This window comes from Podarcis filfolensis, assembly GCF_964270895.1.
Source record: "Podarcis filfolensis genome assembly, chromosome: 5".
Classification (NCBI taxonomy): domain Eukaryota; kingdom Metazoa; phylum Chordata; class Lepidosauria; order Squamata; family Lacertidae; genus Podarcis; species Podarcis filfolensis.
The window spans coordinates 91,345,275-91,622,513 of record NC_139608.1 but is presented as its reverse complement, the minus strand read 5'-3'; the positions used below and the strand labels follow the sequence as shown (position 1 = coordinate 91,622,513).

The 277,239-nt window shown below is 44.4% G+C and overlaps 5 protein-coding genes and 2 long non-coding RNA genes across 16 annotated transcripts; 4 read left to right on the top strand and 3 right to left on the bottom strand.

The window, feature by feature from the left end:
- Nucleotides 1–22,368: 22,368 nt before the first annotated feature.
- Nucleotides 22,369–89,422, top strand: FGFR3 (fibroblast growth factor receptor 3). 3 transcript variants are annotated; one of them, XM_083615587.1, is made up of 18 exons: nt 22,369–22,487; nt 22,809–23,073; nt 51,869–52,132; nt 55,407–55,469; nt 60,200–60,369; nt 61,966–62,089; nt 64,167–64,357; nt 69,709–69,853; nt 72,613–72,800; nt 74,683–74,831; nt 74,948–75,069; nt 77,721–77,831; nt 78,838–79,028; nt 81,256–81,378; nt 83,414–83,484; nt 83,892–84,029; nt 85,021–85,126; nt 86,609–89,422. In XM_083615587.1, exons 2-18 carry the CDS (start codon nt 22,884–22,886, stop codon nt 86,768–86,770), a joined length of 2,508 nt encoding a protein of 835 aa, XP_083471713.1. In that variant the 5' UTR covers nt 22,369–22,487; nt 22,809–22,883; the 3' UTR covers nt 86,771–89,422. The 3 variants fall into 3 exon arrangements, with proteins under 3 accessions (XP_083471713.1, XP_083471712.1, XP_083471711.1); XM_083615586.1 differs by lacking the exon at nt 69,709–69,853 and adding an exon at nt 68,569–68,719 and having other exon boundaries at nt 74,686–74,831; XM_083615585.1 differs by lacking the exon at nt 69,709–69,853 and adding an exon at nt 68,569–68,719.
- A 22,906-nt stretch (nt 89,423–112,328) lies between these two features.
- On the bottom strand, nt 112,329–144,906 carry LETM1 (leucine zipper and EF-hand containing transmembrane protein 1). Of its 5 annotated transcripts, none has more exons than XM_083615612.1 (14): nt 144,687–144,906; nt 141,060–141,117; nt 138,714–139,170; nt 135,082–135,225; nt 134,821–134,958; nt 132,590–132,793; nt 132,138–132,257; nt 130,575–130,706; nt 128,698–128,877; nt 127,379–127,531; nt 123,194–123,328; nt 121,856–122,046; nt 119,695–119,833; nt 112,329–119,139 (listed from the first exon to the last, which is right to left on the bottom strand). In XM_083615612.1, the coding sequence occupies exons 1-14, from the start codon at nt 144,763–144,765 to the stop codon at nt 118,990–118,992; spliced, it is 2,280 nt and encodes a 759-aa protein (XP_083471738.1). In that variant the 5' UTR covers nt 144,766–144,906; the 3' UTR covers nt 112,329–118,989. The 5 variants fall into 5 exon arrangements, with proteins under 5 accessions (XP_083471738.1, XP_083471737.1, XP_083471736.1 ...); XM_083615611.1 differs by having other exon boundaries at nt 119,695–119,851; nt 127,379–127,528; nt 144,687–144,893; XM_083615610.1 differs by having other exon boundaries at nt 119,695–119,851; nt 144,687–144,892.
- Nucleotides 126,377–127,240, top strand: LOC310763626. The gene is made up of 2 exons (XR_014548733.1): nt 126,377–126,435; nt 126,647–127,240. It is a non-coding gene; the product is annotated as an uncharacterized lncRNA (long non-coding RNA).
- A 5,550-nt stretch (nt 144,907–150,456) lies between the features above and the next one.
- NSD2 (nuclear receptor binding SET domain protein 2) lies at nt 150,457–226,027 on the top strand. 4 transcript variants are annotated; one of them, XM_083615514.1, is made up of 24 exons: nt 150,599–150,834; nt 166,768–166,845; nt 167,604–168,227; nt 171,218–171,383; nt 172,744–172,910; nt 173,868–174,350; nt 179,270–179,414; nt 180,364–180,441; nt 181,679–181,797; nt 185,370–185,451; nt 186,916–187,031; nt 202,246–202,377; nt 202,934–203,057; nt 204,719–204,919; nt 208,026–208,205; nt 211,965–212,121; nt 212,331–212,536; nt 214,267–214,370; nt 215,911–216,180; nt 216,947–217,063; nt 218,736–218,877; nt 219,514–219,620; nt 223,461–223,665; nt 225,001–226,027. In XM_083615514.1, exons 3-24 carry the CDS (start codon nt 167,634–167,636, stop codon nt 225,261–225,263), a joined length of 4,158 nt encoding a protein of 1,385 aa, XP_083471640.1. In that variant the 5' UTR covers nt 150,599–150,834; nt 166,768–166,845; nt 167,604–167,633; the 3' UTR covers nt 225,264–226,027. The 4 variants fall into 4 exon arrangements, 3 of the variants coding, with proteins under 3 accessions (XP_083471639.1, XP_083471640.1, XP_083471641.1); XM_083615515.1 differs by lacking the exon at nt 150,599–150,834 and adding an exon at nt 150,944–151,162; XM_083615513.1 differs by lacking the exon at nt 166,768–166,845 and having other exon boundaries at nt 150,457–150,834.
- LOC310763624 lies at nt 183,633–184,131 on the bottom strand. The gene is made up of 2 exons (XR_014548731.1): nt 183,875–184,131; nt 183,633–183,722 (listed from the first exon to the last, which is right to left on the bottom strand). It is a non-coding gene; the product is annotated as an uncharacterized lncRNA (long non-coding RNA).
- A 3,325-nt stretch (nt 226,028–229,352) lies between the features above and the next one.
- Nucleotides 229,353–255,782, bottom strand: NELFA (negative elongation factor complex member A). Its single transcript, XM_083615767.1, has 11 exons — nt 255,440–255,782; nt 249,432–249,603; nt 246,404–246,565; nt 245,626–245,715; nt 241,545–241,675; nt 241,101–241,170; nt 239,368–239,456; nt 239,104–239,218; nt 235,033–235,262; nt 233,443–233,542; nt 229,353–233,045 (listed from the first exon to the last, which is right to left on the bottom strand). The coding sequence occupies exons 1-11, from the start codon at nt 255,689–255,691 to the stop codon at nt 232,861–232,863; spliced, it is 1,596 nt and encodes a 531-aa protein (XP_083471893.1). The 5' UTR covers nt 255,692–255,782; the 3' UTR covers nt 229,353–232,860.
- Nucleotides 255,783–261,917: 6,135 nt separating this feature from the next.
- NICOL1 (NELL2 interacting cell ontogeny regulator 1) lies at nt 261,918–276,327 on the top strand. Its single transcript, XM_083616073.1, has 4 exons — nt 261,918–262,020; nt 264,205–264,351; nt 270,244–270,332; nt 274,637–276,327. Exons 1-4 carry the CDS (start codon nt 261,957–261,959, stop codon nt 274,706–274,708), a joined length of 372 nt encoding a protein of 123 aa, XP_083472199.1. The 5' UTR covers nt 261,918–261,956; the 3' UTR covers nt 274,709–276,327.
- Nucleotides 276,328–277,239: the final 912 nt, after the last annotated feature.

The window sequence follows — 277,239 nt, the reverse complement described above, 5'->3', positions numbered from 1 at the left end:
TCACCCCATCACGGAGATTCGAACCGCCAACTTCCGATCGGCAAACCCAAGAGGTCTGTGGTCTAAACCACTGAGCCAGCCATGTCCCCTGGGAAGGGACCACGAGGATAATCTACTCCAACCCCCTGCAAGGCAAGAATCTTTCATCCAAAGTGGGGCTCACAATCCTGAGATGGAAGAAACTCATGCTCTTACCAACTGAGCTATCCCAAATAAATCAATCAAAACCCAACGATTTAAAATTAAGTAGGGGAGGACCCTTTCATGTTGATGTCTCATTGAAAAACAGACAGACAGGCAATTCCAGAGTCAACACCTAGTGTGGAAAACACCCCTTGATTTTCAGCAGTGGTTGTGGAGGAGCAGAGAAACAGCTGTGATAGCCTGAGGGTTAAACCACAGAGCCTAGGACTTGCTGATCAGAAAGTCGGCAATTTGAATCCCCACGACGGGGTCAGCTCCCGTTGCTTGGTCCCTGCTCCTGCCAACCTAGCAGTTCGAAAGCACGTCAAAGTGCAAGTAGATAAATAGGTACCGCTCTGGCGGGAAGGTAAACGGCATTTCTATGCGCTGCTCTGGTTCGCCAGAAGCGGCTTAGTCATGCTGGCCCCATGACCCGGAAGCTGTACGCCGGCTCCCTCAGACAGTAAAGTGAGATGAGTGCCATAACCCCAGAGTCGGCCACGACTGGACCTAATGGTCAGGGGTCCCTTTACCTTTTTACGTGATCTGTTGGGAACCACTTTGAGCCAAATCTTGTGAGGAAGAAGGATCCTAAGAAACTTACAGTGGATGTTCCTAAGGAAAAACGTGCCTGGTTTGCTCTGCCACTGACTGTTAAAAATGCTTCAAGCAGCCCGTGCGGCTCCAGTCCAGCCCAGGCCCACAATCTCACAGCACTATTTTATTGCTTGCATCACACCATCCATTGCTGGACTATGCCCTTGATTTATGATATGCCTTTTGCCTGCCTAGATGGAGAGATGACTGGCTTGCAGCCGACGTTGAGTCAAATCCATTATGGAAGGTTCCCCAAGCCTACAATGAGGAAAAACTTCTTTGATTGCTGGCCGGTTCCTAGGAACTGGCCTGCCGTGTCCCCTGTCCTTCAAATAAAAAGTGCATTGTCAAAGATTAAATGGCATCAGGAGGAAGCATTTAGCCCAATGAAAATAGTGAGGTTCTTAATTGATAGCTCAGAAGGACATCCCCACCCCCCATGGAATGGTTTTAATAATTACATCTGCCCATTCTGGACTCTTCACCCAGGCAGAGATAATAGCACTTGTCCCTGAGAGGCCAGGCCCCAGCTGAGAAGGCGGTACACCCAGTAAAGGAGTTGTAATTTGTATTTTGTCAACAAAAGCTGTTTAATCCCCCAGAAAGACATCCTTCACGGAGCAATCCTTTGTCCTCAAGCTAGCAGTGGGGGAAAGAGAAATTGGGGGGAGGGGGATTACTCGCACAAAATTTATGGTTGAAAGAAAGGGTCATTTATAGCCAACACAAGATGCCTTTCGCATCTCATTTTCTCATCAGGTTTGCCTTTTGTAGTTAAATGAATGGTAACGATCTGAGGAGAGGTTGGCCGTGGCTGTTAAATCATCTGATGCCATCGAACTCCAGCCCCAAACTGATATTCACATCTGAATAACATTTCGCTGCCATGAAATTTAGAGGCACAGGGAGAGTGTCTCTAAATAATTAGGATGTTCTGGGAGTACTTTGATTCTGCCCCTATAATCCTTGACAGAATGCAGAAGAAATAATGCAGAGGAAAAAATATTGTTGGAACAATTCTACTTTCTGTTTATTTGGAATTTGAAGATGATGATGATGATTAGGTATCTTGGAGGTATTTGAACCGCACTTTCACAGTTGAAGCAATCTGCTCCAGAAGTCAGATAAAACTGGATAAAATTCAAAAACTTAAACTTTTAAAACAGCAAATTATGTGTGAATACACACACATACACACACACAGTGGTACCTTGGGTTACAGACGCTTCAGGTTACAGACTCTGCTAACCCAGAAATAGTACCTCGGGTTAAGAACTTTGCTTCAGGATGAGAACAGAAATCGTGCTCTGGCAGCAGCGGGAGGCCCCATTACCTAAAGTGGTACCTCAGGTTAAGAACAGTTTCAGGTTAAGAATGGACCTCCAGAACGAATTAAGTTCTTAATCCAAGGTACCACTATATTACATATTTTGAAACCAGCTAAATTCATATTTCTTATCGCAGGGTTTGCCAACAGAGCCTAGCTAAATTCATGTTTATAACTGGACACACACACACACACACACCCCTCAGCTGGTAATATTAACTGTTTCATCTGTATGCCAAAAGGGGGGGGGGAGAAGAGACACCTGGAGAGCCAAACATGTACCAAGTGATAATCCATTCTTTAAATACATACAGTACTTTTAAAATCAGTTTGCATCCAAACCATCTTTTGGCCAATATGCTCATGGGTCTTTTGACCTTTTTTATATAATGTATATAAACCATGTGTCCATGTGGATTAAACTCTTGAGTACAGAAAGTCAGATTATCTGGCTACAGATATATAGGTAGAGGTAAAAGGTAAAAGACCAGTAAAGTCCAGTCAAAGGTGACTATGGGGTTGCGGTGCTCATCTCTCTTTCAGGCCAAGGGAGCCGGCGTTTGTTCACAGACAGCTTTCCGGGTCATGTGGCCAGCATGACTAAACCACTTCTGGCGCAACCATGACAGAAACCAGAGCACACGAAAACACCATTTACCTTCCCACCGTAGTGGCACCTATTTATCTACTTGCACTAGTGTGCTTTCGAACTGCTAGGTTGGCAGGAGCTGGGACAGATCAATAGGAGCTCACCCCATCGCAGGGATTCGAACCGCCGACCTTCAGATCGGCAAGCCCAAGAAGCTCAGTGGTTCAGACCACAGATACCGTATTTTTTGCTCTATAAGACTCACTTTTTCCCTCCTAAAAAGTAAGGGGAAATGTGTGTGCATCTTATGGAGCGAATGCAGGCTGCGCAGCTATCCCAGAAGCCAGAACAGCAAGAGGGATCGCTGCTTTCGCTGCGCAACGATCCCTCTTGCTGTTCTGGCTTCTGGGATTCAGAATATTTTTTTTCTTGTTTTCCTCCTCCAAAAACTAAGTGCGTCTTATAGTCTGGTGCGTCTTATAGAGCGAAAAATATGGTATATAGCAAGGATGTTCTAGAAGGCATTCTAAGTGAAAATATACAGCTTCATGGAACCAGTCTAGGCGCTTCCTGCAAGCCAACTCTGTTCTCCTACAACTGTGCATCTCTAGGTCCATGGCCACAGGGAGCAAAGACTCATGCTAAGCTTTTCGTATATGATCATCTTTCCACACCACAACTGTTTGGAAGAATTTAGCGATGTGAATTAGAGGCACAGAGCTTGCAATATTTGACAGGGGGTGGCACTTAAAGGCTCCCCCATTGTTTAACTAGTAGCTGTTCTGTTCCTCAGTATTAAACATACAGAGCATCTACTGCAATGTTCTTGACTATAAACATAGTTGGACGTATACCTGAAAAACCAGAAGACCAAGATAAAAACATTATCTCAAGGGAAGTACTGTAAGGTAACACCGCCTATGATGACTCAGTAAAAATGGCGCTGAACGTGTATAATTTGAATCTCCTTTCACTTTCCTCAGCTTTCCTCCACACATTTCCTGTTGTTGGATTAAAGTTCTAAATACATGCAGCTGTGAGATTAAGCTAAATCAGCCTCAGATTCTTCAGTACGTATAACCATTTTAATTTGAAAGAGAGAGAGAACGCCCATTTCCCCTGCTTAATTCTTGAACACGCCAGAGGGTTTAATAGACTCATGAAAAGTTTCACTGGACTAAAAGCAATACTCCAAGATCAAATGAAGGTTGACCATATAACATCACAGAAATGTTTCGCTTTTACCACAACACGCCTATTCTAGAATCCCTGTCAAAGACCTATTTTTCGTCTGTGTTACATCACTGAAGTGACATCCAGGATTGCATGAGAATATCTCCTAATCAACCAATACAAGAGAAACAAACTCGTTTGTTATATTTACATCCTGACCTATTATATGGGCTCCAGGTGGTAAATTCAAATTCATTTTGAGACCTTAACTTTGGCTAACATCATGCTTGGAACAGCTGTAAGTCACCATTCCCCAGTGCAGGCCCATGCTGTGACGTTTGCAGGACTCTCCCTGCTGTCTCTGTCTGTTGTTGTTTAGTCGTTTAGTCGTGTCCGACTCTTCGTGACCCCATGGACCAGAGCACGCCAGACACTCCTGTCTTCCACTGCCTCCCGCAGTTTGGTCAAACTCATGCTGGTAGGTTTGAGAACACTGTCCAACCATCTTGTCCTCTGTCGTCCCCTTCTCCTTGTGCCCTCCATTTTTCCCAACATCAGGGTCTTTTCCAGGGAGTCTTCTCTTCTCATGAGGTGGCCAAAGTATTGGAGCCTCAGCTTCAGGATCTGCCCTTCCAGTGAGCACTCAGGGCTGATTTCCTTCAGAATGGATAGGTTTGATCTTATTGCAGTCCATGGGACTCTCAAGAGTTTCCTCCAGCACCATAATTCAGAAGCATCAATTCTTCGGCGATCAGCCTTCTTTATGGTCCAGCTCTCACTTCCATACATCACTACTGGGAAAACCATAGCTTTAACTATATGGACCTTTGTTGGCAAGGTGATGTCTCTGCTTTCTATCCTCACCCAAGTAAAGGATTTTGGAGGAAAGTGAAGCTGAGGGGAGGAAGGAAGATGGAGCCAGAGAGCCTATTGACACAGGAATGGAGCAAAGGAAATGAAGAGAAAGGGGTCAAGAGACAAGGTGGTGGAGAATGAGAGTAGAAGAGCTCAAGAGGGAGAAGCTGGGAGGAATAGCAGGAGAGGACCTGCTCCTCAGCAGTAGTGCAAAGGTGGAAGAGAAGAGGCAGAAAAACTCTCCTGCTAGCTTGCTCTGGTTGTTTTCTCTCTCAGAAAACTTGAGTCTTTCTACAGAGCTGACCTGCTCTGAGTGTCTACTCTGATTCTCCCCACAAAGCTCAGGTGGTTCAGCTAAGGCTCTGCCCTTAAACCTCAGGCAAGAGCAGAAGAAAGAAAGAAAAAGCAGTAAAAAGGCGGGGATCCCCAAATGTAATAGCAGGCCGAGACACAATTAATTTTGTTAACTCAGAGGTTTTCAACCTTTTTGAGTCCACGGCTCCCTTGACCAACTACCTTCTTTCGCTGGCACCCCTGTGGGGCTCAGGAGCCCAGTTATGTCACCCCTTGTCTGCAGAGCTGGCAGCCCCTCACCCCTTTTCAAATACCCTCCCTTGGGAAGTGTTTCCTCAGCCTCCTCTCCTCTCCCTTCCCCTCTCCTTGGGGGTCCTCTGGGCAGCTGCCACCGCCATCCCTGGTCTCTCACACTGCCCCACAGGGGCCGGGGAAGAGGATGCCCCCAGCCTTAGTGGCCCAAATGTGAGGCCACCATCTTACTCTCCTTGGGAGGCAGCAGCGGGCACCACTGGCCTGCATGGCAGCGCTGGGCACTCAGCTCCCAGACAGGCCTTGCACACAACAAGCACAAGGAAGGCCACCTTGGTGCCCACCTGCCTGGTCTCCCATCTGTCTGCCCATTCCCAACAGCAAGGGCTGGCAGACCAGCTGGCTGGGCTCCCTCGCCCGCTTGCTTGCTCCAAGGCCGCCTCAGCTCCTGGCAACCAGCACCCCTGGCCAGTCCCAGAGGCACCATTCACCTAGGGAGCTTGTAGCCAGGGCTGCTGCAACAAACAGTCATGCAACAAACAAGTCATGGAAGCAGAGATGCAAGAGGGCATCAGAGGAGGGAGAGGGACAGAGGCCAGTGTTGCCCGCGGCACCCTGGCCGCTATTCAAGGCACCCCTGGGTGCCATGGCACACTGGTCGAAAACCACTGAGTTAGCTAACAAGGGGTGGGTTGATGACATGGTTTTTCCATTCCACCCATCTGTCTCCAAAGGATATAATGCTGCGTGTTTTTAACACTTGGTTAAGGTGAACTTGAGGGACGCGGGTGGCGCTGTGGGTTAAACCACAGAGCCTAGGACTTGCTGATCAGAAGGTCGGCGGTTCAAATCCCCGCGACAGGGTGAGCTCCCATTGCTCGGTCACTGCTCCTGCCAACCTAGCAGTTCGAAAGCGTGTTCAAAGTGCAGGTAGATAAATAGGGACCGCTCTGGCGGAAAGGTAAACGGCATTTCCGTGCGCTCCTCTGGTACACCAGAAGTGGCTTAGTCATGCTGGCCACATGACCCGGAAGCTGTACGCCGGCTCCCTCGGCCAATAAAGCGAGATGAACGCTGCAACCCCAGAGTCGGTCATGACTGGACCTAATGGTCAGGGGTCCCTTTACCTTTTTTTAAGGTGAACTTATATTTCTGAATTCCAGTCTAGACATTGGCATCTCTTTTCCTTTGATATGCTATCATAAATAGAAAGTATAATATAGTTTTACTACAGCTGGGATACGGTGTGTATGATATTTTTCAAGAGCAGGATGTTCTGGATCCCATGTCAGGGAGATGTCTTCTTCTTCTTCTTTGGCTATCACTTGTAGTCAAGTAAGATTGTCTTCCATAAACACGGTTTTAACAATGAGTTCGTAAGTGACTGTGGAGGCCAATTCTGGATCCACACGTCCTTCCACAGTGGGGACATTGGTTTCCGGGCAGGAGTTGATCACGGTGTGGATTTGCCGAGCGTGCCTTCCTCTTAGCATGTTTCTCCCTTGAGTCCTGAGTGTCTTCAAAGCCCATGACACCTTTGGTAAAGGCTGTTCTCCAATTGGAGCGCTAGCAGGCCAGTGTTTCCCAATTGTTGCTGTTTATACTACATTTCTGGGATGCATGCTTTGCTTCACCCCATTGCTCCCTGGCTGGGGTTAGGATTACTCTGCCCATCTGGATCCAACCCAATATCAATAACTTTAAAGGGTCATTTTGATAATTATTTTGTTTTTCATCGAAAAGATTTTTCTTTCCCACCCACTCCCTCTTTACAAGGCAGAAGGAGCAGACACGGTGTCTTAAAAACACAACAAAAGGAAAAACCCTCTTTTTATAGACTGTGGTGCAAAAATAGTTAACAAGGAATGTTCAAATGGATTCTGGCATCAAAGGCTGGGTTTGGTTTATCAGCTGAAGTCTACCGTAGGATCTAAAGTCTGTGATATATCAATGCTATGCAAACACTGAGCACTTTAGAGCTAGGGTAGAGCAGCACGTTTTCTAAAACAACTTAAAGTTCTTTTGTACAAATCCCCTTTGATGACATCTATGCATTTTGAAAATGCACCAAGACCACTTTAAATAGACAACCATGTGAATTTCTTTTCTCCAACTTTCCCTCTTTCAAAACAGACCTGTGTTTGTTCATAGTAAAATGGGCATTTGGAAGGTTTCGTTTCGTTTTTAATCCTAGAAGAAATAATTTGCTTTGGGGAGTGCATCAACCTCCAGCGAAGACAATGAAGACGTCAGCCTGCCCTTCAGAAAAGGCTTGGTGCGTCTTGTCATGCTAGGACATGAACCACAAAATATCTCTATTACGCCCCATGGAAACCCCAGAGGACACAGGGGTCGCCTTCCCATTAGGCATCAGAACCCGCCTTCGGTCCCTGGTGAGGTACAATAAGTTGATTATAAAATGCTTTTTTGTTTTGCTAAGTAGCGCACAGCACAATGGCGCATGTCCATCTGGGCCTCTCGGCTGGGACCTTTGTGACAGATCTGCCGGCTCGTTCTGCAAAGCTGCTGCGCTGGAGGGACGGGCGAGGGCAGGCGGGTGCTGGAGCAGCCTACGATAGGATCATCTCTCTCCCGCCATTGTACTGTGGGTTATAAAGCTGTCACTGACTGCTGCCATGTTCCCCATCTTTCATAATAATAATAATAATAATAATAATAATAATAATAATAATAATAATTTATACCACGCCCATCTGGCTGGGTTTCCCCAGCCACTCTGGGCGGCTCCCAATCGAGTGTTAAAAACAATACAGCATTAAATATTCAAAACTTCCCTAAACAGGGCTGCCTTCAGATGTCTTTTAAAGATAAGTTAGCTGCTTATTTCCTTCACATCTGATGAGAGGGAGTTCTACAGGGCGGGCACCACTACCAAAAAGGCCCTCTGTCTGGTTCCCTGTAACCTCATTTCTGGCCCCCTCTACTGAGGAGCAGCTGGTACCTGGTGCTCATGATGACACAAAACATTTCTGAGCTGGGGCGGAATACTGATTCACAGGTGCCAGGGCTATTAAACAGGCCATCGCGGGTATGAACACAAGATTATATTTCGAAGGGCTTGCCCACACTTGTCCCATGCCTGGAAAGCGCAGGTCTGAGAGGTTTCCCACCTGAATCAGAACAAGCATCTATCAATCCACAGAAAAACCCATTGGCATTTGTTCCGATTCAGTGGTAAACAATGGGTTTTCTTGGCGGGTCAAGCAGTAGACTGGACAAGCCCTAAGTTGATGCCTTTTTCCCTACACAAGATGGGCTCCCAGTGCTAATATAGCCAGCCTGATGGAATATTCCTCATATACAAACCTCTGGGATGAGTGGTCTTTATGAAGTGCCCACCCAACCCCATTTTCAAACTTTTGATTATTTGTAATTATTGTTGTTGTTGTTGTTGTAATTATTATTATTATTTATACCCCACCCTTCCCGGTTTAAAAACCGGGCTCAGGGCGGCTAACAGCAAATATAAAACATTGATTAAAATGCAACTTAAAAACAGCATAAAACAGCATAGAATACAACATAAAATGCAGCATCAATATCAATAAAATTCAAAAATTCAGGGGTCATTTTTTTGGGGGAAACTCAAGTCAGTAGACATCGAATGATCACCAGGGCTAACTGGCCAAGTTGGTCCCACTAGGGCCAGCAAGGAGACCAGGGAAGAATTTAAATGTGGGGTCCCAGAAGGGGTTTCTTCATAGGAGAGGAAAAGGAAAAGGGAATAGAGGATCAGGCTAATTCAGATTGAAGGCCAGGCGGAATAGCTCTGGGTATGAACATACTTTCATTGTACACACTTTCCGGTTGTTTGGAATGGAGCATACAATATTCTGGCTCTCAAAATCAAATCACAATTTTTTTTTCTGGTACAAAAGCCTATTTAAAAGAAAGGTAGAACTCCCATCTTTTTAGCCGCTGGCGCTAATAAGAAGATAATACTTTCAGCGCTTTGTAAGCTAGCATACACAATTAATTACCCACTTACTTAAAAATATTGGGGCACCTGTGTGTGTGTGTTATGTACTGAGTTGAATAGGATCCAAACTGCAGCAGTCTGATTGGTCCTAGAACAATAGGATCCAAAAGGCAGCAGTCTGATTGGTCCTAGAACAATAGGATTCAGAATGCAGCAGTCTGATTGGTCCTAGAACAATGCAGCAGTATGATTGGTTGGCAGGAACCACCCAATCATGCTCCAGATAGAAGTGAATCCACAACCTGATTGGCTTACAGTAGAATTCCGGAATTAGCCAATCATGTGCAGCCCATTGTGTAAATAATGTATATAAAGCAGATACCTTGAGGGGACTTTCATTCATTCCTCCTCACCACTATGAGCTGAATAAAGAGCATGAAATCACTTTGCGACTCTGAGTATATTTCAGTGTGTTTAGTTATTTTCCTATGAATAAGTGCTAGCTCCTTCATGCAGAGAGTCACACTGGGCAGCAGCCGGCCGCCTTTCCTCGGATGGAAACAAACCGGTTGGCTTCAATAGGTTATTGTGGAGTAAATGCAAATATCTGCACTCATTGGAGCAAACAGGAGGCGGGGGATTAGGAGTGAGGAGTCGTTTGAGTGGTTGAGACCATCTGTCGCAATCCTGAGAAAAGAGAACTCCCATTTGCCGCGCATGCTAATGAGGACCGTGATTGGCTCTGCTGTCACCTCTGTAAAGTGGGATCACCCCAGCACAATTGAATTCAGGCCCCTGGATGCTCATCAAAGCACATGTTGTAGCCTCTGCTGTTTGAGTTGTAATTTCAGATGCTCCAAAATGAGTCTTGACCATACCTTCCCACCCACCCCAACCCCCAGCCTTAATTAAGATGTGATTTGAGCTGTTTGCCGAAGAGCCTTGCTCTTTAATACACTCGAAATTACTCATTTGCATCAAGGAGCTGCATTTATTTCTGTTCCCTCGGTGTTTATGCAGGGGGTGCCGGGTTTGAAAATATCCTTTTGGTCTGTTTTGGCTCTCACAATCTCTTCATTCAGAGAGAATTCTCGCCCTTAGAAGAACACGTTTTGTTAAAATAAAATTATCTCATGGAAAGCTTGTTTCTTCTTCTGTTGTTTCAGCTATGTTCTTGAAGGTTGCAATCTTCCCTCCCCAGTTCAAGCTGTGGGTTATACAGAGGGTCCCTGCCTTAAGGTACCACTTGTTTTGTTATGTATTTTCTGGCCAGAACTGCAGGCTGAAACATCTCCATACCTCTCTATACCAAATGATGAAACAAGCAGAGGGGTGCTGCCCTCCTGTTAGGCTCCCGGAGAAATTTAGCTGGTCATTATTGAAAGCAGAGCGCTGGACCACATGCAAACAAAGAGATCCATCCCAACCCAAAAACTGAGTGCAAGTCAAAGGAACAAGTGTGCATCTGAGCTCAAACATGAAACCACTCCCTTTTTCATAGACGTGTTTATTTCAAATTTTGTTCCATAAGAAAACATGGAATAATAACAAAGAGCTGTGATGTGCAGGTGTTGTGCTTATCTGTGACACCAGATGGCGCTGTGGAGGTCTGCCTTTCGCCAACATGATTTCCCACTTTGAGGTTTACAACGCGTTTTCCTGAAACGCTTTTTTGATGCTTTTGAAGTCTGGTGCTTTAGGAGACTCTTGAGAGTCCCATGGACTGCAAGAAGATCAAACATATCCATTCTGAAGGAAATCAGCCCTGAGTGCTCACTGGAAGGACAGATCCTGAAGCTGAGGCTCCAAGACTTTGGCCACCTCAGGAGAAGAGAAGACTCTCTGGAAAAGACCCTGATGTTGGGAAAGATGGAGGGCACAAGAAGAAGGGGACGACAGAGGACGAGATGGTTGGATAGTGTTCTCGAAGCTACCAGCATGAGTTTGACCAAACTGCGGGAGGCAGTGGAAGACAGGAGTGCCTGGCGTGCTCTGGTCCATGGGGTCACAAAGAGTCGGACATGACTAAATGACTAAACAACAAGAAGATCCAGCCCACGTCTTCACAGTTTACTAGGGTTATCTTTTGTCCACTGAGCAAATCCATACCAATGACCAGACAAGTTGCCTGTAGTGTTTTCTTGTCTCGTTGCTTCAATTTGCATCGTCAGTTTTTCTAGTAAAGCAACATGCCCAACCATAAATGCCCATTCTTGTATTGATCCTCCCTCATTTGATTTCCAGTTATGTCCTATCGTTTGCTTGGTCGCCGCCAAGAGAAGTGGCAGAATGCCTTAGGAAGCGAGATCTGCGTTTTGCCCGTAGCTAAAAGTGCCAGCAAGGGTCTTATCTAAATATGGTGACCTATCATTTTGCTACATACAGTGGTACCTCTGGTTAAGAACTTAATTCGTTCTGGAGGTCCGTTCTTAACCTGAAACCGTTCTTAATCTGAGGTACCACTTTAGCTAATGGGGCCTCCCACTGCCGCCGCACAATTTCTGTTCTCATCCTGAGGTAAAGTTCTTAACCTGAAGCACTATTTCTGGGTTAGCGGAGTGTGTAACCTGAAGCGTATGTAACCTGAAGCATATGTAAGCCGAGGTACCACTGTACTAGAAACAATGCACGAGAGCAGCTGCCAGTAAAACCTGTGGCAGCAGCTCTAGAGGGTCACTTAACTCCAGTTGTGCTCTGAGTTGTGGGTCTCCTGTAGGCAAATGAGCCAATAAACTCACAACGGCATGGCTTGTATGCCAAAGGAAAACTTGTTTACTGGCTTCGATGGGAGTAATGCCGGGGCGAGTTGTTTACAACTTTACTCTTCCCTAATAGCCTCATAATGCAACTCACTGTTGAAAGTTTGCTTGAAAGCTTGCTTGCATAAACATGCTCCAGTGAGTTATTATTTGCTTTTTCAACTTTTGTTCCCAATATAACGTATTATTAAACGCCCCCTTTCATTCGAAAATGTTGTCTGGAACACATGCATGTCTCCAAAAGGATAAGTACGATTCCCCACCACCCTCCTTCATTTGTTCAAGCCTTCAACTTTTGACCTGTGCTTTGAAAGAGTAGTTATGACTAGGTGAATTGTGTCCACTGAAAAAGGAGAAAAGAGATCACCTGTTAAGAGATCTGCTCTCTGTATGTAAAAGGTTTGTTGCATTTAACACCACCACCCAATTCCACACCAGCTGACGGCAGATTCACGTAGGTAGCCGTGTTGGTCTGACGCAGTCAAAATAATTTTTTAAAAAAATTGTCCAGCAGCACTCCCGTTGCTCGGTCCCTGCTCCTGCCAACCTAGCATTTCGAAAGCACGTCAAACTGCAAGTAGATCAATAGGTACCACTCCAGCAGTTTCCGTGCGCTGCTCTGGTTCCCCAGAGGTGGCTTAGCCTTGCTGGCCACATGACCCGGAAGCTGTACGCCGGCTCCCTCGGCCAATAAAGCGAGATGAGCGCCGCAACCCCAGAGTCGGTCACGACTGGACCTAATGGTCAGGGGTCCCTTTACCTTTTAAGAAACAAGGCGCAGAGGTAGGAACAAAGGGGGGGGTGCTACGACTGCATGAAAAGCGATATAGTCATGTGTCCCCAAATGGAACCCTGAAACTTTTGGCCGCTAATCTATTCCGTGCAATGTGAATTTGTAGGGTTTCATCCAGCTCCCTCAACAAGTGAGGTTCCCATCATGGTGCTGTGTTACATCTGAGGTGAGGGGGGAAACGGCAAGGTTTCTGCTGATGGAACTCCCAAGGCAACTCCAGAGCCTCTAGCAGGAAGCAGCGCAGTGCTCAAATTATGGGGGAAATGTAGGAGAGCCCTTAATGAAATCTACAAGTCCTCTTCCGTCTCCTTGTGGTGTCTGGTGTCACTGAGGCCATGTTGGTTTCTTACATGCTACAGTTTCATGTGACAGCCTAACTGGGAAACTAGGGATTAAGGTTTCCCTCCAATCCGGGATATAATTTATCCTGGGGCTAAAGGAAAGAGGCCATAGACTATGTTTTATAGGGCTGAGATAATAACATCTGAACCAGACCAAATGTTTAAAGTACAGTTGTCTCATTGCCTCTTTCTCCTCCACGCCCGCACACACACTGCAATGTTGTTAAAAGATAAGGGAAGGATGATGCAGTAAAATGTAAACTTAATACTGTGTACATTTCACTCTGGCACACTGTAAGAATAATTAGGACGTAAGTTAACCCCTTGGATACTTGGTAAGCACCAAAAATACTTTGAAGAATTGATGGAATGTTGGCTGGCATGGCACAGAAACCTTCAGTCACAGTCAAACCGTTTGCAATTACCTCAGGGAAACTTCAGAGCTGCACCTTTGAAAAGTTCTACAGAGACTGTTTTAATCCACAATCACTTTGGACTGGTATGCTTTATCTTCTGAAAACACCTACAAGGCCCAATTCACCTCTGCCTAGCACTAAAAAAAAATATTTGTCTTGCATCAGTGTAGGATGTTACCTCTGTAAATAAAGAATTCAGACTCGGTTTGTATTTAACCTTCCCCCCCCCCCTCCAATATCCTATAAATAATTAGAGAAGGTCTCAAAGCATTTATTACTAAAATGCTTCTTTCATTTGACAAAGGAACCTTTGAGTTTCCATGCTCCTATTCAGAGGCACTATTTAGATTTCCTTAACTGAGACCTATTCACCCACCCACCCCAGTTCCAACCTAGAACTTGTTATTTCTGGATTCATTAAAGATAGTTATCATCAGATAATTTGAGAACAAAGAGTTTTTTGTGGTTATGGAACTAGGTAGGAATTTAAGTGAGTCACGCAGTTTTACAGCATGTGCCAATTAACTTTATATTATCTCTCTTTAGATAATGATTTATCCTCTTGGGATGTACTTTTTAACCCACAAATGGCTTCAAGAACAACATCTATACATGGCAGCCATAATCTGCACACAAGCTTAAGTAGATTTCAGACAGGATGAACTACCAGAATGTTCCCTGAAGAAACCTGGGGGGGATAGTAAATTTGTGAGGGGAGTAAAAATAGAAAATGATTAATAAACTTGCAAAAAGCTCACATATTTTTAAGAGTTGAGCAGTGTATGCTGAATGGACGCTGGCAAAACACATGCCTTTGCAATCAGCTACCTCCTGGCTGCACGCTAGTTCCTGGACAGAAGGATGATTTATTTATTTTATTATTATTATTATTATTATTATTATTATTATTATTATTACTACATTTTGTATTTATTTAATATTTTTAATACTATTTTATTAATTTTTACAATAACAAAATCAATCAATCAATCACATAACAGCTCCCATACATGGCATTTCCAAAAATCCCTTGACTTCCCTCCACTCCCCTTCTTGGTTCTTTTGTTTTACATTTGTTCATTCACGTCCGTAATAACTTCAGTTCACAATAATTTCCAATTTTGTACATTATTCATCGTATTGCAAGCGTCTTCCTATTTTTATTCAATATTTTCTTGTGTAACAAGCAAGCAAGCAAGCAAACAAATGAAAGTACATATAGCATCTCCACTTTCCGCTCACAGAGTCTTTTCCACAATTTGTTTACAGTGTTTATGAGTCCCTCTTGCCATTTGCATTATGAGGATGGGGGGGAAGGAAAGAGGGGCCGGGTATTGATCTTTCTACTGCGTAGTGTTTGTGCAGGGTTTTTGTCTCAGCATCACATGTGGGTAGGTCATTTTTTCATTTTTGTTGGCATTGCAAAAGCTTGGAGGGTCTAGAGCTTGCTTGGTTGTAGTGTGGTTTGTTTGTGTGTGTGTGTGTGTGTGTGTGTGTGTGTGTGTGTGGAGCGGAGCTTGCTGAGTCAGATTAGTCATATTAATTTGTATGCTGTGTGTCGATGGAGCGATACGTCATTTTCTTCTTGTGCTGTGTATGTGATAAAGGAGAACCACACCTGCGTAAAGACGTCCTCCTTTGCTAGTTTAAGTTTGTTTGTTAACTTTTCTAATGGGGCTGTTTCCCATATAGTCTGGTACCAAGTGCTCTATATTCACTCCTGACCAGTCTTCCCAAAGTCTCCTTTGAAAGGAGAATGTTAGCCGCTTTGAGACTCCTTCGGGTAGTGATAAAGCAGGATAAGAGCCAGTGTGGTGTAGTGGTTAAGAGCGGTGGACTCGTAATCTGGTGAACCGGGTTCGATTCCCCGTTCCTCCACATGCAGCTGCTGGGTGACCTTGGGCCAGTCACACTTCTTGAAGTCTCTCAGCCCCACTCACCTCACAGAGTGTTTGTTGTGGGGGAGGAAGGGAAAGGAGAATGTTAGCCGCTTTGAGACTCCTTAAAGGGAGTGAAAGGCGGGATATCAAATCCAAATCCAAATCCAAACTCTTCTTTTTCCTTACGATGTTTCTGGCTGCTGAGAGCAGGGGCGAAGGAACGCATCGTAACCCCCGGGGCAGGCGTCGCTGCGTAGGGCGCATGTGCGGCATCGCTACGTACAACGCATGACCCGGAAAAACTGTCTGCGGACAAACGCCGGCTCCCTCAGCCAGTAAAGCGAGATGAGCACCACAACCCCAGAGTCGTTCACAACTGGACTTAACTGTCAGGGTTCCTTTACCTTTTTTAAAAAAAATCCTGATCTTACCTAGTGATTTTTGCTTGCTTGGTTCTGGGAAACCAAGCAGAAAGTATTTTTCTGCTGCTTCAAATTTTTCCAAGTCTGGGGAAGGGGGAGAGACAACTTGCATACTTGCCACAAGGAAGGTGGCAGTGATGATTTGGGGAAAGAATTGAGTACAGGTAACACCATCAGAGAAGGGACGCGGGTGGCACTGTGGGTTAAACCACAGGCCTAGGACTTGCCAATCAGAAGGTTGACGGTTCGAATCCCGGCTACGGGGTGAGCTCCCGTTGCTCGGTCCCAGCTCCTGCCAACCTAGCAGTTCAAAAGCACATCAAGTGCAAGTAGATAAATAGGTACCACTCCGGCGGGAAGGTAAACGGCGTTTCCGTGCGCTGCTCTGGTTTGCCAGAAGTGGCTTAGTCATGCTGGCCACATGACCCGGAAGCTGTACGCCGGCTCCCTCGGCCAATAAAGCGAGATGAGCGCCGCAACCCCAGAGTCGGTCACGACTGGACCTAATGGTCAGGGGTCCCTTTACCTTTACCTTTTTAACACCATCAGAAAGGTGTGAGGTAGCAGCTGGGCTGCAGTGGGGCGGGGCTGCCAAAAGGAATGCATTGCCCATGAGGTGTTGACACTGTAACCTAGGAATTTGGAACAATTTCCCAATCTCAGTGAGGCCCATTCTTCTAGTTGTCATCCTTCATTGATTTAGTCTGGACAATGGAACCTTAAATAATGGAATTTACTTTTGAGTGAAGACGCACAGAATTACACTGTCCTTGAATTGTGAGTCACTCATCATTGGGGCAGAATCAGTGCCAGATTTACGTATAAGCTAAACAACCTATAGCTTAGGGCCCCACTCCCTTGGGTCCCCCCCAAAAAAAATTAAAAGAAAAAACTGGATGTACATTTCCAAAATATAAGATAAAAAACAAATAAAATAAAACCTACATACAGCAACAGTGTTTTGTGTTGTGTACTTTGTGGGCTAATAGCCGTAAATAAATAAATTGAATTGAATTGTGTTGTGTAGGCTCCTATGATGTAACTAATGGGCTCTGCCTGCTAGCCTGCTCCTTAAAATATCACTGATTTGCTCATTTCTATATATAGGGTACCATACAGCATATATTCAACAAAAAAGGGACAATTTTTTGTTGACAATGGACAGCTGGACATATAAAGGGCCCCATTACCTTCAGTAGCTTAGGGCTTCATCAAACCTAAATCCAGCCCTGGGCAGAATATAATTTTGTAGTGAATAATAATTGTATTTGCTTTTTAAATGATGCATAAGTCTAATATAGCATAAAGGTAAGCATGACCACAATGACAGATTCTCCATCTCAGCTTCTTTGTAACATTTCAGATCACATACAGTGGTACCTCAGGCTAAGTACTTAATTCGTTCCGGAGGTCCGTTCTTAACCTGAAACTGTTCTTAACCTGAAGCACCACTTTAGCTAATGGGGCCTCCCGCTGCTGCCGCGCCGCCAGAGCCCGATTCCTGTTCTTATCCTGAAGCAAAGTTCTTAACCTGAAGCACTATTTCTGAGTTAGCGGAGCGTGTAACCTGAAGCGTATGTAACCTGAAGCGTATGTAACCCAAGGTACCACTGTATAATGAAGTTGAAAGAAAGCATTTGCTGAAAAAGTTGTCATCATTCAGTAGCAAAGTTTCTACAAAGAGGTATAACCCACTGATTTCATGCAGCATGTTCAGCAATTCACAGCATTACAGACAGACTCGAGTCTCTGCACAAAAACACTGTTAACTTGTGCAATTCTGCATTCAAGGTGCCGCTCTGAATCATTCACTTTTTGAGGCTTTTTGCCCCTGTGGGATAATCTGAGTCATCTACGACTCATTTTTTTTTTCCTAATTAATTTCATTCCCAAATAAAATAAAGGTTGCCCCAGTTATATAATCATTCCTGAGAGAAATTGGCTTTTGCATAGCTAACTTGTCACTGAAGTGGGATTCTCTGACAACACACCCCTGTTTCCAAAGAGCAGACATTTATTTTTAGCAGACCTCCTGCTGAAGCCTGAAAAGTGTGGTTCTGATGTTTTCCTTATTCTAAATTTAAAAAGTGTTGTGGATTGTGGTGCGTGTGTCAGTCTGTATCATGCCTGAATCCATTCTAATTCTGGGGGTCCAGCAAGGGTTAAAAATCTAACCGCGGATTCCATTGCTGAATTAGCCAGGCAAGGTCCTAGTCAGGCCCGTCTAACCCGTAGAGGCTAGTGGCGCAGGGTGCCCGGGCGCCATGTTCTGGAGGGCGCCAGGCGAGAGTCCAGGGAACACCGAACAAGTGCGCTGAGTGAGCAAGGGTGCGTGCGCCACTCCCGCCGAGCATTGGCTCAGTTTTTTCCCTTTTAGTCTGCAGGCGCCAAATTCTGCTTGCTCGGCGCAGGCCCTCTTGCTGCCTGCCGTGGCCACCGCAGCACAAACTGCCCAGCTGAGCCGGGAGGCGCCACATCCAGCCTCCACTTCTTTTCCGACGGAGGAGCCATTCTCCAACCGCTGCCCGCCTCCTCCAGCCCTAAAAAAAGGCCAACAACTCTGGGAAAGGGGGGGCGCTGGAAGGATCTTTGCACCACAGCGCCAGATATGCTTACGACCTGGCCACAGTGATCCATGTGACGGACACCTCCAGGCTTGACTACTGTAATTTGCTCTACGCGGGGCTGCCCTTGAAGCTGTCCCAGAAACTCCAGTGGGTGCAGAATGCTGCAGCGAGGCTCCTGACGGGGTCTCTGCCATGGGAGCATATTCACCCAGTGCTTTTCCAGCTGCACTGGCTCCTGGTGAAGTACAGGGTCAGATTTAAGGTGCTGTTTTTGACCTTTAAAGCCCTTCACGGCCTAGAACCCTCGTACCTACGGGACCACCTCTCCCGGTATGCCCCACGGAGAGCCTCTAGGTCCATAACTAGCAACACCCTAGAGGTCCCAGGCCCTAAGGAAGTTAGATTGGCTTCAACCAGAGCCAGGGCCTTTTCAACACTGGCTCCAGCCTGGTGGGACGCTCTGCCTCATGAGACCAGGGCCCTGCAGGATCTGATTTCTTTCCGCAGGGCCTGTAAGACAGAGTTGTTCCGCCTGGCCTTTGGCTTGGAGCCAGTTTGATTGCCTCCCCTCTTTCTTTTTTCTTTTCCTTTCTCCTCCTGCGATGAGGCTACATTTTAATATTTTAATGTTTCAATATTTCAATGCTGTATTTTAATGTTGTATTCATTCAACTTGTTTTTATTATTGCTTGTTAGCCGCCCTGAGCCCAGCCTTGGCTGGGGAGGGCAGGGTATAAATAAAAATTATTATTATTATTATTAAGACGGCCCTGGTCCTAGTTACCACGTAAGTCTAACAAAGGAAGTGGCTCTGTGCAAGTGGGCGAATGGGTGGGTCCAGCCGCCAGAGGCAGTTGCCTCACCTTGCTTCATGGTTGGGCCAGCTCTGAGGGAGACAAAGTTCTTAGAGACAGGCCACACCACACCAAACAGCTCAGTGTTTGCCCCTGATGGGTGCAGCCCACGTGGGGCAGAGACCAGGCAGGGAGTTGGGGAGCAGCCACAGAGCAGGAGGGTCCACCGCTCGAGTGGCGCCCCTGAGAGAAAGCGGTCTCGGTGGGAACAAATACAAATACCCCTCCCTCCCCTGGCTGGTAGCAAGAAGCGCAATAGCCAGGGTTGTGAGAGAGCAAGCTGGGCTGGAAGCAGGCTGCAGGCAGACAGGGAGAGCCATGCTGGATTTCTGCTGGGATCCAAGGCTGCGACTATAGGAGAAGCAAGACCCTCTTGGGGTATGAATGCTGCGAGACCTTCCATCATAGGGTCAGGCTGTATATATGTGTAAATAACCCATATATCTTAAAGATACAGTGGTACCTCGGGTTACATACGCTTCAGGATATAGACTCCGCTAACCCAGAAATAGTACCTCAGGTTAAGAACTTGGCTTCAGGATGAGAATAGAAATGGTGTGGCGGCAGCAGGAGGCCCCATTAGCTAAAGTGGTGATTCAGGTTAAGAACAGTTTCAGGTTAAGAACGGACCTCCGGAACGAATTAAGTACTTAACCCGAGGTACCACTGTACTGCAGTCTCTGTTGTCCCCAGGAAACCACACCCAGAACATCTGGAATCACACCCACTTGGGAGGGCACACAACAATATCAGACATGTAGACATTTGGGCATGTTGCCCATTGACAGCTAGTTTAGGATCTGGAACATCAGAAATCCGTTTGGAGAAGTTTTTGATAGGGAGAGAGGAAGACAGGGCTGGCCCAAGACATTTTGGAACCTGAGGCGAACCCATTGGAACCAACTCCTGGGGCTGACGTCCCTTTGCTCCCCCTCCCTAAAATATTTTAGGGGGTCAAAAAAGTTGGTGGGCATTGCCATGTTGCGTCATGTGACTGATGGTGCAGGGTGGGACTTACCAGCTCAATATTTTATTCAAGTTGGCACCCCTGGGCGAACCGCAAGATGGTTCCCCACCAGGGAAGAAGGCGTGAGGGAAGATCTACATCAGGAACAAGCTGAGGGGCATGAAGATCGACTTCGGGGTCCACTACCCTTGCAGTTCCAGCCGCCAGAGGCAGTTGCCTCACCTTGCTTCATGGTTGGGCCAGCTCTGAGGGAGACAAAGTTCTTAGAGACCGGCCACACCGCACCAAACAGCTCAGTGGGTGCCCCTGATGGGTGCAGCCCACGTGGGGCAGAGACCAGGCAGGGAGTTGGGGAGCAGCCACAGAGCAGGAGGGTCCACCGCTCGACTGGCGCCCCTGAGAGAAAACGGTCTCGGTGGGAACAAATACAAATACCTTTACAGTGGTACCTCGGGTTAAGTACTTAATTTGTTCTGGAGGTCCGTTCTTAACCTGAAACTGTTCTTAACCTGAAGCACCACTTTAGCTAATGGGGCCTCCTGCTGCTGCTGCGCCACCGGAGCCCAATTTCTGTTCTTATCCTGAAGCAAAGTACTTAACCTGAAGCACTATTTCTGGGTTAGCGGAGTCTGCAACCTGAAGTGTATGTAACCTGAAGCGTATGTAACCTGAGGTACCACTCAGGGGCAGGGGTGAGGCTGTCAAGGATCACAAGGTACCCTGTCTATTACCTATATGTCAAACAGATTGATGACGACGTCAACTTTGGCTCCCTAAAAAAAGCTCAACAACCTTGGTCAATCCAATGGGTAGATCACTGCCAGTTTGTTTTATAGTGCGAGTAGATCGCAGTCTCTTGGAAGTTGGAGGGATGATTCATTAAGAACCCTTTCAGGTAAGATGGAGGTTAAAAAGGAAGCCACTGGGCAGGGCTGTCTTAAGCATATGTAGCACCAGGGTGCAAAGATCCGCCCGGCGCCCCCCCCCAGGTTGCCCAGTCCCAGGCATGCTGGCTGGCCGCCTCAGCATCTCGCTGGCTCGGTCGCCCCCGAACTTGCAGCCACAGCAGAAGAGGCCGCCGCGGGCCTCTGACCGATGGACGGGCTCTTCCCCGGACTCAACTCTCAGGCCCCAGACTCTCAGCCTGGTGCCCCTGAGAGCCCGGAGCCTGAGTGCCCCACACCCCTACCGCCTATGGGTAAGACGGCCCTGCCACTGGGGCAGTAAAGTCCTTGTCCCTATCTGCTAGGAGGAACCTCATTTGGCTTTCTCTCAGAGCCGTGGGTCACAGGTCCAATATCTTCCTCAACATCGGTTTGCGGAGTCTGCTGTGCAAAGGGCAGTCCAAAAGAATATGGTCCAGTGAATCTGGTAAGCCCTGATTGCAGGCACACAGGCGGACTTGATAAGGAATTTGCTAATATCTACCTGTGGTCACTGAGGGACGCGGGTGGCACTGTGGTCTAAACCACAGAGCCTAGGACTTGCTGATCAGAAGGTTGGCGGTTCGAATCCCCGCGACGGGGTGAGCTCCCGTTGCTCGGTCCCTGCTCCTGCCAACCTAGCAGTTCGAAAGCACATCAAAGTGCAAGTAGATAAATAGGTACCGCTCTGGCGGGAAGGTAAACGGCGTTTCCGTGCGCTGCTCTGTCATGCTGGCCACACGACCCAGAAAAACTGTCTGCAGACAAACGTCGGCTCCCTCCGCCAGTAAAGCAAGATGAGCGCCCAACCCCAGACTCGGTCACGACTGGACCTAATGGTCAGGGGTCCCTTTACCTTTACCTGTGGTCACTGCGGAAGGGAAAGCGTTTAGTCTCGGTGGGAAAGCTCGGGGGCAGCTGCCCTGGTTCGTCGCCCAGCAGCGCCAAAAACCCGCACACGCCACGCCGTCTCTTGAGGCAGACGGGCGCCCACACCCCCGGCCACCAAAGAGGGGAAAGCCCGAGGGGGGGCTTCCCGCCGGCTGCCTTTCCCGCCCTGTTCTTCAGGTAGGCTGCCGCACGCTCCTCCTCGCTGTCCAGCCGAAGGGCCGCCCCTCGAGGGCTTCGTGCGCCCTGGGCGCAAAGACGCGCCGCCCCTTCTCTGCCGCTGGGGGCCGCCGGCCAGCCCAGCCCAGCCGCCCAGCCCAGCCCTCTCAGTGAGGCGGGGCAGGCAGGCAGGCAGGCAGGCGGACTGGCTTTCTGGCAAGGCTGGCGAGCGAGCGAGGGAGCGAGCGGAGCGGAGCAGAGCCGCCCGCGCCTCTGCCCAGAAGCGCTCCAGCGGCGCCAAGGAGCAGGTAAGCGGCCGCTCCTCCGCGCCATCCCCGGCGGGTACTGCCGGCTTAATCGGAGGGCGGCGCCCCTCTCGGGACCCTAGAAGCGGCGTCGGGTTGCGGGAAGGGAAGCCCCAGGGGAGGCGGAGCGGCTGCTCCGGGCTGCTGTCGGGGCAAACCCGGCCGGGAAGGGGGAAATGGTGCGCAAAAATGGTTCTTCCGAGGCGCGCTGGACGCGCCTTCCGAGGTGGCGGGCGGTGCTGGGGCAGGGCTGGCGGGGAAGAGGAGCTGCCCTCTCCGCTGAGGAGCCTCCGCGAGTGTCCCTCTCCTCCCGACTCCTTGCAGGGCACGGGGCCGCCACTTCGGGGACCCAGAGCAGGAGACCCCCGGCCAGCCCACGGAGCAGCATGCATCTGGAGGATGGCTGAGGCGGGCCGAGGAAGCGCTGCCACCACGACCCACGGCGGGCTGCCCCGAAGCGAGAGGAGAGGAATGATTGCTGCGTGGGGAGCCTGGTCTTGCTTTTTCCTGGTCGCCACTGTGCACAGCCTCCCTGCAGCCAGGATTCCTATCCCAGACCCCGAAGAAACGCCGACAAGAGCACCATTAGGTAAGGAAGCATGAGGGCTTTCCCCAGTTATACTTTATTGCATTTTTAAGCATTTCACGGATGCATTCCCAAACGTAAGAATGTTTTTCTTCTCTTTTATCCACTTCCCATCCCGTTTTCTGTAGCTTCTTATTTCTGCACCCCTATCTCCCCTCTCTTATAACATAACCATAATTACAATGATCTCTCACTCCCTCTGTTGCTCATAGTTCAAATCCTGCTCACGATTCCATCAAGCTATAATATTTCTTTAAATAGTCCCCCAAAAGGCTTCCATTCTTCCACAAAACAATCATCATTAGGTTCTCTCCTCAGATTCCATCATTTTACTGATTCCATCATTTTACTTATCCATTCCTCTTCAGTGGGAATTTCTCCTTCCTCCCATTTTTGCGCATAAGGAATCCCGACTTCTGTCATTACATACATAAACAACTTAATTGTCTTTTTTGGAACCACAGGACGGCTTCTTCTGCAAGGCGTGAATATAGTTGACAAGGTTGGGGCGTTTTGGTTGGCTTTTTGTATTCCATGGTATATAGGCTAAAAAGGTTATAAGCCTTTTTAAAATGGGAACACGCCTTGGATGTCTACCTGTCTGAAAGGGTCCCAGTGTTTGATCCCAGAAGACTTGGCTTCAGCTTGGCAACTTTTCCTTTCCAATGCCATCCCCCCCTGTGCACAGTTTTACATAGGACTTTGTAGTTTGTTGCAAAAGAGAAGCACAGCTATGCCTCTTAAGTTTGCTCTCTTGAGAAGTACGCAAGGATAGAATTGTTTCTGTTGCCTCCAGAACAGTCTGCACATTTGCGATACTTTCCCTCCATACTTGCAAACTGCTGCTGGATCCACCAGAAGTATTCCAAGACCAAACTGTTACAGGTCAAGGGCAAAGTCTCCAATAAATGGAAGCACCTCAAATGGTTATTGTAGCATTAACCAAATGCTAGGGTGTATGCACTTAGATGCCGGTGGCTTCACAGAAAAGCGTAACTTGATTTCCACGCTGGAAATAGTGGCTGTTCGGCCCACACAAAATATCTTTGTACTTTTGACATTTGAAAATCTGGACTTGAAAGAAACAAGTCCTTCTTTCAAATCCTTTTTTCTAGTCTCACATGCAATGAAGTGTTCTGTGCATTGTAGTGTTATATCTCCCAGCCAAATGCTGTGTTTAAGGGAATGGAGAAACAGGGTTGTTTGGGGGTCTTTGGGAAACTAGAAATTGAAATAAGAGAGACATGAACATTTGTGCTGAATCTTTTAAATATCCAAATGACTCAATTTTAAATATCTAACTGACTCCGTTTATTTTAAGCGGGAAACTCATTGTACAATATCGCTTAAACTAAACATTTGGAGAGAGAGTTAATCGTTTCCCCCTTTGTTAGCAGACAGTAAAAGTCAGGGTATACATCTGTATACACCATGCACAAAAAGTTCTATCTGTGTCAGGTTTCCATTGTTTGGGAAAGAGATGAAACATGCTTGGCAAACAAATGAGGGTGGAATAAATGTGCTTCATGGCAGCTATTCACACCGGGACATTCTTTCCCTTCTGTTTTCCTGGTATAGCTATAGATCACCCAGGGCAGTGCTATTTTTCAAAGAAGAGAGGCGCCGGAACTCACCATGAACACCTCCCTCTTTCTCTTAGAATGCCAATGGTGCCCACCTGAGAGGTGCCGAAATTGAGTTCCGGCTGGAGGGGGGGGTAGCCCTGACCCAGGGTCATGGTTTTATTTTCAAAAAAGTTTGACTAAAATGCTGGGGTCTCCATGTAGATTGCCTGGCTCATTTCCCCACAACTAAATTGGTTGAATAATGGAGCGACGTCTCTTCAATTTGATCCAAGTGGATACGTTTTGTACTGTATATGGAACAAGCTGCATGGCTTGTAGAACAGTCCAGAAACTCACTAGGTATACAGTCAGTTTGTTGATCCAGTGTTTGCTCCTTCTTTCCTAGTGGACTGCCCTTGTTCTGAGCTTTTAAACCAATTCCTTTGGAGTATGTAGCCACATTTTGTAAGGTTCAGAATGGGACCTCTGAATAAACAAGTTTAGGACTGAGTTCCTTCACTGAACAGTATTTTGCTGTACTGCTATTATGACTGCTGATAATGTAGCTACACTACCATTCTGAAGGAATATGTACTTGAATGGTGTACATATTTTTAGAATATTGAGATGGAAGGGCCCGGCAGAGATGTCTTAGAATGATGAAATCCCTAGATTGGGTCTACAAAAATGCTTTCTGGCAATAGTATTTTCACTTCTTTCCGTTTTCAAAGAGATAGAACTGCCCAGCTGTATAGACTCCGATGGCAGTCTTAGTCTTTAGGCAGTCTTGAGGGCCTTTTCATACATTACGTTGTATGTGTGTGTGTGTGATATTCATTCTAAAAGGATGCACTTAAAAATAGAAATGCAACGAACATGTATTGTACAAATATAGCAGGGTCGGCTTGGGCTTGTTGTCAGATATACGCTACCAAGAATGGCCTTACCTGAGTGCGGCTGCATTTTATTTCCAAGAACTGTATCTCGGACTAGGGATCTAAGAGTGCAGTTTGCTGAGCGCAGAAGTTGGTATAATCCCAATGGAATAAACAGCAGCAAATGGTTTCAGATTGTTAAATAAAATGCACGTTGGTCCCAATGGTTCTCAATGCTTAGCAGCACAAGCAAAGTTGCACTATATATTGCATTATATATTGCACTATATATTGCATTATATGTGTATATATATATAGAGAGAGAGAGAGCGATGCTTGATTGATCATTCCCTGTTTTTGAATGAACTATCAATATAAAATGGTCCATAAGAAAAGGTTCTGTTGAATCACTTGTATATAGAAGACAGAGATTCACAGCCAAGCAAAACACAGGTGTTTACTTTTGAATCTGCAAATTGCACAGTCACAAGCAAACACTTTCTCCTGGTCAAATGGGCCGTGGGGGTACTGATTCATTACTGAGGCTTGTTGTTCAGCCGCTTTTGCCTTTAACACAGCTCAAGACCTTATTTTCCATAAAGGGGCTTGGAAGCATTTTTCCCCAGTGATCTAATTCTCCACACGGGGCTGTGAAAGTTGTAACAGCTACTGCCTTGTGCTTCTGCTCAGCTACATAAAACACACACTGAAAGGAGGCATTCTGGAGGTATGTGTATGTTTGCTAATATGAATACTAGCTATTAATGGAGGTGGTGCAAATTCTGACATCTCTACAGGGAAGTGTTCTGCTGTTAGCAGGAAGAAGGCAGATGGTGGGGCTGCTGCTGAATAGAAAAATACTGGGGGCCTCATTTGGGCTGCATTTCTCTCGTCTCCTTTTTCTCAGGACTGCTGCAAGAACAATGTCATTTTTTTTATGAATGAAAGTGGAGAGGCAAGGCAGAATTGACCGTGTATGTCATTCACTCGCAATGGCAGAGATGATTAGGGAGGTCAGTGAACTTGTTTGCAGCCTTGAACATGTGGTCACTCTATTCAGCCGCCACAGAATAGGCGTTGGAATAATAATAAAAAAAAGCGCTCCTGCAATTTGCATTCTTATTCAGATAAAGATATTACTGGGTACGATCAGTGAATGTCAAGTAGTGCTTGCTGTGTTGTTAGACAGCAGATAGATAAAAATAGCAGCGGTACATTTTAAGGAGTCTGTGAGGTGCTCTGTCCCAATTGTACTGTGGTTTCCACAACACCCATTTTAATTCTTTTCCACAGAAAAAAAAAATCCCATTGCCCCATTACGAATGAAACTCCTCCTCCCCTTATGTTACTCATTAAGTGTTCTGATCTAATGATATTCTTGAGACAGAATGTTTATTAGCTGCCAGATAAAAGTATCTGTAATATTCAAAGAGCAACAAATACTTATTATTTTATTGTTATTAAACATTCAGACCACCCTTCATCTGAGAATCAGAGGGTGGTTCACGGTATAAAATACATAACAGAGTAACAAGCAGAACAACCATCCCATACTTTTTGGGAGGAAACTATTTGAAACATACAGTTATTTTATTGAAATAGCTATACACTGGTTTTCAGCCCATGGGTTCTCTGAGCAGCTTACAGTAGTTTGAAAAAGCAACCCACTGACAATTACAACTTCTTTATTTAAAAAACCAGAAGAGCACCCCAGAAAAGCTTCTTTTTAAAACAAAACAAAACAAAACACCAGGGTCATACCAGCATTAAAAGTGCAAACTTAAAAGCAAAATAACCCCTCTGTTAGGAATAAACTGGAGCAGATTTTGACATTAAAACAAGTGATGGAGATGATGATAATAATAATAATAATAATAATAATAATAATAATAATAATAATAATTTATTATTTATACCCCGCCCATCTGGCTGGGTTTCTCCAGCCATTCTGGGCGGCTTCCAACAAAACACTAAAATACAATAACCTATTAAACATTAAAAGCTTCCCTAAACAGGGCTGCCTTCAGATGTCTTCTAAAAGTTTGGTGGTTATTTTTCTCTTTGACATCTGGTGGGAGGGCGTTCCACAGGGCAGGCGCCACTACCGAGAAGGCCCTCTGCCTGGTTCCCTGTAGCTTTGGTTCTCTCAGTGAGGGAACTGCCAGAAGGCCCTCAGCGCTGGACCTCAGTGTCCAGGCAGAACGATGGGGGTGGAGACGCTCCTTCAGGTATACTGGACCGAGGCCGTTTAGCAGAGTGCAGGTATCTTGTGTTTGGTCTTGATACATGCGAAGTGAAGAAGTGTAATTTGTAGGTAGGAAGGTCTAGGAACCCCTTGGGTCACCTTTGAGCACGTCAGAATTCCTGCTCAGTGCAGAGACGTTGCTCATTTTCCTTATAGGAATGGCTGAATTGGTCAAGGAGAAGTTGATGCCTCTTCGTCAACACGTTGGGACGGCACAGTATTCCCAACATAGTCACTGAGCTAGTTTGGACAATAAGCCAGGAGATCAGAAGCATTCATTTTCACTTTAGATCCAACACAGCTCGCTGTTTTGTCTGAACCCAACACACTGTGATTATTATGAGCAGTAGCTTGCTTAAAACAAGCTGGCGTGAAACCATGGATTGTGAAATTGTCCTGTTTCAACAAACCGTAGTTACAATGAACCACAGTTATGGGTTCAGACAGAACGCTAATGGAAACTGAAGCTTGTGGCTACACCAGGAGGGAGAAGCTCCAAAGCCCGAGGTTAGCTGAAGCTTGTTCCCATTGTGGTAAACCATGGTTTATTGTGATGCCTGAACTCGCCCACGGATTCATCCGAGAAAGAAAGACTCCTATACCTTTTCTGCTGGGAAAGAAAAGTGCAGCAGCTAAAGCAACTAAGATGTTTCTTTCTTGGGAGAATTGCCTTTTTTCTTTCGCTCTGTTCCTGTAGGAAATATACTTTGATTAAGTTGTACAGCTGGAAACAGAAGCATATCAGGCTGCCAAGTGCAGATGCAGTCATCCAAAAAAGGGCTGCTGGGTATCTTTTATTCCTTTCAAATGGATATTGTGCAAGTGGGATGGGCATGCCAACCTGTGATGCGTGGCCGTCATGCAGCAAAGCTTGAGCTGGGGCTGAATCCTGAGCTCCTGTTTGGTCTTACTGTGTTCAGTGGCCAAGTTTACATTGTCTGTTGCTGTTTTTATGTGGATTTTCTGTAAAGAAAGAGGTTAAAACATGGATTTCTGTAGCGGAGTTCGGTTTTCGCAGGTTCTAATAAGAAGGACTTTCTTTAAGTTGCTATAAATCACAAGCAAAATCACATCGTTGACATCGTAATTGGAACCTGACACTTTTGTAACAAGCTGCTGTATGGCGTGAACAAGATTTGTAATCTTGCCGCGTTTAATTATTATTATTATTTTTGGAGCCGTTTTTGTTTTCTTAAAAAAACAACAACAATCATATCTAATTATATTTTTATCTGCTGACAGTCAGTATCAGGCTTCCTCAAACTCAGCCCTCCAGATGTTTTTGGCCTACAACTCCCATGATCCCTAGCTAGCAGCACCAGTGGTCAGGGATGATGGGAATTGTAGTCTCAAAACATCTGTGGGACCGAGTTTGAGGAAGACTGGTCTATATTGTATTCTGCTTGTAGCAGCGTAGTTTCTTGACACTGATTGGCTGAGCTGCTGTGATGGCATGGAAGATTCCTGCTTGAGGAACATGGTTTTACCAACAAAGGTTTCACAGCCTGGCTTCTGTTAGAAAGGATAGGTCTTAGCCTTTGGGGGTTTGGCATCCCTTATATGGTGTGGTGTAAAGGCATACAGGGGGTGCAGGTGGCGCTGTGGTCTAAACCACTGAGCCTAGGGCTTGCCGATCAGAAGGTCGGCAGTTCGAATCCCCGCGACGGGGTGAGCTCCTGTTGCTCGGTCCCTGCTCCCACCTAACAGTTTGAAAGCACATCAAAGTGCAAGTAGATAAATAGGTACCGCTCTGGCAGGAAGGTAAACGACGTTTCCGTGCGCTGCTCTGGTTTTGCCAGAAGCGGCTTAGTCATGCTGGTCACATGACCCAGAAAAACTGTCTGCGGACAAATGTCGACTCCCTCGGCCAGTAAAGCGAGATGAGTGTTGCAACCCCAGAGTCGTTTGCGACTGGACTTAACTGTCAAAGACATACAAGGCAACAGCCTTGCTGAGCCTAAGCAGGTCTTGGCCTTGATTGGTTTTCCACCTGGGAAGCACATGCCTTGGGAAATGTAGCTTAATGAAATAGGTCCCTTCCAACTCTACAATTCTGAGTCTATGGTTCTATTAAATGATACATGCATGTAGACAGAAGATCTAGCCAGGGCAGGTGAGGGACTGGAAAGGTGGGGAGAAAGAGGACGCAGCAGGTATCAGAGAGCCCAGAGGCTAGGTGGAAAGGGTCACAGCAAGTAGCAGAGTTAGATCAAGTGCAGATAGAAGCATCATAAGCTTGAGACTGAGACGACTTGGGGACTGAGGGCCAGGGCACATAAAGGCTGTGCAGGGTTGCCAAGTCTAGACCCTGAGAGGGTTGCACAGAAGGCTGACTCTGGCATTATTGTCTGGCATTGGCTCCCAGTATGTTTCCGAGCACAATTCAAAGTGTTGGTGTTGACCTTTAAAGCCCTAAACGGCCTCGGCCCAGTATACCTGAGGGAGGGTCTCCACCCCCATCATTCTGCCCGGACGCTGAGGTCCAGCGCCGAGGGCCTTCTGGTGGTTCCCTCATTGCGAGAAGCAAAGCTACAGGGAACCAGGCAGAGGGCCTTCTCGGTAGTGGCACCCACCCTGTGGAACGCCCTCCCATCAGATGTCAAAGAGATAAACAACTACCTGACATTCAGAAGATATCTTAAGGCAGCCCTGTTCAGTTTTTAATGTGTGACATTTTAGTGTATTTTTGGTCTCTGTGGAAGCCTCCCAGAGTGGCTGGGGAAACCCAGCCAGATGGGCGGGGTACAAATAATAAATTATTATTATTATTATTATTATTATTATTATTATTATTTCATCAGCACATCTGTGGTTAAGAGGTAGTGAGATTATGCTAGGCACTGGATTTCACATACACATTTGAACAAACCAGCTCTTTGCTTGTAAGCTTCCTGTATTATCAGATTGAAACTTAACTCGGTGTTGATAAAATTGTGTTGTTTTTTTAAGCTAGAGGATGGGCAGAGCCTTAATTATTACTTTAATTTTTAGCTTCTTCTGTGTGAATGTATTGGCCTCAACCTTATTTTGGTGGACTCCCCCCCCCCCCCCGGTTGCCTCCACCATCAAAACAAGGGGAAACTTGTAAGATACTTTGCAGTGAAGCCATTATGACTAAAAGTGATTCTAACTTTTAGAATTGGTGCCTGAGTTTGCTTATTTTCCTCTTTCTTCCTCATCCCCTTTTTTTCCTTCCTGTGTTGTGTCTTTTAGATTCTAACCCACCCACAGGCAGATACCATCTTGTTTTTATTGATCTTGGGAAAACTACTCTTGGAACCTTTTGCGTGTTCAGACCCAGAGACCTCCCCCCTAAATAAATACACACTTAACTCAAATTTTAGTTTTGGTTTTTGGCAAAATTTAGGCCACAACTTTATTGATTACAGAAAAAGTGAGTGGTTGCATAGGCTCTGATTCAACTAGCTCTCTACACACTTGCAGGTAGCGCTGACCCAGAGCTCCATCATAGGTCAGACAAAGATGGAGGGGGCCACTAGGTGGCGCATCGGAAGATGGCTGACAATAACATCTCTCCGACCCACACGAGGTAATTTGGAGGCTATGATGGGGGTAATTAGCCTCCTTAACCCCCCCAGGATTGTGGGGGGGACGGCCCTTGCCTGCTGTGCCCTATACCACCCCCGAATTTGTGGGGGTGGGGGCACTAGGCACAAAGCCCTCCTGTGGGATTCCGGCACTCCTGGACGCCGTCCCTGATTCGCGCCGCTAGTTGCAAGCATCTTCAAAAGAAACAATTTGGACGAGATAAATTGCACATGCTTCAAGGAAAAAGGGGAGTAAAGACTGCTGACAGAAGAGATCTCTGATAACAAGACAAGAATAAAATATGAGAAGATACGTCAAGATACGGTATGACTGAGGGGGGAAGGGGGAAAAAAACCTGCCTTCCTTTTTCTTATGTGATTTAACAAGAATCCCCTCCCCTAATGAGTCAGAAACTAAGGACTTAAGCTGTGGATTTAAGGCTGTGTGGAGATAAACTTTCGAACCAAAGCAATGTTTCAAGATGAAGCTGGAAAGCTAAGAGTTTTGGAATGACGCAGTTAAAAATGCCGTCGCCATTTTGGGAGGCATTGTTGGAGCTCTTGGGTCTGGGAGGAGAAAGAGAGAAATAGAGTTGTTTACATATCGTGGATCAACTTCTCGGTGGGACTTAAGAGCGACAAATGCCAAATTTATGATGGAAAGAGCGATGTTATCTACGAAGGAGATATATGGAAACCATCTGGACTTAGTGGAGGAACGGGAAATCCACACAGGATTATTATTTTGCTTATCGGCTTAAGGAGACTAACAGAAGAGATCGTAAAGGAAAAATAGAAATTATATGAACAAGATATGATGTGGAAACACCAAGATAAGACTGGATAGAATTATGAATTTTGTTTGGACTGATTGGGACTGATTTGGACATTAACGCAGTAATAAGAAGATGATCTGAATCCCCCTTTGGATCTTGAAGTATGGGTTCCCCCAACAAAATTTAAAAATTTGGCTTTGTAATTTGGAATTTATGTGATGTGATTTAATTTGATGTGATTGGCCAGTTAATAAAAATTATTTAAAAAAAAAAACATAGGTCAGACAAAGATGAACACCTGAGGTAGGGGAAAAGCCCGGGAACAGACTCTGTTCATTCCCCCAGATGCTCCCCTGGACTCAGGCACGGGCACACACCCCTCTCAGGGGTTGACCAAACCATCGAGTCCCTGGATTCCTTTAACGGAATACCCTTCACATAGGGATGACGAGAGTGTTCTCCCATCCCTATCACCTGAACCAGAGCCTATCCGCAACCTTACAAGTTCTGACGATCTGCTACACGGCAGGCGAAACCCAAATGGCAACAGCCAATCAGCCAAGTGGGGAAAATTCCTGCCGTGCCCCTGTCCCAAGGACAGACGACACACGACGGCATAGCAAGGTCAGTCGCAAAATATCCTAAATATAGGGAGAGGTGGGCGGGTGTTCCGTTTGCACGAGCTGAAAGAGAATCTCTGGGTCACATGCAAGGGGTTAAATAGGTCCCTCGAACCGTTTAGACTGCACCCCATTAGAGTACACCCAGCAGCAAGGGACCTACCAATCAGGCGTTGTGGCTATCCAGTTGACCCACCCACAACCAGGAAGTCAGTCTCCAGGTCTCACCGCAACACATTCCCTCTTTTAAGGAGGACACGATTTCCGTGAAAAACAACAACCATGCTTTAAATAAATATAAATAAATAAATTTAGTCTTGCAGCGGTGAAGGTGCTACATTTTTCAGCCTGCCTGTGTTGGCAAAGCCATCCTAAACAAGAGGTGTTTTCTGAATGTTGTGAACAAGGCAGGAGGTTGTTGGTTGCTATTGTAAGCTACCGAAGGCCACTCTCGTTTTAGATGATATTTCAGATATCTGTTTCCTTCTTCTCTTTGCCACATGCAAAGCGGGGAGCAGGATTGCATGTGCTTCCTTGTTCAGCAAAGGTGATCAGGAGAATTCCTGCATGGCTGGGATTCCTGATTGTTTGGAGAAATCCTAAGTGTATTTCTGGTTGAATGCATGGCTGCCGCCTGCCCTCTGCACATTGTCTCTGTGTGGTAAGAATGAATAAAAAAGGGGCCATCTCGTTTTGCTTCTGCTCTCTTGCCTTCAGTTCACAGAAGACAGGCCTATGGAAAGGAATTAGACACAATAATTAAATGGACCCTCTGTGTGTCAATTCATAGCTGTCAACTTACAGATTTGAAAATAAGGAACCAGCAGCCTCGAAAATAAGGGATCAGCAACCAAAATAACTAGTTTTATACATGGAAAAATACAGTCGGTTTGTGTGTGTGTTGTCATTTACTGCAGATTTTGTTAAGCTACCTGTTCTGAGAAGTTTTATCTGATTTACAAGATAGAAATTCCTTAATAACAAATAAAATACTGGTTGTATTCAATAATAATAATAATAATCAAAAACGAGGTAGCCAACCAAATGAAAAACAGGGTGAAAGCTCTGAGGGAGAGAGAGAGAGAAAGAGCGAAACTGGTCCCAGAGCCAGCCCCATACCCCAAAACTGGACTGTGGCTTTTGACTCTCTTTTTTTCCTGCCCACCATGGCGTTGGAGAAAATATGTCCCCCCCCCCATCACCCTTCAGAAAAAAGTTCAGATCACAGCTAGAAATGTCTACTGCACTGACCACAGGCAAACCTACCTCCTCAGAGATATGAGCTTTGATTTGTCTGGGAAGTACAAATGTTCAAACAGAAAAGAACGAGTTTTATTTTATGGAAAAACTAACCATCTTTGTTCTAGACAAGGCTACTTAGTGTTTGCTATTATTACATTTTTGCTGTTTTTCAAATCTAAATGCAGCGGGTGGAAATATGTGGAACAGTCATGCATAGTTCTATTTCCTGACTTTCATTTTTAAAAACCACTAAGGATCTAGTCCTCATCGCTGAGAGGCTATATCTGAAACAATGGGGCAATAGTATCTGAGGAACCAGAGGGGTACTTGGAAAAGTTTTCCTGTGGGTGGGCTGGGTGATGTTTCCTTTCTTACAAAGTCTTTGCCCCCTTCCCATGAGTAACGACAGCAGCATAAATTATGCAAATCAAGACGAATACGCATTTTTTGGGCGAAGAGTTCTGCATGGCCACGTAACTTTTATCAGTATAAACGTGGACCTCGTTGTGGCCAAGCCTTGAATACAGCATTAAAAACTCTGCCGTTCCAATATAGCTAGAGGCTAAAGAACGTGGGTGGCGCTGTGGGACGTGGGTGGCGCTGTGGGCTAAACCACAGAGCCTAGGACTTGTCGATCAGAAGGTCAGCGGTTCGAATCCCCGCGACGGGGTGAGCTCCCGTTGCTCGGTCCCTGCTCCTGCCAACCTAGCAGTTCGAAAGCACGTCAAAGTGCAAGTAGATAAATAGGTACCGCTCCGGCGGGAAGGTAAACGACGTTTCCGTGCGCTGCTCTGGTTCGCCACATGACCCGGAAGCTGTACGCCGGCTCCCTCGGCCAGTAAAGCGAGATGAGCGCCGCAACCCCAGAGTCGGCCACGATTGGACCTAATGGTCAGGGGTCCTTTACCTTTACCTTTAAAGAATACCAGCGTCGTCTGCTTGTGAGAGTTCTCCTTGAGGAAGAGTAATAGGCCAAGACCTTTGGCATGTTGCGTCACTTTTAACAGCTGTACCGCCATTGTACCCGTCTGTGACTGTATACACCTAGTGCTTTTAAAAATATAATGTTGTTTGAGTTGTGCTTTATTTCCCCCCTTTGTGTATGACACACCCTCCTGTTTGTGATGCTATGGAGACTGTCGGGTGGGTGAGACAAGGGAACCTTTATACAGCGAATTTGATATTCATTACCCTCATAACCTTTGTCTTTAGTTAGCAGGAAGGCTTTGCGATATCAAAAGCAAACAAGGAGCCTGAGATACGAGAAGAGCAAAGCCTTAGGTAAACTTGGTAGTTAAATGTGAAAAGTAATCCGATTAAACTTACCCTGTCGTTCTTCTTTGGGGGCGGGTAGGGAACACACCATGTCTTGCTGTGTTGTGTAATGTGCCCCCTCCAGAATCAAGAGTAAAAGCCTGTTTAGTTCTGCCTTCTTGTCTTGAAACTGTGCTGATGGTTGGAAGAACATCATTTGCATCAATATGAAAATGAGGGCGTGCATATTTTAAAGGTACAGTGGTACCTCAGGTTAAGTACTTAATTCGTTCCGGAGGTCCGTACTTAACCTGAAACTGTTCTTAGCACCACTTTAGCTAATGGGGCCTCCTGCTGCCACTGCGCCACCAGAGCCCGATTTCTGTTCTCATCCTGAAGCAAAGTTCTTAACCTGAAGCTCTATTTCTGGGTTAGCGGAGTCTGTAACCTGAAGCGGATGCAACCTGAAGTATATGTAACCTGAGGTACCACTGTAAAGGTAAAGGGACCCCTGACCACTAGGTCCATTCGTGACCGACTCTGGGGTTGCAGCGCTCATCTCACTTTATTGACCGAGGGAGCCGGTGTACAGCTTCCGGGTCATGTGGCCAGCATGACTAAGCCGCTACTGGCAAACCAGAGCAGCGCACGGAAACACCGTTTACCTTACCGCCACAGTGGTACCAATTTATCTACTTGTACTAGTGTGCTTTTGAACTGCTAGGTTGGCAGGAGCAGGGACCGAGCAACAGGAGCTCACCCCGTCGCTGGGATCCAAACCGCCAACCTTCTGATCGGCAAGTCCTAGGCTCTGTGGTTTAACCCACAGCGCCACCAGTGTCCCTTGTTCATATTTTACTGGAATATATATTCCTGGGAAGTCTGATGCCATTCTCATCCAATTCCAAATGAAGCCGCTAGTGGTCCTCTTCTGGGTTTGGGGTGGGGAAGGGAGGAATGTTTCCACACTGTTTGAGCTGGCATCTCAGGAACAGTGGATCTGCTGGGTAAGTGCTCAGGAGCCGGCTGATCTGGAGCTGCAGATTGGCTAGCTGAGGAGGGCTCTCATATTAAGATTGCTCATGAGTAGGTCCACAGGTAGGAATATCATCATCATCATCATCATCATCAACCTTTATTACGGTCCAGAGACCCAACAAATCGTTACAAAGCAATACACAATTCATACAGCCTACCTCCAGGTTAAACAAGCATTTTGTTCAGAATATAGGGATCATTGGTTCTAGCAAGCACAGATAAAAACTTGGCCACTGCTAATGTTCTAGCATTTGTCCGGTCTTCCAATAGGAACCTGACATAGTGAGCCTCTGATTTTCCTGGGAAAGGTACCAGCAAGGGTAGTATCAGTTCAGCCCTGGCTTGCTCATATTTTGCACAGTGCAACAGAATATGTTTTATGGAATCAATGTCTTGCGCACACGAGCAAAGTCTGTCCTGGTAGGGAACTCCTCTCAACCTGCCATCCAACACTGCAGAAGGAAAGACGTTTAGTCTGGCTTTGGTGAAAAGCCTTCGATAATTTGGCACTGTCAGGTTTTTAATGTAAGATGTTAACTTAAAGACATGCCCATATTGTACTCCTACTGCCAGCGGACTACAGACTGCGTGTGATCGAGATCGCAAGTCACTGTCTGTGATGCCGTTTGGTGGCCTGCAAAAAAGCGGGTGCTTGAGAACTTTACCCCTGTTCTTCTTGTCACACTTCTGGCTTCCTCTGCAAAGTTCTTCTCAGTTTCTCTAGTCTTTCTCTCCCTGCCCCCTCTGTTCCACGTTCACAGTACAGTCATACCTTGGAAGTTGAACAGAATCCGTTCCGGAAGTCCGTTCGGCTTCCAAAACATTCGGAAACCAAAGCATGGTCTCTGATTGGCTGCAGGAAGGTCCTGCAGCCAATCGGAAGCCGTGGAAGCCCCCCAAAATAGTTCACAAACCGGTACGGTCACTTCCGGGCTTGCGGCGTTTGGGAGCCAAAACGTTCGAGAACTAAGCTGTTAGAAAACCAAGGTATGACTGTACTTTAGAAATCTTTCTTAAAAATCACCAGTGCTTTGCTGAGGTATATAAACTACTTGGGAAAGGTTCTAGCCCAGCAATGGGCAGCCTCTAGCCAGCAGGTCCCATTAGGCCTGGCACGATTCCTGATTTGACCCACAAGGCTTTCTCCCCCAAACACCACCCTTTTCACTTCCTGCATTCCAAGTGTGGGGCGGGTGAAGACATGGCTATAGAACAACGATCAGGAACTACGTTGCTGTTACTCAACCTCCTTACATACCGTATTTTTCGCCCTATAGGACGCACTTTTTCCCCTCCAAAAATGAAGGGGAAATGTGTGTGCGTCCTATGGGGCGAATGCAGGCTTTTGCTGAAGCCTGGAGAGCAAGAGGGGAGAGCCCCAGCGCCAGCCCCACAAGGTCGGGGGACAGAGGGAGGCGGAACGCCGCCATCCCGCTGTCTCCCGAAGTGGTTTGGAGGCTGACAGCGGGGAGACCCCGCCGCCAGCCCCGCAAGCTCTGGGGACAGTGGGGAGGCGCAGCGCGTCTTCCCGCTGTCCCCGGACCTGGTCTGAAGGCGGGCTGCGGGGAGAAGAGCGCTTCTCCCCGCTGCCGGCACCACAAGCGCCTGGGGGGGGAAATAAATTTTTTTTCCTTTATTTCCCCCCAAAAAAACTTGATGCGTCCTATGGGCCGGTGCGTCCTATGGGGCGAAAAATACGGTAGATCTTAGAGACCTCAGAACCAGGTCTCACGAGTAGATCTGAAAACCAGTAGCTCAAACTTGTGATTTGAAACTGAGCCAGCCAGTCTGCAACCAACTGAAGTTTTGTAATACAGTACATGATTATTATTATTATTACTATTATTTATTTATTTATTTATTTATTTATTTATTTATTTATTTGTACCCCGCCCATCTGGCTGGGTTTCCCCAGCCGCTCTGGGCTGCTTCCACAAAGACCAAAAATACACTAAGATGTCACACATTAAAAACTTCCCTGAACAGGGCAGCATGAGTGGGAGCAGTGAATATTCCCCTCTTTGCAAACATATCTCTGGAGAGCAGCAGCAGAACATTCCAGGAGGATATGTGATAATCTTCTAGGTAAAGAAAGATCCCCATTGCATGAACTCCCACATTATTGGATCTTCAATAAGATGCTTTCCTATAGAGAGAGAGGACTGGCTCCCCCCCCCCCCCGCCGCCTTTAAAAGATGAACTGGTGGTTGTCTCCAGTGGGTGACAAGGTTGGGCATTTAGCTGGGCCCCAAGGTCTTCATGAAGAACACCACCAATCTTGCTCCACACAACACCTGAGAACATCAGAGGCAGTGCGTGATAAAGGTTTAAATTTCATTCCCCATCCCCTCTGGGTGAAGGGAGACCAGAGAACTCACAGGATTTGGATACTGAATTAAGTTGTGACAGAGCTCATGGGAGTTGTGGTCTGAAACATCTGGACAGCATCTGGTTGGAGATGTTTGCTGGTTGGAGAGGACTGTTTATTATTATAATTATTTTACTATCAGGCTGCCTGTCGCTATGCTTTTTACTATGTTTTTATTGTCGATGTTTTGGAATGTGTTTCTAATGTACATCGCCCTGAGTTCTTTTGATAAAGGGCAGTATATAAATTGAAAAAACAACAACAGCATGACTTTAGGGCTTTTTACTAGAAATGGGCAGCTGTATAAATGATGCACACCAGCACACTTCCTTAGCCATATCACTGCACAGGTAAACAGTCTGCAAAACTGTTATGTACTGAAGTTCTCACCCTGGGCCAGCAGGGGGATACTGTAGATAGTTATGCAAATGAAGGATCGAAAGTGACGTTCAGTGATTGGATAGTTTTAGAAAGTTGCTACAGTAACGTTGTACTGGAGCTCTATATAAGCAGGCTGACTGAGCCCTTCAGTTCTGTTCTGTTCTGGCCTCTAAATAAACAAGAGCTGTTTGAAGAATCGCTGTGTCGTCTGATATGTTCACCCACAACTTAACAAAAACAGAGAAACAAAACTAGTAAAAAGATAGCCAACTAAAAATAATAATCCCATTTTGACACTGATGAAAAGCTTCCAGTCTCGTTATATTGAAAGCAACTGTATTCTGCCTCCAGCTTCAGTGAATGCCTGAAATAAATGTTCTAAAAAGTTGGGGGGGTGGGGGCTGCTGCAGCATAAGATCAGCGAATTTATAGAAAGTACAAATAGTGATCTGATCCTATACTTCTTTCCTGGAGATTCAGGTAATAGGTGGTAGTGTGGGACTGTTTTAGCTTGCAGAAAGCGCTGGGGGAGAGAATTACCAAGCAGAGAAAATAGGGTTGTTGTTTTTCCATAGAAGGAGAGGTCTGTCCCCTCCTCCTCATCCAGATATTTGGGTTTATATTCATGCAATCCAGGTGGTCTCAGTTAAACTTCCAGGGCAAGACATTCTAAGCTTGGTGGTTAGTTATTTTCTGAAGTAAGGAAGGGGGCAACAGGGGGCAACTGACAAATGTTAGTATAAGTCCCCGACAGAGTGCCTGGAGTTCCGCTTTGAGCCATGTTCTCTGAACCGTTTAGACCACTGGAGGAAACCTGGAGAAATGAGTACAATGCCCCTGGGTGCCTTTCCTAAGATCAACAAGTTCCTAGGAAGCGTGCCACGGGCTGGCTCTCCATAAACAGATTTCTGTTCGATCTCATTTTGAATACCAAGTAGTGTTGAAAATGTGAAGCCTCTCAAACATACCATTTGCCTCCTTTTCAAAGCTTTACTCACCGACGGCTCCTAGTCCTGCTGTGTTCAGAACGCAATTTCCAGTTGGCATCAGAAACCATGGGTTTCTTTTGAGGCGGCAACAGCCTCAAGTACTGTAACTGGTTACCCTTTGGAAAAATCCACAGCCCCAAGTGTGTTAAACAACTAAGACAAACTTTGTCCTTTCATTTTAAATTTTCGTAGTAGATTTCCTCACAAAATATTGGGGGGAGGAGAAGTTTGGTCATTTGCTCTTATCTTACTCTTAACTTAAGTGTAGATGACACATGATAGAGTTGCTGTACTGCAGCTGCAAGCAATGTCCAGGTGGAGACTGGCAAAATGTCTGGGGAAATCGCCGGCAGTGTTGTTTTTGCCGATTTCCCTCAGAAATAGCTTTAAAATGTCAAATTTCTTTACAATTTTGTACCAAAAAAAAGCTCAAAAACTTTGGGCCAAAATAAAAAAAGCTCAACAGCTTTGCCCCCCGAAAAAACAAAAAACCAACTCCACAAATTTTCTGTCCAGATTTTCACCTTTTTGAAATATGACAGCCCTACACCAACCATCTATTTTTCAGCTTTTGGACTACTAGAGCAAAGGAAATTGTTGTGATTGAGCCTATTTTTCCTTCTGGGGAGAAAGGGATTCTACAGTGTGTTGTCCACTGTCTTATTAGCCATTTCTTCACGTTAGGCATTTTGTTCTGCCAATGTTGCACAGGATTAGTATTTAGTACCGCAGCTTGCAGACGGAACAGTACAATGGTGATAGTGTTGCCATTCCACTTCAGCAGGTCTAAGCTGAGTCTCTTCGTTGGCAATCTCCATTCTTGAAGGAAAGAAGACAGTACTGCCATAACTTGGAGTTTGAAAATACTGTCTCAATTTGCATAGTAATAAAAGGTTGTGACAATCTGATGAATGTAGTTAGCACTCTGTGCTGCAGCTAACATACAAAGCAGAAGTCTTGGTACACGCTGTACTTTCAGACAAGAAACTTCTGCGGGAAGCAAGCAGAGCTATTGGGATGGAGGTAAAAGTTGTTGTGAGTCCTCCCCGCCCCCCCGCCTTTCGTCTTTGCCTCAAGCAAAGTTTGTTTTTAAGCAGACTGTCCAACTGTGCGTTTTATTTCTGAGCCTCATATGTCTTGAAAAAACACTGATTTAAATGTTTTCAATTTTTCTGGCAAATGATTACTAGCGTGGCATTGTTGCCGTTGGCAGATTTGCACTTTAATCTTGCAAAGTGCAAGGGAGTTGAGAGGGAAACAAAAAGTTGGGAAAACCCTGTAGCTAGTTTGTGTACTTGAATCTCAAGAGAATTAGAATGGAGCTTTGCTGTTCTCCCACAGACCCTGTAATAGTTAGTGCGCTCCTAGATCACAGCCTCGTGCATCTTGGTGTGCTGGGTGGGTGGGGTTTGTTGTTGTTGTTTAGTCGTGTTCAACTCTTCGTGACCCCATGGACCAGAGCACGCCAGGCACTCCTGTCTTCCACTGCCTCCCGCAGTTTGGTCAAACTCATGCTGGTAGCTTCGAGAACACTGTCCAACCATCTCATCCTCTGCCGTCCCCTTGTGCCCTCCATCTTTCCCAACATCAGGGGCTTTTCCAGGGAGTCTTCTCTTCTCATGAGGTGGCCAAAGTAATGGAGCCTCAGCTTCATGATCTGTCCTTCCAGTGGGCACTCAGGGCTGATTTCCCGATGGGGTTTAGTTGCATTGAAAGGGAAAGCAGTGAGGAAAAGGGAAAGGAGGACTGGAGAATCGTCTCCCTTCCAGTACACTGAACAGATAGCACAATTAAAATGAAGCGTTTGAGTGGCAGGGAGGAGGCTGTAGAGTTGTCTTTGCTAAATGGTCCTGAGCCAGCCCGGTAGAAATAGTCATTTTGCACAGAGATGCCAAACTAATGCCCAAGTGGGAAAATCTCAATAAAAATGCTTTTGGTATTAGTCCCTTCTGGTGATACAGCAGAGTGTGGGTTGAGATAAAGGGGGGTCAGCATATGGTGGCTTCAGCAAAGTTGTTCATTGGTTGCATTTGCGGAGGGAGCAGCCAAGGCAGTATCTTAGCATTTTTAGAAAAAGCAATGTTGCTAAAGTTAAATATGTACCTGTCTTTATGGAGAGCACTGGCAAAAACAGGGACCATAGTGTTGGACTCTTCCATTGAACAATTTATTTTTTTTAGGTTTTAGCTTGTTTTGCTGTTAAACCTTAAATCTTGTTACAGAGATGTTATTTCACAAGTGAACTATATTTCTTTTTTTTAATAATAAATATTTATTAGAGTTTTCAATTTTATACAAACAAAAAAGTAAAAGAAAAAAAATATTAAAAACAAATCAATTTCAATATCAATTTTCAATAACATGTTTCTTTGACTTCCTCATGCCTCCCCTTCTTGTTTTCTAGTTCAAATTGATTATCCAGCAAATCCTAATCTCTTAACATTCCATTTAACTAACACCTTATTTTCCAATCAACTTCTTAAATTTTGTAACTTAAACAATATTTATACCAATTCTTTTTACCATAACAGCTAGAGACCACATAAATTCAATCCAGCATTTTTCAAAGTTCATTAATTTTGCAATGTTTCTGTAAATAGTCCTTAAATTTCTTCCAATCTTCTTCTGCCGACTCTTCTCCCTGGTCGCGGATTCTGCCGGTCATTTCTGCCAGTCCCATACAGTCAATCAACTTCATCTGCCATTCTTCCAGAGTGGGTAGATCTTGCATCTTCCAGTGCTTTGCTATAAGTATTCTTGCTGCCGTTGTAGCATACATAAAAAAAGTTCTATCCTTCTTTGGCACCAAATGGCCGACTATGCCCAAGAGAAAAGCCTCTGGTTTCTTCAAGAAGGTATATTTAAATACCTTTTTCATTTCATTATAAATCATCTCCCAGAAAGCCTTAATCTTTGGGCACGTCCACCAAAGGTGAAAGAATGTACCTTCAACCTCCTTACATTTCCAACATTTATTATCAGGCAAATGATATATTTTTGCGAGCTTGACTGGTGTCATGTACCACCTATATCATTTTCATAATATTCTCTCTTAGGGCATTACATGCCGTAAATTTCATACCGGTGGTCCACAACTGTTCCCAGTCAGCAAACATAATGTTATGTCCAACATCTTGTGCCCATTTAATCATAGCTGACTTAACTGTTTCATCCTGTGTATTCCATTTCAGCAGCAAGTTATACATTTTTGACTTGATCTTAGTTTTGGGTTCTAGCACTTCTGTTTCTAATTTAGATTTTTCCACCTGGAAGCCAATTTTCTAGTCCAAATTATAAGCCTCCATTATCTGAAAATAATGAAGCCAGTCCTGCACTTTATTTTTTAGTTTCTCAAAGCTCTGCAATTTCAGTCTGTCTCCTTCTTGTTCCAAAATTTCCCAATATTTCGGCCATTTGGCCTCCATATTGAGCTTTTTCTGGGCTTTCGCTTCCATTGGTGACAACCACCTTGGGGTCTTATTTTCCAATAAATCCTTATATCTGATCCAGGCATTACACAAAGATCTCCTAACAATGTGATTTTTAAATGCTTTATGTGCTTTAACCTTGTCATACCACAAATGTGCATGCCATCCAAAAACGTTGTTAAAACCTTCTAGGTCCAAAATGTCTGTGTTTTCAAGAAGCACCCAATCTTTCAACCAGCAGAATGCTGCTGATTCATAGTAAAGTTTAAAGTCTGGCAGGGCAAATCCACCCCTTTCTTTTACATCAGTTAAAATCTTATATTTTATCCTGGGCTTCTTGCCCTGCCAGACAAATTTAGAAATGTCTTTCTGCCACTTCTTAAAACAATCCATCTTGTCCAACAAGTGAACTATATTTCAGTGGCATGGGAAATGGTCAAACCTTATTGAATAATATGATTTGTTAAGTATTGTCTGCCAAACCAAAAGGACAGGGTTTTTGAGGATGAGAGGAAGTGATGTGTGAAAAAAAGTCGTGATTAAAGGTGTGTTGGATTAGGGGTAGCAGGCTATTACCCTGAATTAGTAATGATTGGTAGTTAACAAGAGTTGGATTCTGCCATCTCTTGGCTATGGGGCCGGCCCACCCATGAGGCGATGGGAGGTGACTGCCTCAGGTGGCAGAATCCACGGAAGCAGCAGATACTGATGCAGATCTTTATTCAGGCCCACCCAAGAGGCAAGATGAGGCAGCCGATGAGGATCCACAGAAGGAGCAAATCCTGATTCGGATCTTTCTTTCCCACTTCTTCCTGATGTAGATCTTCACTCACCCTTCCTTCCCTGGCAGAAGAAGGTGGCATCATTTTGGGGTTTGCCTCAGGGGCCAAGATGTTTTGAGCCGGCCCTGCTTAGCCACACACATTGGCTTAGTTACACTCTGGGTTATTCTGGTTTCACAGTGAATTCAGTGAGGAAGGCTGCAGCACTCAGTAACCGAACAGGGTTAAAAACAGACAAGGTGAACATTATATTAACATATTATAATATTTGCTGATGAATTTCAGCCATCATGGGAAACTGCTCAGTATTGAACAGTAATAAACTGGTTGAAAACAGAATTCTAGTATTATTATTATTATTATTATTATTATTATTATTATTATTATTATATTTTTAAAAATCCCAGTCCTAAAATCTACTACATTGCAAGTTTTTCTGAGATTAGGCAGCAGAAAGGCAACTGTGATCCAGACATGAACTGAAGTCAACTTGATGCTATCTGTTTACTGGAAACAAAACAAAAATTGTCATATTCGGATGGATTTCTTCTGCACCAGTCTCTCTTTTAGCATGTGAATAGACTTTACGTTGATAATTCAAGGGTTATGTTCCGGGTCTTTGTGTTCCAATAACTTCTAGCACACTCTTATAACGCACGCTCGTCTTCACCGAAAGATTAGAACGTGGAACTCTGATTGCTTTGTTAAGAATAAAGTTTTCTCTCTTTGTTTATACGAAAATAACCAGTGCCTCGCTTGACATTGGAAAGCAAATGTTTTCACTCAGAATTACAAAAGTTGGCCAACAGCACAACTATCCTCTAGATCAGGCATCCCCAAACTCGGCCCTCCAGATGTTTTGGGACTGCAACTCCCATCACCCCTGACCACTGGTCCTGTTGGCTAGGGATGATGGGAGTTGTAGTCCCAAAACATCTGGAGGGCCGAGTTTGGTGCCTGCTCTAGATGTACTACCGTATTTTTCACTCCATAAGGTGCACCTAGTTTTTAGAGGGGGAAATCAATATATATATATATTATTTCTCCACCCCCACCCCAAAGAGCTTCTCGGGGCTGCCGCGGGAAGGCTGGGTTCCCCCCCCTGCCCCAAAGAGCAAAGAAGCCAAGACAGCGAGCGGGATGGATCCTGCTCACAGTCTTGGCTTCCTCTTTAGCCTTGCGCAACCTCTCCAGCCGGCCTCTCCCAGCCGGATGTGTGCTTTTATTTAAAATGCATCTCTGGGTTATTTGTGGGGCATAGGAATTCGTTCATTATTTTTTTTTTTTTCAAAATATAGTCCGGCTCCCCACAAGGTCTGAGGGACAGTGAACTTGCCCCCTGCTGAAAAAGTTTGCTGACCCCTGCCCTAAATTATGGCTTAGTTAATGTTATGCACAATAGCAGCTGACGCAGAGGCGGCGGTGGTTATCTGACCTCCCGCCACTGGTGTTTCTGCAACTTACTGGGTGATGTGACTGGGATTTTGGTACAGTGCAAACACACCAGCAGGGTGAGCTGGATTTGTGCCGCTGGTATATTTGCACTACACTGACTTCCCCATCACATTCCCCCTCCCCACCTTTGTAAGGTGCAGCAGTTACCTGTGAGCCAGTGTGGTGTAGTGGTTAAGAGCGATAGATTCGTAATCTGGGGAACCGGGTTCGCGTCTCCGCTCCTCCACATGCAGCTGCTGGGTGACCTTGGGCTAGTCAGTCACACTTCTCTGAAGTCTCTCAGCCCCACTCACCTCACAGAGTGTTTGTTGTGGGGGAGGAAGGGAAAGGAGAATGTTAGCCGCTTTGAGACTCCTTTGGGTAGTGATAAAGCGGGATATCAAAATCCAAACTCTTCTCTCTTCTTCTTCCAATGAGAGAGGGTCAGGTAAGAGCCTCTACCTCTCCATGCTGCAAGGATGAATCACAGAAAGCTTTGGGCTCATGCATTGCCCTTTCCTCATTCGGCATGGCTGCAGGGAGGAGTTCAAAAACATTCTCGTCCATATTTAGACCAGCTGCAGCTTGTCATGTCATCTAGACCTGATTAGTCTTAACTATGGTTTGGGGAAACCAGCCAACATCAAACCATAATGTATGGAATTGGGTTGCTTTCACTAACCATAGTTAAAATTAGCCACAGTTTAGGGTTCAGATGTCATACTAATCTCTAGTTAATTTAAAACAGGTGGAGCTTCTGATCTCCGCCTTGCAACTATGCCAGCGAAGGAAAGGGAGAAAGTGTACTTTCCCTTGAAATGAAATGACTGCATGCAAAACAGGCCTGTAATTCTCTTTAACAGAATGCACCTTTGCTAATCTCATGGACACAAGTTAGCATGAAGCTCTGCACCTTTCTAAGGAAGGGAGAAATTGGTCCTGGATTTTAAGATTTTTGGCATTAAAAAAGAAGTTTTAGTGGTTGGGAGAAATCAGCCAATAAATGCATTGGAACTGATGGTTTTAACTAGCTGTGTTGGAAAGTGAATTTCGCTCTGAAAGTAGGACGGTTGTAGCTGGAATGACAATTAATGCCGTGTGGGCAAAATCCCGGCTGGAAGCCGGTATCTGAATAGAACAAGAACTCTGGCTCTTTCTACCGGTTCTTCCCTCCTCTTTCGTGATTTGGCCCTATATTGGCTGTTGAGTGTGGTGGCTTCCATTTTTAATTAGCCAGCTGGGCAAAATTTAGTTCATTGTGTCCCTTCAGTTAATTATCGTGAAGCTGTTCTCTCTTCCCCCTCCCCCCCCCATTATAGAGCAGCCTGGGATTTGGCAATCCAGGGTCCAGCATTTTGCTTTTGAGGTATTATTGGGTGCCAGCTGTCTGCCTTAACTGAAGATTTGATCTAAGAGAAATTTAATCTAAAAAGGGGCAGGGAAGTCCGGAGGAACAGAGAACGTATACCTTGTTTCTAGGAAATTGTGAATGCTTGTTATAACATGATCCTATGAATGTTTAATCTGATTTGGGTCCCGCGTTGTTCAATAGGATTTTTTGGAAGTAGCTGTGTATTGGATTGGAGCCCTACCCTTCAAATAAATTATCTTTTATGGAAATTACCTTGTTCAGGAAACACATGGATTACAGAATGGGAAACTTGATTGAAATCAGTCAATCCCAACTAGAGCTCACTTAGTGCAGACACAGACAGCGAATTGTCCTCTACCCTGACCATGTCTACTCATGGGAAGGAGGGGTAGAAGAGGACAACTGTAGCTATTCTGACTGAGACCATGGTTTCATCTAGCCTAAGATGGTCTCCTCTGGCTGGTAACAGTTCTCCAGGTCTCTGGCCTTTCCCAGCCCTGCAACCTGAGAGCATTTCAGCTGGAGATGGCACAGAGTGCATATGCTCTACCACTGAGACATGTTCTCTAATTTAATGGAACAAATGAAAAACCAAAGCTAGTTCCCAAGTCAGTGAACATCACCTCTTCCATGAAAGCTTCATTCTGGCATTGTGATTCTGTCTTGTAGAAAGCATGTCCAAGGCGGTGCCTGTTTCTTGCAATCTACAGTGGTACCTCTGGTTAAGTACTTAATTCGTTCCGGAGGTCCGTACTTAACCTGAAACTGTTCTTAACCTGAAGCACCACTTTCGCTAATGGGGTCTCCTGCTGCCGCTGCGCCGCCGCTGCACGATTTCTGTTCTCATCCAAAAGCAAAGTTCTTAACCTGAAGCACTATTTCTGGGTTAGCGGAGGCTGTAACCTGAAGAGTATGTAACCTGAAGCGTATGTAACCCGAGGTACCACTGTATAAGTTTCCTCAAAGGTTTCCTCGAGCTATTCCAGAACACCAACCCTATATTGGAAGCTTTCCTGGCCACCAGAAAAGAAAAGGGAGTGAGGGATTTTTGCCCGCAACCAAATGCTTGTCGCAGCAGCGGTAGACTGAGACAGAAAGTGGGTCAGGCCCGGATTGTGTGACTACCAGAGCCAGCAGTTATAATTTACACAATTGTTGTGTGTGTGTTGAATGGGAGTTGAACTTTCCAGGAAACTTTCTTTTCTCTAGCTACTTCCTTCCCTAAATTCCCAACAGGAGTTGGAGCAGGTCTCATCAGAAGCAAGTTTTGAATAAAGTTGTTGTTGTTGTTTAGTTGTGTCCTACTCTTCGTGACCCCATGGACCAGAGCACGCCAGGCACTCCTGTCTTCCACTGCCTTCCGCAGCTTGGTCAAACTCATGTTCGTAGCTTCGAGAGCACTGTCCAACCATCTCGTCCTCTGTTGTCCCCTTCTCCTTGTGCCCTCAATCTTTCCCAACATCAGGGTCTTTTCCAGGGAGTCTTCTCTTCCCATGAAGAAAGTAGAGTTGCCATATTCCCAAAAGTGAACATCTGGACAAAGTTGTTGAGCATTTCTTTCTTTCTTTCTTTCTTTCTTTCTTTCTTTCTTTCTTTCTTTCTTGTCAAAGTTATTGAGCTACAACAATTGTAAAAGAATTTTTAAATTAAAAAAAAATACCCCACTTGCCATACAAGCGGTTTTCACTGATTCAGAGAAAATCTGTCTGGATGCCATTTGAAAGCTTGTTTCCCAGCTGTGTCCAAAATAATTCGGACGTATGGCAGCCCTGAAGAAAGCTCATTTCACAGCCACGCAGCAAGGGAACAGTCTTTCATTGCCTTTGGTTCAGCAACTGTCGTGTGTATAAACAAAGTGATACTGGGTCTCAAGCTTGCTTGGGAACTAGACAACCTATCACAAAGTGCTCTTCAGTTCTACAGTTTCCTAAAAATGAGAGGAAAGGCAGTCTCTGTGTGCCTAGAGGCATCAACATATTTAATTGATGTATTCCACAAATCAGCTCTGGAATGGAAAAGATTATTGGCAGAGAAGGCAAGAAATATATGCAGGAAAACGAGAGGGTGCAAGATGCAGATGAAATAGGAAATCTACTTGTCGGAAGGAAGCACATAGAAGAAACACTGGTGCCTGTGAAAGGGTGGAGAAGCAGGAGATAAAGGGGAAGTGGCTGGTGCTGGCAGGAGCCAGAGGGCAGATGAGTTAGTAGATGAAGGCATGGGAAGGAGAGGAGAGATGGGTGACCCAGGACCAGAGGAGAGGAAGCTTGTGGCTCATGAAAAGCAAGGGCGAACAAACAAGAGAGAGACTCTCTTACAGGTCTAAACCACTGAACCTCTTGGGCTTGCTGATCAGAAGGTCGGTGGTTCGAATCCCTGCAAAGGTGTAAGCTCCTGTTGCTCTGTCCCTGCTCCTACCTACCTAGCAGTTTGTTTTTTTTAATAAATTTTTATTGATTTTCCAACATATATTAAAACACAATACAACTAACAACTAACAACACATAAACAAACAAACATATAAACACGTATAATTTCTTAACCTCTTTTTCTTAGACCTTGTTTCAACGACTTCCCCACACCTCCCTTTTCTGCATCCCTGTTTTAAACTTTTCCAGCAACCCCTAATTTCAATTACTTATAATTCAATTTATTTAATCTTTTTCCTCTTACCCAATTATTTATCACTGCAATTCTGTTTTACATTACCCATGACATTTTAGCACTCATTAATTTTACAACAGTTCTTAAGATAAACTTTAAATTTCTTCCAATCTTCTTCCACCGTCTCTTTCCCTTGGTCACGGATTCTGCCAGTCATCTCTGCCAGTCCCATATAGTCTATCACCTTCGTCTGCCACTCTTCCAGCGTGGGTAGTTCTTGTGTCTTCCAATACTTTGCTAAAAGAACTCTTGCTGCTGTTGTAGCATACATAAAGAACGTCCTATCTTTCCTTGCCACCAATTGGCCCACCATGCCCAGGAGAAAGGCCTCTGGTTTCTTGTGAAAGGTACACTTAAGTACCTTCTTAATTTCATTATAGATCATTTCCCAGAAGACCTTGATCCTTGGGCACGTCCACCAAAGGTGGTAGAACGTACCTTCAGTTTCATTACATTTCCAGCATTTATTATTGGGCGTATGATAAATTTTTGCAAGCTTGACTGGGGTCATGTACCACCTATAAATCATTTTCATAATGTTCTCTCTTAAGGCATTACATGCCGTAAACTTTATACCGGTAGTCCATAACTGTTCCCAGTCAGCAAACATAATGTCATGACCAATGTCTTGTGCCCATTTAATCATAGCTGATTTAACCGTCTCATCCTGTGTATTCCATTTCAACAGCAAGTTATACATTCTTGACAAATTCTTAGTATTGGGTTCCAACAATTCTGTTTCTAGTTTTGATCTCTCCACCTGGAAACCAATTTTCCTGTCCTGTTTAAAAACTTCATTTATCTGGTAATAATGAAGCCAGTCTCTTACTTTTAACTTCAGTTTCTCATAGCTCTGCAATTTCACTTTCCCCTCCTCTTGTTCTATAATTTCCCAGTATTTTGGCCATTTAGATTCCATATTAAGTTTTTTCACTTCCTTAGCTTCCATTGGTGACAACCACCTAGAGGTTTTGTTTTCCAACAAGTCTTTATACCGAATCCAAACATTATATAGTGCTTTCCTAACAATATGGTTTTTGAAACCTTGATGAATTTTAACCTTGTCATACCATATATATGCATGCCAGCCAAACCTGTTATTGAACCCTTCCAGATCCAAAATGTCTGTGTTTTCAAGAAGCAGCCAGTTTTTCAGCCAGCAAAAAGCCGCTGATTCATAATACAATTTTAAGTCCGGCAGGGCAAAACCCCCTCTTTCTTTTGCATCAGTTAATATCTTAAATTTTATTCTGGGCTTTTTGCCCTGCCAGACAAATCTAGATATATCTTTCTGCCACCTCTTGAAACAATCCATTTTATCCACAATCTGCAATGTTTGAAACAAAAACAGCATTCTCGGCAAAAGATTCATCTTAATAACAGCAATTCGGCCTAACAAGGAAAGTCTCAAATTTGACCATATTTCTAAATCTTTCTTAACTTCTGTCCAACATTTCTCATAATTGTCTTTAAATAAGTTCACATTCTTAGATGTCAAATTAATCCCCAGGTATTTCACTTTCTTTGCTACCATTAAACCAGTTTCACTATGAAACTTCTCTCTTTCAGCAACTGTTAGATTTTTGTCCAGTACTTTCGTTTTCTGTTTGTTCAACTTAAAAACCTGCTACTTGACCAAATACTTGTATTAGCTCTAAAACTCTTTTCGTACTAGTGTCTGGCTCTTGTAAAGTTAATACTAAATCATCTGCAAACGCTCTCAGTTTGTATTGTTTAGCTCCGACCTGAATCCCTTTAACCAGCTGGTCCCCTCTGATCATGTTTAATAAAACCTCCAAGACAGATATAAAAAGTAATGGGGATATTGGGCACCCCTGTCGTGTCCCTTTTTCAATAGCAAATTCCCTACCTAGCAGTTTGAAAGCACACCAGTGCAAGGAGATAAATAGGTACCACTGTGGAGGAAAGGTAAATGGCGTTTCCATGCTCTCTGGTTTCCATCACGGTGTTCCGTTGCTCCAGAAGCGATTTAGTCCTGCTGGCCACATGACCCAGAAAGAGGTCTGTGGACAAACGCCGGCTCCCTTGGCCTGAAAGCGAGATGAGCGCCACAAACCCATAGTTGCCTTTGACTGGACTTAACTGTCCAGGGGTCCTTTGCCTTTACCTTTTTACCTAGAATATGGTTATGATCATGTTTAGATATTCTGAGTAAACAAGACTTGTATGCATCTTTTCCACTTTCTTTCCTTGCAGATTATTTAAGGACCGATACAACATTCCTTGAAGAACTGGTAGTTGGCAGTGGCGAGAACATCGAACTCCTGTGTAACTCTCCAGTCTCTTCTATGTCTGTCTTCTGGTATAAAGATGGCATTGGGATTTCACCTACTAACCGAACTCATCTTGTCCAGAAGTTGTTAAGGATTATCAATGTATCTTACGATGACTCTGGCCTGTATAGCTGTAAGCCAAGGCACTCCACTGAAATGCTCAGGAACTTCACAGTACGAGTGACAGGTGAGTTCAGTGAAGTCCCTCCCCCTGTTTTCTCTCTGCTTTTCTGCCGATAACCTGGATCCATGCTTACATCCCCAAATGAAAAGTGCATTTTAAAGAGTTTTGCATCTGGTTCTAATCTGATCTGAAAATCAAATTGCTTTGACCAATGTTGTTTCCTTTTTTATATATATAATTTTTATTGATTTTAACATATAAATTATAAAATGTACCACAAAACTTATCACTTATACACTCTTTTTAGACTTCCATCAGCACCTCTGATGATCCACCGTTTTAACCACTTCTTATGCATTTCTTAACTTTATATTGCCTTTACATCTCTTAACAAATCATCCTTCCTCTTTTCCATTTTTGCAATACTTCCAATAATACTCCTCACAAAACTTCTTGCAAACCTACAAACGTCGTCTGATCTTCACAAATACTTTTCAAATATTCCCTAAATTTACTCCAGTCTTCCGTGAATTTCTGGTCCCGCCGGTTTCGAATCCTTCCTGTTAGTTTATCTAGTTCTGCATAGTCCATTAACTTCATCCTCCATTCTTCAATCGTCGGTGATTCTTCTTCCTTCCATTTTTGACCAATGTTGTTTCCATCGCATTATCCAACAAAGTTTGTGATACTGTTCAGTCTGCCTAGGTTGCAGCTTCCTGACTTGAAAAGTGTTAGGTTAACAAAGAAGCTAAAGACTGCTAACTCAGGTTCTGGAATGCTCTCTGTGGAATAACAGGAGGACCCCAGGTGTTTGGACATGGATGTGAATGATTTTTCCACTCTTGTAGTTTGTCTACCTTTGGTCTCACCTGTGGCCTCTAGAAGCTGTGCATGCAACAGCAGCCACTTCTTGGGAATGGCTTTGAATGGCCAGCTAAACTGGGCAAGGGTAGCCCATGGGTCTCAAACCCTTGGATTTCCCCTGCATGTGAAGACAGGTTCTGGCGGATTGAGCAGACGAGGCCAGTTTCTACACCTGCTGTAGAGGGGCAGATGGGGCTCGTCAACCAAAGGTAGCCCATCTAGGAGAAGGAAAGCTCTGGTCCAAACCTCCACTGCCTTGTGGGGTATCTTCGGGAGGAGGAGAAGGCTAAGGAGTGAACCCTACACCAGTAAGGAGTGGTGTCCCTAAGACTGTTGGATGGTGCCAACTAAACTGCGGGAGGCAGTGGAAGACAGAAGTGCCTGGCGTGCTCTGGTCCATGGGGTCACGAAGAGTCAGACACGACTAAACGACTAAACAACAACAGTGGAAGCATATTCTCTTGGTACAGGGGCAGTTTTACATTATGCAATGTAAATGAAAGAGTACTGAAAAAAACAATATATTGCTGCATGTTATATTATCTTTATTGCCACACCCTCAGCTGGAATGTTACATTCAGGTTGTGGTTTCCAAAGAAATTTTGAATTTCAAGAACTTCCAAAGAGCAGAAGAGAACATTCACAGCAACGTGGAAGAGCAAAAAGGACCTAGAGATATTTTCATGTTACGACAACAGATTGTAAATATAGAGTCCGCGTAGCTGCACGGGGGCAATAAACATGATCTTGCTTGTTTTTTTTTCATTAGCAGTGCTTGGCTCTTGGCAATGGGGAATTCTAGTACGAACATGATTTTGCCAAGCTGATTTCCTCAGCAAAACCACTTTTATATTGGTCATCGACAAGCCGCCAACTTAAAACCAGCTTGTGAGCCTTTCAAAACTGTGAAAACAGAAATGATTAGAATGTGCCAACTGAACTTATTGAGGAGCGATGATTGTTAAAAAAAACAAAAACCCAACAACCTCAAATTGGTTTACAAAATATAGATGGTAAAATCAAGAAAAATTCACAACCCCACTTTAAGGCGTACAAAAGTTAAAAGTTAAAATACTAAAACAGATTAAAATTACCTCAACTTTCTAAGCATCTGGGTAGGCTTGTCTATGCAAGTATGTCTTGAACAGGTGCTGAAAAGATTACAGTGAAGGCACCTGCGTGATATCAGTAGGCAGGGGGTTCCAAAGTTGTAGGTGCTTCCACACTAAACGACAGAGTTCTTATGAAAGGGTACCTGTGCATTGCCCCTGTTTATTTTGGATGAGAGTTGACATGAAATAGATTTTTTTATAAATATCAAAGACGATACGTTTTCATTCTTTTTATTTGAGTTTTTAAAAGCAGACTACAAAAACCTCAGGCAATAGGTTCCCTTGTAGTTATGTTACGTGTAGCAGCCACCCAAGCGATCTGCATAAAACGCCATCCTTTCAGTTTTTCCATTTTTTTCCTCATGTGGGTGCTTGTCATTTCACCAGATTTCTTCCGGGACAATTTCTTTCGGCACATCTTTGCTCAAACTGTTTATATATAAAGGTTTTCTGACCATCCTTATTTTGTAGAAAAGTGCAAACAAACGGGGACATTGTTGTTTTTTATGATGGAATTGAGATTTTGGTTGGTTTTCATTAGCGCCTTTTAACAGAAGTGGCTAAGTAGAGTGGAACAACCACCCCAAGTTCCCAGCAATTGCGTCACTATTTCTTACTGGGAGGGGGGGGTGAAGAGGTCTGTTTTAGCTGATGGCAGACTAAATGTGAGCAGCAGTTGATTTGACTCCTAAAAAAGCAATTGCAGTCTTAGGCTGCATAAACAGAAGCTGTGTCCAGATAGCAAGAAATAATAATTCCACTGTCCTTTACTGGTCTTGCTGTATTTTGAGTACAGTGGTACCTCGGTTTATTAACTTAATCCGTTCTGGAAGTCCGTTCTTAAACCAAAGCTGTTCTTAAACCAAGGAGCGCTTTCCATTATGAGGTTCTCCCACTGCCAGTGCCCTTCCACCATTCAGATTCCATTCTTAGACTGAGGTAAAGTTCACAAACCGGGACACCTACCTCCGGTTTTGCGGAGTTCGTAAACCGAATAGTTCATAAACAGGGCTGTTCTTAAACCGAGGTACCACTGTACAGCCTCTAGTTCAGAATGCCCTACTTTAAGAAGGACATTGATAGAACTGAACCACCTGTGGTTTTTAATCCCCTTTGTTCTGAAGATCATTATTTATATTCTAGGCTTAGCCGGACTATATCCCTGTGTTTGTGGATGAGTGGATTTTTGCGTTAGTAAGTTCAGAAGTAAAAACTGAGTTCAGAAGATCACAGCTTTATTGGGATAACGTTGGGGTGTGCCAATTAATACGTTTTGATAATGGAAAATCATTGCAGGAATGAATTGAAAATTTAGCCTCCGCAAAATGTAATTTCCACCCCTCCCTTGCGTCTCTTTCAAGATTCTCCATCGTCAGGTGATGATGAAGAAGAAGATGAAGATGAAGATGACTCTGAAGACGGAGGTAAATATCTGGGGTTTGGGACACATGCAAAGTAATTCTAAAGAATGCTTATGTTATCTAAACTATGGGAATCAATGGGGCTAGGAACTGTTGGAATCATTGGTGCAGATGGGGGGGGGGGAGATTGGCATGTAGGCTCCAGTGATTTCAACCTTTGTTTTACAATATCTAGCACTGAATCACAACTTTTCAGTGTTTCAGTGTTTTTACTGTTATCTTTTTGAGTGGTTATGCTACTGCACCAAAGACCTCAATTTCCTCAATTGTTTTCTAAGGACAGCAATCCATTCTTCACTAGAGAAAATTTTTAAAAAGAATTTCAGAATTAATCAGGAAGCCCTTTCTTAAAAGAATGGGTGTGTAAACTCTTCTTCTGTTTCTGTGGCTCCCCCATTGCTGTCCTTAAATAGCAACTGAATTGGGGGGGGGATTTCCATGCAGCATATTGTGTTCGCTTCTATCGCTGCCTTAATTTGTAGTCAATATGCGATATTTGTAACAGGAAGAGTGCAGCCTACTTAAAGAAAATCATGGAAAATACCTGGGAAGGACAGTGGTATTTCAAAACCACTGCATTCAAAGGTAGCAGAACCCTTTAAAATTGAAATCACTAATGATTTTTAAAAGTCTTTTTGTTTTTTCCTATGTATGGACTAGGGCTATTTGGTACAATGGGATGAAGTGCTTTGCAAGTGTCACACATAGCTATGCACTGAATTGGTGCACTGATTATTAACGTGACTTTGCTGACCTCTTTGCTGACTGCTGGGACGTGGGTGGTGCTGTGGGTTAAACCACAGAGCCTAGGACTTGCTGATCAGAAGGTCGGTGCTTCGAATCCCCGCGATGGAGTGAGCTCCCGTTGCTCGGTCCCTGCTCCTGCCAACCTAGCAGTTCGAAAGCACACCAGTGCAAGTAGATAAATGGGTACCGCTCCGGCGGGAAGGTAAACGGCGTTTCCATGCACTGCTCTGGTTCGCCAGAAAAAGAGGGATAAGTATTCTTACTTTAAAGGACCATTATTAGGTAACAGGATTTCAGATTTAGCATCTGATCCAGCAAACAAGATTCTCAAACAAAAGACGCACCCTATTTCCTCTCCTACATGATTAACTCCTTTGTGGGTGGCACTGTGGGTTAAAGAGCCTAGGACTTGCCGATCAGAAGGTCGGCGGTTCGAATCCCCACGACGGGGTGAGCTCCCGTTCCTCAGTCCCTGCTCCTGCCAACCTAGCAGTTTGAAAGCACATCAAAGTGCAAGTAGATAAATAAGTAGCACTCCAGCGGGAAGGTAGACGGCGTTTCCGTGCCGCTGCTCTGGTTTGCCAGAAGCGGCTTAGTCATGCTGGCCACATGACCCAGAAGCTGTATGCCGGCTCCCTCGGCCAATAAAGCGAGATGAGCGCCACAACCCCAGAGTCGGTCACGACTGGACCTAATGATCAGGGGTCCCTTTACCTTTACCTATGCTGACAGCTGCCAATCAGTCCATGTGTACTGGCCTCCCGTACACCTTCTTGCAAACAGACGAGGTGCTTCTTTTGAAGTGCTTCCTGTGACGGCATTCTGATCACTGAAGGCCCTCTTCTTGGGAAGAATTTTTTTTAGCGCTTGTTGTCTCTTTTTTCTGAGATCTATCTGTTGCGTGTCGAGACCCCGAAGCCACCCCCTCGTTGATGAATAAGACACAAGGACACGGATATTAGGTTAATGGTTATTGGGCAAATTTAGGCCACAATTTTATTGGTTACAGAATGTGAGCAGTATTGGCTTAGGCATTGGAGTTGACCTGACTATAGCTGACTCCTGCCCGTCACGCAGGGAGTCCAGTAAGGGTCAACCACCGGTAGGGGGAGCCCCGTCGATGCAAACCAACTCAAACTCCCCCTGGGTTCCCGATGGGGTCGTGGCATGGCCCTAGCCCCGCCCCGAGCTTCGGACAAGATCCACACCCCCGGATTCCTTTAACGGAATACCCTTCAGCTTGGAGGGGCAGGTGATGGCCACACCTCCCCTGTCCCATCATAAGGTCAACCAATGCCTAATCGCCAAACCTTACAAAGTTGTGACAATTGCTACGAGGTAGGCGAAAACCAAATGGCCCATGGCAGGTTGCCAAGTGGAAAAATTCCTACCAGAACTAATCCAGAATGCGGCAGCTAGACTGGTGACTGGGGTCGGCCGCCGAGACCACATAACACTGGTCTTGAAAGACCTACATTGGCTCCCAGTACTGTGTCCCAGTACTGTGTCCAGTTCTTGGTGCCACAATTTAAGAAGGATATTGGCAAACTGGAACATGTGCAGAGGAGGGTGACTGAGCTGATCAAAGGTCTCAAGCAAGCTTCATGAGGAACAGTTGAGGGAGTTGGGTATGTTTAGCCTGGAAAAGAGAAGGCCGCCAAGCGGCCGCCAAGACCATATTACACCGGTCCTTAAAGACCTGCATTGGCTCCCAGTACGTTTCCGGGCACAATACAAAGTGTTGGTGCTGACCTTTAAAGCCCTAAATGGCCTCGGCCCAGTATACCTGAAGGAGCATCTCCACCCCCATCGTTCTGCTCGGACGCTGAGGTCCAGCTCCGAGGGCCTTCTGGCGGTTTCCTCATTGCAAGAAGCAAAGCTACAGGGAACCAGGCAGAGGGCCTTCTCGGTAGTGGTGCCCCCCTGTGGAACGCCCTCCCATCAGATCTCAAAGAGATAAACAACTACCTGACATTCAGAAGACATCTTAAGGCAGCCCTGTTCAGGGAAGTTTTTAATGTATGACATATTAGTGTATTTTTTGTCTTGTGGAAGCCGCCCAGAGTGGCTGGGGAAACCCAGCCAGATGGGCGGGGTACAAATAATAAATTATTATTATTATTATTATTATTATTATTATTATTACTACTACTACTACCAGGCCCCTCAACGGCGACCAACCAAGGTCCATAGCAAGGCCAATGTTGAAACCTGAAAATAGGGAGGGCAGGTGGGAGATTGAGGAGGTGAGCCAAGAGGAAGCTCTCCAGCTCATGTTCCATTTAAATGGGGCCTGGCCACGCCCCCCAGCCAGCGGATTGGCTGGCTGGAAAGGACGTGGCCGGGAACTCCCCCGGAGGGGCGTGATTGGCCACGTGGTCCACCGCACCTCCTCCCCACTGGGAGAGGAGTGGATTTGCCCACCTTTCTTGACTTGCTGACCTTTGTTGGTGCTGACCTTTAAAGCCCTACATGGCCTCGGTCCAGTATATCTGAAGGAGCGTCTCCACCCCCATCGTTCTACCCAGACACTGAGGTCCAGCGCTGAGGGCCTACTGGCGGTTCCCTCACTGTGAGAAGCCAAGTTACAGGGAACCAGGCAGAGGGCCTTCTCGGTAGTGGCGCCCTCCCTGTGGAACGCCCTCCCACCAGATGTCAAAGAGAACGACAACTACCAGACTTTTAGAAGACATCTGAAGGCAGCCCTGTTTAGGGAAGCTTTTAATGTTTGATGTATTACAGTATTTTAATATATATTTTTGGAAGCCGTCCAGAGTGGCTGGGGAAACCACCAGACGGGCAGGGTATAAATAATAAATTATTATTATTATTATTATTATTATTATTATTATTATTATTATTATTACTGAGCTCAGCATTTTACTGAGGAGAGAGCTTTCTCATTCATATAGCCTGAGGACCTTAATCCGATGCTAACTTGGCATGGCGTTTGTTTTTCATTTCACTGAGGTCACTTTGGAGCCGTTTCAGTTCTTTCAAGAATTGGGTCTCATCAGCAAGCTTCTCCAAGGCTCAAATAACAACTGCCTTGCTCTTTCCCAACCTATGAAAAAGCCTCTCCTCCTCCAGGAGGGGAGGGGTTGTGAGCGGGAGACGATTCCCGTGTCATGCAGGGGGCGTTCGCCCCCTGCTTCAACTCAACTCCAGGGCTGGCGCGCCACGCCCCTCCCCGGTTGGTCACCCAATAGGGAAGCTCGGCGGGGGCGTGGCTTGCCGCTCAAATGCGGCCGCGCCAGCCATCCCCGCCATTGCACACACATTTTCTTCGAGTCACCCACCCTCCACTCCCTTTAGATTAGCTGTTCCTGAGACTTTGCTATGGACCTCTGGTTGGTCGCCCTGTTTAACCAGGGGGCCTGGTAGGAGTTTTTTCCAATTGGCTAAATTGGCCAAGCCTCTTGGTTTTTTTCACCTACCTCGTAGCAACCGCCACAACTTTCGTGGTATTTGGCGGTTAGGCATTGGAATGTGTTGTTGGTGTTTCGGGGGGGCAAGGTGTGGCCATCGCCTACCCCAATAATTTTGGGTATTCCGCTAAAGGAATCTGGCGGTCGTGGATCCTGTCCGATGCCTGTGTGGCGGGGGGCCATGGCACGACCCTCGGTGACATCAGGGGGGGAGCTTATAGTTGTATTAGCATCAACAGGCTCCACCTTCTGGTGAATAAACCCCCTTTGGGCTCACCCCACTATTAGTGGGTGGAGTCTAAAGTTCCGTGGTCCAATGCCTTCTCACATGCTGTAATCAATAAAGTTGTGGCCTTTTCCTTACCCATTAACCTTACATACTGTGTCCTCGTGTCTTTATTCCCCAAGCGGGGATCGGGTCCTCGAATCACAACAATGATTTTGCTGAAACTAAATCTAGCTGTAGCAGTTTGGCTGCTGTTCCACATAATAGATCGCATCACAGGCTCGCCAACGGACATGGTGTGTTTCTTCAGTTGCTCTGCTTTGTGTCTACAGTTGCTCCTTACTGGACCCGTCTCGAGATAATGGATCGGAAGCTTCTGGCTGTTCCTGCTGCAAACACTGTTCGCTTTCGCTGCCCGGCTGCTGGGAATCCCTCTCCTTCTATACACTGGCTGAAAAATGGCAAAGAATTCAAGGGAGAGCACCGTATTGGGGGCATCAAAGTAAGACGTCAGCGGTCTAAATATCGATTTCGTCCATTCCTTAACGTCCAGCTCTGAAAACCTCCTGGAATTGTTGCACCTGAAGTTTTGCTCACTGAACAATTTTGAAAGGGCAATTGGATATGGGATCCACCACTTTCACATCATAGATAATTTCCTTTCCAGTCTGTGCTTCTTTATAGCCAAACCGGTTTGCAGATTCTCTCCTTGGGTATAATTTTTAGAATACAAAATGTGACGTGGATACTGTCATAAATTGAATATATTGGTGAGACAGTTGAAGCACATGCACAACGTTGTAGGTATTCCCCCCACACACACCTCAATGTATTTGGATGAATTATTAGATTCAGGTTGTTCTTGAATCATTCAGCCAGAACACTGAGGTCCAGCTCTGAGGGCCTTCTGGCGGTTCCCTCACTGCAAGAAGTGAGGTTACAGGGAACCAGGCAGAGGGCCTTCTCGGTAGCAGCGCCCTCCCTGTGGATCGCCCTCCCATCAGATGTCGAGGAAATAAACAACTATCTGACTTTTAGAAGACATCTGAAGGCAGCCCTGTTTAGGGGAGTTTTTAATGTTTGATGTTTTATTGTGCTTTTAATATTCTGTTGGAGCTGCTCAAAGTGGCTGGGGAAACCCAGCCAGATGGGCAGGGTATAAATAAATAAATAATTATTATTATTATTATTATTATTATTATTATTATTATTATTATTATGTTCCCCAACCCCTAGTTGCAGCCCATTTACAAATTTCGTGAGAATTTTCCTATGTTGCTGAATCTAGTGTATGTACAAAAAATACCAGGAAGCATGTCTGCCACTTCGACAAAGCAAAGTAATACTTTTAGCTTTAAACCATTTGCCGTGATTAACATCCTGCGGAATTAAATGAATGCTCATTCCTCAAAAGTTTGCTTGGTTCATGTGAATAATCTGCAATCCCATTTATTGGGCCCTATAAAAGGAGAGTGGGGGGTTTTTTTTGGGGGGGGTTTCAAGAGTTGTTTTGGTTGTGATCAAATACTTCTTCCTGACCATTCTGATGCAGGAAATTACTGAAGTTTTGTTTGAGATTAATTCTCACATTAACTGGCTGCAGACTACATACCATATTTTTTGCTCTATAAGACGCACCAGACCACAAGACGCACCTAGTTTTTGGAGGAGGAAAACAAGAAAAAAAATATTCAGAATCTCAGAAGCCAGAACAGCAAGAGGGATCGCTGCGCAGTGAAAGCAGCAATCCCTCTTGCTGTTCTGGCTTCTGGGATAGCTGCGCAGCCTGCATTCACTCCATAAGACGCACACACATTTCCCCTTACTTTTTAGGAGGGAAAAAGTGAGTCTTATAGAGCAAAAAATACGGTATTTAACAACATAGGAATAGGTTTCCGTCAGGATATTAAACTTTTGATAGAAAGTCTTTAAAATGGGATCAGAGCTGAGATTGACTTGGCTTCCTTGTTGCTTTAGTACTTTTAACAACCAGGTTCCAGATCTGATTTCCTTTTGCCGTATTTCACTTCACTCTCTTCTGAGATGGATCCTGCAAAGGAGGCTGATTTGTGGTTATTCTTCATTTCCCCCTCTGCAGTTGCGACATCAGCAGTGGAGCCTTGTCATGGAAAGTGTGGTTCCATCAGATCGAGGCAACTACACCTGTGTGGTGCGGAATAAATATGGCATCATCTGGCACACCTACCAGCTTGATGTTCTTGGTAAGTGTTCTTTCTGCCTGTTTGCACCAGGTGGACAGTGTTACTCAAGTGGCTTGGAGCTGAGGGTGGACGTGATTTAGTTCCTTCCTGCTGGGCTTTCCACTTACTGGCCTAGTAGTCACGAGTCTGCACAACTGCAGTCTCTGGAATTCAAGGGCAGCCTCACATACAGTGAATTGTTGTTTAGTCGTTTAGTCGTGTCCAACTCTTCGTGACCCCATGGACCAGAGCACGCCAGGCACTCCTGTCCTCCACTGCCTCCCACAGTTTGGTCAAACTCATGCTGGTAGCTTTGAGAACACTGTCCAACCATCTTGTCCTCTGTCGTCCCCTTCTCCTTGTGCCCTCCATCTTTCCCAACATCAGGGTCTTTTCCAGGGAGTCTTCTCTTCTCATGAGGTGGCCAAAGTACTGGAGCCTCAGCTTCAGGATCTGTCCTTCCAGTGAGCACTCAGGGCTGATTTCCTTCAGAATGGAGAGGTTTGATCTTCTTGCAGTTCATGGGACTCTCAAGAGTCTCCTCCAGCACCAGAATTCAAAAGCATCAATTCTTTGGCGATCAGCCTTCTTTATGGTCCAGCTCTCACTTCCATACATCCCTACTGGGAAAACCATAGCTTTGACTATACGGACTTTTGTCGGCAAGGTGATGTCTCTGCTTTTTAAGATGCTGTCTAGGTTTGTCATTGCTTTTCTCCCAAGAAGCAGGCGTCTTTTAATTTCGTGGCTGCTTTCACCATCTGCAGTGATCATGGAACCCATGAAAGTAAAATCTCTCACTGCCTCCATTTCTTCCCCTTCTTTGCCCAGGAGGTGAGGGGCCCAGTGGCCATGATCTTAGTTTTTTTGATGTTGAGCTTCAGGCCATATTTTGTGCTCTCCTCTTTCACCCTCATTAAGAGGTTCTTTAATTCCTTAAGAGGTTCTTTAATTCCATACAGTGCATTACAGTCGTCCAAAGGGACTGGCGCTTGCATATGGCTTATGCAACGTACTCTGACTGCAGAATTTGGATTCCCTTGGGGCTGAATGGGTATTTGTTCATGCTGCCTCCGCAGAGCCCTATCTTTTGTTATTTCTCTCTTTCTGGCTGTTAGGTTATAACTATATGTGGCCAAGAGAACTGGGTCTGGAGTCAACATGCAGCAAATGTTAGGGCCCGGGGTGCTCAGAGGAACCTTTGGTGGTTAAGCCACCACCCCCTTCTTAACTTTTTTCTTTTAGCCCAGAATTCATCAGAGAAGTGTAAAACGAAGTGACTCCAGTCCCTTCTCTCAGTGCTTCTCTGTCAAATGTTGGGTTCAGTGCCATCACCTGTCTCTGGCTCCCAAGGATGCTGGCCCTGGAGATAATTATTTTGCCTTGAGAAAAGCCTCCACTGCCCCGTATTATTTTAATTTACCTCCCTTGTGTGGTTCCGCTGAGCATATACCTGTCTTTCTTATGGTCTGAGCTTAGACCAAGACTGTACGCTGCCATGCTGATGTAAAAAGGTAAAGGACCCCTGACAGTTAAGTCCAGTCGCAAACGACTCTGGGGTTGCGGCGCTCATCTCGCTTTACTGGCCGAGGGAGCCGGCATACAGCTTCCGGGTCATGTGGCCAGCATGACTAAGCCGCTTCTGGCAAACCAGAGCAGCGCACGGAAACGCCGTTTACCTTCCCGCTGGAGCGGTACCTATTTATCTACTTGCACTTTGACGTGCTTTCGAACTGCTAGGTTGGCAGGAGCAGGGACCGAGCAACGGGAGCTCACCCCGTCGCGGGGATTCGAACCGCCGACCTTCTGATCGGCAAGCCCTAGGCTCTGTGATTTAACCCACAGCTCCACCATGGATGCTTAATCTGAGATTCTGCACTTTATAGAATAACAAGTCAAAGTACCAACATCATCTTGCCATAAATCGGTTGCCCTGCAGTTGTTTACAGCGAATCCTTCCTCCGACTGAATTCACACAGCAGCATTCAAAGGCTTTCCAGAAAAGAACTGTTTTCCAAAAGAGCAATCTCTATAAATCAGGTTCCCGATGAACTACCGGAAAAGAGCCAGCTCATTCCTCCTGTCTTTTCTTCTGCAGAAAGATCACCCCACCGTCCTATTCTCCAGGCAGGCTTGCCTGCTAACCAGACTGTGGTGATTGGGAGTGATGTTAAATTCCTGTGCAAAGTGTACAGCGATGCCCAGCCTCACATCCAGTGGCTGAAACACGTGGAGGTCAATGGAAGCAAATATGGACCAGATGGGACTCCGTATGTCACAGTCCTAAAGGTTGGTACACAACTACACATCCCCTCTATGGCCATTGCATGCTAGAGTTTGACCTCTTGAGGCAGTGAATACTTCTGGAACCTCTAGATTTGGGCATTGTTGACGCGAAAGGCACATATCTTAAAAGCAGACAGAAAGCCATGTATCACTCTCATTTCCACCCAAATTTGCAGGTACATTTGGGGGGAAATCTTCTGCAAAATCCAAAATATGGTAGGGCTACTACCAGACTTGTGACAAGCTTGTATAGCATAATGGTTAAGAGACTGCAACTGCAATCCTAATCCCATTTGAGAGCCAGTGTGGTGCAGTGGCGTAGCGTGGGTTGTCAGCACCCGGGGCAAGGCAAGTAATTTGCGCCCCCTAACCCGTGGATTTGCGCCCCCTAACCCGTGGATTTGCGCACCCTAACCCCCAGATGTTGCGCCCGGTGCGGCCGGGCCCCGCTGCACCCCCCACGCTACGCCACTGGTGTGGTGTAGTGGTTAAGAGCAGTAGTCTCGTAATCTGGGGAACCGGGTTCGCGTCTCCGCTCCTCCACATGCAGCTGCTGGGTGACCTTGGGCCAGTCACACTTCTTTGAAGTCTCTCAGCCCCACTCACCTCACAGAGTGTTTGTTGTGGGGGAGGAAGGGAAAGGAGATTGTTAGCCGCTTTGAGACTCCTTAAAGGGAGTGAAAGGCGGGGTATCAAATCCAAACTCTTCTTCTTCTTCATTTACCTAGAAGTCGGCTGCAATGAATTTAATAGAACTTTCTGAGAAGATATGGTTAGGATTGCATCAGTCAGGAAATCTCTGGTTGAGCCTCGCTCCTGCCATGATCTCGTTAGGTGGTCTTAGGCAAGCCACCCCTTCTTAGCCTCAAATCCCAGCATTCACTGTCATGCAACAGAGAAGTTTATACTAACTTGCCTTACAGGGTCATTGTAAGTATTGCAGCTGGATAACACACGTTGAAAGCTTGAATCATAGAACCATAGAATTGTATGTTTGGGAGGGACACCAGCAGCCATCTAGTCCAAACCCCTACAATGGTAGGAATCACTTGAAAACACCGTAGAAATGAAAAAGGATAAGTATTCTTACTTTAAAGGACCATTATTAGGTAACAGGATTTCAGATTTAGCATCTGATCCAGCAAACAAGATTCTCAAACAAGAGACGCACCCTATTTCCTCTCCTACATGATTAACTCCTTTGTGGCTGGCGCTGTGGGTTAAAGAGCCTAGGGCTTGCCGACCAGAAGGTCGGCGGTTCGAATCCCCACGAATCCCATTGCTCGGTCCCAGCTCCTGCCCACCTAGCAGTTCGAAAGCACATCAAAGTGCAAGTAGATAAATAGGTACCGCTCCATTGGGAAGGTAAACGGTGTTTCCGTGCGCTGCTCTGGTTCGCCAGAAGCAGCTTAGTCATGCTGGCCACATGACCCGGAAGCTGTACGCCAGCTCCCTCGGCCAATAAAGCGAGATGAGCGCCACAACCCCAGAGTCGGCCACGACTGGACCTAATGGTCAGGGGTCCCTTTACCTTTACCTTATGTTTGTATGGAGAGTGATGGAATGTGAAAGCACCACTCTATTTCAACATAAAAGATAGGGAGAAATAACAGAATTCATAATCGGCTGTTAAAATTGTATATACTTTGGTCCAGTTGAAGTTTGCAAGCTGTTCTTCAGAAACAGCCCCTCGCAGTGCACATCATGGTAATCCAATCTAGCTGTGACTAGGGCATGGATGATGGAAGCCAGGTCTGTAGGACAGAGTGCAGCTGCCGTACCAGCCAAAACAACGTGAAGTGGAACCCCCCAAGTTGGAAATTTACTTTTTAAGGAGGAGTGCAAATCCATCCAAAACCTGATTCCAGATTGGAATCCCCAGCTTTGATGTCTATGGCAGATCCATTCCTTGATCCAGTCCAGGATTCCAGAATGATGTGGACTGAGCATAGACTTGTGGACCTACAGAGAGGAACACCAGTCCCTATGTAACTGGGAGCTAGGAAAGGGCTCTAAACTAAACTTCTTCATCTAACAAGCATCACTGATGGGGCACTTTTGGTGGCTCCCCACAACCGTTGGCCATTACTAGCCTTCAGTGAGTCAGGGCCTGCCCTGCTAGCAGAGGCTCGGGTGGAATCATTACTGCCATCTTTCAAATAATCTTCCGAAAACTGTGCTGTTTACGCAGGCCTTTACAACACGATTCCCCCTCCTTCCTTAACCAACCAGTATTTACTGATGTTTTTATTGAGGCAGACTTAACCATGATCTTATATATGGCCTTGATATAGTTCTATGAAAGTGCAAACTATTACCGTATTTTTCGCTCTATAAGACGCACTTTTTCCCTCCTAAAAACTAAGGGGAAATGTGTGTGTGTGTCCTATGGAGCGAATGCAGGGTGTGCAGCTATCCCAGAAGCCAGAACAGCGAGAGGGATCGCTGCGCAGCGCTCCCTCTCACTGTTCTAGCTTCTGGCTTAGCCACGCTCTGTCCTTTCCACCTCCCGCAAAAGCCAGCAAGAGCCGCAGTTCCTTTAAAGAGCCGCGCGGAGCGTGTGTGACAGGCTGCCCTTCTCTCTCCTCGTGGGAAAAGCCTGCAAGCGCCGCACACACGCTCCATGCGGCTCGTGAAAGGGAGCGCTGAGCAGAGCCTGGGATGCATACAGGCTCTGCTCAGCGCTCCCTTTAAAGAATATTTTTTTCTTGCATTCCCCCTCTAAAAACTAGGTGCGTCTTATGGTCAGGTGCGTCTTATGGAGCGAAAAAAACGGTAATACTTCCAGCAGATAAATGATAAAAGGCGAGATAATATGGATCCTTAAAACATCCCATAGGGAAGGATCCACGGGGTGGGGCAGCAGTCTTCCAACTGATCCTGAGATCCCTCTTTAAAAATGACGGGGAAACTGTGCTCCCAAAAATATCCATGAGGACCGGATGCAGTTTTTATAGCTGGCCATAGCTCCATCTGCTTGTGTTTGTGAGCCTGCAATTGGCTTTCTCAGCTCTTCGTGTCCAGCTCTAGCAAAACTACATTTCTGACATACCTTCGAGGCATCCAAGCAAGTACTGTTCTCTTGGAAGATCATGAAGATCTCATGATCTTTACGCAAGCCGAACATCAGGACCTTGGCAGATCACTCAGCGGTCAGGGTGCAAGTGAAGCAGGCAAATCGAACTGTTCCCCAGGCCCACAGTGAATCCCAGGCACTTCCTGAGTTTTCACCCCTGCCTAAACCACCATCACGGCCACGGTCTTCTAGCACAGCCTTAACCAACCTGGCAACCTCTCTAAATATTTTGGACTACAACTCCCATAAGCCCCACCCATCACAGAGCTGAATTAAGTCCGTTGGGAGTCCATCTTGAGGGCCTCCAGGTTCGTGAAGTCTGACCAAGATGGATTCCTTTTCATTCTTCGCTTTAGTCTGTGTGACACAACCCGTGTCTTGGCTAGATTTGGCCAGCTAAGGATATTTGCAAATAACGAGCAAATCAGCATGAAGATGATCCTTCAGGGAGGGGTAGCCAACATTCAGTAATGGGAGCTGGAGACTCATCAGTACAGTGGTACCTCAGGTTACATACGCTTCAGGTTACAGACTCCACTAACCCAGAAATAGTGCTTCAGGTTAAGAACTTTGCTTCAGGATGAGAACAGAAATCGTGCTCTGACGGTGCGGCAGCAGCAGGAGGCCCCATTAGCTAAAGTGGTGCTTCAGGTTAAGAACAGTTTCAGGTTAAGAACAGACCTCCGGAACGAATTAAGTACTTAACCCGAGGTACCACTGTATTGGCTATCCCTGTTTTAACCACTATAACCCCGGTCCCCCAGGTGAACGTGAAAGGAAATCTCCGTTAGTAGCTGCAACACTTACTGGGTTGTCAGGTGCAAGTAAACTTTGAGAACTGCAGCAAATTGAAGGGAGCTCATTTTTAAAAACGAGAACCTTCAGCCAAAGAAAATTTTCAAATGAACAGCTTCACAGACTGCTTAAAAAATGAAAGAAAGAAACTCCGGTTTTTGGGGGGGATGACACAGGACGCGGAATTCGGCTCCCTAGCAAAATCAGAGAGTCCCTTTTGGTCAAGTAATGTGTACATTTTTTAAAAAGAGCCTAGAAGCAGAAATTCAGTCCTGTCTGTCTAATGTGTGATGCAGAGATATTGTTTGGTTTACTGAAGTTGAGGTTTCTGTCTATTCTGCAGTCTCTGATCAGTGCAAACGCTGAAGCCGATGCTTACCTAAATTTGTCTAAAGTGACAGAACAAGATGAAGGCGAATATCTATGTAGAGCCAACAATTTCGTAGGCAGAGCCGAAAAATCATTTTGGCTCCACATTGACAAATCAAAACCAGGTAAACCCTCGACTCTGTCCCAAAGGCTTAGCAACTGCAAGAATGAGCTGTAACGCTTGAAGATGCTAGTCGTTTTAAAAATTAATATTTTGTATTCTTTCCTGTGTATGTCATGTTGTTACTACTTATATATTAAGATAATAAAATGCTTTTTTAAAAACAAATCAGTTGCAAAGGAAAAATTCCCACATTGATGACTGTCTTTATCTTTATCGCTTCGAGTTGCATGTTAACGACCTGAACTCTCATAACCTTATTATAATTTATAGATAGGCTTTACCGATTTCATTGTTCGTTGAACTCTAAAAATCTCCTGCACATCAAATTCAGGTATCAGGGAGGAAGAGAAAACTTCCCTGCAGTTAAAACAATGTACAGGCCAGTAACTGAAAGATCTCTGACGGAAACTGAGAAAGAGGCAGACAATTCCTTCTCCAGCTTACATCAGGAATCTTTCAGTAATTTGGCATGTAAGTGTGATGAAAATCACCAGAAGTGGGGAACGAGTTACAAGTCGCTAGTTTCAAATTTGATGTTTGGGTGGGTTGGGGGAAAATCCTGATCAATTTTACATTTTTAAAAGTTAAGCTCTCTTTCTCCCATGCTTAACTCATTACTCACATGAACTGCATTTTATCCTTGCTCCTTGCCCTTACTTACTCTCTTTCCCTGTCTCCCTGCCCAGCCATACTAACCAAAAGACAGTCATATATATGTGGAGGAAATTTTTTCATTCTTACGCTTTTGCTTGCATGCATTATTAGTGGGACAGAGTAAGAGCCTGGTGAAGGGAACTCCTTGCTTTTTAAACAACTGGTTGTGGTAGGGCATGAGGACAAGCTACTGGCCTCTCAAATATTGTAATCTGCTTTTGAAATTTGCCTGAGCATCCGTGTTGCCTTCTCTGGGATTTTGGCTTTGGAATCCTGTGGGTTTCCCTCTCCCCCCTTCCTTCTTTATCTTGTGTATTTTTTTTTCTCCCTCCGTAGACAGCAGGTGTTAACAAAACAGATAAGGAGCTAGAAATTCTGTACTTACGCAATGTTACTTTTGAGGACGCTGGGGCATATACTTGTCTTGCTGGGAATTCTATTGGGTTCACACACCATACTGCTTGGCTGACGGTATTACCAGGTACTTCGGCTCTGTCACTTTTTCCCTTTCCTTTCTTAAGGGCCTCGGCGCCCACTTCCGAAATGCCAAATTCTTGAGTGGTAGATGAGTGTTACTCTCATAGTCAGCTTGCGTTGAAGCACACTTCACCTTTTCTGCAATATGTAATTTGTTAACCAAGCTGGCAGTCAATGCTTCGATTTCTCACTCCAGAATGAAGTTGCATCTAAGTGGGCAGGTGCAATGCTCATGGCTCAGTCTCAAAATGGCCGCCATCTATTGAGATGTGATGCACAATTTTACCTCCATAGTACCACCAGTTTGTTTCAGACTATGTGCCGCTCAAGCATTTGACATTTCTGTATCTTGACTTTATGAATCGGGTGGCTTTTAATATCGTTGAATCTAATTAAAAGTGCTTCTTTGGCTAGATTGGGTCCGTATTTAGTTTTGGAGAACACCAAAGCCTCCTATGTCATAAATCCTACACAGTACGGCCTATAGCATTGACAGCTAATTTCCCATAATGTTCTTGGTGGAGGCTAACTGTTGCTGAACAAAATCTCTCATGCTTCCACTCCACAATCACCAGTCTTTCTAATACCTATAGGCTTCTGTTGGGTGGGAATGTTGAAGCTCTGTTACGAATGAAGGCCACATCATGACAACAATTGAGAACATGTGCTCTGTAAATTCATTTTCATTAAATACCTTTATCTGTGCTAGCTCCATAGAGTTTATTGGGTACCATTTTCCCCGCCTGGAGCAGTATATGATTTCTCCAGTAGAGATTCGGCAGGCACAAACAGATCTTTTGAAGACCTTTCCATGTAGATAGGCCTGTGTAACTCTACATTATTATTTTTAATCAACCAGTCATTTCAATTTTTTTTTTTTACTATTTTCATGGTGTTTTAAGTTATATTGATGTACACCGCCGTATTGTATTGTACGAACTGGCGTTGTATGAATACTTTTATTAGTAAATAATGCTTTGTGTCTCTTACCTTGAAAAGCATTTTCTACAAAAACCTATCAGAAACTTTTTATAGACAATTTTATTAAATTCTGGTGGTGATGATTACCTCAGAATAGGGCTCAGTATTCTACCCATTTTATTACTGAGTAATGAAACAGGATCCATGACAGCATTCCCCCAACCTGGTTTCCTCCAGATGTTTGGGACTACATTTCCCATCAGCCCCTGGCAGCACAGCCACTCATTAACTCAGTCCCATATGTGGCAGAACAGTAGAGTGCTTTTCAATGTCCCAGGACACAATCCTTTATTTTTGCTTAAACAGACTTGGATAGTCCAATGATCTGGAGCATATGGGAGTTTTAAGTGTATCAGTAATATAAGTTTTGTTTGTGTGTTAAAAGAGAGGGAGTTGTGGAGAAGGTAGATGCATTTCAATGTGCACTCTGCATATAACAGGCTGAGTTACATATCTTACGGGCCACGTACAAAAACCAGGTATTCCATGGGGTATACTTTCATTAACAAACGGTGTCAAACAAAGAGCAAGACAAAATGAAAATTGTATTACACAATCAGCCTATGCTTGGTGTTTAAGTCCTAGAAACTCTATAGATTTCCAAGCAAGACTGAAGAAACCGGAGTTTGTTTGAAAAAACAGCCAACCAGCCAACTTTAAGCCCTTCTGTTTTACTTATGTATTGTTGCAACTGAACCATATACTAATGCACGACTTACAGTGCCTTTAGGAAACCCAAACTATCCAAGATTCTTCAGGCATACAATATGGATAACTAAAAATACATATTTTAGGGAAATAATGCATGTAAAACACATTTTCCCCCATGATTATTTTTTTTAATCTAGGGGGGGACAGAACAAATTGCTGCAAAACTGACACAGAAATTAAATTGGTTGATCTGTTCACCCCTCTTAACAACATGACAAACCTTTGTGGCACTTAGATTCAGAACATTACTTTAACCACATAAACATATTTGATTTTGCCACACTTACCTAGTTCCGCTCAATTGTTTTGTGGCAACTGATTGGAATAATAATAATAATGATAATGATGATAATAATAATAATAATAATAATAATTATTATTATTATTATTATTATTATTATTATTATTATTATTTATATCCCACCCTCCCCAGCTGAAGCCGGGCTCAGAGCGGCTAACAACAGTAAAATGATAAAACATTCTAAAATCATTTCATTATAAAATTAATTCCAATCAAATTAATGGCAACCATTGGGCTAGAAGTTCTGTGAGGATTGCCAAAGGAGGGAGTCAGGCTGTGCCCTGGCCAAAGGCCTAGTGGAACATCTCTGTCTTGCAGGCCCTGCGGAAAGATGTCAAGTCCCGCAGAGCCCTAGTCTCTTGTGACAGAGCGTTCCACCAGATCGGAGCCACAGCCGAAAAAGCCCTGGCTCTGGTTGAGGCCAGCCTAACTTCTCTGTGGGCTGGGATCTCCAAGATGTTTTTATTTGAAGACTGTAAGGTCCTCCGTGGGGCATACCAGGAGAGGCGGTCCCGTAGGTACGAGGGTCCTAGGCCATATAGGGCTTTGAAGGACAACTCTTTATCTTTGGGATGTCACAGGCATTCTGTAGAATATTAGGTGTTTGCACGTGGCCTCTAAGATACCAACTGTACCACACAAGGCGTTGTGCTGGAGAACATACACTTTGCTGGGTGTTTGGGGTGTGTGGTCCAGATTTGCTAGGTATTGTCTGAATTGAATTGCCTGTCTCCCATTCAGATTCCTAACTTATCTCTATTACTCTGCAGCGGAAAAGCGAGTTGCCGTGGACGATTCCAGTTCCCTTTATGCAGGCATCCTCAGCTATGGGACTGGCTTTGTTCTTTTCATCTTGGTGGCCGTGGTGGTGGTTATCTATAGAATTAAAAGGCCCTCCAAAAAACCGATTAGCACCACTACTGTTCAGAAAGTCTCCAAGTTCCCACTCAAGAGACAGGTAACAGAAAGTAGATACAAGGTTCCTATTCCTTCCTTATATCTTTCCTTCCCCTTTGCAATCTTCTGTCTAGATCAGAAATTGCCCTGGTGATTTATGTCTCTGGAAGCTCTAAGTGAGGTCTTTGAACGCTGTTAGCAGGAAATGGTTTTCTCCACCTATTTTATCTTTGTTTTCATGATTTAAAAACAAAACAAGTGTGTAAAATATGGCCTGAAAATCTGATGATGATTTAAAATGTTCTGGTTTATAGATCCTGGTTTTCTTTATCTGGTTCTGCTAAGCTCTGACATTTATATAGTGTGTTAAACAGACCTGCTGGCTGAGAAAAAGGCGTAGACCTTTCATGTTGGCATAGTTCTGTGCTAGCAAGAGAAGACACAACATGATTCTGCCCCAGTGATGTAATTTGAATACAGTATTAGGCCTCTTTCTGGTGGGTCCTGTTGTGCATATGAAGTCTTGACCTCCACATTGTGTAGTAGCAGAACTGGAGGCACAGGGAAGTCAAGTACCAGTGGTGCAGGGCTCACCTGGTGTGGGAGATGGCAGAACTTGAAGGGGGCAATTTTCCATTTGCTAGACATTTGTTTCTCCTTTGTTCGAGCTTCAATCATTGCTACATTAGCTGAGTCAAAAGTGGTGACTTCTCTAACAATGAAGTCTTGGGAAAGTGTGGAGTCTCACTCTTGGGCTTTGTGTTTTTCCTATACACTGGAAATGTTTTCTCAGGTGGGGAGATCTTTGATGGAAAGCAATAGAATCTCCATTGGCAGAGGTAGATGGCTTGAGGAGCAGATATAATAATAATAATAATATATTTGTATAATAATAATATATTTGTATAGTATAATAATAATAATTTATTTGTACCCCGCCCATCTGGCTGGGTTTCCCCAGCCACTCTGGGCGGCTTCCATAGAAACCAAAAATACACTAAAATATCACACATTAAAAACTTCCCTGAACAGGGCTGCCTTAAGATGTCTTCTGAATGTCAGGTAGTTGTTTATCGCCTTGACATCTGGTGGGAGGGTGTTCCACAGAGCGGGCGCCACTACCGAGAAGGCCCTCTGCCTGGTTCCCTGTAGCTTTGCTTCTCACAATGAGGGAACCGCCAGAAGGCCCTCGGCGCTGGACCTCAGCATCCAGGCAGAACGATGGGAGTGGAGACGCTCCTTCAGGTATACTGGGTCGAGGCCATTTAGGGCTTTAAAGGTCAACACCAGCACTTTGAATTGTGCTCGGAAACTTACTGGGAGCCAATGTAGGTCTTTCAAGACCGGTGTTATGTGGTCTCGGCGGCCGCCCCCAGTCACCAGTCTAGCTGCCGCATTCTGGATTAGTTGTAGTTTCTGAGTCACCTTCAAAGGTAGCCCCACGTAGAGCGCATTGCAGTAGTCCAAGCGGGAGATAACTAGAGCATGCACCACTCTGGTGAGACAGTTCGCGGGCAGGTGGGGTCTCAGCCTGCGTACCAGGTGGAGTTGGTAGACAGCTGCCCTGGATACAGAATTGACCTGTGCCTCCATGGACAGCTGTGAGTCCAAAATGACTCCCAGGCTGCGCACCTGGTCCTTCAGGGGCACAGTTACCCTATTCAGGACCAGGGAGTCCTCCACACCAGCCCGCCCCCTGTCCCCCAAAAACAGTACTTCTGTCTTGTCAGGATTCAACTTCAATCCATTAGCCGCCATCCATCCTCCAAAGTATGAGCTTGACATTTGCATATTAAGAGAGGAAGAACCGTGTGTCCATATTGCAGATTATTGAATGAAGCAAAGACTCTTCAGCTAATGCCCTTTTGCTATTCTCTTTCTATGACCTTATATGCTTGCTAATAGAAGCTGTTGGCAATAACACCTCATTTGCTGTATTCAAGCAGGTATCTTTGGAGTCCAACTCCTCCATGAATTCTAATACTCCTCTAGTCAGGATCACCCGCCTTTCCTCCAGTGATGGACCAATGCTGGCAAACGTCTCAGAGCTTGAGCTGCCTGCTGACCCAAAGTGGGAACTGGCAAGATCTCGGTGAGTAAAATGTACTTTTGAGCTGGTTGACTCTTACTTAGGTCTTTAATATACCACCTTTCATAACAGCATCCCGAGTTACATGCTGACGTCTTTGCTTGTGTGTTTTGCTTCAGCCTGACTCTAGGAAAGCCATTGGGCGAAGGCTGCTTTGGTCAAGTAGTAATGGCAGAAGCAATGGGGATCGATAAAGAGAAACCAAACAAGCCTATCACTGTCGCTGTCAAGATGCTGAAAGGTACTGAGAACAGAGAACGGCAAGAACTAGACTCCCACGTGCCTCTGCTCTCCATATTTTTCCTGATTTTCAGCCCTCCCCTGGGTTCCTCTGCATTGGTTTCTCCCAGGTTTCCCGCCCATAGCTGTCAACCGTCCCTTATTTGGTGGGAAACACCCTTATCCCAGCACTGAGTCCTGCTGCTGTCCCTTATTGATGATGTCCCTTAAATTTCCCGGGTTTCAAAGGAAGCAGCTCCTCTCCCTCCCTCCCTGCCAGCCAGGGAGGAGGGAAGCTCCAACTGTGTTGCTTGGCTGCGTTGCTCACCCAATGAGGAGAACGACTGGGGGGTGGAGCTTGCATGCCTTGTGCCTGGCCGCGTTGCCTGGGGACTCGCCTTTGCTCAGCGCTTCCCAGCGGAGAGGTGACGGTGGTTTTCCTTGCTGCATCCCCTTTGCCGGGAACCACCGCTTGAGGCTTCGTTTGGCTGCTGGCTGGACTTTCTGCCTTTGGCTAAGAGGGGCTTAGAAGTTGAACGTACCTGTGCTTGGAAAATCCCTTATTTTGGCTGCTGATCCCTTATTTTCGAGGCTGCTGGTCCCTTATTTTCAAATCTGTAAGTTGACAGCTATGTTTCCCGCCTTCTGTGTCATCTCTCAGCCTTCCAGGGCCCTGCTTAGCTTGTCCACCCCCTTCCCAAGCTACACCCTCTAGTTCTTCTGCGACGCTTCCTCTAGTTTCACCTCACAAGTGGTCTTAAAAGAAAAGAAGCCCCAATGGCTGCTTCTTGCCCCATTTGTCTATGTCTGTATTTATTTTCAAGCTGCTGAAAGGAAGGAAAGAAGAGAGGAAATAGTAAGCAGTCTATGCATAGCTGTCAACTTACAGATTTGAAAATAAGGGACCAGCAGCTTCGAAAATAAGGGATCAGCGGCCAAAATAAGGGATTTTGGCTTAGCTTATACAGAAATCCGCTACTTGTGGAGCCATGCTGCTTTTGCTGTGACGGACGTGTGTTTTGCAGGGGGTTGGACTAGATGATCCTAAGGGTCTACAACTCCGACCAAAGAAGAGTGGCAGACAAAACTGATGAATGACGTCCAGATGGCAAAGCTGACAGGCAGAATTAGAAACCAGGACCTCTTTAATAAAGAATGGAGAAAGTTTATAATTTATTTGGAAAGCTGTTGTAAGAGTTACATACATTGGTAGGATTGACAGAAAACTTGTAGTAGAAATTTGAACTATGGATGGACAAATGATTGATAAAAATAGAGTTATGAAAGGGATGCAGAGGGGGAAATCCCTACATTAAGATGCTGCACTGGTTGGAGGGGATGCTAAGCAGCACGACGTGGTGGAAGTCTCGCAAGAGAGGGGCTGCCTGCCCGCCCGCCGCCACCCGTCTCCTCATGACGCGCCCCTGAGGGGGAAAAGGGAGAGACGGAGACATGGCAGCTCGTGCGCACGCTCTCTCGCGCGGCAGACGACCCCGACCCGCTGCTTCCCTCCCAAGCCAGGCGAGCATGAAACCCGGGAAATTTAAGGGACATCATCAATAAAGGACAGCAGCAGGACACGGTGCTGGGATAAGGGAGTTTCCCGCCAAATAAGGGACGGTTGACAGCTATGAGTGTATGGGGTGCAGGAATAATTTAATTCAGATTAGTGGCTCTCCTCACCCTTCAACCAGAAGTCTTATATTAACAATATTAATATTATTTCTGTTGTGACAGTTTTGAAACGTTGTCAATGTTTAAGCAGAAGAGCAGCTCTACATGGCTGTGTTCATACAGCTCCTAATCCTTCTTAAGCACGTCACTGAAAAGTGAGGTTCCCTCACCACTTTTCTCCAGAACTCCCATCTTTGTAAATGAAGCGATATACGTTTTATATAAAATCATATACATTTGGCATAATAATAATAATTTTATTTAACTATTGGAAGGCCTTACCAGGCACCTGAGCCCACTGTATGGTGTAATCCAGAGTTCCCCAAACTTGGGACTCCATCTGTTTTTGAACTACAATCCCCATCATCCCTAGCTGGCAGGAGCAGGTCTGGAAGCATCCTTTATTGCACCAAGTTGGTGTACCTGGCTTGGATGAGAGGCACCTCATGGGGACAAAGGTTACTGATCATATCATAGGCCAGTTCCGGTGCAAAGCAGCAAACGAAGAACTTGGGGTGTTCTTGAAGTACCGTATTTTTCGCTCTATAGGATGCACCAGATGATAAGACACACCTAGTTTGGGGGGGAGGAAAACAAGAAAAAAAATATTTTGAATCCCAGAAGCCAGAACAGCAAGAGGGATCTGGCTTCTGGGATACCGTGTGGCTGTTCTGGCTTCTGGGATAACCGCGCCAAGCCTCTTCAGGGCAGCGGGATGAAGGCTTCCCCTGCCCAAAGAGGCAGAAGCCAGGGCAGGCACGTGGCTGAAGGGGCGCTGCGCAGTTCTCCCTCTCTGCGCAGCGCCATTCACTCCATAAGATGCACTCACATTTCCCCTTACTTTATAGGAGGAAAAAGGTGCGTCCTATGGAGCGAAAAATACGGTATATGCGCCAAAGTATGAGTAGACATGGGCTGTATGGCAATGAGTGAATTCCATCCATGGCACATAATAAAACACTGTTTTTCCTGATTGCTTCTTTTCCCTTTCCTGTATAGATGATGCCACGGACAAAGATCTTTCTGACTTAGTCTCAGAAATGGAAATGATGAAGATGATTGGGAAGCACAAGAACATCATTAATCTCTTGGGGGCCTGCACACAGGATGGTATGTTCCCAGAGCTCATGGTTGTGGCGGTTGATGAAGGTGGTCATGTTATACATACTGTTGCCTGGTCTGTTTTCAGTGTTTACAATTTGCATGCATCTATAGCTCTCCCATGGGACGCGGGTGGCGCTGTGGGTTAAACCATAGAGGCAGGACTTGCCGATCAGAAGGTCGGCGGTTCAAATCCCCACGACGGGGTGAGCTCCCGTTGCTCGGTCCCTGCTCCTGCCAACCTAGCAGTTCGAAAGCACGCCAAAGTGCAAGTAGATAAATAGGTACCGCTCTGGCGGGAAGGTAAACGGCATTTCCGTGCGCTGCTCTGCTTCGCCAGAAGCGGCTTAGTCATGCTGGCCACATGACCCGGAAGCTGTACGCCGGCTCCCTCGGCCAATAAAGCGAGATGAGCGCTGCAACCCCAGAGTCGGCCACGACTGGACCTAATGGTCAGGGGTCCCTTTACCTTTACCTTTACCTTATAGCTCTCCCTCATGCCTCTTTGCTGCAATCTCTGTGAGAAGCCGAAAGTCTTTCGTTCTGGAAGAGGCGTGCCAGATTACCACAGTCTAAATGGGCTTCTGTTTAGTGGCTTAAATGAGTTTCATGGATGCTTTGAGTCCTCTGCTATAGACCAGGAGCAGGGGGCTTTTTCTGGCTGGCAGGCCAGCTTGTTACCTCCCCATCCCTTGGTGCACTAAATTTGGCAGGTGAGCAGGACCTATAAAACTATACAGAGCTGCTGGCATATTTGAAAGGCCCCCAGAGCTTCCGACCACCTCGACACTGTCATCCTCTACTTTGGCACTGTTGTTGCTGGGTTTTGTGTGTGTTTGTTTCCTCTGATGCTGGTGGAGCACTCTTCTTCTGAAGAAGTGCCTGCCTTCTAGACTCAGAGGGGAAGCAACAAGCCTGGAAACATACAGAAATATCTTCTTGCCACTCATCAGAACGGTAGCTTGTCAGTAGGAAAAAGTTCATTTTGGATAGAAATATATTGTTTTTACTCCAGGTCCTCTCTATGTGCTGGTGGAATATGCATCAAAGGGGAACTTGCGAGAATACCTTAGAGCCCGCCGGCCACCTGGCATGGATTACTCTTTCGATACCTGCAAGCTGCCTGAGGAACAGTTAACATTTAAAGACTTAGTCTCCTGCGCCTACCAGGTGGCACGAGGGATGGAGTACCTGGCATCTCAGAAAGTAAGTAGCATGCAGCTTTATAAGAAACTAGGGGTTGTCCCCCGGTTTGCCAACTCCACCCAGCCCTCCATCTCCCTAGACCTTGCTGGAGGAAAAAATCCCAAGACAAATTCCTTAGACCAGGTGCAAGGAATAATAATAATAATAATAATAATAATAATAATAATAATAATAATTTATTATTTATTCCCCCAGCTACTCTGGACGGCTTCCAACAAAATATTAAAATACAATAGTCCGTCAAACGTTAAAAGCCTCCCTAAACAGGGCTGCCTTCAGATGTCTTCTAAAAGACTGGTATTTGTTTTTCTCTTTGACATCTGGTGGGAGGGTGTTCCACAGGGCGGGTGCCCCACTACTGAGAAGGCCCTCTGCCTGGTTCCCTGTATCTTGGCTTCTCGCAGCAAGGGAACTGCCAGAAGGCCCTCGGCACTGGACCTCAGTGTCCGGGCAGAATGATGGGGGTGGAGACGCTCCTTCAGGTATACTGGACCAAAGTCGTTTAGGGCTTTAAAGGTCACCACCAACACTTTGAATTGTGCTTGGAAATGTACTGGGAGCCAATGTACATCTTTCAAGACCAGTGTTATGTGGTCTCGGTGACTGCTCCCAGTCACCAGCCTAGCTGCCGCATTCTGGATTAGTTGTAGTTTCCCGGTCACCTTCAAAGGTAGCCCCACATAGAGCACATTGCAGTAGTCCAAGCGAGAGATAACTAGAGCATGCACCACTCTGGCGAGACAGTCCGTGGGCAGGTGGGGTCTCAGCCTGCATACCAGATGGAGCTGATAAACAGCTGCCCTGAACACAGAATTGACCTGCACCTCCATGGACAGCTGCAAGGGGCACAGTTACCCCATTCAGGACCACGGCGTCCTCCACTCCTGCCCGCCTCCTGTCCCCCCAAAACAGTACTTCTGTCTTGTCAGGATTCAACCTCAATCTGTTAGCCGCCATCCATCCTCCAACCACCTCCAGACACTCACACAGGACCTTCACCGCCTTCACTTTTTCTGATTTGAAAGAGAGGTAGAGCTGGGTATCATCCGCATACTGATGGACACCCAGCCCAAACCCCCTGATGATCTCTCCCAGCGGCTGCATGTAGATGTTGAAAAGCATGGGGGAGAGGGCAGAACCCTGAGGCACCCGCAAGTGAGAGCCATGGGGTCTGAACACTCATACCCCCCACCACCACTTTCTGAACACGGCCCAGGAACCCTTTTGACTCTCTCCTCATAGGTCAACATTAACAGATGGGTGGGTGGGGCAATCCCATAGCTGTCAACCGTCCCTTATTTGGCAGGAAAGTCCCTTATCCCAGCGCCGTTTCCCGCTGCTGTCCCTTTTTGATGATGTCCCTTAAATTTCCCGGGTTTCAAAGGAAACAGCTCCTCTCCCTCCCTCCCTGCCGGCCAGGGAGGAGGGAGGCTCCAACTGTGTTGCTTGGCTGCATTGCTCACCCAATAAGGAGTCTAAGAATGACTGGGGGGTGGAGCTTGCATGCCTTGTGCCGATCAAATCGGCCGCGTTGCCTGGAGTCTCGCCTTTGCTCAGCGCTTCCCAGCAGAGTGGTGACGGTGGTTTTCCTTGCTGCATCCCCTTTGCCGGGTTGCTGCGCTGTGGGAACCACCGCTTGAGGCTTCGTTTGGCTGCTGGCTGGGCTTTCTGCCTTTGGCTCGGAGGGGCTCAGAAGTTGAACCTACCTGTGCTTGGAAACTCCCGTATTTTAGCTGCTGATCCCTTATTTTCGAGGTTGCTGGTCCCTTATTTTCAAATCTGTAAGTTGACAGCTAAGGACAATCCACATGTCAGTAATGTGGTGTTATTGTGACCTCACAAGATTGGTGGGTTGCCCTGCCCACCTATCTAAATCCCAGCATCAGAGGTTGAAAGGGGGAGTGCAGGAAGACTTTGCAAAGCCCACCCCTTGCTGATACTTGCAACCTTTTGCGATTCCCCTCAACTCCTCCTTCACCCTCTCAAGGTTGAAGGTGCAAAAGAAAAGAGCAAGGAAGATCAGCAGCCTCAGCTACCAACCTCCTGTCAACAAACAGGTTGCTACAAAGCAGTTCATTCTGCACAAAGGATTAAATGGCACCCCGCTGCCTTGAACTTAGAATTTAGATGATGCAGCGGCTCATAAACAATACATGGTCGTTATTTCATTTTGTAAACATCTTAATCAATTCACGTTTCTTGGGTCCCCCCCCCCATTCTTTTTCAGTGTATCCATAGGGACTTGGCAGCTAGAAATGTTTTGGTCACAGAAGACAATGTGATGAAGATAGCTGACTTTGGCCTTGCTAGAGATGTCCACAACATTGATTATTACAAGAAGACAACCAATGTGAGTGAAAAGCTCTCAGACATGAAGCTATTCTGGCTACTTAAAGAGCTGGACATCTTGTGGGCATTAAATAGCTTTGCCTTGCATTCTCTTTTAGCGATTCAAGTTAAAGTGAGGCCCTGGGTTTTACTTGAATGTTCACTGTTTTCTGTTTTGTAAGTCAGTAACTCAGTTGGCTTCTGAGAGAGAGATTAATACAACTTATTACACACATTCTGCACACCTTTCAGTTTCAAGTCCACATACAAAACCCAATCTAATTTTGTTCAGTGTTTTGAACAGGATAGGCTAGAAATAACACATTTATTCTTAAACTAACATTAAACTAACATTAAAAACTATCCCAACTTTCAGAAAAACATTTCTAACAAAAGCTGAGAATTAATATATATATATACTACAAACAGAAAAGGGATCTAACAAAGGAATTATTCAAAAGTCAAACTTCTTCAGCCATGTGATTTATTCATTTTAACTGAGAAATATTCGCAGTCTCGGCTGCATCTGGCAATAGGTATAGCTGTACTGGGCAAATACTCAGTGCTTTTTTTCTGGGCGTACTCAAGGTTGCGCTCACAGTTGTGAAGAATATTCCTACACTATGAATGGTCCGTGTCACCATTAAGAAAAAGAGGTAGGAATAGGTCAATATATATGTGGACTGTCCCTGGACCAAGTGACTTTCCTTCAAGTTCTCCAAGTTCTTAACCTAGCTCAAGGTAGTCATCTGAAATAGCCGGACATTTAACTGAGAATCTATCACAGCCAGCCCATCATTTGAAAAATAAGACTTTAGAGTCGTCTTACCACCAAAATGGCAACTAGGCATTCTGTTTTGGAGACTGTAACCTTGGTTTAAGGAGCCATTTGTGCCTAGCTTATACCGTATTTTTCGCCCTATAGGGCGCACCGGCCCATAGGGCGCACCTAGTTTTTTTGGGGGGAAATAAAAGGGAAAAAATTATTTTCCCCCCAGGCGCAGGGCTGGGGTGGGGGAAGCCCGAGCTTCCCCCGACCCCAGCCCCCAGAACAGGCTGCTCTCCGCAAGCCATGGGAGGGCTCCTGCGGCTTGCGCAGAGCTACCCGAAGCCCGGGCGTGACTGCTCAGCACGCCCAGGCTTCGGGATAGAGGCAGCTCTGCGCAAGCCGTGGGAGCCCGGCAGGAACTCCTGCGGGCTCCCAAGGCTTGCGGATAGCTTCCTGAAGCTTGGAGAGCGAGAGGGGTCGGTGCGCACCGACCCCTCTCGCTCTCCAGGCTTCAGAGAAAGCCTGCATTCGCCCCATAGGACACACACACATTTCCCCTTCATTTTTGGAGGGGGAAAAGTGCGTCCTATAGAGTGAAAATACGGTATATGTGCGTTCCTAACTTCACTGTACTCAAATATAGTCGTATCTTGGAAGCTGAACGCCTTGGCTCCTGAACAAATCGGTTCCCGAACAATCGAAACCCGGAAGAGTGTTCCAGTTTTTGAATGATTTTCGGAAGCTGAATGTCCGGTGCAGCTTCCGATTGGCTGCAGGACGTTCCTGCAGCCAATCGGAAGCCGCATTTTGGTTTTCGAAGGGTTCCGGGAGTCGAACGGACTCCCGGAACGCATTCTGTTTGAAAACCAAGGTACCACTGCACCATCTCATACTGCGTTGTGTTTGTGGCTGCGAAGCCTTTGCCTCCACACTGCCTGTGTCAGGGAGGAGGGAAAGAGTGTGGTCGGAGGGTTAGGAGAGAAGGGCGGCAGAGACAGCATAGTGGCTAAAGCCTTCTCCCATGACCCCTTGAGGTGAGGTGAGGGATGTCGTATGACTTCAGGGCACTAAACACCTTGCACTGAAGGATGCAATTAGTATGAAGAGAAAGTAATTGTGGGCTGTGGGGGTCAAATAGCTTGATCAGTTCACCCATGTTCATTATTTGTTTGGCCTGGTCACTAAGGAAAATGTTTCAGACTGGATTATAGTTGAATGTTCAGTTGGTGCCAGAATGGCTGGGTGAAATTGCTGATGGATCTTTCCTTTTCATCTCCCTAAATTACAGGGTCGACTGCCTGTGAAATGGATGGCTCCAGAAGCATTGTTTGACCGTGTGTATACGCACCAGAGTGATGTGTAAGCATTGCCCCTGATTTTAAACAGCGAAAGCAAAAACAAGCGAAACACATAAGTCATGGGAACAATTGTAATGCCAAGCTGAGACGGGATTTTGTCAATATGTGCATGAATAATTTTGAATTCACCGATGTAGTGGAAAACTTAACAAAGAGTAATAGACAGGCTGTCAGCTACCTGATTAAATGCTCATCTTAATTTCAGACTAGGTGTCTGGGATTTCTATTGAGCTGCATCAACAGAGATCTGCAAGTGCCTAGTAAAAAAAAAAAATGGCTCAGGCAATTAGTCATTCTATTGATGACTTGTTAGCTGTGCATGGCTGCCCAGAAACAAAAAAGAAGCCCCCCCGCGCTTCAGCTCCTTTCCCAAAAGTCTCATTGAATTCTAAAACCTTTGGTTCCCAGATGGTCCTTCGGAGTGCTGCTATGGGAGATCTTCACTTTGGGTGGGTCCCCCTATCCAGGAATTCCAGTTGAGGAACTCTTCAAACTCCTGAAGGAAGGCCATCGCATGGATAAGCCAGCAAACTGCACCCACGATTTGTAAGTTGTCAGTCTGGAAACAACTTCCATTTTTGTAAGACATGTTTCTGAGTCTGAGGAGAAGGGGTTGTCTTTAATTCAACTGCTTCAGTCCCACATTCTCTCTCTTTGTGTATGTATCTCTTGGTGCCACCTCTACCTCAATCCCTGCTATGAAGGGTCTTCTTCCTGCTTTCATGTGCACACACACACACATTAAAGGTTTCTTGATGTTTTGATAGCCACGTAAGGCTACTGCCGTGCCATGATTGAGAGTTGGGCTAGACTCAAAAGTAGGGTGAAGTCAACCAACCAGCCATAGAAACTGCAGCTGATACCTTCAATAAAATACTATAAGGCAGACTTACTTGCAACTGCAGTTTCTATAGTTGGCTGGTTGTCTTGACTCCATTTTGAGTCCAGCCCAACTCTCAGTCATGGCATAGTGAGCCACACAAACCTATTTTCCACCAGGCTTAGTTGGATTTTGAATGCACATGGAATGATTGTGAGCCGTGAGAACAAACCAAAGCACACAATAGAAATGAAAAAAGTGGGGAGGGAGGAGGAAAGAAAACATTGGTGCAGCTACTCCTTCTCCAATCAGTGGAAGGGGCCAGGCTGGTCTCCTTCCTGACAGGACGATCTTCCCAGGGGAATGGCTCTCTCAGGGGCTCTTGGACTCTGGCCACGGTGTTCCTCCCTTCAGCTTCACAGTGATGAGTAGCAATGAGTGATTGAAACTCTTTTATTTCCTTTCATTTTAAGCCGACCGCTCTTTGGTGAATCATTAGAAAGTCTGGCCGTGTGTGTGCACATGCATGCATAAAAACAAGGAACCGTTCCAGTCGTTTTGTCCGTTTTATATCTCTCGCTGCTGTTTCGTAGGATAGCGTTTGGCTCAAGCTTCGGTTTCACGGCCTTCCATTTCTTTTTGAGTGTAAGATTTTGGAATCCCGGCGAATGCCCATGTCCTTCCTAAACATTTGCCCTATATTCTCCCTTTCCCCAGGTACATGATTATGAGGGAATGTTGGCATGCTGTACCTTCCCAGCGGCCAACCTTTAAGCAGCTAGTTGAAGACCTGGACAGAGTCCTGATCGTGACCTCAACTGATGTGAGTATTGCCTTACTTTCTGGCACGCTGGGGCTAATTTGCACCTGCCTCTCAAAGTTTAGATGCTTTATTCAAACATACATGAGTCTTAAAGAAATAAAACCTGGATGTACATTTCCAAAATATAAGATAAAAAACAAATAAAATAAAACCTACATACAGCAACAGTGTTTTGGGTAGTGTAGGCTCCTATGATGTAAGTCATGGGTTCCGCCTGCTAGCCTGCTCCCTAAAATATCGCTGGTTTGCTCATTTCTATATATTGAGTGCCTATTGGCGCTGTGGGTTAAACCACTGAGCCTAGGACTTGCCGATCAGAAGGTCGGCAGTTCGAATCCCCGCAACGGGGTGAGCTCCCTTTGCTCGGTCCCTGCTCCTGCCAACCTAGCAGTTCGAAAGCACGTCAAAGTGCAAATAGATAAATAGGTACCGCTCCGGCGGGAAGGTAAACGGCGTTTCCGTGTGCTGCTCTGGTTCGCCAGAAGCGGCTTAGTCATGCTGGCCACATGACCTAGAAGCTGTACGCCGGCTCCCTCGGCCAATAAAGCGAGATGAGCGCCGCAACCCCAGAGTCGGTCATGACTGGACTTAACGGTCAGGGGTCCCTTTAGCTTTACTAGGTCCATAAATTACTATATAGCATATATTCAACACAAAAAACAGCGACAATTTGTTGTTGACAAAGGACAGCTGGACCTATAAAGGGCCCCATTACCTTCAGTAGCTTAGGGCCTCATCAAACCTAAATCCGGCCCTGCCTGCAGCAAACTCTGCTCCCTTCTGCTTTGCCCCTGCCCCATCTCGGTAAACTGCAATGGCGTGTGGCATTGTGGGAAACGAGGTCAGCAATGCAACCACTTGGAATCATAGCAGCCCTCACCACAGATCTTCATGGGCAGAGACCAGGGTATTTTGCAACCAAGATGTGGAACTCCCAGTTGTTGTTGTTTTAGTTTTTTTTTACACACATACATTTCATACAATCCTTAAAAATGTTCAAACATACCTACACTCAATCCCACAGATAATTCCTTTTCCCATCACCATCCACCACCCCTCACCCTACCTTTGTGTTAGACTTCCAATCTACTCAATTGCAATTTCTTTCCACTTCTATTACTTTCTTCCACACACCTTTAACCTAATTTCATGCTTCTATTTCTGTTACACATTGTTATCCGTCTTATTTAGTATTTCAGTATTTAAAACGGAACTTGTTTATTCTAATAGGAGTTCTGATTTTTCAATATGGTTTTGCAAGTATCCTTTAAACACCTTCCAGTCCCTGTCTATCTTCTCTTTTGAGATCCTTCCAATTTCTCCCATTGTTTTGGGTATATTGTAATGCTCCAATAATTCGGCAAGCCACGCTGTTTTTGTCGGTGTAATACCACCAGTTCTAACCTAAGGCATGAGGTATCGCTACGAAAGAGTCACCGATTCCTCCCTCTCTTATTATCCGTGCCATTGTTCTTCTTGCAGGAGTACATTGACCTGTCGGTGCCTTTTGAGCAATATTCACCTGCGGACCAGGATACCCAGAGTGCCTGCTCTTCAGGAGACGACTCTGTATTTGCACACGACCTTCTCTCCGATGAGCCCTGTCTTCCCAAACAGCAAGGAAATGGCATCATCAGGACATGATGGCAGACACCCGCAAGGAAGAGACTCGTGAATGTACGTTTTGGGGGAAGTCCGGGAGAAAAACCTGAGGGAGGATTTCATTGCTCTGCTCCATGGCGCAGAAGATTTGTCTTGCCACGAAACCGTACAAATTCCCCCCGTTTTGTTATTTGAAAAACGGAACCAGTGGCAGTACTGTTTGGTCTGAAGGAACGAATTTTGTACAGGTTAGCAGCATCCAGGCAGACAATGCCTTACCTAGAGGGTGCCGAACCCGCAGCCTCCAATCAGATTTCCACTGTGATTTTTCTGTGCCTGCAGTACCAGGGTGGGAAGTGGGATTTTTTTTCCATCTTTTAAAGAGAAAAGCATGTAAAGAATGTAGGAATTCCTTTTCAGAATGCAATCATCACATTAATCTTTTCGGTGGAGCTCAAAAGCCCCATTGCCTGCAGGGATTCATACATTTATGTAAATATCTTTGGGAATATATAGATATATATTCACCATCCGCTTTGGAGGAATTTGAAAGCCATTCTGAAGAGTTCGCCGCTCTTAAAAAGTATTAGTCCACTTAAAAAGTTGCCTTGGATTGGCCACAGTGAAGAATTAGCTGCATCTTGCACTAACGTCAGGAACAGATTAAAATAATATATGCAGACAGGAAATAACTTGACTGGAGGTGTTGCAAGGTGTAATTTAAAAAAAACGGGGGGGGTGTCACTTTTTGTGTATGAGTGCATTGTGGTTAACTTGTTCTATATTTTCCCAGCGGGTTGCTTATATATTGTAAGCAGCACTGGACCCAAATCTTGCTACGTGCTCTATTTATTTTTCTGACTTTCCAGTGTGTTTAGAAATTCTACAATGGGGCGTCAAATTTCTCGCAACGAATTCCCACAACCTTTCCCCCCAAAGGTTCCTTTCCTCTACCAGCAGATACTTGGAGAACGTAATTACGGGTACCTGTAAACAAGCTCCTTTTAACGTATCACAAAAAGTTCCTATTCGCTCGCGTTGTTTTTATGTTTGTGTGTGGAAACCATTAATGCAGCCGCTAGCCAGACGGAAAAAGAACTTCTCCAAGTCTCAAACCTTTCTATCTAGAACATACTGATTTAAGAGGGTGGTTGCTGTTTTTATCTCGCCTGCTTTCTTGTGTTTTTAAAAAATTATATTTTAACATCATGTATATTTGTAAAATTATTTATAGATATTAACATATTCTGTTCCTTGGTTTAAATTGTTTAGTGTTAATGTATACATTAATTTTTTCACAAAATCTGAGGTTTTAACTTATTGAAAGTATGGGAAGATAAATTAATCAATATTTTTCTTCTGAGTTTGTGGGGAATATTAAAAGAATGTATAGTTGTACAGTCGTATAACAAATCACTGTTAATACTAGATTTTTCTTTTCCAAAAAAACAAACAAGTTTTCCCTGGGTTGCAGTAAATATATATGCATTCTGTAATACATTAGTGTTAAATCCAAACAGATGGCAGCAGAGATTATTTTTACTTCTGTGTAAGAACCAAGAAATCTTTCATCGCTTTTACCACTGTGCATTGAGGGAGGGGGTGGGAGTGAGTGCATTTTTTATATTTTTTGAATGAAGGTGCTCTTTGTGGTGGACTTGATGACAGGTATGCAGCCAAGCTGAAAGTTGACTGCAAATGATGTGTGTGTTTGAGGGTTTTCCCCCCCTCTTACCAGTCCCATTTATATTTTCCTGCTGGAGAAATGGGGATAAAACAATATTTAAATTATAAGTAGGGAAAGTTTGATTGTAGTCTTTGAGCCTAACATATCGTTTGGAGGGGGGGGAATGGCAATAGTGCCCAGTTTTGTACATTGAAAAACTATGTGTGCTAGACGATTCTGTCAAAGCACTTTCGATAACCAGGAGACATACAAAATGGAATAAGACCAATAGAATTCTAAATGCTAGGACCTTTTAACTCTTCCCACCACAGAGAAAGATGTCTATAGTGATCCTGAGATGTTTCTCTCTTCCATCTCCAGATCGTAAATTTCACTGAAGTAACAAGATAGTCCCCATTCCAGTTTGCTACTCATTCTATAATAAGGATTTTATCAAAATAGTTAATTTATAGTGAAGTTTCAAAGAGGTTTTTTTAAAAATAAATAAATATATATATATATATATAGATTTATATAGATAACTACTTTTTGCAATAAAGAATTATTGTATTTTCCTACAGTGTATGCTAGTTTTGTACATTCCAAGAATCTGAAAAGTTGCTGTTCAATCCAGAACAATGTACAAATGTGTGCCTGAGTTCATTTAGATATTATAAATATATAAGCGTTATATATAAATATATATAATTTATTGAGTTTTTACAAAGGATGTATTGTTGTAAACTTGCCGAGTTTTTTAACATTCAGCTCTTATGCAATTTTATAGCCAGGATTTTAAAAGCTTAAACTTTTCTTTAAATCTTTTTTATGATTGCTATTATTCCTGCTGATTTCACAAGCTATACGTTTACATGATTTGATATTTTGAGGAAAAGCTTCTTTATCTTCTAGTTTCTGTATTATTATGTTTGCTTGGCAGCTGCGGCTGTTAAAAAATGTGAAACAAACCAACACCGCTTTGCCTTTGTTTGCCTGGCCTCAAAATAAAAAAGGAAAGTTGAATGTAATTTCGCCTCTCATTTCATTTCTCAGTCTCTAAAGAGTCTTTTCAAGAGCAAACCTTCACTTTCGCATAGTATTTCATGTATCCAGTGGCGTAGGAAGGTCAGGTGGTACCCGGTGGGGAAAATTTCTTGTCACCCCCTACATTGAAATTGTTAAAAGGAAAAATGAGATACTTACAATTGCAAGTGTTATTTTCTGGTTTACTGTATTTACTTAACATAGTGAGCATAAGCACTTAAAATCTTTTTTTCACGATGGGAATTTCTTATGAATGAATTTTTTTACTTAATTTCGCCATTTTGCAGACTACTGTTGATGTGGGCTACAGGCAGCTGAGGTGCTATGTCAGTACAACTGCAAAAAACAAGCACCAGTGTGGATATGCCCCCACTCTTAAAAGAGCTGACCTAGAATACAAGAGGAGCCAGTGGCGGGGGAAGGGGGGGTGCGGGCCGCCCCGAGTGTCATCATTGAGGGGGGGTAACAAAATGACAAAAATATTAGGGTTGTGTTTTGTTTTTTTTAATGGGCTCACAAAACTTTGGAGTTCAGTCAACAAACGTTACAAAACGTGGCTGGCACTGGGCCATAGCTGTCAACTTACAGATTTGAAAATAAGGGACCAGCAGCCTCGAAAATAAGGGATCAATAGCCAAAATAAGGGATTTTGGCTTGGCTTATACAGAAATCCGCCACTGATGGAGCCATGCTGCTTTGGCTGCCACTGACTGTGTTTTGCAGGGGGTTGGACTAGATGATCCTAAGGGTCTACAACTCCGACCAAAGAAGAGTGGCTGACGAAACTGATGAACGACGTCCAGATGGCAAAGCTTACAGGCAGAATTAAAAACCAGGAAGAGGACCTCTTTAATAAAGAATGGGGAAAGTTTATAATTTATTTGAAAAGCTATTGTAAAGAGTTACATACATTGGTAGGGTTGACAGAAAACTTGTAGTAAAAATTTGAAATATGGATGGACAAATGATTTATAAAAATAGAGTTATGAAAGGGATGCAGAGGGAGAAATCCCTACATTAAGATGCTGCACTGGTTGGAGGGGATGCTAAGCAGCACGTCGGGGCTGCCGTCGTCCTGGAGCAAGGACTTCCATCGGCCCTTCCCCAATCGAGAGAGAGGGGGAGAGAGAGAGAGACTCTCACCCATGCCGCCCGCGAGCCCGGCATGAGGCGGTTGTGGCACCACCACGGCCCTGAAGCGCCGCCCTTCTGCGTCCCTCCCCATCCCCTCCTCTTCCTCCTCCCTCAGGCCGCCTCCTCAGCTGCCGCTGCCGCCTCTGGCTTCCCCTGGCAGCGTGGCAGAAATCTCGCAAGAGAGGGGCTGCCTGCCCGCCTGCCGCCACCCATCTCCTCACAATGCGTCCCTGAGGGGGGAAAGGGAGAGACGGAGATGCGGCAGCTCGTGCATGCTCTCTCTTGAGGCGGAGGACCCCGAGCCGCTGCTTCCCTCCCGAGCCGGGCGAGCATGAAACCCGGGAAATTTAAGGGACATCATCAATAAGGGACAGCAGCGGGACACGGTGCTGGGATAAGGGAGTTTCCCGCCAAATAAGGGACGATTGACAGCTATGCACTGGGCGCCACACTGCAGGGGCCGACACTTACCGCGGGGCCTGCAGCGTACCCGAGCCACGTGTCTCTCCTGGGAGTGACGTGGTGGCTTGGGGGCCTGCATGCTCCGCGCTGCCTGAAATGGCAACGTGGGACTTGCGCCTGCCCTCCGCCTGTCCCTCCGCCGCCCTACAGCTGAGGGGAGGCGGCGGAGAGGCTCCACGCAGTGTGCCCCACCCCCATGGGCGGCTTGCCCCTACCCCAGCGGCAGGGCACACATTCCGCACCCGGCACCCGAGCGGCTAACTACGCCACTGAGAAGAGCCCTGCTGAATCCCATCTAGAACAGAATCCTGTTCTCACGGTGGCCAGCTAGATGCCTATAGGAAACCCTCAAGCATATACCTTCCAATACATGGGTAGGCAAACTAAGGCCCGGGGGTTGGATCCGGCCCAATCGCCTTCTAAATCCAGCCCGCGGACGGTCCAGGAATCAGTGTGTTTTTACATGAGTAGAATGTGCCCTTTTATTTAAAATGCATCTCTGGGTTATTTGTGGGGCATAGGAATTCATTCATATATATTTTTTCAAAATATAGTCTGGCCCCCCACAAGGTCTGAGGGATAATGGACCGGCCCCCTGCTGAAAGTTTGGTGACCCCTGTTCCAATACATCTTTACCCGCCAGCAAGATCTTGCACCTTTGCTGGTGCTATGTACAAACTTCTGAAAGGCACAATATTATTTCATCTTGCCCTATCCCCACCCCAGTTGTGCGGCAACTGAAATGTCTATGGGTGCTTCCAGCTGGGGGTGCTTCCTTCCAGCTTCCCCACACGCCCCCCCTTGCACCCGCTACACCACCCAGAGGCTCTCAGCGGCTTGGCCTCCCCGCCCCCTGCGTGTCACTGGCGCTCTTTGCAGCCCCCTTTATGGGCTCTCCCTTCGCTCCAGCCGAGGCCAGAGCAGGAATACGAGGAGAGGCAGGCATGCAGTGCACCACAGCCCCGCCTCCTTTCGCGCCCCCCGCTTCCTCTTCTTTTCCCTCCTCCTCCTGCAATAGCAGCAGCGCCGCCGCCGCCAGCGTCTCCTTCAGTCGCTCTGAGGCAGCTGCCCAGGCAGGAGTGGCACGGTGCAGCGTCCCTTACCTTGGAAATTTTTTATATATTTACTTTAAATACACATATTTTTGCCATTTTGTCACCCCCTCAGTGATGACACCCAGGGCAGCCCGCACCCCCTTCCTACGCCTCTGCCTTCAGGTGTCTTCTAAAAGTCAGATAGTTGTTTATTTCCTTGACATCTGATTGGAGGGTGTTCCACAGGGTGGGCGCCACCACCAAGAAGGCCCTCTGCCTGGTTCCCAGTAAGCTCACTTCTTGCAATGAGGGAACCACCAGAAGGCCCTCGGAGCTGGACCTCAGTGTCCGGGCAGAACGATGGGGGTGGAGACGCTCCTTCAGGTATACTGGGCTGTTCAAGGGGCAGTGCTGGATTAAGCCCTGTGGAGGCCCCTTGGCGGTCAAAATCTGGGTGGGGGGTAGGCCTTGTGCATATGCTGGAATAAAATTGAACTAACAAAGCTTGGTTGTCATTTTCTTTCAAGATCAAATCAATATTATTTTGATCCATTGTGGGACCCCAAAGAGTGTGGGGCCCATAGGCCGGTGCCTACTCTGCCTATTTGGTAATCCGGCCCGGCCCCTTTGGCTGCAGGAGAGAGAAGAAACGGAAATTGAGGGACGCCCCTGATGCGCTGCAGCTGTTCCCCACAATGAAATGGAAGGCTCAACATTTGTCGGGCACTTTTGGATGCTCAGCAGCCCTGTGTGGTTACAACAACCCTGTAAAGTAGACCAGTGCTATGCGCTCCCCAGATTGCGACTGAATCCCTCACAGATTGGCATCTGTGCTTAAAAGCCTCCAAGGAAGGAGAGTCCACCACAGTCCCAGAGAGTCTTACCATCAGAAAGTTCTTCCTAAAGTTTAGTCCGAATCTCCTCTCCTGCCCTCCCCTCTGGAGCAGCAGAAAACAAGCTTGCTCCCTCTTGCAGTCCTCAGATATTGGATATCAGATATGGCTCTCCTCTCTCCTCTCAGTCTCCTCTTCTCCAGGCTAAAGATACCCAGCTGCCTCAACCGTTCCTCATCAGGCTTGGTTTCCAACTGCCTCAACCATTCCTCATCAGGCTTGGTTTCCAAACCCTTCATCATCCTGGTTGCCCTCCTCTGCTTACCTTCCAGCTGCTCAATATCCTTCTTCAACTAGCCTGCACTGACTGGCAACAACTCTCTGGGGTTTTGGATGGGGGGGACATTTGCAGCCCCCCCCCCCGGAGATGCCACCCAGGACAGAAGACCTACATGCAAAGCAAATGGTCCAATCCTGTGCTATGGAGACCTCTGGCCTGCCTTGAAGGATGTGGGGATGGTCTCCCTTTGGAAATGGGGCTGCAGGAAAAAGGGTGTGAAATGCCGACATGAATCTGTTGAGAGAAGATGCAGCTCAGCTGCAGGCGGAACAGCAGGTGCCTCCCAGTTCTGACAGTGGAGCATCACCTCTCAGGAGGGGCCAGGGCCAGGTGGGGGTTGCCACGTTGACAAGGACCTGCCCTCCTTTGTGACATCACTTGCTTCTCCCTTAAAAGCCACTGACTTGCAGGAGGCCCTTGTGGGTTAGTAGTGAGTTGAGTAGAAGAGAGAGGTGGTGGTTGGAGATGATAAGGAGAGGTATTCATTTGATCGTTATTTTGATTGTTATTTGATTTATTACTTTTATTTGATTCATTTGATTGAATTTATTTTTATTTTATTATTTTACTTTTTTATTTTACTTTTTGGTTCTTTATATTCATATTTTTTATTTTACATTTTTATTTGGTGCACATTTGTGCACATTTTGTATATATTTTGTGCATAGAGGAGTAGTTAGGGCTAAGTGTAGGGTTAGGGCAGGGGTTAGGCTTAGGCTTAGGGCAGGGTTGGGGTCAGAGTTAGGCTTGGGTGGGTAGATAGATAGCTAGTTTAGAGAGGAGGGTGGGAATTTTCCGTGAACAAAATGTGGAGACTGTAAGTAGCATTCCTCTGCTTTCTCTTGGTCTCCTGGGGGTCAGGGTGTGAGTCCTGGGGTTCCCTGCACAGCCTTGGCTCTCTGGAAATCAACCTGGCCAGTCTTCTCCAGAGAGCTCAGCTCCTCCACACTCTTTCCCTGCCTTCCCCTCTTCTCTCCCCTCTCATCATTTACTAGGACACTCCTAGCCTATTTTCCTCCCAGGAGCTCAAAGTGGCCTTCATGGTTCCCCGGCCACCAACTGTTGTCTTCACAGCAGCCCTGCAAAGTAGGCTAGGCTGGCCCAAGGTCCACCAGGGAGCTTCATGGCTGAGTGGGGATTCGAACCCTGCTCTCATAGGTCCTGCTAGTCCAGCCCTCCAACCGCTACACCTCTGCCTGGCTCCATTTTGCATCTCTCCAGCTGCCCCACGACCTCGGCCTTCTCCCCCTTCCTGGGGGTCTCTCTGGCTCCAAGGAAGACCCCACCCCCTTCCTCATGTTCTGCTCCTCTTCTGGGACACCTTGAGGCTTGGAGGACCCTCCTAGGGGTCTCCTCCCTCTCCAGGAAGGGTAGGGCTGTCCTAAGAAGACGAGGCAGAGAAGCCCTTTAGCAGCTGGCCATGCTTCTCTTTCCTTTGGGCTGGAGCTCTTGAACCCAGAGCACTTGGGGGCTCCTTTCTCTCTCTGCCAGCCCTTCGTGCTCTGGGCTGCCTCTTTCCAGCTCTGGTGAGGCCCTTTCAGGTCACTGAACCGCAGAGAGATGGAAGGAATTGGGCCAGACGCCCCTCCTCACACACAAACACCCCCCAGGAATTGGGGCTGCCGGCTTCTGAGTCGCTCTCTCTGCTCGTCTCTTCTAGGTTCAGGTGCTTAAGACGCCTGATGGGCTGCAGCAACAGGGTGGCCTCCCTGCAAGGCCCGGAGCAGCCCGTGGCGTCAGGTGAGCAAGTGGCTGTGGCGCTTGCACAGAGCCCCCGGTCGTTCCACGAACTATTGACCATGCGCCACCACGGCTTATCTCTTCCACGGCCACCAACCAGGTTTCCCCAGTAATATATTCAGACTCAGTCAGGTTGCAACGTACTAACAAAGATTCCAGTTTATTGTGAACGCAAACAAGTTTTAAATACTTTGAAACACTGCAATCCGATTCACTCTCTCTGTCTCTAACTCACTCTGACTCCCACCCACAAGAAACCAACCCAACTAACTGCCCAAAGCCCTGTGTTGAGCCTTAAGCACAGTTAGGCTCCGCCCCTGGGCTTTCTTATTGGTCAGCCTATTAACCCTTTCTCTCTCTCCCCCAGTACGACATCTCCATCACGAGTGGGCAAATGCCACAGTGGCCCTCCTTTTTGGGACAGGGGAGGGCAGGAATGGGCTGGGGGGGCAGCTAGTCAAAAGATGCACAGAGCCAGACGGCTTAATCCGACCCAAGGTCCATCTGGGCCAGCGTCTGGAAACCCAACCCCCCCCCAGCGAAGACCCCGTTTTGTGGGGTCCGATGGAGGAAGCAGGGGGCTGGGCTGTGGGGCAAGGCGGGGGGCAGTTATCAGCAGCAGGGGCACCTTCCCTGGCCATGTTCTGGGGGCAGGAGGCCAGAATTGGCCGCCAAGACCTGGGGTGTCCTCCCCTGTAGTAGGACTTTGAAAACTCTTGGAATAGCCTTGCCAGGGGCTCAGGGACGAACTCACCTGTCCCCATGTCCTTCTCTTTGCAGATTTGCTAGGGTTCCTCATCCTTTCCCTAGCGGTGAGTACTGGATAAAACAAGAGCAGGGAGTGGATCCCTCAGACCTGCCCCCCGCTGCCTGGGCTCTTTGCCCCCCACTCTCAGATGCAGAGGAGTCCCCCCCCCCATGAGGAACTCACAGTCTGACTTTTGCATTTCAGCTGCTGGAGGAAGATCATCTGTACCTCCTGGAGGTCATCCAGAACTACCAGGCAGCTCGGCTCAGGGGGCTCCGAACCCTGAAATGCTCCAAGCAGGAGCATAATGGCCAAAGCCATTATGGTGAGTGATGGGTGAGTGAGGGACCCCCACGGGGAGGGAGAGGCAGAGAGGGGCTTTGGGCATTTGCCGAAGAGGAGGACCCTTCTGACTTAGGGGTTGCCAATCCCCTTGAAAGACAAGTCTGGCATTTGGGGTCAGAGCCGTCCTCCGGAGACCCCCGGAAGGAGCTGACTTTCCTCCTCTGCGCATCTTCCAGCGCATCTTTGACCACTTGGAGCGCTTCAGGGATCACACACACACACACCCCGAGCCTGGCCTTGGCGGCCCTCCTCCAGCTGAGGTGAGTGGGGTTGTTGGGGTGGGCGGGGTTGCGGGGTGGGCGGGGTTGGGGGCAGAACTCCAGGGGGAGCTCCGGGTGGGCAAGAGCAGGCAGGAGGGAGAAGGGGGCAAGGGAGGAGGCAGCATCTAACCCCTTCCCTTTCTCTCTCCAGCTTCATGAGACCCCATTTCAGCTGCGATATGGTCAGCGCTATCCTGCATAGGACACTGGGGGCTGTTTTTGGGGGTGCAGAAAAGGAGGAGGACAAAGAGCTGTGCCCTCTGCTTTGACATCCATTTGCACATCACTTTCTTCTTCTTACACCCTTGCAAGATTTAACCCAGCACTCAACTTCTCTTCTCTATTTTCCTGGAGGAACTGAAGAGGCACTTCCAGAGCCTGCTGGGGGGGTCTCCTCCTGGAAGCCCCCAATGCTGGCCCCCTCCTCCAGCTGCTCACTGTAAGGGTCCTGATGGCATCAGGAGTGGGTTTAGGGTTACCCCCCATCCCTTACCCAACAGACTGTCCCATTTCTGAGGCACGGAGTCCGCTGTCCCGTTTGGCCCCCAATTTGGCCCAAGACCAAAACTGGCAACCTTCATGGTTCGGAAGTGCCAGGGACTCCATGATGGAGGCAGTGGAGGGCCGCTTTGGCCCAGACTGGCCCCTGACTCTGAGACACTCTTTCCTCCTGCAGGACCTCCGATATTATGCCCTTTGGGGAAGTGAGGCGGACAGGAATCTTTTCATCTTCACATGGGAAAGATTGTAAAAGCACAAGATGATGGATTACGCTAGTGGTCCATCTGGTCCAGCATCTTTTATCACAATGGTCAACCAGATGTTGTGGACAAACCACAGGCTACAGAGCTGATATCCCAGCCCAACAAGAGTGGCTCCTTTTCCTCTCAGGGATGTTGGAAGTTACTGAATTGCGTGGTTTTATTCATAAAACATGGTCTTCCTCATTTTCCGGCTTTGTGAAAATCTGTCCCTTGCAATCTTTGCAGAAACTTCAGCTGCTCCATAAATACTCTAATTAGAGATATTTTAACATCTACATTCTACTTGGTTGTTTTACCATCATTCTGTGAGCTTACTACATTGTCAAAAGCAGAGGACATCGACTTGCAGAGTATTTGTATATGCTAATTTAGAAACGGCATAATTTAAACAGAAATACAGTCCATCTTCCCCATAGTGCAATGTGCTGCTTTAATGTGGATGGGCAACTTCAGGCCTACTGATGCTTTTCCTTCCTAGAGTTCTTTATCTTTCAACTTGGACCACCCAACCCTTCAGTTGGTCCTTTGACAGCTTTCAAATCTGTGAACAAGCTCTCTTCTTCCTCCTCAGCCTAAAATAACTGCATTCTGGGTCAAATGCATGTGTTCGTTTTAAAGATATTACTGATTGGCAATTGTTGGCAATTCTCTTTTCTGAACTTCAGAACATTGGCTTAAGAGGGGCCTTAGTTTACACTTAATTCATATATATACGGTATATAGTTCTACAGTGGCGTAGCGTGGGTTGTCAGCACCCGGGGCAAGGCAAGTAATTTGCGCCCCCTAACCCCTAACCTGCAGCTGCTGCCAGCTTCTTCTTGCTGCTGCCTGGGCTGGTCTGGTGTGGTTCTCTCCCGCGCTCAGCGCTGCGCTGGGCGGCCGCTGCACTGTCCCTCCCCCAGATAGTCCCTCGCTCTCTCTCCGCACCGCACGCCTGGCACCCACCCCCTCCACAGTGGGCGGCGGCCCGGCGGCTCGGATCGGATTCGCACAGCCAGCACTGCAGTGAGAGAGAGTGAGCGAGCCAGGTAGGGGCAGAGAGCTGCGAGTGCGAGCGCGCGCCCCCCCAGATGTTGCGCCCGGTGCGCCCGGCCCCCCCTGCACCCCCCACGCTACGCCACTGTAGTTCTATGCTTGTGCCAATTAATCTAATCAAATGTTCGAGCTGACATTTATTTTGTATTCAGGAAAGTCCATAAGGACATGTTGGAATAGGTTGCACAGTGCTGCAATATACAGATACTGTAGTAGACTGAAACTGATAGACCATTTAAAAACATTTAAACTGAAAAAGAAAAGAAAATCTGCACCTGAATTATAAAAAGCTCAAAACCCTTTATTGGCTGCCATCTTTTGCTTTTGTTTTGGCTGGGGTGGAAAGACACTGTTGCCCATTTGTATCTATGCTAAAATCCTGGAGTTCTCCATTGACAGCTGTCGCTTCCATCCTGAAAACAGCATTCACAGCGAAACTGGAAGTTCCCTTTCCATGCAACAATATGATACATTTTCCCATCTCTCTGCATGCATCCTAAACTTACATTCTTGCATCAGTGAACCTTTCGACATCGGATCCTGCTGGCTTCATAATGTGGCAACGCCAGAACTCCGTATTGATGCTTTCAGCAAATAATCTGTTTAGTATGCAGATTGAAGGTTGCTGGAGGCAAACTGCAATTGCAGCAAGGTAACACTTCTGGGAAAATTCCTGACAAGCCTGTAAGCTGCCTTGGTACAGCGGACGGTTCCTGCAGAAATCACAGGAGACAGTGGCGTAGCGTGGGTTGTCAGCACCCGGGGCAAGGCAAGTAATTTGCGCCCCCTAACCCGTGGATTTGCGCCCCCTAACCCGTGGATTTGCGCCCCCTAACCCATGGATTTGCCCTAACCCCAGATGTTGCGCCCGGTGCGGCCGGCCCCCCCTGCACCCCCCACGCTACGCCACTGACAGGAGAGGAGGCTTGTGACATGTGCTGGTCGGACCCAAAAGGAGCTGTCAGGATTTGATTGCAAACGGAGTGACTGCTTTGTATACAAAAGATGAAGAAGTAAAGGAATCAATGATAAAATGGGCGATTGATATTGGGCATAACATCGAATTGGAAGTGTGGAAAAGATTATGGAAGGAGGGTTTGAGATTTACAGGATGTATGGCTCTAAAGGAAAAATTGTTTAAAATGATGTATAGATGGCACTTGATGCCAGTAAAGTTAGCTAAAATGTATAGAAAAAGAGAAAGAAAATGTTGGAAATGTAAAAAAGCAGATGGGGATTATTTTCATTTGTGGTGGACCTGTGACAAGGTTAAAAAAAATTGGGAATCAATTTATAATGAACTTAAAAAAAAATTAGGTATAAGGTAAAGTAAAGGGACCCCTGACCATTAGGTCCAGTCTTGGCCGACTCTGGGGTTGCAGCGCTCATCTCGCTTTATTGGCCGAGGGAGCCGGTGTACAGCTTCCGGGGTCATGTGGCCAGCATGACTAAGCCGCTTCTGGCGAACCAGAGCAGCGCACGGAAACGCCGCTTACCTTCCCGCCGGAGCGGTACCTATTTATCTACTTGCACTTTGACATGCTTTCAAACTGCTAGGTTGGCAGGAGCAGGTACTGAGCAACAGGAGCTCACCCCGTTGCGGGGATTCAAACTGCAAACCCTCTGATCAGCAAGTCCTAGGCTCTGTGGGTTAACCTACAGCGCCACCCGCGTCCCTTTATTATATTTATTTATTTATTATATTTAGGTATACTTTCCCCAAAAGACCAGAAGCGTGTCTATTAGGTTTAATAGGAATGGAAATCGAAATGGGAGACCAAAATCTGTTCATGTATGCTATGGCCGCCGCAAGAACCCTACTGGCCCAAAGATGGAAAACACAAGACATACCAACCATCCAGGAGTGGCAGGTGAAGTTGACAGAATACGCAGAACTTGCCAAATTGTCAGGAAGGATCCGGGACCAGGAAGACCAAAGCTATCAAAATAACTGGAGTAAATTTATTGAATATTTAAAGGAGAATTGTAAAGAGGTTAAGACACTAGCAGGATTGACATAAAACCTTCAATGTATAATAGTACTATTGTGAGAATGATGTCCGCGATAGAAAGGGATTAAACATACCAATTGCAGGGTGGGGGGGGAGTTGCGACTGGGCAGAGTCAAAGGAAATGTATGGCATTAATATGGTTTGCTGGAAAAGAATATGTAAGGAAAACAATAAAAATTTACTTGGAAAAAAATAAAGGCAAAGAGAGTGACTACTAAAGCTGAAAACCCACAAACCACTCCACTGTCACTGACTCTGTAGCCTTCCTTAGGACTTCTGCACTAGAAGAGGAATCAGGCCTTGCCAGTGGCGTAGCGTGGGTTGTCAGCACCCGGGGCAAGGCAAGTAATTTGCGCCCCCCTAACCTGTGGATTTGCGCCCCCTAACCCATGGATTTGCGCCCCCTAACCCATGGATTTGCCCTAACCCCAGATGTTGCGCCCGGTGCGGCCGGCACCCCCTGCACCCCCCACGCTACGCCACTGGGCCTTGCTACAGCCCCCTGCCAGCTTTGAGAGACCCTGAACAAGATGCCCTCTGGGCCATTCCCTCCACAGCGCAATTTCGTCTCCTCACCCCACCCGCACTCACCTTTCTGGTAAGAAGGGACTCTTGCCCACTTCTTAAACTCTTCTGCTTTGCTCATCTTCTTTCAAAACCTCTCGTACAGATGCCCGTGCATTGCCCCCGGCAGCACACCTGAAAAGTTAGAGCGAGCCTCACACAAAGCTCATTTTGCAATGGTGCTTAACACCTATCTCCCCAACTTTGGAAGATTAGTACAATATGGGATACTGCCTGCATGGCTAAGTTAACAAAAATGGTGTGCGTGCAGAAATTGTGGAGATATTGAGTGTTGTTTTTTTCTTTTTAACGGGGCACAGGATAATATACATTATTAGGAGCTTTGGAGGGTATAATAATAATAATAATAATAATAATAATAATAATAATAATAATAATAATAATTTATTTATACCCCGCCCATCTGGCTGGGTTTCCCCAGCCACTCTGGGCGGCTTCCAACAAAATATTAAAAATACAATAAAACATCAGACATTGAAAACTTCCCTAAACAGGGCTGCCTTCAGATGTCTTCTAAAAGTCAGGTAGTTCTTTATTTCCTTGACATCTGGTGGGAGGGCGTTCCACAGGGCGGGTGCCACTACCGAGAAGGCCCTCTGCCTGGTTCCCTGTAACTTGGCTTCTCGCAGTGAGGGAACCGCCAGAAGGCCCTTGGCGCTGGACCTCAGTGTCCAGGCTGAACAACGGGGGTGAAGACACTCCTTCAGGTATACTGGGCCGAGGCCATTTAGGGCTTTAAAGAGAATGAAGGCACAGGAACAAGGATGTCTTGCCACCCTGGGCAAAACCCACTTTCTCCTCCACAGCCCTTCTGGCAGCTGTGAGGGGCCACAGCTCCCTCCCCAGTTGTCCAGAGGCTGCCACCATGTGGATACTGCCTTACTTTGATTCATGGGCAAGCTGGCCCTGCAGAAAAAAACTCAGCTGACCTATGTTGGAAGCCACTTGTTGCTACAAAATGCAAACTGGGCCTGTGTTGATCAAACATGCAGCCTTCTGAAAACATTGTCCAAACTATGCCCAAGTTTGCAGTGAGAAATGAGAAATTTATTACGGCCATAGGCCCATACAGGTAAAAACAACACCTAAATAACAGCTTGTGCCGCAGGGAAATAAAAAACAATCGCTAAAACACCACTATAACAATAAAATACTATAAAATGGAAAGGCACACTACGCCTTAATTTGCTTGTAGTGCTCCTTGGCGTCGCTTTTGGGAAAGGACAGCAACTAGGAACCTAGCCACCTTCAGGGTCGTGTGGGTATCCTTGTCCTGCAAGATTTGGGCAAGGTGGAATTTTGGTGGGGTACCCTCTAGTTTCTGTATGATTGATCCCAACAAATTTGCCCGTGGCACATTGAACAAGGGGCAAGTGAACATAATGTGCTGGAGCGACTCCGGCGTCACCTTATCACATTCGCACACGGCGGGGGCTTGGCCCTTTGAGAACCTATGTCTCAGGACATTGGAGGGAAAAACGTTAAACCTCGCTTTGGTGAAGGCCAGTCTATGGGCAACAGTCGAAAGGGAGGAAAGGTATGATGGAACGCAGTAAGTTAAAGTGATACCAATGTTCTGGGGCGAACAAACACCTCCCCCCAGCGTATAATTTCGCTGTAAATCGATGTCATCCAGTCTTTGGCGGATCAGTCTTTGAGCAGTGATTTGGTCAAGTTTTAGGGAATCTGAGGGAGAGATTCCATAACTCAGGAGTTTGGCATGAATTCTACTAGTCCAAAGGCTAGAGAATTCATCTCGCCATAAGCATTGGACAAGGTAATGGTTTGGTAATCTATGCCACAATGATAACCAGTAATTGAAGACTTGCTTCCACAGGCAAGTTTCTAAGGATGCGACCTTCAATTCTAGTCGCATGGCTGCGTTGCTTACGCACAGGGGGAGCATTAGGAGCCGACGTAGGAATTGGCTTTGCAGAGTCTCAAGGGAAGTTTGCAGTGTCAGACTCTGCAGTGGCAGAAAATATTTGGGTAGCTCCAGCCTAGTCTTTGGGAGATATTAATGAGTGTGACAAATACCTTTTCTAGGGTAAAGTCCTTTGAAATAGCTTTAGGCTATTTGACCATCTTGTAAGTTTGACAGTGTGGGAAGACAGCTCACGTGGAAATAGAAATAACAAGTGGATTCAGCTCAGACCAACAGAATATGCGGTGAGCTCAGCAGTATTCCCCCCCCCCCCCGGCCTTTCAAGAACAAAGAGGGAAAGACCGCTCTGCTCATCAGCTTGTAGTTGGTTTAGGGTGGAATTCCAAGGGATTAGCAGGAAAGAACTCTTCTGGACTCCTATAAGCATGGCTCGCGGAGCATTAAACATTTTAGACGAAAGTATTTTGGCTTCCAATAGCACATTAGCCCAAACAGAGGTCTGCTAAACATAATTTCACACCTCAGTAAACACCAGTGTTTAAAGCAATTTTCAAAATTGTGCTTTAGCCAAAGGGTTTAGGCTGCTAATACCAAACCAAAATGCTTGTCTTGGTTTCAGACACCCTGGAATATACGTGAGAACATGTTGAATCCAAGAGTACCACCGTCAGAGAAGCAAGGACAATGGGAAGTGGGTGCTTCCAGCGAGATCTTGTGAGATCTTCCAAGAGTTCCATGAGATCTCATGAAATCTCACCAGAAGCCACCACCGTGTGACCCTAGTAAGAAAGGCCTAGTTAGGCATGGGGACACAGCACCTTCTCATTTCGTCCCCACCCATAAGCTGTGCACACGCTCCTGTCCAGAACACACGTGTAACTCATTTCAACAGAGGAACCACCCACAAACAGTATCTCAGTCTTATCTAGATCGTCCTTCAATTTGATGGCTATCATTACTGAGATGTGCCACGAATTTGCTGGGATAAGCAACTTGTGGGCAGCGCAAGACAGAGCTGGACTGGCCCTGCTAAACATCTTCCAAGACAACAATGCCCATTTACACCACAAAGAACTCATAACCCACCTACTTTCAGCAGCCAGAAACACCATAACCAGACACTGGAGAGACCTGTCAGGAGTAAGCATGGACCAATGGTACCAAATAGTATGGGAAACAGCCCTACTAGAAAAATTAACCAATAAACTGAAACTGACATGGGGACAAACAGAAGAAGACGCCTTTACCCCAGTATGGTTCCCCTTTATCACATACACAGCCCAACAAGACAATGACAATAATCCACCAACAGCATACAAATCAGTATGGCTAACCTGATCCAAAACACCCACCCACCCCACTCACACACGAAAACAAAGATCACCACAGCCAATCACAAACAAGCAACCATACCCTAGGTCAACCCCAACCTCTCTCACCACCAAAGAAACACAAATGAACAGCACAAACAACGCTGACACCAAACCCTACATACATTAAGCAAAATAGAAACATCGCCACCCGACTCCACCCCCCATCTTCCCCCCCTCCACCCCTTCCCCCCCCCAATGTCTCAACAAATGAAACTGATTTGTAAAAATGTTACATGGAAAAAATACGAGAGACATTACACATACTTCTGTAAAACAAGAAAATATTTAATAAAAAATTGAAATTGAAGACGGAGCTGGACTCATTTAGACCACCCTGCCAAAAGAACCTCTGGAACTTGGAGATGGCCTGAAAGGGGCTTGCAAATACCCAAATAATGAGAATGGCTTTTTGCCAAACATACCCTTGAAAACCCACAAGTTGTTCACTGCTAACGCATCCAGGCCATCCATTTTATATAGGGAATACTTTGAAAGGTATGCTAAACACTCCATTGCAGTCGATGATATTTTAACTTGCATCAGGATTCTCTATGATAAATGCTGCCTTAAAAGGACCCTCCTGCTGTGGAAAACCTTTGTTTTGTTTTGTTTTAATTAGGACATGTATGAACATAACACATGCAGGGTGTGTGCATGTCAGCAACTTTCTGAAATTCTGATGAAAAGCAACGCCAACATTAAAATGTTAAAGGCCTGTTGTTTCTTGCCACCCATGCACTGCAGAAATATCAGAGCCCGCACCCAGTTATTTTGAGGGATCAAATATTCGGGGAGGCAGAACCAGAACACATTAAAAAAAGATCCCGCCCTTTGAACCTTTGCCTAATGACAGGATCAAACCACCCGAGGGTTCAGAATAGTTAAAAATAGGGCCTGCCGCACATGTACACATAAGACCTGAAGAGTTAGATGGCAACAAGCAGAAACCTGCGTTCCTCCCAGCTTGATAGCTGGTTCTTAAAAAACCATCAGCAAACATTTACTTCAGGTTTACATTCTGTTGTTTGACCTGGGGCACATTCACCCAAAAGCAGGGTGAGTAATGCTTAACAAACTTTTTCTCTCTTTTAGCCACCACACAACACAAACGCGTATGTAGAAACTTCACATGGTCGCATACTCTGAGGTGTGATAGGAATTTTATGGTCTTAGATCTATGGTAATGTTCATAAGTGTACCAACCAAGCACATACATAGATCAGCACAGGAAGTCCGACCTGGAACCATTTTGATTCCTAAACTGAGCAAATGTTTTCTCTGCAAGGTCAAACTGGAAAAGCCTCCCCATTGTCTTTTCCTTCACAAATCCTGTCTTAAGGGTATGTCTGTGTTTGAATAGGGTGTGAGCCTGTGACCTGGCCCAGGAACTAAGTATTTATCACTACAAAAGACTGGCCAGGCTCCCCAGGCAATCCAATCAAGTAACCTGCCGGACAGGAGATAAACAACAACAGGAGAAAAACAATATTCAAATTTCTGTTTTAGACCGCCTTTTCTGTGATGTAGGTGTGATGTATCTGAGGGGTGGTCTTAGGTTACACCCCTTCTGTGATGTATGTATGATGTTTCTGGGGGTGGTCTTGATCTACAGGGTGGCAATTTCAAAAGTCCATATAAGGCCTTGCACACCATTTGTCTGGGTTTCTCCTCTCTCCTGCAGGTGAGGGGAGCACCCTGTTGCAACAGATCAATAAAGGCCAATCCTACAGGCTGCTGTTTTGCTCCAAGTTATCCTGGTTGGTGTCTTTGTTTTTGTCCAAGGGAGCCCTCAGATTTTTCCGTTAACAGAGGTTTAACAGGTCCTGTCCTGTTTTCATTTCAGCATTCACTTGCGCCTCGTGTTTAAAGCGAGGTGGAGAAGCACTTTTTTCAGTTGTTTAGCTTGGGAAAGAAGCAATTGCAGGTATAAGAAAAAGAGGGTCTGTGCTGTTTGCAGAACATCTCACTGAAGATCCCCATTCAAACATTTATCCCGCAAGTAGCCGGGCCTCTTTCCTATGGGAGAACTTCGTTTATCTAGTTCTTGACAGAATAACTGTTTCAGATAAATATTAGATCCACAATTAATTTGGCAAAGAAGTTTCAAAACAATTTGCAAAATAAAACACGGTATCAGATATAAATACTAGTAGACTGGGTACTCAAACCAAGCAAGGTCCTTAACCTTGTATACTTCTTCTTCTTCTTCTTCTTCTTCTTCTTCTTCTTCTTCTTTTGACATAAATTGTCAAAATAGGTTGTAGTTCACTCTGAGTTGCCTTTGGCAAGAAAAAGTGACTGATGAAAGCAATAAATAATGATGATGATGATGACAAAACTGTTCAGAGAGCTGGAGCAAACTGATGGGATGGGAAATAATTAAAAATATAATAATTAATATAATATAATATAATATAATATAATATAATATAATAGCATAGCATAGCATATACTGGCTGACCTGATCAACATCTCATACCCTTTTAAAATGTGGCTCTTTTGGGGGAGAGTATTATTGGGTATTGTTTTTATTTTTATTATATATACTGTGATCTTTTTATGTTTACTGCCCTCCAGGTATAGGGCAGTATATAAATCCAATCAATCAATCAATCAATCAATCAATAATGATAATGATAATATTGTTTGCGAAGTGAGCAAAAAGCTCATTACATAATTAAAAGGAATATGGCAAAGCAATTACCACCTTGAAGATTTATGTTCTGACCGTAATATGACAAAGATGTTCAGGAATGACAAAATGCCATTGCGCTTTTTCAATAGTCTGCCCTCATGGGGTGTCTTCAGAAAGCTACTTTTTCTTGGCCCATGAATGAGCTATCGCGGAATCAGCAGTGACAGACCAAGATGCTTAAAAACATTATTCGGAGCATCAGAAACACAGTGGGGCAGCCCAGCTTCTGTTGAATATTCAGTTCTGTCAATTCAAGTGCTTTTTGAGGGACCTGTTTATACCTGAAGGTGGGATAAGGCAGATTCATCGAGCTGTAGAGATTTTTAAAAGAGAAATCAGGCAACAGAAGAAATACCTTCCAGGTTTTTACCCCCAGCATACTTACATGTAAAGGTAAAGGGACCCCTGACCATTAGGTCCAGTCGCGGCCGACTCTGGGGTTGCGGCGCTCATCTCACTTTATTGGCCGAGGGAGCCAGCGTACAGCTTCTGGGTCATGTGGCCAGCATGACGAAGCCACTTCTGGCGAACCAGAGCAGCGCACAGAAACGCCGTTGACCTTCCCGCCAGAGCGGTACCTATTTATCTACTTGCACTTTATCTACTTGCACAAACTGCTAGGTTGGCAGGAGCAGGGACCGAGCAACGGGAGCTGACCCCGTCGCGAGGATTCGAACCGCCGACCTTCTGATCAGCAAGTCCTAGGCTCTGTGGCTTAACCCACAGCGCCACCCGCGTCCTGTTGGCATTATTAAAAGCCATCTAGAACCTCAAGTACATTAAAATTTAAACCAATCTTCCACTGTGGATTGAATTCAAATAGAAATACAGGTGGAGCTGGTGATAAAAAAGCCTGCTGTAATATCCACAGCACACTACGTCTCCAAGGATTCACCATTCAATTGCCCCCCCCCCCGGTTTTCTGCCCCCTTTCCCCCCTCCAAATATCAGTTGGCAGTTCATGCCCACTGGGCTTGTTCAAATTTCATCAGGCTGTTCTGGAGTTTATTCCCCATTGGGTCCCATCCCCCAAAAAATATTTTTGTACTTCTGTACACCTCACAGCTCTCAAGTCTCCCTCTTTTGAATGGACTATTTCGGCCATATCAATATCTATATCAGGAGTCAGCAGACTTTTTCAGCAGGGGGCCGGTCCACTGTCCCTCAGACCTTGTGGGGGGCCAGACTATAGTTTGAAAAAACAAAAGAAAAAACAAATTCTTATGCCCCACAAATAACCCAGAGATGCATTTTAAATAAAGGACACATTCTACTCATGTAAGAATCATAGTTGTCAACCATCCCTTATTTGGTGGGAAAGTCCCTTATCCCAGCACCGTTTCCCGCTGCTGTCCTGGATTGATGATGTCCCTTAAATTCCCCGGGTTTCAAAGGAAGCAGCTCCTCTCCCTCCCTCCCTGCCGGCCAGGGAGGAGGGAGGCTCCAACTGTGTTGCTTGGCTGCGTTGCTCACCCAATAAGGAGTCTAAGAACGACTGGGGGGTGGAGCTTGCATGCCTTGTGCCGATCAAATCGGCCACGTTGCCTGGGGACTCGCCTTTGCTCAGCGCTTCCCAGCAGAGAGGTGACGGTGGTTTTCCTTGCTGCATCCCCTTTGCCGGGTTGCTGTGCTGTGGGAACCACTGCTTGAGGCTTCGTTTGGCTGCTGGCTGGGCTTTCTGCCTTTGGCTCAGAGGGGCTCAGAAGTTGAACCTACCTGTGCTTGGAAAATCCCTTATTTTGGCTGCTGATCCCTTATTTTCGAGGCTACTGGTCCCTTATTTTCAAATCTGTAAGTTGACAGCTAAGAACACGCTGATTCCCAGACCGTCCGCGGGCTGGATTTAGAAGGCGGTTGGACCGGATCCGGCCCCCGGGCCTTAGTTTCCCTACCCATGATCAATATCAAGAAAAGAGATGTTGCTATTTGTACATACAGGTGGGGCTCCACAATAAGACCTATCTCTAGTATGCATGTCTTACCTGAGCCCGAGAGGGTTGGAAAAGCCTAAGTTTATATTAAAGACAGGAGCACCTGCTGTAATTTGGATATTATTTCATATGTGATTGTCTTTCCTTTCTTTTTTAATGTTGGAACCTTTAAAAGTGCAAACAGTCTGGATGGATGAGCGACTGGATTATAATGATGCAATTGCAACCAAGCCCAGCCTGCAAGGGAGCCCACACTCGGGTCTTTCATTTATGGCTTGTTTGTTTTTAAAATATTCTAGCCCTCCTGGAAGGAAAGTTATAAAACAAAATGGGTAGGCAATTTCTGTGAGATGAATCAGACATGCTCATTTTAATCTATAAATAGCTTTGATTGAAGCAGCAAGCATCACCGAGTGGAAGGCTGCATCACTAAATTTGACAAGCATATTAAGTAGAATCGCCTTTTTAAAAAAAGAAAAACAGCAGAGAACATTGGCTGTACGGTCTGTGGATCTTAAAACAATATAAAAATAAAGCTGCAACCTGGATACCTGAAAATCTTGTAGCAAAATCCAGCAACGCACAATTCACTCAAGCAGTGGGGGCAGGGGGCAATTGGTAGTTGCTTTGGGGCTGCCGAAGTTGATTGATTATTAGATTGGGTAACTGAAGTGTTTATTTTGCATTCTGGATTGCAACCTACTCTGAGTTCATCTGACACAAAACCAGCCTACATTCTAATTAAGAAATGCGGTTATGTTTGGTATGCATTTTTACGAAAGGGGAGGGGGAAGATAATTTAAACAGAACATTCAAGATTAACTCTGGTGTTTTCAGGCTCTTGCTGCTGGTACAACTCATTGTGGCTTTTATAGAGACGTTGTAGCTCTGACACTCAAATGAGATTTACATCTACCACACAGTGAAATAAAAGTGGATGTGCCCAGGAATTGAAATGGTTAGTTGCTGAGACTCCATCTTGACTGTTCCTGGAAAATCCAGAGACCAGTACAGCACTGCGGTCCAGCACCGAGGGCCTTTGGCGGTTCCCTCACTGCAAGAAGCTAAGTTACAGGGAATCAGGCAGAGGGCCTTCTCGGTAGTGGCACCCGCCCTGTGGAACGCCCTCCTACCAGATGTCAAAGAGAACAACAACTACCAGACTTTTAGAAGACACCTGAAGGCAGCCTTCAGCCGTTTAATGTTTGATGTATTGCAGTGTTTTAGTATTTTTTGGAAGCCGCCCAGAGTGGCTGGGGAAGCCCAGCCAGATGGGCGGGGTATAAATAAATTATTATTATTATTATTATTATTATTATTATTATTATTATTATTTAACCAACAGAGGCCCAGTCCTTCAGGAGTCCCAAGGTGGCAAGAGGTTTATTTCCATTTTTAAAATTTAAAATAGTTTTAACCCACCCTTCATCTCGAGCCACCCCAGAACAGGATGACACAATAAAGAAAGCGAGTTTCATCAAGGGTGTCTTGCCGGTCTCCCACAATTTCTTAACAGCTGTTTCTGACAAAGTTGGTTCCTGTGAAAAAAATGGCGTCAAAGAACAAGGACGCCGCTGCTCTGAAGGTTGCCTGTATCAGCGTTTGAGCAGCCTATTTGTGTAAATCTCTTGGCATGCAGCTCAAGAGAGTGGTAAATGTTGCTTCCATTACATTTGTTTTGTGTGTCATACACTATAAATGCAACGTCTGTTCATTCGACTCCTAAAGCACTGCAGTGCCATCTAGTGAAGGTAAGAAATCTGTCCAGATGTATCAGCTTCAAGCAAAAGTTAACCTGTGCAGGAGAACTAGACGACAGAATGTCAGTGCTAAAAAACATATAAGGAAGTGGGGGGAATCAAAAGAAAATTAAAATGTTTTGGTGCCCGCAGCAGAGTGCTATGGTAGGGCAGTTTGGGGTCTTGGACTGATCCATAAATAATTTTTAATTTTATACAGGAAGTTCTTGCCACATGGTATGTTTGATTCCCCCTTTACAGGAGGTGGTGCTATGGTCTAAACCACTGAGCCCAGGGTTTGCTGATCGGAAGGTCAGTGGTTCGAATCCCCACGACGAGGTGAGCTCCTGTTGCTCAGTCCCAGCTCCTGCCAATCTAGCAGTTCGAAAGCACGTCAAAGTGCAAGTAGATAAATAGGTACCACTCCGGTGGGAAGGTAAACGGTGTTTCCGTGCCCTGCTCCGGTTTCACCAGAAGCGGCTTAGTCATGCTGGTCACATGACCCGGAAAAACTGCCTGCGGACAAACACCGGCTCCCTCGGCCAGTAAAGCGAGATGAGCGCCGCAACCCCAGAGTCGTTCGCGACTGGACTTAGCGGTCAGGGGCCCTTTACCGTACAGATTTAGGAGTACTGCACCTGAAACTGCCACTAGCGACTTTTTCTAGAGCAGGGGGACAGAACCTGTAGCCCGGGGGCCAAATATGGCCCTTAAAGGCCAGAGAGAGACCTTGCCCCCTCTTCCAATGCATTTGGCTGGCTAAGATGCATCTGCATGGAGAGATGGAAACACGTGGAGGTGTAGAAACCTCTCTCCTTTTGCGTGATTGGAATGTAGCCTAGTGCATCGAGGTCAGAGTGATGTTCAGGGCTCCAGCCATTCCTGGCCCTTTCCACCCCTGGCATCCTAGCGTGTGCCCCCCTTCAGTCGCTCTGTCACAAGAGACTAGGGCCCTGAGGGACTTGACATCTTTCCGCAGGGCCTGCAAGACAGAGCTGTTCCGCCTGGCCTTTGGTTTGGACTCAGTCTGACCCTTATGTTTCCCTTCCCTTATGGTTTTGATCTATGGGCTACTTTTAAAATGAGGCTGCATTTTAAACTGTATTTTTTTGGGGGGGGAATCCTATTATGTTTTTATTGTAATTTTACTGGTGTTAGCCACCCTGAGCCCGGCTCTGGTGGGGTATAAATCAAATTTATTATTACTATTATTATTATTGGTCAGTCATTCCAAGTTTAGAGCCTATATGCAAACATATGAAGTCACATTCGTACCTCAGAAGTCAAATGAATCCGTTCCGGGAGTCCATTTGACTTCCAAAACGTTCGGAAATCAAGGTGTGGCTTCCAATTGGCTACTGAAAGCTCCTGCAGCCAACTGGAAGCTGCAGAAGTTGCGTCAGACGTTTGGGTTCTAAAGAACGCTTGCAAACCAGAACACTCACTTCTGGGTTTGCGGTGTTCGGGAGCCAAAACGTTCAACCCGCAAGGCGTTTGGGATCCAAGGGACAACTGTATTCCCCACTCTCAACATGTGCAATACTTTACACTTGGTTACAAAGAACCATACAGTAGTACCTCAGTTTAATAACAGTCCGGTTTAAGAACAATTTGGTTTACAAACCCCGCAAAACCGGTAAGTGTCTTGGTTTGAGAACTTTACCTTGGTTTAAGAATGGAATCCGAACGCTGGAAGGGCACTGGCAGCGGGAGGCCTCATTAGGGAAAGTGCACCTCGGTTTAAGAACAACTTCGGTTTAAGAACGGACTTCCGGAACAGATTAAGTTCGTAAACCGAGGTATTTGCCATTTTTATGCTCATTCATCTAGTTTTTGGAATTCCTTTTGCAGCTCCTCACAATCTTTCATTTTTACCACCCTGAAGCATTCCACGTCATCAGCAAAATTGTCCAGATCATTTAGGGAAGATGGCATGAAATAAAATTAACATTATTTTTTAAAAAAGCAAAATGCGTACATCAAAAACTTTAACCAGTTTTATTTTGCTGCACATTAAGAAGCAAGCAATGTATTCTGTTTGCAGTGATCAACAAGTACTGACAGATTTGTTCTTTTGTTAATAAATAATCCAACATTTAAAGGTGGAATAAGTATACTTTTATTTCATAATGTCTGGGCTTTGTGTAATAATTTAACCGTAAAAAGGTAGAAAAGTTCTTTTATACACATCAAAGCACAAAAACATCACTAGCATTGCACATTTAGATTTAATTACACATGTATCTTGCATCATGGTGGCACAAGTCTCTTTTCCAGAGACAGTATATCTGCATTCTAGAAAAAACAACAGGGCAATTCTCATGATTAATGTGAAATCCTTATATGCTAGTGTGGCACCTAGAAATGGGAAGGCCTGGGGAAAAAACTGGAAAAAGGTTTTTTTTTTCAAAGCCGTTGGAAAACCTGGGCTTTTTTTTCCAATTTTTCCAGGTTTTTTCCAGGCCTTCCCAGCTCTAGTGATGCCTGCCTGCTAGCCTGTTTTGCCACGCTACTTTGCTTTCCAGAATACTCTTTTAACAGGACATGAGCATCTACTATTTAGAGAAAACTATGCTTTTCCAGGCATCTACTTATGGATTTGCATGCATCAGAATAAAGTCTTATGGGGATTTTTGCAAGTTGTGTGTGTCTGTCTCAGTATCACACACAATGGAGTGCAGTATACTTCCCAAAGCAAGACCGGTATTTCCTTTTTAACCACACAAGGACCTCTATGTACATGTCACAGCAGCTGAAACTTGCATCCCTTGTCAACAGCTATGGTTTTAAGAAAATATATATTATGCAATCCCAAGACATACACCAAGGTATAACGGAAGTAATAAGAGTTGGAACCTTATGACCCCTAACTGGATCATCCATCAGACGGTCCCTCAAAGATGATGTACAAGCCAGCATCTATATAGGCATTGCCTAAGCCATCCTGATATGAAATAAAAGACTGACGGTTTGCTCTGCCGCCCTCGTTCTCAGTTTAACAGTAAACAGTTTAGAAAAATTAGGAGAAATCAGCTCCTCAAGACCCTTGAAGCCAAATTTTGTGTGTGCGTGTTCACTGAATCAAGTGGCAAGATGTTTCTCTCCTCTTACTCCCAACCCTGGAATTTCAAAAGCACAAGGGGAAAGAGACACATAGGCTGTTTCTGTGGAATCTGTTCCTTCGTTCAGTCCCATCTCATGGCATTTTCAAACCATGTCCCAGGGAACTCTAGGACTTCTCTGAAACTTGTCATGGATCCCTCAATATAAAGATCAATGTTGGTGGAGAAGCGTCTCCAAAAGGCTTCCCCACCGCTATTGGCCTTTTCATTTGAGGTGTGTCCTATGGCAGATGGTACGTGCAAGACTACAGCAGAAGCCAACAGGAAAAGAGAGAGAAAGTGCACGAACCCAAGGACAGATCAAGGCAGTTCTTGACTGCCAAATCAGTTTGGGAAAGTGTTCTCTAAATGCAGAAACATTGATCACCATTCTATAGTGTGAAGGATGACTACAGCTGATCACTGGTATTTGCTTTGAGTCAATTCAGTGTCTACATTTAGATATCTGTACCAAATTACAAGTTCTCAAATGTGTACACTTCCCATCAAATCTTAAAAGGGAGAGGCGTGTGCAAAATTAAGTGCACATCTCTTTATAATATTTGAAAATGCAAGTCCGATCCTTTCCCGGTTGCTGCTTTCAAGCACGTCAGAGGAACAAGCACACGTTCGTGTGACTTGACGTAAAAGCTCTACCAAACTAGGTAAATGTAAAATAGGAATCGGCTCATAGAACTACCTTCCATGAAGAAAGGATGTTATAGTATTCCCTCAAATATGACTTATTTTAGCAAATAACTCTGGCTTTAAGAAGATAACGTATGGCAGTCCTATGTGCGAAGTGCGTTTTTCAGGATAGGACAGTGCCCAGTAGATCTGGGGTAGCCAACATGAAGACCAAAACAAATGGAGGGCACCACATTGGCTAGCCCTGGTGTAGGCAATACTAACCTAGATGAAGCAATGGTATAGGGTAGCTTTATGAATTTGTATTATATACAATTATAATGAAGCAGCATAAACTGCCTTCCGATAGGCATTTCCACGGCAGAGTTTGCATTTTTTTTTAATGGCACAAACTATGTGACACCCAAGGAAAGAAGCAACATTAAAATGTAATCTACTCTCCCTCTCTCTCTCCCACCCAACACCACTTTGAATAAACTTTTTATTCCTTAGAGGGCAAATTGCGGACAAAATATTTACCTCCTCTTGATTAAAATGCTAGGTACCAGACAAATTGGTTTTGGGGGCTTAATCTTGTCCAAGCATTGCCAGTTGACCACCTCTGGTCTTGTCTCATCCTTTGCTATAAAACAGGACCATACACTCATGAGTCAGCTTAGGCATTTCATACCACAATGTGTACTACAGGGGGGAAATGGACTCCTGGCTATTCAAGAAAACTAAGCTACTTCATCTAATCACTAAATTAATTTGAGTGGGAGAGGGGAAGATAATTAATTGCCAACTCCTAACATGATGAGCAATCAAGACCATCAGAGGGAACAAATTTCATCAATTTTGTGAACCTGAGACTCGTCTCTCCCCTCAAACAATTGGTGCAATACAAACAACCAGGACCAATCACTACGTATGACTGTATCCAAGAGCATCACACGGCAAATTCATTTCTGTAGAAAAATATATTTGGAACCTAAAAATGTTCACATGATTATTCCAGATATGGGATTGTACCCAACATTAGTCACGCTCAGAGAAGACCCACTGAAACCCATAGGACTGACTTAAGTAGATTCATTTCAGTGGGTCTATTCTGAGTAAAACAGAGTTGGATGCAACCCATAGATGCTGTGCAATGAACAGCAATCTCATACAGAAACCTGAAAGTTCCCACTTGTCAGCCCTGAATTAGAATCCTGGGTTACATTTTTCCATGAGAAAGGGGTTTGCATTTATTTATTTTTATAAATAGCTTGTGCCTTTTACCTTTCAGACCTCATAAGAAACAAACACTACTATATCAAATCACAGGTACAAAAACACCTTGCACTATAAATGCCCTTTCTGGTATCCCAAGTCTAAATATAGTAGAACAACTGGCAAAGAACACCCCAGGAATATCTCAAAGTACTGGCTACGGTTCCCCCGCCCCCCCCCCCCCCCGTTGTTCAAAAGTACAGCTCTAAGTAAAACTTGCAACTCTTAAGAATTCTCAGAAATTTAGCACAGCAGTCCACCACTAGTACACAATGCCTTAAAGCTAGCTCATTTTCCTCCAGTCCTGTTTAAAGAGAGGAAATTACTGGGCATTATGGATGGCACAGAACCTTAAAAGTGGGGTAAAAGTAAATTTCCCAGTGGGGAAACACTCACGCCTTTCCTAAGAGGAGTCTGAACACCCTCTGAGCTTCAGGTGGACCTCGCAATGCACAGCCTCAGCTGCAATTCCTTCCAGACGCAGCTACTCCCTTCCCCATAATTGCAGGAGAGAGGGTTGTGACCCAGTCCAAGACTCCCAATAGATGTTTGGCACTGTAGTGCCAGCACCTTGAGTACAACGATTTAGGTATGATATAGGTCCTCCCTCCCTTAAATGCTTGTATCCAGGCTGTTCTTGCAGCCACACCAACAGTCTAACTGATGCCTCAAGTGGATCCTACCAACTGCATTTTGTTTCCATTGTTGTCTGGTTTTGGGTACAGTGGGGAGGGCCTTCAAGTGGTTGGTATCACAAGGAGTACAACAGCGTCTTCACTCAGAACAGAACTGAGTTTAAACAAATGAAGTTCGCATTCGAGCCCAATCAAGCCCAAATTAGCTAGTCTGATGGAAGCTCATTCAAAATCAAGACCAGGGGAGCCAAACTGTCACTACTGGGTATTGTTGTTGTCTTTTACTAAACAGGATATGGAAGTCCACCATGGACACCTTCCTAATCTGAAGTTACTGATATTATGCATGCAGACAACAAATTTTGTGTGGCTGCTTTAACATCTCTCTCACATTCTAAATTATAAATCTGACATTCGATTCCAACACCTTCTGCAATAATGCAGAGATACAAATATACAAGTGCCCTATTAACAAATTTTGCTGGCACAACAAATCCATGGGTCATAAAGTGCAATTGTATTAATAAATATTCAGCCACCTACTATGCTACCCACTGCATGATTCATCTTTTAATCGAAATTGCACATGTATACCACACACCTTTGATCCCTTTTGCCAATTTGCCCCAAGAACATTGCTGCTAAATGCAATTCAGTAATCATGGTCCATCATGCAGAACGTGAGAATTTTAACTTTCTACGGAAGTGTATCATTTCAAATCCAAATTCCACCACATGCTTTTTTCCCTGCACTGTGCTTGACATTCACAAAAAAACGAGATCTTTACGGCAGCAAAGTATTGCTTCAGCAGTCCTGGCAGAAAACTACCTGCAATTTAAATTTAAAGGAATTGTAACAGAGAAGTTGCCAAAAGTGAAAGCAAGCACTTGCAGAATATCTTTGGTACCTGTATAAAGTCAACTGTAATCAATGGGAATTGAAAGGACACAGATAGAAACAGGACGTTGGCAATAAATTTGGACATAGGTGAGCTGTCGGATGATGAACCGAAATTATTGAATATCCTGACATCTAAACAGAAAAAAATCCCCGAACTGAACACTTTTTTCATGCAACTTATTTCTCAAGTGCTGGAACCACAGGGTGATAGCCAATGTTGTTCATTCACTGGTGGAAGAAAATTAGTTGGCTAGACAGGGAAGCCAAGTAGTTCAGGGCAATTCTACTTCCCTCCTTCCCTGAAAATTCCCTCCAGAGAAATGGGTCAGATTTGCAGGAGTTACCTCCCCACCTTGCTATGGATAACCTTCTTCCATCAGCAGACAGTCAAAAATATTTGCCACCCATAAATACCACAACTACAATTTATGAAAGGTGACAAATATTTTTTCCCTTGGACCACTGGTTACAAAAAAGAATGTTTAACCCAATACAACAAGGAACCCGCAGCTTAGCAGTCCTTTGAGTTGCATCCAGGTTCCTTTCCTCTCCAGAAAGGCATCCTTTACATGCAGCCCTTTGCACTACATCTCAAAAAGCCAGCTACTCAAACTAAATATCATTGATTTCAGAATGAATTGCTTCCTGGGAAATTGGCTTCAGAGCATCCTTAGCCCCATTGGAAAACAGAGAAAAGCCAATATGAATATTTTAAAGCTCGAGTTACCAAAACAGTGTTCATATCCAGCTCAATTAACTGCTACTACTAAATGACTCGAGGTGATAACAAAAAAGGTCAAATGAAAACCTGAAGTATGCAGTGAAAAGGTTATTTTTGTACCATGTTCCTAATTAACTGGGTCAGTCATTTCAGATCTGTGCTGATGTTCCACGCACAGAGTGTGACTTTCACAATTCCCAATGAACAAAAATAGTCAACACAAATGGACACTTCCTTTACACATAAATAAGACACACATACAGAGCTGCACTTTCAAAATGTTTAAATGTTTAAAAGTCTGGTTTCCTCCTCGTTTTAATTCAAAAAAAATGCAGTTTACTTCATCAAGAAGTCTTTTAATTGCTAGGGTTAAAGGCATCTTTAAGGAAGTGAGTGAGGGGTGGCTTGGGTGACTGCCTTCAGTCAAGGCATAAAAGCTTTCAGGGCCCTCCCCTCTCTCTACCTATGTGTCCCTTACGTAGCCTTCAGATCCACAGGGAAAAGGGTGTGTAGGGATCTGGAGAAATGCAGCTGCTGAGATTGGTGGTTGCCCTGTGGTTTTAAAAATGACAGAAGTCTGATAGGATTTCCTATCACAAATTGCAATGGGAGACCGGAGAGAGCGTAGCAGAAGTATGGGGAAAAATAAAGCAGAGAAAGGAACTGAGTGGGATATTGCTGCAATCCCCCTTATATTTAATTTTCTGCACGTACATTATTTAGTGTTGAGAAGCTGGCAAAGTGTGGGGTGGTGTTTCGTTGTTTTTTTTAAAGCATCTGAGCATGTTAAAAATTTCTAAAGTTCTAAAAGTGTAACTCTGGAGGGTGCGCTAGGCCAACACAACGACAGCACTTTCAGAACTAATGTGTTTGCTATATAAGCCCTTTTGAAGCTTCATTAAAAAATAATAATGGGAATTTAAGATATTTTCGGATGGTTTATATACTGCTAATTTTGCTGAACAGAATTTTACCTCTTTGCCAAGTACGGAAGAATAACTGCATGCCAAGTATACATAATATTATTTAACAAAAAAAATGTAGATTCCTTGCACAATGCAAGGAAATTCCTAATTTGTATCATGATCTGGGGACAATAAAATGTACTGAATCACTACAGAATACCAAAGAGTACACAAAATTCCACAAGGAGGAATACATTATTTAAAGACCAAGACTGCTATCATCTTCCTGGAATGATAAATTGCCCATGTTTGATCAGGGAAAAGTTTCATTCTGCCTACCCAACTTCTTATTATTTCCTGATTAACCTATAATCAATAATGTTCATCATCTCACAGATAGGAGGTGCTGGACAAGGTAACATAAGATGTTCCACTTCATTCAGCCTTGAAATCAAACTGAAGACTAATTCATTAATTCTTGACTTCTAGAGCTTCCTTCTCAGTTTTTTCTTTAATTTTCTCTTTTTCTTCTAGTTTTTCCTCTTTCTGCAACAGTGACATGATCTCTGCAACTTGGTTAGTAGAAATATCAATATCTTCTTTGTCGATGAGTTCTACCACCTATGCAAATAGAAACATATGTTAAATGCATGTTACGTTGTGCTTTATTCACAATTTTTATGAAACTCTACAATTAAGGAGGAAAATAACCGAAGTATATATGCCAAAAATGATTTGTAATGTCAACCACAACCCAATTTCAAAATAGTGTGTTGAATCCAAAAGGACAGTGTGGTATTTTCCAAAGAAGTAAGATTGTTGTTGACATGAGTCTGTATAAATTACAATACAAGGGGGCTGGGTACGTTTACCCTGGAGAAGAGAAGACTGAAAATTGTTTTGATACTGCTCTGATTTTATAAACTTGTATATTATTCAACATCAATTAGACTTTTGTTTATAAACTCTGAATCTATATCACATTTTTACAATTATCCAAACCATAGAATGCACCATACTGCCACAAATTAAGCCAAACTATTTTCATTCTAAGGTCAATTAATTTAAGGGAGGTTTTTTTCTTCTTCTAAGTCTTAAATTTGTTAAAACAAATTATTTAAACAACACAAATAACAAACATTAAACAAAACAGGTTACATTCTTCAGCAGACTCACCTTGGAAACATCATCTATGTCAATCTTTCCATCTTTATTTTCATCTAGTGCTTGGGCAAGCCTGTTTAGTTTGCTTTCTGGTATCTTCTGAATCTGTTTCATCACATTGATAAGCTCATTGATACTGATGATATTCTCCCTAAATGGGAAACACAACCTGTATACAGCAAGTAGTTACTTCAAGGGGTTTTCAAAAAAAATAATAAAACTATATGGCACCAGCCATATTCCATACTGAAAACCAGGGACGGCACATTTATATTCAGCTTGATTTAAAAAACTGAAATAAACCAAGACATGCTACTACAGAACCTATGAGGTAACCTGCTTTTTCAGAAAAAGGCAGTACAGCCTACCTCTTTTTCTTATAACCCTAAGAAGTATTCTGCTTCAGGACTTTAGAAATATATACCCAACAAATCCCCTTTGGAGGAGAAAACAGCTTGGCCACTACTATATTTCAAGAAATGTTAAGGTCTAAGTCCTGCTAAGGACCAGTCTTAAGAGAAATCTTGCTAAATCTCAAGGAACGCCAGTGATTTCTGAGATGCTTGAGAACCAGTGATAATTTACATTTCATTATTTTCTACTATTTAGAAGCAACATATTTTTTAATTACTTGTTTGATGGCATATCATCCCTTACATTTGTCTTGTAGTAATTTTGATTGGGATTATTAAAATTTAGCTCAAAAAAAGCATCATAAATTACTTTTACTTATTTAGTGAGAGTTATTAGTATATGAATTACAGGGAACCAGAACCAAAACTAATGCTTCCTAATATTTCAACATGAGTTGATTCCAGACAAAGGCATAATATTGTAAACAGGTGTTGACTTATTGCGGCTAGGTCATTGGCAAAGGTTTTTTTTATTAAAAAAAACACACATCAGATTTCTCCCAGAAAGGGCAAATCTAGATAAAGCAGGTAGAAAATATGGGCCGATGATGATGATGATGATGATGATGATGATAATTATTATTTTTATTTATTTATTTATTTATTTATTTATTTATTTATTTATTTATTTATTATTTATACCTCGCCCATCTGGCTGGGCTTCCCCAGCCACTCTGGGCGGCTTCCAACAAAATATTAAAATACTGTAATACATCAAACATTAAAAGCTTCCCTAAACAGGGCTGCCTTCAGATGTCTTCTAAAAGTCTGGTAGTTGTTGTTCTCTTTGACATCTGGTGGGAGGGCGTTCCACAGGGAGGGCGCCACTACCGAGAAGGCCCTCTGCCTGGTTCCCTGTAACCTCACTTCTCGCAGTGAGGGAACTGCCAGAAGGCCCTCGGCGCTGGACCTCACTGTCCGGGTAGAACGACGGGGGTGGACACGCTCCTTCAGATATACTGGACCGAGACCGTTTAGGGCTTTAAAGGTCAGCACCAACACTTTGAATTGTGCTCGGAAATGTACTGGGAGCCAACGTAGGTCTTTCAAGACCAGTGTTATATGGTCTTCTGTCCCCCCAAAACAGTACTTCTGTCTTGTCAGGATTCAATCTCAATCTGTTAGCCGCCATCCATCCTCCAACCTCATCATGCCATTAAAAAAATCTATGGGGCAACTGCCCTTTGAATACTGTGGGCAATTCCATGTTGTGGAGCATCACAAGGTTCCAAAGGCAACCAAAATTATTAAGGGGATGGAGCAGCTCCCCAAAGAGGAAAAGTTAAAGCATTTGGGATTTTTAGTTTAGAGAAAAGGTCAGGAAGAGGCAAAATTACACAAGTGTAGAAAATTATGCATGGAAGAGTGGATAGAATTTGTTTTTCTCCCTCTCTGGTGATACTGGAGTCCCTCTCACATAACCTGGGCTCAGCTAATGGAACTGAACGTGGACAGATTCAACTCAGGTGGCGTTAAAAGATTAGACAAAATCATAGGAGTCAATGCTTTAAGTGGAATAATCAGATCAATAAAATTGAAGTGGAAATAACATTTGGTATTAGATGATTTTGTATATGTTTTGTAATAAGCATGTACTTGGTCTCATTCACTATTTATGTTATGATTAGAATAAATTATCCATGTAAATATTCTGGAACTGATACGCAAGAGTTCAGATTGAAAAAGTCTGAGAAGCACTTCCTTCTGCAAAGGAATCAACCCATATTCACAATCCCCTATTTGTATCACCTGACACTTACCCAATGGGAGGGCTAGCACTACTGTCCAGCTGTCCATCCACCACTTTTTGTTCTGTCTCCAACTCCGTGATAATTTTGTCAATCTGTCCAATCATTCGGTTCACTCTTTTAGTCAATCTCTTGCTTGCTTTAGACTCTTCAACTATTTCTTCTTCTCCCTCCTTAGACAACTCCTTGATCTCTTGCAAATCCTGAGGATCAAACCAAAAACATGGTTCATAAAACCATAGTATTTAGCAAAAATCAGAGGTATCTGCTACATTGGATGCTGCATGTACATCCAAAAGACAACTGCAGAATATCAAGGTTATGGTAAGACAAAAGAGAGTTAGGAATATTTTTTAAATACAGTATTCCTATTCCTGGGGACTACTTTTTAAAGTATCTTGTTGAATGGCTACGTAGTTCTCCACTTAAGCATCCCCTACAGCAGGAGTGAGAAACGTTTTTCTCAACCCTGGCAAGCTCACCTCGCTTGTCAATCACACCAGGTGATATGCTTTGAAGCCCTATCTGTTGGGAACTCAACATGCAGTACAGCCCTTCACTGCTCTTTGAACCTCTGGGTTTCAGGAGCAGCATATAGCTGTCAACCGTCCCTTATTTGGTGGGAAACTCCCTTATCCCAGCGCCGTTTCCCGCTGCTGTCCCTTATTGATGATGTCCCTTAAATTTCCTGGGTTTCAAAGGAAGCAGCTCCTCTCCCTCCCTCCCTGCCGGCCAGGGAGGAGGGAGGCTCCAACTGTGTTGCTTGGCTGCATTGCTCACCCAATAAGGAGTCTAAGAATGACTGGGGGGTGCAGCTTGCATGCTTTGTGCCGATCAAATCAGCCGTGTTGCCTGGGGACTCGCCTTTGCTCAGCGCTTCCCAGCAGAGAGGTGACAGTGGTTTTCCTTGCTGCATCCCCTTTGCCGGGTTGCTGCGCTGTGGGAACCACCGCTTGAGGCTTCTTTTGGCTGCTGATACCTTATTTTTGAGGCTGCTGGTCCCTTATTTTCAAATCTGTAAGTTGACAGCTATGGTCAACATGGAGCAACAAGAAGCAGCTGGCCACCACCATGGGTATCCTTTTCACTATCACAGCAGCTGGTGGATTCAAGGAAGGGGGTCTGGTGTGGCCTTAAAGAGATTGATTTGTGACAATCTTCCTATTATGTGGCTTCAAAAAGCTATGGGGGTTCAGACCTCACTTCTTGCTTGTACTCAGGTGCTTGGAAAAGTTATTTGTCTTTCAGCCTCACTAGTCTGCATTCTGTGAGAGAGGGGTTTACTGAGTGGCCATCCCCACCACGGCAGCCCTGTTATGACACGGCCAAGGACACTCTCAAAATTCATACCTCACTATACTCCTGCACATCATCTCTGAGCTCCTCAAGCTCCTCCTTTTCCTTTGTTAGCGATTTCTTTTGTTCCTTCAGTTTGCTACAAGCATCACTCAACAAGTCAATCTCTTCTTTGGTTATTTCTTCACCCTAAAAAAATATTGGGGGAGGGAGAGAAATGAAATAATTGTTATAAAGAGAGTGTCTCTTCCAGAAAACAGTTGGAACTACTCTTATGTTTTCAACATCTTTATTTTACCTTTTTTAATAAAAAAAATAAAATAAGTGTAATTCCATGGGAAATCCAGAACTTTCTGATCATCAAGATGTGTATAGATAAACGATACTAATAGCACAGGATTATAATTACCTGTCCTATATTAGAGCTGTTAAATGATCTTAAAATAACCAGACCCCTAATTAATAGGATTGCTTAATGCAGTATATACAGGCTGAGTGAAAAATCAACCCAGACTCCCAAACTTCTACCCGTCACAAATGCAACAGACACAGTGCAAGCTGTGAGATGTGCAATCATCTTGTCCAACCAAAACAGAGAGAAGTGATGTGCTTAGGTGGCGGGCTCTGTTGAAAAAGCACCACTGTGACATAGTTTTTCCATGTCTATCAGACAACACCCACTTTACATGCCAGCATGGTTTATCTCCATGCTGAACAGGATTCAGAAAGCTATGAAATGGGGACAAAAAAGCTATTTTCCCCTTGTATGTCTATATATGGGACGCAGGTGGCGCTGTGGGTTAAACCACAGAGCCTAGGACTTGCCGACCTTCTGATCGGCAGTTCGAATCCCTGCGACAGGGTGAGCTTCCGTTGCTCGGTCCCTGCTCCTGCCAACCTAGCAGTTCAAAAGCACAAAGTGCAAGTAGATAAATAGGTACCGCTCCGGCGGGAAGGTAAACGGCGTTTCCGTGTGCTGCTCTGGTTCTCCAGAAGTGGCTTAGTCATGCTGGCCACATGACCCGGAAGCTGTACGCCGGCTCCCTCGGCCAATAAAGTGAGATGAGTGCTGCAACCCCAGAGTCGGCCACGACTGGACCTAATGGTCAGGGGTCCCTTTACCTTTATGTCTAGATATTGTTTTATATGTGCGACATAAGTTGCATCTATCACCTGCATGAACCACTTGCCCTTTCAACAGTGTACCTGCTCTCTTATCTGGACTGCAAAAGCTGTTCATGTAACGTATGATGTAGCTGTAAGTTAAGGAAGGTGGAAGCCATCGTTACAAAATCTTCTGGAGATACCTTGCAGATTTTCTTGGGTAACAGTTTCTTATGTGGCTCATGCATAAAGTCCAACATACAAGTTTCCTTTACACTCCCAGAGGGTTTCAAAAGCAAATGCTATTGGTTGAGATGAAAACCAGAGAATGCACAATCAGTGGCCAAGTCCTCTCTGGGCAAAAGGGGAAGTCTGAAGATCTGTATATAGTTTCTGACTCCATGAAACAATCTTCTACAAGATTTTTTAATACTTGCAAGAGAGAAAAGGCAGCAATTGTGTTGTGCCTTTTTCTTGTCAGTACTTATTCTTCTCCGCACTGCCTAGAATAACTAAGCCTGCTTCTTGGGGGCTGAGAAAGAGGAGAAGATGGAAATTTGCTAGAAAAAGTAAAGGATAGTGCTTGTGGGGAAAGAGGCACATTAAGTTTTCCAGTAAGAAATTTCATCAAAATACTAAAGCCTAAAATAAGGGGGGGGGGGAGAATCCTAGAATTACCACAAGCTTATAGAAGTTTCCAGGCCAAGTGACATCACAGGAGGATCACTTAGACCAGTGTTTCTCAAAGTTGGGTCTCCAGCTGTTGTTGGACTACAACTCACATCATCCCTGACCACTGGCCCTGCTAGCTAGGGATGATGGGAGTTGTAGTCTGACATCAGCTAGAGGCCCAACTTTGAGAAACACAGACTTGTGTCTAAGACAACTACTGGGCACATCAGAGTTTAGAATTTAACAGAAATGCTATTGCTCATAAGCCATTTTACTACTTCTAGTAGGTGCTTTTAAAGTTCAAGTTTTCAATGTTCCAGAAATAAAAAAGCATTCCTAACCTTAACACATAGCCACCACAGCCATGCCTCAAACTTTGCAGCATGAAAATAACAAGAACTAATAAGTAGACATCCATGTTCTTACGACTACTTCTATGCAAGAGGTACACAATTACTAAATTATAAGCTATGAAGTACACCAGTGGTGGCCAACTCTTTTTGGAAAATGTACCACAAGTTAATTGCAAACTAGTTGATAGGGTCACTTTTTATGCCATAACTAGGTTCACATGACCTTCAGAAGAACCACAATCTCCCACAGCCTCCGGGCCCAAGTTGGCTACCCATGAAGTACGCTATACAGAATGCTAAACTATACTATACAAGATTACTACACAACAAGAGCAAATATATATTATGCACTGTGATTAATTTATAAATATTAGAAAAAGCTAATCAATCTAGTTAAGGTTACAGATAGGTAGCCGTGTTGGTCTGCCATAGTCAAAACAAAAAAAAATTTTTTTCCTTCCAGTAGCACCTTAAAGACCAACTAAGTTAGTTCTTGGTATGAGCTTGGTATGAGCTTTCGTGTGCATGCACACTTCTTCAGATGCACACTTCTTCAGATGCACACTTCTTCAGATACATATATATTCTTCAGACACACAGATATCTGAAGAAGTGTGCATGCACACGAAAGCTCATACCAAGAACTAACTTAGTTGGTCTTTAAGGTGCTACTGGAAGGGGAAAAATTTTTTTGTTTCAATCTAGTTAAGAATATGATACAGAAACCTCCATGTCAAATCCTCCATATCTACTAACCCAGATGGTACATTTCAAAGAAGTGTGAATTCTTGCTATTGTTGAAACAGAGATAAGCCGGCAGGATTAACCCACAAAACCACAACTGTTGTTGTTTTTTAAGTGGGTGCTGAAGAATCTAAATGAAAAATACCAAATGAAGATCTCTTTCAAGTCAATATACTCTTCACTGGGGCAGTGGCGTAGCGTGGGTTGTCAGCACCCGGGGCAAGGCAAGTAATTTGCGCCCCCTAACCCGTGGATTTGCGCCCCCTAACCCGTGGATTTGCGCCCCCTAACCCGTGGATTTGCCCTAACCCCAGATGTTGCGCCCGGTGCGGCCGGCCCCCCCTGCACCCCCCACGCTACGCCACTGCACTGGGGAATATTAAGACTAGTGGAAGGAATAGAGAGAGTCTCCTAACCACTCAGGTTTGGAAGTACAGTGGTACCTCAGGTTACATACGCTTCAGGTTACAGACTCTGCTAACCCAGAAATAGTGCTTCAGGTTAAGAACTTTGCTTCAGGATGAGAACAGAAATCGGGCTCCGGCGGCACGGCGGCAGCAGGAGGCCCCATTAGCTAAAGTGGTGCTTCAGGTTAAGAACAGACCTCTGGAACGAATTAAGTACTTAACCCGAGGTACCACTGTAGCCTAACCAGCCTTATTTTAATTATTTTAACCAGTTCTTGAGCAAAGAGGCTTCCCAAAATCTATAGCTTAGAATGTGTGGGCCTTGTTGGACTCCCAATGAGCAGAAATTATGGGAGATAATAGTCCAGGAACACATGAAGGACTACAGGTTTCCATCCCTAACATAGATAGTAGAGAGCCTGTACCTATATTTTTTCTTAATGGACAATTTGGAGAAGTTTAAACTTGTTTCAAGTGCAGTGCAGCTCTGCAACCTCCACCAAAATGATCTTTCAAAGCAACCCAAAAATGCAAGAGATCTTGGGCACCATGAAACAGACATGGAGCTCTGAATGGAAGCAAATTTAACTGAATATTGGTATATACAGGCGTACACTTAGTGTGAATCTGCATCTTTCATAACTGGATTCATTAGCTAATTTAGACAGAATTAACAACCACCCCAGAGTCACTGTTCATTGCATAATTTACACAGGAGACCCAAAACGTAGTCCTGATTTATTGTCACCTGCACAGTAGCTAACTATGTCCCCAGATTTCAGCCACTTACAATGTTCAGCAAATGAAAAACACCTGTAATTTTTTTTAAAAACCCAACAGCAGCTCTTCCACAAAATCTATTGATTTTCTTGGATGAGAGTTAATCTTGCAACAGCCCAACATGGCAAGTATTGTGGTGCGTTGCAGTATATTCGCTCTCAGCCTTGCCCACTATTCACCTTGATGCCCTCCAATACGGGTGCTGTATCTTTCAAAGTCTCTGAATGCAGGGTCAAGTCCACCTTTGCCAGTTCTTGTTCGGTATCCACAGCTATCTTGCTCTCCTTTATATGGACAGCTGAAGTATCAAGATCTATTGCATCCACCTCCTTCTAAAACACAAAGTGACAACATCGTATGAAACCCGGAATTTAAAAACACATTTTGAACACGACCCCAAGTTCCACCTTTGAAGCTCTATGCATGGCATTTGACAGTTCCAACACATGTTCTTGATGGGGAGAGAAGGAATTATATCAGTTGTTGTCTCTGGCTGGTGAGTGGGACTAATTTCATTTCACCTTCATGTCTGCATTTGCAGGGTAGCTGAAAGGGCAGGAAAGAGGAGGAGTTCTTGATCCGCTGGGTAGTGGTACAGGTTGATGCCCCTCCCAATGATATAATTTTTGCTGAGAGAGAGGGGAAAGAATTCTGCCAGCAGCTTTTGATTGGGGCCAGGTTGCTTCTGTATGTGCAATATAATGATCATTATTGGAAAGGCAATACAGTGGTACCTCGGATTACATACGCTTCAGGTTACATACGTTTCAGGTTACAGACTCCGCTAACCCAGAAATAGTGCTTCAGGTTAAGAACTTTGCTTCAGGATGAGAACAGAAATCGTGCTCTGGCAGCGCAGCAGCAGCAGGAGGCCCCATTAGCTAAAGTGGTGCTTCAGGTTAAGAACAGTTTCGGGTTAAGAATAGACCTCCGGAACGAATTAAGCACTTAACCCGAGGTACCACTGTATGTAGGAAGAGACTCTACAAGCAGCAGCTCCTGTAACACTAAACTCCTTTCAATTTTTTTTTTGGGGGGGGGGGGTAGAAACCATACATTTTCCTCTTTCGCAAAGGATTATAGAAGGTCACGGGTTTGTGCAGAATTGTGATACTAAAAATTAGAGCCCTTATAGTGAACCATTTTTTTTTAATTAAAAAACAGCTGGGAGTTCGGCATAAGAAGTGCTTTAAAATATCCCGTAACCAGTGCAAGCTTACAACTTCCCCCTACTTTTACATATCAAACCCCTGGTCTGTGTGATTAAGCTTCTGAAACAGTTGCAGAAAAAAATGTATGCATCCAAGTGCCCCTTTGCATCGTGACCATCATATGTATTTATTATATGTATTTATTACATATTTGGAAGTTGCCCATTTGGAAAAAGTGCAAAATCAACTTCACAGACAGTTAAGGGAGACTGGGGAAAAAGGCAATTTTAAATAAGGATGGAGTAAAGCGTTTACAACCAATACTCGTGCCTTTTTAAAGAGCCTACCCTTTCAGCGACCTGAAGAGTCTCTTTGGCCTTCTCAGCAGCGTCTGACAGCCTTTCCAATTCTTTTTCTTGGTTTTCTTTCCTAATAGCTTCTTCCTCCTGAAGGGTTGCCTCCAGTCTGGCTTTATTGTCCACTTTTTCTCCTTCCACTTCTGCCGCTTTAACTTGAGCTTCTTTGGCCTAAAACAAAAATAAAAAACCAATCAACTTTCCAGATTTTACACTGTTCTATAGGAATTTTAACAGAAGAGTAAACTTAGTACTAGCAGTCTGGTCTAGCTGTTTACTTCTGCATTCTACAATGTAAGAAAACTCCAACCAATCCTATGCTTCTTACTCACACAGGGTGCAATAAGAGTAATACTTAAAAGTGCAAAATGGGCCAACCAGTGATTTGAACCAAGAATATCCCAGTCAGTTATTTAACACCCTTAGCACTACTCCACATCACACAGGAAAACTAATGCAGATAAATGACAATAGCAAACTTTTATTACATATGTGATTTAGATCGGGCATAGGCAAACTCGGCCCTCCAGATGTTTTGGGACTACAACTCCCATCATCCCTAGCTAACAGGACCAGTGGTCAGGGGTGATGGGAATTGTAGTCCCAAAACATCTGGAGGGCAGAGTTTGCCTATGCCTGATTTAGATCATGGAATTTGCTGTTTTGCAACACCTACTCAAAATTCTTTTAAATTTCAGCAGGCAAGGCTCATGAGTTCATCATGAGTGATGAACCTGCATTTTAAAAATGATATTATCAAACAAGCCTGCCTTTGCTTTCATAGTATTATCATTAGTTTGTTTTGTTTTAACTGTTCCAAGCTTCCCTGAGCAATGTAAACAAAAGATGGGCCAAAAGGTTTTTTCTTATTCTGTTTTTTAAAATAATGGTAAGGGATGAATTATGTCCTGCATGCTATACTGTTTATCAAAAAATAAATTAATCCTCTCTAATATCTGCTTTTTCTTTTATTTGCTTTGAACATCAGGGATCAATCCACCATCCAAAGAACTGTAAAGGATGATACAAGAACAGTTGGTTTTGTAAATCACCATAAGCACACTCTACAGCACAAAAGCAGTACATAGTTCCAACCTCAGCTAGGTGACTAAAAGTAGGTCTTACTCAGTGCTTTTTTTCTAAAAAAATGTTTGGGGGTACAGTCATATCTTGGGTTACAGGCGCTTCAGGGAGCGCATTTTCGGGTTACAGACACACCAAAACCCGGAAGTACCAGAACGGGTTACTTCTGGGTTTCGGCGCTTGCACATGCACAGAAGCACCGAATCGCAACCCATGCGTGCGCAGACGTGGCGCTGTGGGTTGCAAGTGTGCCTCCCTCACGGATCACGTTCACAACCCGAGCGTCCACTGTACTCTCCTTTTGACTCAAGAAAATCACCATTTTATAGTTCAAATTGGGAAAAATAAATACAGTAAATGGACAAAAGTACAAAGAATCACAAAATGTTTAGGGGTATTTGTACCGCTACATCCCCCCCAGAAAAAAGCACTGGTCTTACTAATGAGTCAATATGCACTTACTTGCCCTGCTCCTGCACTCTGACTACTAGCTTGACTTATAAAAATTAACCCAGTGCAGCTTCTCTTCACCACAGAGAAAAGGCGTGGAAAAAACTTCAGTTGCTAAATTTGTGCATTAAGGGAGGGCAACCTTAAATAAATTGCAATATCAACCAGATATCTATATTCAAATGCTAAAGCATGAATGAGAAATGAGACGGTGCATATTTGCAGTGAATCAACAAGTAGCATTGTTCTGGATAAGAGATGAAAAGTCTTCAGAATGTGGAACATCCCCAGCACTAGAATTAACAGAATGTAGTTGCAATTTAAATAAGACATACCACACTTTCAGGTAGTGTTTGCAGAGTTGTTTTAAGCTGGTCAGCTGGTGAAAGAGTATCTGGAAGGTACATAGCTCTGGATAAAATAAGCAGTGAAGTTGGGATTTCCTGGTTCAGATGCAAGTCTAACCACTGCAATTAAAAGATAAAGTATTAGAACAGTACATCTTTCTGCACTCCAAACTTACGAACTGGGTAAATCAACCTTAATCCATTTATTTTTCAACTACTAGTGAACTTCTGAATAAAAGTGCTGCTCATCAAGGATTTGGGACAGGAGAATATCAGGTTAAACAGATATCTGATAACAGATAGTCTTTCCTAGGTAAACAACTCAGTGTGGGACACTGATATGAGTTTGTGGCAAGTATATTTGCCTCATAGCAACATACCTGCTCAATGCAAAGATTGTGGACATCACAGGACTAGGAGGGTTGGAAAGTTACGACAGCAGGGTAGGAGAGCAGAAAAAATGACAACATAGTTCACATCTGGCAACCAATGGGTAGACGAGCCTAAAAAGCTTGGGACACTAATTTTCATGGCCCTCTTGTGGCTATGTGGCTCAGGCGTCAACTCTGGAAGTGTTGGAAGGCCTTTGCTCTAGGAAGCTTAGTTTGGTCAGAATAGAGTATACATTTCTAGGTTTAATGCTGAATGCATTACTTCTGGTACAACCTGTCCTCTTCCTGGAGGGGAGGGATTGTGACCGGGAACTGATTCCCGCGATGCGCAGGGGGAGTTCCGGCCCCTGCCTGCCATTGTCGCTGGCACGCCACACCCCCTGGAACGGCACCCAATCAGGTGGCAGCTTGGGGGCGTGGTTTAGCCGCTCAAATGCGGCCGCGCCAGCTTTCCCCACCATTGCGCTGCCGGATTTCTTCAAATTACTCACCCACCACTCCCATTAGTGCGTAGCTTCTCGCTTGACCTTGCTATGGACCTATGGTTGGTCGCCCTGGTTGCCTAGGGGGCCTGGTAGGAGTTTTTTCCAAATTGGCAAATTGGCACCGGCCTCTTGGTTTTTTCGCCTACCTCGTAGCAATCGTCACAACTTTCTCAGTATTTGGCGGTTAGGCATTGGAATGTGTTGTTGGTGTGTGGAAGGGCAGGGTGTGGCCATCGCCTATGCCTTCACTTATGGGTATTCCATTAAAGGAATCCGGCGGTCGTGGATCCTGTCCGATGCCCTGTGTGGCTGGAGGCCATGGCACGACCCCCAGTGACATCAGGGGAGAGCTTATGGTTGTATTTGCATCAACAGGCTCCCCCTACTGGTGGTTAACCCTAGACAGACTCACCCCTCTCCGAGTGGGTGGAGTCAAAATTTGCTGTTGGTCCAATGCCTAAGCCAATACCTCTCACATGCTGTAATCAATAAAGTTGTGGCCTTTTCTAGCCCATTAACCCGAATTTACTGTGTCCACGTGTCTTTATTATTCATGAGTGGGAGGCGGGTCCTCGAATCACAAATGAAGGACCAAGAGGCAATGCCAAAACACACACAGCACAAGCTGCTTTTGGGTGATCAGAAGCTCATGCCCCTTCTTTCTTCATCAGTACCTGCTTAAGCTGTTCCCTCAAACGGTCTTCTGTTACGCCAAGTGCTCTCATGCCTCTTGCACGACATGCTGCTTGTAGCTCTTTAACCGTCAGGCTATCCACATTTTCCTCAGCGATCAGCTAGACAGACACAAATATCAATAACTATACTAATCACTGTGAAGAAATTATCTTTGTCACCTAATAATACAATCATTACAAGAAAGCAGGATATCGTTACAGGATGGAATTCAGTTTAGTGCCAAATAAGGGCTGCCAAGTATGTTCTAATCAACTGTTCTATGTTTCGTGGTAAGACTATAGCTGTCCCATAGCAAATCTAACAGTGAAAAAGACACAACGTTCCCAGATGAATGAAATTCTGCATTTCACAATGCAGTTGCTTAATTTTAAAAGCCATTAGAAACAACAGAAGCAACTGGAAAATTTGTAGCAAAAGGAAATTCTCTTACTTTATCATCTGCTTTTATAGATCTCAACCTCATTATTAGCTGAAAACGAAGAAAATTATTTGTCCCGATTGACTGAAGTTCTAACAGTTTACAGAGAGCAACCAACTGAGGTCTTGTGAGATTATCAAGGGTTAGCTCATCTTCAAATAGTTTAGAGAATCGTAAAATTTCTTCATTGCTTGGTCTTTCACCAGTTTCACGGATCTGAAAGTAGAAAACACATTTTATAAAGCTACATTCCCTCAACTTTTATTTAAGAAATGTGCAGTTCTTTAATAATATATGGGATAAGTCTCAGTCTCATGACTCCACACTTATGTAATTTGGAATCAAGTGAAAAATCCTGACGCCGTCAGTTTTCCTTTGAAGCAACGGCCATAGCACCTACATATAACTCTCTCTATCAGACAAGCAAGAAGAATTGCCACCATTCAAGTACGCATCCCAGCCAGGCACTTGAGGAGGATGCAGAGCAGGTCCAGAGAACACAGGCCTTAGGTTTCCCACCCTCGTTGACCAATTCAAGCCAAAGCAGGAAGTTCACAGCTACAACATCCATGGTAGGTTGTTACCCGACCTCTGCTTAAAAGCCTCTACACAAAAGGAAAAGGGTTATTCGCTACTGCTGCTAGATTTTTGATACACCGAGAATAGGTGGTGCAATGCAGGTGGCAATCACTGACTACCCCAACTCCAGTCTGAATGTTTTGTAGCTGGACAAAGGCAAGCACGCATTTGAGTGGGGCAGGCCATAAACTTGCTTTCCATGCATTGCTCCGCATAGGAAGAAGGCTGTACTGAATTAGCTGTACTGAATGAAGCAGTGTTGTCATCTTAAATTGGTTGTTAACCAGACTGGACAAGCTGTATTTCAACAGTTTTGAAAATGGGGGCTCATGCATGGAAGAACACTATATGTGCTCTTTACATTTTTAAAAATCTGAAGCTATCTATTTTTAAAGTAACCTATAGCAGTTCAAAGTATTTGGATCCCCTATCCTCCAGTTCTCTTTTAAATGTCTATCATTTTCATTTGAAAGACATGCACAGAGGAAATGTGGTATGGCATGGATCTGACCCTTCTTTCCGTGATAATCAGAAGTGACCTGCCCAGTGGAACAGAGGCTCAAAGCTAGATTCCTGGCAACCGCAGCACTGCCACTTACCAGGAGGGAAAGGGGGAAAATAGCAGGGAGGTCAGTGCAGCTGCTTCACCATGCTGACCTCCCAGCCTCTCCTTCTCTCGGTAAACAGCAACACCCCTGCTGCCAGGAAGCCACTGTCATTAATCTTCCCCACAGAGTAAATCACTTCTGGTGACCAGAAACCACAACCAACTGCCTTGGAGGTCTGATAGCTGAATCCACTGGAAATGAAGAGGGATTCAGCATAGATAGCTCTAAGGAGGAGGACAAAAGGCTGTCAAACTCTGAACCTAAAACTTTTGGACGGGGAGCAAGTCAACCCACCAATCACCAAAAACTCCCATTGGAAAAATTTAAAGAAATAATTTGGTGTGATTCAACGGTGCATGGCTTCAAGCCTGACTACCATCTCTAATGGTATAAAATACGTTTGGCAAGGATACAAGAAAGCACAGTGGTACCTCGGGTTAAGTACTTAATTCGTTCTGGAGGTCCGTTCTTAACCTGAAACTGTTCTTAACCTGAAGCACCACTTTAGCTAATAGGGCTCCTGTTGCTGCCGCGCCGCCGGAGCCCGATTTCTGTTCTTATCCTGAAGCAAAGCTCTTAACCTGAAGCACTATTTCTGGGTTAGCGGAGTCTGTAACCTGAAGCGTATGTAACCCGAGTAGTCATGCCTAGGGTTTGAAACTCTCTCCCAAGGAGGCATGTTTAGTGCCTTTCACCCGCATTAAACTTCCACCAGCAAATGGAGGCCCTTCTTGTCTGGGCAAGTCTTTAGGCCGCTGGAGTGATTTGTTTTTCTGCTTCTGATTTTTGATTGGCTGCTCTTCTTACACACCTGCACTAAAAACATTAGTGTTTTTAATTGTGGTTGTATGTGGCTTTTTGACATTAACTTCTATACTGCATTATATATTACTGTTGTTCAACACCTTGGGTGCTTAATGCAGAAAGGCAAAGTATGAGTGAAATCTAATGTTGTGGAAACCCTCTGGAGTAAATTTTGAAGCGGCTGCAGGGAGAAAGAAGGCGGTGAAGTCCCATTTCATTAATACACCATCAGTAAAAAAATGAATATTTTACCTTTTGAAAGAAGGTGGAAAAGTCTTTAGTAACATTCCCTTTGGCTGCTTTATTTTTTAAGGCAATCTCTTCAATGGTATCTTGAAGAAATTTAGCCAGTTCAAGCTTCACTCTAAGCTCTTTCTTCAATCTCTCTTCCTAAGAAGTAAATAACAAATTGGTTTCCATGACAGAAGAAAAGTGGAACACAACTGGAATTTAATCAATCAGAACATCTGTTTTGCCACAAAGTATTAAACTGCTGATTCATATTTTAGTTACCTTCTTAGACTTTGTCTCAAATGTTGAAGGGAGCATATTGGGGAACAGCTTTAAAGCTACGGGAAGCAGGAATTCCATGAAAGGAACAACAAGAAAGACTAGGAAAGGGACCAACCGAAAGAGATCAGCACATATCCGAAGGAACTGTAAGCAACAAATAAGTAAGGAGATTAGTAACCATAAAAACAAGTCAATATGACATAGCATGTCATTCATAGTATGATATTTATTTGTATTCTGCATCATATTCCAACAAGTTTTGGTATATAGAAAAACCATCTTAACATCAATTTGTTAGAAGATAATGAACTGAATTGCAAGGTAATATTTTTGCACTCCTTGCTTTAACATTGTTACATTCAAATCAGTTTTCATTTTAAACCAGACTCCTTTCTCCTTAATTTACAAATTGAAATGTTTGCTTTTTGCTTATGCTGTAAGGTCTCGTATATATATTTCAACTACAATAGTTGAAGCAGTGGTGTGGTAGTTATTACTGAGTACAACTATTTTATCTATGGCTTTGAGTAAGTAAAATGAAGAAATTTACAATTGTAAAAGTTAGAGAAAGGAGGCAACTAATAAACACATTGAATTTTTAAGCACTGAGCTCTATATAGTCAATCTTTCAGTTTAACACTAGTAAATATTAGCCCTGGACCAGTCTGAGGGCAATAGTGCCTTCTCTGGCTGCCTCCTTCCTCCCTGCTCTGGGCGCTGGCAGCAGAGGGAGCCGCAGCAGTTTCACCCCAGTGCCTCACAGGGCCGGGGGCCAATGCTCCTTGCTTCCGTGTAGTGGGGGCAGAGAGAGCTCTGGTGGCTTCAGGTTCAATGCTCCTTCTTTTCAACATCACAATATATCACTATATTGTGATGTTTACCTGGTGATACATTGCAAAATTGAAAAGCTGGTGTTGTCCAGCCCTAGTTATTTTATAGATCAACTCAATAGGGTCCTTAGATTCTTTAAACTCTTGTGGACATAGTGGTTTGGATGCTAGCTTCCCTTCTAGAAATAAAACAGAGCTAGAATCACACAATCAGACTATCCTCTGGCGCTGCCTAAAAATCTATGACTGAGAGATGGGGTATCCCTGGGAATGGTGCAGTGTTGTATAGCGGTTAGAGTGTTGGCCCATGACCTGGAAGACCAGGGTTCAAATCCCCAGCTGGTCATGAAGCTCACTGGGTGGCCTTGGGCCATTCACTCTCTCTCAGCCTAACCTACCTCACAGGGTTGTTCTGGAGATTAAAAGAGGAGGGAGAGAACCATATACATCACCTTGAACTCCTTGGAGAAAAGGGTAGGATATAAACACCATAGATAATAATAAATACGGGTGTTGGAGGGGGCTGTAGATGGAAGGGGAACTTGCTCCTCCTTGCACAAACAGAAATGCAACTTGGGTTAAAGCCATTATATGAACTGGTTTTTTTTAAAAAAATAAATAAATAGTAGTTTTAAATGTATTTTAGTCTAACCCCAACATCTTTTAAATCACTGTATATTTCAGGTGTATGCATAGGTTGTATACATTGAAAGAAAAATACAAATCGTTCAACTGTTAACTTTAGTTTGCTATTACTGCTAATAAGAGGTAAAGAACAAGAGCGAGTCACTAGAATGGATGCACAAAAAAGCACTGTTACCTGTTAACAGTGCTAAAGAAATAAATGCATAGCAATTTTCTTTACAACAGTAAAAGCAAGAGAACCAGTGTCAAAGATGCAGAACTTGTCAGATGTTGTCAGATTATAGCTTCCATCATCCCTGAACTCTGGCCATGCCAGCTGGGAGCTGAAGTCCAACATCTGGAGAGTCACAGGTTCTCCGTGCCTGATCCATATAAGGGAACACTTGATGATGGAGTCCCCAACATGCGCTGTTAGAGGTTTCCCTTGTACTGTATGATTTTTAAATACTGAATGATGTGTTGATATGGAAATGTGGAATCTTAAGCCTAAATTTGCAAAATGAGAAGTGATAGTGCCTCAACAACTGTATGCTATGACAAATAGTTTCCAGTGTCATGACAACGCTGCAAGCAAAAATTTCTGAACCCAGTGTTCGAAACTCCCATTGTTCTAGGAGCATTTTACACCAGGGAATTTCAGTAGTGCAAGCAGTTTCTGGGCTCTGGGCGCAGTACTGCGCCTACAATTTCAGATTAAAACTGCAGAGTGGAAGGAAAGGAGGACCCTTTTCTGCTTCCCCCACTTCCAGCCACTCTCTGAAGACTGGAGAAGAGACCCTCTTAAGAATATTAGGGGGGTGGGCAGGGGAAGGACTAGACCATGTGAAAAATGAACATAATATTTTAGCTGTAGTTGATTCATTTTCAACTTTGTATTCCGGTTATAAAAAAGCACGCCCAGACATTCATTGTTACGTCCATAACCTACGTTTAAAGTACCAGTTAGCTCCTAGCTTTCATTTCTCAAGTTTCTAACACTGTCTGAAACTATTCAATTGTTCTGAACATGAAAATAAAACTACAAAATTATAGATATTTAATCTAGTGAACAATTATTGCAATAGACTCGATTTTTGTTTTTCGATATGTAAAAATGTACACCAGTTTAAGCAGCAATCCTATACCCACTTACCTGGTAGGAAGCCCCATTGAACTGAACAGGGCTCACTTCTGAAAAGCATTATGTGGAGTAGCATAGCGAAAGAATATACAGATAACTTGCAGTATACACTGATTTCACTTGTGTGGAAGCTTCCCAGGGTCCTCCCGTGACCGTCCCTGAGCCCAGTAAACAGCCCTCTGCCTTGTGGAGGGGCAGTTTGGGAGTTCCTGTCTTTATGTGATTTTGTGTTTACATGTGGACCCCTAGAACTGAACCCCCACGTAAGCTGTGAGTTACCTGTACACCACTGAGTGCAAGTAGCTTAAGGCCACTGGTCACTCAATATTTTTCTACCATGGGGTAGAAAAATTGTGCACACTTTTCTGGGTAAGAATATGCAAGCGATGTTCTGCTCCATTTAAATGCATATAGAAGCTGCTTTGTACAGGTACACAGAAAAACCAAACGCTTCAACAAATGTTCATGATGTTTTGTACAGCCATTTAAGGGGGGAAATGCATAAGCAGCCTCGGACCAGTATACCTGAAGGAGCGTCTCCACCCCCATTGTTCTGCCTGGACATGAGGTCCAGCGCCGAGGGCCTTCTGGCGGTTGAAGTAGCTTCGGGTTGAGCATTTTCGGGTTGCGCTCCGTGGCGACCCAGAAGTAACGGAACACGTTGCTTCCGGGTTTCACCCTTCGCACATGCGCAGACCCTCAAAATGACGTCACACGCATGCGCGGAAGCGGCGAATCGCGACCCACGCAGGCGTGGGTTGTGTTTGCATCCAGAGGTACCATTGTATTTTAATATTTTGTTGGAAGCCTCCCAGAGTGGCTGGGGAAACCCAGCCAGATGGGCAGGGTATACATATTAATAAATATTATTATTAATAATAATTTCAACCAGTGATATTCAAGGTGATGTGCATTTACTGGTAAAAATGTTTCAATAATGTATCGCTAATGTCACTCTGTATAAACTATAAAGCTGTTAACTCAGCTTTTAAGACATCTAAAATTGAACCACCAAAACAATACAATGGATTCAGTACCTGTCTCCGTTCTCGGCGGGATAAAGTGCTCCCATGAAGAATTCTCCAGAGCATCCTTGCAGCAATTTTTGTATCAATCCACAACAATCGAAAGCCATGATAGTAGTGCTTCAGTTCATCAACAATTCTCTGTCCTATAGATTTTTTAACTATGGTTTCTTCTACTGTTGGGCTATAAATTGGGCCCCCTTCTTCCAGTTTCTTATTTTTATCCTTGAGAGACTTAAGCGACTTTTCTACCACGGAGTCATCATAACGGGGTTGTGAAGAATGCCACTGTCGTACTGGAAGATAACATGGCCCCAAAACACCTCCATTAGCAGTCGGTGACCACAGGTCAAACGATCTCAAAGCTGTAAAGTGCCTTTGTCCTGATCCTTCAGTCCGATTGTAATCCCCTTTTGCAAAGCAAACGTAAACAGGAGAGGCACTAGTGCAATATTTAAAATGAGCTGTCCTGTAAAAAAAGAAGTGAGTGTTTGTATTTACATGGCACATCGTACTCAATTCTTCGCATTTACCTTTACCCTATGAGTATACAAAACTAAGATAGTGATATGAAGGACCATCCAAAAAGATTTGTATGAGTGGAGATATAAACCCAACACTCTTTCCACTACACCTTAAAGTGTAGTGTCTGACAAAGTGTCTGACAAAATCTATTCTGCTAAAAGACTTGCACACCAGATCACAACTATCAAGTTCTTGTTTCATGCTTGACAAGTTTACAGCTTCGTTTAGCAAACCTACAGAAAAGTTTGAAGCAAGATGAAATGCCTTTTACTTAGAATTCAGCAGCTAGAATTCACTCTCTCCGGACTATTACTTACAGCTGGGAATGGGAACCTCCGCCCCATTCTTGGCCTACCAAGGGGCTCAATGGGGTCCATGAGGACACTTTCCCCAAACTGTACCCGACCTGTAATCAGCTGGTATCACTGGTCTTGGCAACTTAAAAGGAAAGCACAGGGAAATTCCTACCCTAAGAAGGGGGAGGTACTGGTGACCACACATTAATAGGCTTGTTTAAAAAGACCAGAAAGTTTGAGGACCAATTCAATATATCCAGTTCAGTTTAAGCACTTGTTTTATACACAGACACACCCCCATTTCATGTGCATTCCACTCACGTGCAACTGCATTTATGCATGCCGCCGCAAAATAACTGATTTGAACCAGGATATGCTGCCAAAAGGCCACAAAAAAGAGTAGAAGAAATGGAGACCAGGGGAAAACAACTTGCATGGCCGCTCCAAGTGTCTTGCCACCCTCACTCACTCAGGATCTGAGAGTCCAGAGTCCCTCTGCCCTCCATTGCCCTCTCCTCTGCTGCCCCACAAGCAGGCAGCAACATTATGTCTTGGGGGTGGGGGAGAAACTAGAGAAGAAACTATGTCCAGCAACTTCCAAGCATAGCTGTCAACTTACAGATTTGATAATAAGGGACCAGCAGCCTTGAAAATAAGGGATCAGCAGCCAAAATAAGGGATTTTCCGGACACAGGTGTGTTCAACTTCTGAGCTCCTCCAAGCCAAAGGCAGAAAGCCCAGCCAGCAGCCAAACGAAGCCTCAAGCAGTGGTTCCCACAGCGCAGCAACCCAGCAAAGGGGATGCAGCAAGGAAAACCACCGTCACCTCTCCGCTGGGAAGCACTGAGCAAAGGCGAGTCCCCAGACAACGCGGCCAATTTGATCAGCACAAGGCATGCAAGCTCCACCCCCCTAGTCGTTCTTAGACTCCTTATTGGGTGGAGCCTCCCTCCTCCCTGGCTGGCAGGGAGGGAGGGAGAGGAGCTGCTTCCTTTGAAACCCAGGAAATTTAAGGGACATCATCAATAAGGGACAGCAGCGGGACACAGCGCTGGGATAAGGGACTTTCCCGCCAAATAAGGGACGGTTGACAGCTATGCTTCCAAGACTAACAGGGAGAACGCCGAAAGGCCTCGCAGTGATGCTGGGCCACAGGAGCCACCTACCCCCAATTCAACTTTCCAGTCACCAGAGGCAGGCAGGGCACACGGGTAGAACAGCACATTGCTGCCCAGGGAAGGTGGGTGGAATCTGCAGAGAGAGCCGCTTCCCAGCCTCTCTCAACACCGCTCTCACCACTTTACGCCATTTCACGTATACAAGTGGAGTCGGGGAACATAACCCACGTGTAAGTAGGGGGACGCCTGTAATCATTTCTATTGTGGATGTCTGCATGATTAATTTCTTTCCTCATACGTTATGAGGAAAATAAACTAATCTCTAACTTTTTGAACTATTGGGGAAACTCAGTTACTTTGGATTATTTATGATCAGCATCCCATTGAGGGAAAGTGATCTTCTGAATATGTTTACTTACGTATGATTTATTAGCCGCAGGGATGCGCAGCTAAAACAAGCACGGTTTTCCAAATGACCTAGAAGTAAAAAATAAAATTAAAAATAGAGTCTGTAAACCAGTAGATTGCAATACAATACACTGACCATTTGTAGCGGCACCAACATCAAAATAGCTTTGTTCAATACTACTATACCACTGCAAACAGAAACACTAATATGTTGTATGCTCAGGACAGGTTACAAGAAGCCTTCAGGAGACTGGGTGATGAGTAAAGAAAGCAGATTATTCAAATAAAACTATATCGTAAGTCTCAAAGCCCAACAATAACAGCAAATGATTCAGTTTGCTTCCATTTAATTTTTAACTTGTACACTCTCTTTCCTATAACCATTTTCAATAGAACTAAAAACAAGTTGTCAAAATTCAAGAATTCATTTCACATACAAGATTATAAACTAGAATCAACAAACAGAACAAAATCACCCCATCAATTGCAAAATGTTAAATAAGCTGCACTGTAGTGCCTCTCACTCTCCAAAACGTTATACATTTTATGTTTCTAGAAGCTATACTTTATGTTGTTCAAATATTAATTGTAAAATTATATATGTGGATAATTATTTAAATACCTGTGGTTAGGCAACTATATGTATTGTCTTTATATGTAGTTTTAATATATGAATGATACACACTTGTACTGAGATGTGCTCTGCTTTATTTGTATTTAAAAATGGATTTTTAATTATTATTTATTTTGCAATTTGTTTTTTAATGTCAGTCTACAGTTACACTTTGCAATACTTAAGGCATAGTCATTAGTGGATAACAGACCATTCTTAGAAGCACTTAAGGCTACTTAAGAAGCACATACAAGATAAGATTAGCAATGAGATTCTAAGGGGATTTTAGAAAGAAAACAAGTGATTATCTTATTAAAGCTGAAAAAACACACAATAAAACTAATAAGAAAAATATGCAGACCACAACAAAATGTAATCAAACAAAGCCAGTGTATGGCATACAATTGTTAGTATAAGGAAAAGGCAGGAGACAGAAATGCTTCTAAATTAGATCTGGGGATTAGTCACACTAGGCATACTCTGCAACTGCACATGTGCCATGTTTCACCTGAGATTTGGCACCTCACAGAAAGCCTAGAGTAAACAGAAAGGCACGAGAGTGTCTGAAGTTTTCTACTGTTTAAAAATAAATACGTTTGTAACCTTCAGTGTTGCAGAAATCTTTAAAGTCTTCAAAAGGATATCGTGTTGAAGTGATAACGTTTCTGTATCATGAATGACTAAATGCATAGCCTAGACACTTTTCCACCTAATTATCACCAGACACTAAGTCACATCACAAAGACTAGTTCTATAGGTCTCAGACATTAATTACACCACAAAGTATGTACATTCAGAAGTCTGTTCCCAGTAATCTTTGAGATATATTTTATACACCCATCAGTTTAATGGTCCCCAGATCAAAGTTCACTGAACACTTCACCTGAAGGAGTCATTGAATCATATTTTCAAAGGTTTCATAAAGAAGCTGCACTTAGAACAGTGAATAGAGGATTAACTAGTGCCATGCCAGTTCACCAGCTCCATCTTGCACCATCCAGATGTAATCATTAGGCTGGGGTCCTCTATTCCGATGGCTTCATAATGAAATTAAGTCTTTTAAGCTTCTGAATAATGACTACAGCCCAAGGTGTGTACCTCCTTAAAGAGAACATGCCTCTTATGAGACTCACGACTTACCTAGACTAGCAGCTGCTAGCATGGGGATTGGGAATGAAACACTGAAACTGCAATTGACTGGTGCTCAAATTCAGAGTGTCAATAACCTTCATAACGTTAAGCCTAGAAGCATTCCAAGGCTTTGCTTCATGCTATTATTTTACTTATTTGATCCCTACATGGCTATTTTTGGACATCACAGCAACCTGAATTGTACTAGAACACCAGACTCAATATTAACTCCAGGGTGCATCACCATTCCTTCTCACCTGCATAAAGGCACAACAGAAAGCAAACTATCCCACAAGCAAAGACGTGTATAATATGCACTATACCAATAACCTAAGCTGAAGGTGGCAACACACTCCACCAATCACATCAAGAGATATTAATATTGCAATATTGCACAATAATGCATTGCACCTAAAGCCATCTTAATGCGGAGTCAGGTCATAAACCTCTATTGCCCAGTTCCAGGTACCCTGGAGAGCCAGTGCTGGCAGAGTGATTAGTGGCAGACTAGGACCTGCAAGAAACCAGGGCTCAAATCCCGCCCCCCCTCAGCCATGAAGCTCTCTAGGTAAACTTGGGGGTTAGTTGCTGCCTCTCAACCTACCTCTACCTCACAGGGTGGTGGTGAGGAAGGAAGGAGGTGAATTATTATTATTATTATTATTATTATTATTATTATTATATTTATACTCCGCCCATCTGGCTCGGTTTCCCCAACCACTCCGGGTGGCTTCCAACAGAGGACTAAAAACAGATTAAAACTTCAACCATTAAAAACTTCCCTAAACAGGGCTGCCTTCAGATGTCTTCTAAAAGTCAGATAGTTGTTTATTTCCTTGACATCTGATGGGAGAGCATTCCACAGGGCAGGTGCCACTACCGTGAAGGCCCTCTGCCTGGTTTCCTGTAACCTCACTTCTTGCAGTTGAGGGAACCGCCAGAAGGCCCTTGGAGCTGGACCTCAGTGTCTGAGCTGAACAATGGGGGTGGAGACGCTCCTTCAGGTATACAGGGCTGAGGCTGTTTAGGGATTTAAAAGTCAGCACCAACACTTTGAATTGTGCTCGGAAACGTACTGGGAGCCAATGCAGGTCTTTAAGGACCGGTGTAATATGGTCTCGGCAGCCACTCCCAGTCACCAGTCTGGCTGCCGCATTCTGGATTAGTTGAAGTTTCAGGGTCACCTTCAAAGGTAGCCCCACGTAGTGCATTGCAGTAGTCCAAGCAAGAGATAACTAGAGCATGCACTCTGGCGAGACAGTCTGCGGGCAGAACCACCCAACTCCACCTCCAGCTCTTTGGAGAAAAGGGTGGGATATAAAGGCAGTGCAAGGCAATCAGCCACACTCTGGCAGCAGCTCTCTGGAGACTCAGGCACAAGAGACCAGAGTTCAAATCACGCTCAGGCATGAAATCTCGCTGGGGTGACCTTGGCAGCCTGTCACTGCCTGTCAACTCAACTCTACCTCCTCACAGGGTTGTAGCGGGGATTAAATGAGTAAGAGGGAGCAAACCACAGAAGCTCCTCGGAGAAAACGGATATGGATATAAATCCAAGAAGTAAGTAAGTAAACAAATAAACAAACACGCTGTGACAGCAGCGTTTCCAAACTATGGGTCCCTGGTGGTTGCTGGACTACGACTCCCATGATTCCTAGCTATCACGGCCGGCGGTGGGGGACGACGGGAGTTGTAGTTCCTCAACATCCGGAACGGTTACCGGCGCCGGAGGCTCACGGCCTTCTCGAAGCCATGCTGAGGGGGGCTCGAAGGCTGACTTGTTGCAGCCGCTCCACCTCACGGAGCCCCCCCCCATACCCCGCCCCACCGGCGCCAGGCCCGGCTGTCCCCACCGCTTTCCTTCTCCCGCTCCCCGGTCCGACGCCGCCCTCACCGGCCTCGGGCTCCCAGCGCAGACGCCTGGGGACGGAGCAGGCGCCCCGGCCGCAGCGCGCCAGCAGCACGAACGCCATCTCTCCACCCGCAGGACGAGGCTGCCGGTCCGGCCTAGAGAGCCGCGTCCGCTCGCTCGCCTCGCCGGGCCACTTTTCTCCTCAGGAGCCGCCCGCGCGGGGTGGAGAGCGGAGCCAGGTGCATGCTGGGAGAGGGAGTCTTCCGAGGGAGGGGAGAAGCGGCGCACGCCGGGAAGACGAGCCCGGCGGCTCGAAGCGATTCCCGCGGAATCCCGTTGGACGGCCGAGTGGCCAATCGGAGTCGCCGGCTCCTGATACGCTGAACCCGAGGCCGCGCCTGGAGCCTCCGGGGCGGCTCCGGGCGCCATTTTTGTTTTTTTACCTCATCCCTTGAGGGGAAGCGGCGTCTTCCTCACGGGGAGCGGGAAAATTTAGAGAGGCGGCTGCAATGGGATGCCTCTCCCCGCCTAATCTTAAGGGCGGCAGGAAACTCCTGGGGGGTGTCATTGCTTTGTTTGTTACTGTGTTAGGTTAGGATTACTGTATTATTATTAAGTTTGTAGCCTCCTTTTCCTCCGTGTAGCCCATGTTTTGTGGGGTTTTTTCCAAAAAAAATTTATTGGTTTTCACAACATTATAAACAAACACATAGCACAAACAAACAAAAATCATATGAGCCCGGTCTTGGCTGGGGAGGGCGGGGTATAAATAAAAATTTATTATTATTATTATTGCCTTATTGAAAATTACACTTATTAACATTGTTAAGTGACTTCCTCGCTTCCCCTTGGTTGAATTAAATTGCATATCCTTTTAACGGTTTTCCAAATCACAGTTCTTATAAAATTTAACTTAAACATTAACATCCTTAGATCTTCACATTGTGAAATTAAGCATATTCATTCATCCCTTAACATAAATAAAACCGTAAGCCAATCTGCAAGCTGTTTTCAGTTAATTTAACTTAACATATTTAACTAAGTAATCATTAAATTTAACCCACTCTTCCTGATACTCCTCCTCCTTCTGGTCGCGGACTCTTCCGGTTAGGTTGGCTAGCTCCGAAAAATCCATCATCTTCACCTGCCATTCTTCTATCGTTGGTAATTCTTGCGTGTAGCCCATGTTGAGCTTCACAACAATGACCCTGTGACACAGGCTAGGCCGAGAGAGGCAATGGACGTTACGCCATGTCACACTCAGCGAACTTCAAGGGAACATTTGAACCCAGGGCTCTCCCAGGTCCGATTCCAGCACTCTGACCTCTACACCCAGTGCTATTTTTCTAGAAAAAAGAGGTGCCTCTTAAAATGGGAATGGCGCACACCTGAGAGGTGCCAAAGCTGAGTTTCAGTTAGTTCTGGCTGGGGAAAAAAGCCTTACATTGAACTACAACTGGCCTAGGACAAAAAACCATGTGGCACTCGCCACTCCCCCCCCCCCCCAGGATGACAAGGAACCATAAGTAAGCAATACTGGGGTTTCGTTAGTTGGCCCCCTACAAATCCACCTAGCAGTAAACCTCATCCAGTTCAGAGCATCTACTTAAACAAAGTAAATTAATCATGCTGGGCAAACCATATAACTGTAGAGTTGGAAGGGACCGGGAGAGACAACTAGCCCAACCCCATGCAGAAATCTCAGCTAAAGCATCCATGACAAAGGGCCATCCAATCTCTGCTTAAAAACCTCCCAAGGGAGTCCACCAACTCCCATGGGAGTTTGTTCCACTGTCAAACAGCTCTTGCTGTCAGTTATTCCTGATGTTTAGTTGGAATCTCATTTCTTGTAGCTTGAAGCCATTGAAGTCCTACCCTCGAGCAGGGGAAAACAAGCTTTTATCTTTAAAAATTTTAAATGGCTGTCATTTCGCCTCTCAACCTCCTCTTTTCCAGGCTAAACATACCCAATTCCCTCAACCTTCCAACCCCTGATCATCCTGGTTGCCCTCATTTGCACACATTTCAGCTTGTCAACACCCTTCTTATTGTGGCTTCCAGAACAGTACTCCAGGTGTGGTTTGACCAAGACAGAATAGAGTAGACCTATGACTTACCAGGATCTGGACATTACTGTTGATGAAGTCTAGAATAGCATTAGCTTCTTTTCTTTTTACTTTTTTGCTGCTGCATCACACTTATTGGCTCATGTTCAGCTAGAAGTTTACATTCATCCTCACTGAAATTCATTTTGATCGTTTTGGCCCAGTTCTCCAATCTGTTAAGTTGATACTGAATCCCGGTGCTGTCTTCTGTGGCATTAACTACCCTTCCCAGTTTGGTGTCAGTCAACCAGCTACAAATCCACCTAACAGTTATTTTGTCTGGCCCACATTTTACCAGCTTCTCTCTGAGAATATATGGGGGATTTTTCCAGAGGGTTACTGGAATCAAGATACACTACGTCCAAGGCCCATCTGTGTCTCCATTTTGCAGACATGTTGTTGGCTGGCAGGGAACAAATAGGCATGTTCAGAATTAATTCCTGGATGTCAAGATCCAAGTTTGGTGCAAGTACTCTTTGGTGAGAACCCCAGCAGAGATTTAAAATCACAAAATATCCAGCAAAGTAAAGCACAGAAACATAGGCTGTTAGACCTTTAATGTATGCCCTTATGAGTTTCTTCAAGAGTTCCCTTCTTCCCCTGGTATAGAAAAAGACTACACACTTGTTAGTCTTTCATTTACTGTACAGTGGTACCTCGGGTTACATACGCTTCAGTTACAGACTCTGCTAACCCAGAAATAGTGCTTCAGGTTAAGAACTTTGCGTCAGGAGGAGAACAGAAATTGTGCTCCGGTGGCGTGGCTAAAGTGGTGCTTCAGGTTAAGAACAGTTTCAGGTTAAGAACAGACCTCCGGAACGAATTAAGTACTTAACCCGAGGTACCACTGTACTTACTAACTCTTCAAAGGTCATATTCATGTGCTTTTCCTCACAGTATTTTTAAAAAGTTTCACAGGCAATAAAATACGACTTCGTTACAGCAGTGAAAGTTCCTAAATTACTGTTATAGGAACACAATAATGGCTTGAAAGAGCCATCAGGTCTGAGCTGCAGCAAGCAGCTCAGACTGTCTTCAAATATTAAGCTTTTCTAGTAGACTGAAGTGAAAAATGGCCTTCATTATCTTTCTCTCAAGTTGCGGGGGAGTGACCTACCTAAGTCTGGTAGTACAGTTTCCCCAAGGCATTAACTCCTTCATGCATTAATTAAACTTAAGCATGTTGGTTATATGAGGCCATGCAACAAATGGAGGCTGGATGTGTTGTGGGCAGGGCCAGGATAAAAAATATATATACATGGAGCAGAATGAATCCTCCTTTGGAAGTCAGTGCAGGAAATTAATATACAGTAGGCAAAGCAGAACCTTCAGCATTGTACAATGGGTGATGACTCTGGCGGTAATTCTTGGTGTGAAGAAAAGGGTGTTAGGAATTCACAAAGGTGTCCCTGTTTTCATTAATAAAATGGGTATGGTTAGCCTGGAAAAGAGGATGATAGCCATCTTCAAATATCTAAAGGGCTGAAAGATGTAACAGAGCGTGTAGGTTAATAAATCATAAAAGTTCAACGTTGACGTTAACTGTTTAATAGCAAAAACACAATCCTCACAGACCTGGCTGAGTTTCAGGCCTAAATGAGCACAGCAGCTTATTCCATGTAGGCTGCATGTACAGTGGTACCTCGGGTTAAGTACTCAATTCGTTCCGGAGGTCCGTTCTTAACCTGAAACTGTTCTTAACCTGAAGCACCACTTTAGCTAATGGGGCCTCCTGCTGCTGCCGTGCTGCCAGAGCCCGATTTCTGTTCTCATCCTGAAGCAAAGTTCTTAACCTGAAGCACTATTTCTGGGCTAGCGGAGTGTGTAACCTGAAGCGTATGTAACCTGAAGTGTATGTAACCCGAGGTACCACTGTACTCCATGAAACCAGTTGCCCAGATTAAAGGCCCCACTTCATAGTAGCTGTATATGTCTCCTCTCCAGGGCTTTCCCCAAGCAATCAGAGACTGCTGTCTGTGTGCAGCCTGTCTTTGCTCTGCCCATTTCATGCCTCTCCTGGTTCTGGGAGTCAGGGGCAGGGAAGCTTGTTGCAGCAGGAGATGGAGACACCCCTGACTGTTCACCAGCCAGACTCACCTCTGCCTCTTTACCTCCCTCCTGCCATTCACCTGCTTCAGCCTCCGATTCAGGACTTCTCCCTTCTCTCTCGACTTTCCTGGCTCACCAAGTCCTGTTACCTCTGCAGCTTTCAATAACCTCTTCCAAGTCTTCTACCTCTTTTCCTTCTGACTACTCATTTTTGTCCTACCATCGCTTCCCGGGCAGAACCATAGCTATTGGGGGTGGGGAGGTGAAATATACTCGGAGTCGAGAGTGGATTTCATGCTCTTTATCCAGCTCATGGCGGTGAGGAGGAATGGAAGTTCCCCCACAATATCTGTTTTATATACATTATTTACGCAATGGGCTGCACATGACTGGCTAATTCCGGGATTCTCCTGTAGGCCAATCAGGTTGTGGATTCACTTCCACCTGGAGCTGGATTGGGTGGCTCCTGCGGACCAATCATACTGCTGCATTGTTCTAGGACCAATCAGACTGCTGCATTCTGAATCCTATTGTTCTAGGACCAATCAGACTGCTGCATTTTGGATCCTATTGTTCTAGGACCAATCAGACTGCTGCATTTTGGATCCTATTCAACTCAGTACATAACAGGAGGCTTGCTGGGATTTTTGCCCCAGGTGAAGCCTGCAAAGGGGCACCATTGAGGCTCCCAGCCTGTGCGCGCGTGCGCAAATGTGCGTAGGGGTGCCAAACTGGGTCTTTGACCACGTGAAATAAAACCTAGTTTTGCCCCTGCCCCAGGCTCTGAGCCTTCTTCCCATGGCGTTCTTTGCACCATTCCTCAGCATCCATTACAGAAGATGGAGCAAGCTTGTTTTCTCCTTTCAGTGGATTCAAGTTACAAGACAGGAATTTCCTCCTAAACATCAGGAAGAACTTCGGTCAGTAAGAGCTGTTGAACAGTGGAACTGACTCCCTCTGGAGCTGATGAACTGGACTTTCCTTCCTTGGAAGTTTTTAAGCAGAGATTGGATGGCGTGCTGTCATGGATGCTTTAGCTGAGACTCCTGCATTGCAGAGGGTTGGACTAGAAGACCCTGAGGGTTCCTTCCAACTCTAGGCTTGCACCATTAATCAAGCAACTCCTTTTTTGCTGCTTATAATGAATGCTATCTTAATACGATTTTTTCTAAGGATGCTGCTGTTGTTGTTGTTATTTAAATTTGTTAGGCACTTTCTCTTGCCTAAGGCAAGCCAAAGCAACTTACAACCAACCAACGAATCCACTCCACATAGATGCATTAAAACTAAGGAGGAGAATAAATACGTTAAAAACCTCCCACCCGTTTTTATGTTCTTGTTAATACCGTTTTAATGCTGCGAAAGGCTCTGGAACCTTATGAAAGGGCTCCACATAAAACGGATTTTGTTATGGTTTCTTATGTTACAGTACCTATCTGTCTATTTATATCTATAACATTATGATTTAAAGTGGATTTTGCTACGGTTTTCTCAACGAAGAGCCTTGTGGGTGTGTACGGATATATAAAGCCCGGCAAGTATTTAAGGGTTCCGGATCGCGAGCTGGGGGCAGGTCAGCGCGCGATTCTCCTCCTCCCTCCCTCGCTCGCTCGCTCGCTCGCGTCCTGCCTCCGAATCGGGTCCCCCTCCCTCTCTCCCCCCCTCCCACCCGAGGGCGCCGCGTGCGCGCCCCTCCCCTCCGGCTTGCGCGGCTGGTTTGAATGAACCGCTTCGGGAGTTGCGGCGCGAAGGCGGCGCCGGCCAATCAGAGCGGCGCATTTTTCGCGCTGGTTTTGGGCTGCGGGGTGGGGGGGGGGGCGGCGGTGAGGCGCAGGAGGCGGAGACCAAAGGGGACGCTGGCTCGCCTCGGTCGGTCGGTCTGTCGGCGGCCCGTTCGCTCTCTCGCTTGCTCGGGGGAGGAGGAGGGGGCGGCCGGGGAAGAAGGAGCCCACCGCCCGGGAAGGGAAGACGAGGCGGCCGAGAGAGAGAGAGAGAAAGAGCGAGGCCCCCGCCTCAGAGCGCCGCCTCAGCAGCAGGTCAGTGGCGGGAGGGCGGCCGGCCGGCCTCCCCTCAGGGGTTGCGGGGCGGGGGCGCGCCTGCCGTTCTTTCCCGCGCGCCCGTCTCCCGGGGGGGGGGGTTGTCTCCGGGTCCCGCCTGCCTCCTTCCGAGGCGGGAGGCGGGCTTCCCTCACCCGCTTTTTCCCCTCAGGCGCCTCCTCTCCTTCCCGGCCTCGGGGGTTCCGGCGCCCCCCACCCCAAAAAAGACGCCCCCCCCCCGGGGCCGGCCCTGCAGCCGCTTCCCCGCGCCGGGGTCGGGGCGCCTTCCTGCTCCGCCTCTGCGGGAGACGTAACTCGGGAAGAAAGGGTCAGAAGTGGAACCGGGGGCCGGAGTTGGGAGGGTCTCGGGGGAGGACGGGGGCCGGGGCGCGCTGGGCGGCTTTTCTCCTCCCTCGGCCTCGGGACCCGGTCGTGGGGTCGCCCGCTCGAGGGCTTCCCTTGGCCGGAGGCAGCTGCCGCCGCTTCTTGCCTGGGCTGCGGGAGGGAGGGGGCGAGGATGCAACTCCGGGAACGTATGGGCAGGGAAGGAAGCCATGTTTGATTCATTCCCCACCAAGGGAGCGCTGTGCGGTTGGGGATGCGGTGCGCCAGCCCTGCTGCTCGGCTTATAGGAAAGGGATGCAAGAAGCCCTCCTAGGGCGCGCTCCCTCCTCGGCTTAAGCCTGGCTGTGAAGGGGGGCGATTGGCCTGGGAAGACCTTTTCTCCTGACCACCCACCAACCAAACCCCGCCCGCCCGCACATCGCCAGCTTGGCCCGATGTCCTTCTGGCAAGAAGGAAAAGCCTCGGTCGCAGCTCCACTGGGGAAATGGGATTGCAAAGGACGCCTCTGGGGCTGCTTCACAACGCAGCAGCTGCTGGGTTTTTTTTTTCCCCCAGAGGGGAAGGGCCCACACGGTCTTGCATCTCCTAGGACTGAAACGTTTCAGATTTATTTTTTTTGCTAGGGAATTAAAAGCCAATAATAGATCGCTCTTTTATTTCGCGTTGCCACGTGCATGGGTTTCTGCATTCCTAGGGATGCGCAAGCCAGTCTGGGGCAATTGATCAGAGAGACCGACTTCCTAGGGTTTTGAAACCTAGGGCTTTTGGGTCACCTAATTAAAAGGCATGGAAGTGGGGAAATGGACTCTATTGAAGGTATCAGAGGTGCACACTTGCTGAATCTTTGTAACACTAAATTGCTTTAGTGTACAGTGCATTAATAGATTGGTTCTTCAGTCTCTTGAAATACAACATTTGCTGTGCAGCTGTTAGATGGTATTCAGTAAACAGTAAACTTATGAGCTGACCTGAGGATTGCCCATAAAGTGCATCGTGCTCCCATGAGTTCACAATGAAAACATGACAAAGGAGGGGTGTGTAATTGCTAAAATGTGATGGGAATGGAAATCAAAAGGACTTTTAAAACTAGAGCATATAGCTAACATCTGTCTGCTTTAAAAGTGTGACATTCTTTATACAGTTCTTTTGTAGAGCATATTAAACTGGTCTGTTTAACAAAAATGTGAAATATTAGAACTCAGGTGTTGTTTTGCTTACAACGGCTTGGATTTGATTCCTTCATTGGTACTTGGCAATTGATTTTGTTTGATTGGTCTCTTCTTGTTTTAGCTGTATAAACTGATTTCTAATGGGTATCATTTATCACTATTCCCATGATTTTATACAAAAATCAATGCATGTTTAAATAACAAAAACAATTTGCTTAAAAAATAGCCTGGTGCTGCCTCAGAGTATGTATGTATAAAAAGAAGTAAGCCCAACTGAGTTAAGAACAAATGGCAACAAGGACTTTGGTGTTGAGAGCCACGAAGCTCACTGAGTGACCTTGTGCCAATCACCATGTATTATGAAATATGAGGGCCTCTTAAATAATATGGAACTCTTCTCCTGAGCCACCCTGAAGATCTCAGTAATCTGAGCAAAGCTCCAAATGCTTTTTGCAGTTTATTTTGTCATCTACCTGTCCAAGCAAAGCCGTGTTCTCCACTCCACCCTGCCCAAGGCTTGAAGCTGGATTTAAAAGAAGTCTTTCGTCCAAAAGAACCCACAGCTGAGCATAAGAAACCTAACAGTTTCTGTCCAGAATCTAATGGATTTTTTTTTTGCTCTCATCACTGCTCCAGTAAGATTTTACAATTCCATTTCTAATCATAGAATAGTAGAGTTGGAAGGGACCATGAGGGTCATCTAGTTGGACCCCTGCAATCTTTTTGCTCACTGTGGGGTTCAAACCCTGAGATTAAGAGTCTCACGCCTTGCCAACTGAGCTATCCCACCCATCAGCGATGCCAACAGTATGCTGTATGTTGATTCAGTCCTCTGCTGCACTTGCAAAAGAGACACATTTGCTTGCATTTCGTGTTTCATGAAAACTTGTGCCCCCTTTTGCAGGTGAGCCCCCCTAAAATGCACGGGTTACTCTGCACAGGTAATAAGATATCTGAGATGCACAATATCAACAGATAGGGACACGGGTGGCACTGGGGTCTAAACCACTGAGTCTCTTGGGCTTGCTGATCAGAAGGTGGGTGGTTCGAATCCCCGCAACGGGATGAGCTTCCATTGTTCAGTCCCAGCTCCTGCCAACCTAGCAGTTCAGAAGCATGTCAAAGTGCAAGCAGTGGGAAGGTAAACGGCGTTTCCATGCACTCTGGTTTCCATCATGGTGTTCCATTGCGGCAGATGCGGTTTAGTCATGCTAGCCACATGTCTGTGGACAAATGCAGACTACCACGGCCTGAAAGCGAGATGAGCGCCGCAACCCTATAGTTGCCTTTGACTGGACTTAACCGTCCAGGGGTCCTTTACCTTTTACCTATCAACAGGTAAAGGGACGCGGGTGGCGCTGTGGGTTAAACCACAGAGCCTAGGACTTGCCGCTCAGAAGGCCGGAGGTTCGAATCCCCGGGACGGGGTGAGCTCCCGTTGCTAGGTCCCTGCTCCTGCCAACCTAGCAGTTCGAAAGCATGTCAAAGTGCAAGTAGATAAATAGGTACCGCTCTGGTAAACGGCGTTTCCGTGTGCTGCTCTGGTTCGCCAGAAGCATGCTGGCCACATGACCCCCTCTGCCAATAAAGCGAGATGAGCGCCGCAACCCCAGAGTCCGTCATGACTGGACCTAATGGTCAGGGGTCCCTTTACCTTTTTATCAGCAGGTAAAGTTTTCCCAGTGGTTGCATTCCCATATCAAAGGCTTACCCAGTTTAATTTCTGCCTGCCACACAGCTGTTAAAGGCACAAGAATCCTGTTCTACAATGCCAAGTCTAAATCTTACAAGGAACTCAAGAATAAAAATAATGAAACATTTAGGCAACTTGATAATGTTTTTAAATTTAAAAATAGTAAAAAATAGACATTTGATTGTTCAGAAATGTAGTATAACATTCATAGACAAAAAAAGTGATAAGCCATTAGTAATAAAAATCATGCACAAAACCAATTAAGCATGTATCACTCCACCCTACATGATTTGATTGCTACATCAACGAAATACTCTGAGCACGTGCAGGTTCACATTTTGAACTCATTTAACTCACTGTTTTTGCTCACTTCCTGCTAGTTGCTAGCTCAATCTAAGCTACACCACATGTCTGCTGTGAAAATATAGGAGGTATAAAATGGCTGCAAAAGGGACCCTAGTATTTGTATCATTGGCGTCAAAATTTGGCTCCCTTATCCAGAGTGAGGCATCTTTGTACTATGAAGGGTCATGTTTTTCTTCCCATCTCTCCCCATATTAGCACAGTTCCGCTTCAAGGCTAACCTATATTAATCTGGCCTGATTATTGTATGCAGGATGCGTAAGGTCCACTTGTATTCACCTGAGCTTACTCTCAGTTTGTTGTGCAGTAGGCATTTATTCCTAAGATGAGTTATTGGGGAAGTGAGGAAAGCAGAGTGATTTGCTTTCATTTTGGAAAGGCAGTATTCTTCCTAATTGCTCATTAAAAAAAAAAAAAAGTTCTGTTAAAAATTTTATTTGATTTAATATACACCTCTTTTATAAAATAACTTTATGTTCTGTTTTGCCTTGATACTGATATTTTCATTCTTGTGCCCCTTCCTAGCAAAGCCAAGACTGCAATCCTGCACCTACTTCTAGGAGTAAGTCCCATTAAACAAAAAGTAGGCATGTATTCAAAGAGTTCTTAATAAATGTCTGTACTCCAGATCCTTCTAATTTGCAACCCGCTACATCAGTACCCCTGAACCAGGCTCTTGGTGGGCCTGTGTATAAAAGCTAAAGCCTTCTGATTTTCAGTGCAAGGTTTTTAATGTATAGTCTACAAATTTGGTTCTACACCCAACCACTTTTCACCTAAGTAGCTTACCCTTTCTATTTTTATGAATTCTGCATTTGCGATATTACCTACCTGCTTCTGTGTTAACAACTTCACTATATCTACCCACCATTATGCTGTGCTACAGTTGGCCCTCACAAATGCTTTTCTCACAGCAATCATATATGCTTGTTTATCCAGATGTATATCTCATTCATTTTAATTGAGGTTGTAGGCAACAACCAAATTACACATGTCAGATTGATGCGCAACTGGGCAGAACCCAGAAGTCACTTGATAAATGGCCCCCAAAGAGTCTAGAAAGCGTGAAAAAGTTGCAAAAACAGTGCCTAGCAATCCCACAAGTCTTTGCAATTGCAACCCCAGGAGCCCTTGCATTGACCGTTGAGGCCTGTGGAGAGTTTGAGTTTGAGCAAAAAGGTTTGGAGGGAGCAATTGTGGCAAAGTTTGGCATCTGGTAAGTGCTGGTTTTTTCAAGGGTTTAGAGGGTGTTTGCAGGCTTTTCCAATGGTGTTTCACATAAATGTGCAGAGCCTTCCAACATAAGTCCTGCGTAAATTGGGAGTTGCCTATACTCTCAAGCAGGCATGCACAGGAATGCATCTTATAAAGTGAGCAATAGGAGATATTTTCATCATTGCTCACGGGAAAAACCATTCCTGAGCTTGCTTTAGCTGATGTGTTTTGCACATCCCTCCATGTCTGTTTTGAATACAGGTGTCCATAGTTTTAAGATGTGAATAGTATCCTATGCAGGGCACCAGTGTTTTCTCATTGGGGGTATTAACAAGGTTTTGCCTAATGAATGCTAAAAATAAATTTCCTTCTTGCCAGTCAACATAGAGTACAGCAGCCTTTCTCAATCAGATGTTCTTGGACATTTTGCACCATCCTTGACCACTAGTCATGCTGGCTAGGTATGCTGGGAGTTATAGTCCAACAACATCTGGGGATCCAATGTTGAGAGAGGCTGTGTTACAGCATATAGCCCCCCCTTTTGGCGGGGGGGGGGAAAGGTTTAGAACAGGCATAGGCAACCTTGGATGTTTTGGGACTACAATTCCCATCATCCCTCACCACTGGTCCTGTTAGCTAGGGATTATGGGAGCTGTAGGCCAAAAACATCTGGAGGGCCGAGGTTGACTATGCCATGTTTAGAAGATAGTGTTAATTGACTACTTTTAACACCCAAAGGCCATTGGCCTTTGTGGTGCCTCAGGATTCTAACCAGTCTCCCATACTTTTTAATTCCTACATGAAACTTCCAAGAGAGGTCATCCAAAGGTTTGCGGATCACTAATCACATGGATTATCTAATGCTAATCCCTGGGAGGCAGGCAAAAAGTTAAAACTGGTGTCAGTTTTATCCAGATAAGATAAAGTATTGTTTGGGAAGACCACTGACGTGGATGGAGAGTTGCAGCTTGTTTTGTACAGAGTTGTTAGGTATGCAATTTAGGGCTATTTCTGAATCAGGTGACCTCAAGTGGCTAGGGGTGCTTTTAGCCTCTTAGGACTGCAACTGGCAAACCAACTATCTGGAGAAAGCACAGCTGGCCGTGGCCACACATCTACTGGATATATCCAGATTAAACTGCTATAATGTTCCTTATGGGACACGGGTAGCGCTGTGGGTTAAACCACAGAGCCTAGGACTTGCCGATCAGAAGGTCGGTGGTTTGAATCCCCGTGACAGGGTGAGCTCCTGTTGCTCTGTCCCAGCTCCTAGCAGTTCGAAAGCACGTCAAAGTGCAAGTAGATAAATAGGTACCGCGTTTCCGTGGGGTCCCTTTACCTTTAATGTTCCTTATGTAGGGAGTGCTTACCTGAAAACAGACTGGAAACATCAGCTGGTATAATTTTTGGGATTTTTGTTTGTTTGCTTATTGAAATTTAGGTCCAACATTAAGACGTATATGAATTTTTAAAACTATTGGAGCCAAGATTTTAATCCTTTTAACGTTTTCCATTTTTGTGCAGTGAAGATGCCGGCTACCAAATTTATCTGCAAATATTTTTTTTCCCAATTACCCTTAAATTCCAATGAAGGCCCAGTAGAGATTTTCAGGAGTTTAGTGTAGAGAATAAAAACTAACCCCCTACCCTTATGCCCTAGGATCAGCTATAACTTTTCTTCTATTATTACCTTGAGCCTTTAGGGCTTGATCAGCTAATAAATGTTGAAATTAGTGAGCCTGCAGCCAATTCAGACCTGAGTCTCCAATGTTTGCTCCAGAGAAATTGGGCTGTTATTGTAAAAGCTCTACAGCCGAAGAATCTCCCCCACCCCAATGATAGGATGCTGTTATGCAAATTCATATCCATCACCTGCTGATAGTAACTTGGTGGTATCAGAGACGAGCAAGTAAGGAATAGCCAGTACTGACATTTTTCTAGATCTTCAGCATGCCTACAGTATAATGGTTATTTAATGGTTGTAACATCAGTGAATTGAAAATGCAAAAGGGCAGGACCCGTAAATTCCTTTGTGCTATTTCTTGTTCCAGTGTAATCCACTTCTCGCTTACTTTTTGAATAGTACTTCAATGTTGTCTTAATGTTTTATAATGTTAAGTGTGGCAATCTCCATCCGCCTTACGTTTTTTTTACTAATAATGTTTCATTGCTAATCTTTTTATTTTTTATTTCATTTCATTACACTTACTCTTTCCCCATGTGTATTTATTGAATAAAATAAGTTTGTTTTGCCTTTGCAAAGCAAGCTCAAGCCTGCCTTCAACTATCATTTGTCTTCTTTTCTCTCTCTAAGGCTTCTCAGGCTTGTTCCTTATTTTCTATTTTATCTTCTCAGTAGAGCTCTTTCTCTTTGGCTTGAAAGCTCATTAGTGAGTAGCATTTGGTGCCTCCTTTCCCCCTTTTTCTGTTCTGTGGTGTGTGTTTGGATTTTTAGCAGCATTTGGCTTTCTTGTGTGAGTGTGTAGCAAGCATTTTCAGTAGTGTTTGCTGTTGCCCCACCCCTCCTTTTGTTTGGCATGGGTGTCTGGTTAGCCCATGGGTAGGCAAACTAAGGCCCAGGGGCCGGATCCAGCCCAGTCGCCATCTAAATCTGGCCCGCAGACGGTCCTGGAATTAGCGTATTTTTACATGAGTAGAATGTGTCCTTTTATTTAAAATGCATCTCTGGGTTATTTGTGGGGAATAGGAATTTGTTCTCTCCCCCCCCTTCAAAATATAGTCTGGCCCCCCACAAGGTCTGAGGGACAGTGGACCAACCCCCTGCTGAAAAAGTTCAGTGACTCCTGGGTTAGCCTTACCCTGTCATTCTGTTATAGCTCTCACTTCTTTTCCCTGCTCTTTACTCCCTCCACTATCTTGTTGACTCTTCCTCTTACATTGCCGCCTTTTAAAAAAATAATAAATCCCTCCTGTATATTTCCTTCTGTCTCTCTTTCGCTCTGTTTCTGTAGCAGGCCTGGCCCAGCCATAAAGCAAAGTGAGGTGACTGCCTAGGGGAGCAGGATCCTTGGGGCATCAGATCCCAAAGTAGATCTTTTTTCCCCCTTGTTAACGTATAGATCTTCACTCCTCCTTCCCTGGCAGTGTTCAAAATTAGCATTTTGCAACTGACTATTGGCCATTTGTGACCAAGTGAAGATGCTTGGGTGTCAGGAAGGTGCCTGACATGTCCACCATTGGGGATCATAGGATCTGGGCTGTTTTCACACACTACCATATCCTGTAGAATTCTATCAGTTACATTTTATCTGCACAGTCAGAATGAATTTCAGGAACTGAATTGCCTTTTTCTGTGCATCCTTAGCAGGAGCAGTCGCCATTAAGAGAAAGAGGTTGGACTCTCCCTCGGTCAAATAACTTCTTTAAATTCTCAAAGCTCTTAACCTAGCTCAAAGTTGTCATCTGAACTAAGCCAGATGTTTAACTGATAATCAGTCACAGTTAGTCCATCATTTGAAAACAAGACTTTAGAGCGGTTGTACCTCAAAATGGAAACTAGACATTCCAATTTGGCCACTGTAACCTTGGTTTTAAGGAGCCATTTGGGGCCAAGCTCATATACCTGAGTTTCTAACACTGTTCCCTGGTGGGGAACCACCATTTTGTGGCTTGCTTCAGGTGCCGAAATGTATTGGGCAGGCCCTGTTCTGTAGGATGGTGGTAGTTGATCGGGGAAGCAGATCTCTCTTCATTCTGCGAGATTCAGTCAGATGTGAGGCACTGCTACTGCCCCTTTTCCTTGTGCACAAATGGTTTTCCTCCCAGACGTCCTGTAAAGCTGTTGGATTCACTTCACCAAGAACATTTGTGTTATACCAAGGGTCAGCAAACTTTCAGCAGGGGGCCGGTCCACTGTCCCTCAGACCTTGTGGGGAGCTGGACTATATATATTTTTTGGGAGGGGGGAATGGATGAATTCCCATGCCCCACAAATAACCCAGAGATGCATTTTAAATAAAAGGACACATTCTACTCATGTAAAAACACGCTGATTCCAGGACCGTCCAGATTTAGAAGGCGATTGGGCCGGATCAGGCCCCCTGCGGGGGCCTTCGTTTGCCTACCCATGTGTTACACCCTTACTTGATGCAGTGGCTTCCAAGGACCCTACTTCAGTGATTCTTTGTGTCCCAGAGAGGGCAGCAGCTGGGATACTACATTCACAGACGGCCCAACAGCAGAAATGATGGGAGAATCTGCAGTGATACAGGCAGCTCCTAATTTCTAATAAGCTCAGGATATCTTTTTGGGGAGTGTTGTTGTTGAAATGTTCAGTAGACTGGTGGCTGTTCTCCAATTGGACAACAATGTTCTGGCAGCCCTAGTTTGATATGGTCATTCAGTTTTATTGATGGCTGCTTCTGGAACTCACAGTAGAGCTTCTATAGTCTTTTTACATTCCTGCACTCCCAGGACATTGCTTGGTTCTTTCTGAGCGAGTAGAAGCTGTGCCCATGGTTCTACTTGGTCCTCACAGCTGTCTCTTGTGCTCTTTTTTTTGTAGGAACTGTGTTCTGCAGGTTAGCCTCAGGTTCTTGATTGACCAATTTCTGGGGCAGTGGAGCTTGCAGTGTCCTTGTCACGGAGTGCAGTTGTTTCAGTTGCACAACTACCAGGTGTCTTTGTTGGACGTGATACCTCAGTGTGTTTTGCATCTGCTATGTGGTAGCAGATTAAATACCTATACTTCTTGCCACCTGAGTTTCTGTATCCCGTTAAGGAAGTCTGCTGGGTTACATTTCTCCTGTTGAAGAGAAAAGGTGTGTAGTTCTTTGAAATAGGTTATCCCACTTGTAGTAAGTAACCTTAAAAACATAAAATCTTGAGGGGAAATTACGTTACTATGTTGGGCAGAGATTCTGGAGAATCAGTGCTTTGCCATCTCTTGAGACAGTCAAGCCAGTTGTGCCTTAATTCCCTCCTGAACGTAGTTGCTCAACCTCAGACCCACAAAGACTCCTATCTCACTGTTGGTCCTTTGGTTTTATATCTTGGCCGTGAATGTGTGAGAAGCCCGGGTGGAAGCAGCAGAAGATGAGGGATTGTTGAGATACATCTGCCACCAAGTGTCTCTTGGTTCTGAATTGGGCAGTGGACACCAGAGTCAAGTAGCTTACATAATCTTTGCATGGGGTAAGGACTTCTGAGGGACCCCACAAATAATGGGGTAGGGACTTCTCAGGGAGGCACTGCAACATGAGGAACATTATCAGGGTACTGTGCTAAAGACCAGGCTTGTTACATTTTGTCTACTACTACATTTCTAACTTGAGGTGGGAAAGGAACGGCTAGCAACGTGAAAAATTAAGGATCCGTGTGCCTTTTCTGTAAATTCAATACAGGAGTCGCAGACCTCGTTGAACCAGGAGGCATATTTTGAATTTTTAGAAAGTGCTGTGGGCACCAGTCACAAAATGGCTGCCACTGAAGTTTAGCATCATGCAATATGGCTGCTGTAGGTGTCGTGACACAATAACTGTTTCTTAACCCACCAAACCCTGAAAAGTTGACCTCCCACATTAAGATCGAGTATAAGCCAACCTTTTCAGCACATTTTTTATGCTGAAAAAGCCCCCCATGGCTTATACTTGAGTGAGGTGGAGGGACGAGCGGCGAGAAAGGAGCCTCTCCCAACCGCAGCTCCTATGCCTACTCTTGTGAGCGGCAGAGGCAGCTGTGTCCTTTCAGATGATTTCTCATGAACAGCCTCCACAGATCTTTGAAGGGAAACTTTTCATATTCCATGCCTCTTAAAATTGCGAAATTGATTTTGGAAGGATCAGGCAACAGGTCCCTCAGCAGTTAATTGATAACAAAATGCAGTAGCTGTCTAGGGACTGGCTCCTACGTGGGCTTCGGAACACCTCATAATTAGCTCATTTTCACTGCCTGCACCAGGCTGTGTGCATTTTCACTGCCTAAACCAGGCTTCTTAATGTTGCTGAAACTGTTTGCAAATGAGACAGAATCCAAGGTAAGCTGCTCTGGGTTTTTTCTTAATAGTAAAAGAGACTGGATTCACGGAAGAAACAAGGCAGCAACTTCTATTTGTGTAGAAATTGTACCAGATGTTGTTTTAGACTGCAGATCTTGCTTTTCCGTTTTTCAACCTGTTTTCATTTGACTGTGTAGCTTCTCACCAGCACAACTTGTTACATAATCCTAATTTACCAGTAGCTGCTGCATTTCCCACCCTAGGCTTATACTTGAGTCAATAAGTTTTCCCAGTTTTTTGTGGTAAAATTAGGTGCCTTGGCTTATATTCGGGTCAGCTTATACTCGAGTATATACGGTATGTTGTGCTGGTACTAATTGTGGAGATCACACAGTATGGATTTCACACACAACACTGTTGCTATCTAGTAACAGAGCATTCCCCAGTACTGGGGGGTGGGGGAATGTGCCCCACACCATACTTGCATGCATCTTTCTTTGTTTGTCTGTCTGTCTCTCTCGCACATTTGCTTGCTTGCTCTTGCTTGTGTGCATACATACATACGAGACTGCATGTACATTTCTCCCACACACACTTGGATGTATGCAGGAAATTTTCCAGGAGGGGGCTAAAAAAGTAAAAGACTGAAGGGTGCAATAGGCTAATTTCTCACGGAAAGTAAGAAGCGTTGTACCTGTACATTTTGCCTCATTTCATGCTCTAAAATTTCTATAAAGTTACTTTTTAAATAAAGTGAAAGTTGGGAATCTGAGGGTTGCGGGGGCACCAAAGAAAGCCTTTGCGGGCTCCTTGGTACCTGTGGCCGCAGTTGGTGGTCCCTGAATTAACACCTCATTGTGAAAGCCACATCATAGAGCATATAATGGTTAATAGCTTACTTTAAGAGTTAGCTTTGAATTCAGGTAGGTAGCCGTGTTGATCTGACGCAGTAGAGAGATAGATATTGTCCAGTAGCACCTTAGAGACCAACTAAGTTAGTTCTTGGTATGAGCTTTCGTGTGCGTGCACACTTCTTCAGATACACCAGTAGTGTGCATGCACACAAAAGCTCATACCAAGAAGAAACTTAAAGGTAAAGGGACCCCTGACTGTTAAGTCCAGTTGCGAACGACTCTGGGGTTGCGGCTCTCATCTCGCTTTACTGGCTGAGGGAGCCGGTGTTTGTCTGCAGACAGCTTCCAGGTCATGTGGCCAGCATGACTAAGCTGCTTCTGGCGAATCAGAGCAGTGAACGGAAACGCCGTTTACCTTCCCGCCAGAGCGGTACCTATTTATCTACTTGCACTTGACGTGCTTTCAAACTGCTAGGTGGGCAGGAGCTGGGACCAAACAACGGGAGCTCACCCGGTCGCAGGGGTTCGAACCACCGACCTTCTGATCAGCAAGCCCTCAGCTCTGTGGTTTAACCCACAGCACCACCTGCATCCCATAGAGACTTAGTTGGTCTCTAAGGTGTTACTTAGGGACGCGGGGGTCCCTTTACCTTTAGGGTGCTACTGGACATTTTTTTAATATAGCTTTGAATTGTTACACATTGTAAAGCTTACTCAATAATTTATGAAAAATGTTTGTTAGTTTTTTATAAAACATGAAGAGAACAAGTCAGAGAAGTTATAAAGTTGATAATTACATTTCAGTATGCAAGTCCATTTCATTATTACTCAGTTTCCAGATGTCCATAATGTTCATTGAGTTGAAGGGAGATAGTAAATATTTTTTGACATAGACATATATTCAATAAATTCATCAGCTTCTGCACTTTTTCTTTGTGCTTTAATTTTATAGGATCAATTTTTCATGAGGGCAATCAGCCAAAGTTGACACAAAATTTCAAATAAATTATTATGAGAGGTTTTTCATTGTTTTGCTATTCCCAGTCTAGCTGCTGTTACCAATGAAATAATAGGATTTTTGAAAACCTTATGTTGTACTGAGTTATTAAATATCATCAGTAAGGCTAACTGAGTTAGGTTGAACATTTTGGTTATTTATTAAAATTTGTATGCCACCATTAATCTGTAGATCTCAGGACAGTTCACAATCTAAAACTACAAGATAACACAAAATACATAATAAAAACAAGAACAAACCAATAGCCCACTCTCCCACCTGTTCTGACCAAAAATTCAATAATACTTTGCAGGACCACCACATACAGTAAAATATTTCTCTTTTACTGCATTTTCTCCAACACATCAAGGTTATATTTGAATTTATTCAGTAAGATACCAGCAAAGTATCATTTTAATGGAATTTGCTTTAATTCTACCTGACACTGCTTTGAATGTTGTTCTATATGGCATTCCACAGTTCATCTTTAATATTCACTTGTAGGTTCCCAGGTTGTTTCTGAACTGGTATATGTATCCCATGTATTCTTCAATTAAGAATTTATAAGTTTCTGACAGAAGTTATTTGCTATTGTTTCCTGTTGAAATTACGAACATTTCTAAAGTATGAAGTGGTATTTTTCCCTGATTGATTTGGAACCAAGTATGTTTAAGTTCTAATTGTAGTAGATCGGCTGATTTGGGGTTATTAACAATATAAAAATCTTTCACATTGGAGATATATTTTTACAATCCCACACACCCACAAAGAAGCATGCCTTGTTTTAAAAAGGGAGTCTTAACTGATTTAGTTTTTTGAGATGGATGAATTAAATACTGAGGCCCTCTTAAGTTCTGTCTTGCTTTTCCAGGCATTTCCATTGTTATATAAAAAAAATTGTATTACTTTTTAGTATTGAAATTATATATTTCTATGTGAGATGCATTGTGGTATAATGGTAATCCTGGAATGCGTATTCCTCTGTTTATTGTATACTTAATACGTTGATAAGAAGAATAAGAATAATATATTTATATGGTACCCACTCTGGGCGGCTTCCAGCAAAATATAAAAACGCAATAAAGCATTAAACATTTAAAACTTCCGTATGCAGGGCTGTCTTTTGATGTTCTCCAAAAGTCATCTCTTTAATATCTAATGGGAAGGTGTTCCACAGGGTAGGTACCACTACTTAGAAGGCCCTCTGTCAGGTACCCTATAACAGGTACGTCCAACAGGTAGATCGTGATCATTTTTGTCCTGCACCCCAAAAAAACAGGGCCTCCCTCCTCCCTAAAAAAAAGTTCAACAACCTTTACCTGAACCACAAAAAAGGGGGTAGATCACTGCCAGTTTTTCACTCTTGCCCTATAACTTCACTTGCCCTATAACTTCACTTCTCATAGCGAGGGAATCACCATAAGGCCCTCGGAGCTGGATCTCTGTCCGTGCTTAACAATCGGGGTGGAGACGCTCCTTCAGGTTTTCAGAGCCAAAGCCATTTAGGGTTTTAAAGGTCAACACCAACACTTTGAATTGTGCTCGGAAACGGACTGGGAGCCAATGTAGATCCTTTAGGACCGATGTTATATGGTCCTGGTGGTTGCTCCAATTCAGCAGTCTGCTGCATTTTGGATTAGTTGTAGATTCTGAGTCACCTTCAAAGGTAGCCCCACGTTCATAAGAATGTGCAGCATCGTACAGCATGGTTTTTGATACCCTCTTTTTGTCTGAATTTATAGATGCAAGAATGATTTTTTCCTTGATCTCAATGTGTAATATTAATACGTATTGGTGATTTTTTGAAATTATAATAAAAATATAATAATTCATCATTTGCATGATATGCTGACTGGGCATATAATCATTTTAATTGCTGCTATCCTTACAAGCCAAGAAAGTGAATAATTGTCCCATTCTTTTAGCTGTTACTTTATTTTCTGGATTAGCAGTTGTAAATGAAATAGAAATGTTAAATTTCAGTGTTGGGGGATATCTACACCTAGGTATTTATTTATTTATTTATTTATTTATTTATGCATATTTGCCAATTCGTTTCCTTTGGTTAAAGACCTTCTATATATCCATATTCTTAAATTACATTCATTACGTGTGGCATAACTTCATTTAGGTTCAAGATCATTAACACAATGTCATCTGCAAATAAATTAGCTAATGTGTTTCACCAACAGTAGTGTTAGGATTATTGTGTAACGTGTTTGCCTTGGCAATGGAAACCTTGGCTAATAACATTGGCGACGATGGACAGCCATGTTTTGTTCCTTTATTTGCTTGAAAAGCATCAGAGTCCTATCTGTTAGCTCTGATGCGTGTCTGGCTATTTTTATATAAATATCTTTATATTTGAATCACTTGTCAATTCCCATAAATTCTAAGACCTTAAAAGAGAATCCCATTCCAATTTGTCAAAGGCCTTTGTCACATCAAACAACGCAAAGTGCCTTTGACTCTTTAAGATTAGTATGATGAATTACATTTAATATGTGGCTGAAGGAATTAGCAGTTAATCATGTTTTAATAAAACCAGTTTGCTCTAATTGTATGTATTTTGGTCTAAATTTGAAGGATGTTCTATAAGAACATTTGAACAATTTAACATCAGTGTTAATTGGAAACACAGTACAATCGTATTTAACTTGCGCAATTCCAACCCAGTGCAAAAAGAGATTTGAAGCTTTCTGCCTTGTTTGGGAAGCAACCTTGTTTAGACGATGGGCGCAGGGTGTGCCCACAAGACCTCATGAGAACACCCCAGGGCCTCTGGGGTTGAGGCACGGAGAGGGCCTTGCTTCCCAAGCAAGGCAGAAACGCCTGGCGCAAAAAGAACTTTTCAGCAAGGTTCTCTATGCCCGGCTCTGGAAGCCGCCTGATGGGGTAGTTCCCAAGGTTTGAGTATATGTGTTTTTGCGTATAAGGTAAAGGGACACCTGACCATTAGGTCCAGTCGTGACTGACTCGGGGGTTGCAGCGCTCATCTCGCTTTATTGGCCGAGGGAGCCGGTGTACAGCTTCTGGGTCATGTGGCCAGCATGACTAAGCTGCTTCTGGTGAACCAGAGCAGCGCATGGAACGCCGTTTACCTTCCCGCCGGAGTGGTACCTATTTATCTACTTGCACTTTGACGTGCTTTTGAACTGCTAGGTTGGCAGGAGCAGGGACTGAGCAACGGGAGCTCACCCCATCGCAGGGATTCAAACTGCCAACCTTCTGAATGGCAAGTCTCAGGCTCTGTGGTTTAACCCACAGTGCCACCAGAACCAAACCCCTGCATGCTTTATCCGTCTATGAGTCAACCTGTTCTTTATCTTTGTTTGGTTTAGGTAACACTATGATTCTGGTTCGTTTCCAGCACGATGGAATCTGTCCCCCTTCCTTAACTTCATTAAAGAGTTTTCCAGGTAGAGGCAATAGAATATTCTGAATTTCTAAATACAAAGCTCCAGCCAAACCATTGGTTCTTGGTGCTTTGACTGGTTTAAGTTTAGATGCACATTTTAAATTTCTTCCTGTGAGATCAGTTTGTTTAAACAATGATTTGGAGCATATGATCTGCATTGCAGTCGACTGACTGACTGACTGACTGAATTAATGAGGTGGGTGAGAAGCAGGGAAATGAAGCCATGTTGGGGCACAAGGCATCACAACCCCTTTCTAGAGTTTGGCATTTCTCTTACATCACTTAGTTGTCTTGTTTGGTGGAGCTAATGGGGGAGAGGGGTTTGACAAAGCCCTCAGATTTGCAGTTTTGAAGTGAATGGTGTCTCTTGTTCAGCCGTTGATGAATTCTTCTGAACCCTACTCACCTTTATTGACACATGAGAACCAGTGCTTGCCAGATTTCAAGATCCAGATAATGACTTCCTAAGGATAATCTAATGAACAGTAATGGTATTAGTGATCAAATAGTTTTAAAATTGGAAGTGTTAATGCCCTAAACTAGTTTGCCGTCAAAATGATATAAACCTGGTATAAATATAGTAAAAAGAGCCTCTGGTAAATAGAATGCCAACTTGCTTGAGTGGGGATGTTGCCTGGGTAAGTTTCTGACCGCGTGCTCTAAATTATATTAAGTAATATACACCAAAGGAGCATTCAAAATAAGTAAATATTCCAATACTAATGGTTCTTCCTTTCTTTTTCTTCTGTTTTAATACAGCGGTACAAAACTGGAAATCCTTTTGACTGAATGGATTTCAAAAGTAGCTCTCTGCTTCTAGCCAAAAAAAGGGTCAACCACATCAAAATGAAGCAAGTACCAGAGATCCTTGGAAATCCTACAGGGAAAACACAGAACTGTGAAGTGAATCGTGAGTGTTCTGTTTACCTGGGCAAAACACACCTTTCTGCTACACTACAGGAGGACGTTATGCCGAAATATAATGGCCACGATGCTCTCCCATTTATTCCTGCGGACAAACTGAAAGATCTCACTTCTCGTGTGTTTAATGGAGAATCGGCAACACAAGACACCAAGCTGCGCTTTGAGTCTGAGGATATTAAAGAACCGGCAACTCCACCTAACACTACACCTGTCAAGAATGGTTCTCCAGAGATTAAACTGAAAATCACTAAAACCTACATGAATGGAAAGCCTCTATTTGAATCTTCAATTTGTGGTGACAATGGAATAGATGTGTCTCAGGCAGAGGAAAATGAGCAAAAGCCAGCAAATAAGGAAAGGAGAAATAGGAAAAGAAGCATCAAATATGATTCCTTACTTGAACAGGGTTTTGTTGAAGCGGCATTAGCATCAAACACATCTAGTTCCTCTGATGAGAAGGTACAGGATTTATTTGCTACTTCTGCTCTTTGGGTAACCCGTGTCAGCTAAAGTTACCAGTGTTTGACCTGTTTTTTCCTAACTGATCAGTCAGGTAGCAGCTGATGGCTCCTACAAGGTTCTGAGTTTCGGAGTCTATTAAAAAGTCTAGCAAATGAAGTTGGAGAGGATAGACATGCACCCCCATGCTTCACTCATTTGAGTCCATTTCATCCTTCCCCTTCTCTGGCGCTCCCCAGAGTGAACTTGAGACAGACAATCTAATAATAGGGGAAGTTTTAATAATGTATTTAATGATAATGGACCATTAAGGTCCAGTTTTGAATCATACTATGAAAACAAATTTTTCATCTTTGTTTTGATGATGATGAAACAATTCCAGTTGACGGGCTATTGGAGAGGGACTATTTGTATTAACTTTGATGCACCAAAACATCATCGTCATAAACAATAACAATAATAATACCTTTATTGTCATTGTACAACCTGTGAACAATGAAATTAAGTGGGCCTTCTCCCCCCCCCCCCACTCAATCTCATTCCACTCTTTGTGCTTATTGAACAACACCCCGCCTTGCAACTCAATTGTGCTATGTTATTTTCCGTTCAACAGCCTAACAGCCCACGGATAAAAGCTATTTTTTAGCCTGTTGGTATGGCTGATTATACTTCTATATCTCCTGCCCTACATGGGTAGCTAGCCAACATGGTGCCCTCCAGTTAAAATTTCCTTCAGCCCCAACCATCTTGGTTTAGTTACCTATGTTTAGATGGACTGTTTTACTGAGACATTGTGTTGTTCAGACTTTGTGCAACGGAATGCAAAATAAATCTAGCTTCTCACACACACTCATTCTGAAGCACTTTGTTATTAATTATAAAGGTAACAAGGCTGTACCAAGCAGCTTTGGTATAGCATTTTATGATCCGTAAAAAATGTGTTTCATGGATGTGAAGGAGATAATTTTTCTCAGCTGGGCTTCTGTCTATGCTGCCCTTGAATTTTTAAAAAAGTTGTATTTGCTGTATTGAAGGGATAGCGCTCTAGGGTCGTTATTTGTACAGTTAGGTGACAAGTACCTTTGACTCAAAGTGTATGAATTTCCCGGCAAGAGACCAGGGGAAATAAACTTAGTGTCAGTATTGTTTGTTTCTTTTATGAGTTATTTATTTTGCCTTAAGTAGGTGTAATAATCGGAAGCCAGCTAGAAGCTAAGTTGTCCTTTCAATATGCAGTCCTGCAAGATGTTAGTAAAGTAGCAGAGGGGTCCATTTACCTCTGATCAATAAGAACCTCCATGTGCTTACTACAGATATCTTCTAATCCGTGGGCCACTTTTGGCCAGCTATGACATTTCCCACCAGAAACCCATACCCACCTGCCAATCAGACTCTAAACAGGTTTCTGTGAAGTTGTACTCTCCCTGAAATGGCAGGTATAAAGTTTGCGTGTATTTCTTGATCTAAAATAGTCAATGTCCTATGTGGTTCAGAGGGTCTTTTAGCAGTGACTGCAGCCATTCCTGGACATGGATGGTCACGATGATTCACACTCTGGTAGTCTCCTAGTTGGATTACTGTAATGTGTTATATGTGGGACATTCCTTAAAGATGACTCAGAACGTCCAGTAAGTGAATAACACAGCTTCCAGCATTTTGACTGGTACATGCATGACTGCCCATGTTATAACAATTTTGGAAGAGTCATACGTCTACCTACTTTATTCAGAGTCCATTTTAAGGTACTCGTGTTTTACCTTTCATGTATGCTTCTCTCCATGTGTGCACCTGCAGCCTCAAGTAGTACAATGCAAGAGGAGCTTTATGAGTTAATTTTATTGGATGTATAAACTAGCCTTAAATAGTACTGGCTTTGTGATACAGCATATGGAAAAATTGTTTGTTTGCTACCATTTAATTTTCTTGACAAGGTTTCTTGGGAGTCCTTGCAACCTTTGCATGTGGTGTATGAAATTATTATGGAATACTGACCAGAAAGAAAGTTCCTTGACCTTTCTAGAATGGTCCACAAACGCACACTGTGATCACGGCCTTGGAGCTAGAAACTCAATTTTGTAAAATGAATACAGAGTTGAATCGCATAAACACTTATACCCTCAACCTATTTTATGCATGTACCTAAAAACGTCATGTGTCTGTACAGCAGATACGAATTTTATTGGTGCATATGTCAGAAAGTCAGGAGTCAGCCATTGCTCCCCACTGCACATGAAATGGCAAGTATATGCTTTTTGACACATTATGTGTGAAGTGGAAAATTTATGTGTTCCTGAAAATTCCAATAACAGTAATGTCTAGGGGCTCTAAAGCAACAATTGATACCAGTTGTGGCTTTTGGGAGCTGTTGCTTCAACTCCTTTTACTTCCAGAGTAGCTGAGGCTCCCTTGTTCCTTTAAAATTGGAGTTCACTCTTCATTTCGAAGTACAGTCATACCTCGGGTTGAATGCGCTTCGAGATGAGCGCATTCGAGTTGCGCTCCGCGGCAACCTGGAAGTAACGGAGCGCGTTACTTCCGGCTTTCACCGCATGCGCAGACTCTCAAAATGACGTCATGCGCAGAAGCGCCGAAACGTGACGCGAGGACACGGGTTACGTTTGCTTCTAGATGCGAACGGGGCTCTGGAACGGATCCCGTTCGCATCTAGAGGTACCACTGTAATATTTTCCCTGTTACCAAATAACAGAAAGTTCATAGCCTTGAAAAAATACGAAGGGTGCCGTGATAGTTGTATCCCTTTAGCTGTGGATCTGTGGCCCAAACTTAGTTCATAAGGCTAAACGTTTTCATGAACATTCCAGTTAAAGTTACCATTCATTTGCAATGCACCAGACACACAGTGTATTGTTACCAATTAAGGGTGATTTATGGAACATTCTTCATTCCCTGCGCGCTCAAATATGAAAATATTTTTGTTTGATCAAGTTGCTAGAATTTGTAAATGTCTGCCTTTTTCTTTCTCTAAAAAGATTCCTGCTAAAGAAGATTCTTCTTTACTACTTGGAAAAGATGACAAAACTCATGTATTGAAGTACAATGTGGGAGACTTGGTATGGTCCAAAGTATCTGGCTATCCCTGGTGGCCGTGCATGATTTCAACTGATCCTCTTCTTTACAACTTCACAAAACTAAATGGTATGTCCTCTGTCTTTGGTAGTTTTGCATTTGCAGCTATTGCTATGTTAGGCCCAAAAACTAAAAGTAAAGCCACCAGTAAACTGGGATATTTTATGTGTCTCTGTTGGCTTAAATACACAAAGAAGATGTAAGCTTTACAAGTTGTACTGAGCCTTTTATTAGAAAAATAGCTAAAATAAATGTGAATAGTGTTGTAATTTGAATAAGATTATTACAGATATTTTGATCGTGGTGTATTGAACTGATCATTTATTACTCATTGATTTATTGTATACTTTACTGACTCTATAGATAAGAATTAAACAGTTGGTGTCATGCTTTTTGTCTACTAAGAAAAATAATTTGAGTTCTGAGTCAATCAGGCGACTATTTGTATTGGTTTTCTTTTCCGCTCATGCAATTTCCACAGTTAAATCACAAAACAAGACTTATAAGCTTGTTGCAGACAAGATATCGGGACAATGTTTTTGATTTGTTCTGCTAATTTTCAGATTTAGCATGATGATATAGCTCAGCCAAGAGTCCTCCATATGTTTGGGACTGCAACAGCTATCAACCCCAGCCATCGTGGCCAGTTGTAGTACAAACATAGAGAGCACCAGATTGGGAAAGACTCGCATAGTCTCTGACGTGCCCCCTTCTTTCAACCATACCCTATAAACCAGGCATCAGTAAACTCGGCCCTCCAGATGTTTTGGGACTACAACTCTCATGATCCCTAACTAACAGGACCACTTGTCAGGAGTGGTGGGATTTGTAGTCCCAAAACATCTGGAGGGCTGAGTTCGCCTATGCCTGCTATAAACCTTGCCGTTGCACCTTCCTGTGATCCAGTGTAGGTGGAAGTTCTCCCAATAGTATAACAGAACCCAGTTATGTAGCTGTTTGCACTGTGAGATTGTCTTGGCCAAGCTGTAACTTCATGTGTGTCACGGTTGCTATTTTTCAATCTTTAGCCCGTCACTACTGAATGCTTCTGAAAAAAAATTAACTGTTTGAGATTAGTAATATTATTGACTTCTGCAAGGCTTTTTTCAAAGGACTGCATTGAGTAATGCCCTATTTCTTCAAACTGTCCAGTTAAAACTAATTTATATTTCCAAAGTACACCCTCTCTCTCTCTCTCTCTCTCTCTCTCTCTCTCTCTCTCTCTCTCCATGTGTGTGACATAACAGAGTTCATGATTTTTTTTTAAAAAAGAATCTAAACATATATATAAAGAGATCAGAGCCTGAAAGAAACAAAGATTAACCCTTTCTCCATTTTTCATTAAATGTGTTTTTACATTTATGTATGTTTATATTAATATTTCCAGGTGACAAAATAATTATATAAGTGTGCCTGCTACCTTTTTCAGGACAAAAGAAGAGCTTTCGCCAATATCATGTTCAATTCTTTGGAGATGCCCCAGAACGAGCCTGGGTATTTGAGAAGAGTCTTGTGCCGTTCAAAGGAGAAGAGCAATTTGAGCAATTGTGCCAGGAGAGTGCAAAGCATTCCCTTACCAAAGCAGAGAAGATAAAGGTAAATATTAATGTGTTATGTATTAACATAGTTGTTCAGTTATCTGCTTGAAGGTTCACATGTGCCACTGCATGCATGTGTATTTATTTATTTATCTCAATTTATAAATTTATTTGTAAAGGGACCCCTGACCATTAGGTCCAGTCGTGACCAACTCTGGGGTTGCAGTGCTCATCTCGCTTTATTGGCCAAGGGAGCCGGCGTTTGTCCACAGACAGCTTCCGGGTCATGTGGCCAGCATGACTAAGCTGCTTCTGGCGAACCAGAGCAGCACACGGAAACGCCGTTTACCTTCCCACCTATTTATCTATTTGCACTTTGATGTGCTTTCGAACCGCTAGGTTGGCAGGAGCAGGGACTGAGCAGCAGGAGCTCACCCCATCACGGGGATTTGAACCGCCGACCTTCTGATTGGCAAGTCCTAGGCTCTGTGGTTTAACCCACAGCGCCACCCGCGTCCCTCATTTCTATTTATATACCGTCCTTTATCCAAAGATCCCAGGGTGGTATAGAACATTAGTAACATAATTTACACATCATAATAACAGGCCATAGAATAAAGAGGATTGTTTTCACCTGGCTCCTAAAGATATGTAATGATGACACGAGGTGAGCCTCTCTTGAGAGGGCATTCTACAGATGCCACCACAGAAAAGGCCCGTTCTCATGTTGTCACATTTACAGTTTTAGCATAATGCCATAGCTCAGCCATGTTACTTCGTATGTCATGTTGTTATTGGGTGTATTACTGCTTCAGCCATGGCACATTTCTTTCCAAGTCATTGTTCCATGCACAATTCAGCATCCCTTCTTTAGTAGCATATATATATATATACATACATTCATTTTGGGAGTAAAAGCTTCATTTGAATATATTAATAGGAGACTGTCGTTTTTCATGATCCCTACAGGTAAGGGTTTCGTTTCATTCTCTTTTGTTGGTGTGCTTCTCTGCAGATGCTAAAACCTGTTTCAGGAAAACTACGCCCCCAGTGGGAAATGGGTGTTAAGCAAGCAAAAGATGCATTGTCCCTGACAGCAGAGGAACGAAAAGTCAAGTACACCTTCATTTACGTTAGGGGAAGACCTCTTCTCAATCCTCAAGTGGCAAAAGAAGCAGGTCTTGCTGTAAAGTCTCTGGAGGAAATGGATAAAATTTACACAGATGAAGACATTTCTCAGACTTTGAAATCAAAGAAAGAATCTGATATTCCTACCAAGAGGAGGAGGAGAGCAAAACTGCTTGCATTGAATGAATCGGACGAAGGCATTGAACCAGTTAAGAATATCACCCCTGAAAAAGTCCTTGAAGGCAGAGAAGCCAAAAGGAGCACAGGGTCTCCTGTTGCTAGGAAAAAAGTTGTTGCGTACACCCCACGAAACAGAAAGGGAGATGCAGTTTCTCAGTTCTTGGTTTTTTGTCAGAAGCACAGAGATGAGGTTTGTGCATTTGCCTTCAGAACTTGTATTACGAAGCTTAATTCATATGCCTATCTATTTTCCTTGCGATAGTGTCCCAGAGGTGCCACAAGCACTCTTAATAAATGAACTCTTATCTGTTCTCTCATAAATATACACACATGCACACAAGTGTGCATACAGAAACCTATTAATATACCCCATCTTTCCTCAAAGGAGATCAAGCATAATGCACGGCGTTAACTTATTTTCTCCTGCCATCAAATATGTGAAATAGTTTAAATTGAGAGAGTGACTTGTGATGGCCTAGAAGCATTTCATCCCCAAAGCAGCATTATGCATTGGCTTACCTGTATAAATGGGCTTTTTAATCAAAACAGAATTCTTGGTTATTGAGGGTGGAACTGCGAACATTTCTTCAGTGTTGTGGTCAAGGTAGATAATGTAAACCAGTTCAGATCTCATCCTCACCTCAACCACTATTCTGTATACAGACTTAAAGGGTTGTCCATCTCTGACCCAGTGTCTGTTTGTTTTTCTGTCTCCCTCCCCACCCCCACCTATTTGAAATACATTGATAGTTCTGGGTTTTCTCTGGTGGGGCAGTTCAGTTTGGAGGACAGATTTAGGTTGGAAAAACAGCATGGATGAAAGGTTAAGCCTTGTGTGTATTTTGCAGCCTCAGTCATTACCTTGGCAGATGCTTTGAGGGAAAGGGGGATATGTGCTTGAAACTTACGTTTGTGTGTATAGAAACGGTGGTATTGGTAGCAGAGTACTCCTGGTGATGAAGAGATAGTCATAAATTGAAAATGAGCACCTTTTAGTGGTATTTTAGTAAGTGAAACATACACCAAAAATTTCCAGGCAAAGGCCAAAGGTATCTGAGGCAACACGAGTACAGCTGTTAAGAGAGCTTGGCGCAGTTGCAAAGAACTTCCACTTTTGTTTTTGATTAATCACAGTTTAGTGTGTCACCCAAACACTGAACTGTGGTTAATCTTAATCGTGGAAAGTTGGCGCAAGCCACCTTCATAATCAGTGGCTTGAAGTTGGCTTGTTACAACATATTTACGATTAGCTGCAGCTTTTGTCTGCTTTTGGATATCATGACAAGGTGTGGCAAGTCTGAAAAAGACCTCACCATTTATGGTTGGTTTAGAGAGAAACAAACTACAAGCCCAGGTTTGGATGATTAGGCAAGCCAGACTGGCCTGGTATGTTCACAGTGGGGGAACCTTTTCCAGTGTTAGGACCACATTTCTTTGTGGGTAACGTTTTGGAATCTTCATGAGTGGATGCAGCCAGAGCCAAAAGTGGATGAGGCCAGAGTCAAAAGTAGGCAGACTTTCACCTTTCGCACAATAGGTTGCATTCCAGCCACACAAAAGCCAGATGTTTCAACCCCCTCTCCATTCCTCCATCTTCTTGTCTCCACGCAAGCAAAAGGCATCACAGTTCAAGTACACATTCCAGCAGTTGAGGAGGGAGTGAAGTAAAGGCAGTGAAGGGCATAGCCTGGCAAAGGGTAGTGGCCTAGAGAGTCCCAAAGCCTGGATAGAGGAGACTAAAGGGCTGCATTTGCCTGAGATTCACCGTCTCTATCTTCAACCATAGTACAAACCAGGCCATTATCACTGTCGTTCTGTAGATTTTTACCTATCAAAGAACAAAAATCAGTCTATCGCGAGAATTGTTCACTAGATTAAATATCTATAATTTGGTCATTTTATTTTCACATTTTGAACAATTGAATAGTTTCTGACAGTGTTAGAAACTGAGATATGAAAGCTAGGAGCCTAGATTATGGGTGGAACAATTGAATGTCTAGGCATGCTTTTTTATAAGAAGACTACAAAGTTGAAAATGAATGAACGGCAGCTAAAATATTATGTTCATTTTTCACACTCCCTCCCCACCCACTCCCCTAATATTCTTAAGAGGGTCTCTTATCCAGTCTTCAGAGAGTGGCTGGAAGTGGGGAGGCAGAAAAAGGTCCTCCTTCCCTTCTACTCTGCAGTTTTAATCTGAAATTGTAGATGCAGTACTGCACCCAGAGCTCAGAAAACTGCTTGCACTAATGAAATTCCCTGTTGCAAAATGCTCCTAGAACAATGGGGAGGTTTCGAACACTGGTTTTCTCTCTCCCTACCACAGTTGTTTTAACAGAGGGTCCCATGTAGGTTTGCATGGGATCCTCTGCTAAAATGATGGGGGTGGGGGCATCATTTTAGTAGGAAGTTCTGATTCACACCCCTTCCTGATTCAGGGAGGGGCTATGCGTCGGAATCCCCTGCTGAACAAGGGGGTTTCCCTCTGTTGTTTTAGCAGAGGACTCCATGTATATTTGTACAGAACCCCCTCCCAAATAAGTGAGGGAAATGCCCCTTTCGGCAGCAGATGCAGATTCGCCATGTGAAAAGTTGTGCTAAAGAGAAACACATCCTTTTCCATTTCTCTCCCCCATCAGTCCTCCCAGCCATCATGGGTCCTATAGTTTCAGCTGGGATGGAGTGGGAATGGCAGGATCTTTCTCAGGAAGGGGAAGAGGACCCCACAGCTGACAGTGGGGGAAAGTTCAGGTAGTGATAGAGAAGAGAGTCCTGCGCTGCCGTTGCCAGATGCCAATCTCGGGGAGGCAGCATGAACTGGGCCAGTTCCTTCTCCATCTCTTCAGAGCCAAATTCCCAGGTAGCCCAATAGGTAGCTGGAGTATGAGTGGAGCTGATTGAATTGGAGGTGTGGTGAGAGCTGGAGAGTTCAACACAGGTCCCATCGCCAGTGCCCCTCCCAGCAGACATGCCCCTCCCCATCAGGAGCAGCCGCTTGCAAGCACAGTCTTCTCACTTGGGACCAGAGTGGGAGGGGCGAGTCCATTGTTGGGATGCCTTTGCTTATGTCTAGCAGTGTATCCAAAAACTCCTACTTATGGATCATTGAACCATATACTTAGAGCTGATGCTGAGACTGTGTGCTGATTTTATCAATAAAGCTTTCAGCATTTCCTGAGTTGAGATTTGGAGGGCTTCATCTTATGGTGGGAGTCAGGGCAGTGATGTCAGCTGATAGGTTGGGGGGCTGCCTCACAGGTAAAATTTGGGCACCCGCCCCCCACAGGCAGGCAGGTTCCTCATCCTCCCTTAAATTGACAATATAGTTGGCATGTTCCATAAGAAATCCCCCAGCAGACCATCTTGATAACATATATTGAAACAAAAGGTGACAACCCTGGACGTTTGGTATTTCCTTAAATGTATCCCATGTCTTCATGGAATGTTATGGAATCTGCTTTTAAATAACTATATAGTGGTGGTTTATTATACCTATATGGAATGATGTGTGCCCCTGCAAATTAGGATGACACTTCAGGCTTCTGATGAACTGGATTATAGTCCACAAAGCTTATGTCAGGGATGGGGAACTGGATCTATCTGAGGGAACTTGCTCACCCTCCATGGGCCATTTTGACTGCTGGGCGGGGTTACTGGTTTGTCAATCACTTGGTGTCATGTTCAAAGCTCTGGGAGAAAATGGAGAATTATCTGCCTTGGTTGTCCTCTTGCCTTTTTCTGGTGTGCCCCTGTTGATTTTTTGACGGCTTTTGATACCATTGGCCGTGGCTTTTTTGTGGAGAGGGTGTTGGGAGTGGGTGGCATTGCTTTGCTAACTGGACGACCACTTAGGGAGTTTTGTACGACCCTGTGGAACCTTCAGTGTTGAGAAGCCAGAGTTTGATTTTATCCCCCATGCTGTTTAAAATGTATATGAAACCACTGAATGGGGTCATCCGCCATTTTGGAGTGTGGTGTCCGCAATATGCTGATGCTGCACAGCTTTAGTTCTTTACGGCTGCAGGTGTAGCACTGAATCAGTGTCTTGCCTTAGTAATGGACTGGATGAAAGCCAATTAAATTAAGCCTAATCCGGACAAAACTGAGGAACTGTTTGTGGGTGGTTACCTAGACCGGATGAGTGGGATGTGTCCTGCTCTAGATGGAGTTACCCTCTTTCTGAAGGAGCTAGTACATCACCAGTCTCAGGGTGATGGAGAACAGCTCTCCTAGCTCCTCCACTGTGGGTGCTGAGCAAGCTGCTGTCAGCTGCAGTGCCCCAGAGCATGTAGCTGTTGGCAGTTCTTGGGCTAGGTTAGCATTTCCCATACTCATGGGTTGACTGAAGTGCTCCCAGCAGTGGCACCAAGCATGCAGCTGCTCAACAGGGTGGCCTAGCAGTGTGATTCCCCCAGCCTTAAATAAAGCACAGGGTGAAAATCTGTAAGCAAGGGCAAGCAAGGAGGAATTGCCTGAGTGACTGAATGAACTGCAAGCCTACAGCATTGCCCAGAAAAGGCTAAGTTGAAGGTGGCTTTTTGCTCTGTTCTTCTGTGAGACGATGAAGAAAGGGTGAGAGAGCAGAGAATTCATGGCAGAGACAGGACTCAAACTTCCTGACTCATAGCTCAGTTTCTTGACCCCAGGCCATGGAGGCCTTCCACATGTTGCTGGACTACAACTCCCATCCTCCTTGACCATTGACTGTTTTGGCTGAGACAGATGGGACTTGGGTCTAACAGCACCTGAAGGATCACAGATGCTGTGCCAGATCAGAAGTTTTCCACTTCATAATTACAGATCATATTTACTTGTTTAGAAAAAAATGTTCCACTTTTCCTTATAAAATAAACTCAAAAATCTTTGTGCACAAATGGAAAAATAACATCAAGCACAATAAAATGTTCAAATTAATGTAAAGCCAGTTCGGATTACTAAATTGTGCTAATAAGCATACATAAACGCATACAAATAAATATTTTGCCTTCTGGATCCCACAGTATGAAAAGGAACCTTAATCTCTACTTTATTACTTTTAGATGCAGAGTGTTAGTTTTAACTACGTATATGTTTTAATTCCTACTTTGAACAAGTATTGTGTTTGTTCAGGTGATTGCTGAACACCCAGATGCCTCAAGTGACGAAATTGAAGAGCTGCTGGAATCACAGTGGAACATGCTTAGTGAAAAACAGAAAGCACGCTATAACACAAAATTTGCCATAGTGACCTCTCCTAAATCTGAAGAAGACACTGGTAAACGTAAAACTGTGCTAGTATACTCTAACTAAGTTTAATATTTGTGGTGGTGTTAACCTAAGCACACAGCTTGAGACTTGTAGGGGGGCGGGCAGACTTTGCTGTTCTCCACTTCTAATTTTTGTGTGTCGTGATGATAGCCGTGAATGCAGTCTTTACAATAAAAGTCAATAATGTCTGCATTTCTTGGTCATTGTTCTGCGGAGTTTTTCTGTGTAAAACTACTGTTTAGATATTGCTGGTTTCTCATTCCCTTCCTGTCTATAAGCAGCTGCCTCACTGTTAGCAAAGTGAGAATGGTGGAAATGAGGAGAAATAATCTTAGCATTTAAATGTTATCATTAAACATAATCAAACCTCTTAAAATTACAGTGTCATTTGTAATTTTATTTCCCTTTGTAATAAGTGAAACTGTTGACATGCATAAACATCAGAAATGCATGTTTCCAAATTATAAATGACCAATTGAGCACTGTGCTGGTCTTCTAGAATAGCATCACAGCCTGCAAGGCATTTTGGTTGGTTGGTTGGTTGATATTAACACTTCGCTCAATATCCCGATATAGTACTAAAAGTTCTTTGGAATAATTAATAAACCTGAAGGAGAAAGGGAGGGAATTATATTAGTGATCTTTCTCAGTAAAAGTAGTAGCAGTAGTAATAAAGTAATAAATATTTAGCATATTAACTTCATTAGATTATTATGGAAATTTTAAGCCATCAGGTTGCTGCTTTGGGCAATGAGTGGAATGAAGGTGTGTTTGACAGGTTTGTCAGTTTTGGAAAAAAATGTATAAAAAGTGCAGTCAGTTTTGTTATCTGTGTATGAAATAACATCTTGTGGGAAAGTTAACAGCTTTGTCTTAATGTGTAAAATAATGGATGTCTATTTTAAAACAAACAAACACAAACAAACAACACTGCACAACATTCTGTATCTCTAAAGGTTCATCACAGAAGAATATGGGCGAGGCCAAGCGTAAAGTGTTTCAAGAATCCCCTAAAAGGAGATCAAGATCCAGAAGTAATTGAAATCTGTGCTGTGTACTATTAATTCATTATGAGTAATTCTTAAGTCTGCCTTTTATGTAATTGCTCACAAATCATTGTTTTTCTCTCAGATGTTGTGTTCCTTTGGCTTCAGAATTTTTATGGCTCCCAAATTAAATACTTGAGTGCTGTAGTGCTGAATTTTGTTCAACTTCCTGATAGCTTCGTCCTACAAAATAATCAAAATGAATATAGCTTATTTCATAACTATACAAATATGTATTTCATGCTTGGGCATGTTTTTAGCAGTCTGCAAATGATCACCATTGTATGCCAGTATAGATTATGCCAATATATTATGTTCAGAAAGCACTGGCGTATATAATAACTGCTGGCTGTGGTATTTTTAAGCTTCCTAATTGACATGAATTATGTCTGGACAGTTATCTGTAGCTGTAAAAAAAATAGTTTATTAGCATTTGTTACAGGATATCATATTATGTTCTGAAGTTGGAAGTTCGGACTGTTACATGAAGCAGCTGCTCCTCAAGGCACTTCTGCTGAGATGGGGAAAGCAGTAGAGATGAAGTTCATTACTATTACTTTTTCCATATAGATTCAGACTGCTAAGAAGTTTGCCTTTTTTTAAAGTAAGTCTTTACACCAGAGCAGAGCTGTTGAAACAGATTGGCTGCTGATCCTTTTGTCTTGGAGCTACCTCTCTGTAACATGGAATTTGACTACTTCATCTCCCCTCATATGTAAACATTCAGGGTGTTGATGGCATCTGTTCTTCTAGGCTTTGATTGAGACAGAACATTTAAAACGGGGTTTTCTTGGCCTTCGTACAAAATAAATTCACATGCTACCTATATTGCTATCCGTCTGCCAAATTGTGGGAGAAATGGCACTAGTGATCTCACAGACAGGGATAACTGAAGCCTTCTGTTGTATAAGACCTTAATTCCTGGAAGAAATTATTTTAAACCAAGAGTAAGACTTCAAATTGTGTGGGTCCATTGGTAAATTGCTTGAAACAAGAAAACGAATGTTAACTTGCACAATAACCATGTGGTGTGTTTTGATAAGAAGCTTAGCCCTGAAAGATTTGTACTGTAAAACTAGTTTTAGAAACAGAACTTCCAAGCCCCAGGCTTTTAAGGGTTAATAAAGCATATTAAAACTGATGAAAACTAGATGAGTTCAAGATACTTTCTAAATGAGCTTTAGATCTTTTTCATGTAAGTTTCCCCCCATCCCCCTGCTCCAAGGTAACTTACATGGAAATAAAAGGAAACCAATAAAGAGGACATGGAAACCTAAAGAAGATTTTGAACTTCAGGAACTTCCTAGGAAAAGGCTCAGGATGGATAAGAAGAATTACCTAAAGGTAACTACATTGTTGGCTTGTTTGGTACATTATAATAGCACCAGACTTGATTATATATTTCGGTTTTTCAGACTTTCTATAGTGTTCTGCTTCACTGCAAACAAATGCATTAACTATGAAGTGGTTACTCAGAATGAATTTAGAACACAAGTTTGGGGTGTATTTGAATACATCCTCTAGGATGTCATATGCATCATTGAATGTGACTCTTTCTGGAACTTTTTGCCAAGTAAGTGGGAGGGGTGTTGTCAGGAAGCCAAGAGGGGGGGGGGAAATAATGGACTGTATTTGGGAAAACAAGTAACTCACATGGCTCTTTTCCTCAGGAACACTATATAGGAATATCACTGCTTTAGAGAGCCATCGCTGCTTTTTTTAATGCAGCATTCCTGGAGCACTAATCCTCTTTCCATCTGAGACCTATTTGCATATCTAACTACCCTTCACCACGAGCAAAGGGGCAGAAACGCTGAATTTTAATAGGCCTCAATTCCAGAATTAAGATGGACATAAATGAGAAAGAACGAGCATAGCTAGACCACACGTCATTTCCACATTGGGTTTAAACGCTCACTTGCTAATGTTCAACCAAAATTAGCTCTCCTGGAACTTAAGCTCATTAGATCTAGTCCTGCCATTTGGCAGAAGAGAACACATCTTTGCCCTTTTCTATGTGATGGCCTTTTTAAATAATGTCTTCTCCAGGCTAAACATACCCAGATCTTTTAACCATTTCTCATGTTTTGTTTTCCATACCTCTGACCATCTTCGTTGCTCTTCTCTGAATGCATCCAAGTTTGTGCAGTGCAGAGAGCAATAGGGCAACTTTATGAAATATTTTGCTATGCAAAATGTAATTGTACACTACAGTCATGTGAACACCAGTGGCCATCTTTAATACATAGATCATGGGATACATTTTATAACAACCTTTTAAAACAAATTTTGAGGGTAAGACATGCGTGCTTAAAATTGCTTTTAGTGTTGTGCAATTCAGGATCAGAAATCGGTATACAATAAAGTATGTTTCTGTGGGCTCCTGTTGATTGTGGGGCTGGTGTTTTCTCGGTTTGGATTAGAGTGCATTGACTTTCTGCTCTTTGATTCTATGAGTGCAGCAATTTCTCAGTTCTTGTTCATGGTGGAGGTATTTGCACATAAATTGAAAATATGCATGAGGTGGGCTTTGTTGTTCTTACTCAAGGTAGCCCAGAATTTGCAGAATTGTTGGTTAAGTTACACTTTACGTAAGTAAAGCTTAATCTTAAACAAATGGGACTCTTACCTGAATGTGTACTCAGAATTTCAGTGTTAATCATTCATGCAATAATCCTTTAGACCATAACTTAGTATATTTAAGGCTTGATTCAGACATCTTTCTAGAGTGCAAATTTGGGGGGGGGGTCTGCTTGTTTGGAATTTGAGGATTCTGTTCCTGTTTAACAGCGTTCTGAACAACTGGGAGGGGAGAAGAAGGTTTAGGAACTGATGGATAGCCCTCATTTTCTTGAATATGGAGCTTTTCAACACCAGCCTGTCCTTTCCAACAAGTGCAACTGTCTTTCTTTTAAAAAATGCTGTTGGTCACTTTGCTCCAGCAGCAGCTTGTGTCTATGATTTGCCCAATAAAGCAATATAAAAGATCTTGCAGATATTTGTTGCATAATGCTGCGAAAACAGCCCTCAAATCTTAAGAGCCTTGCTTATAAGTATTTTGGCTTCCAAGAGGCCAGCTGCCTCTGCCTCTTCAGAATGCTGAAGGGCTCCATTCCACAAGAATCCCAGCAGGAATGAAAGCCTAGAACGAACTGACTTTTGCCCCCTTGCTTAACCCAATTTTTATTTTAGCCACCAGTCTTTCCCTGCTCCTCCCCTGTCCAGGGAATAACTGCAGCCCTAACCCCTTCAGGAGCTGTTGCTGTGAGCTTGCCATACTTGGGGGTGGCAAGGGAGAGTACAGGTTGAGCAAGCTCAGTGCTTCCTAGCCTTCGCTGACAGAAGGTGCGGCTGCAGGCAGGGAGCCCTCCAGGGCTTTGAATGGGCTGAAGCAGCCTCTGTAATTGGCCACATTAAGAACATACTGTCCCTGGTAGTGCAGCATCGTGGATAACATTGCAACTTCTTGGTGTTTCTGTCGGTGTGTGTGAGAGAGAAATTCTTTCAGTTTTGTGCTGTTCTTTACACTGGATTAGGGTGTCCATGTGTCCTATTTTTCCAGGACACATTCTCTTTCTCGGGTAAAATTTATGTCTGGGTGGATTTTTTTTCAATTTGTCAAAATATCTGGCTATACTTTCTGGATGAGACATAGACGTAACTGATGGTTGAAGTTACAGGTAGGTAGCCGTGTAGCTTCCAGTAGCACCTTAGAGACCAACTAAGTTTGTTATTGGTATGAGCTTTCGGGTGCTCATACCAATAACAAACTTAGTTGCTCTCTAAGGTGCTACTGGAAGCAATTTTTTTAATGCTGGTTGAAGACTTGCTTTCTTCTTCTCTTCTCATGCTTTCTTCTTCTCTTCTCCTGCCCCCCTCAGCAATATATTGCAGATTCTCTTCTTCTTTCTTTGGCGATCACTCGCATCCAAGTAAGATTGTCTTCCATAAACACTGTTTTAACAATGAGTCTGTAAGTGACTGTGGAGGCCAATCCTGGATCCATACGTCCTTCCACAGTGGGGGCATAGGTTTCCGGGCGGGAGTTGATCACAGTGTGGATTTGCCAAGCGTGCCTTCCTCTTAGCATGTTTCTCCCTTGCATCCTGAGTTCGAGTGTCTTCAAAGCCCATGACACCTTTGGTAAAGGCTGTTTGTTCCCCAGTTGGAGCGCTCGCAGGAAAATGTTTCCCAAAATGTTTGCCTTGAGACAGTCTTTAAACCTCCTCTGTTGACCACACTTACACTTTCTATTTTTAAATTCGGAATAGAGTATTTGCTCTGGAAGACGATAATCAGGCATCCGCAGAACATGACCAGTAGGTGTATTTAAAATGAGAGTCATCATAGCATCCTCTTTTTTTGCTCTTCACAATCTGGCAACCATACACTGGAAATAAGTGAGCACCTTTTTGCCATGCAGTCTCTGCCACAATACTCGCTTTGTCCCTTTTTTATGAAATCAAAGCATGTGGTTATAACATTAAAAAAAAACAAAACAGTCTTCATTGAGAATACAATTGGGTGGCCTTAACTTAGTGAACACAATGTAATTTCAAGCATAAATGGAACATTTTATACTTTTATCAACTTGATTTAGTCAAAACACAGTTTAGCACCTTCTAAAATTCATTATAGAAACCCTTGATATAAGCACCAGTCAGAGTTCTGGATAGACCATGCCTGCAACAGGTTTGTGTTTAACCTTTAATAATACTAATAAATGATTGTTTTGATTGATAGTTTCTCACCTTCAAGAGATTCCATATAAATGAGATGGATGTGGGTTTTTTACCTTTGTAGTATCTTCTGTAGTTTTGTATTACAAAGACATTTGCCTGGTAATGTCCACATTTATCCAGATTAGGTTTTTTATTTTTTCATTTCATTTCATTTTTATTTTTATTTTGTAACAGAGGGAGACAAGCAATGACAAAACAGCAAAAACAAACTCAGCTAAAGTCACAGAAACCTCTTCTTCACAAAAGAACCAGTCAGGTAATGTGGTCAGAACAAGCTTTGATGTAACATTTTCAATTAAATTCTTATAAATTCCAGTTGTTGAAGATTGCCAGCTCCCTAGTTTGATGAAAAAAATGTGGCCTTGTTTGAATGCTGGCATGAGTTGTTGTTTTCCTGTATTGCTGTTGTTGGCCCATATCTTCTTCTAATATTGTGAAGAATGCGATTCATTAGACATAACTAGTAAAGTAGAGTGCAGTGAACCCCACCCCTCAGTCATTCTATGGGCTAGTTTTTAACATGCCACAGGATTCTTTGGCTTGGACCTGGTGGCGCACTTGGCAATCAACAGAGACCAGTTGTGTTTGCACAAAGTGGGATCTTACTGCCCATTTGGCCCCTTGGATCTACAGTGCCACAACACACCAGACATCGTGTTGGAAGACCCCCTGGCCCTCTGAAACAGCTTATACAAGACCGGAAACCTCTGTTCTGCTTGCAGTTCTTAGAATTCAAATTCAATTAGCATTGCGTTTTTCCATGCCGTTTTGGTAGATTTAGTTCGACAGAGCAGTGATGAGGAGTGGGAGGTAGAGAGGTAAAGGTAAAGGGACCCCTGACCATTAGGTCCACTCGTGGCCTACTCTGGGGTTGTGGCGCTCATCTCGCTTTACTGGCCGAGGGAGCTGGCGTACAGCTTCCGGGTCATGTGGCCAGCATGACTAAGCCGCTTCTGGCGAACCAGAGCAGCACACAGAAATGCCATTTACCTTCCCGCCGGAGTGGTACCTATTTATTTACTTGCACTTTGATGTGCTTTCAAACTACTAGGTTGGCAGGGGCAGGGACTGAGCAATGGGAGCTCACTCCATCGCGGGGATTCGAACCGCCGACCTTCTGATCGGCAAGTCCTAGGCTCTGTGGTTTAACCCACAGTGCCACCCGCGTCCCTGGGAGGTAGAGAACCAGTCTCTAAAAGCTATTGGTCTAGATACACTTGCATGGCAGTGCAATCCTAGAAATGTGAGCTCAGAAGTAAGCCCCATTGTGCTCATGGAACATGCTTCAAGGTAAGAATGTATAGGATTGTTGCTTAAAAAAGAAATCTGGGTGTTGTAGTGTGGCATGTTTCATCATAACTACTCCCACCATGAGGTTGTTTTTGAAACTATTTTATCCTTGAAAACAAATTTGCTAGTATTTTTTAAACCCCAGTTTCTACTTAATTGACAAATTGAGGAAAATCCAATACATGCTGCTCCACGTTCCATAGAATACAAATTAATTAACAAGTGACAAATGTGCAGACTTGTTTAACTGAAGTGTTTCTTAACTATTAGTGCCTCTTGAAAGTGCTCTACAGTTCAGTACTGCGGTAGTTTAAAAAGTCCAGTGTAAAAGGTTCCCACACACTTGAGGGGAGGTTATCTACAGAATTCAAGAAAATGCGTTAGAATTCCAAGTTCACCTTGTAAACAAATTATTTTGCCGCAATGACAGGTCTTTCAGATGCATGTAAACCCCTGAAGAAGCGAAATCGGGCTTCAGCAGCAGAATCGTCAGATCTTGCCTATAGCAAAACTTCATCTCCTTCAGCTTCCTTAACTGAGAACGAGGTAAAAATATGAATGAATAGTGGCATTCAGATAAAACACCATAACTTCTTTTTAAAAACCATGCACAAAATCCACATAAAACAAGGCAATGAAATTTAGAGTCGGGTATTTCTGTTCTGTGAACATCTCTCCTGCACTTCACCACCTCTGTTCTTGCTACACACTGGTAGACTGAGCTGTGCAAGGCAGGGAGAGGAGGAAGGGCTGGTGAATATCTGGCTCAGAAAGAAACTTCATCTCAGATGGGTCCAACAAAAGCATTCCTCATACCCAAATGCTCGGGAAGAGATGCTCCTATCCCATGCACAGTGTCTCCTGAAATAGCACTCTGGATAACTCAGTGCCACCCATGATTATCGTGACTTTCTTCCTTGGTCAGCCCCTTCTGTGTAGAACTCTGTATTGCTTTAAAACTATGAAAGGTAGAAGAATGAATTGAAAAGCACCTGGAAGAGCATACTTCAAGCTTCCAAGTCAGTATATAATACTTCGAATGTACATACAATTCAAGCTGTACTAGGACTAACACAAGTTAAAATGCTGTGTAAAAATTGCAAAATCAAAGTTTGGCAACTTCTCTGAACATTTTAGAATACGTTTGTATGTTGGCGTATAAGATATACTCAAAGCTAACCCGAAGGAGGAAAAAAAACCCAACCAACTAAGGAGCTGCTTTATTTCCAAATGCATCTTATTCTGGTAAATTGTTACATAATTTCACATTAAATAGTATCATATATTTATGCCATCTTGTGTTTATATCAATGTTTTATGGAACTAATTGGAATAACTAAGGTATGTACTAAGGTATGTATCACAATGTATACAACAGTGTAAGTGTACATAGATTGAATAATCTCTATAAAAAGTTAAACACTCTGTTCCAAGATTATAGTTTATTTCAACTACACAGAAAGCTGTGTAATTATTATGCATCTTATTCTGGTAAATTGTTACATAATTTCACATTAAATAGTATCATATATTTATGCCATCTTGTGTTTATATCAATGTTTTATGGAACTAATTGAAATAACTAAGGTATGTATCACAATGTATACAACAGTGTAAGTGTACATAGATTGAATAATCTCTATAAAAAGTTAAACACTCTGTTCCAAGATTATAGTTTATTTCAACTACACAGAAAGCTGTGTAATTATTGTTGCAACAATGTAAATCACAGATTGCATGTATGGTTGCAATTTGCTGTAAATACAGACACGGTGTAACCAGCCTGGATAGCACGGTGCTGATAACACCAAAGTTGCCATTTTGATCTCATAAGGGATAGGTGCATATTCCTGCATTGCAGGGGGCTTGACTAGATTATCATCGGGGGCCCTTCCAACTCTGATCCTATGTCTGGGTAATGAATATGGCTCCTGAGAGAAGTAACAGAAGCTTCCCACCTCATCCCCTCCTCTTCCCTGTGCTCCCCAAAATGTTCCTTTGGATTTGGATTGTTGCTCTTGAACAAAGTGGGGTTGGGCTCAGGTTGTTGCTGGATCAGGCGGGAACCTGTTTCTCAGCAGACGTGTAGAATTGTACTGTTTGGATCCAAGTCATTATTTTTAGATAATTCTATAAACGCACTGAACTGAATATTCAGTTTGGGCCGTGCAACTTGAAGCCTCTCCTAGCTGGAGTCTGGACTGGCTCCGGTTGCTTCCTATCCCCCACTCAGCTCTTGGTGTCCAGGCTCTCCTTTTGGACAGGAAAACAATCTTCAGTGCCACAGTGCCAGGTAGCATTTTCAAAGTAACAAATCTGAGCCTGCGCTCCCTATTAACTTGGCTGCACGAGAACTGAAGGTCTGAAAAATACTCATATAGACTTGGTTGACTGAACTACATCTGGCATGGTTTTCGACTGCACCTTCCCTTCCTCTGACTCCTTTTCCCTTTGGGCATTTGTAAGAGCCTACACTTCAGCATACTGAAGTTTCTGGGGGTACAAATTATTCTGGGAGACACAGCAGCTCTCGCAGTGGCCCTAGGAGGAAACACTACAGGTGAAATGTCTGAAGATCTGATCAGTTCCACGATCAGTTCAATTACTCCAGTGCTGGGTATCTCACCTATTTGAGATGAGAATAACCTAGCCTAGATGATGATCATGGATTCCTGGCTTGGTAGCTGGGGAAGTAGTTTTGAGAAGGAAACTGCTCGATCTCAGAGGGATTCTATAATGGCAGTTTCCTGAAGCTGAGGGAGATTGTGGTGGCAGCTTGTTAGTACTTCTCAAGGCAAATGGAGGGACGTTGTGTTGCATCATGTAGACAGACAGCAAAGATCATTGTCACAATCTCTCCTAAATGAAGGCCTTCTGCTCTTCTGGGGTCCTGCAGGCAGTGGCCCTAAAAACTTAATGAACAAACACCAATCCATTGGTTTCTGAATTCCAGAGAATATCCTTAGAGTAGTAACCAAGGTTGGGTAAGTGGTGATGTGACTTTTTCTTCTCTGTTTAGCAATCCACTGATACTTTTTTTCATTAGAAGAAGTAATAAGAGACAGTCAACCCACTAAGGGCAGATTGGCCAGTTGATTTCATAGACACCTTTCCTCCATTTCTTTATATCTCCTAGGCTAGCATAAAGTTCTGTGAGCAGCAGGTAGGGATGTTCCTTATTGCTGCACGGTGCTGAGGAGACCATGGTTCTCAGATCTTGTGAGTTCCAACATCCTCGTGGCTCAGTCATGCACCAGAATCAAAAGTATAAGCATTTAACTGCTTGGAGGTTGAAAAGAACCTCCCCCTAACCCATGATTACTCCAAACATGTGTTTGGTACATTTCTGGCTTGTTCTGTGACCAATAGTTCGTGGGATTGCAAGAAAGGATTCATCAGCAGGTTGGGTGGGTCTAGTAAGGTCTCTTACAGAAGGGGTTTTGGAAGTCCTGGAGTTTCTGCAGGACAGTCTTAATACATTTTGCAGACAGGCTTCAGCTTTGGCTAACATTGTAGGCCCCTTGACATCTACTCCAGCTACGCACTCTCATGTGCACCGGCTTCTGAGAACAGTGTTCCTCATTCTTCCCACAGCTTGTATAATCCTTGTCTATCATAGTTCTGTGGGCACTAGCCAAAGCTCTTTCCAAGTTGTTAAAATTCTACATTTGTGTATGTGAATTTCCGTCCTGCTCTGCCTATACCAAAGGACAGTATACTTGCTCATGACCTACTTCACTACAAAAGTGTGGCCGTACGCTAAACATAGTGAGATTTATTTTTATACTTTGCTTTTTAACCAAGGTTGGCTGTCAGGGTAGTTTACCATCAGAAGCCGCATAGTACAGTATAATTGGGATTATGTTAGAATGCGTGTAGCAGTCTCTTCTGGGCACTGGTGATAAAGTACATGATCTAAGTCCTTTTCTAGACAGACGGGCACTGTAGGAGCTACAGAACTGATTTGACGGGGCAAAGCCTTAATTAACAGAAATCTCTTTAAAATGGCCCTTGGCAAAAGAGGTACCCATGGCATTTCTGGATCTTTGGTTAGGAAATACATTACCATTTGAAATGCATAAACCCGTCAGTCAGTTTCCTAATGTGTGAAGGTGTACACACAGGGCTCAGGGGAGTCCTGAGGTGGCAGCACTTGTGAGTAAGCCAGCCAGGGTGCCTTCTAGAATGTCAAAATTAATGGACAAACCACAGTAAGGCATTCTGTCCTGTGGGCAACCCCTGGATCACAGACCGAAGTCCAACTGCTAGATTTTAGCGAGCCCTTGGGATCCCTTCCCACCCATCAGCTGTTAAGTGGGGAGCATAAATTATGCAATTGCAGCTCCTTCCTCTGGAAGATTATAAAAGCAGAGAGGAAACGTCCCAGCAGAGAGGTATACTTGCTTTTCTTGAAAATACACAAAAAACACCTGTGCAGTCTGCAAATTGCATATATGCAATTATTGGGATGCAAACTGCATTCTGATGTTTGAGGCTTTGAATAGCTGCAAGGTAGGGCTGGCTATTCAACTGTGCATTTTTTATTTTTTTGCATTCTTCTTAAATTTCTGAGTTTGGTTGGTTGGTTGGTTTTCCCCTGTTATGCAGTCATGAAAAGATAAAGTGTGTTTCAGAGCTTTTTAAAATAACCTTCATAAAGACAGCTGTGGATAAAATGGAAGAGGAAAGTTGAGAGTGCAGTTAAATATACATCTATGTTACCATGGAACATCGCTTTGTATTCAGATCTGGCACTTGTATATGGGAGTGTGGCTCCTGACAGCTTTCCCATCCAAGTAATGTATCCCTCCTTCACCCTGAACTAATGAGCCAGAGATACTCAGTGCTAGCCTTTTAAAAGAGAGAAACGTGTATCTATGACGCCGTGAACTCTTGGTCTAACAACTTCAAATTTGCAGGATCTGCAGTTCCTGCCTCTTTCCTCTGAAGATGGCAGCCTAGAATCTAGACCGTGTAACTTGGAAGATGTGTCTTTATAGATAAATTCACAATCATGGGTTGTGTATTACTTTTTGGTAATTGGTAATGGGTGAAGGAAATGCCCAACCTGAATATTTGAAATCCTTCCTATTTTTAAACGTACCTGTGCTAGACGTCCTGTCACTCTTGAGTAGCAAAATGAGGATTCTGTTCTTGTGAATTAATGTGGATTTATGTCCATTTGGGAAGAAAGGGCTTATCTGTGCCTACCCTCTCTTTGTTCTGCTCCATTTCATGGTCTTATTCTTTCCGGGCTTTGGAAGGTTGAATTATTTCCCCTAGTGCCTGGTCACTAGGTTATCATGTGTTCACTGAAAGCTGTACGGCATCTCTAAAATTACTGAAGAGAAGTTTCTTATACTGTTAGAACTTTTCTCCGTGAGCTCCATTTCATCAGTTACATTTTAGGCTAGTGGTTCTCAAAACATTTTGCAGCAGCAGAACCTTTCACTTTGAACAAAACTTCAATGGAACCCATGCAGCAAATTGATTTTAAAATGATTTTTGCTCCTCGCTGCTTCACCCCTCCCCCACGCGGTAATCTTCAGCAACAAACGGCAATGGAAAACCAGGAAAGACAATGCTTCCTGCTATTCAATTCCTGGAAAGCGCAGCAAGGGAAGGAGAGAAGGAGAAGGGATTCCCAGGACAGTTCTCCTGCCCCAGTAGTGCATTTAATCTCTTTGACTGTTGCAAAAATGGAAATTGCACATTGTTTGCAATTGTCCGCCCTTACAAATACCTCCTTTTGGGTGAAGGTGATGGAGAGGGTTGTGGGGGAGCAGCTGCAAGCATTCTTGGGTGACACAGACTATTAATATCCATTCCAGTGTGGGTTCAGTGCTGGCCAGAGCAAGATGGGAGGAGCACGACTTTGCTCCTGGTTCTTGATCTCTTGTCGGCTTTTGATACTGTAGTCCGTTGTGTGTTATTGAATGAGAATTGGGTGCAGAGTAGCACTAGGAGAGTTCCTTTAAGTGCCATTGAATATCTATCCGAAGCTGTTGGGAGGAGTTATTAAGCGTTTGGGGGCAAGGTGCCACCAGTATGCTGATGACACTCAGCTCTTGTTTCTCCATAACATCTGAATCGGGAGAGGCCAGGCAGCCCTTGGACTAATGCTTGGATGCAATGGTGAAGTGGATGAGGAAGAACAAGCTGAGCTTTGAATCCTGAGAAGACAGAGGCACTGTTGGTGAGTGGTTCCCATGTCTGAGAAATTAGTCAGTTCCCTGCCCTGGATGGCTCGCGCTCCCCCTGAAGGAGCAGGTTGACGGCCTGGGGGTACCTCTGTATCCAGCTCTGTCGCTGGTGGCCGAGGTTGCCTCCGTGGCTAGAATTGCAGTCGGTATGACAGCTACGATCATTGCTGAGCTGGGAAAGCTTGGCCAACATGGTTCATTGCAAGCTTTGAACTGTTTCCTTGCAAACCCAAGATCTGCTCCTTGAAGGGCTGGTTGTTTTGTGCCTGAGTGATACGCTGCTGCTCAGAGAAGACAGGGAGGGGGAGGCCGTTTGTCTCAGCTCCTCCTCCTTCCCTGTTAGTTGCTGTGACTCCATTTCTCCCTGCGGTGGGGGTTGCCGCACAGCTGAAAAGCAGGTCAGCAGCTCCTCCTTCTGGCTAGCTACCATGGTGGTACATAGTGAGTAAGGCTCCTGGATCATCCCGCTCTCCCATTCCTGCTTCAAAACCCTTAGAAATAAATCATAGCAGGCAGGAGACAGTGTTCACCAGCAGCAGGAATGCTCAAGAATGCAATTAATTTTTAGGGGACAAAGGAAAAGAAAGTAATTTTCAACACGTTTCTGGGTTAGGCTTCCAAAGACGGAAAGTATGTCTGCTGGAGAAGCTTACTTGTTTTAGTATCAGTTCTAGGCTGCCTGCCTCCCCCCCCCCAATAAAAAGAGGTGCCCTATTACAAGGGAATATTGTGCCAGTCTAGCACTTTTGCATCTGTTTCCTCATTCTTGTTAGGTCTGTTAGGTAATAGTTAACCTAGGCAGATAATACAGATTTCCTATCAATAAAGCAGGAGTTACTTGCTACCTTCCTTCCTGTTGTTAATTTGATTTCTCACCTGCCCTTCACCATAAGGTCCTAGGGTTGTATTGGGCACTGTATTCAAAAATGGGTAATTTGCAGGTGTCGACTGCTTCGGGTGTTGTGATACACTGTGCTATTGTTAAGTTTCACAAGCACTGCAAATAGGCAGTGTGAACCTATTGATTCCCATGACCTTTTTGAGGTTATCAGACTAAACAGATATTTTTCTTTGCCTTGCTCCTGGGTTGCTTTGCTTTATCAGCTTTTATCAGCGGCATATAGTGATCTTGTGTATTCTACCAATTTTTATGTGAACAAAAAGGCTTGTTAAATTTTGTCTTGAAAGTGAAGGGTGTTTTTTTCCAGTTTTCCTTTCCTGAATATCTTAAGCAAAGAAAATATTTGGCAGTTCATTTTTTTAAAGGTATATTCAGATATTCCTATCCTCTTCAAGCCAACATACTTCTTGTCTGTAGCAAAGTATACCGCATGGAATTTGACAAGATAAGCCATTAAACCCCTTAGGCTTCAACAGTTGTCTTTGTGTTATATGGGTAGATCTTATCTTATATGAGGATTAGGTTCCTGGGGATGGGGCGTCAAACGTTGTCAAGGGCAAAAGCTGGATAATTCCATTGGCTAAACAGCACTGTTAGTGTCCGAAAAATGAGAGTTTCGAGTTCTATGGTTCAATATATCCCGTAGGAGGGGATGCCATCTTGCTGCATCCAAATTGTAAATGACATTTTAGTTGTGTTTTGACTGCAAACCTTCATGGTCAAATCAGCCAATTGCTGTCAGATCAGCTAGAAAATTATTTTGTATGATAACTTACTTTAGAAAAGTAGTCTGTACCACATCATTTCCTATATTAATAGGAAATGCCAAATGAGTGTTACGTGCATGCACAGTTATGTGTGTTTCTGCAACATGCTAAAACTTGTTTGTTATCTAACACGTGCTGTACTTTTCTTTCCTGCACATACATCATCCAGCAATAAATATGAATAAGAACCAACAAAGCTCCTATGAGTGTCCCAAGTGTCATTTTTGTAGCCTTCTTTCTATAGTAATAATTGTAGCCCCTTTCGCCAGATGCCCAGGCAGGCTGATGTGAGTCTTCATTACCCCCCTTACGTTTCCCTAAATGCCTCCACTTTGCCACTGCTCTCAGTTCCTCAGATTTCAGTTCACTTTGTGAACTTTGTGGTTTCACCTCTGTAGTACTCTTTTTCTAATGGCCAAATGTGCTGGCCAAAAAAAGACATTAAATGCATCTTGGTATTGATATTTACCGGAAGTGTGGCTGGCCGGTAAGGTTAGGTGAGGAGCCTAGTTTGTTAGTACAGGTTGTTTGGAATTAACTATCTCTGTTGTTCTGTGGTTTTAAACATAGGTTTTATAGGAAGGGTTGTAGCTCAGTATAGATCACCTCCCTGGCATCTCCAGGTAGGTCTGGGAGATAATTTTGCTTTGAAACCCTAGATGGACCCAATGGTCTGACTCTGTATAATGGAGATTCCTAGGTTCCTATAGTTACAGATTAAAATGTTTTCTGGCTCCTACTTTAGAGATTATAAATTTCTAAAATCTCTATAATATTACTTTGCCATTATGCTCTTTTCACTGTAGGTTGTATTGCATATGAAATACTGAATTACTAACGATAACGAAAGCTATTATATATCCTAAATCAAGCTGTCATATATTTAAAATGGTCTATGTGGTTGACGCTACAGTTCTGACATTTGCTTTAGAGCCTGGCTGGCTCCAGAGATTGATAAGGCTGCGCAAAGGCCTAGCTTATAAAAATTCTCTTGATGTATTTTGTTATTTGGCAGGCTTTTTGGAGATTTAAAAATGAAGGCTGGGTATAGGGCCATTTCTCTGTCCAAAACCACCTAGTGAGGTGAGATTCAAACTGGAAATTTCCCAATTCCTATAGTTTAAGATATTCCAAATGCGTACCTTAAATTCCTGGTGCTGTATTTTAAATTCATACTAAACATTATTATTGTTTTTTATTTAGTTCTGACATTTTATTTTTGTTGTTTCTTTTACCCTAGCAGACGTGGAAATGGGTATAGCTTGGGTGCAGGCTTTGGTTCATGCGTATGCATTTGGACAGCACTTTGTATCCTCTTAGCGCTCATCCAATTGACAGTGAACTCTTAATGTGGATGAAGTTGTGTACCTTCATTTCAGGAACCAGTAGTATGACTAGCAGTGTGCAACTAGAGCTGGGTGCTTTGTCTGTCCAGGCGTGTTTAAAAGGTTTCAAAAATTTAACGGTAGTTTGTCATGTTCACTGTTCTCCTAAAGGGACCCCTGACCATTAGGTCCAGTCGTGACGGACTCTGGGGTTGCGGCGCTCATCTCGCTTTACTGGCCGAGGGAGCCGGCATACAGCTTCCGGGTCATGTGGCCAGCATGACTAAGCTGCTTCTGGCGAACCAGAGCAGCGCACGGAAACGCTGTTTACCTTCCCGCTAGAGAAGGTAATAGATACCTATTGATCTACTTGCACTTTGACGTGCTTTCGAACTCTAGGTTGGCAGGAGCAGGGACTGAGCAACGGGAGCTCACCCTGTCGCGGGGATTCAAACCGCCGACCTTCTGATCGGCAAGTCCGAGGCTCTGTGGTTTAACCCACAGCGCCACCCGCGTTCCTCGCTGTTCTCCTACATTAGCCCAAATCTTATATGGCGTTTACAGTACATTCAATAGACTTTCGGAGATGACACTTGAAAGTAAATAGAGGATTGTTTACACAATAAACAGTTTATTTAAACCATTGATGTGCTGCCCTTTGCTTCGTGCCAGAAATCCAAGATGGCTAACCATAAGGCTTAGCATTGCAATATAGCATAATTTAAATACTGTGGAATTCAACAGTTTTTTAAAAAAAAATCCAGATTGCATCAGTGCAACAATAAAATGATATAAAAATCACGCCTAGCCCTAACAACAAAAGCCTTCTTAAAATGAAAGCTCTTACCTACTTTTAAAGAAGGGAGAGTTGAGGTTACATCAAACCTCCCTGAGGCGGAAAAAGTCTGACTATTATCACCAAAAAAGATGTCTAATTTCAGAGAGTAGGGGGAGCAAGGCTTTGATGATGACTTAAGCATCTGAACAGGTTCATACTGGGGACAAGTGGTCTCTTTCAGTTATCTGGATCCAGACCATTTTCAGATTTTATAGGTTAATGCTAGCACTTTGAATTGGGTCAGAAAAACAGCTGGAAGCCCATGAAGTGCACGTTCTTATTTTTATTCTATGTACGCCACTATTACTATATCTGTCTATCATCTCTCTCTCTCTCTCTCTCTCTCTCTCTCTCTCTCTCTCTCTCTCTCTCCCTCCCTCTCCAGCTTTTGTATGCTGTTGCATAACACAAAATTCTGTGCAACTTACAATAGAAATAATGTAAATATAAAACAAAAAGCATAAAATCAAAGCGAAACAAATACAGCAAAAACATTTGCACACAGCACCCTCAAGATTATTATTTAATTAAAAACTGAGAGGCCTGGGGCACACATTTTTTTTGGAAGGCATGAGTAAACAGACAGATGTTCAGCTGGGGCCAGAATGGCCACACAGACTGTGCCAGGCTAGCTTCCCTGAAAAGGCTGTGTGCTATAACTGGTATTAAAAAAAGGTAAAGGACCCCTGACAGTTAAGTCCAGTCGCAAATGACTCTGGGGTTGCGGTGCTCATCTCTCTTTACTGGCTGAGGGAGCCGGTGTTTGTCCGCAGACAGTTTTTCCGGGTCATGTGGCCAGCATGACTAAGCTGCTTCTGGTGAACCAGAGCAGCGCACGGAAACGCTGTTTACCTTCCCGCCGGAGTGGTACCTATTTATCTACTTGCACTTTGACGTGCTTTCGAACTGCTAGGTTGGCAGGAGCTGGGACTGAGCAACAGGAGCTCACTCCGTCGCGGGGATTCAAACCGCCAACCTTCTGATTGGCAAGTCCTAGGCTCAGTGGTTTAGACCACAGCGCCACCCGCATCCCTAGTTCCACCCACTACATACCGTTTACATGGTAGTGTTGTGTAAATAATGCCTTCCCTTAATACATTTCTTTGTACACTTAGTGCAAAGGTGGAAAAGTGGTTTAGACCACAGCGTATGGCCATTACCAAAACCAACCTCTTCCTGCTGCTAACCTGCCTTAAGTCATTTGGGGTGAGGAAGATGCACCCCAAGCAGGGTCTCCAAAGAGGGCCTTAATGTTTGTGTAGCTAAATATGGGAGAAGGTCGTCTTTCAGGTAACCTCAGCCCAAACCACTTAGGGATTTAAAGATGAAAGCCAATATTTCATTTTGGGCCCAGAAATGGACTGGAAGCCATCACAGCTGACAAAGCACAGTTTCTAGAGACTTACTGTATTTTTTGCTCCATAACACTCACTTTTTTACTCCTAGAAAGTAAGGGGAAATGTCTGTGCGTGTTATGGAGCGAATGCCTACGGATGGTGGGGGGATCTGCTGCAGTCGTGAGCAGAGGATCCATGGTTCCCCTTCCTTCCCTCCTCCGTGGCTCGCTTTGAAACAGCACAGCGGGAGAAGAGCCGCTGAGTGGGGAGGTGAGAGGGACAGAGAGCCTGCTTACTTTAAAGGAGCAAAACGGGAGAGGAGAGGAGCCTTCTCCTCTTATACCCCTCACCTGCATTATTAGCAGCATCCTTCTCCACCCACCCCACGCATGTTCCTTCTCCCCTTAAACCCCTCGCCTGCATTATTAGCAGCATCCTTCTCCACACACCCCACACGTGCTCTTGTCCCTTGAGTGCTTTTCCTTCCCTCCCCCCTTAAAACGTGGTTACAAAGCACGGATCCACATGGATCCTCAGGATTTTTGCACTGGGTCACCCCAAATTCACCGTCAGATCCCAAGTCTGTGGCCACAGCATGAACCACAAAAATCATACATTCACTGTTTCGTTTAGAATATTTTTTTTCTTGTTTTCCTCCTCTAAAAACTATGTGCGTGTTATGGTAGGGTGCGTGTTATAGAGCGAAAAATACGGTACTTTTATAGGCAGCCCTACATACAATACATTGCCATGGTAAGTGGGAGGTTACTAGATTGTGGGAAATTGTGGTCAAGCCAACTCAATCCAGACAAGGTTACAGTTGGTGCATCAGTTGAAGCTGCTAAAAGACACTTCAAGCTGCAGATGCTACTTGAGCTACAGTGCTTTACTAAGTGGATTACTAAGCACTCCTAGACGGCACCTCCATGTAGAACAAACTGGACACCATTCACTTGGATGGTTCGATGAATGAGCCACCAGCCAACAAGACATTGTTTTTATCTCGATTGGAACTTGGTTTATTCACCCTTATCTAGCCAGTTCATCCAACCCATGCCCAAACTCTGCTTCAGGACAACCACAGCATTTCCAGCATCTGATGAAAGAGAGAGATTAAAGTTGAGTGTCATTTGTATACTGGTGACACCTCAGAACAGATCTCCAGATGACCTAGTATTTCATGGAGATGCTAAACAGCACGGGTAAAAGAACAGAACCCTGCTGAACATCAAAGCACTACTGCCAGGGGATCCAGCAATAACCCCCAAGCACTGTCTTCTGGTAATGGCTATCCCAAAAGGAGCAGAACCATCAAGCAGCGCCTCCTGTCTCCCAGACGTAATGTAGAAAGCTATATACAGAAGGCTGATTGCATCCAAAGCCACTGAGAGATCCAGGAGAATCAATAAGGAAGCAGTCCTCTTGTCTTTTTCTCAACAAAGGTCATGCCAAGCATAGTTTCTGCCCCAAAACTAGCCCTGAAACCCAACTAAAAATCCCAAAGTGAGATTAGTGTAATCCAAATCTTTTTATTACTGATGTACTGATCTTTTGATCACCTTGGCCAGGAAGGGAATGTTCACCGCTGACTTAATAGGCTAGATTTCTTCAGGGGTAATATAATAATGGCTTATTTTAAAGAAGCTGAGACTGCTGCCTCCATCAGACATTTACAGCCCTCGTGGACCGACTCCCTGCTAGACAAAATAAGCAATGGATGGCAAGAGTCAAGTATACAAGTGGCTGACCAGACTCGCCCAGGCACCTTGTCCACATCCTTCAAGCTGGAATAACTCAAAAGTCATTCCGCAAAACCAGATCAGACACTTCCACGATTGACGCTGCTTTATTTGTGGAGCCCAAGTCTTGATGGATACAGGCGACTATCCTCGGAGCATCTTGCAAACGCAGCACAGCTTTCTACCGTTCGTTCTGCTATCCCTTCCTTGGGCCATATTTCAAAAGGTCCTACACCGCATTGGAAAGCTCCTCTGCACAACACTGAAAGGGTGCAGTGGGGGGCAGGGCGGTTTCTACACTTCCATCACTAACTCGGAGTGGACTGATAATAGTCTCTCACTTCAGCCAGACAGTCGTGAGCCTTTTCCCACTTGTGACCCCGCTGTATTCCTGCTTGCTTCATTGCCCTCAGTTCCGGTGTGTACCAAGATGTTGCGTGGATTCTGCTCAGGAAAGAGGGCACTCGGGAGCAATCAATAGCAACCACCCAAGTAATCCCTGAGGCCCACTAGGGTTTCAGCAGCTATTCCAACCATAACTGCCCAAAAATATTCCAGAGCCCTTAGGGATTTATCAGTCTTTGGGTGGTGGGCCCCATTTCACAAGGCTCCCCCAGCTCTCCAGAGGGATAAAACCACGAAAAGCCTAAAACACATTCCATTATATGTGGAAACGTACTGGAAAAGTGGTATATAAATGGTGTAAATAAATAAAGTTAACTTGCTTATTTTTTATTTTTTTGTAATTTATATTCTAGACCTTTAGATCTCCAGGGGGTTTGACAGTGCAATTTAAAATAATGATGACAAAGCATACAAACTAATATAGGAAACTGGAACAATGTAAGCATTTTAGTGGGACAAAATTTTGGAGCTGGCTTGGAGGAATTAAACCCTCGACCTTCTTGGTTGAGACTAGCTATTAACCCAGTTATTTATATTGTTGTCTGCTTGTGTTTATGTATGTTAATTTAAGCATTTATATCCTACCCTCTTGATGGAAAAGACCATTTAGGACAGCTTATAACATTTAAAATTGCATTTTCATAAAAACAGTAAGAGAGGAACAGCAGTTAAAACCGAACACAAATACATTATCTGCCACGTACAATGAACTGGAGAGAGTGCTTTTTAGTGTGTTAGCTAATATGCAGCATGTTTAGCAAATAATTTTGGTAGTTCACTTCCGCAAAATTGTGCAAGAGAATTCCTAGAATTTTTAGGGTTATGTAGATTTTGTACTTGTCAAATAACCACAAAGAAAATCTGAATTCTGCAAAGTTTGTAAGTATGCATGTTCAGGATATCACTCTCAGCGAAAGAGAGCATCCTATATCAGGTAGCATATCTGGGCCACTTTTTGAGGCAATGCACATTCAATATTTCTTCTGGGGAAAAAGTGCCTCTTTAGTTACTGTGCTGTCCTCACTCTGAGAGAAAGCTCTTCATAAGCTCTGAAAGCCGTAGTCTGAACTCTATCAGTTTCTACACTTGCATGTTGGAATCACATTGTATATGCAGCCAGGTTGTAAGTTTTAAACACATTTAGCTAAATTTCCTGATCTCAAATTTAACTGTCTGGATTTATGTCTTAGCATTTATTTCTCCCGAGCACCATCAACTGACTCTTAACACTTCTTTGGCTTCCCTTCTCACTTCCCATTTCCTCGTTACCTTGGCTCAGAACCAGATTCTATCGTGGTCCACTGATATTTCACTGGATATTGTTCTCTGCTGTTGGCAGAGATTCCGAAGCACTGCTAAATCTACAAGGAGATTTCTTGCAGAACCACAGAGCTATCACCTTCAGCAGACATGCCCTTCTTGGAACTTTTCTCTCTTCCAGTTTCTAATAACAATAATGATGAATTGAATCCAAGAATAGGTTTTTCCTGCTCCATTCTAAGTACCGTATTTTTTGCTCTATAAGACTCACTTTTCCCCTCCTAAAAAGTAAGGGGAAATGTGTGTGCATCTTATGGAGCGAATGCAGGCTGCGCAGCTATCCCAGAAGCCAGGACAGCAAGAGGGATTGCTACTTTCACTGTGCAGTGATCCCTCTTGCTGTTCTGGCTTCCGAGATTCAGAATATTTTTTTTCTTGTTTTCCTCCTCCAAAAACTAGGTGCGTCTTGTGGTCTGGTGCGTCTTATCGAGGGAAAAATACGGTATTCTTAGACAGCCTATCCACTAGGAAGCACCCATGTCAGAATAGGAAACCTTTCACTCACTGTGTATTTGACAGATGTTCCATTGAAATGTCATAAATGCTTTTTCTTTTTAGGACAATTTCCCTTTTGCTTATAGTAGAGCCTAGTCGATAACAGTGGGCCACGCACGCTCATACTTGCAGGGGTCTTCTGTCACAAAAAAAGGAGTTTGTTAAATGAGAATGCAAGAAAGTTTGGGCAGGATTCACCTAACACATCCCATCAGAGGAAGCCCTGTGCCAAGACTTGCACTTGCAAAATGGGGCTTTCCCCTCTCTCATGCCCCTGACTGGCTCTGGGGAGGTTGGGGGAACCCTTAGAACAGCATGGGGGGCAGGGAGGGGAGAGGGGGTTGTTGCATCTGGCAAGCTGCAGTGCTTGCGCAAACAGTATTTGAAAGAATGTGACACTGAATTCCTCCTTTTATTAATTCTCTTTTAGATTTCAGACAGTCAAGGAGACGAGAGATCAGAGTCTCCTTATGAAAGTGCAGACGAAGGTCTTGCAGAAGCCTCTCTGTCATACAAGAAGTCTGACCGTGGAGGAGCAACAAGGAAAGAATACGTTTGTCAGGTAAGGGGGACATTTTGTTTGAGTAGGCGACAGGCTGCTGTTTTATGTACAGTCGCACTTTGGAAGTCAAACAGCTTAGTTCCTGAATGTTTTGCCTCCCGAACGTCGCAAACCTGGAAGTGACTGTTCCGGTTTGCAAACTATTTTTGGAAGCCAAACTTCCAGCGGGGCTTCTGTGGCTTCCTGCAGCCAATCAGAAGCCGCACTTTGGTTTCTGAACATTTTGGAAGCCGAACGGACTTCCAAAACGGATTTTGTTTGACTTCCGAGGTACGACTGTACTCTGAAGTGATCTCAGTAACATGCACTGCTCTGTAGGCATAAATAGAATTGGGCAAGATTTTAATTGCTCTCACCGAAGGATCAAAAAGGTTGTTAATGAGTGGAGAGAGGAGGGTTTTCCTGTTCCTTTCCTCATACATACAGGATTGAAATTGTGGAATAGACATGTGGTTTTAAATATGTCATAAAACTGAGAAAGGTAGCTGAGAAGGACAGAAACAGTTCATCAGTATCCTGTACCCTTTTTCAACTCTAACTTTTTTTCTTCTCGTAGCTCTGTGAAAAGCCTGGAGACTTGCTGCTCTGTGAAGGACGGTGTTTTGGTGCTTTTCATGCAAGATGCACCGGCTTCTCTGGAAAGGCCTCGGAACACTTTATTTGCAGCGAATGCTCTTCAGGCAAGTCTTCGCTCATGCATGCCAGCAATATTTGCATATTTCGTTTGAAGAAATTGTTATCTTTTAATGCCATGCTCACCTGGAGGATAAGATTTCCATTAGCAAGTTCATTCTAAGTTTTTTTCCCCCCTACTGCAAAAAATCTTTCTTATTTGGGATTGGGAAGGCTTTCCTCTGGTTTTCTCGGCTAGTGATCTGAAAGAGCTTTGCCTTTTCTTGCAAGTTTAGGACTTGGTTGAATTGCATGGGTAATCAGGAACAAGTTGCTCAGTAAACATTCCTTGCGGTGTTACTTTTTTCTGCTTGTGGTGCTTCTGTGATGGATTGTGTGAACCTGCCTGTGGAAATGTACAGTGGTCCCTTGGTTCTCAAACTTAATCCATTCCAGAAGTCCGTTCTAAAACCAAAGCGTTCTAAAAACAAGGCGCATTTTCCTGTAGAAATTAATGCAAAATGGACTCATCCGTTCCAGACTTTGAAAAGCAACCCCTAAAACGGCAACTTAACATGAATTTTGCTATGTAACAAGACCATTGATCCACAAAATGAAAGCAATAAACAATGTACTGCAGTCACAAAATCAATCAATCTGTAGTTGAACTGGGTTTCACACAGTCACACACACAAAAAGAGCCGCAAAAATAAAAACGCAAAATAAATAGCAAAAACGGGCAGACCTCAATGTAACACTCAAAACGGAAGTGTGGAACTCAAAATGGAAGTGTGGCACTCAAAACGGAAGCGTAACACTCAAAACAGAGCACATTCGGCTTCCGAAAAAAGCTTGCAAACCGGAACACTTCTGTGTTTGCAGAGATTGGGTTCAAATTGTTCAAGTAACAAGCCGTTTGAGAATCAAGGTACCACTGTATACAGAGGCAGTATGTCTCTCTCTGTTGTTGCTGCGAATCACAAGTGGAAAGTGCACTGTTGCAGTCATCTCCTGCAGCTTTTCGCGTCAATCCACCAGGCCTCTTTTTACATTATTAGAATATCACATCTCTCTCTTTTCAGGTGTTGTGTTCCTTTCTTTGTTACGGTGCTAAACACATTTTCAGTTTGGGATACAAAACCTGCCTAAACCCCTGAGACATTTTAGATGTTCTAGAATCTGAATGTACTTTTGGAAACTATAATTTAAGGTAGATGTTTGCCCTGAACAGGGTTACGGCCCACCCAGTCTTCTCTCATAATGGCTTTCATAGGGATTGGATACATTTGCCTTTCGGGGGGGGGTGTCAGAAAGTGCATGTACTTCATGTTATATATAATATTGGGAATGTTTTTATCTGTAAGAAATTGAGCCCTGCTTGCACATCATGGCAGGGCAATGAAATGTAAGAAAACTTAAGATACAGGTAGCTCACTGATGTATAAATAGTGCATCTGCTGAAAAAATATGTCTGAAAAAAGGTGGAAACTCTGGCTTCCTTGATAGAGGCATTTAGGATCTTGGTCTTAAATATTCATAGGAGATGCATTAGTGAAGAAGTACATGTGAAGACTAATCAGTCATAATGTTTATTAAGTGTGGTGGCGGATTTTTAATTTAGAAACTTCAGTTTCTGGTGTTTTAATTAATTACCAGTAGAAGCAAGGTGTTTTTGTATTAGTCTTTAGAGTTTGAAAACATTCAACTTGTTTTTAATTCTTTTTATTAGGTGTTCACACATGTTTTGTGTGTAAAGAGAAAAAATCAGTAGTGAAACGCTGTATTGTATCCCACTGCGGAAAATTCTACCACGAAGCTTGTGTGAAAAAGTTTCGCCTCACGGTGTTTGAGAACAGGGGTTTCCGATGCCCTCTCCACAGTTGTGCGAACTGTCACGTTGCTAACCCTTCAAATCCCAAAGTATCCAAAGGTATTTATTTTCTGTTACTTCCCCCACCTTATGTATTTAAAGTACTGTCGCAGAGGTGATTCACACACATTGTTATCCACAGCCTAGATGCTACTGCCATTTGTCATGTGAACACTCAGCGAAAAGCATGAAGAGCTTCCATGCCAGCAGCAGAAGCTCTCAGAAATAACTAGTACTAGGATAAAATTCCATATACAGTGGAACCTCTACTTGTGGACGTAATCAGTTCCAGAGGGCCGTCCATAAGTCGATCTGGGTTGCTGGTAGAAGTGCCGCTGTGCGCAGACGCATTTGGTGGCAGCTGCTTCTGTGCATGCGCAAATAGCAGAAGTACCATATTTTTTGCTCTGTAAGACTCACTTTTTCCCTCCTAAAAAGTAAGGGGAAATGTGTGTGCATCTTGTGGAGCGAATGCAGGCTGCGCAGCTATTCCAGAAGCCAGAACAGCAAGAGGGATCGCTGCTTTCGCTGCGCAGCGATCCCTCTTGTTGTTCTGGCTTCTGAGATTCAAAATATTTTCTTTCTTGTTTTCCTCCTCCAAAAACCAGGTGCATCTTATGGTCTGGTGCGTCTTATAGAGCGAAAAATACAGTATTTACTTCCGGGTTTGCCATGGTCGCAACTTGGATTGGGCCCAGTAGAGGTGGTCGTAAGTAGAGGTTCTGCTGTATTGGGAATTTCCACATGGCCATTAAGAATGAAGCCAGGATGTGGATAAGTCCTGTTTTGTCGAATGAATTTCATCGGAATGAGTTCTTTGCTATAGAACAGAAGCTGAGTGTCCAATCTTCCCCTACAAACAGAGGGGAACCCAGAGGCACCTGATGCTCGTCGCTGCTCGTTGTTCTAGCACCCCATGGTTTGGGAGGATTGTCAGAACTGAACCATTATATTTGGATATTATTTAAAGAGCATTATTTGCATGGTCTCGTTATGCAGGTTGGGGCTGGTGTCCAGTTCTGTCCCATAACTGATTGCTGTGAACAGTTTATTGATGGACAGGACACTGTGAGGATGATGGGCATAAAATGGGGGAGAAGATGGTTGTAAAAAGGCTGAAGGAAGAGCGAAAACAATTTTCTTTTATATATATATAATTTTATTAGTTTTTTTAACATATCATTTTCAACAGTAATTAAATATACTTTTACATCTTATTCAAATTTTTGACTTCCATCAATCCTGTCTGAAAATTTTCCAATCTAATCTCTCAGTCTGCATTTCTTATCTTCCCTATTACATTTCAAACTCATAACCAATATCTCTATCTTTTTCTACTTTGTAACACTTCGTATATTTCTGCTTACAAAACCTCTTGTAGTCCTACCAGCGTAATTTGTTGGTTACAGTTGCTCTTCAAATAATTCATATACTTCTTCCAATCTTCTGTAAATCTCTGGTCCCTCCGGTTTCAAATCCTTCCTGTCATTTTGTCCAATTCTGCATAGTCCATTAATTTCGTCTGCCATTCTTCTTTTATCGGAATTTCTTCTTGTTTCCATTTCTGGGCTAACAATACTCTTGCTGCAGTTGTTGCATATAAAAACAATTTAACATCTTGCCTATTAATGTCCTGACCTATAATACCAAGTAAAAATGCTTCTGTTTTTTAAAAAATAATTTCCATATGCGGAATGTTATTTCTCTCATCTGAACATACTTGATGATAGTTTGCATGTGTGGTCTTAAAACGTCACAGAAATTCTGTCGGGGCATGGTGGGGAGTGGTAAATAGTTGAGATGAGCTCAGTTTCTACTTTGGAATGAGGCAAGGATAAGTCTCCGAAGGGAGGCCATAAATCATTAAGTATTCAACAGAGGTGGAAGGTGCAGAAGTTGTCATATTGATTCCACCATGTGAATGACTCCTTCATTAAAATCAATAAGACTTGGATTTTAAACTCTTATTTCTTATAGTTATGCTCAATATAGATACCCGCTTTACTTTACTGCCTTATGCAGTATAAGACCTTTTAGAGCAGAAATTGCCCAGTTCCTTAAACTTGTTGAATTTTTTTTTTGTATAAGATTTTTATTGAAGTTTTACAAAAAAGAAAAGTAGAAATTCACAGAATAAAAAACCATAAATTACAAAAAAAACACACAAAAAAAGAAAAAAATACAGAAAGAAAAACACAACTAATTAAGAAAGATTAAATTTAAACAAAGAAAAAATAAAACCACTCCATTTTTCCAATAACCTCAATTTCATATGCTTATGTTCTTGACCTCCTCGCACCTTCCCCTTTTTGTATTCCCATTCAAATATTAAATTCAGCAAATTCTTACCCTTTATCAAATGTTTAAACTTTGTACCATAACATATACTATATCCATATTTTTCAACCAATTATCAATACCTTTTTTGCATAATCTTAATAACTTTTATCACTAATTACCACTTATTACCAATCCAAGCACAATTTTAACACTCATTAATTTTATAGTATTTCTGAATACTGCCTTATGCAGTATAAGACCTTTTAGAGCAGAAATTGCCCAGTTCAGTAAACTTGTTGAATTTTTAGGGCAAGTCTCATAATGCAAAATTAATGCATTTTGCATTAATTCTGTTAACAGAGAAATTTGCAAGATTAGCACTGAGAGTTGATGCAAACGAAACGCTAGACAACGTATAACATTCATTCCACATTCACCCTGATACACACCATGTAAAGTTTTGCCACACTTCTGTTTTGCATCAGTTTGCTGACGCTGAGGAATACCTCTGCACCCAGATCCTACTTCAGCTACAGTACCCTAAAGCCCAGACCTTAGTGCTTGCTTGCTGATACGGTTGTCTTAGGGTGGGGCATTGAAATCACTGTGCCAGAGCAGCCTTACTAGCCAAAAGGCTGCTCATCTTTTAGTTGGGGTAGACTTGGGAGCAGGGAAGGCAAAGGAGGTTCTTGCTTTTGCTCATTCGGTGCAGATCAGTGCAAATTAAGATTGAGTGCTGACCGAGTGCAGTGAGCCTGCATCGTAAGATTTCCCATGCGAACCGTGGCCATTGGCAATGAAATTTCCCATTGATTCCCCAATGTTTTCAGTCAATCTTCTTAAAGGGTGATGCACGTGTATTATTATTTATTTTTGTTTCCGCCAGGCAAAATGGTGCGTTGCGTCCGCTGCCCTGTGGCTTATCACGCTGGAGACGGTTGCGTTGCTGCAGGGTGCTCAGTGATCACTTCCAGCAGCATAGTTTGCACCAACCACTTTATTGCCACTAAAGGGAAGAGTCATCATGCGCATGTCAATGTAAGCTGGTGCTTTGTATGCTCGAAAGGTAAATAAAGGAGTATCTTTATTTTTTTTCTTATAAAAGTAACGGGCATTTAAATGTCACTGTTTTGAAAAGATTATTACCGTACTTTTCGCTCTATAGGACGCACTTTTTCCCCTCCAAAAATTAAGGGGAAATGTGTGTGCGTCCTATGGAGCGAATGCAGGCTCCTTGGCTTCAGCGATAGCAACGCGAAGCCTCCGAAGTGCAGAGGGAGTGCTCCCTCCGCGCTCCTTGGCTTCGCGTTGCTTTCGCTGAAGCCCGGAGAGCTAGAGGGGTCGGTGCACACCAACCCCTCTCACTCTCCAGGCTTCAGGGATAGCTGCCTGAAGCCTTCAGAGCGCAGTGCGAGTTCCTGCTGCGCTCTGCAGGCTTCGGGTTCCTTTTGCTGAAGCCGGGAGAGCAACTCTCCTAGCTTCAGCGAAAGGAACCCGAAGCCTTTGGAGCGCAGCGCGAGTTCCCGTTGTGCTCCAAAGGCTTCAGGCGGCTATCCCTGGAGCCTTTGGAGCGCAGCGGGAACTCGCGCTGTGCTCTGAAGGCTTTGGGTTCCTTTTGCTGAAGCTGGGAGAGCAAGACTCTCCTGGCTTCAGCAGAGAGGAAGAGCTGCCCAGCGCCCCTTCAGTGAAGCGGGAGGAGAAATGGAAGGGGCTCCGTTTCTCCTGCTGCTTCGCTGAAGGGGCGCTGAGCAGAGAGGGGGAGAATTTTTTCTCTCTTGTTCTCCCCCTCTAAAACAAGGTGCGTCCTATGGTCGGGTGCATCCTATAGTGCCAAAAATACGGTACAGTGGTGCCTCGCAAGACGAAATTAATTCGTTCCGCAAGTTTTTTCTTCTTGCGAGTTTTTCGTCTTGCGAAGCACGGTTTCCCATAGGAATGCATTGAAAATCAATTAATGCGTTCCTATGGAGACCGCTTGCCAGGCTGGCGGTGCAGAGAAGGGCTTTTCTCCCCACCGCAAGCCTTCAGGACAGGTCCGGGAACAGAGGGGAAGGCGCGCAGCGCTTCTCCTCTGTTCCCTGGGCTTGCGGTGGGAGGAGGGTTTTTCCTCCCCACCGCCAACATTCAGAACAGCATTCTGAATGTTGGCGGTGGGAAGGAAAACCCTCCTCCCACCGCAAGTCTTCAGGACAGCCATCCGAAGGCTGGCGCGGGGAGAAGGTCTCTCCGCCCCACCGCCAGCCTTCGGGGGAGCCTTCCGTAGGCTGGCGCGGGGAGGAGGTCTCTCCGCCCCACCGCCAGCCTTCGGGGGAGCCTTCCGTAGGCTGGCGCGGGGAGGAGGTCTCTCCGCCCCACCGCCAGCCTTCGGGGGAGCCTTCCGAAGGCTGGCGCGGGGAGGAGGTCTCTCCGCCCCACCGCCAGCCTTCGGAGGAGCCTTGCGAAGGCTGGCGGTGGGGCGGAGAGACCTCCTCCCGCCGCCAGCCTTCCGAGCAGCCTTCCGAAGGCTGGCGGTGGGAGGAGGTCTCTCCGCCCCACCGCCAGCCTTCGGAGGAGGTCCGAGGATAGTGGGGAAGACGCGCTGCGCTTCCCCGCTGTCCTGGAGATTTCCCTATGGGCTTTCGTCTTGCGAAGGAAGCCCATAGGGAAATTCGTCTTGCGAAGCGCATCGAAAAACGGAAAACCCTTTCGTCTAGCGGGTTTTTCGTCTTGCGAGGCGTTCGTCTTGCGGGGCACCACTGTATATAGAATCTATTACTGCAGTAAGTTTTCTTTCCTTAAAGTTCGCTTACTCTATTTAAACAGCTTTCTTTGCCTTTCCAAAATGTGTGTGTTGTGAGGGTGCGTGCGGGGGGAGACCGCATTTAGAACCCAGGAATTTGCATGTTTCTGCATTGCAGGGGGTTGGGCGCCCTAGGTCAGGCACGTCCAACCGGTAGATGGCGATCTACCGCTAGATCCCTGGCTCATCCTGGTAGATGGAGGGGCCCTTATCGATCGTGGGATTAAATAAAGTTTACCAAAAGTTAACAAATAAAAGCTGAAGAACTCTGGGCAATTCTACCCCGAAAAAGCTCGTCAACTGTGGGTTCAACAACTCTGGGCAATCCACCCACCCCACACACGCTCCTCCTCCCTCCAATGACAATGTGTAGATCACTGCCAGTTTTTTTATACTGAGAGTAGATCGAGGTCTCTTGGGAGTTGGACGTGCCTGCACAAGGTGAAACTTGGGGTTCCTTCAGACTCTACAATTCTATGTCTAAATGTATCAGTGTGTGGAGCACTTGCAGTAAGGCACGCAGACACATGTCCTTTTATTACAGATTTATTGAGGTTAGAGAGGGCATAATATATCCTCTTGGGACATGGGTGGCGCTGTGGGTTAAACCACAAAGCCTAAGGCTTGCCAATCAGAAGGTCAGCGGTTCGAATCCCTGCAACAGTCCAGTAACACCTTAAAGGTAAAGGTACCCTCGTGTTCCTAAGTAGCAGCTTAGAGACCAACTAAGTCTCTATGGGACACGGGTGGTGCTGTGGTCTAAACTACAGAGCCTAGGGCTTGCCGATCGGAAAGTCGGCGGTTCGAACCCCTGCGACAGGGTGAGCTCCCGTTGTTTGGTCCCAGCTCCTGCCTACCTAGCAGTTCGAAAGCACGTCAAGTGCAAGTAGATAAATAGGTACCGCTCCGGCGGGAAGGTAAAAGGCGTTTCTGTGCGCTGCTCTGGTTTCGCCAGAAGCGGCTTAGTCATGTTGGCCACATGACCCGGAAGCTGTACGCCGGCTCCCTCGGCCAGTAAAGCGAGATGAGCGCCGCAACCCCAGAGTCGGTCACAACTGGACCTAATGGTCAGGGGTCCCTTTACCTTTACCTAATATATCCTCTTAGAAGATAGTTTTGTCCTCAGTCTTTGCCATAGATTCTATAGAGTCCCTTCTCAGTATCTTCCTTGAGGGGACCAATGAATATAGTACTGGACAGTTAAGAAAACACCTGCCCATTGTCATGGCCTGGTTAATGCCTGTATGGGTGACTGTCTTAGAACCACATCTAAGCTACATTGAGATATAAGTCTCTCTCAGGTGTCTTATAATTGTTAGTTTTAGCTTATCATTTTTACGTAATTAGTTTCACCGAGGTTGTGAATTTGTACAAAAATCCCTCGCGTTCTGTCATTGATTGGTTGACCATAATAAACGCATGGTTAAAAATGCAAGCAACAAGGTTTGAGGGTTGTTCTTGTTTTTTTTTTTTTAATTATTATTAATAATAATAATAATAATAATAATAATAATAATAATAATAATACCCCGCCCATCTGGCTGAGTTTCCCCAGCCACTCTGGGTGGCTCCCAACAGAGTAGTAATAGTAGTAATAATAATGATGATGATGATGCGATCAAACATTAAAAACATGTATTGGTGACAAATACATAAAGGTTTGTGGAACCTGCCTCTTTCCACAGACAAAAATGCATTCGTAAGAAATAGAATCATTGCTGCGACTGACCAGTTTTATTGGTAGCTCTTGCCTGCCTGCCACTGCCATGTGGCCCTTGGAAGGTTCCCCATGAAGAGATGTGCCCCCCCCCCCCCGGCTAGAAAAGTTGCTCCACCCCCCTAGATTAGAAGTGCAGCGTGTTCCGAACAAAGTTGCATTACCTCTGAAGGATCACGTTCACCGTTCGGAGGCATCTGGGAGGCCAGGTGTTCAGGCAGATCACTGCGTGTTGTCCCAGGCTCCCTTTCTCCTCCCGTTAGCTGACTTCTGCTGCCGACCGCTCAGCAAGTACATTGCTATTTAAATGTGGATTTCTTTTCTTGCAGGGGGAAGCCTTTTATGTTGTGAATCTTGCCCTGCAGCGTTTCACCCAGATTGTTTAAACATTGAAATGCCGGATGGAAGCTGGTACTGCAACGACTGCAAAGCAGGAAAGAAAATCCATTTTCAGGATATTATTTGGGTCAAACTGGGAAACTACAGGTTTGGACTTCTAAAAATAGAATGACTATTTGAAGTGGCCTTTATTTTTATTAATGCATGCTTGTATCCCACCCTTTCCTTGAGCAGCTTAAGGCAGGGGGAATTCCTGTACGAGCTCATTCATAATGGGGCTGAGATTCAACAACCTTTTATTGGTTTTCTTCAGAGAGAGCAAGGTTCTCAAATTCTCCCTTCTTCTTTTGGGGCAGGTGGTGGCCTGCAGAAGTCTGCCATCCAAAAAACGTCCCTCCAAATATCCAGAAAATGAAGCATGAGATTGGAGAGTTTCCTGTGTTTTTCTTTGGCTCTAAAGACTATTACTGGACGCATCAGGCTCGCGTGTTTCCCTACATGGAAGGAGACAGGGGAAGTCGGTACCAGGGAATTAAAGGAATTGGAAAAGTCTTCAAAAATGGTATGGCTATTTAATCATTTAGCTAAAAACAGAGTACAGTCGTACCTTGGTTCTCAAACGAAATCTGGTTCCAAAACGTTTGAAAACCGAGGTGCAGCTTCTCATTGGTTGCAAGAGCTTCTTGCACTCAGCGGAAGCCGTGTCACATGTTTGGGTTCCGAAAAACGTTCAAAAACAGAAACATTTACTTCTGGTTTTTTGGCGTTCGAGAACCGAAACGTACGACAACAGAGGTGTTCGGGAACCGAGGTTCTACTGTACCTTAGGTTCCAGCTCCCTGGGGACCTGGGTGCCCAAGCACCTACAAAATTCCCCGTGAAAGGGCCAGGTACCCACAAATTTCTGTGCCAGGGTCATGCACCATGATTGCAGAGCCAAGCTGGCACTCCTGCAGAGTACTGTAATACAATGTGATAGTACCATTTTTAAAATAAAACACCGCTGCACTTCAGCCACGAACCGCAATGCTATAAATGGATTGCGGCTGCATTGGTCAGCTTTCAACTCGCTTTGTTTCTGCTTGCATTGCATTTGAAGAAGCTTGTTAACTTGCTTTTCACCCAAAGAGATGGGTACAGTGGTGCCTCGCAAGACGAAAATAATCCGTTCCGCGAGTCTCTTCGTCTAGCGGTTTTTTCGTCTTGCGAAGCAACCCTATTAGCGGATTAGCGCCATTAAAGGCTTAGCGGCTAAAAGGCTATTAGCGGCTTAGAAAAAGGGGGGGAAAGAGAAAAAATCGCAAGACGTTTTCGTCTTGCGAAGCAAGCCCATAGGGAAATTCATCTTGCGAAGCGCATCGAAAAACGGTAAACCCTTTCGTCTAGCGGGTTTTTCGTCTTGCGAGGCATTTGTCTTGCGGGTCACCACTGTATATTTGTTTTAGAAATGGTATTAAGAGGGGTTATCTTTATAAAAAAAAGAACGTAACTGCAACTGTGGCCTCCAGCAGATCCAGCAGCGGAGAAACAAGAATGAGCAGAGATGATTGGAAGATGCTTTGAAACACTATATTCCCCAGAGACCTCTGGGTCTTTAGTGTCACACAGGGGCTAGGTGACCTTAGTCCACCCACTCTATTTTCAAGCCTCTGTATCTGTAATATAGTGATTACTCACCTGCTTTACAAGCTTGTAAGGGTTACTGAGATAATGCATGTAATGCAATTTGAATAATTGAAAGCACTGTAAACACTAAGGATGCCAGAAATTGTCTGAAGGTGCAGGTCCCTACTGCCAGACTAATATCTTGTCTTTCAAGCAGTTAAATGATGTGTTTACGGTCACTGTATGGAGAAGTCTCTCCCTGTGGTTCATTTGTGTGTTCTGTTTACTCATTTCAAGTATTAGATTTTACTATTACGTTGTATGTTTTTAGGCCGCGTTGCTAATTGCTGTAGGAACTCTTGAAGGTGTGGAGGGATAATGGGCAAATGCAGAAATATATTATATAAAAAAGTCTTAGCCATTGATTTCCCACTTCCTAAAAGTCCTCATAGTGGAGTTTCTTTAATTTGAAACCTGGCATTTAACATTGATGTCAACCCCAAAGATAATATGAATGAAGTGCTGCTGGATCAAACAATTGAGGTACAAATATCCAAGCAGTTCCCTCAAATCCTGTGAGTGGGCATGTTCACAATCTGCCTGCGCATTATACGTTAGAGGGTAGGGTATGTTCATGTGGATATAATATTTGTTCCTACAATTCATGCAAATAGTTTATTTTTAAAGCTCTGCAAGAAGCTGAAGCCCGCTTCCGAGAGATAAAGTTTCAACGGGAAGCCAAAGAAACGCAGGAAAATGAGCGCAAACCTCCCCCTTACAAACACATCAAGGTAAGGTCCTTGAAGGGCAGGTGCTGTTCATTTGATCCGCCCTGGAAGCTTAGTTCACCTGTTCTTTAGGACACGATCCTAACATGCAGCCCAGTGCTGTGTCCCAAGACCTTTTGAACTGGGACCAATGGATGTTCCCCTGGGGAACGTTTTTCAAGCCCTTGTTGTTCACAGTTGACCTGAATATGGCACTTTGAAGAGCCTTGCATCAGTCATAAGGCTGAAGAAATAAAAGGCAGTTCTTCGGTTCCCTTACCCGTCTAGTTTGGGATGACAACAAGTTCATAGATAAATCGAGGGTTTTAATCTCATTGGGATATTAGAGAAGAATATATAAACCTGTTGGTAATTAAAATCCACATTTGAACAGAGGTGGAACAAACCAAATCCTTACCCAAAACAATATTGTTCTTGAGGAATGGTTTCTTTCCTGCTATTTAAAAAGGAAAAGAATAAATAAAGTGATGTTGTCAGTAGTAGATATGTCTAGGATAGTGAAATTAAAAAATTATTACTGCACTGCCTGGGAATCTGGGGGAAAAATAGATGTGATTTTTATATGACTAGTTAATCTGTGAGTTTTAGGGTTGTTCACACACCCAACTGAGGGCTCTAATCTGTCCCTCACCTGGGGCAGGGCCTCACCTTGCCCTGAATCAGTTTGTGTCTGAGGGATGCTATTGCTTAATTATGGTTTATTTGGTGCATCTTGATTCAATATGCTATCTGGCATCCAAATGTAGGCAAAGATTGCTGCCTGTCCCTCAGGAACCATTGTCCTGAGTTGGGTGACATTAACTTCAAAAGCATCCACGCTGGTTCTGGTTGTAACTGTCACACCAAATTGGACAAAGTCACGTCAAACTGGGTGGAAATATCTTCAGCAGCTTACAAATCAGCACAGTTTGGACACTTAAAGCGAAGCCACGCCAAAGTCATGTTTCAGTCTGCCATCTTGATTCAAAATGGCACCAAACATAAAGACTGCTGGTTCTCCCTCAAAGATCCTTGTGCTGAGCCAAGGGACAATATTTTCAGTGGCATCTGAATTGGTGTGTGTTGGAACTATCAAGCCAAACTGGGAGACGGTATCTTCAGAGCTGGCCAAATTGGTGCAGGTTGGGTTCATTATGCCAGATTTGGCAGTGTACCGCCAAAAGGGGGCTATGATACCTTCAGAGGCATCCAGACTGGCACCGTTTGAATCGGGCAAAGTCACATTTCAGACCTACAGGTTAATTTGAACTGGTAGCCAGCACCCCAACACAAATGTAAAGTTCTTCTCCCACCTGAGGAACATTCATGCCAAGTTTGAAATTTAAACACTTTAGTCCTGTCACACCAAAAATCAGGCAAAGTCATATTTCAGAGCGCCATGTTGATTGACGATTGCCTGAAATGGAATTGACTGCTGCTTCTAAGATTAGTTGCGGGGGGTGGGGGTGAATTTTAGAGATTAAATGAGTTGGAATATAGATTGCCTTTTTGAGAAATAATAGCCAATAACTGCCTCGTTGTTGTTTTTTAATCTGTTATTCAGGTAAATAAGCCTTTTGGAAAAGTTCAGATTTACACTGCTGACATTTCTGAGATTCCCAAATGCAATTGCAAACCCTCTGATGAGAACCCCTGTGGTTTAGATTCAGAGTGTCTAAATCGGATGCTAATGTATGAATGCCACCCCCAAGTTTGTCCGGCCGGAGAGCGCTGCCAAAACCAGTGTTTTACCAAGCGCCAGTATCCTGAAACGAAGATCATCAAGACTGATGGCAAAGGATGGGGCTTGGTTGCAAAGAGAGACATTAAAAAGGTATGCGTTAAATGAGTTGGGTCCATTCATGGGAGCATCTTGTGATGCTTCGCTTTGGAACAAGAAGAATTCTTCCCTGTACACATAGCATTGGGTTCTATATTTTGCTTCCTCTAGGGCCAGCTTCCCACACTAGTGCCCCTCACATATCTTGGACTCCATCATCCATGGGTTGACTGGAGTTGTGATACAGAACATCTAGGGGACACGAGGTCTAGAAAGGATTATCTAAGGACATCAGTGGTTGGCATAGGCCCCCCAAAATGGGCTTTTTCTGTGGTAACTCCCTGTTTATGTTCTCCCCAGGGAGGTTCATCTGGTGCCATTAAACACCTTTAGGAGCCAGGTGAAAACATTCCTCTTCAACCAGGCCTTTGGCTGGATTTTAATGTGTTTGGGGCAGGGGAGTTAATTGGTTTGGTTTGTTCTTGTTTTTTTCTTGCGTATTGTGTTTGTATCTTGCATTTTTATTTTACAAATCAATAAAATGAAATGTATGGGAGCAAAGATGGGGTAAGGAAAGAGAATGGAGCATAAAAAGGGAGATGAGGAGATGGAATAGACAAGGTATGGATAAGACTCATTTGATTTATTTATTTTTTAATCTCCCTTCTTCAAAAAGACCATACATGATTTTGTTCTTTTCTGTTAAGTTTTATGCTGTACTTTACATTTTGGTTTTGTACGATTCTTATTTTGATACGTTATTTTATATTATTATTGGATGGCATGCTGTTAATAAATAATAAAATTATCTATTCCTCAGGGTGAGTTTGTGAATGAGTACGTTGGTGAGTTAATTGATGAAGAGGAATGCATGGCAAGGATCAAGTTTGCTCAGGAAAACGATATCACCCACTTTTATATGCTTACTATCGATAAGGTATAGTATTTTAAACTGTCTTGGTTTGAATCTCATGGTTGACCTAGATAAAAGAAAAAACACAACTACCCTAACCCATTGTGATCAGTGGCAGCAAGGCCATTTGTCAAAAGCTGCCTCAGGGTGCTTCTAAAACAGGAGTTTGTTGTGGAATTGGTGCTGCTCTTGTACACAAGCGATTCTCAAGGGGTGTTTTTTTCCCCCACCTTATTTTTCTTATGTATTTTGTGTGTTTTTTGGTATTGCAATTTTATGTTGTTTTTTAAAAAATAATACTGAATTTCCATTTTAACACTCCAATAAAAACCACATTAAAACATTCCAAATTATAACACAATTTTAAAAAGCCAAGTATCAATGCCAAATCATAAGTCTTTTGGGTGTTTTCCCATGCTCTGAAGTTTGGGGAACTCGTGTTGTTAACTGCCCTGAGATCTATGGGTGTAATGCAGTATACTACAGTGGTGCCTCTGGTTACGAACTTAATTCGTTCCGGAGGTCCATTCTTAACCTGAAACTGTTCTTAACCTGATGTACCACTTTAGCTAATGGGGTCTCCCACTGCCACACAATATCTGTTCTCATCCTGAGGTCAAGTTCTTAACCTGAGGTACTACTTCCAGGTTAGCGGAGTCGGTAACCCGAAGTGTTTGTAACCCGAGGTACCACTGTACTAATACTACTAATACTCCTCTTTGGTCCTCACCTGAGCAGAACCTGCTATTATGTGACTTCTAGCCCAAATGATATGAGTGTATCTATTGCAGCCAGTTGCTTCAGGCTCCCTTGTCCAGAGACGGCCGACGTAGCAGCTTACCTGAGGGTGTCAAGCTGTTTTGTAGGGGTGCCTGCCTCTTAAGCTACAGCAGGGGTCAGGAAGGGGGCTGGTCCACTGTCCCTCAGACCTTGTGGGGGGCCAGACTGAGGGGGGGTGAACGAATTCCTATGCCCCACAAATAACCCAGAGATGCATTTTAAATAAAAGGACACATTCTACTCATGTAAAAAAACACTGATTCCTGGACCGTCCGCGGGCCATATTGAGAAGGTGATTGGGCCAGATCCAGCCCCTGGGCCTTAGTTTGCCTACCCATGGACTACAGCAATGCAGGATCTAAGCCACCTCGCAAAGGAGACTTTAAATGTCTACAGAGTAGATCTCCTAATATCCCTGATATTCTAGTATTTCCTTTAATACATGTGAACTAACACACACCATCATTATAATTCTTCCTGCCAGTTCTCAGACCCTCCATCCCCAAGCGGAGCAATAGGTTGACTGCATTTTCATCTCCTGCTCTGTATCATTTTGAATGTTGTAGCTTACATGATTCAAAAACTATTAGTATACCGTTCTTACATTTATCTTCTAAGAATCTAATATTGAGTAAAGCTATGCCGATTCTAGTTACGTGAAAGTTACACAAATCAAGACTTCTTTTGAAAGATACTTCCAGTGGTGCTGTTCCTGTCTCTTTTTATAACCTGGGAAGATTCGGTAAATGTAGTACAGTTACAGCTAGGGATATGTTGGGAGTTTGCCTGCCTATTTTAGCATTGTGTTGGCGTGAAGAGCTGCAAGTTCAACTCGACGTGTATGATTAGCTCTGCCGGAGCAACGCTTGCTTTGTCGTTAAACCAAATCCCGTCTGGTTCTATTCCCGACTTTTAGGACCGCATAATTGACGCCGGACCCAAAGGAAATTATTCCCGGTTTATGAACCACAGCTGCCAACCAAATTGTGAGACTCTGAAATGGACTGTACATGGCGACACGCGTGTAGGACTCTTTGCTGTGTGTAGTATCCCGGCAGGTACATACGAACGTTAGGACGGCAGAATCGTTTTCCGCAGCTCAGAGCCTTGTGTAAAAAGTGTACTCTGTAGTGTTCACAGGCTTCTTAATTTACTCCAGTGCCGGGACCAGTTCCGCATGTGTGGTGGACCTGCCTCGGTCACCAGAAGTGCACAGGGGATCCTGCTTGCCACAGCAGATCAAGCTTTGCTTTGGAACCGACGTAAATCACTTGCATGCCTTTTGAATCTCCCCTCTTTCTCTGAATAGAACTTTTACAGTATACAAAATATTTCCTTTGAAATCAGTCAGTGTTTCCCAGAAACCGAAATAAAAAATTGAGATCTTTTTAGCTGTTACGTTCACAACTTTCCTAAAATGTAAGGATGTGAAACTTGAAAATGTAAACATCAATACAATATGGCACTGGGACACGAACAGGAGAAACAGGCCAGAGAAGAAAGGAATAGGTTGAAATACAATGTTAAAATCCTAATAACCATTGCATGGTTGTTCTTGCTTTTGTTGGTTTATCTTCAGATCCCCTTTCCGTCTCTGATACTGTAGTTGCTCCTATATTGCCATGGGAGGGGGGTTTCCAGTGGAAAAGGTGTGAAGTTGCAGTGAAAAATCTATTTTGTTTTTTCTTACTCAGGGACAGAATTGACTTTTAATTACAATCTTGACTGTCTGGGCAATGAAAAAACAGTGTGTAAATGCGGTGCTCCAAACTGTAGTGGCTTTCTTGGAGACAGACCAAAGGTATGTATTATTATTTGTTATTCTTTTGTTGTTGTTATTAAATATATACGCTGCCCTTCATACCAAGATCACGGGGCAGTTTACAACATGCAGAGTGAATAAAGAATACAATGCATTCATGTTTTCACTTAGTTTCTATTTCACCCACCCCAAGTTCTTAGGGTGACATATGATATGTGGAAATTGGTGCTCAGTTAGGGCCAACACTCCTGTTATGTTTCCAAGGGGATGCTCGGGAGCAAGCAGGCAAATATCTCCCTACTTGGCTGTGAAGACTTGGCTTGGCTGCCAAAATAAACTTTATCAGTCCGGAGCGCCACTCTCCCGTGGCTGACTCAATCGCTGGCAGAATCCGTGAGTGGGCAGTTCTTAAACTTTCTCCAGCAAAGCAGCTCCTTGACGCCCAGTCTGCGCCTCTGCTTTCTGCGCAAGGAGGGCGTGGGCAGCGGAGGACCCCTTCCCTCCCCGCTTCTCCCAGGCAAGGAGTCCTGGGACCGCCTCGCCACTTCCGACTCCTGCACCTCCTCTCCACTGGAGCCGCGTTTATTCTCTTCCGTTGAAGAGGAGCGACTTTCCACGATCACTGGAGGCTCTCTATAATCCATCTGGCTTTTGCTCTCTCCCTCCTGCACTGATGGCAGTTCCCTGACAACTCCCTACCCGAGTTCTTCTTAAGAAGCTAGGTTCCTCGGCCAGTGAAAATAGAACAACCAGGCAAAACCCAAAGCAAAGCAGGCTGTTAAGCCTTTTATCGTTTATTTGTCGCAACAAAGATTTGACCTCTCTAAAGGCAACAAGAAACCCAAGACAGAGGCTGTTCTGTCTGTTAAAGGTTTATACTTGGCGTGAAACAGCAAGAAGTCCCACCCACGAAAATGGGGAACCGAAGATACGCCACCAAATTAGGACAGTTTACTGTGGGTCAGGGAGGTCAAATTATAATGTGTCAATCAAAGCATCTGGAATTGGCAAGTCTTGGACCTTTTCAGACAGAATTTACATCTGGTGACATTACATACAGGCGACATTTAGAGCAGTCGATCGGTATGTACTAGAAAGCAGATAGTTTGGGCAACAATAGCCCTACACCGTCGAAGGGACTCTGCCCAAATGCTTCTTCTGGAAGCTGCAGCCTGCATGACTCCCTCAGGGTGGATTTGATTTAAATCACTAGTCAGTAAGACTTGGTTTATTCTTGCTGGAATAATCTTAATATTAACAACCAGAGGAAGGTTTCATTTTTGGAAGAATAAATTTTCAGAGTAGTTTTTACAGTTATATCAAAAATTGCTGATTTGGTTATACTATTAGAAATACATAGACAGATAATTATGAAATTATTGGGAGGTTTAATAAGTTAACTGTTTATATTTGGACAACTTTTTGCGGTACTTTAGTGGAAGGAAAAAAATAATCATTTCCTTCATATCAATTTAAACAATTTATTTAACTAAAGCAATAACATTGTAGCATATGTATCCATGTTTGTTAACTGATGTGGTTAAACTTTTTTTGTGGGTTTGGTTTTTTTTAAACAAAAACCAAAAAAACTTAAGACTGAGTTTTAGCACACATGAAAAACTTAAAACAAATCCTTATTTCCTGATGAATAGCCTCTGGACTATAATGTAACTTAAATAGAAGACTTATCTTTGGAAATACTTTTTAAAGCATTTTAAAAACTCGATTTAACTCCAATTTTAAAAAAGGAAAAAAAATCATTGATTTTTATTCACTCTGCTCTCCTTCCATAAGTCCCAAAGTGCAGAGAATTCCCAAAACTCGAGAGTGAGCTTACGATAGGTGGCAGTTGTTCACCGGGTGCTTTTTGTGTCTTTTCCCTGGTAGTACGTTTCTGCTTTCTGTGACCTTACCTGGTGGTGCTTAGGTGCTAATTTGGGCTGGCTGATCCCTACCAGTCCCTGGGAGGGCTAGTATGGAAACCAGCATTTTCTAAGTCCAAGCTGCTTAGAGAAGGTGCGAAATCTTCAGCCCCCCTCATGGACACCCTGTCACATGCCAGTGGTGGGCAGGGCAAAAGGAGCGTCTCCACCCCCATCGTTCTGCCCGGACACTGAGGTCCAGCACCGAGGGCCTTCTGGCGGTTTCCTCGCTGCAAGAAGCCAAGTTACAGGGAACCAGGCACAGGGCCTTCTTGGTAGTGGCGCCCACCCTGTGGAACGCCCTCCCACCAGATGTCAAAGAGAAGAACAACTGCCAGACTTTTAGAAGACATCTGAAGGCAGCCCTGTTTAGGGAAGCTTTTAATGTTTAACAGACCACTGTATTTTAATACTTTGTTGGAAGCCGCCCAGGGTGGCTGGGGAGACCCAGCCAGATGGGCGGGGTATAAATATTATTATTATTATTATTATTATTATTATTATTATTATTATTATTAAAAGGGGGCAGGCAAGCAAAATGTACTATCACAGTTCAAGAACGTAGCCTGTCTGGGCAAAGACACTTAAGGAGGTCGCAGAGCAGGGCTCAGGGGGGACTGGGCTGCAGAGAGCATGAAGCTCAGCACAGAGTGGCCTGCATTTGGGCCCCTGGGCCAGAGAGTCCCCATCGCTGGCTGAGCGCTTTATACGTCATCCGATTTAGCAGTTACCTTGAAGGTCTGGTCTTGTAAATTCATTGCAGCCTACCCGCGTCCAAAGGCAAGCTGCCACATTTTCCGCAAACTTCAGAATGCCCTGCGCTGATCACATTGCCACATTTGCCCACCTCAGTGGCAGAACCCTATCGATATTTAGCCTCCAGTTCAAGAAAATAATCTGAGCCTGCTGGACTGGACCAGCAGCCCACCTAAATGCTTATTGGAAAACCTAGAAGCTGGACAGGAGCACCCTGCCCACCTGACATGCCCAACAGCTGCCATTCAAAAGCATGCTACCTCCAACGTGGATCTGGAACAGAAGCATCATGGCTGGTAGCCCTTTCCTCCATGAATTTGTCTTGTTTAGTTGTTTAGTCGTGTCCGACTCTTCGTGACCCCCTGGACCAGAGCACGCCAGGCACTCCTGTCTTCCACTGCCTCCCGCAGTTTGGTCAGACTCCTGTTTGTAGCTTCGAGAACACTGTCCAACCATCTCGTCTTCTGTCGTCCCCTTCTCCTTGTGCCCTCCATCTTTCCCAACATCAGGGTCTTTTCCAGGGAGTCTTCTCTTCTCATGAGGTGGCCAAAGTATTGGAGCCTCAGCTTCACAATCTGTCCTTCCAGTGAGCACTCAGGGCTAATTTCCTTAAGAATGGATGCGTTTGATCTTCTTGCAGTCCATGGGACTCTCAAGAGTCTCCTCCAGCACCACAATTAAAAAGCATCCATTCTTCGGCGATCTGCCTTCTTTATGGTCCAGCTGTCACTTTGAAAATTTGTCAAAATTTCACTTTGAATTTGTCTAACCCTCTTTTAAGGCCATCCAAGTTGGTGGCCATCACTGGTTCTCACGAGAGCACATTCCAGTCTTCCAATATTTAGCTTTGCCAGAGGTCCGTGAGTTCAAATGTTACAAGAGACAAGAGAAAAACTTCACTGTGGCCACTTCCTCCATGCATTATTTTATAAACTTCTGCCAAGTCACTTCTTCCTCATCTAGTTTGTCAAACACTGCTCAGAAATATAAAATATTTGAGAAAAGCGGCTGAACTGCTAGAGCGGTCCAGTGCTCAAGCGGCTGTGGTTTGAGTCCAGCAACCTACTCCTTCTGGGGTTTCCTTTTTGCTCCAGATCTTTGCAGGCAGGTGTTCAAGGCTTGTGAGTATTGATTTCTGCAATTTCTCTTGGGAAGCTGTAACTCTGCAATGCACTGTTTGCTTCTTCTTCTTCTTTTAAAGAATTCGTCCTCTAATGCTTCGGAGGAGAAAGGAAAGAAAACCAAAAGAAGAGCAAGGAGACGCAAAACAAAGAACGAAGCAAGGAAAAAATCTGAGGATTACTGCTTCCGTTGTGGTGATGGAGGCCAACTTGTATTATGCGACCGAAAATCTTGTACCAAGGCTTATCATCTCTCGTGCCTTGATTTGGTGAAACGCCCTTTTGGTGAGTAAAAGTCAAGGCGTGACTTTATGGCCTGCTCCCCCTTGTCTTCCTTTTGAAAAGGACAAGGGGAAAGCTTAAGCAGCCTTTACTTTCACTTTCTTTTAAAACTGGCTTCTTCAACCACTACCCACCCTAGTCTGGACTTTATTACAAACTCTGGTTGGTTTGAACAAGACACCTTCCTAATACCTCGTTTGGAGTTGCTTGTATGGAAGCTGGCCAGTTTGTGAGCCAGTCATGAACTCTGATCTGGGTGATGCAAACAAGCTGACTTCAAGGGGAGCAGGGTGGTGCTGAAGTCCTTCTCGCTGGAAGATGGGGGGGGCATGGGAGTCCAGGGCTCACGCCCTGCTCATACATGGCTTGCATAGGTGACCCTAATTTCATGCGGGTGGTTAAAGGTAAAGGGACCCCTGACCATTAGGTCCAGTCGTGGCCGACTCTGGGGTTGCGGCGCTCATCTTGCTTTATTGGCCGAGGGAGCCGGCGTGCAGCTTCCGGGTCATGTGGCCAGCATGACAAAGCCGCTTCTGGCGAACCAGAGCAGCGCACGGAAACGCCATTTACCTTCCCGCTGGAGCGGTACCTATTTATCTACTTGCACTTTGATGTGCTTTCGAACTGCTAGGTTGGCAGGAGCAGGGACCGAGCAACGGGAGCTCACCCCATCGCAGGGATTTGAACCGCCAACCTTCTGATCGGCAAGTCCTAGGCTCTGTGGTTTAACCCGCAGCACCACCCGCGTGGTAAGGGAGGTTAAAAACAGAAAAGGGATGGCAGAAAGAGAGGGAGAAAATGGACCTGTGGCCCCTGGCATACCTACCCCCCCCAAGGGAGTGTTCGACCATGGCACTGAAATGGTGTGTCCAGGATCAAGTGAATTCCTAGAAATCATAGCCCAACCATCTTTTGCCATTACCTTTTAGGAAGTCTGAGTAGATCTTATCAGCCCATGCTTTGGTGAAACACGCGTATATGAATGAGAGGGAGGGAGGGTTCTTTAGCGACTGCCTTACAAACTCAGAACTTGGTTCCACAACTTTTTAATCTGCAGTGGTACCTCTGGTTACACACACTTTGGGTTGCAAACTACGCTAACCCTTAAGTAGTACCTTGGGTTGAGAACTTTGCCCCAGGATGAGAATGGAAATCACATGCCAGCGGGAGGCCCCATTAGCAAAAGCGCACATCAGGTTAAGAGCGGACCTCCAGTATGAATTAAGTTCGTAACCCGAGGTACCACTGTAATTGGCACTGCCGAGATTATTTGAAACAAGAATGTTCCCTTAATGCAGCTATTTCTGAATTGACTCTGTACCCTTTTTCTGCTGGCAGGAAAATGGGAGTGCCCTTGGCACCACTGTGATGTTTGTGGAAAGCCTTCTGTCTCCTTCTGCCACTTCTGCCCAAACTCTTTTTGCAAGAACCATCAAGACGAGACAGTGCTCGATTCTAACTTAACTGGACAGTTGTTCTGCTCGGACCACATTGGGGAGAATTTTGCTGAAAAAAAGGCGAAGAGACCCCCTAGAAAACTGGCCGCGCTGAAGTGCAAACGAAGGCAAAGAAACAAATGGAAGAGGAAGGAATGTAAATAATGACGAACTGCAGTTCCTGCTGCCAACGCTGTCTTGTAGATAAGTTGTGAATAGGGTCAGGGAAGGACACGTCTTTTACATATATTCTGCAGGAATTGGGTTTGGGGCAGATCATTTTTTAATCCACTGAGCCAACTGCAGCAGTGTGTTCTGTTGCTTCTGCACTGATCATGAACTGTGGCATGCAAAGTTCAGCCACTTTCAGGACAAACCAGGTTTACTCTTCAGCAATAATGACAACACTTGAACTGTTAGGAGTGAAAAACCAATTCATTCCAGAATTTCCTAGTTGGAGGTGTGTTAATTTCCAACCAATTAAGGCATATATGCATAGCTTTTTGAAATAGTAGTCACCACCCAGCAAGTGTTTAAATAGTGCTTAAGAAAGACATGATTAGCCTTTAAAGCAAAACGTTGTGCGTAGAGCTGCCTATATTACCTGCATTAAGTGAGGCATATGGACGTCGTACAGTTTAGAGGCACAGAGCTCAGTATAACCATATGCATTGAGCTTTGTCCAGAAGGATGTCTGGTTTGCTTTGGATTTTATTTTTGTTTTATTGTAATATTCTGCCAAGGAACAAGAACGTGATGGAAACAGGCAGCATACCACAACAGAAGCTTTGAAAGAAAGAACTGTCTCCTGTTGAGTTTCAAAGAAGGAAAATGATACCGTGACCTAAGTCCACATTTAAATTGATATTGAAATCTATGCCCATTTTTTTAGATTGTATTTGCATAATAAAAGCCTTTAAAAAACCAAACTAATGCTCATTTACTCTTGTTTTTTTGTATCAAGGTGATAATGAAAAAGAAGAAGTTAACCACCAACTTCTAAAATAATACGGGTGGTATTCAAAAAAGTTTTACTCAAGTAGGCAGATTGAAATTAATGGACCTAACTTAGAATAGACTCACTGAAATTAATGAACAGGGCTGAGTAAAACTTACATACCACCCTAGATTTATTGGGTTCTTTTGAGTGTGGCATTGCAGTTATATAGTTGCCCTGTGACATGAGTGATTTTATTTTCTGTTTTCTCAATTAAGTGTTTCTAAATTTTGTTATCAACAGTCCTTCGGCAAATGCAAACAGTTATTGCAGACAATTGGGTTCCTTTCCTGTTAACTTTCTGCCAGTTTGAATGTTGAATTCTAAAGTGAGAAAAATATCTAGTCTGCCATCTTTAAAAAACTGGACATTTTACAGTTTAAAACATCAAATAAAACGTGCGGCCATTTCATGTTCATGGAATGAGCAGCCTTGCAAGGAACGAAGTTGACAGCCCATCTTGGTTTATGCCATTTGTAAACAGTGCCATAGTTTTCCCAAATCAGCATCGTTGGGAACCATTTCTTTAATGAAACTCTGTGATTCTTCTAGCAGTCAGCCATATGAATCTACTGGCAATTTTAACACGAGAAGTTTGACTGTCTCAGAGCACTGTATTCCACAGTTTCAAGCTGCCACAATTTGACATAACCTTAAATTGGCAGAATCGGAATTTGGGGCTACCACAGCTGTCTTGTCATGAACCAATAAATTCTTGGTATTCTTTTACCGAGATCTTGAGAAATACAGAATGTTACACTGGACCTACCATGAAGGTCCATTTTCTGCAGGGAATGGACGAGAACCAGGAATGGTTTGTCCCGCTTGCCTGACTAATATGCAAAGTGGATGTCACTACCTCATGTAAAAGGCTGGCCTTTCTTCCGATGAAGTTACACCAGCTGAAAAGAAAACCAGTTAAGCAGCATCTACCAACACAAGCACAGAGAGGTCTGGGTAAAATAAGTGCCAGTTAAACAAGATGGAACCACCACTAACATGAATATGAGCAGTAGCAATATTGTGTACCATTCACTCAAAACAGACCAAGTTGAAAAAAAGAACCATTAGATACTTTGCACATGTCATCTGTGTAAAACCTAATTAAATGTTAAGAATAACTGCTGTTAAGAATGTTAAGAAAATACTACTCCAATACACTACAGGCCACAATTAAAAACCAATGGGAGCAGGACATAGGACATGGTTTAAACCATACCCAGTGGTCTAGAGACTAGGGTCTAAATCACCATTCAAATCCATCTCGGCCAAAAGAACTCACCCTAAAACTTACATACCGTATTTTTCGTTCTATAAGACGCACCAGACCACAAAAAAATTTTTTTTCCTTCCAGTAGCACCTTAAAGACCAACTAAGTTAGTTCTTGGTATGAGCTTTCGTGTGCATGCACACTTCTTCAGATACGTGTGCATGCACACGAAAGCTCATACCAAGAACTAACTTAGTTGGTCTTTAAGGCGCTACTGGAAGGAAAAAAAATTTTTTTGTTTGTTTTGACTATGGCAGACCAACACGGCTACCTATCTGTAACTGGAACCAGACCACAAGACCCACCTAGTTTTTGGAGGAGGAAAACAAGAAAAAAAATATTCTGAATTTCAGAAGCCAGAACAGCATGAGGGATCGCTGCGCAGTGAAAGCAGCAATCCCTCTTGCTGTTCTGGCTTTTGGGATAGCTGTGCAGCCTGCATTCGCTCCATAAGACACACACACATTTCCCCTTACTTTTTAGGAGGGAAAAAGCGAGTCTTATTGAGCAAAAAATACGGTATAGATGATACCTAACACCATGGAAGCTGGCACAGATACACCCAGAAACTTCATCTAAATGCTGGAGAGATTGAACCGCAATAGGCACATAACATACCTCCACATGTGGGAATGGCCCCAAATCCAATCCTTCTGGATATTGGTGCTGCAGGAAATTTCCAAAATAACAAAACAGGCAATAGAGGCCCCTCCAGAACTTTCCCTATTAAATATCTTCCAGGACAACAACACACATGTACAGTACAAGGAACTCGTAAGTCACTCTTGTCAGCTAGAAATATCATAACTAGACACTGGAAGGACCTTTCAGGAGTAAACCATAGACCACTGGTACCAAAACGTATGAGAAACTGCTGTACAGTGGTACCCCAGGTTAAGAACTTTGTTCTAGAGGTCCATTCTTAACCTGAAACTGTTCTAAACCTGAAGCACCACTTTAGCTAACGGGGCCTCCTGCTGCCGCCCCCACGCGATTTCTGTTCTTATCCTGAAGCAAAGTTCTTAACCCGAGGTACTATTTCTGGGTTAGCGGAGTCTGTAACCCGAAGTGTCTGTAACCCAAGGTACCACTGTACTAGAAAAGTTAACCAACCAACTCAAACTAGCATGGGGACAAGCTACGGAGGATGCCTTCACCCCAGTGTAAAAGGTAAAGGGACCGCTGACCATTAGGTCCAGTCGTGGCCGACTCTGGGGTTGCGGCGCTCATCTCGCTTTATTGGCCGAGGGAGCCGGCGTACAGCTTCCGGGTCACATGGCCAGCATGACTAAGCCGCTTCTGGCGAACCAAAGCAGCGCATGGAAACGCCGTTTACCTTCCCGCCGGAGCGGTACCTATTTATCTACTTGCACTGTGCGCTTTCGAACTGTTAGGTGGGCAGGAGCAGGGACCGAACAATGGGCGCTCACCCCGTTGCGGGATTCGAACTGCCGACCTTCTGATCAGCAAGTCCTAGGCTCTGTGGTTTACCCCACAGCGCCACCCATGTCCCTCACCCCAGTGAGGTTCCCTTTTATTACACATGCAGGACAATGACCTACCCCCCCCACACACACAACAGCATACAAATCAATATGGCTAACCTGACCCAACAACCCTCACACAAATAAGACACAGCGCAATCGACTAAACACAACCAACCAAGCTCGGGAACCCCAACTTCTCACAATATCAATAAAAAATACACAAAGGACCCACCTCGTGATGCTGAAAACACCCCCCTCTAAGAATAGGCAATAGAACAAGAGAATAATACCTCCATCTCCCCCCTCCCCTTCCCCCAAATGTAAGATGTCTATGACAAAAATGTCTCAACAAATGTAAACAAACCGTGAAAAAGACTACAAATTGAAAGTGGGGACAACAAAGCAAACAGGTAAAGGGAGCAGTGTAACACAAAGAACCCAATAGAAACAAATTAGAAAGAATAGCTGCACATTATGATGCTACAAGAAGGAAAGATGATTAGAAAAATCTGAACTTTATTATACATACTATATTATGCTGAAAATATGTACCCAAGGACATGAGGTTTTGAATTTACATCTGTACAAACACAAAATAGATTAGAAAACATGCAACATTTTACAAAACATTGCTTGTTGTAACGGTACCAGTTTCCCAGAGGGCTCCAACTTAAAACTTTTGCCTGGTCTTAAAACATTTCTCCGATGTCAGATTTTGCTGTGAAAATGCAATTCCAAGCTACAGTATCAAAGTACCTTCGATAAGTTTGGCAAGTGTCACTTCAACATGATCCGTGGGGGAAAGAGTTGTGTGGTTACCAAAGGCAAGAGTCGAAGCTGCATTTTTCAAAGTGTAGTTAACCCTTTAGGGTTAAGGTCTGCATTAAAGCTCTGTCAATGGAACCGGTGGGTTTCAATTGCTCTTGGTAACTGGGCAAAAATAAACTGAAATTTTGTGACAGCCGTTCGCGTCTGGCTTCTTTCATCACTCAGACTGAAGATCCAGGATGGATGAGCGGAAGGAACTCGCCAGCGATGAAAGGAGTAGCCTCTTTGTCTTGCTATGTCTGGCAGTGGTGATCTTCGTCGCATCACAAATGGGTCGCACATTTTAGATTGTATTCGCCTGTTGTAGATCTCCCCCTTTGAAGAGACTTAGCAATTTCTCTCCCTAATGAGAGGGTTCATATATTATTTTGAAACCGCCAAGAAGTCCTCCCACGTTAATGATGGGCGACAAAAAAGAAGTGGGAATGGTTATCACGTGTAAAAAGCATGTTCTCGACCCTCAGGAGACACCCCTACCTTCAAATTGTAACATGAATTGGCTTCCTCCTATCACGAAACAAGCTGTTCAGCGTTGGCTACTTATGTCAACAGGTTACAAAAGATGGGAGGTTTCACGCAAAAAATCTCTTTACAGAGCATATTGCCTCTTAAAGCACCTCAACTGGTGATGTTTACCATCTGTAGTTTCACATCTAGCTTCCCTCCTGCAAATTTAAACATCACCAGACCCCCCAGTAAGCACTTTTGTACCCACTAAATGAACTAAACATCAGAAAAGGGAATGCAAACTTCCATTTGCCAAGATGTGTGGCATATTGTGGCTAATACAATATGCTGTTGTGTTGAAACTAGTGCATGCCTTGCTTACTGTTATTGTCTGCCCTGGCAAGCACATCTGTATTTCAAACATCTGTACTGTTATTTCCAAAATATTCACAAACATTCAAATGCTTTCTTTATCCTCACTTCTAGAACTGTCTGATCATGTTCTCAATGTTTAATTATCGTGGCATGCAGAACTTTTGATCCATTGGCTTATATCATTTTAATCTTTACAAGATTAAACCTGCAACTTGTAGCTTATGTTTTAAACAACATTTCCATCTGAATAATTTGCCATTAACATTCATGCCATACTCAAAGCTGACAAAAAAAAGGAACAAGATAAACATGTCAAAATAATTAACATTTTAAAAACAATCACATCATTTTTGTGATAGCTGCTAAACCTTTTTTAAAAATCTTATGTCCTAAGCACTTGGCCTTCCTATCATAGCTGAAATTCAGATGTGAGGGAACTAGCAAAGAGCTCAGGTCTCTTACATCTTGCCAGCTGCCATTTTAAAACGCTCAACATACTAACCTTTTCGTAGCTTCTAATTTCAAAAATATAAAATCTATAAAAGATTCTGAATTAAAGGCTATCCAAACTGATAGTTATGTTTTGGGGTTTTTCCTGTGAGACCAAAACAAATGGCCAAACCGCCCCCCCCCCCCACCATCCTGTTTTTAATCCGTATTACTTCATAGTCTAGCTTTAGCTGTTTACAAAATTAAATAAATATCTGACCTTTATCTGGAACCCTTTCTGAAACCTTACATTTGCTACTGATCCCTAATAATCGTTTGGCTGAGGAGCGATTTTTTTTTTCTCCCAGAACAAAGGTTATTCTGTTGTCAATACTCATTCCCACCCTCCAAGTTCGGGGCAAGTAACATCAAACCAGAGACCACTGAGACACAGCTTGGTTACATCAGGATACAATGTAAAATAAGACCTTGTCTCTTTTCCTAGCTTTAGATTCTCTTAAGTGGATTCTCCGATCAGGTGCAGTTTGATATAAGCCTGGCTTAAAAGTTAGCATCTAGTTTGCTCCAATTTAAAGCCCCGGCCGACACAAAGCTCTCTTGTATCTTACATTGGGACTGATCTGTGCCTCTCTTCGACATCGGCTTTATTAATTCTTTAAAAAACTGTACCCACCATTTCTTGTGGAAAATGCCAGTTGTAAGATTCCTTCTCTATTATCGTCCAAGCATAAACTGTTGAAATGATCACGTTCCGAAAGCACAGCAGTTAGGACGCTGCTCCGAAGGCAGTCTCCTCCATTTCTCCCTCTGAGAAGAGTCTTTTGCAACAGGACCGCTGCTAAAAGGTGCTCTCCAGTCTCGCGAAGATGCAGGTAACGTCCGTGTGGATGGGGAGGGCGGAATTCCGAAGGATGCCACTCCTTGATAAATCCATCTTCAGCAACGGTAGCTAAATTAACCCTGGAAAAATCAGGGGCGAGCCAGCCAATTGCCAATATGACTCGTATTTAACACATTCCAACATGGACACAGGGGTGGTGTTCCAAAGTAACTTCATGCCATGACATTCACAGACACTGTTTCAAAGGCCAGTCTTTGGTAGATTCAAAAGGTACCAGCTGGGCAAAAAAAAGCAGGAGGGAAGAAGGGCTGGTTCCAACATAAAAGCAACATGTTTCAATTTCTCAGAACTTAGTTAAGTGACCTTGAAGCTTAGCTGAACCTTTAAAGAGGGCAAATCAAGAGTCCTGCATTTCCACACAGAAGAAATTAGGTGCCATCCAGACCAAAACAAACCCCTTAACCTTTTGGTCTTTAGTGCTACTTTACATTTTTTAAAATGTATACATGTAAAAAAAGGTAGCCCGTTTACAGGGCAGATGCGTGTAAGTTATCTGCCATTATGCAGTCCTATGAATCGACTGTGCTGTTGGGCTTTACACAACAAACAAACAGCGTTACCCTTCATGTTTTCACAATCACTATTGGGGGGGGGGGGTGTCATCCAACATGCCCTAAGCCAAAGAAGAGAAATGCAGCATTGCCCATTTTAAACGCAGAACCTGGAGTCAAACTAGGCATCGCTGCTGCAAAAAATGGTCTCAACCGGAAGGCAATTCCTCTCAAGACATCTGAGCATAAATCTTTCTGCAAAAGGTAGAAGCATTTCAGCTCTTCTTCAATCTGCTGCAATCGCTGCACACACGCACACACACACCCGGGACTCTTAGACAAGAATAATCAAGACAAGCATTGCCGTTTTGCTCTTTTTCTTCCTGCTTCCGGAACTGATTGCTGCGAGTACAATTGAGGCCTAAACGGGAATGTTGTTCTGCCTAGTCAACACACTATGTACAATGCTGGCTTACTCTATGGTCTGTTTGGTCTACACTTTATTACTGAATTGTTTAAGAAACGTTAGTTATTGGTTTGTATTTCTTCAGTCTGGTCCACTGGCCAGTGGCGTAGTTCATTTCAAAAACCGTGTCCACCAGCATCGTGGTGCTTCCTGTGCCGTCAGCCTTTGGCAGCAGTTCCGTGTGTTCGCTCAGTTTGATCTGAATTATGTCGCCCTGTTCTTGACAAGGGTTTTCTGTGGAGGCAACAAGAGACACACGTCACAGGCGGGAGCTTAGCAAACGGAAAACGGTTCAGGCCAGGAGCAATGCAGAAAACAAGATCTGCTCTGGTACACAACAGCAGCACCCTCATATACGTATTTCCCCTCCTGTGAAAAGTGTGTGCTGATATTCTGAAATAATTGCACCCATTGACATTCAAGGATAGCTTTGTATCTCAATGCACACAGATCCCCTACTCCACCCCCAAGAAGAAGGTCACTGCAATGCCTCTGGGATCATTAAGCAGCCTTTTGCATCCCGGGCCTCTGCATAAGATGCCTTGCCAGTTATCCCTGATCCTGCCAGCCACAATATCCAGGCACCTGGCTTTGATATTCAAGGCAAAGAAATACGGTTCGGAATACATGCCTCTGGATCCTGCCATGAACCCAAGGATGAGAGCCTTCTCTGGCCTCGTGACTTTGTTTGCTGTCTTGAACATTTCTTGCGCTGCATACATTTGTTCCTTCTGCAAGGAAGAGTCAGTAAGATTTTATTTCAGGAGAGGAAATGATCGGGAGAACAGAAAATAACTTCAAGCACCCAGCCTCGTTGTTTCTCAATTGACAAATCCCTTATCTTGTGCTGGAATAGAAAAAGCATCAGCGCCCCTCGATAGAACCTCAGAGCTTTCATTCTATTCTAATTTTCATATAGTCAAGAGCGGTATATTGGCCAGAGCTCTTCATATTCTTGCAGCTGATATTCTCTCTGTGTGTGTGTGTGTCTTAAATCTACCATCCCTGAAGCCTTTGGAGCGCAACGCTCCGCAGCCCTGCAGAGGCTTTGTGCGCAGCCATCCCCAAGCTAGACCAGCGAGACGAAGCCCTCCGTCTCACTGTTCTGGCTTGGGAACAGCCTTCCTTTGGGCGCAGCCATCCCCAAGCTAGAGCAGCGAGACGGAGCCCTCCGTCTCGCTGTTCGGGCTTGGGAACAGCCTTGCTAGCCTCTGCAGGACAGCGGGGTGAAGGCACCCCGCTGCCCTGGAGAGGCTTTGCGCAGCCATCCCCAAGCTAGAGCAGCGAGACTGAGCCTTCTGCCGCGCTCCGTCTCCCTGTTCTGCCTTTGGGCTTAGCGGCACAGCCTGCATTTGCTCTATAGGATGCACACACATTTCCCCTTAATTTTTGGAGGGGAAAAAGTGCGTCATAGAGAGCGAAAAATATGGTAATGAGATGAAAAAGATGTTGAAATATACATTTTTTAAAAAACCAGAAGCATTTTTACTTGGTATTATAGGTCAGGACATTAATAGGAAGGTATTAAATTGTTTTTATATGCAACAACTGTGGCAAGAGTATTGTTAGCCCAGAAATGGAAACAAGAAGAAATTCCGACGAAAGAAGAATGGCAGACGAAATTAATGGACTATGCAGAATTGGACAAAATGACAGGAAGGATTCGAAACCTGCGGGACCAGAGATTTACAGAAGATTGGAAGAAGTATATGAATTATTTGAAGAGCAACTGTAATCAACAAATTACACTAGTAGGACTACAAGAGGTTTTGTAAGCAGAAATATACGAAGTGTTACAAAGTAGAAAAAGATAGAGATATTGGTTATGAGTTTGAAATGTAATAGGGAAGATAAGAAATGCATACTGAGAGATTAGATTGGAAAATTTTCAGACAGGATTGATGGAAGTCAAAAATTTGAATAAGATGTAAAAGTATGTTTAATTACTGTTGAAAATGATATGTTAAAAAAGTAATAAAAAATTACATATATAAAAGAAAAATCAACAACTTTTGGGGCATACTGGTTGTTACTTTTTGAAATGTGGCAACAAGGTTATTAGCATCCATACCCTGGAATGTTAGCGGTCTTATGATTTAGTACCACCTGGATCCTCATAGTCATAAACAAGATTACAAACGCCTGGCTATTTCTGTAGAAGCAATGGAAAGGATCCAAGCAAATCGTCTATATACACTGTGAGAGAGTTCTCTTGGCTTACTGTTAGAGAGAGGTTCTTCTTGGGCGGCGCTTGCTGAGGAGGAGCTGCCGGTGGCGCCTGCACTGCTGGAGGGGCGGCGGGAGGAGTCACAGGAGAGGTAGGCGTCGCTGCAGCTGTGTTTGCGTTGCTGTTATACATGGGTGTCCTTTGCTTAAACTGAGTCGGGACAGCAGTGCCAGGGGGTGTCGCAGGCTCTTCTTTCGCTTGCAAGGGTTCCCGGACGGAGCCAGCTGTTTGCAGCAAAAGATGTCATCAACAACAACAAAATGGTGTTCGTATGGTTTACTCTCATTACAAATTTTAACGCTTCCCTACTTTCTTTCCCAAGGGATGCGGGTGGCGCTGTGGGATAAACCACAGAGCCTAGGACTTGCTGATCAGAAGGTCGAATCCCCGCGACGGGGTGAACTCCCGTTGCTCAGTCCCTGCTCCTGCCAACCTAGCAGTTCGAAAGCATGAAGTGCAAGTAGATAAATAGGTACCGCTCCGGCGGGAAGGTAAACGGCGTTTCTGTGCACTGCTCTGGTTTGCCAGAAGTGGCTTAGTCATGCTGGTCACATGACCCGGAAGCTGTACGCCGGCTCCCTCGGCCAATAAAGCGAGATGAGCGCCGCAATCCCAGAGTCGGTCATGACTGGACCTAATGGTCAGGGGTCCCTTTACCTTACTTTCTTTTCCAAGGGTCACTAAAGGATAACATGTAACTTAGCAAAAAGGTCTCCCTCCAACAGGCAGTGACAGTCTCTCCACCTTCTTCCTGATGCCCTGCCTTCATTACCTAAAGCCTCGCTTTTGCTTGTCTGCTTTTCTATCTTCCTTGCTTGCCTCCACAGCACAGGGAACACAGGTGCTTGCAGAAACCCAGAATTCCGCAGGCCATACGTGAAATTAAAATCCTGAGTGCTGCGGGGGCTTGAAAGACACCATTTGGGTACAAACTGAGATTATTCAACTGAAGTGTTTCCCCAGAAAGAGAAACAGCACACCTGCTTCCTGTCAGATATGAAATCGCCAATCGCTGCTTGAAGCTTATGTTTGTTTCTCTCAGACCTGAAACCTTTTCTCACATCCCTCCCTACACACGCTCACAGCTCTAATTTCAAAAAGGTAGAGTCTAAATATTACAAAGGCAAAAATGGATGCACAAAGGTGAAGCATAGAGGGTAACAGAAGAACTTGGATACCAGGCCATGCTTCATATATATATATATATATATATATATATATATATATATATATATATAAAAAATAAGGTAAACGACGCCTGCCCATTAGGTCCAGTCGTGACTGACTCTGGAGTTGCAGCACTCATCTCGCTTTATCGGCCGAGGGAGCCAGCGTACAGCTTCCAGGTCATGTGGCCAGCATGACAAAGCCACTTCTGGCGAACCAGAGCAGCGCACGGAAATGCCGTTTACCTTCCCACCGGAGTGGTACCTATTAATCTACTTGCACTTTGACGTGCTTTCGAACTGCTAGGTTGGCAGGAGGAGGGACTGAGCAACGGGAGCTCACCCCGTTGCGGGGATTCGAACCACCGACCTTCTGATCGGCAAGTCCTAGGCTCTGTGGTTTAACCCACAGTGCCACCCGTGTCCCTGATATATAAAATAGCACCACACAAAGGCAAGATCCTATAAAATTAATGTTATGTGCTTCAGTCCAGTCATGGGACACAAGCAGGGGAGGAAGACATGACCCAAAAGGAAAGCCACATTTGGGCAACCTACAGCCCTCAGCTACTCTTCCAGAGCCCCACAAGCCCAGTCACTTTCCACCCGTCAGCCATCAAGTGGGCAGCAGCGAAAAGATCCCTCGACCAAGCAGGATGGAGGCAGAGATGTTGTCTGGTTGGGAGCCCTGTGAAGTGGAGGTTTCAACCTTCCCCTCCATCTCCATGCTCCTGAGGCAGCTACCCAGTGACGTCTGTGCTGAGGGTGCGCTGGAAGAAGCTGAGGTGAGAGAGAGGGTGTGCAAGTGTGGAATCACCCTGCCCATTGTGCCGTAAAGGTAAAGGGACCCCTGACCGTTATGTCCGGTTGCAGACGACTCTGGGGTTGCGGCGCTCATCTCGCTTTAGCGGCCGAGGGAGCCAGGCGTACAGCTTCTGAGTCATGTGGCCAGCATGACGGGCGAACCAGAGCAATGCACGGAAACGGCGTTTACCTTCCCGCCGGAGTGATACCTATTTATCTACTTGCACTTTGATGTGATTTCGAACTGCTAGGTTGGCAGGAGCAGGGACTGAGCAACGGGAGCTCACCCTGTCGCGGGGATTCGAACCACGACCTTCTGATTTGCAAGCCCTAGGCTCTGTGGTTTAGACCACAGCGCCACCCGTGTCCCACACAGTGCCACATTGGGCCATACAGCCACCAAATGCCTCCCCACCGCCAGATGTGGATTATGAAGACAAAAACGTTGTCCACCCCTCCTTTATGCCATCTGGTTTCTGTTTCCTCTGAAACGCTTATATTCTGGTTTGCTTCAGTAGTTTTTCTGGGATCTGGTTTAAGCGTGACACTTGAAACCCAGTAATCTTTGAGATTATCCCAGGAGTTCAGACAATTGCCTGGCGTTGAAATATCAACAGCCACATCCCTCTTTTTCACTCAATCCTTTATAAAACTGCTTTGAGGTTTTATTATAATCAGGCAGCCTAATAAATGCTGTGAAATGTAATAAAGAAAGAAGCACAAAGTGACCAAGTGTCCGTTGTTGCTGCACTAATTTCCTCAGTGCTTTTTCAAGAACCTTTGAGGAGCCTCATTTTTGCATCTTGGGATGTTAACTGAGAGAATCCTGTCTTTTTACAGAAATGAGTGGATGTGGCAATTCGGGCAGAAGCTGACATAACTAACCTAAAGGAAGATGAAACTTCCTCCATCCATCACTGGCCAAGCAAGGTCTCTACATGATAGCACACAGACCAGGCCCAGAAAGGATTCAAGGTCTCAGTAAGTATTATTCACAACAAGTTTGATACTGCTTCATACATTTACATTGTAACTTTAGTACAGACTAGGGAATCTCTTGGGGACGCGGGCGGCGCTGTGGATTAAACCACAGAGCCTAGGGCTTGCCAATCAGAAGGTCGGTGGTTTGAATCCCTGCAACGGGGTGAGCTCCTGTTGCCCGGTCCCTGTTCCTGCCAGCCTAGCAGTTCGAAAGCATGTCAAAGTGCAAGTAGATAAATAGGTACTGCTCCTGCGGGAAGGTAAATGGCGTTTCCTTGCACTGCTCTGGTTTGCCAGAAGCGGCTTAGTCATGCTGGCCACATGACCCAGAAGCTGTACGTCGGCTCCCTCGGCCTGTAAAGCGAGATGAGCGCCGCAACCCCAGAGTCGGCCACGACTGGACCTAATGATCAGGGGTCCCTTTACCTTTTACTAGGGAATCTCCAATTTGCAGGCCTAATCCGGCATACCAGGCCTCTCCATTTGGCCAGGGGAGGATGCTTCTGGCAAGCCATGCCCATCTGCCCTACACCTGATGTCATACATGTGGGTCAGGTGGTGGGGCCTCCCTCAAAGTGGCTTAGCAGGCACGGCTGAGAACCACCTACAACCCTATGCACAGGGCTTCCCAGCGGCTTGCAATGCCTTTGTGCAGGGGTTCTGAAGCAGCAGGCAACCAGCTGGTTGGGAAACACTGACGAAGTGACTCTGACAGGTGCCAATCAACTGATGTCAGATGACTGGCAGGTGAATTGCTCCTTCCACCTGCCGGTGAGTGTGTGTGTAGAGATAAGGATTGAGCTTACTGAGCCAAAAATGTTTCCCACCTCAGCTCTAGGCAATATTGTTATTGTCTTTGGGCTTATTATAGAAACCGAAGCCCTGTGCATCTTCCTTGAATTCAGGTATTTTTGGCTGTTTGAATACAGAACAGATTCAAAGCTTGCTGCAGGTGATGTGTCCTCGTTTGACTTGCACTCTGCGCACTGTTTTAAAACATTATTCTGATGAAAGTACTTGCCACAGCCTTTTGAGCGTCGCCATTTTTACAATGTGGAACATATCAGTAACGAACATATTCAGAAGTGTAATAATGGGCAATTGTGTCACTTACCAGGCTGCGTGGTGTCGGAACTTGGAACGTAAGAGGAAGATGGAACGACACTGGGTGCTGCAGGCAGATAGCTTGTAGAAGCTAGGGCAGGGTCATTGTTCAAAGAGGCAATTTTCTGTAAAACAGCACATGCATCCTTAAACTAGTTCAAAAATAATTTTGACAATTCAGGGTACATTGTTCGTGCCTGTGATTGCAGAGCAGACCCCTACATGGATGAGGCTTAGAAAGCAGCCTAATATATAATAACGTTCTAAATCCTACCTGAGTAGATACGAGACCAGCAGCATAGTCTGGAGTAGCATTTTCGACGACTGTCTCTTCTTTCGCTTGCTTTTCCACCACTTCTGTATCTACACCGTTAACAAACATAGAAGCTAGTTAGCCATAACTGCTGCCTTGTTTTGGTTACCCAAATAAAGAATTTTTAAAAATCCAAAACTACTTCCGAATTTTGAATTCTCTATACAAGCACTGATTCCACAGGGGAATGGTACAAGAAACAGCTGGAAGTAAAGTTTGGGCTGCAGGAACTCAGAACAAACATAAATGCTCTCACGTCCTCAAGAACCAACAAAATGATTAACGTGTGCAAAATGACAGCATCAGTATGAAATAATATCCATTATGTCTCGTGACAATAGAAATTAAGAAAGCAAAGTAACTTCCTTGGGGTGCAAGGCTTGGCAGTGTGTATGGAGGTCCTGGGCTGCCCAGACAACAACAACAACAACAACAACAACAACAACAACAACAACAACAACAACAACAACAACTATTATTATTATTATTATTATTATTATTATTATTATTATTATTAATACCCCGCCCATCTGGCTGGGTTTCCTCAGCCACTCTGGGCGGCTTCCAACAAAATATTAAAATACAATAGACCATCAAACATTAAAAGCTTCCCTGAACAGGGCTGCCTTCAGATGTCTTCTAAAAGTCTGCTAGTTGTTTTTCTCTTTGACATCTGATGGGAGGGCGTTCCACAGGGCGGGTGCCACTACAGAGAAGGCCCTCTGCCTGGTTCCCTGTAACTTGGCTTCTTGCAGCGAGGGAACCGCCAGAAGGCCCTCGGCACTGGACCTCAGTGTCCGGGCTGAATAATGGGGGTGGAGACGCTCCTTCAGGTATACTGGACCGAGGCCATTTAGGGCTTTAAAGGTCAGCACCAACACTTTGAATTGTGCCCGGAAATGTACTGGGAGCCAATGTAGGTCTTTCAAGACTGGTGTTATGTGGTTTCGGCGGCCCTCCTCACTGATGTGGTCCAAAGGAAAGCAGACAAATAATGCTGGGCACCAGCTCAGCTGCAGTTGCCAGAAAGAGGCGTACTAGGCACCATCCAACTGTCTTAGGGACTTCACTCTGGATTTGTGCAGGGTTAGCCTTTCCTATTTCATGTACTGTATTCATTCTCATGTACTAATCTTAACTACGACCTGTGCACCTTTATGGAAATTTTAATGTTCTGTATGTTGTTTTATTCTACTATGGCCCATGGCTATTCTATTCTATTCGTTTTGCTAACTCTCAGATCCAGCCAAATTTGTGTACAAATACAACAGAACAATTCAATTTGCCTCCCTAGGCGAGTCCAAGCGCATGGCAGCCTTCATATAGTAGTTTTTATTTATTAATGAAAACAGATTTAGATAGATGAATCACTAATGATTTAAATATCCCCTTTTGTTTCCCTGCATATATTTTTCAAATTATGTGTGTTACTATTTTCCAAACCTCTCCGCTGGTCCGCAAGCAGGTGCCCTATTGTGAATTGTTCACTCTCTCAAGCCTATCACAAGTTAACACAGACAATTATTCCATGTTATCAAATCTCAACTCCCTATAATTTCACAGCAGCTTTATTAAGTGGCAAATGAACAGAAAAGCAAACAATTAGCTTTTAGCTCTAAATTTAATTTGACAGATTAAGTACAAAAGACTTTGTACTTAACCCTATATACCAGTTTGTAACCCTATATACTAACCTAAGGTCTTTCTTCTCCTTTTGGCTTCCCGGCCAGCACCAACCGTATCCAGCTCTGAGATGTCGAGTAACTACAAATACACCAAAGGAACACTTACTTTCACATTTATTGCCAGAGTTTACTAGCTTCTGATGCATGGATTGCCCTGTCTAACTTCCACATACATGCATCATGTTAGAGCAACTTCCCTTATACAATATTAACAGGGGGGAAGCAAATTTAGTATATGTATCCGTACTGTACCTCACCATACCAAAGAGTACTGTGTGATTTTTTAAATTAAAAAACAAAACTGTGTAAACACAACAGGAATGAAATAAGGAAATAACACCCAAGCTAGTTGGACAAATACACAGGGCTGTTGTTTTTTAACTTTGAAAAGACTGAATATTCAGAAGCCAAGGGAGAGTGTCAAGGAAAGAACACTTGAAACTGCATAAATACCTTTACTCCTCTCTCTTTGCGCAGAGGCGTTCTCGAGGGTGGAATCGGAGTTCTGTTTCCGGCAGGACTAAATACACTTGGGGTAGTGGGATTCCTGAAAGGTGCTTGTTTAGGTATCCCTTTGAGTGGAGCTATACAAAAACAAAAGGGGGAAAAATCACTGAACTGAACACAGCGGTAAGACTCCTAAAGGTAAAGGTAAAGGGAACCCTGACCATTAGGTCCAGTCATGACCGACTCTGGGGTTGCGCACTCATCCTGCTCTAAAGGCCGAGGGAGCCGGCGTTTGTCTGCAGACAGCTTCCGGGTCATGTGGCCAACGTGAGTAAGCTGCTTCTGGCGAACCAGAGCAGCACACGGAAACGCCATTTACCTACCCGCTGGAGCGGTCCCTATTTATCTACTTGCACATGACATGCTTTCGAACTGCTAGGTTGGCAGGAGCAGGGACCGAGCAACGGGAGCTCACCCTGTCACGGGGATTCGAACCGCCGACCTTCTGATCGGCAAGTCCTAGGCTCTGTGGTTTAACCCACAGCGCCACCCACGTCCCTTAGGGTTAGGTAAGACTCCTACTGTAGACCAAAACATTTCAAAGCAATACTGATTATACATATAGATGAATTCACAAATGTAGTCCAGAGGACATTAGTGTTGTGAAGCAACACATACAAGATACGTGCTTTTTTAAATGTCCTTTTCCCCTTTGCTTACTTCCATAATCTTACTTCCTCAACACATTCTACTCCATTAACTCTCAAACACTGTTAATGCACTTCTGTAAAAACTGGGAAAATATGGCTATTACTTTGGCAACCCATGAATGCTTAGGGGAAGGAAGGCAGTTTTAAGACACCAAGTATGGAAATGGGCGATTCCTCACTATTAGAAGTTAACATCTAAACGAATTAGCTCTCAGAAGGTATCAGAGCACACAACATTACCAAATTTCACCATCTCTTATGGGAGGCGGCAGGTGGGGTGCTATAGTGATTAGAGGTCAGACCTAAGGGGACACGGGTTCAGATCCCCAGCCATGAATTTTACTGGGTGACCTTGGGCCAGTCACTGCATCTCAACCTAACCTACCTCAGAGGGTTGTTGTGGAGCATGGGTAGGCAAACTAAGGCCCGGGGACCAGATCCGGCCCAATCGCCTTCTCAATCCGGTCTGCGGACGGTCCAGGAATCAGTGTGTTTTTACATGAGTAGAATGTGTCCTTTTATTTAAAATGCATCTCTGGGTTATTTGTGGGGCATAGGAATTCGTTCATTTCTTTCTTTTTCAAAATATAGTCCGGCCCCCCACAAGGTCTGAGGGACAGTGGACCGGCCCCCTGCTGAAAAAGTTTGCTGACCCCTGTTGTGGAGATTAAATGAGGAGAGGGAGAACCATGTACACTACTTTGAGCTCCTTGGAGGAAAGCTGAGGTATAAATGGACTGAATGAATGAATGAATGAATGAATGAATGAATGAATGAACAAAGGCTCAGCAACTTTGCTTTTTCCTGGAATCAACACAGCCAGTGCCTATTCCATTTGGAGAGCCCAAGTATAAAGAGATCTGAGAAGAATGCACCCTACAACCCCCTGAGGCAATACAACAATATATTCCAGCATGTGGATAGGCTACTTCGTTCAAAAAGAGAGGATGCGGCAGGATTCTCTGTAATGCAGCCTTCAGTACACCTGAACGCCCTGCAGGACACCTATAAGCATCAACAGTGCCCAGAGATCAGGGCAGCTGGGCAAAGGGGAGGGCAGGATGCTTGGAAGCAGATTACCTGTAGTTGTACAGTGGTACCTTGGTTCTCAAACACCTTGGTTCTCAAACACCTTGGTTCTCAAACACCTTGGAACCCAAACACTGCAAACCCGGAAGTAAGTGTTCTGGTGTGCAAACTTTTTTTGGAAGGCAAACTTGCTCCGATCTGAGTGCCACACTTTCGTTTGGAGTGTTACGCTGAGGTCTGCCTGTTTTTGCTATTTATTTTGTGTTTTTGTGGCTCTTTTTTGGTGTGTGACTGTGTGGAATCCAGTTCAGCTACTGACTGATTGTGTGACAGCAGTACATTGTTTATTGCTTTCATTTTATGGACCAATGGTCTTGGTTAGATAGGAAAATTCATGTGAAATTGCTGTTTTAGGGGTTGTTTTTAAAAGTCTGGAACAGATGAATCCATTTTGCATTACTTTCTATGGGAAAGCACCCCTTGTTTTTGGAACGCTTTGGTTTTGGAACAGACTTCTGGAATGGATTAAGTTTGAGAACCAAGGTACCATTGTAATGGCAATGCTTGCTCATTATTCTGTATACGTAAGAGTGAAATATGCTCATCAGTGAAGGGGTGGGGTATGACTGTGCCCTAGATATCAAGGTCTCAGAAAGTTCACTCCCCAGTATAGAGACAAGACAGTCAGTATTCAGACTGTTATTACTGAAATCATAACATGCAGCTGTGAGCAAAATCCCAGGCAACAAGAGACAGGCTGAGCGATCATGGCTGGCTTAATTAAGCAAGTGAAATGGTCCATAAAGGAAAGATGCCATTTCACCTCCACTGGAGTTGCTGGCTAATCTTGGCCATGGGGAAAAATTCTTCCCAGGTTGTAACACTGCAGCTTATGGCTGGAATTGTTCTTCTGTGAGAGAAGCAGCAGCAATAGTAATTTCTGCTGCTGTAAAAGAAGAGTTGGGGGGGGGGGCAAGAATCACAGAGGAACCGCAGCAATGAAAATACATGGACTGAGTATGGGGAGAAAGGAATAAGCTACAGAGATACAGAGCACCTGTCTAGGTAAATACGGTTGATGCCTGGATTGCATGAAAAGATGTTGTCATGAAATATAAACAGAAAAATTCAGAAAGAAGAGGTAACAGAAGGCAAGGAAATGTGAAAAGAGGAATTCCTTTTCTGGGAATAGCCAATTACACTTAATACTACTGCCAGAACCACAAAGGCACAAGTAGGATTCCTGAACATCAACTTGCATGAAAAGCTTTCAGCAAGCTATATTACTCATCCTCCCCTCCCATCCTTTTAGACAACCCAACTTTTATTTTAAATCTACATTTAGGACAGCATTTAATTTGAGTAGCCGGACAGTTAATTGCTCTTTCACCTCTGGAGATAAAAACTCTAAAACCTCCAACTGCATGTTTGCCTACAGTACCTTCTAGGAGACAGGATATGATTCTTGAGAAGAAGCATATGTGATTTATTTCAATATTCTGTGGAACACTTGTAGAACGCTAATGCAGAACTTGGTTTTCCAGTATTCCAAAACCTCACATGGCTATTTATCTTTTAATAATATACCACTGAATGACAAAATGCTACTGAAAAACCCAATTTGGTGACACTATCAAAACCCAGAGGCAGCAACATTTTTCACAAGGGGCCACCGAGAAAGTTTGTTAACCATTTTCAGCCTTACCTGCAAGGCCTAGAAACAGTGCTTGGCAAATTACCCTTCTTGAAAAAGGTATCTCATACACCAAAAGTATCTCTTTGCTATCAGAATTCTTCTATGAATATTGAGGCACAAGATCGCTTGGTGCCACCAATATATGCAAACCTCTGGCTCATCTAAGACTTTATAGAACTTAATACTCAATAATGATTTAACTCACATGTGGAGAGTACTTTTATTTTTTATATATCTTTATTATTTTATAAGGGAATCTTTGAATGACTTAATACTTTATTATCCCTGTGCTGTATCTTTGCACTTTTGTCCTTCTAGGCTGCAATGTTTTATGTTTTCACATTTTTTTGTTCTTTATCTTCTTTCTTTTTGTTATCTTTGCACTTTTTAAAAACAAGTCAATAAAATATTTTAGAAGAACAAGAAATAGCTAGCATTGATTAAATAAAAATGTGGGATTTTCAATGTTCTAAGATAACACAAAGGTATTATTCAAGAAGGGGGGGTGCGACTGCAAGATTATATATTCATTCTATCTATCTCTCTCTCTCTCTCTCTCTATATATATATATATACACGTCCTTCAAAATAGCTGTTTCATGCTTTGCATATATACGTGTCTCTTAGATCTAAGAGAAAATAAAAATCCTACTTGTTGTATCGATCTTTTTGACTAGTCCTCTTCCTTTGGCATGGAATGGCACTCCAGCTGTCTTCTTGAGCTGCTGCGCAGTTTCAGTAGCTACAAAAAATAATTCTAATTAATACTCCACCAGGAAAACATATCAAGTCATTCTTAAACATTCTTCATGGAACAATTAAAACCTGACCCTCTACGGAAAGAAATCATACCACTCAATAATGCACAGACTGAATTTACAAACAGAGCTTCCCCCTTTTTAGTGCTATACCTGGAACAGGAAGAACCCCTGGTCCTAAGGTACCTGCACAATTTTCATTCTAAAATATGTTGCTATTAATCAATGCCACCAGCTCTCAACCCACCCATTCCAAAGGACCTTTTGTATTGCTCCTGCCTGCCTTTCCCCTTCACACACATGATATGATTCTTGCCCCTTTAAACAACTCTGCAGAACAAAGGGAAATTTTAAGGTGTGCAGCCTGAAAATCAGAAGCGGAAGAAGAAAAACGTAAAGCTGTCAAAATTCACTGTTCTACATTTATCTTTTTTAAAGAGAGATTGGGTAGGGGGAGAATGGTGGGGCTCCAACTGGTGTCTCCCATATATTAAATAGAGCCCCATCCCACCAGTTGAAGATCAAAGTTCTAGACTACAAAGCATCAAGACTTCCTCCAAGACTGGTTTCAGCATCTCAAATTCTACTGTGCATGTTGCATCTTTTTCAAATGCTGTACAATACTGAGGCTATTCCTCTGGTGTTTTTCTTAACAGGTGCCTTGATACTTACACTTCTGCAGCAGCTCTGCTCGGAGAGTAGCGCTTTTTGGTTTGCGTTTCAGCTGGAAGTGCTTCACCGGAGGTGTAAGTGGTCCAGCCAATGTGGTCAAGGCGTTCTTATTTAAGTACTGGCACTCCAGCGGCAGCATAGCTGATGATTCACATTCACTCACTATGTAATCAGAAAACACATAGGAAACTAGTTCTTGTAACAACCAACGTTAAGAAAAGCGTTCGTCCTCTGGGCAGACAACTACACCTTCCTCCCAACTTGGAAGACCAAACGTTTTCTCAATTTCCTCAAGTTATCTTCATCTTGTCCAGCACGTTCCCCATGGGGAGCTCACTTGCACAACTAATCCAGCAGGCTTGGACTACTGATGGCCCATGACTTCATCCCAGCTTTCTCCAAAGATTGGCTGAGTTCCCCACGTGTAACTCAGCTGTGCAGCTGAGCCGGCTTTGTCTCTACATGTCTTGCACCAGAGGTCACATATGGGGACAGGAGGGCATGGCTTGGGGAAAACTGCTTCCTGCGATACTTGCTGTCAGGGGCTCAGGAGCAGGAGCACAGGGTGCTAGGCTGTACTGCGGCTGCGCCGCCGAAGGACCCAGATGAGATGGGCAGCCTGGCGCGGCCTATGAATTGCTGAGGAGCCTTGAGAGGAGAGTAAGGGCAACCATAGAGAAAGCAGTTCAGAGAGAGGAGGAGGAGGCGCTGGCAGATGTTCCAAGGGCTAACCATAGAGGGGGAAAGCGGAGGAAGGACCACAAGCGCTTCTCCCATAGGTTTGTAGTGGTAGACTAGCATAGATGGTCTGATCTGCGGGTTTACTTCGGGCGCTATTTCCCCGCCCCCTTCCTCCCGCCCCGTTTGATAGCACTGAGAGCTGCAGATGGAGCACGAGAGAAAAGATACAGAACTGCAGTAGCATTTTCGTAGCTTGGACTTCGTTTTGCACGAAAAGTGGTGGCTGCTTGTAGTTATTTAATTGCAGTGTTTCATCGGCTGGTGTCTTGAGCAGCAACCTCTGGAAACGAAGGGCTAAAAACCGTCGCTGCTCTCCCAAATTATCTGGTCCCTTTTAACTTTGTATTTCAGCTGGCTGACTAAAATCCCTTCTTTTGACTGCTGATCCCTTATTTTCGAGGCTGCTGGTCCCTTATTTTCAAATCTCTAAGTTGACAACTATGATTTACACTCATCAATTCAGGCAACTTGTTGTGCAAAGAGATTTATATTTTGGAACCGCCCTCCCCCAATGCGTAAGCTGCAGGAGAGGCAGATCAAGCAGTGAAATGGAAATGTGCTGTCCCCTGCCAACAATGGGCTTCTCTTATCTATGTTGTGGCAGTGCCCACAAAGCACCGGCTTCCAGCGGGATCTCACTGAAATCTCGCGAGATTTCAGTGCTGCTGCCAACGCCCCTTTTCCACTGGCAGGTCCCTCTCCTTGCCTCATAAGTGGGCCAGATCTGATAAGCTGACCGGGTATGGGGTTTTAGCCTCCTTTTCAGTCTCAAGGAAAAGTGGCAAGAGCACAAACTATATTTATTACTATTATTATTATTATTATTATTATTATTATTATTATTACTACTACTACTATTATTATTATTATTATTATTATTATTAATACCCCGCCCTCCCCAGCCAAGGCAGCTAACAAGCAATAATAAAAACAAGCTGAATAAATACAGCTTAAAAACAAGATTAAAATACAACATTAAAATATTGAAACAGTAAAATATTAAAATGCAGCCTCATCACAGGAGGAGAAAGGAAAAAGGAAAAAGAAAGAGGGGGAGGGAATCAAATTGGCTCCAAGCCAAAGACCAGGTGGAGCAACTCTGTCTTACAGGCCCTGCGGAAAGAAATCAGATCCTGCAGGGCCCTGGTCTCATGAGGCAGAGCGTTCCACCAGGCCGGAGCCAGTGTTGAAAAGGCCCTGGCTCTGGTTGAGCTAATCTAACTTCCTTAGGGCCCGGGACCACTAGGGTGTTGCTATTTATGGACCTAGAGGCTCTCCGTGGGGCATACCGGGTGAGGCGGTCCCGTAGGTACGAGGGTCCTAGGCCGTGAAGGGCTTTAAAGGTCAAAAACAGCACCTTAAATCTGACCCTTAAATATTAGCACCATCTCACATCCCTTGGGCTTTACCCGTCAGACATATCTTGAGGCATAACTGAGCCAGCAGAACATGAGACCCTTAATCTCAGGGTTGTGGGTTCGAACCCCACGTTGGGTGAAATATTCCTGCATTGCAGGGGATTGGACTAGATCAGGGGTGGAATTTGCTGCCAAGGAGTGTGGTGGAGTCTCCTTCTTTGGAGGTCTTTAAGCAGAGGCTTGACAACCATATGTCAGGAGTGCTCTGATGGTGTTTCCTGCTTGGCAGGGGGTTGGACTCGATGGCCCTTGTGGTCTCTTCCAACTCTATGATTCTATGATTCTAGGGTCGGCAAGGTTTACCTCGCTTGGGCCAGTTCACTCCGGCGGAGATCCTTCTGTGGCCGGATTGCGCGTGCGTGTGCGTGAGCGTCCGCAATTTCCGATGTCTGCATCTGCGCAGATGCAATTTACGGCGTCTGCACAGACACGATTTCCAGCGCCGCAGAAGAAAGTCCCCACGCCACACCATGCCAGTTTAGCGCAGCACGCAGCAACTCACCAAGCAGGTGACTCAGTTCAGGGGCGGCTTGTGGGCCGGTTAAACAACCCCCGTGGGCTGCTTCTGGCCCATGGGCCTTAGGTTGTCTACTCCTGGACTAGATGATACTCATGGTCCCTTCCAACTCTGCAATCATGCTCTGCCCCTCGGGCGGGTGACATTTTCTGTCAAATGCTCCCTTTGAACTCCCCTAGGTTCCACCTCCAAAAATCTTTCCTCTGAGCCTCAGACCCAGAACACCTGGCAATCCTACTCCTACATCCTGAGAAACACAGGATTAATCTATTAATCTAAACACAGCCCAATCCACGATTTACAAAGCAAACGCAATACAATTTCACAGGAATTTACATGAAAGGAGACCTACCTTTTTCTCGGAGTTCTCCTAAAATATCCTGAACATTGGGATTCTGCTCTTCCAGATCAAGGTTCAGGGAACCTATATCGGGAAATGATTTCAAGATATCGGCCACCATTAAGACCCAGGGGTCCGGATCCAAGGTCGCAAGCTGGATGATTTCTGTCAGTGCATTTTTCATCTAACAAAAAAGAAGAGAGAAGGCAAATCAAGAGTGGAATGTTCAAAGCACGTTAAGAGCTGCTTTTTCAAAATTTTGCTGAATAGACCAAACCTGTAGCTCACATTCGTTGGGGTAAAAGATGCAGAATAAGGAGTAGGGAATACAGAGGCAAATTTGCCCATCCCTACATCTGTACACTGACCACTGAAGGAAAATGGGCGGCAGCACTTCTACAGCCCTCTCTCCAAGGTAGATGCCCTTCCTTACAGTGAGGCAATGTGAGCAAGGTTGCCCCCCAAATGTGCCTGTTTAAAGTTTAGTACGAGTAAACTGTGAAACTTTAAACGGTATTTGTCACCAATGGCAAAGGCGCAGGTGCTCTCAGGTCAACTCACCCACAATTTCTCTCCCTGTGAAGAAGGACCCTTCCTCACAAGTAAGAGAGTCTCAAAGGGTCTAGGAATGCCCACGCTGCTGCCCCAAATGCAGCGGCAAAATTTTTCTATAGCAGGTCTCAGAAGCAGGCATGAGTGCACAGGGGGAGGTCTCAGATAGCAAAACGTTTTGAGCCAGCCCCAACCACACCCTGATATCACTTAAATAGCAATGAGGTCTTCTATTTTTTCTGAACAACAGAGGTTAAATAATACTTTATTGCACAGAGAGGAATGATTTTCCTCTACTTAAACAGAATACAAACCATTTTAACTAAATGTTACTCCAACACGGTCCATTTTATAAAATGGTCCATTATACAGTCATATCTCGGGTTAAAGTAGCTTCAGGTTGACCGTTTTCAGGTTGTGTTCCGCGGCGACTCGGAAGTAACGGAACAGGTTACTTCCGGGTTCTGCCGCTCGCGCACGTGCAGACACTCAAAATGACATCACGTGCATGCGCAGAAACGGTGAATCGTGACCCGCGCATGCGCAGACACGGGTTGCATTCTGCTCAGGATGCGAACGGGGCTCCGGAACGGATCCCGTTCGCATCCAGAGGTACCACTGTACAGTGATACCTCAGGTTAAGTACTTAATTCATTCCGGAGGTCCATTCTTAACCTGAAACTGTTCTTAACCTGAAGCACCACTTTAGCTAATGGGGCTCCTGCTGAAGCACGATTTCTGTCCTCATCCTGAAGCAAAGTTCTTAACCCGAGGTACTATTTCTGGGTTAGCGGAGTCTGTAACCTGAAGTGTATGTAACCTGAAGCGTATGTAATCTGAGGTACCACTGTATAGGGTACTGCAATGACAGATATTTGAGAGACACATTTTAAAAAAATAAAATTAAAGCTACGGATATGCCTTTAAAAACTCACAGCGGGAAGAATCACAATTATTACAACATAGCTCCAATTTAGAACAAAAAGAGGCTTGATTAGAAAAAGGAAATATATGATAAAATCCTGTTAAGGACAAACAATTTAAAGCAATCATACAGTATAAGCTGAAAAAATGGGAGGTGTGTTAATGAAAAGTTACATAAATATTCTTAAACTGTGGATAGTATTAACAAATGCATTGTTATCCAAGTCCAAGGAGAGTCACATGGTTGTAGAGAAGATCTGTGATGCCATACTTAAGATTACTATCTTCAGCTTTTGACACAAAGAGGTATGGCCAGTATTGGAAAAGTTCAGAAGCATTGCAAAAATGAAAAATAGACTTTGAACCAAAATGGAGTGCTAAGGGAGTTAGGTGATCTATAAATATATGAAAGCATTACAGAGAAGAAACAATTCTCCCTATCTTCTGAGGATAGAGCAAAGAACAGTGTATAAATTAGTCAGATCAATATAAGGTGACTATGGATACCTGTGAACCTTTCTTTGCAAATAGATGCCTGCTCATCTAACCTTAACAGACTATGCAGCAGGCAACCTGTTCCAGACTAAGGCACTGGATCTGATGATCCACTGGATTCCTACGCACACATTTTCTAAGAATGGGGAATCCTTAGGTTCAAGTTCCTGCTCAGAAAAGCTCAGCAGGTGGCAATACAGTTTCAGCTTGATGGATTGTTTTAAGATTCAGCAATAAAAAATGTTGGGAATTAGAATTAGGACCTTTCTTGCATATTTTGGTATTACACATGTGGCATATGTTGGGAGCATTACTGGAGATGTCAAAGTACAGGTGCCAAGTTGTCACGTGTCAAGCTGTAGGACAGAGACCAGTTTTACTGAATCCAGAAAGTTCCTAAGTGCATTGAAATGAAATGAAATTTATTACGGTCCCAGACCAGATTCACATACCGTTTCCTATGTGCATTTACTCCAAAGAGAGGCCCAGTTGTTTCAGCGGTTCATGCACACGTATTTGAAAGTAAGTGCATGAAACTGCAGCCTTAAAAGTGATGCTGCTTAGACAGAAATCTGCCTTTTGCTTCTGAGACGTAACTGCAGTGCAAAAGACATGCAACTGCAAAACCAAAGGTTTTGGATTCTGCTTCTAGATTGTGGAAAAGCTCTATTTAGTTGCAAATCAGTATGCTTTCACTGCTCTAGCAACTATTTAGTACCATTTAGCATGTTTCCCCAGGTTTATTCATGCACCTGGAAAGGATGCTAGCAATATCTCTAGCTCACAAAAACTGGGATGCTCAAATCACTTACTACGGCTACCAGTAACTGCAGTTGCTCGAGGCACATCACCATTAGTATTTACTTCCAGCTTTCCTCTGAATGGTTAGCTATCTACTTTCTGGACCTATCAATATATCTGATAGTTTGTTTTCCCCATGGAAACAATCACCAATGCCCTAACAGCAGAAATGGTAATGCATACCCATACCAGTAGAGCAATGCTTCAAAATGATCTTGCATAAACCTAAAAGTATAATACTATGTAGAGTTAGAAAGCTGGAACCCACTGAAATAAACCATTAGGTTTGGAAGATCACATAATCCTGGGATGTGGCTCATAAGCCATTTGGAAATCACACATTGTAGCACTACACACCTACTTCTTGGGAGAAAAGCAATGACAAACCTAGACAGCATCTTAAAAAGCAGAGACATCACCTTGCCGACAAAGGTCCGTATAGTTAAAGCTATGGTTTTCCCAGTAGTGATGTATGGAAGTGAGAGCTGGACCATAAAGAAGGCTGGTCGCCGAAAAATTGATGCTTTTGAATTATGGTGCTGGAGGAGACTCTTGAGAGTCCCATGGACTGCAAGATCAAACATATCCATTCTTAAGGAAATCAGCCCTGAGTGCTCACTGGAAGGACAGATCCTGAAGCTGAGGCTCCAAGACTTTGGCCACCTCATGAGAAGAGAAGACTCCCTGGAAAAGACCCTGATGTTGGGAAAGATGGAGGGCACAAGGAGAAGGGGACGACAGAAGACGAGATGGTTGGACAGTGTTCTCGAAGCTACCAGCATGAGTTTGACCAAACTGCAGGAGGCAGTGGAAGACAGAAGTGCCTGGTGTGCTCTGGTCCAGGGGGTCACGAAGAGTCGGACACGACTAAACAACTAAACAACAACAACAACAGCACTAGACCTTACTTCCCAATTATGACCAGCAAATCAATACCAGCTGAAAATGGGAATTCCTCTCTAAAGCAGTCATAAAGACTTTAATAGACACTACACTACCAAGCCAGTATTAAATAAATGTACTGCCAGAGCCCATGCCTACAAACAGTAGCAGAGTTTTCTAGTGGGCCTTTGCAATTTTAAAGATGCCTGTGTTGCCATACATAAATTAGTCGTAACATTGCACTATGTGATTTATGTGCTTTTATTCTTTAGTTTCAATAAACCAAGGTTTCCTTTTCCAAAATTTGGTTTGTTGCGCACGCACACACACACTTCAGAAAAGTGCCTACTGCTTTCAGCAAAAGGGTGTGCTCCTCTCTGGAAGGGAGACGTTTGGGGGGTTGAGTGAGCAGCAGATACTCATGGGATCAAATCAGACCTTTGTATGGAGTCTTTCCCTGTAGCTGTGTGAAAAGTATACAAACGCCTTCCTGTGGTCTTAAGCAGAACAGGCCAAGTAAAGCACTAACACTCAGCTCCACTGCATGCATAAACCAAGTCTGGGATGAAGTTGGGAAGGGATCTTGCTTCAAACTCTTGCAAGAGATGGGCTGGGTCAGACTGAACGTACATCGGTGATGTGATATGGCAGAAGCAGGCAGTTATTTCTGTTGAATCACCTAGTGCCTACTGGCTACTAATATTCCCCCCTAAAAAAGAATTAAGCACACCTCCATCCGATTTCCCCTCCCCCAAAAGCACTTGTAAATAATTCGGAAACAAGACTGCATTCTCTCAGGGTATCGTCCACAGTTTAATGTTTTGCCTTATCCGATTAAAAGGTCACAACTTATGGAGCCTTGCTTTGGAAAAAGGGGTAAAAAAACCCCAGCCAGGTGGACCTCAGGAATATTGTGAGTATTTGTGTGTTTGGATGTGTATAAATAAGAAATCGGTCAATGAGGAATTGCAGCCCACCCCTGTGAACAAGGAAAACCCATACTGCAGGTTTGCTGCAAAGGACCTCGGGAATAGTTTTGAGTATTTGTGTGTGTGTTTGTGTATGTGTATGAAAGAACACTCAGTGAGGAATGGCAGCCCACCCCTTCGAAAGTGCACCTCAAGGTAAGCAAAGGAGCTCGGGAAAAGTTTGAGTACTTGGGTGTTTGGGTGTCTATATATAAATGTGTGTGTGTGTGTGTGTGTGTGTAAATAAATAAAAGATCACTGAATTAGGAAGTGCAGCCCACCCCTTCGAAAGTGGACCTTAGGGTAAGAAAGGACCTCGGGAAAAGTTTGAGTATTTGTGTGTTTGGGTGTCTATATATAAATATATATGTGTGTGTGTGTATGTATGTTTGTGTGTAAATAAATAAAATATCACTGAATTAGGAAGTGCAGCCCACCCCTTCAAAAGTGCAACTTAGGGTAAGCAAAGGACCTCGGGGAAAGTTCTTGTGTGTGTGTGTGTGTGTGTGTGTAAATAAAAGATCACTGAATTAGGAAGTGCAGCCCACCCCTTCGAAAGTGCACCTTAGGGTAAGAAAGGACCTCGGGAAAAGTTTGAGTATTTGTGTGTTTGGGTGTCTATATATAAATATATATATGTGTGTGTATGTATGTTTGTGTGTAAATAAATAAAAGATCACTGAATTAGGAAGTGCAGCCCACCCCTTCAAAAGTGCAACTTAGGGTAAAGCAAAGGACCTCGGGGAAAGTTTGTTTTTGTGTGTGTGTGTGTGTGTGTGTGTGTGTAAATAAAAGATCACTGAATTAGGAAGTGCAGCCCACCCCTTCAAAAGTGCAACTTAGGGTAAGCAAAGGACCTCGGGGAAAGTTTGTTTGTTTTTGTTGTTGTTGTTGTTGTTGTTGTTGTTGTTGTTGTTGTTGTTGTTGTTGTTGTTGTTGTTTTGTGTGTGTGTGTAAATAAAAGATCACTGAATTAGGAAGCGCAGCCCACCCGGGTGAAAGAGGAAAACCCACCTCGCAGGTCTGGCTGCAACGGACCTCAGGAATAGCTTCGAGCCCTTTCTTGGCGCGCGTGTATATATATGTGTGTGTGTTGTCGTTGGCACCCGTCTGCCTCGGCGGAAGGCGATGCAAGTGTCATTTTTTGCCTAGGCTGCGGGTGTGCAGCGATGGGATGTGCATCTCCCCGAGCCCCCTGTCGTCGTCCCCTGGGGCGGAGGAGGGGACCCCCCCTCTTTCCGATGGGGGCTGGAGGAAGCGGCGCCCACCCCGGGGGAGGAGAAGGCTGAGGGGGGGGGCGCCGGGGCCCGTCCCCGGGGGGGGGATGTCCAGGCTTCCCTCATGGCTGTTTGGGGGGTGGGTGGGCGGCCTCCTCGGGGGTCTCTCCCTTCGCCTCACCTCGTCCACCGCGCGGCGAGGCAGGTGCAGCATCCCCAGCAGCAGCTTGAGCTTGACGGGCGACGAGAGGCCGTGGAAGCAGAGGCGGATGTTGTCCACCACCGAGGCCGTGAGCAGCGAGGCGATGCTGGGCGGCGCCCACAGCTCGTCCGCCGAGCCCAGCTTGTTGTGCAGCCACAGGCCGGTGTCGCTCTCCCGCATCGACGCCATCTTGGAGCGGGGGGGAGGGGAGGGGAAGCTCTCGGCGGGCATTTTATGAAGACACCTAAAAAAAAAAAAATGGAGGGAGGGAAGGAAGGAAGGAGTACGGCCGCAAGGCCCCGCGGCCCCTTTTCCCGCCTCTCTCCGTCCGTAACGCAAAATGGCGCCGCCCACGCGCCGGGGAGAAAAAGCTGACGAGGTCTTAAGAGGCGGGCGGCGCAAGGTCGCCGTGCAAAATGGCGGCGCCCGCGTCAGGGCGAGAGAGAGCTTCCTTCCGGGCAGCAAAATGGAGCTTTTTCCGTACGGGAAGATGGCGCCTCCTAGGCAGGATGGGCTTGTGCGGAGCGGCTGTTTCTTTTTATATACTGTATATAATCACACACACACACATATTTATGATATGTAAAATGAAGCATGAAAATAGAAGAAAGGAAGTCATTGATATTTTAAGGATGTAAAAATGAGTACTTTAAATTGTAAATTTTACAATTTAAAGTACTTTAAATTGTAAAACAAATTTATAAAAATTATATATATATATGTATAATATGTTCTGTTTTACAAATTAAAGTACTCATTTTACATCCTTAAAATATCAATGACTTTCTTCTATTTCCATGGTTCATTTTACATATCATAAACCCCTGCATATTTTACAGAAACTATACCATTCAGGCATATTGCATCCATCAAAACGTATTTACACTTGCATTTATCTTAATGCTGCCTGTGTTTTCGGCTGTACCCAATTATTTCCCATATATTCAATAAACGTTTTCCAATCTTCTCTAAACGTATGTTCTTCTTCTTCTCCAAGTCTATATGTTAAGTCTGCGAGTTCTGCATCTTTTGTCAACTTAAGTTGCCATTCTTGTTTTGTTGGGACCTCGCTCATTTTCCATTTTGAGGCTAACGAAACATGGGCTGCTCGCCGAAGAATTGATGCTTTTGAATTATGGTGCTGGAGGAGACTCTTGAGAGTCCCATGGACTTGAAGAAGATCAAACCTCTCCATTCTGAAGGAAATCAGCCCTGAGTGCTCACTGGAAGGACAGATCCTGAAGCTGAGGCTCCAATACTTTGGCCACCTCATGAGAAGAGAAGACTCCCTGGAAAAGACCCTGATGTTGGGAAAGATGGAGGGCACAAGGAGAAGGGGACGACAGAGGACGAGATGGTTGGACAGTGTTCTCGAAGCTACCAGCATGAGTTTGACCAAACTGTGGGAGGCAGTGGAAGACAGGGGTGCCTGGCGTGCTCTGGTCCATGGGGTCACGAAGAGTTGGACACGACTAAACGACTAAACAACAACTTTATATTTATGTATGCAAAGGATTGAGCCAGTGGCCCATCTAGTCCAGCCTCCTTTTCTCACAGCAGCCAACTAGATGCCTTGGGAACCCACAAGCACAGCAAGAGCACTTTCTCCCCTCCTGTGGTTCCCACCGGATGCGTACTCTGAAGCATGGTTGCCTCCAGATGTAGAGGCAGAGCATAGCCATCGCAGCTAGTAAACGTTGATAGAGAACTTCGTGGAGGATAGGGCTAATTCTCTTTTAAAGCCATCCAAGTTGGTAGCCAGGTTGCAAAGTTCAGGTCCTAAGAGGCCATGGCGAACTTGTTTTTAAAGCAGTATTAGTAAAAATAAAAAAAGAAGTAAATTTATTTACTAAGCAACAGTATTAATAAAATAATACAGAACGTTATGCATCCGTAACATAAAATTTCATAAAACAGAAAAGACTTTGCCAAGTTCCTGGGCATTAAAACACAGTTTCCCTTGTGCATCTCGGACAGCTCCGATTGTAATATTTTGCACTTTTAAAATTCAGAGAGAGAAAGCACAGACACCTACAAACTCAAATCCAGCTTGATTTGATATTAAACCTCTGAATCGCTACAAGAATTTACAGGGATTTTATATAACTCCTTTTTGCTGCTTTTTTTTGTTTTTTGTTGCAGGCAGTTCACAGGGGGCTACTCTGTGTGTTAAAGGTAAAGGGACCCCTGACCATTAGGTCCAGTCATGACCGACTCTGGGGTTGCGGCGCTCATCTTGCTTTATTGGCCGAGGGAGCCGGCGTACAGCTTCTGGGTTTTGTGGCCAGCATGACTAAGCCGCTTCTGGCGAACCAGAGCAGCGCACGGAAACGCCGTTTACCTTCCCGCCAGAGCGGTACCTATTTATCTACTTGCACTTTGACATGCTTTCGAACTGCTAGGTGGGCAGGAGCAGGGACTGAGCAACGGGAGCTCACCCCGTCCCGGGGATTCGAACTGCCGACCTTCTGATCAGCAAGTCCTAGGCTCTGTGGTTTAACCCACAGCGCCACCTGTGTCCCTACTCTGTGTGTTACAAAGCTATTAATGTCACTCAAAAGAAACTGAACCATTTGTGCCAGGGAAATGCAAAAAAACCCCCACAATCTCTTGGGTCTCTATATAAGCGGCAGACTAACAGATAATGAGTTGTATCTTCCACCTGAGGTTGACCACAAATACAAAGTCTGTCTGTGTATGGGACCTTGTAGCAGCCATCTAAGTCTTCAGTGGGCATCACTCGGAAACACAGCTTTTAATAAAGGCATTTCTTAAGGAAACTGGTGAGGTTTGGTCCAATAACTAGCTCTAAAATGCTCTGTTCTCAAAAGTGGATTCCAAGGGGGAAATTAGCATTTCTAATTAGTTGAGGTCCCTTCTGGATTCTATCTACAATAGCCAGTCTCTTGGTTGACACTTACTCAAGGTCGAAACACTTCTGCAAATGTCAGTTCTGGAAAATAATAACAGCCTAAAACATATTGTCAAGTATGGGAAACAAGCAAGATTAACTGGAGCTTTTAATACAGGATGGCAAATATAACCTGTAGGCATTACTGAAATTTGGTGGAATGACTAATGACTGGAATGTAGGAATTAGGGGGTATAACCTGTTAAAAGGAACAGACCAAACAGGAATTGGCAAGATGGAGCATTATACATAAAAGATGTGTACACTTGTGAAGAAATCCATGACCTGGAGCATGGAATGACCTTAACAGACTGGAGAACTAGGCGCAAGCTAACAAAATTAATTTCAATGGGGACAAATGTAACGTTTTGCACTTAGGCAGGAAGAACCAGATGCACAAATATAGGATGGGGGACACCTGGCTGTACTAGTTGTGCATGTGAAAAGGATCTAGGGGTCTTGGTGGACCACAAGCTTATTATGAGTCAACAGGGGGATGCAGCAAAAAAGGTGAATGCTATTCTAGGTTGCATCAAGTATAGTGTCCAGATCAAGGTAAGTAATAGTACCGCTTGCCGATCAGAAGGTTGGCGGTTCAAATCCCCGTGACGGGGTGAGTTCCCGTTGCTCGGTCCCTGCTCCTGCCCACCTAGCAGTTCAAAAGCACGTCAAAGTACAAGTAGATAAATAGGTACCACTCCGGCGGGAAGGTAAACGGCGTTTCTGTGCACTGCTCTGGTTCGCCAGAAGTGGCTTAGTTATGCTGGCCACATGACCCGGAAGCTGTACGCCGGCTCCCTCGGCCAATAAAGCGAGATGAGCGCCGCAACCCCAGAGTCGGTCACGACTGGACCTAATGGTCAGGGGTCCCTTTACCTTTATTCTGCCTTGGTCAGACCACACCTGGAATATTGTGTCCAGATCTGGGTGCCACAATTTAGGAAGGATGTTGACAAGCTGGAAAATGTTCAGAGGAGGATGAGTAAGATGATCAAGGGTCTGGAAACCAAGCCTTCTAAGAGCAGTTGAGGGAGCTGGGTATGTTTATCCTGGAAAAGAGGAGACTGGCATAAATACTTCTGGCCTACCTTATCTGGTTCTCCAATGCCTCAGTCAAATAACAGGTGATTAATGAATTTCACACACTACATACACCATTTACCTACCTCAAGAGAGCTTTCCACTCTCTAAGCCACTCTTGGGAGCCAGTGTGCTGTAGTGGTTAAGAGCGGTGGACTCATAATCTGGTGAACCGGGTTCGCGTCTCCGCTCCTCCACATGCAGCTGCTGGGTGACCTTGGGCCAGTCATACTTCTCTGAAGTCTCTCAGCCTCACTCACCTCACAGAGTGTTTGTTGCGGGGGAGGAAGGGAAAGGAGAATGTTAGCCACTTTGAGACTCCTTAAGGTAAAGGTAAAGGGACCCCTGACCATTAGGTCCAGTTGTGACCGACTCTGGGGTTGCGGCGCTCATCTCGCTTTATTGGCCAAGGGAGCCAGCGTACAGCTTCTGGGTCATGTGGCCAGCATGACTAAGCCGCTTCTGGCGAACCAGAGCAGCACATGGAAATGCCGTTTATCTTCCTGCCGGAGCGGTACCTATTTATCTACTTGCACTTTGAGGTGCTTTCGAGCTGCTAGGATGGCAAGAGCAGGGACCGAGCAACGGGAGCTCACCCCGCCGTGGGGATTCGAACCGCCAACCTTCTGATCAGCAACTCCTAGGCTCTGTGGTTTAACCCACAGCGCCACCGATCCCTTAGGGTAGTGATAAAGCGGGATATCAAATCCAAACTCCTCCTCCTCTTCTTCTTCTTCTTCTTTTTCTTCTTCTTAATGTCCTGAGGGAACTCTACATTTGGAACAGTGTCACTTGTTTCTGCAACTGTACATTACACCATGCACATGGCCCCCCCAACTTATATGCGACAGACTTGCGTGCGACTGCGCATACGCGCGGTGCTGGGAAATAAATAAAAAATTCAATTCAAACCTGGAAATGGCAGGAGAGAACTGGAAAGTCCTCATAGCTCACGAGGAGACCCTCCCCAAAACCCAAAGAGGACGTCAGTGAGGTTCAGAGGAAGTCCCAAAGATACTGGAGGAGGCCTGGCGCTTTGTTTAGGCTGCTCAGCCTCCCTGCCTAGCCGCTAATGTGCAGGGTAGCAGCTGGTCCCAGAGCTTCAATTCTAGTTGTGGATATTTTTGGATACGGCATTTTTTGCCTGGATTGGAGAGAGAACGAGAGAGAGGGTGTTTTGAGGGTGCTCCCTATTTACGTGATTTTCACTTAAAGCTCACGTAAGTGGGGGAAAGACTGTACTGTAACCTGGTTTGATTCATTATGGCGAAAGGCAAGTAAATAAAATAAAGCTTTTTTTAAAAAAAACCACCACCACACAAACAATTTGATCCATTATTTGACCGGCGCTGTGGGTTAAACCACAGAGCCTAGGACTTGCCGATCAGAAGGTCGGCGGTTCGAATCCCTGCGATGGGGTGAGCTCCCGTTGCTCGGTCCCTGCTCCTGCCAACCTAGCAGTTCGAAAGCACGTCAAAGTGCAAGTAGATAAATAGGTACCACTCCGGCGGGAAGGTAAATGGCATTTCCGTGTGCTGCTTTGGCTCACCAGAAGCAGCTTAATCCTGCTGGCCACATGACCCAGAAGCTGCACGCTGGCTCCCTCGGCCAATAAAGCGAGATGAGCGCCACAACCCCAGAGTCGGTCACGACTGGACCTAATGGTCAGGGGTCCCTTTACCTTTACCTTTATTAGCACAAAACTTTCTACCTTTGTAACTCCCCCTGTTTTCTTAAATCTGAGTTCCCAAAAATAGGGGGCGTCTTATACATGGGTGCGTCTTATAGATGGAAAAATACGGTATATTTCTGCCTCTGTACATGTATGGGAAGCAACATATACACTTTGGGGCCATGATCAGATGGCCAATGTGGAGACTTCATGAAATCCAGAGGGTTCTCTTACAATTTGTAATGCTATTTTTTTTTATTTTTTTTTACAATTGCTGACTCTTTCATCAATCAAATCCAGAGGTTGGGGGTGTAATTGTGTATAAAAAAAGCATTCTGAATATTGGATTTGATTGGTTAAGAGACTGGTGGCAAGAAAAGATAGCTAAACTTAAATTATTCCTCCGTTCCAGTTGTGACTCATTACCTCTTGGACGCTCCATCTCAAAAGCAGCAAACTTAGGGATAAAATCCCTCCCCCTATTTTCTCTCCCATCCTTGGGTGGGGGTGAGGATGTTCAGCATCTTGTCTGGTAAAGAGTTCTGGAGAACTTGGAAAAAAAAATGTTCATGATTCTGCCATATTTTAGAGAGTCCTGGTAGAGATATTACAGTACTGTGGCTTTGGGATTAAAACTAAGGCAAGTCTTGGTTGACTTTTCACTGGGGTGTTGCTTCCCTCTTTAAAGTGATACCATTCATAATAAAGCAGCAATATCCAGCCCATTGTTCTTGAAGCCTCTCGTTGAGCAGAGCTCTGTGCAGCCGCGTTGCCATGGTAGATTCACCCCCCTTTCGGGGAAGGATAAAGAGAGCCAGTGCACATGCTCAGAGATGCTCACTAGCAGTTTGCTGCAGCCATTCAAAGACACCATCACAAAGGCAAGTGAGACACCAGGTACTTCTATTTTATGATTTGCTGCAGAGGGGTTTCCCCCCGTTTTATAAAACTGAAAAGATGTCGTGCACTGGCTCATCGCATGCTATAATTTGTCCCTGAATAGCTATCGCTCGCTGTGCAAAAAAATAAACGGCAAGGTAACTGGCAGGAAACAGGTGATTTCTTCTTGCCATCTTTCCTTGCCGGAGCTCTTGTGATAAGCCGGCCTGCTGAGACAGAGACCAAAGAGAAAAATAGAGACAATGTTTGTTTTACGGGTGCAATGAGAAGGCTTTTTTATCATTCCAGAGAACAAAGACTTCCATGAAGCTCAAGTCACTTCATCATTCCTAACATATACGGGTAGGAGACATCCCTGCCTTTGCAGAGAATTATAGCGAGGATTAAAATGTAATATATTGGCAAACGGCTGGTTTTAAAATGCACTCAGGTTTTCAGTCAATATTATTTAAAGAATTGAAAACTATGCGGAGTAATATGTTTGTGTTAAGCAATTTTATTCGGAATTGCAAAATTGGTATTCTTAGGGCTTTTGCAGGTAGCCGTACCCCTGACGGCCGTGTGTTTTCATGCAGCAGCTGTGGTTCAGAAGCCGCATACTGGAAGAACTGCCTTTGCGGTTGTTTAATGGCATCTTTGCTCTCAATATAAAATGGGGGAAATTCCAGCATTGCCCTCTGTGCATGTCAAATGAGCATTCTTATATAACATCATCATGTATAGATGCTGCCTTCCCTCACAGCACTTCTTCATGGCTTTTGAACATGAGACCCCCCCCCCATCGCAAGACGTTCCATCGTTTTGCTTTGAACATTTGTGCCTGAAGAACATTCTAACAACCTTTGAAAGTTTGTGAGATTTTAAAATGACTAGCTGTTGTAGTAAACAATGTCACTTCACATACCGCAAGAACTTCATGTATAATGTTTTGGTAACTTTAAAACTGTGGTTTGATTTTGTCATTTGTAACCTTGAGTTTTTTATGAGGAAGGGGGGGTAATAGTGTGTTAAGAAATAACTAAATAGTAGCACACTGTTGATATTCCGGGTTTGTAAATGAATAATTGCTCAAGTATCTCAGGTGTCAAGACGTTTAGAGTTTGGGTGAGTTGCCACAGTGGTATTTTGCTACGTCATGTGTCTGTCACAATTCCTTTCTAAAATGTTAAAAGCAAATACTGAACATGCAGATTTCCATGGATGTAGGTGGCACTCTGCTGGCTTAAAAAAAGTTAGGATAGTTTGCAGCAGAGATTATTATCCTCAAGCCCACCTGATGTTTTGGTGTCACGAAACATTTGTGCAATGCTGAAACACATTTTCAGCTGTGTGATACTTGTACCTGTGAAATCTAACAGTTCAATTAAAAATAAATAAAATTGCACAGTGAAGTTTGTAAGACTTGAAGTTTCACAGCTTCTCAGGTAATAATTTGGCCACCTGTAACAAACCCTTACAGAACAGGGGTGGCGCTGTGGGTTAAACCACAGAGCCTAGGACTTGCCAATCAGAAGGTCGGCGGTTCGAATCCCTGCGACGGGGTGAGCTCCCGTTGCTTGGTCCCTGCTCCTGCTAACCTAGCAGTTCAAAAGCACGTCAAAGTGCAAGTAGAAAAATAGGTACCACTCCGGCGGGAAGGTAAACGGCGTTTCCGTGCACTGCTTGGGTTCGCCAGAAGCGGCTTAGTCATGTTGGCCACATGACCCGGAAGCTGTACGCTGGCTCCCTCGGCCAATAAAGCGAGATGAGCGCCGCAACCCCAGAGTGGTCCACGACTGGACCTAATGGTCAGGGGTCCCTTTACCTTTACTAACAAACCCTTAAGAGATTTATATCGACCCACATCTTCAGGCACATCCATGCAACTGTAGACAAAGTAGCAGATGGTATAGGGCTAGACAAAATTGTAGTATTGTATTTCGGCTAAGAAACCATATGATATTTGCTTGGCCCTGTGTCAGTCATTAATTTGTTTGCAGTTTCATGGATGTGACTAGAGAGGGGTCTAATTAAGATGTTTGGAATTAGCTGGGGATTTTGATGTGTTCTTGATGCTGCTCTGGCTATTTGGTAGATAAAAACTTGGGTTTGCTTACCAGAATATATGCTTCTCCCATCGTCCATCCAAATAATGTACTACTTCAAAATGCTACTTTGTCTCTGAATTCCTGTTTTCCCTAGCGAAGGAGGAAGACGCCACTAGCGAAATGGTGAAGCCCTGCATAAGCAAAGTGATCGTTTTAGTGCCTTTAATGCTTGTAGTTGGGCTTTTTTCTACCAAGCCAGCTACAGCCGAAGAAGAATCAGGAACAACAATCCCTGCTGAAAGTACGTACTGCGTTCTACCTAGTCTCTCATGCCAATACCCCAAGGGTCGTTTCACACAAATCACAGTTTGCCACTGGCTGCAGTTCCTTGCTTGAATATCCACTCAATTATGATTCCTATATGTATGTTCCTTATGTGTGTGTCTATAGTACACATGTTTCCATGCAGCTCCTAATTTATTCTGTTGCTGCCAATACAACACCGCCCAAATCCTTCAGAAGAAGAATCAGTACGCAAACAAATTTGTGAACTCTGGATAAGCCAATAAGCCATAATAATAGCAATAATAATAATAATTGTTTGTTTGTTTGTTTCTACCCTGCCCATCTGACTGGGTTGCCCCAGCCACTCTGGGCAGCTTCCAACATATATTAAAACATAATAAAACATTACACATTAAAAAGCTTCCCTGAACAGGGCTGCCTTCAGATGTCTTCTAAAAGTCAGATAGTTGTTTATTTCCTTGACATCTGATGGGAGGGCGTTCCACAGGGTGTGCGCCACCACCGAGAAGACCCTCTGCCTGGTTCCCTGTAACCGCACTTCTCACAGGGAGGGAACCGCCAGAAGGCCCTCAGAACTGGAGGTTGTTTCTGTCAGTGCAAATGATATTACAGAGACACACACATGCAGTGCTTTTTTCTGGGGGGAACGCAGGGGTACGCATACCCCTAAACATTTTGTGAATCTAAGTTTGGCCTCATTGAGGGGAAGTATTTCAATATGAGTAGGAAAATGAGAGTACCCCTTAAACATTTTTTAGGGAAAGAAAGCGCTGCAGACATGCATATATGTTTCAAGTTATATACGAACTATTTCAATTGATTCGTATTCTTCTGTAGTAGAAGGATATCTATGGTGCCACACTCCCATGTGATGTGATAACATCATCCATAGTCCAAGTGTTGTCAGGAAAGCGATTTGCATAAGCTACAAATCGTGATCGAACCCACCACACATCCTTATAGGCTTTCCATGTGTTTCAGTGAAAGACTCCACTGTTCTCCTGCTTGTCTTTGTTTCCCATCTATTGGCATGAAATGTTGAGGCGTTCTGCTATCCTTCCCAAGTGTTGGAATGGTCTGAAGATGAGGACTGGGGAATGCATTCTATGGCAGACAAGCTTCTTTCCGGAGGAGAGGAGGACGAAGAGTTTCCCTCCTTGTCCACAGCATGTTCAGAAGCAGAGAGAGAGAGGGGAGATGAACAGCTTAGGAGGGAGTTACCCAGTTATGAGATAATGACAACAGAACCAGGAGGGAGGGGGCAGTTAGTTGAGACGTCACTTGAGAGTGTGGGAGACCCCCCCTCACCACGGACTTGGAAGTCTGAACGTATCAAAGGGCAAAGGGGTCAGAGGAAGCGAGAACTTCCGTTTGGCGCCCAAAATGCTGCGGAAGCCAGAAGGAGGATTAGACTAGCCAACTGCCCTCCTTTCCTTGCGGAGAGCTGTGTGCTTGTGTTTGCAACATGATGCTGTAATAAAAGGACTATAAATCTATCAACTGCTCGTTAATTCTTATCTGTGCAGTTACTACAGGGAGGGAAGGACTGATACCAAGCAAACTGCTGAATTTCAGATAGGCAGACCCCTGGTTCCAGCTAATAAGAGGAGAATTCCGGTCCTCCTGTGGATCAGGAACTGGCTAAGTTGCAGGAAGCAAAGGGTAGCAATAAAGGGACAGTTATCCAAATAGAATAAAGTGGAGTCCCTCACAAGGATTGGTGTTTGGACCTCTGCTTTTAAACTTGTTCATAAGTGATCTGGAGTTAGGACCCAGCAGTGAGATGACCAAGTTTGCGGATGTGTTCAGAGTTATTGAAGCAAAAATGAGATTGTGAAGAGCTCTGAAAGGACCTCCCCAGTCTGAGTGAATGGGCAATAAAATGGCAAATGCAACCAACAAGATAACAACAATAATAATTTTATTATTTACTGTATTTTTTCCTCTATAAGACTCACTTTTTCCCTCCTAAAAAGTAAGGGGAAATGTGTGTGTGTCTTATGGAGTGAATGCAGGCTGCGCAGCTATCCCAGAAGCCAGAACAGCAAGAGGGATTGCTGCTTTCAATGCGCAGTGATCCCTCTTGCTGTTCTGGCTTCTGAGATTCGGAATATTTTTTTTCTTGCTTTCCTCCTCCAAAAACTAGGTGGTCTGGTGCGTCTTATAGAGCGAAAAATACGGCACACACTGCCCATTTGGCTGGGTTTCCCCAGCCACTCTGGGTGGCTTACAGCATAGATCTAGGGAGGTAGTGCGACTTCGCTACAGGGAAAGGTTACAGCATTTGGGACTTTTTAGTTTAGAGAAAAGGCAAGTCAGAAACACGATAGAAGTTTATGAAGTTCTCCACATAAGGCATGGAGAAAGTGGAGAGAGAGAGAAGGGTCCCCCCCCCACCTCCTCTCTCATAACGCTAGAACTCTTAGACATCCAACGAGCCAGTGTGGTGTAGTGGTTAAGAGCGGTGGACTTATAATCTGGTGAACCGGGTTCGCTTCCCCGCTCCTCCACATGCAGCTGCTGGGTGACCTTGGGCTAGTCACACTTCTCTGAAGTCTCTCAGCCCCACTCACCTCACAGAGTGTTTGTTGTGGGGGAGGAAGGGAAAGGAGAATGTTAGCCGCTTTGAGACTCCTTCAGGTAGCGATAAAGTGGGATATCAACGAAGCTTCATGTTGAAAGGTTCAGGGCAGATAAAACAAAGTTTTTTTCCATGCAGAGTGCAATTAAATGATGGAACTTGCTCCCACAGAAGGTAGTAATGACCACTAATCTAGATGTCTTTTAAAAAGGATTAGACAAATTCATGGAGGAGAGGGCTATTGAAGGCTACTTAGCCATGATGGCTAAGCTCTGCCTCCATAGCTGGAGAATACGAGTTGTTGGAGACCAGAGGAGGGAATAATACCCCTGTGCTTGAATCCTGCCCGTGGGTTGCCCAAAGGCAGAAACTTGCATGCACTACTTTGGGGAGCTTATCTGAACTCAGGGTGGCGAAGGGGAATGTGGCCCTGGGTATGTCTGCCTGTTTGACCACCTTTTGTATTTCCCGATGTCTTTTACATAGCTAATTTTTGTTTTGAGGCGAGATTTTTGCATGTATGCACGCTTAACTCCCAGGCAAAGGACAGCTGCCCAAGAACATCCTTTGGATGTGCATGTATCCCATCGGCAAATCACAAGGAACGTCCTAAAAATGAGGGTGGAGGGGAGAGTCTGTGTGGGAGGTGTTGGAAATCATCACCGTGGAAGGAAATTGAGTGAAAGTACTGCCCAAAACACTTCATTTGCACTGTTATTGGAAGTTTATCCTAAAACCGTGAAGCATAGCTCTGAATATATTTTACGGTTAATATTTGCTTTAAATATTAATGGTTTTTTTGTAAAGAGGTATAAATTTGCCCTGATGCTCTACACATAAGAATTTTGCAGCTTCTGGCTTTGATCATATTTCTCTCTTTCCATCTCTGTGCTGGTGCCGTTCTCCAGACCGCAGAGCTCAAATTCAGTTGCTAAAAACTCCCAATTATCTAACTTTTGCTGGTACAGTGGTACCTCAGGTTACATACGCTTCAGGTTACATACGCTTCAGGTTACATACGCTTCAGGTTACATACGCTTCAGGTTACATACGCTTCAGGTTACAGACTTCGCTAACCAAGAAATAGTGCTTCGGGTTAAGAACTTTGCTTCAGGATGAGAACCCCATTAGCTAAAGTGGTGCTTCAGGTTAAGAACAGTTTCAGGTTAAGAACGACCTCCGGAACGAATTAAGTACTGAACCCGAGGTACCACTGTACTCATTTAGTTTGCATGCTCAATTTTGGTTTTGATATTTGGGTAGACTGTTTATATTTTGCAATTCAGCTAGAGGTAGCAATTTAATCGGGTGTTTGAGGCACGTGCTGTTTCTCAGATTGTGAGCCAGGGACTCCTTCCCAAATCTGAGCAGAACCAGGATGTTATTTTGTGCGAAGTCATGACCCAGTGGCAAAATTGCTATGTCAGGATAGTTCACGCTGAGCCCTTTGCAGACATTCTTGGGCATTGTGCAATTTTCTGCTGTGTCACAGGGACTCAAAAACAAAAGCTGAAATTGTAGTGAGTATGGAAAAGCTATCGGACTCATGCTGTTCTTAGGCAGATTGCCCTATATTGATACACTACATATTTCTGTGTGTGCTTTGGTTATTTGACTAAAACAGTTGTTCCCCAGCCTGGACCCCTGCCAGCTCTGCTGGTTGGGGCAAATGGGAGAGGTAGTTCAGAACATCTGTAAGGCAGCAAATTGGGGAAAGCTGTTTTTGTCAAACCGGTAAAGTCATGAATAGAGAGAAACTGGGTATATAGAGTGCTTTTCTCCATCTGTCCAAATACTAGGAAGTCATTCTGTGAAGTCATCCTCTGAATGTTGGAAGACTCAGGAGGTACTTCTTCAGTGCGTAATTAAAACAACGGAATCTGTTGCCAATTTTAGATGGCTTTAAATTAGACATAAACTTGGATGGCTTAAAAGGAGGTTTAGACAAATTCACTGAGAATAACGCTACCAAGCCTACTAGCCCAGAACCTATTTTACAGGGACAGTCCCGGTTTTACAGAAGCCACCCCAGTTTCTGATCTGATCCCAGAATGCCCCACTTTTCCTTAAAAAGGTAAAGGTAAAGGAGCCCTGACAGTTAAGTCCAGTTGCAGGCAACTCTGGAGTTGCGGCGCTCATCTCGCTTTACAGGCCAAGGGAGCCGGCGTTTGTCCGCAGACTGTTTTTCCATGTCATCTGGCCAGCATGACTAAGCCGCTTACGGCAAAACCAGAGCAGCGCACGGAAACGCCATTTACCTTCCCGCCGGAGTGGTACCTATTTATCTACTTACACTTTGAGGTGCTTTCGAACTGCTAGGTTGGCAGGAGCTGGGACCGAGCAACGGGAGCTCACCCCGTCGCTGGGATTCGAACCGCCGACCTTCTGATCGGCAAGCCCAAGAGGCTCAGTGGTTTAGACCACAGCGCCACCCGCGTCCTCCGCTTTTCCTTAGTACTTCCCTATTTTCGTTGGAGAGTTTGGAGTTAGCCGATCCCCCAGACATCTGAAGGCAGCCCTGTATAGGGAAGTTTTTAAATGTTTAATGCTTTATTATGTTTTTATATATGTTGGAAGCTACCTAGAGCGGCTGGGGCAACCCAATCAGATGAGGGGTATTATTATTTTTGTTGTTGTTGACTAGGACATCCCTATTTTTATCAGAAAAATGTTGGAGGGTATGGTAGCCAGAATTGCTATATTCTACCTGCACTGGGGACGCGGGTGGCGCTGTTGGTTAAACCACAGAGCCTAGGACTTGCCGGTCAGAAGGTTGGCGGTTTGAATCCCTGCAACAGAGTGAGCTCCCGTTGCTCGGTCTCAGCCCCTGCCAACCTAGCAGTTCGAAAGCACGTCAAAATGCAAGTAGATAAATAGGTACCACTCTGGCGGAGAGGTAAACGGCGTTTCCATGCGCTGCTCTGGTTCGCCAGAAGTGGCTTAGTCATGCTGGCCACATGACCCGGAAGCTGTACACCGGCTCCCTCGGCCAATAAAGCGAGATGAGTGCCGCAACCCCAGAGTCGGTCACGACTGGACCCTAATGGTCAGGGGTCCCTTTACCTTTACCTGCACTGTCAGAAGTGATGCGTCTTCAGAGAGCCATTTGCGAGGCAACACAAGTCGGGCGAGTGATGTTGTATTGTGGTTCTGCATGTGGACTTTTCATAGGCATCTGGTTGGGCCCTGTGAGAAGAACAGGATGGATTATGCTTGAGCTTTGGTTTGGCCCAGCAGGCCCTTCTCCCCTTGTTTTCATTTCCATCAATATTTCATGCTTGTCTGCCAACATTTCTCCACCCTTAGGTCGCCCATGTGTTGACTGCCATGCGTTTGAGTTCATGCAGAGGGCTTTGCAAGATTTAAAGAAAACGGCATACAACTTAGACTCACGGGTAAGGCTTGTTTCTTAATATGGGCACAACGTATTTTTGTTTCTTTTAACACTCTTCCAAAAGAGAGCAATTGTGTGTGGGGGGGTGTGATCTTTTCCCCTGTCCTCATTATCTCTCTCTCTCTCTGTTCCCACGTTAATCGTTTGTCTCTACCCTTGTTGGTGCCCATTTCTTGCTCTCTTGGCCCATTGTGTGTGAACTCTTGCCCATGCCCAGAAATCAGTGAACCATCCAAAAGGTTTTAATAGTTTGCAAACCGGCACACAACGGCAGCGCCAGAAAAAAACAGAATGTTTTAAAGACTGGTTTGGAATTTAAAGTGTTTGGAATTGAATGTGGACCAAAGATTGGGTCATCTAACGTGGAAGTGCAGAGGCTCGCAATATCAGAAAAGCAAAAATTCTTAGTGAGTTCCAGTGTGTTCCTTAAGACCCACTTACTTACCCAGCCAAAAAGAAAACCTGCGTTGGGGGATTATTGGCTTATTTATTTATTATGCGTGTTCATGTTCTACACCTTCAGGCAAGCATGACTTTTTCTTAAACTATGTGCTTCGGTTCAACTGTTTAATATTCAGAGTAGGCAGAAGCTGAGGAAACCCTTTGTGAAACCTGAGCAGGGAGAAAGTATGAACTCATCGAGAATCTGCATGCAGACTGTTTTGAAGCCAGTTTCCAAATAATTTAACCTGACGTGACTTTCCTGAAAGAACCTAGGGGGCATGGCTTGCTGAAGATGCTGATAATTATTATTTGATAGCTTTGGCTGCTGCACAAAAATAGAATCCCAAACGTTCTACAACCAGACGCCGTAAGAATTAAACAGATATAAAATTGGGATATAAAATGTCCATATAGCACCAACACATTGCTCTGAAAACAGTAAGTACACTAGTTCTCACAGAATGGGGTTTCGTCTAACTCTCTGATTTCAGTATTGGTTCCCAAGCTGCTTTCAAGTATATACTCAATTAAGCAGAACAGCAATGGTTACTATAGTTGTTAGCTGGATTCAAAGTTTGCCTGGCAACAGCAGAGGCTGCAAACACACCCTCCATTGGCTGAGTGGATTACCACAGATCCCACATTTCAGCTCCCACAAATGCTGCTGATTAGAGCTTTTCAGCTGGATTTTCACTCTTTTCCGTCCCTAAGATCAGGGCCCTGGGAATTTAATTTGTTGACTGGATGAGACCCAGAATGTGCTGCTAAGCTGAGATCTGGAATATGTGCACTAATCATTTAGAATATTGCCAACGCATGTGCTAAGTACCTTTTTGGTCACCAGAGTTAAAGAACAGGAATTCCAGGGCAGATAGCAACTTTATTTTGTGAGGGAAGAGGAAATCAGTTCCTCATTTCAACCACTGCTCCAAGCCACTTTGGTGCTTTTTCCCGGTCCCAACTAAAGTGTCCTAAGAGAGGATTTTCATTTTTAAAAAATTAGCCATGAAAAACCTGGCCATTAGTGTAGAGCCAGGAAGTCAGGCATAGGCAAACTCGGCCCTCCAGATGTTTTGGGACTACAACTCCCATCATCCCTGACCACTGGTCCTGTTAGCTAGGGATGATGGGAGTTGTAGTCCCAAAACATCTGGAGGGCCGAGTTTGCCTATGCCTGCAGTTAAGTGAAAGAAGCTTCAGGCAACCCACCACCTCCCTTTTTCTCTCCTAGAGAGCCATCCCGATCTATTCCCATTTCCTTTGCACACTAACCGAGAAGGTTCCCATCTGCAACACGGGATGCTATCAAGAGTTCAAAACCAACGCCTTTCATGGCCTCTCCTTTCACTTAAATCTAGTGATCTTTCTGCGTAAATGCTGTTCTTTGCAGGGACACTACAAGTTTCTCAAAAGGTCTGGGCCCAGGGACATAAAATTGCATAGCATTTGCATATGCAGTATTTTGTAGAATTTGAATTTTAACCAGAGTTGTGGCTCTCCCTGGAAAATAACCACAGGTTACTGGAAAGATGAAGGAAATGGACATTGTTTCCTGGTCAAGGGTGCCAACTTTAATAAAATATTGGGGAAGTATCACGTAAGCCCTGCCTCCACATAACTGATCACAATTTGAATGGCAATGCTCATCAAATTTGGGAGTGGTCTGGCTCTCTCAAAAAAATTTTTAAGGGGGCCAAAGGGATCTCAGCCCCTAGGAGTTGGCTCCTATGTTCCTGTGCCTTCTTAAACGGTTCATTTTTCACAATCTCTATCAATAGGTTTAATATTAGGAGGATAAAAGTACAGTCATCTAAAATAAAGATCTGGGCCTTAAATTACACAAATGTTTAAAGAAAGAAACTGTACACACAGCTTAACAGATGAACTTTGTGCCCTTGTCATAATTCAGTTCAGTTCACAGCAGGACCTTATTTAAGGTAGCAAAGGTGACATTTTATTTTATTTTATTGGTTGCATCCAACTACCGTATTTTTTGCTCTATAAGACGCACTCTTCCCCCTTCAAAAATTAAGGGGAAATGTGTGTGTGTCTTATGGAGCGAATGCAGGCTCCTTGGCTTCAGTGATAGCAACGCGAAGCCTCTGAAGCGCAGAGGGAGAGCTCCCCCCATGCTCCGGAGGCTTCGCGTTGCTTTCGCTGAAGCCGCCTGAAGCCGCCGGAGCGCAGCGCGAACTTCCGCTGCGCTCCGGAGGCTTCAGGCAGCTATCGGCAAGCCTTCGGAGCACAGCGGGAACTCCTGCTGTGCTCCGAAGGCTTGCCGATAGCTGCCTGAAGCCTGGAGAGCTAGAGGGGCCGATCCCTCTTGCTCTCCAGGCTTCGCTGCACTAGAGAGGCGCTGCACAGTTTTCCCTCTCTGCGCAGCGCCCCTTCAGCGAAGCGGGAGGAGAAATGGGGCTCCGTTTCTCCTGCCGCTTCGCTGAAGGGGTGCTGAGCAGAGAGGGGGAGATTTTTTTTTCCTGTTCTCCCCCTCCTATGGTCCGGTGCGTCCTATAGAGCGAAAAATACAGTAAGTTTTACTCAGGCAATTGATATTAGTGGACCTAGCAGTCACATCCATTCATTTCAGCCAGTCCACTCTGTGTGAAACTTCACTGACCACCACCCTAGATGTGCTTTGTGTTGGCTGTCCGAGAGATGGGCAAACAAGACAAGCGTGTTTGCCTCAATTTTAACTCCTGCAACAAAATTGCTGACACATTCTTGGAGCTCATTTACATGATAGCTAAAGGGATGCTGAGTCAAGATTCGCTGCTTCTGTTATGCCACTGAGATGGTAACTTGAGGACTTCACCTTGCCTGCATTTCAAAGGAGCCCATTTAGTGGGAAAGAGAGAGATCTGCCTTATCCTTGTGTCAGGCCAAGGCTCCATCGTTGCAGTAACCTTACTTCAATTCAGCTTCATCTTGATTAAATAATTGGGCAAGTGCTTAGAAGACAGGGAGAGAACCAGAAGCAGGCACATACTGTTAGCATCACAGCGCATTTGAGGAGAGCTGCATTCCTATACAGATTTGGGGGATTATTTCTGAGTAGATTTGAATAGGTTTGTGCTGCAATGCAGTTGCTTTCAGGGCTGAAATCTCCTCTGCAACCACACCTGGAGCCAGCAGGAGACCCATCAACTTGATCTTCTTCTCCTGTAGCAAAACCCTGAAATAACCCCCACCCCACAACTGAAGCTGAACAGGGGCAGGGGCAGATCTCTCATTCAGCAAACTGAAACAGGGCCAGGACACCAAAATGGAAGCTCAAGGAAAATGTCATCTTTTGAATTTACAGAAACGAAAGGATTGTTCAGAATTATTTTGGTCTCTAAATCCACAAGTACCGTCCTACTGTCTGGTTCGGTACTTGCTGCTAGCTGATTCCTTCTCGTTAGAGTCTGTCTGGACTAGATTGGGTGATTCAGTGTGCAACTCCCTGTTGTTGTTGTTTAGTCGTTTAGTCGTGTCCGACTCTTCGTGACCCCCTGGACCAGAGCACGCCAGGCACTCCTGTCTTCCACTGCCTCCCGCAGTTTGGTCAAACTCATGCTGGTACCTTCGAGAACACTGTCCAACCATCTTGTCCTCTGTCATCCCCTTCTCCTTGTGCCCTCCATCTTTCCCAACATCAGGGTCTTTTCCAGGGAGTCTTCTCAGACAGGGACATCACCAGGGCTGGATTTAGGTTTGATGAGGCCCTAAGCTACTGAAGGTAATGGGGCCCTTTATATGTCCAGCTGGCCAGGGGGTCTTCCTTGTTTGTGACAAAATGCAGGAGATTGTGATGCAATCAGTTTATGCTAAGTTTGCCCCCCAACGTTTATTCCTCTCTCCCCCCCCTTTCTATTCCTACAGACGGAGACCTTGCTTTTTAAAGTGGAGAAGAGAACTCTGTGTGACTGTTTAACTGCAAATGCACTGAACTGAATACTGGAGACCCACCTAGCAGCCGCTGGTTCGTCAACAGCTTTTAAGATGCTGCTGTTAATGCAGACAGATTTAGGAAATAAAATACTGCTTCAGGGCACTTACGCAACTAGGTGGAGGATTTGGGTGTGATATTGATGTGTCTCTCCTGTCTGAATGCTTGTGTAATTCTTTGTCTTCACCTGTGTTGATGTCATCATGAGCTCTAAGACATTTTCCAAAGAAAGGGAAAAGCTGGAAGGGGCGCAGTTTTAATTTATTGCAAAAATATTAAAATCTTATTTGGGGAAGCTCTGGGGTTTTTTAACTTTACATTTCCCCCCCCCCCCCCCACACGAAAAGCAAAACACAGAGCACATCATTATTCCTGGGATTTCTTCTCCTAACACACATTTCCCTCTAATATTTTAGAAAAGCCTTTTCCCCCCTCTCACATGCAAGATGGGGACTATGTCGTCTAACATGGTGGCTTCAAAAATGCTGGTTGCTTCAAAAATATTGTTTATACCCATGAGCAAATTATAGATAGATTAATTGATCAAAATAGTAAAACTCACATGATTAATTGATTCCAATAAGTTTGAACTTTTTTTGTTCTGTGAACCACCTTGGGACCTCTGGGTATAGGGTGGTATATCAGTTCAATAAATAATAATCAGAATAATAAAATAAGGAATTGATGCTCTTAGTCAATACATTGCACCAAACATCTGCTGCTCCTCCCAAGGAAGGTGTTACTGTCATAGTGGCGCAGAAGAGAGAAAAAACCCCAAAACCCCAGATCCTTTATGACTATACTAATATAAAGAAATGTAACCCAACAGTGATGAGTCAGATTTCTCAATAAAATAATAATATTTGCCACTTCAGTAACCATTGATATTCTCTTGAAAGTCTTTAGGGCCCTACTTGCTAGCAAGAACAGCTGTAGAAACTATTTTAAAAATCCTAAGACAGTAGTTCTTGGCTTGAGGTTATTTTGAGAATCCTCCAGAATCACAAGAAAGTGAATGTTAAAACAACTGGTGGGTCTTCAGGAATTGAGCAGCCTACAGCCTTTCAGAAGTTATTGGGGATGGTCCTCTAGGCAGTTTCCCAAACTTGGGTCTCCAGCTGTTTTTGGACTACAGTTACCATCATCCCTGACCACTGGTCCTGCTAGCTAGGGATGATGGGAGTTGTAGTCCAACAACAGGTGGAGACCCAAATTTGGGAAAGCCTGCTCTGGAAGACCATCTCCACCGTCTCATCACAGATGTATGGAAGTCCCCTTGTAACCACGTTGTTGCTAATATTTGTGTACCTGGATATATGGTGTACTCTGCTGTCCTGATGTTGTATAGTCTCCTAATCACTTTGTTGGTTAACTTTCACAGATTTACACAGGTGGACTTAAAGAGTTTGACTGACCTGATGTTCTACCACTAGTTGCGTATCGCTTATTTTCAAACATTGCTTCCCAGTTTGAGTTTCCAAAATGAAAGAACATCAGCCTTCCAGAAATGGAGAGCTAATACTTCTTAAAATCCAGTTCATTGATTATTATTTTTTGTTTCTACAAGAAACTCAAACAATTTCTGGAGTATATAATGTCTTCCTCTCGAGTCCTGCTAGAAGCAACCCAGTTTCCCTTGTCCTCAGCACCTTGCTGTGACGTATAATTGCCTGCATTCCCCGTGATAATGACCTTGCCATTGCCTGATCCTGTTTCTGGATTATGTTTAGACCTAGATCGATACGCTGTACTTGACCTTGGCTTGTTGGGACTGTGCCACCTCTTCAACCCTGGCTGTGTTGGCAGGTACCTCCTAGGATGAGAGACTAGCCCCTGAGAGCACCTCCTGGAGTGTTATAGCTGATTTAAATTATTACCGTATTTTTCGCTCCATAAGTTGCACTTTTTTCTTCCTAAAAAGTAAGGGGAAATGTCTGTGCATCTTATGGAGCAAATGTGTGGTCCCTGGAGCCGAATTGCCCAGGGGCAAAAAGCAGATCATGCTTTTTTTTTTTTTTTTTGAAAGAGGGAAGTGGGTGTTCAAACAAAGCCGCTGATCGTTTGCCAATCGGGGAGAGTGATAAGGGACGCTAGAGATAAAGGAGGCTGCCTGGGAGGGGGGGAGGTAAAGACAGCAAACTTGCAAAGAGGGGAAACAGAAAGACTAAAGCAATGAGAGAAATTAGAAGAAAAGGGGGAGCAAAAAACTGCTCCAGCTAAGGAAAAGACACTAAGGCAAACAAGAGGGAAGGGAGTGTTGAAAGGAAACAGCTGATCGGTGGGATCAGAAGAGAGATAAGGGACGCTAGTGGAGGCTGCCTGGGAGGGGAGAGGTAAAAGCCCATGGATCCTCAGGATTTTTACATTGGGTCACCCCAAATTCACCATCAGATTGCATAGCATGTCCATCGCTACAGCCTGCACCAAAAAAATCATGCACCCAATGTTGCGTGGGGCCGCAATGTGCAAAAACATGGTTACAAAGCATGGATCCACATGGAGCCTCAGGATTTTTGCATTGGGTCACCCCAAATTC

What these genes read in the sequence shown, in the direction of transcription:
- FGFR3 (XM_083615585.1), top strand. Translation starts at nt 22,884, where the DNA reads ATGGCTGAGGCGGGCCGAGGAAGCGCTGCCACCACGACCCACGGCGGG. An exon ending in CTTCACAGTACGAGTGACAG is followed by an intron (nt 52,133 to 55,406) that starts GTGAGTTCAGTG and finishes GTCTCTTTCAAG; the next exon opens with ATTCTCCATCGTCAGGTGAT. An exon ending in ACCGTATTGGGGGCATCAAA is followed by an intron (nt 60,370 to 61,965) that starts GTAAGACGTCAG and finishes CCCCCTCTGCAG; the next exon opens with TTGCGACATCAGCAGTGGAG.
- LETM1 (XM_083615610.1), bottom strand. Translation starts at nt 144,765, where the DNA reads ATGGCGTTCGTGCTGCTGGCGCGCTGCGGCCGGGGCGCCTGCTCCGTC. An exon ending in CTGCGGCTAATAAATCATAC is followed by an intron (nt 139,171 to 141,059) that starts GTAAGTAAACAT and finishes CTTTTTTTACAG; the next exon opens with GACAGCTCATTTTAAATATT. An exon ending in TTTCCACCTTCTTTCAAAAG is followed by an intron (nt 132,794 to 134,820) that starts GTAAAATATTCA and finishes TTCTACTTTCAG; the next exon opens with ATCCGTGAAACTGGTGAAAG.
- NSD2 (XM_083615513.1), top strand. Translation starts at nt 167,634, where the DNA reads ATGGATTTCAAAAGTAGCTCTCTGCTTCTAGCCAAAAAAAGGGTCAAC. An exon ending in TTGCAGCGAATGCTCTTCAG is followed by an intron (nt 203,058 to 204,718) that starts GCAAGTCTTCGC and finishes TCTTTTTATTAG; the next exon opens with GTGTTCACACATGTTTTGTG. An exon ending in CCCCTTACAAACACATCAAG is followed by an intron (nt 214,371 to 215,910) that starts GTAAGGTCCTTG and finishes TCTGTTATTCAG; the next exon opens with GTAAATAAGCCTTTTGGAAA.
- NELFA (XM_083615767.1), bottom strand. Translation starts at nt 255,691, where the DNA reads ATGCCCGCCGAGAGCTTCCCCTCCCCTCCCCCCCGCTCCAAGATGGCG. An exon ending in GCAAAGAGAGAGGAGTAAAG is followed by an intron (nt 241,171 to 241,544) that starts GTATTTATGCAG and finishes GTGTATTTGTAG; the next exon opens with TTACTCGACATCTCAGAGCT. An exon ending in AGAAGAACCTCTCTCTAACA is followed by an intron (nt 233,543 to 235,032) that starts GTAAGCCAAGAG and finishes TCTTCCTTGCAG; the next exon opens with AAGGAACAAATGTATGCAGC.
- NICOL1 (XM_083616073.1), top strand. Translation starts at nt 261,957, where the DNA reads ATGCTCACTAGCAGTTTGCTGCAGCCATTCAAAGACACCATCACAAAG. An exon ending in AACAACAATCCCTGCTGAAA is followed by an intron (nt 264,352 to 270,243) that starts GTACGTACTGCG and finishes CTCCACCCTTAG; the next exon opens with GTCGCCCATGTGTTGACTGC. An exon ending in CATACAACTTAGACTCACGG is followed by an intron (nt 270,333 to 274,636) that starts GTAAGGCTTGTT and finishes CTATTCCTACAG; the next exon opens with ACGGAGACCTTGCTTTTTAA.